Genomic DNA, 288,358 nt, shown 5'->3' on the forward strand with positions numbered 1-288,358 from the left:
GTTGGACAGTTTATAGAGAGGTAAATAAGTAAGTGCACTTTATTTATAGAATTACAAGGTGCTGTACAGTGCAAACAATGAAAGGTATGAAGAGGGCAAATACAGAAGTCAGACACATAAAACAATATAACTTACAGAGGGCAAACACCTGTTACAGGGCAAAGTGCGCATGAAACAGGTTTTTACAGAAACCTTTTTTTAATAGAATACGGTCTCAAAGAGTGGGAGTAGTCTCTTTTTGTTTTAAGCCTCGATTTCAGGACAGCCAGTGGGGCCATGGTCAGAAAACCAGTGTGATCCCAGTGTGGATAGGGGACACAAAAAATCAGAGATACAAAAAGGCACCAGTTCATGTAGTGTTTTAGGAGCAATTAAAAGAATTATGAAATCTACTGCATTCTGAGGGTTACCAATAATGATTGGCCAACTCTGGTGATATGTGTGACCCACTTTGTGCATAGTGGGAGGCTGCCACAAACAGAATTTATATATTTGAAGCTGGACCATTCATTAGGAGCGCTATTAAAAATATATATATACTGTTAATTTATTAATTTCATCACACTCTTGGAGTGCAGACCATACTGTGGGCACAGACGGAGCAGCAGAACGTCGGGCACCGTTGATTTTGCAGGAACTAAAGGTTTGCATTCACTGGCACAGCTGCTCCTCTCATTAATTGATCTTATGAGCTCTAAACTGATTGACAGATCAATTATCCACCCCATGAGTCACAAACTGCTGCTGAGGAAAAAAAAAGAGCTCATGGAAAGCTCCACCTGTGCTACGTTCACTGACTTGCAAAAGCCTTGCAAAAGTATTTAGGGAGGGGACACAGAATGATACTAAAATAGGATTCAGAAGACATTTATGGGGAGAAATTGGTGAGGGCTGACTCACCTTGTCAGTCAGGATGAAAGCGTTCACAATATCGATGACTTCTTCATGGGCACCAGGAAGGTACGCTCCAACTTTGCTGACCAGCCACTCCTCACCTGAAACAAAGCACTTGATTTAAAGAAGTACGCAAAAATCATTATGTGATTTAAACCTTCAGTATATTTTTGTAAAGAGCCTTTGAATATATAAAGTGTTATGAGAACTTATAAAACAAAGGAACAAAATCAGAAACATCTGTCAGCAAGAGAATGACTTCATATTTCTTAAAAAAGTGCATCCAGGATTTTTATGTCGGGACTGTTGAAGTGAAGACACCATGAACAATGAATTTTACAAGTTACCTGTGACCCTGCGGACGCCCCCTCTGTCCACTCCTTCCTTGCGAGCTCTCAGTCTGATGGCCTGGTTCTCTCTGATCACTGTGGCCTTGATGGTCTCCAGCACCACAACCTCCTTCTTTGGAATATACGTCCCTGCAAGAAGAACACAGTTCGCACGCCTCAATTACGAATTTTCGCATTTGCCACAAACACATTGCATCAAGTCAACCCACAGAGCTGATTTACAGGTCCAACAGTCTCATTTATTTATTCATCTTTAGAAATTTAAAGGGACACTTCTTGAGATTCCTCATCTCATTTTACATGGACATTGTAAACTATATGGAATCATGAAGAGTAAAATATATAAAATTAACAAAGAACTGGAAAAAAATGAAACATTGCAAACAGATGGCCCTAAATAGTAGAAGAAAAAAAAGATTAATTTAAAGCTAAAATATTTCTGTTTTTTTATTATTTTGACAGTTTTCTCCAACCTTTTCTTAAACTTTAATATTAATGTCTGATCACAGATATGTCGGATGTATTTAGTATTTATTAAAACATACCTGGTCCTTCAAACAGCCACTCGTCTCCGGCCACCCTCTTCTCTTCTCCTTCCTCCTCAAAGTCCAGCAGAGCCTGAAGACGCAGCGCCGTGTCGGGATACACGATCTGCAGTGGAGACACGTCCTGGAACACAAATACTGCATGTTAGATATGTTAAATATGTCTCCAATAACCAAGAACAACATACTCTTCTGTTATTAAACTGTAAAGATATTATTTCTTATATTAAAAAAACAATAAGTAAAGACCATGACATTAATTTGATCTTTTATATTTGTGATATTCTCCATTCAAGACAGTACATTAATAAAGCGGCATTTCCCTGTCCCTCTGCCTTTAATTTTTTTCCCTCATAAATAATCTTTTTTTTTTTTTTTTTTTTACTGAGAATTGTTTTTAACACAATGTGTATGGAAAATGGAATAAAATGTGGCAAGCATGCATCTCTAGGTATGAAAAAACAAAACATGATATAAATACAGAATACCTGTGTTACAATGGTATTTAAAAAAATCTGACTTAGTTTTCAGAGTCATATACATCTCAAATGAAAAAAACTTTAAAGATAAAGCTGTTATTTATCTTAAAAATACAACCAAGTGGAGACTGTGTGATTTGTTGTGTCTCTTCTCCTCCTTTAAATAATTTTAACATAAATAACGACAGTAACAATTTTATTCTTAACAACAGTTTTTAACTCAATATGGTTGAGGAAAATTGGGAGAAAAAGTATATAATGTATTGCTGAATATTTTCTGTTGCTTAGATTTTTCATAAAAATACTAAGAATCAGTATGTTCAGCAACAAAGAACAAAGTGCTCTTCTGTTATTAAACCTCAGTGATTTTATAGTAATGTCATGTTAAAAATACATTTAAAAAATTAAACATGTTGTTAATTGTATCTGTTAAAAGAATGGACATTTCTCCTTTAAATGCTTATAATTTTAAATATAAAAGTTACAGAAAAAAACAATAATAATAACTTTAAAATATATAAGTTGTTTTTCTTGAGCCACATCAAAGACAAATGTTCGTCTCCTCATGATGAACCTAACAGAACGGGTTTCTGACTGACCTGCTGGATCTCCTCTCCGGGGTACAGGGGGAACGGGTCCTGGGTCAGGCGGATCTCCAGGTCAGCATGCCGGAGTTTGGCCTGACCTGACTGGTCAAAGAGGACCTGATTGTCATCATCTCGGGCCACGGGGTTCATGACCACACAGTAGTGACGCGGTGGCACCATGATCATGCGGACCGGCATAAACAGCACTCTGAGGAAGAGAAGAGGAAGTCAATACTCTGAATACCTTTAAAAAATACATATAACACCATTATTACATTAACAATCAATACTTAAAAAGGCTCTTTATTCTGTAAGAACTGTTATGGTGAAATGCTGAGTGGATATGTCATTTTTTTAAAATACTTTTTTAACTGAAAACAGTTAATTTATTCTGTGCAACTGTGGAAAATACATTTTAAATAAATACTTTTTCAGTCCAGTGTGTAAGATTTAGTGCCATTTAGTGTTGAAGTAACAGACTGCCAATGTGAAACCTCAAATGGCCCAATATAGAACCAGTGCTTGGTTTGTCCATTCTGGGCCGCTGTAGAAACAACATGGCGGACTCTGTAGATGAGGACCCACTCCCCAAGTAGATATAAACAGCTCATACTAATGTAACAAAAACAAGACAGCTCTTATTTTTGGTTTATTATAAACTAATGAAAGCATAGTTAGGAATATTAAAACATTTCTGTCAGAAGATGCCCCTAAATCCTAAACACTGGACCTTTAAAAGGTAGAAGGTAAATTTATGCGTCATTTTTAAACAAAGTTTAACAAACAAAATTACATTAAAATAAATAAAATAATAAAATAAATGTATATATTATCATAAGTCTTGTTTTTTCCTGGTTTTGAAGTCTGTATTGCAGTAAACTGATGTAATTCTCTAAACTTAGCAGTTCTATTATTTGCGTTTAACACTTTGAGACTGAGGCAGCATGGCTTGATGTCTTTCAAAAACTTAGGTAAAGAGCAATGAGAAACTTCAGAGGAAATGACTCAAAAATTTGCAAAAAAAAAAAAAGTTAAAGAACATCCACATGAAAATTAGAAAAAAAGAAACTTCATACAACGTAAAAGGAAAAAAAAAGGAAAAAAAAAGGAAAAAATGCTTGAAAATAACAATAATACTTGTGAAGGTGTTTTAACACAGCACAGAAAAGTGATGTTGATCCAAGTTTTCAAAGGGTTAACCATTTAGTCACTACAACCACATTACTGATGATTAAAATCATATTGTGTGAGTAGTTTGTGAAAGCAACCCTAGAATATTCTCACAATCTCAATATTGAGGAATTTGGTAAAAAAAATGTGTTTTTCTCTCTATCACCCAGCCTTATTTGATTAATTTTTTTACTCATTGAAGAAACTTTTCCATTGTTACTATTTGCTGATCTGTTCACTTTAATGTGATTGGAAACTGAACATCTTTGGCTTTTTATTCATTCTACACTCGACATTTAAATTACACAAAGTCTCTTTCCATCTAGGAGAGAGAATCAGTGACTACAGTAAATGCATCCAGCCAAATCAATAATGTAATCAATTCTCAGTCACATGGTGTGCTTACAGTGATGTCTTTAAATGCCTCTCTGCAGTTCTCTTCCTATATGAGGGATCAAATCACTGTGAGCGCACAGAGTACATCAGTGTACGATAGTGCTGCTTTTTAAAGGCTTTGATATGTGAGTATCAATACAATCAACAAACAATGATATGTGAGTGTAGTCTGGGAGATCTTGGAGAACAAACTGATAACAGACTGTTCACATTGACAACACACTTACTTAATCACTGTCACACAAAAACAGAGAGACAAAAGTCCTTTAAGCAAACATAAGTGACGAACAGGTTTAATCCGCATTTTTTTTTTACTTTTTGCGAGTCACTGACTGTTATCACAAACACTGATATTCCCCATGAATTTCAATTACAGCAATACTCTGAATTTGACGTGGGTCACGTAAACATTATATTCCATTTAGATATTCCAAATTAGGAAAATTTTCCAAATGTAGCATTTTACAATTAAGACGTGGAATATGCCAGTATTATTCAGGTTTTAGGAGCATTAGTTGGACATGCATACAGTGTGTTCATAATAAACATCTCAATTACTATTATTTTTTTTAACTGCAGTTTGCGACACAGAGCCTTTTGTCTATTTATTGTCAGCTCTGTGTGCCGTCATGGATGCATTGTACACAAACCAACTTGGGAACAGTTTGCAAGGCCCCACTAGAGACGCATGCCTGAGGGAAAAGTCCACATTTTTCATCAGTGGCACAAGCAGCTACAGTAGTTCCGTTTTTCCATATTTTATATTTTTTATATTAGCTTAGTGGGAATAATGGGTCTCATTCAGCAATATCTTTCTTAGATTTTCTTAAATTTGTTCTTGAGAAAGGTCCTAAGAAAAGTCTATATCACACTCATGACACATTTTTACGCTGGGTTCACACTGGATGCGAAAGTGTCCCTTTGTGTCTTTGACACGCAGCTTCTCGTTAACAGCTGTCATGCCGTTCACATCAGGAGTGTATTTTCTCCACGATGGTCAGCAGCAATTCTGCTTCTCTGCTTCTTTCTATCCACACAGAGAGCTGTGTCCCTGCTTGCTTGTGTGTCTGCTCATCTCTCTCCCTCTGTTTAGACACAACTGACAAGCATTCTGGAAGCACTGGATACATATATTTCACATACCATTATCAGCTCATATATATCATATCTAATATATCCTTTCATCAAGGTATGGAGATAGACAGACAGTATATCAGCCAATACATCAATCAGGATTATTGATATATTAATCCTCAGGATTATATTTATCCCTAATATCGGCATCCAGTATCAGTCAGGCTCTAATCTTGTAAAAATATCATAATAATACTTGGCCTTGAAAACAGAAGAAGTCAAGAAAACAGTCTGACCACAAAGTCTTTTGATTTGGCAGCTGTCGTGGAGCTGGCGATCCAAAGCTCCAGAGCAGCTGCTAAATGGACCTGGACGTTAAAACTGTTTGGTCAGAGACATTTGTCACCATGGAAACATTTGGGTGAGGAGTAGCAGCAGAGATGTCGCAGAACATGTCCGCATCCCTTCACATCTTCCTTAATGTCACAATTGACATGTTTAACAGACTTGACGAGAGCACAGGAGTGTGGATGTTTCTGTCAAAAGGGGGATTCTCTCTAACCTCTCATTGTCCTGGCGGATGTAGGTGAGCGGTCCGATCTCCACCCGGGCGATGTTGGTGTTCTGGTCCAGCACATGGATGTAGTGATGAGGCGGGATGCGGATGATGGAGGCCTCCACCAGCGCCTCAAACTCCGGCCCGCGGTTTCCTGCCTTCTTAGACATGATCCAAAATAAACACTGCAGAGAAGAGAGAGAGAGAAGTTTAAAGTTAAAAAGTACAAGAAAATAGTCTACCAATAATGTGTTTTTAATGTGTGGTAAAGTAAAAAGTAGAGATTCAGCTGAAAAAAACGCTTTGACATGTGATCGCTTTAGTTAAAATCAAATCAACTCAACAATCAAAAATTGTGGCCCCTCTCAACCTGGACATGGACTTTTTGAGACCCTCCCCGCTGCAGTCCATCAGGGCCCAAACCTCAAGACTCAAGACCAGTTTCTTATTGCGCAAATAAACCTTTCTCAAAGCATTCTCATTTGTGAGTTATCATTTCTTGGAACAAACTATTTTTCCTTTTTTTCTTTTTTTATTAATAAAGATTATTTTTCAGGCTTTTTGCCCTGATTGACAGGACAGCTAAAGCAGGAAAGGGTGATTTTAAAAAAGTGCAGGGGACAATATTAGACACTACAACATTGTGGGCACATTTCCCATGTGTAGGATATTATTTGAGAATCTGTACTATTTTTGTTTTTTTGGTTTTTTTTGCATTAGCATTGAAAAACTACAAATAACACTCAGCTGTAATGTGAAGGAATACAATTCAAAGGTTGAATATGACTCAGAGAAAAAAGCTGGAGATAAAGGGCAGATGAACTAAAGAAAACTGATGAAACTTGTTTTTCTGACTTTAACTGGAGGAGCATGAACAATGAGCTCGCTGTGAGCTTGACATGAAGGCTGAGAGAAAAATAGCTTTTTAAAACTTTGAGAGCTTATTTTGTCGTAAAATGACAAGACATAGTAAAGCTCAGGCATGCAGCACGCAGACACACCTTCTATACAAAGAAATCACTGTACAAAGTCTGAACAACAATGTCATCACTTTCACACACTCTGCACACACACCGCATAAATGAACAGAAGCTTCTGTCAGCTGGTGGACCCTCCTTTAAAGAACATTTACATTCATCTTAAAGTCTGTTTATTCACTGTGTGACCAAAATTCATCCACAACTATTTTGAGAATTAAGTGATAAATCATTGAAGCCAAACATGTCAAGTTGGAGCTCCTAAAGACCTTTGGGGGCCCTGAGTAGGATTTGGTCTCCCCACCCCTCACAGTAAATACAGTATTTTTTCTGTTCCCCCCAATCCTATGAATGGTTAAACAAACCTAAAATGTAATTTATTTAACTTAAATCACAGGATGTCAAATAATAGCTTGTGAAAATACTTACACCAGTTTGCCTTGACTTTCATTCTCGTCTTGTTCATTCATTTTGTTTAACTTATCATTTTCCTAATACATTGCATAATGTGACATTTTTCCCCTCAGAATTCTGGGAATTGCTTGTTTAATGGAGGATAATACATTACTTATGTAGCCTATATAAAAAGGCCATGTGGTTGAACATTTGTTGATACTTACAGAGACTGTCACCCCAACTTTAAAAAGAACATGATGGGAACTAAAAGAAAAGTTGCTAATGAAAACATCACTAAAACACTGCATTGGTTACACTGTAACATTCTCAGAACCAAAAGTTGCTAGCTGGGTTACTGCTTTATCACTGAAAAAAAAAAAAATCTATTTGTTTTAATTTAAAAATGTAAGTTTCCAGGCTGCCTTGAAATTTTAAGTTGACTGAATTTGAGAAGACAAGTTGAGGCAATTTTGTAATGATTCAACTTGTCTTCTTAAAACTGGCAGCCTGGACAAAAACTTTACTAAATTTAAATAAATACTTTATTTTTACAGTGTGTTCTTTTATTTAAAACTTTCACCGGCTGCATGAATTCAGTCTTTTTTATTTACATAAATAAAACACTGCCACCATAAATCCATGCTGAAAATTCACCAGAATGCAGGAAATGCCGCCTCCCTGGGTCCATAGTTACTGACATGACTGACACTTCGTCGACTTAACAATTATTTATTTAAGATTCTTGGAAAGAGGGTAATAGAATATGCCTTTTAAGATAAATTTCATTCATTTATAATGATCAGTTGCAAACCTAATAATAGTAACCAACAAAATGCAATGTAGAGAAAGAAGTTGCACAGGATTAAAAGGACTGAGCTGAGGATAATGGTGGTTGAACTGATGTGCTAGGATCACAGTTTATTATTATTATGACAATATTTATAATAATAATAATTATTATTATTATTATTATTGTTAAGTAGGACATATCTGTATAATAGTGGCAACTTCAGAGATTTATAATGATTTTTAAAAGCAGATTACAGGGTTAAACTCCTTGTGTGTGGCTCTGTGACTCGCCCATGGCTGGCAGAGGCTTTGAGATATTAGGTGTAGGTTGTGTTATTGATTTAAGTTTTAAGTTATGGATCAGGTTACCCTAAGAAAACCCTGAGTCATATTTCAAACATGGTGTTATGCAAAAAGAAGACAGTCTCAGAAAAACACAGCACACAAAGATGGAAGGTGTTTTCAGGAAGAAGGGAGAGATGGGAGGTGCCTCTGTGTACACTGCTTTGTTCAGTAAAAAGTGCATCAGCTCTGCCCTCTCTGCCAACATCAGACTGCCTGGACTGGTTTTTAACTGCAGGCCTGTTAACAAGAAAAATCTGTTCAGCAGAATGAGCCTTCGCTTGTAAGAGTCATCTCCCTTTTAATGTTATTTACACGCAGTTTTATCTCTTAAAGCACATACAGCGGGCCGGTCAGTTGGTGCAACAGCTAGGCATCTCTAGGCAACTTTTTGTTGATAAACTTGCATGCCCTGGCAAATATCTTACAACCTGACACCAAAGTCCCAGTACGAATATGATACATTTAATGTAACCTTCCTTGTTTTTCAGTGTTCGCGCATGACAGAATACTAAAAAGGCATTCTAGGAATTATTAAGTAGCTGCATTCAATACGGCGTGTAAAATATAGCCCTTGTTTATGATTAAGATCGATTTTAATTAATAAAATCGCTTCACTGAGCGGTCTATTGGTAATGTAGCACTGGTAGAAGAAGGCTATAGGAATTATCGGACACCAGTCGTTAATGTTGAGATTTTTGTTGAATTAAGTTATACTGGATGTATCAGACGCAAGCCGAATTGAAATTAAGCTCCTACTCATTCAAAAAACACCCTCAGTTGTATTCTAACAAGCATGTTTTTTTGCTATTAAGTAAATAAGTTTAAATGTTATGATTTTTGAGCGAAGTTCTGCAGACGCCAGAGGGGTGAAGTACTTCGCGTGCACTTACCTCGAGAGGCTCAGCAGCAGCGTGCAGGCAGCTCAGACGGATCCTGATTCACAGACTCTGGTTCCACTCCTGGGAACTTGTAAAAGAACCAGAGAAGTGCCAGGAGAACCACGAACAACTGGACTTTAATTTGGTGGGCGTGTCTCCTCTGTTATGCTCCCGGAAAAAGAGATCAGGAAGTCACGTGATTTACCGACTATTACTCTCAGTGCTGCAGAGATGCGTCACAGTCAGATGGTATAATAGATCCTTATACATTTGACACATAGACACAGGCGTTTATAGAAATCTTGTTACTGTCATTAATGTCGTGAAAAGTGTCACATTACTGTGGGGAATCCTTCCATTGAAGCGCCGAGTCCCTCTGAAGGGTTAATGCAAAGGAAACGGCGACACCTAGTGGTCATTTATGGTGTCGTACTTGATTTGAATGCTGCAACAGTGAACCAATATGCCGCATATAACTCAATTAACTGCCCGGAGCCAAAGGTTCATTAATACATTTAATCACATAAAGAGGAGATACATGTCAGAGTCCTTACAGCTAACGTACACAAATGATAAGTTATAATGAGACTTGCCACTGTAATTTTTTTTTTATTGTGCAGCATTTAAATATCTCAAACACAATAAGAATGTATGAGGAATTACACTTTTCAATTTATTTTACAAAACTTATTATAATTATAAGCATTTTTTTCAGGTCACTTACTTGTTTTCCTTTTTTGTCACACTCAAAAAACAACAACTTTCAGGTAATTTTTTTTTTTTATTTTAATTTCTTTCCTATTTTTTTTGATCATTCTTGCATTGCTCATAGCCTTCTTCCCATGTTTTTTTCATAAAATCGAGCCAGTTTTCTCAAGTGTCAATGGGTTAATTTCATTTTTGTCAACAAAATGGTCATAATTACATATTTGAAATTATGTCACAAAATTTTTATTGTTTTTTAAGTGCTTTTTCTGGGTCATGTCCCTGTTTTTCTTTTTCTTTTTTTTTTCACTTTTTTAAAAAGAGAAACTTTCAGGTCATTTTCTTGTACTTTTCAATAATGTAGAATCATTTTTGGGTCATTTTGTCTTTCTTTGCTCATTGCCTTCTTCCCATGTTTTTGAATGAACAGCTCAGGTGTCAATGGGTCAATTCTTTGTCAGAAAATAGCCATAATTACATTTTTTAAATTATGTTACAAGATTTTTTAAAAAGTTTTAAGCACTTTTTCCAGGTCATTTCCCTGTTTTGATTTGCTACTTGTCTTTTTTTTACTTAAAAAACTAATATTCAGGTAATTTTGCTGTACTTTTTAATAATATTCTGCAAATTTTTGGGTTATTCCTTCTTTCGTTGCTCATTGCCTTCCTCCATTGCCTTTTTTTAATGAAATCAAGCCAATTTACTCAGGTATCAATGGGTTAATTCGTTGTTTAAAAGCAAAAATAATGGTCAGAATTAGATATTTGAAATTACTTTAAAATATACTTTTAAAATACTTTTAAAAGCACATTTTCCAGGTAATTTCCATGTTTTTATTTTCATTTATTTATTTTGTAATTTTTCCCCCTCACTTTTTAAAAAAACTCATTTTTGGTCATTTTCTTGTACTTTTCAGTGTTGTCTTGCTAATTTTCGGGTCATTTCCCCTTTCATTGCTCATTGACTTCTTCCCATTTTTTTGTTTTTTAACGAAAGCCAGTTTGCTCAGGTATCAATGGTTGATTCTAGGTCAATAAAGACATATCACAAAAACACACAAGCAAGGTAACATCATAGATATTTAATGGTTAAACAAATAATACAGCCATAGAGGACAGAAACAACCAAAAACAACAGGAAACGTCAAAATAACACACAAACACAAACACACACATCATCCACCTCCACTATGATGCAGACTGATATTTACTGTGATCAACACCATCCGACTGTTTCTGATTCTTTCACGTTTTGCTCTGAAAACACTGAAGTCATGCTGTAGGAATGTGAAGGCTGCAGTGACATCATCATCATCACAGACTTTATTTCATATTTGATTCTCATTGAACTGATTCGGCTTTTTAGGAGCCAGCGTGTTTAGGTCAGGAGGAATTTTCCTGAGACTCGAGAGATAAAAACACAAAGCATTTCATTCACACCATCGCAGGACACATAGGGTTAACAGTCTTTTTTCACCAGTTAAACATGTTCAGATAGAGCTATGGCATGCTAAATATGGACTCTGTATCCATACACCGCAGGCTGCACGAGAAAATAACATTTCATAAACATCTTACAACAGACAGGCTTTTTGTTTTTTTTGTTTCTTTAAAGGAAATGTTTGTGAAAATATTCGAGGAAAATCTGTACAAAGACTTTGGTTGAATATCTGCTCCTGTATATACCTCTAGTGTACAATATACATATTTAGATAACTCTAATTTAAATACTAAATTGGCTAAAATGAATATCAAAAAATAGTATGTATATTACTGACATGTAACATGCCGTCTGTACACACACAGTGAGCGGTGAGCTGAACATGCTTCCCTTTGTATCGACGACATGATCGAGCACTTTTACACGTTTCAGTGACGACAACACAAACATACTGGAAGACTAACTACACACGGTTAAGATCACTTTGTATAATTTTTTTTAAAATATATTACAAAAGGTTAAATTTGAAATGGTCAGACTTGTTGGGTAGAAAGTCGGAGTGAAAGCTGACGGTCCAGGTCCTGTTCCACGAGTCAGAAAACTGGATTTAAAATCACAGATAGATAAAACTCCAGCCCTTAGACAGAAATGTACTAAGCAGTTGCTCATTTAAAAAGGGATGGAAATTTTAAAAATGCCTCTGCAATGCACTCATGGATGTGTCACACACACAGAAGATCGACACAGTCAGCACAGTTTCACGTTAAGTCCGTCAGTTCAGCATCTGACCAATCGCTCCCCTTCTGTTCCTGAGTAACGGCCAGAAAAGTATCTTTGCATCACATTATGATGACACAGTGAAGTTGACCTTTGACATTTAAAATATCATCACTTCATCCATCCTTTTATTCTAGTACATGTTTGTGGGAAATTTGTCAGAATTAGTGCATGGATTCTTGAGTTTCAGACAGAAACATGTTTTGTGAGGTCACCGTGACCTTTGACCACCAAATTCTGATCAGTTCATTGTTGAGTCCAAGTGGATGTTTGTGCCAAATCTGAAGGTATCCCCCCAAGGTTTTTTTTGAAATACTGCAATCACAAGAACGAGACAAATGCAAGATCACAGGGACCACAAACTTTGACCTATGACCATCACAATTTAGTAAGTTAATTCTTGGGCCCAGGTAGGGGTTTGTGCCACATTTAAAGAAATTCCCCCAAGGTGTTCTTAGGATATTGCTTTCACGAAAATGACATGAATGCAAGGTCACAGTGACCTTCACCAATGACCATCAAATTCTAATCAGTTTTTCTTTGATTTAAAGTGAACATTAGTGCCAAATTTGAAGAAATTCCCTCAAGGTGGTTTTGAAATATTGCATTTACAAGAATGAGACAAATGCAAAGTCACAGGGACCATGATGTTTTACCTATGACCACCAAAATTTAATTTGTCCATTCTGGGGGTTCTGGTAGATGTTTGTGCCCAACCTGAAGATATTCCCTCAAGGTGTTATCAGAAAAATACTTCCACGAGAATAATATGGATGCCAAGTCATAGTGACCTTAACTGTTGACCATCAAATTCTGATCAGTTTATCTGCGATTCAAAGTGAACATTTGTGCCAAATTTGAAGAAATTACTTCAGGATGTTTTGGAAATAGTGCATCCACAAAAATTAGACAAATGCATGGTTACAGGGACAATGACCTTTGACTTATGGCCATCAAAATTTAATTAGGATTTTCTCCATTTTTGGATTCTTTGTTCAAGGCAGATGCACAAACACAGTGATTTCTTCACAAACTGGAAGTAACACGGGATGAGTAACTGATAAACAAATCTTCATTAGGAGGGTGAATAATTATTAAATGTATGTAATGTAAATGTAGCTGGTAAAGGTGGAGCTAACTACCATATATAGTTATATACCATATACCGCTGGATAGATTGATCTATAATAATAATTTATCATAAATTATTAGTTGATTTATTCTTTGTATTCATAATATTAATCTCCAAAGTAACTAAAGCTGTCAAATAAATGTAGCGGAGTACAAAGATGTGGTGGAGTAGAAGTATGGAGATGCTTAAAATGGACATAGTTGAGTAAAGTACAAGTGCCTCAAATCTGAACTTAAGTAGAGTACTTGAGTAAAAGTACTTTTTCAGAGCAAACTGAGTTACAGGAGCTGGTGGAGCAGACGCTGGACAGGAAGTGAAGTCAGGACCGGCTCTCTATCATGTCAATAAGATTAAACTTAATGTAACAATATATAGTTTAACAATAATCTGTATAATCTGTGGAGGAGTTTTTCTTCTTCACAGTGGGCTGATAAAATACCGCTGGCCCAACTTTAGTTTGGTTCATGTTTCCATAAAGCATGACGACACAGGCGTTAACAAAGTCTCAGCTGGACTTTGAATCCGTCCACACTGTCAGTCAGAGATGGGAGTCCGGGAGCTGGTCGAGGAAGCACGGTGGAGGTTAAGTGCTGGTGTTCGGGCTGAGTGTCTGACCTTCAGTCCTCTGACTGTGTCCATCATGTAGTTCAGAGCTGAGGGGTACAAGTATCCAACCTCCTTTCTCCCCTTTGTCTTTTTCTCTGTTTCACTTCCTGAGGTTAAGGGATTTTCTTTTGGGGTGTTTACGAAAAGTCTTCAGTCCAGCATGGCGTCCAGCTGGTCAGCCAGGTCGTCAAACATGTTGCCGATGTCATCCAGAATCGTCCCTGCAGACTTCACTGTGTTTGATCCGCTGGTGAGCAAGAAAAAAAAATAATAATATAGCAATACTGACACCCCACTACTGCCCCTGAGAGCAGTGACACTCACATCTGGACCCTGATAGGTGCCCTCCACAACCTAATTAAAAAAATAATAATAATAAAAAAAGTGATTCACAATGGGAATTGTTTTTGTATGTAAACTGCCTTAAAACCTTAGAAACATCCTAAAATCCTGGAAATATCCTAAAACCCCAGAAATTTCCTAAACTCCTCGAAATGTCCTTAAATCCTAGAAATGACTTAAAATTCTAGAAATGCCCTGAACTCTTATGAAAGCTTGTAAATTTTTAGGAAAGATCCTTAAATCCAGGAAATGTCCTTAAAATCCTTGAAATGTTCTAAAATCCTTGAAATGTTCTAAAATCCTAGATATCTCTCGAAATCCCACAAACGTCCTAAAAACCAAGAAATATCGTAAAATCCTAGAAAAATCCTAAAATTTGCAATTTCTTCAAACCCTGGAGATGTCCTTAATTTCTAGAAACACCCTGAACTCCTAGAAAACTCCAAAAAATTGAGGAATATCCTAAAATCCTAGAAACATGTATGGGGCTCTGCGACCGGCCCCTGGCCTCCTGACATTTTACAAAAGTGGCCCCCAAGCAAAGCGAGTTGAGTGTCCCTGTCCTTGAGGACGCTGAGTTCACAGCACCTAACATTTTGACATCATGAAATAACTTCATCTTCGTCCTACCTGTCTGAGTCGTCCTCCAGTTTTCTCTCGACGGCCTTCAGAGCTGCTGCCAGGGACGTGCTGGTCTGATCCAGTCTCTGCTGAACCACCTCAGTCCCGCAGGACGACTCAGGGATGAGACCAGGACCCACCACACACACCTGAGGCCTCGCTGATGTCAGAGAGGGACTCTGAGGGGCCAGAGCTGGAGCTGGGGGCCCGTGAGAGGGAGAGGACGGAGAGGTGAAGGCCACACTCTGAACCACACTGACCGTCACAGACGGAGACGGGAGTCCAGCTGCTGCAGAGACAAAGAGAGGGATAAATACAAACACATCCCTAATCAAACCCAAATCAGGACCTCAAGTCCCAAGTCAAATCCATCAAGTTCAATGTCAAATCCTGTAAGACCCTAAGACAAGAGCAACAAGTTGAAAGTCCTAAATCAAATCCAATAAATCCCAGTCCCATATCAAGACCAGGTCTAAAGTGACAAGTCCCAAGTAGAGCAACAACTTCCAAGTCAATCCAATGAGTCCCCACGTCAGCAGCAACGAGTTCCAAGTCAGGAGCAGCAAGTTCCCATTCAAGAACAAGTCCACATTCAAAGACAACAAGTCCCAACTAGAATCTAGCATATCATATGTCAAGTCCCAAGTCAAGAGCAACAAGCTCATTTCCAGAGCAGAGGGAGCCAATTCAAGACCAGCAAATTCCAATCCAAAAAATCCAAAGTCAAGTCCCACAGGTCACAAGTAAAGTCTCTAGTCAAGAGCAGCAAGTTCCAAGTCAAATCTAACAAGTCCAAAGTCAAGTCCCAAGGCAAGAACAACAAGTTGTGGGTCAGAACCAAAGTTGACACAATTAAATGGACATTTCTGAAATCAGACCGTCTTCAGATATGGGAAGGGATCCGACTGTTGGTTTGTGATAATATTAATGAACTGGTCATAGGCAAAAAGGTAAAAGATTTTTTAAGATTGCCTGTTTCATGCTGTAGTTTGTCTTTTGTTCAGGTGAGCTGGTGGTTCAGTCATTACCAGTCTAATCTACCTTTCTGAAGATAGATACTTTCCTTGCTGCTGCTGAGGAGACACTCTAGCATTTAATACTTTTCTCCCCCAGTTTCTGTAGGTAATTGCATTTTTTACTGTTTTTTTTTTCTTCTTAAATACACACAAAGACACTGAGACACTGTGAGTATCGTACCTTGTGATGCCAGCAGACTGTGGCGTAGAGGTTTTGGGGCGACCGCAGGTTTTGGGGAGAGTGGAGGTTTGATGGGGGATCCTGTTGCTGGACTGGCTGGCCTATCCAGACTGACCTCACTAATCCTCAGACTGACCTCATCCTGGCACTGCGATGGAGGCCTGCTACTGCTGGACTCCGAACCGGCTTCCACTGCTCCCTCTCTGCCGGGGGAGCCTCCTCTCTGCTCCTTGTCTTTGGGTTTGTGTCGGCGCTTCACCGTGTCCGACTCCTTCAGGTTAAACTCGGGCACATCCAGGCTCTTGGCTGCTTGTTTCTCTGGAGGCTCCAGCACCGCCTCAGCCCTTGGCGGCCCCGGAGCTTTGGGTCTCTGTTTGATAGTCAAGTTGCCCTCCTCGGCGAAGGGGATGCACTCACTGGAGCTGTTCTGAGGGGACGAGGAGCTGTCTAGTCCACGACCTCTTGATTCTTCTTCCTCAGAATCTGATTTCACCCCTCGATCCACCTCGGTGCAGCTGCTGGTCTGACTGGGAATACACTCGCTCTGCACCCTCCTCCTCACCCCACCAGCCTCTCTGGGCTCCTGCCCTGCAGAGCTGAGGGAGGAGGGAGGCGGCTCCTGCTGAGCAAGGTCTGGTTTAGGTCCTGGAGGGTTCTTCCCCTCTGTCCTTCCTTCCAGAGAGGCTGCAATGCTCCTTACGCTCACTGGACTGTCTGTCACCGCCCCGCCAGCAGATGATGTCGTGCTGCTGTCGCTCAGCTCCCCGCTGGTGGTGCTACTCACTGAGCTCAGTCTCTTTGGAGGTGGAGGAGGGGGACCTTTTTTCCGGGCGCGCACCGCGAAGGATTGACTGCGTCCCACGTTGCCGTTTTTATCTGGACTCGCCTGCAATCGAGCCAGCTGGCTGCGACCGGGTTTGCGTGTCAAGGTGGCATAGGACGACAGGTTTCCGGAGCGAAACGCCGGCTCATCGTCGTCCTCATCAGGCTCTCCATCTGACAGAGCGTGGCGGGTTTGGGTGCGCTTTTTGGGCGGCGTTAGAGTCATGCTGTGGTTCTCAGGCCTGGGTGATGAACTCAAGTCTGTGGAGCCACAATGAGAATGCAGATAGCTGAAACCCTTCAGTGCTGGGGAGCCATGAGGGGAGGGACCACGAGATCCAGACAGTTTGGGCTTTGCTGGGATTGCCGGGTACTTAAACACGGTTGCCGTGCCCAGGGGGACCTGTTTAGGCAGCGGCTGCTGCTGCAGAGGCCTCTGATCCCAGCCCTCGGGGAGGTTCCTCTCCTTAGCGGGGCTGCCTTCCAGGCTCTCCTGGGACCAGCTGTGGGGGTTGATGGAGGCCGTAGGAGGCTCTTGGGAGCGCCCAGAGCCTCTGGACCGGGTGTCAATGCTCTCCTGGCTCTGAGACATTCCCACTGCGTTCTTGATGGCCAAGCCTTCCTCACAGCCGCCATAGTGGCTGGACATGGCCGTCTGCAGCTCGGCGCTCAGCTCGCTGTCCTGGAAGGTCAGCATCTTTGGGGTATGAGGAGAAGAGCATTCACCTGACGAGTCAGGCGGCTCGATGGTGACCAGGTGGAGTGCTCCGGGGGCTTTGCGACGCAGCGTGCCTTGGCCTGACTCAGCCTGAAGGATTGCCCTCTGAATGTCACTCAGCTTCTTCACTGCCAGCATCAGCTTCTTCTGGTGGCCTGGAGGGAAAATTCAACCATATCAAATTAAAACTGGAATTATTGCCTTGAATTACTTGCCTGCCTATGCCTCCATCGACTAGTCAAGTTGCAGTTACAGTTTCCATCCATGTCTGTGAGAACTTATGTTCTTGAGTTATGACATTAAGTAATGTCCAGAAAAGTTCATCATTCTTCATTATTACACCCTGTCCATTTTGTCAACTAGAACTAGAGTATGAATTTTTGAGTTATGGCGGAAAACATGTTTTGTGTGGTCACAGTGACCTTGTCCTTTGACTACAAAGTTTTATCAGTTTATTCTTGAGTCCAAGTGAACATATAGCCAAATTTAAAGAAACTCCCTGAAGGTGTTCTTGTGATATCACTTTGTGAGAACTAGATAGGCATAAAGATACAGTGACCTTGATCTTGGACCACCAAAATCTAATGAGTTCATTGTTGAGTCCAAGTGGATGTATGTGCCAAATTTCAGGAGATTCCCTCAAGGCCTTCTTGAGATCTGCATTCATGAGAAAAATGCAAGGTCAGTGAGACCTTGACCTTTTAACATCTAATTCCAATGAGTTCACTGCTATGTCCAGTTGAACGTTTGCACCAAATTTTACAAAATTCCTCAAGAATGAGACAGACAAGGCCACAGTGACCCTGACTTTTGACCACTGAAGTCTAATCAGTTCATTGTTGAGTCCAAGTGGATGTTTGTGCCAAATTTGAAGAAATTCCCTCAAGGACTTCTTGAGATATGGGACATATGGACGTTTGGACAAATGGATGTATGGACGTACGGATGTATGGATGGATATCCAGCCATGGCTACTGACAGCTTGGGGGCATAAAACCACTGGTCCTAACAGTCATACTGAGCACATGCCAGAATAAAATGTATCCTCACCCAGCTTGGTGATGCCGATCTCCTGCAAATCTTCCCACGTGAGGTCTTTGACAATACTGATGGAGTCATAGCCGTTTTCAGAGAGTTTTTTGTGGTACTGTGGGAGGCCAATGGCACTGAGCCACTCACCCAGATCAGACTGTTAGGAGGAACACATATCTCAGATCATTCAGTATCACAGTGTTTAGAGGTTAGTACATCATAAACTGTTGGGAGCCTTACGGGGATGTACTCAGGCAGCCACTCGGGGATGTTCAAGTTGTTGATCTCGATGGAGATTTTCTTGCGGTGGCCTGGTTTGGTCACTCCGATGGCAGTGAGATCCTGCAAACACAATGGCAGACATCTGATTAATGCTGCACAAAGGTCCGACTGTATGTGAATACACCAGTTTGTGTCTTTATCCACCTCAGGAGTCATCCTGCTGATGGTTGGAACGTCATAGCCAGCGTTGATAAAGTTCCCAGTATACTGCTGAAGCTGGAACTCACTCAGCCACTGATAGATGGCTTCTGCATCCTACAACACACACAAAGTAAACTAAGGAAAGTTAACAAAGGAAACTATACATATGAAGTTTTGCAACCAAGTTGTGAAAGACGTATTCACTCTTAGGCCCCGCTTTAAAATTACATACACTCGTATGGCTCTGCACAAAAAATATGCTTTACTAGATGAAGCTTGAAAAAATATTATAAATTAATACCATTTTCTGCTTTGAAATGATTTTTTAACCATCATCAGTCCTAATTATATGTATCAAATACTCATTAATTTGCAGAATTGTGAACCTTTAAAAGCCAGGTTTTAAGAATTATTTTTAATATATTACATTTTAAGTAGATTATAAGTTGTTTTTTTTTTAATATCAGGTCCTGGGATATGTCAATGATTTGCAACAACATTAATTTTTCTACATTATTTTTTGTGTCAAATACTCACACTCATACCACACTGCACACAAAATGCCCCTTTTAAAATCAGGTTATAATAATAATTATACATTAATATGATTACATACTTTCATTCAGTTTACTTTTTAACCAACATCAGTCCTAATCATAAATATCAAATATTCATTCATTTTCAGAATTTTAACCCTTTAAATGCCAGGTGTTTGTCATGATGCCACTACGTTTTTACATGTAACCCCCCCTACAAAAAAATGAATTATTTTCAATATACTAAATACAAAGTAGATTTTTTTTGGGTATCACAGCCTGGGATATGTCAATGATTAGCAGCAACATTGACTGTCGATTTCAAAGTCAATGTCAATTTTTGTTCATATAGCACATTTAAAAAAAACATAGTTGACAGTGCACCTAGTGGAAATAGCATGTATTTGTAATGTATTTTCTTAAAAAATGAAGGATAAAAGGCACATAAAATGTGCCAAACAGTCCCTATGGGTAAATAAAAAAATCAATAACACAAAAGACTTTATAGTTTAATAAAGTTTCTGTACCTTTCCCTCCAGCAGCTGCTGAGGACGAACAAACTGCTGGGAGAAGCTCTGCTCTGCAGGTCTCTGCACCGTCACCGTCTGCCTCCGAGGAGTCCCACCTGCTGTGACATCATACCAGACTTCAGCACATGAACGTCAAAGCAATCAATATTTCCCATAAAGGTGGAGCACTTTTTCTTCACAAACACCCTCCATAAAATGAATTAAAATTCAAATTACAATAGATGAGACATAACTAAAATCATTAATATCTACAAAACAAAAATCTTGTACATTTTAAGTGATTCTACAAGCCATTTGACCATAATTTAAAACTGTTATGTTAAGAACATTCTCATGCATTAAGAAATGAGTCATGTTTAAATTAAGATGATATGGTAAACCTCAGAAGAGTTGAAAGGTACACAAAGGTATTTTTTATTGTGTGTGAACCACATTTTCCTGCTTCCCATCTGACAGTTTGTGTAATGGATATCATTAATACATTTTAAAAAAGCATTTTTTAAGATAAAAAAAATGTATTACAAAACATATTTTGACATCTATGTGCAGTATCAGCAATAATAAATCAACAAAATGACACTGTATCATTATTGAATTTAAGACTACAATAAACACTGGGGTATATACAGGACTTATCTTGGTGTTTGGAAGGCCACACGATGACACCCTGTAACAAAAGTACCTGATGTAAGGGATCATTAAAGAGGAAAGTACCTGCAGGAAGATCGGGCTGTTTGCTACAGTCTAAGTGTCCAGAATCAACAGCAGAGGGCGCCGGCTGCACACAAACACACAGAGGGCAAACCATGTCAACCAGCACAATTTAGCAGAAGAGCAGAGATATTAATATTCTTAACAAAAATGTTAAAGGTTTGCAAAGGAAAAATAAGAGGTGTGAGCATTTTTAACTATTTTATAGTGTCTTATCGTTGAGTGTTGTAAGTGTGTGTATCCTTGATATTTGTCTTTTTTTTTTTTTTTACTGTAACTGTATTTTGTAATTCTATGTAATCTTGATGTAAATATTTACTTATTTGTCTTCTTATTAACCACATTTGTTATTGTATGCACACTAGTGTATGTAACCTTGACATCTTTTTTTCCTTTTCCTAACAGGACAGGAAACTAGTAATAGCTATAAAATCTATACGTGAAACATCAGTTACTGCAGCTTGTTTGTAACAGGCTGAAGTTGTACTATGTTAAATGCATTTCCCCTATCAAATAACCTACATAAATAAAAAATAATAAAATAAAGTAAAAACTAAAAAGTAAAAAATTAAAAAATTAAAAACAAAAAATAAAAATTAATAAACAAATAAAGAAAGAAATCTGCAGCCCGGGAAAATAAGCTTTCTTATTCAAGCAGGTTTTTTTTTTTAATGTAACCTTTTTTTTTTTATCCAAGACATCTGAAAATGAATCAGAACGGAAAAATTACAACTTCAGTTGTCTAAAACTAAAATCCCTGAACATGAAAGTATAAGTCGCATGTATAAATAAAATGTATGAGGTCAAACTGGAGTTGGAGGACACAGTCTGGGCCAGATCTGAACGTTCAAACCAAAGACTCTGTCAGCCTGATGGATCAGCAAAGACATCAGTCTTACTGTACTTGTGTACCTTGTTGGCGTTGTCATGGTGACCACCATTGTGTTGGAGCCCGTTGGGTGCGTTGTTGCTCTCGGTGCTCTGTCCACTGCCAGCGCTTCGGGTGCTGCCAACACTGCCAGTACTCCCGACACTGTTCCTGTCTCCAGCTGTAGTGCAAAATAAAAAACAAAAATAAAGTCATGATGTCCAGGAGAGAGGAGAAAGGAGGAGGAGAAGGAGGAGGGGGGGTTCACATCAGCAGAGAGGGTCGGGGTCAGGCTGTGGAAAGCAGCAGATGCTCTTCGTCTGGGCCAAACAGCCTGCAGGGGGTCAAAGGAGCTAGGGAGGTGATGACAGGGGTGATGGGCAGGATGCAGGTTTCTGGTCTAAAAGCTGTGCTGTGGCAGAGCGGGGGAGCACAGCTGCAGGCATGAGTCCATTAACGACAGTCAGCAGCATCAGGCTTCAGGGACACGATCAGACTAAATACACAGATTCCATGTTGCACCATCACAGTCTCATATGAACGCAGGAATACAACTGAGGTTTACAGGTGCAAAAGCTTTCAGGTTTCGCATCTGAACTTTTGTTTTTCTTAGAACTCAGACATCCTGAAGGGTAAAAGTTAAAACGTACAAAATCCCCAAAACGACCTTTTAAAAATACTAAAAAATAACAAACAACTGAGCCACCACTAACTGAACTCATGATATTTTGCAGTTTAAATAATGACACTAGCAAGTGACATATGGAGCCAGTGCAAGGCTAAAAGGTTTGTTAATTTAAAAAAAAAAAAACCCAACAACTTTTGATTGAAAAAAGTTCAAGTTCTGATCCTGAATCAAGAACAAAAATCAAAAACATTTTCAAGATAATATGTTTTCATTTTTTTTTTTTTACTTTCAGGTCTTTTCACTTTCAATTCAGCTTTTCATGTTCATGTTTTATTGTTTCAATCAATTTTTTAATTTTTTTTTTCAAATTAACAAACCTTTTGGCCTTGATCTGGCCCCACTGCGGCGCCCCCCTGTGGCACCATTGATGACAACAACAGGGATTTCTGATTTCAGCCTGAAGCAGTGAATCATACAGGGTGTGTGGACCCGACACACCAAGAAGATGGCTAGTGTTTATGATGCAACTGGCACCACCGACCTCAGTGAGACAGAGACATGAGATAATGTAAAGCGTCATAAGTCTACGTGAGATAATGTGAACTGTCATTTGGCAAAATCTGCATGAGGGGACATGAGAAAATGTAAAGCATCATGATGAAGCAAAATAATTTAAGGTTAAGCATTACAAGGCAACATGAGAAAATGTGGCATGTCATAAGGGGACATAAATTCATTTTAAGTGTCATGAGGATACATGACATAATGTGAAGCGTCATGAGGAAACATAAGATAATTTGAACCATCATGAGGTGACATGAGATAATGTGAAGCACCATGAGGCGACACAGCCATCACATTTTGTGGACAGTAGTCCTGTTTAGCTGTCTCGGCGTGTCGGGTCCAGAGGCAGAGCATTGAGCGGTGGCAGCGCGGCAGCTTCAGAACAGCCGGGGAGGAGAAGCTGTCATTCGGGAGCTCTTACCATGACACGAGTCCCTGAGAACCCAGATGTCCTCGAAGGGACACCCAGACTGTGAAAGGCGGCTCGGAGACACACCTATCAGACACAAAGACTCTGATGGACTGCGTTCTTTCAGGGCGGGCTGACTAAAGGGGGTCAGATAAAAAAGGCTTCTGCTGGGTCTTTGATTGGGGACTCTTAAATAATAAATATTAAAAAGAAAGGTCATTGTTGGTCATGCAGGTTAGTGATGATCCCTCCTGTTAAAATCAGGGTTATGGTTAGAAACACACCTGTGCAGGTTATTGGTCAATAACCTGGATATGGTTTTCCATGTACTTGTGATCAGGGGTTGGCAGTACCACAAGGATTGGTAAAAACATTTAGTATCAAGTGCAACATCCACATGTAGATAAATGATCATCACAACAATAAATTCCACAGATGCTCACTGCTGCAAGTCTGACAGCTTCCTGCGGTGTGAACCTGTGTGTCCTGAGTGTGTGTACCTGTGTTGGTAGTGAGGCCATTGGCCAGCGGCAGCACCACGTGGGTGGGGGGAGCGTACAGGGTGTAGGAGTCGTCAGTCTGAGGGGCGGAGCTGAGGCTGGAGGAGAGGGGGGCTCTGGACAGCTGCTGCTGGCGCTGGGTGGGCAGAGAGGCGTGCCGGGACAGGGTGCCCCCTACAGGGCGAGACAGGTGGAGGAGGAGGAGGAGGGGGGGGAGGGGGGGGGGGGGTTATCAAGCTGATGGTTAGAGGTGGAGGTCAGTCATTATGTGGTATGATGGATGGAGAGATGGATGCAGGAGGGAGGAGAGAGGAGGCGGAGGCGTGGGATGGTTCTAGAAGCAGGCGTATTAGTTTCTAACTGAGATGGGGGCTTCTGAGTCTAAACTCATCCTATATGAGGTGATAAATGCTCAGTTCAGACTGACGTGAAGTGAGAATAAAACAAACCACTGACCATCCAATGGGTGAACATGTAGAGGTGATGCCCAGTGCTCAAAATTGAATCATAAATCTGAGAATATTCTGTAATTCTCCACATATTCAGACTGTGCCGTTCTGCTGCAACAAATGCACCGCTGAATAAAAACTAGAGTGACCAGCTGTTTAAGGTAATAACTGGTGAAACGACATATTTGTATTCAGAGATTTACGTCTTCAGTAGGACATGATGGGCTTGGAGCTGAGAGCCACAAACAAGAAATCATTAAGTATTGAGAGTCGGGCTAGGAGATAATAATATATATGCAGTATTTTAAGGCTATATTGTGATACATGATATATATCTTGATATTTTGAAATCTCTTCTAAACTACTGTAGACTACTAAAATACTGAATAAGTAAATAAACTATAATGCAGTAAAATTTAAAAAAAATATTTGATAATATTAAAGTACTGTTATAATAAAGTAAAATAAAGAACCATTAAAATATCAAAGGACTGTTATGATTAAGTTGAATTAAGTGTTGGTATAATACAGTTAAATAACGTTAAAGTACTCTCATATTATTAAAGTACTGTAATAATAAAGTAAAATGAAGTACTATTACAATATTAAAGTGCGGTTAGAATAATGTAAAATAATGTACAGTTATGATATCAAACTATTGTTATAATAAAGGTAAATTAAGTATTGTTATAATTAAGTAAATCAAAGCGAAACCACTGGTTTTATTCTGTCTCAGGCAGGAGGTGTTGATGCTTTTGCTGAGACGTGGACGCTTCGGTTCAACAGAAAATTGGATTGTTCCCACAGCGCCTTCACATGTGAAGATTCATTCACTATGAGCTTTATATTCAATATCACCTATCGCTAAACGAAAGACGGACTAACGCATTGTTGTTTTGGGATTTGTTGATGATGAGGAAAATATAGAATAGCGGCAGAATGAATAGTCTCCAGTGTTTTCTTGAACTGGATGTTTTCAATCAAATCTAAGACGTCCTTTTTGCGACTGACTGACCATTTCGCCTGCTGATGACCTCCACGATGGACGGAGGGAAGAAGCCGACTCGGTCCGTCCCTCTCTGGGTGTCGTGGATGTGGCCCTTCCAGCGTCCATCCATGTGCTGCTCCAACACCTGCAGGAGATGAGGTGAGTTTACTACTGGCACTGATGCCGAAATAGCTGTCGCCTAACACACCAGACTTGATTTAAATAGACAGTTATTTTATCATCGTCCACTAAAATCAAAAGAAAACAAAAGAAAAAAGAAAAAACATTTTACACTCACTTTCCAGTGCTTCAACAATCACCAACTCTGGTTTGGTTCAGATAAACCCTTAATTCATGCAGTTAGATGTGGAAATATGATGGCTCTATACAGGCTTGAATTAATGATTATTTAAATAGTGATTGCATATTTAGGGCTGATTCTGATTCAACAAAAAGGACCTCACTGTTTAACAATGTCTCTGTAGGGATCCTTTTAATAATGTTGCCAGACACTTGGAATAACAATCTGAGCCTGTCAGTGGCAAAAACAAACACTTTAAGTGGACGTGAAGAGACATTGTGAACATGCCAAGAGTGGTTACATTGCAGCCTAGCCCAGCACTCTCCCTAAGTACTGGACCTATTTAAAAACAGTTATTCCCAGTGACATAATAATAATAACAATAATAATAATAATTAAATAATAATAATAATGATAACAAAGATACTGCTACTACTTCTACTACTACTAATAATAATAATGATAATAATAATAATATTTAGTTTATGACATCTGCCTTTTTAAATCAACAACATTCACAAAACTGGAATTTCCCCCTCTTTATACAAGAACAGAACTGAACTTGTGATGTTTAATACTTAAATACAAGTCCCAACATGAAGCCTGCAGCATCACAGTATTCAGCTTCACTCATCACACAGACTCACTCACAGTAAGCCAGTAAACAGTGACTGATGGTTTACAGGTGAAGTTCAGACATGCTTTTACACTGAAATACAGTCATTTACAGGAAACAAAGACTGAGGGATATTACATAAGCAGATAAAGTCCAGCTAAGGCTGATGGGAATGTCACTAGTTCTGCACATACCTGGTCTTAAACCAAAGCATTGGACACATGTGACATGATGTGACATGACGCTAAATGAAAAATCAGAGGATTATAAAAGTTCATTACAATTCATCCTGAGAAAATGCCTGAAGGAAACACTTAACACTGATGAATCAGATGTTTCACACTTTACTGACACACTCTGACTAATATTTACACAAATACAGGACAAAGCTCAGAGGAAAGTGTGGTTTGTGTGTGTGTGTGTGTGTGTGTGTGAGAGAGACTTGTCTCCACCTGTCTCTGAAAGCGGACAGATCACTCATTTTCACATTAAAGGTTTTTCTCATGATGAACTTCAAAGAGCCGACAGAAAGCAGCTCAATGATGGATGACTTATGATCTTATTTTGAAAGTTGTCTCCATCGGTAACAGAGACACTTTACTCGCTGAGTTAATGACTGAAATCATCATGAAACAGACATGCTGACAGGTGCTACACAGATTCTACAAACTTCCCATGGCTAACAGACTGGAGAAAGAATATATTCTCTGTTAATTTAGATGTCCCAATGTCCATCATTTTTTATTCTGAAAACATATCATCATTATTCTTTTACTTCAGCCGAGCAGGCGTGTGACAGAAAAGATAAACAAAATACTACATAACATGATTTCTGCGCAGCTGTAGCACAACAGAACTCAGAAATATCCACATATTCTGTAATTAAATCCTAATCTTTTGTTGCAAAGTCATCTTTCCTGGCAAAGCAAACTTCTCAAATTCAAACTCATGCAACACGTGCGTTTGAAGGTGTCTGTTCCTGCTGTCAACTGAAGCTGTCAGACAAGTAAAAGTGCAAACATATTCTCCGAGATGTAGTGGTGTAGTATAAAGTATAAAGCAGCAAATAATGGAAAGTACCGCAAATTTGCACTCAAGTACTAACTAAATGTACTTGGTAAAATTCCACCACTGGTACCCAGACGTGTCATCATGTTTGAGTGATGTGTGAGTGTCTCACCATGATGACGTCTCCGGCTCGGATGTTGAGGGCTGTTGGATCATGGAGGTTCCAGTAATCCTTCAGAGCTCTGACCTGCAGGACACCCGTTGCATCTGTTGAGGAAACAATTACATTTAGATTTGAAGGTTCACGAACAAAACCAGCACCAGAATTTTACAAGTATATGAGTCCAAAATCTTCAACAAAACCCCAGCCCTTTACTTATCATGTTTAATTTTTACATTAAAGTCACTTATTTTACAGTATTTTATTGCTTTTTTGTCACTAACAGCCCAATTTCAACAATTAATTAATAATTAAATACACCCAAGAACAATAATTTGAATAGGAAAAAAAAAGACAGATTAATCTCCGATAAAAAAAATCCTAAATTGAAGTGGTAATACGTTTAAAGGACAGTACAAAAAACAAAAAATACAGGAAGGCAGTGCTAGTTTTTTAAAATAAAGATACAGATTTTTTTTTATTTATTAACTCTTATGGAAAATAGAAATTTCAATTCCCCAGTCAAATCCTGCTGTGTATCCTAACACGCCACATCAATAATGGATCCACAGTGTGTTGACTTGAGTGTTCAAGTCTCTGCAGCAGTAAACAAGACGGAAAACTCTCCTCCATGTTTAAATCACTTTTTCAACACAAACCGCTCATTATTCTCTCAGTGTGTTCCCACAGGGACTTCAAAAGACTGCAGGATTACAGAGCAGAGCACGCACACACACACACACACACACACACACACACACACACACACTGTATATATACAGCTCTGTTAAATTTGAGGCTGAATGTGAGCAGTCTGTTCTTTGAAGCTGTGAGAGCCGGCTGATAAGAGTTGAACGTTACATAACCCAAAATTTAAAGCCAGCTGCTGTTTGAATGAAGTCAGGTGAAGCTGCTGCAGAGAGAGGTGTGGATCCACAGAGAGGAGGTGGAAAAAAAGAGAAGACATAAAAACCAGTAAAGATGAAGTGAAGGAAGTGGAGTAAAAAAAAAAAAAAAAAGAGGAGGTGTGGCTATTTGGACCTCGAAGCAGCTGCTTGATATCCCTGCTGGCGTGCGACGTGGTGAACTGGTTGACAATGTCCAGTGCCGTCTGGTTGTAGGTGTTACGGATGTTCACGTCCACTCCAGCCTGCAAGGGACAGCATACAGGACAGAGACTTTTAGGGTTTTGTTGTGTCTTATCTCTTTGATATAAAAGAAAAGGTCAAAACTTGCTGTGCTCCCTTTGGGTTTTTTGTTAAAGCTTGATCTGATTTTACATCAGCATTAAACTGAAAGGGGAAATGTTGCTGCAGGAGGATGAGAAGATGTCACAGTGGACAAAAACAGTGTCTTTTGTTCGGACTCCTTTTTAGTCTGTTTGCACTGTCTCATATGCTTTCAGTCTCAACGCCATTTGATAGAAAAAAATTCTGGAACTAAAGTGAGCCTACGGCAGTGAATGCTATACACAATTTATATTGTTTTTTGGGTGAACTATGCCTTTAATATATAATACAATGATACTTGATTTTTAGAAAACTTTAGACATGAAGGATCAGATCTGTGAATCAAGCCCTGACATGACTGCTACCTGCACTGACATCACCACTGACATCACATCCCTGTGTATTCTCAGATCTCAGAACTCACGTCCAGCAGCAGTCGGACCACCTCCGTCTTCCCGTACAGAGATGCCTCATGCAGAGCCGTTCCAGACTTGGTGGTCTTGTTGATGTCGATGCCGGCCTTCAGCAGCAACCTGGAACACATCAGAGAGAGACATGTAATCCAGCTGAAGCTGAGTCCTTATGCTAAGACCTGAAGATGAGTTCTAAAGCTGAGTCCTAAAGCTCAGTCCTGAAGCTGAGTTATGAACCTGAGTCATGAAGCTGAGTCCTAAAGCAGATTCCTGGAGCTAATTCCTTAAGCTGAGTAACGAAGCTGGGTCCTGAAGTTGAGCCCTAACGCTGAGTCATGAACCTGAGTCATGAAACTTAGTTAAAGCCGAGTCTTGCACTTGAGTCCTGAAGCTGAGTCCAGCACCTAAGTCATGAAACTGAGTCCTGAAACTAAGTCATAACACTGAGTTCTGAATGACTCCTTAAACTGAGTCCTGAAGTCGAGACCTGACACAGAGTCCTGAAGCTCAATCCTAAAGCTTAGTCCTGAAGCAGATTCCTAAAACTGGGACCTGAAGCTGAGTCTTGAGGCTGAGTCCTAAAGCTGCTTATTGAGCTGTCCTGACCTCTAAAGTTGTCATAATTTGAATGGAGTGTGAGACGTGTGAGACGGTTGAGGATTGTGAGATGTTTCCATTTAAATAAAACAGTGGTTTTAGGTGTCGGGGGGTCATCGGGGGAGGTGTCGACCTGTTGCCAGGAAACAGCATAGTCGGCTGTCAATCACCTGTGTGCTGGTTTTAGGGGTCAAACACAGACAACAATCACACCTAAAAGTGTCTCATTAAGTTTTGTGTTAATAAATTGTTAATTACTGTAATTTCACATTTCAATTTCAACTGAGGAAGCCCAAACGATGTTAAAAGCCCCCAAAAAATCAAAAAGGAAACATTTAGTGATCAGCTTCAGGCCCCTTTGAAATGTGTAAATTTCAAAAATAGATGGTGATATTAGACTTTGGCTGTATTGCAGCATACCAGGGTATTAAGAAATCCTAAAGGTATGTTCTTCAATACCTTCATAAATGCAGGCGCTCCTCTTTCTATCAAACTCATCATATGTAGTGCACAGCACGCACCACCAGAGCTCATTCTGTGGAACAGGCAGCTGAACTGAAAGACACCTTGACACCTAGTGGTGGAGGAAGAAGCTACAGGATTGTAAACAGCTGGCAGCCAGCAGGTTTTTTTTATTTTGACCAAACCAGAGCCGATGATTGAAGGAACAGTGGACTTACAAACTAGATTTCTAGCAAGAGTAACAAAGACAGTTTGGATGAGTTTTATTTTGTTTCTGTTAAGTTTCAATGAGGAGTGTTTTATGATGAGTTAACAAGGCATTTAAGCCTTGTCAGTTTTCCGTGACAAAGAAAAAGCTGAATACAAAAAAATTACAATTGTATTTCTCTGTCTAATAAGGAAAATAGGTGTCAGTATACTTTTCTTAACATTGTGTGGGTCTCTTTTGTGTATGTATTAGTCTGAAAGGCTGAAAGTAAGAAGCGCACCTGCGATGCAGGGGGATTGGTAGTCATATACCTTATACCATGTTGACATTTCAGTAAGGTATGAAAAATTAAATACTGTCCAAGCCTTGGTGATATTACATATTATTTTATATTATTTAGCTGTACATATCACATATTAAAATATCTTATAAATGACACTGATGTCCTGTTACTGTGAGTCATGCAGTGAAGCAGCTCTGCCTCATTTGCATATCTCTCCTCTTTACAGAACGAGTCAAGCAAATTATTATACAGCAGGTTGGTATAAGTCTGAAGTGCTGACTGGTAGCTTCCACTGACACACACACACACACACACACACACACACACACACACACAACAGGGATAAGAGAAGTGTAAAACTGGGTCACAGGGAAGTTGTAGTGTATCTCAGAGCTCTGCTGGGAATGTGAGGCATGAAGAAGAGACAAGCAGCTCCAGAGTTCCCACATCCCACATTTAAACAGCTCAGCGGTGAACGACCACAAACCACAGCAGCAGCCGCAGCAGCCCTGCAGCCACACCCTCTACCATCTCCCCACATCTCCCACTGAATCAACCTGTTCATGTGTTACAGGAATACATCTACCGCTCCTGGATTGCTACTGTGTAGACTACTTTAATAGAGGCAACAAACTTTATTCCTGCTGTCACTCACACACACACACACACACACACACACACACACACACACACACACACACACACACACACACACACACACACACACACACACACACACACACACACACACACACACACACACACACACACACACACACACACCTGAACACAAAGCAATTTGAGACATATCCAGCTCCAGCACTACATGTTGGAAATACTATTTTACTGCTGCGTGCAGTTCTCCCCTTTCACAGAAAGACAAGGCTGCATTAATTGGTGTCGCCAGTACCCCCAACATGCGTGGAGGTGCGAGGGCCTGTTCATCCCTGCTTGCTCCATGATTGTCTTTAATTGTTTGAATGTAATTTTAATGTTTTCTTATTTTTATTTTTGTATTTCATGATTTTCTGTGCCCCTGCAAACCGCTTTAAACTGCCTTGTGTCTGAAGGGCAGATACTATCCATTTGAATTCATAAATGCAACTAAAAAAGCTGTCAGTCCTTTTTTAAAATAACTCAGAGTGGGAGCAGATCTGTAGCTCTCTGGGATTTGTTAAAGAATTGTGGAGAATAAAAACTGAGTGCTGCCTCTCCAGGTTTAGGACTTTGGGAAATGGAAGCACCTGATCCAGACCTCTCACGTGGTCAGAAGGCAACAGATTAGAAATAAACCATTTAGTGCTTTATAAACCAACAGTGGCATTTTAAAACAAAACAACTTCTTCAATTTCTTGTTTTATATAAATGTAAATACCAAGCAAGTTTCTCAGAAACTCCCCTCCTTCTTGAGGAAACATTAGAAATCTATTTAAGAAAGAAAATGGAAGATCTGAGGGTTCTTGTTAGAAAATGTATTTTCTGCAGAAAATGTGTTTGAATGCTGAGAGCTGAAAATTCATTGCACTGCTGAAAAACCCAGAAACTGAATTGTAAAATTTGCAGAGCTGGATGCTGGACTACACCCCCTAAAGAAGCTCAGAGCTGAAATATATTTCTGGGAAAGCTAAACTAAACTACACTGTAATACTGTCAAAGGTTGACGTTAAAATTTGTTAAATGAAAAGACTAAAAGAAGAAACGGTGTTTGTCAGTTATAAAGCATAAAGGGCAGAAAAATCCTGAATACAAGCAGAAATGTTCCAATAGAGAATAATGTATTCAAATCTGACGAGGTAGTCGATCGAAAAATGAACAGAAGTTTTTCTTTTTTTTAAATTAGTTCTTTTGACTTTTTTACTTTAAACATTTCATCTTTATTGTTTTTATTGTTTTTATTGCTTTATTGCTGTTTTAATTTTGCTCTGTGAAGCACTTTGGGCTGCATGATGGCATACATTTTTTCCCATTAAAGGGTGTTGTTTTTTTAGTCTTAGTCAATGTGAGGGTCTAAGGACAAAAGGATGTCGGATACTGTAAAGCCCTCCCAGGCAAATTGTCATTTGTGATAACGGGCTTTACAAATAAAATTGAAAACTGAAATTGAAAAGGTGTTGTATAAATAAAGTTTGATTTGATATCATTCCTTTGTAATAACTTCCCTGTTTATTCCTCGCCTACATACGTTGCTCTGACCACATCCATCTCTGAGCTCCATCTTTATTCTGATCTCAACAAAGCACCTGTACAGTTTTGTGACTGCATCTTAAACAATTGTGATGGCACTGACAAGATCAGACATATAAACACCTAGCAACATACTAAAAACTGCTTCTGTGTTACTATCTGCAACAACTGGTGTAATCAAAACAATATTTTGCCTAGTATTTTGCCTGCTTTTGTGTTTTGTTTTGGGTAAATCAGCGATTAAATATAGACTAATTAAAAAGTTGCAGCGTTTGTCTTACCTTATGATGTCTTTGTGTCCGTTGCGGGCCGCGAGATGTAGCGGCGTGGTGAAGGCCGAGTCTGTCGGCTCTTTCCTCTCTCCTTCCAACAACGCCACGACCATGTTACTGCTCAGCAACAGCTGGGCAACCTGAGAGGAGGGTGATGGAGTGAAATGAAGAAAGAGAAAAGACAAAATGAAGTCAGTGTTGAAAACAAACGCTCCCAAATATCTGAGGACACATTTGGAACCAGCAGACAGCATCAGAGATCCTGCAGGTGAGTGTGAGGGAAAAACTCAGAAACCCAGAACACCACAGATGAGCCCAGATGTTTGGCAGCAGACACAGTGATGTCCTTGATAGTAAAGACTTTAGTAATGTGTACATCTGTTGCTGGGAAACATCTTTAGTTTTCAAATCAAAAGCAATCAGCTGCATGACGATACTCCGTCACATTGAAAATATTCCACCTGTCTACTGCATCACACGAGACACATTTCCCCAAAAATTCACATTCGGGATGTTTGATCAAGGTTTCAAAGAAGATTTGAAGTGACTTGAACAGTTTCAGAGAGTATAAAAAGGAGGAGGTGAAACAGAGGAGAGCTGAATGGAAACACAACAGCTGCCCAACGACACACCCTGACATCACTGAGTGACAGCTGACGCCTGAACACACACACACACACACACACACACACACACACACACACACACACACACACACACACACACACACACACTCTAAAGATATCTTGTGGAGTCTGAATCAGCTGTCTGGGGATCAGTCTTCACTTTCATGTCTCATTTAACAAACTCACACGAGTCAGAACAAAGACGATTAGGACGACAGCTAACGTAGTACATCTACTCTGCACTGTACTGTACTTTAGTACTTATTCAAGATACTTATACTTTTAAATATTATGGCACCTTATATTTCAATACATCTCAGAGATGATTACTGTACTTCTTACTTTAAAATCTGACAAACTGAAGTAAATATAACTATAACTAAGTCTTAATTTACGTTTACATTATATTTATTTGTCAAGTTTACTTAAAAATTAAGTTATAATTACTTAATTTTGTAAAGCTGTTTTTGAAAAGTTGTTGCAGCTTAATATGATAAATTGAATGAAATCAATCTTTCTAAGTTTTAGCAACTTCAGTAAACCAAGTTTACTGTGATATATATCTGTATTCTGCTGGTTGCAAACTAGTCAATCACACTTATATATTCTTAAAAATGTAAACAAAACAGAACTTCATCAATGCCAAAATCCTCTTTGTTATGCAGTTAAGTCAGCCTTATTTGGTTTACTTAAGTTTCTAACACTTAAGAAGATTTTTTTCTGAGTTAACTTAACAATTAGATATAAAGTAAACCCATATTAAGATTAATAGTTATATTTAGTAATACTTTTTCAAAGCAATCAGTTTCCAGGATTATTTTAAGTACGGTAAACTGGTCAGATTTAAAGGTGTAATTACTTCTCAGATTTCCAGGATTAGTCAAAATTTTTAAGTATTTTCAACAACATGTATATGAGTGTTTACAGTAACATAAAGTACAATCTCAAAGATCTCTGTGTCGTTCTCTTTGGCGGCGCCTTTGGCGATAAGCAGTAATTGCAGTGTTTGTTGGCAAGCAAAGACTTAAAACCAGGCTGGTGAATTTATTTATATCAGCTTGTTTTATGAGTCCTGCAGCTGGTGAGATGAAACGTTACCACAGCATAGACAGTGTGGGAGAGAGAGGATTATTAATGACTGCACACTGCTTCTAATTTTTCCTGGGAATGTCTCACTCGACACCCCGTTTTCAATTCTGCAAATGTAAGGGCTTTCATCAGTGGGCCATGGGCTCAAACAACACGGTGTGACTGAACATACATTTTTTTTTAATGAAAATCCTTGATTATTACTTAAAGTTCAAATTACAGTTACTGCCTCATGATTGTATGCCTCCATGAACCACTCTAGTTGCATGAAAATATGGATGCTTCACACACATCTTAACCTTGATAGAACAGAAGATCGATACAACCAGCACAGTTATAAGATCAGTGTCACAAATTCAGAGTCTGACCAAATGTCTCCACTTTAGTTCCTGAGTTATAGCAAACAATAGCCAGAAGAGTGTTTCTTGCAGAACATTATAATGTCACAGTGACAATTTAGATATAAAATGTCATCACTTAACCTTTTAGACATTTGTGAGAAATTTGAGCATATGAATTCTTGAGTTACAGCCAAAAACATGCTTTGTGAGGTCACAGTGACCTTTGACCACCAAATTCTAATCAGTATCATTGTTAAGTCCAAGTGGACATTTGTGCCAAATTTGAAGAAATTCCCTCAAAGTGCTCTTGAGATATTTCATTCACAAGAATGGGACAGACGGTCCAACAAACCCAAAACATAATGCGTTAAGCCACAGCTGTCGCCAGCACGGAGGCATAACTATAAATTAATTAAACAAAAATGAATTTATCAAGAATGGCTCTGTGTCTTTTGGTAGACAGACAGGACAAGGCGGGAGTCTCCATGGACTATGATTTTTACAGATGACATTGTGATGTGTAGTGAGGGTAGCGAGCAGGCTGAGGAAAGCCCGGCGAGGTTCTCACTGGTGAGCTAAATACAGAACATGTGCATGACTGAGGAGGAGGACAGCAGAATGGTGAGGATGCAAGAAGTAGAGGCCAAAAAGGTGGAGGAGTTTAAATACTTAAATACTGGGGTTAGGGAAAGTTTAGGTTAAAGAGAGAGACAAAGCAAGAGAGGCGAGATTGAGATGGTTTGTAAAGGAGAAATGCTGGGTGTATCTGTAGAGGGATACTGGAGGTGGAGCTGCTAGGCAAGAGGAAAAGAGGAAGATAGGAGGTTTATAGATGTGGTTAGGGAGGACATGCAGGTAGTCGGTGTGACAGAGGAGAATGCAGAGGTCACAAACAGATAGACACAGATGTTCTGCTGTGGTGACCCCTGAAGGAGCAGCTGTTTTGGTTCATAAATTAAAAAGTCTGAATGTACACAAAAAACTCAGAAAAGGCCAAAACATCAGAAAACATATAGAGAAAGCTTGGCGAAAGACACTGACAGAAAAGTATTTTGAATAATTTAACGACACTGCAAAACATTATGGACTTTTTTTTTAAGCAAAGTTCTGAGCCGTTTTTAGATTGCATTTTGTAATTACAACTCAAGTTTATTGTAGCTGAAGTACGGGAATAAAACACAAATAAACACCAGATTGGAATCATATGGGTGGATATAAAACAGTCTCGATTCAGATAAACTTTGATCAGGACGTTACTACTTTTGACTGAGCTCTTGGAGTTAACAACAAGAAATATTTATAAATATGTATGATTACTGCACAGAAGACTCAAGACAGATGCTCATAATATATCCATATCTGTACCAGATTGATGAAGCATGGACACAAGTATGGTTTGTTTATGTAGCTGCTGCCACAAAATCTACAGTTCAGGTTTAAGGGATCGACATGCAAACAGAAAAAGAAGAGACAAACACAATACAAAGATAACACTGATGTTTACTGACCAAGATAGAAAAGTAGCCATGGCAACACAATCAAACATGTGCGCGTGTGTGTTTGTCCAGCTGTGGCTGTTTGTTTTTAAACCATCAGTTAACACTGTCAAACAAAGTTCACTTTGCAGGACATTGCTTTAAGTTCCACTCATTCCCAGGAGATTTACCCTCTACACCAACCCAGATTATAATCTTAACCTTAAACCACCCTTGCATGCCTAAATTTAATAATTTACGTTGTGGTGACCTGTCCCCACAAGGGAGGTAAGTCCCCACAATTTCTGTCACCACAAAAAACAAAATAAAAGAAAAACTGTACTCACCTGGACTCTTCCAAACTCACAGGCCAGATCCAGAGGAGTCTTCTTCGCCTTGTTTACCAGACAGGGGTTGGACTGATGCTGCAGCAACATCTCAGACTGAAAACAGTTACACAAAAGACAATATATTAGTCCACACGTGTCAAAGGAAGGAAACTGAGATTATAAGGGGAAATGTTGTATATGTTGATAGCAGGACTTTGTTTACATGTATTTGTACGCCATATTTGTTTGTAAATGTGAAGTGTAACCAAGGAAAAGTGTTGATATACAGAGAAACAACAAAAAATAAATTAAAAAAAATAAAAAATTAGAAAACAATGAATACAATACTTTAAAAACACTAATTGAAAAAAGAATAAGGTTAAAAATAAAAATAGTAATCAAAATAAATGGAAAACAAAATATATATATCATTGAAATGATGAAACAGGTATACATACCCAAATGCAATGATATAATATACATAATAATACTCTAACAAGGGTATACATTCCATGTCATACTTCAGTATTTTTGAAATTTATTTTAATTTAAGATGTCTTATCTCATTTCTGTGTATTCAGTAGAGCTGGAGTTGGGACGTGCTTAGCTTAACTTAGCTTAGTATAAAGACTGGAAGCAGGGGGAAACTGCTAGCCTGACCCTATGTGACTCCTCAGCAGACAGAAACACCTGCAGAGCAAGGCAGTGTCTAGGCCCTCAGAGGGTTTGTGTTATGTCAATGCTGTAATGTGGATAATGTTTCACCACATCTTAGCCAATCAGATGACGTAAAGTGTGACACACTCTGGACTGAATAAACAAGACGGATGTGTGTTATTATCACAGCTCTGCAGGGACTCTGCAGGATGGATTACAGTGACAACAGGAATCCAGGAGCTCTAAAAAGATGGATTTAAGGTGGACTCTTTACACTAGTTGGAGCTGTGTTTGAATTTATACTTTGGCTGTAAAATAGACAACAGAATATAATCTTCTAATCTATAATCTTGTCCAGAACAATCAAAACAGACAGATGCATGCTTTTAATCTTTTAAATTAGTAACATACATTTTGTTCAATCATGCAAAGCACCATGAAAAGTATCACAAACGAGAACAAGCTGTATACATTAGATTCGTCTTTGTGGTCAATTTAAAAAGAAAACCATGTCCTTAAAATAACATCACTATTCAGCTGGAACCTCAAAAAAAGTTTCACACCAGAATGCCAAAAATATGACATTTGCCAAAGTAAAAACAGAAATAAAAGAAATACCATGAGCAAAATGTACTTAGTAGTAGTAAGGCATAAAAGTTTGCTTTTGCAATGGTTTAAATGCCAAATTAAAACTTTCCTGAAATACTAATAATAAAAATTTGTATTTTTATTATTAGAAAATACATTTTAAACAGTAGACAATAAATAAAAATAAGTATGAAGTGGCATGAAATTGAACTGCTTAACTAAAGCACCTCAAAACTGTATTTTGGTTCATTACTTAAATGAATGGTGGTGTCCATATTGGGGTTGGTTTTACTTTAAAGTGTTGGTATAAAAGTGACAAACAAAAACAAACCAAAAATCTTTATTTTGACCAAAGACTTAATCAGATGTTTTGTATAAACACCAACATTTTAATCACTAAACTGTCTGACAGTCTTCCTCGGTGGGGGGGTGACAGATCACCTACATTAATACTAATCCTGGTCGGTAAAATACCAGAGTAGTTTGTGATAACACAGAGTCTGAACTCAGGATTATTAAAAAAAATACTCTGCAGTGTTCATTTCATCAGTCAAAACATCCCCTCACATCTGTTCTGCTGAGACAAAACAGGGTCACTGATTGCACCCCCACCCAAAATCTGATCACCCAAAATCTACCCTCTCTCTAAAGTCCTCCAAAATCCACCTCATTATCACCATCCGAATCCCCATAAATCCAATCACATCCAGTTCTGTCTCTCCTGCTGCACCCATCGTCTGATCCCTCAGCACAATCACCAACATTAACTCTCAATCCCTGCAGTGACTGCCCCCGACCGACACTCTCTACCTCTCCGGTGCATCTGTGTTTTAGGGGCTCTGCAGCCGACTCTTGCCTCTTATTAGTCTGAAGTTTGGTTGCATGTTTTTCTATCGTGATCAGCAGTTGATTTACAGGATATTTGTTGTTATATATGTTGTTGAATCTATGATATGTTTTCATTGAAAAGTCAGCAGACCGAAATCACAACATGTTCTTTAAGGGTTTGGCTGATATAAACATTTCTAAAGCGGTTTTATATTAAGCTGAACACCATACTGCACTGATATACCAAATTTTACCACTAGGTGTCTCACTTAAATCAGCAGCCCTTCTCGAGTGGAGCATAAAGATACCGTATGAACATAGGGATACCTTATCCAAACTGCAAATGAGCGTCTAACTATCATGTAGCATGGTAAATTTCCGTCAACACTGAATTCATTAAATATGAACTGTAACGTCATGTAAACAAACAACGTTGCTATCAGCTGTGTGCTCCAGATCAGACTGAAGCATTGACCACTTAAAACGTATGTGAGCTGTAGAGGTTGACAGTAGACTCAAAATAATGAACTGTAAACAACTGTGTGAGCAGGACTGAAGTAGAAGGATAAAATAACTGAAACATTATTTATAAGGCATCTGATACTTGAGTTGTTGGCAAACAATGATCTGGAAAATCTTAACTAGAGTCAAACAGACAAACATGGTGACAGGCATCAGATCAGGCGTTAAACTAGATAATAATAGAATACAGAATGGTGTTTGAACTGACCACTTCGTAGTGTCCGTACTGCGCTGCCAGGTGCAGAGGGATGTGCCCATCCAGAGAAACACCGTTCACTGAAGCTCCAGAGCGAAGCAGCGTCAGAACCGACTCAGCTTTTCCCTGCCAGGCTGCATAATGCAGCGGACGCATTCCTGCATACAACCAAACAGACACTTTAATGGTTATTCACTGAGTCTTTTTAGTGGTAAACTTCTATCAAGCAGTATTGAAAGAAGTACTTAAATATTTTACCTTAGTAAAAATATCAATACAACAAGGATGAAATACTTTGTTTCATGTTAACCCGCTGCATTTAAACGTATTTTCAAATAAAAGTACAGAAACGTTATTGATGCATTGAATATGTTATCACTTTAACCCTTTGGAACCTCAGCAAATTGGCTTGATTTCTTTCAATAAGTGGGAAGAAGGTAGTGAGCACAAACAGAAGCCATGGCCCAAAAACAGCAAGAAATTTGTGAAAAAAAAGAAAAAGAAAATAATAAACAAGAAAACAAGGAAATGACCCAAAAAGGTGCTTAAAAATCATCAACAATTCAGTAACATAATTTTAAATATGTAATTATGATCATTATAAATGTAGTTTTAGTACTAATTCAAACTAATTCAAACGACTTCAAAGGGCTGACCTTGCATGCTGCAGTCCAGCAAAAAAATTGCAAGAAATTAGTTTAAAGTACAAAAAAATACCTGAAAATTAGTAAAATAATAAATGAACAAAATAAAAAATAAAGTAAAAAAAACTGAACAAGAAAAGACCTGAAAAAGGTGCGTAAAAATGTGAACATTTTGTAACATCATTTAAAGATCTAATTTTGATAATTATAAATTTAATTTTTTTTTCAATTTCCCCTACACACTTTTCACTAGCTGTTTTAAAAAAAATTTACATCTACTAATTCCTTGCTATTTGTTAAACATTTGCTCATTGCCTTTTCCCCCATGTTTTTGACAGAAATCGCAACAATTTTTCGTCAAGGTTTGAATACTTGTGAAAGGTGTCTAAGAAGAGTACAAGAAAAGTGGCAGCGCTCTGGGTTTCAGAGGATTAATGTTGCAGCTGGTAAAGGTGGCGCTTATTTGAATGACTTTATATTGTACTGGGTAGTTTAATCTATAATATACATCATCATTTGCTAGCTGATTATATTAATAAGCTGAATATAAAAAAGTAACTCAAGTCATTAAATAAATGCAGTGATGCAAAAAGTAGTATTTCCCTCTGACATGTTGCAAAGTAACAGTATTAAGTATCATAAAATGAAAATACTCAAATAAAGTACAAGTACCTCAAAACTGTACCTTGGCAAATTATTTGAGTAAATGCACTAAGGTATGGTAGTAAATAAACTGGAGTATCTGAAGTGTTGAATAAGGACTAGTAAGTGCTATTACTTCAGCCTGCTTACTGTTGATGCTCACTTGAAATGGTAATTAAAAATTTAAAAGTGCCAGTAAACTCTGTGTGTGTGTGTGTGTGTGTGTGTGTGTGTGTGTCTGTGTGTGTGTTTTTGTGTGTGTGTACTGTACACACACAGTACAGTGCAAACACACACATACACCATCTGGATGACACAGATGTAAACGAGCAGCAAAGATCAGCTGTTAATCTGATGTTCTGAACCAACAGACACACACATGCACGCACGCATTCGCGCGCACACACACACACACACACACGCGCGCACACACCACGCGCACACACCACTTTATGCTTCTAATTCTACCCCATCTTTCTACATCTCAGACAAAAGTTTTGTACTTAAAGGGAACTGTTTGACCGCAGATGTTTTCATTATTCTACTTCTGACTGAGTGACTTCATAATGAGAGGGTAAACCAAAAAAACTTTCCACTTCCTGGGCATGGTTGCTTTTTTCTAATCTTGTGAAAGTCCCCTTTTATTCAATTTTGGACGTTTTTGCTGCTGCAGAATTCAAACTTTTAGATGCACTGTAGTTAACATTAACTTTCTCTTTCACTGCGCCTGATGTTCTGCTGCTTCGTCTGTGCCCAGAGTACACTCTGCACTCCTGAGTGTTAAAAATATATTCCAATAGTGCAGCTAATGAGCGGTCCAGCTCCAAAAAAAACAAAATCAATACATGGAAGCAGATGCATTAATTGTGGTGGGCCGCCACAAATAAATGAAGGTGCGAGAAACTTTGGTATTAGTACTTGTACTGAAGCAAAGTTGTTGAGTACTACCTGCACCACTGGGGTTGTTATGTCTATGTTCCCTCTAGACCATATACATATCACATCTTAGACGCTGAGTAGGTGTGAGTGTGTGTGTGTCTAACCATTGCTGTCCTTGACGTCCACAGTGGCCTGGGCCTCCAGTAGTGCAGACAGGAGCTCTGTGGTCCCTGTGAGGGCAGCATGGTGCAGGGCCGAAAACCTAAAAGAGACAACAGGTCAAAAGGTCAGAGATATCTATAATAAACAATCCGCAGTCAGCAGTGTTTATAAAAAGACTGATTTCTCACCACCCAGCTGGATAATGTGAGGCACTCAGAGACACCACATCAGTTGACACACACTGAGTCTCATTAAGATCACACTGGAGATACAATAAAACACGTCAGACTCTGATGTTTAACAAGACACTCTTACAGACTTTATGAAAAAACAGAGCAGAAAATTAAAACTGAATATGAACCGGACCTTTTTTTTTTTATCCTCTGAATCTTTGATCAGTTTAGTGGGAGCATGTTCAGGTTGCGGTTAATGGTTATTTTGGTTATCAATGTATCTTTATTTTATTCTTAAGAGGACCAAGAATAGCATTAGATCAATGAGTACCAGCAGGACTGTAGATATTTCTTCAAAAACGTTTGAAATAAGCTTTAAAGGAACTAGACATATGTCAAAATATAGATTGTGTGAACTTTTGTAATATTAGCATCTGAATTCTTGAGTTATGGTTAAAAAAAAAGGTTTTGTGAGGTCACAGCAAAATTTAATCAGTTCATTGTTGAGTTCATGTGTATGTTTGTGCCATATTGGAAGGTGTGTAGTCAACACAGTGATGTTGTGTGGTGTGTCTGGACTTGCTGTATGAATGCACAGAGTCAGATTATTGTGTTACTGTGTGAGTCAGACATGAACCTGCAGCTACAGGCAAACTACCAGGGAAACGCCTATCAGTCACACCGTCTTTAATATAACTCCTGTTTGTTGCAACCAAATTTACTACAGAGTGTGTGACTCAGTGTCTGTGGATTAGAGTGAGTCTTCACCCAGGGGAGGACCAGCTAAAACAGCCTTTTTAAAGAATCCAAAGTGTGTTTACTGTTAACTCTTTCAGGCCCAGGCTAAAGTGGCCCTTTTATCAGCCTCTTAGAGTGTTTTGCTAGTGTTGTGTGACATGTGTCCACTGGTAGAGATTTGGAAATACCATTTCATACATGGGACATTATTACTAGATATACTGTATGTGGAAAGGCAGAAATAAAACTTGTCACTTTATAAAGAAAGAAGGAGTTTGATGGACTATCTGTACCGAATGTTAAATTGTATTTCCAGGCTCCTACCTTGCATCCATTCATAAATTGGTCGAGTGGAAATACCTCGACTCCATGGCTTAATATTGAAAGGAATTCTGTGTGAGCAGATTACTTAAATGACATTTTATTTACAAGCCTCTCTGTTGTAAAATTGCAATTCATTATCTTAAAAGAAACTTTAGTTTTTAAGTAGCTCTACGTTAACAGCTTTGCATTTTTCTTTGCACTTATGCACTGCTGCAGCTCTTTAAAATGTTGTATTTTCCATCATTTCTATGCATTTACACACTATTAGAAAAGGGCAAAATAAAATATAATTAAGTCATCTATCCCATACATTCCACAAAATCTGGTCGTAGAGGTTTAACATATTTCAGCCACTTGGTCCAGAGCCCAATAAACATACTCTTCTGAAGGCATAAATCTAATTTAGAATATATAGAGATAATATATAACAGTATCACAGCCACAGGGACACTTTCCTACTTTTAATTTTGTTAGTTCATGATTAAACTTTTCTTGAAGTAACATTTTCAATGCAGGCCTTTTACTTTCAACAGAGTAATTTAAAGGTGTGTTATTAGTACTAAAGTAAAAGATCTGAATACTTTCTGCACCCTTGCTACTTGAAAAAAACCTCCCAACATGGACGGCAGCTGTCACATCTAAGCATCCTCCCCCACATGTGAAGCTGAGACAGGAGAGGAAATAAAGCTACAGGCTACATGTGCTGCTCTGTAAATAAAGCTGAGACATTAGAGGAGGAAAGAAATGAATAAAGACTGAGAGGGAGGGCTGTTCTTAGTGCTTCCTTTCTCTTGGTTGCGTAATGTGAGCACTGGTATTCATGTGGCACAGTAATAGACAGCGCCGGGGGCAGCTCCGACGATAATGGACGGATTGCTGAGAGAGGTTACAGAGAGCAGGGGAGAGTGACAGGAAGAGGAGAGGACTTCAGTCGTCTGAGTCAGGAGGGTTTAAAGTAAGCTGGGAGGAAGTCTCGTTCACCTTGTGGTAGAGTCGGAGGAGTCAGATAATTAGAAAGGAGAGCAGAGTCCCTGAAGGCTACTAATGAAGACGTTTCATTATTAGCAGAGGATCACAGACAAAGGCAGTGGAGGAACAAGTATTCAGATCCTTTACTGAAGTAAAAGTACTAAAACTGTGCTCAGCTGGCTCCTGTTTGAGGCTCAAGGCCACCATGCAGGTAGAAATAAACAATCCCTCCTCTGTCCTGCTCACCTGACAGTCCTTAGACCTGTTAACAGCTCCGGCCCTTCCCACTCTGACCTCACCTCTCATCACCAAAAACAACGGGCCCGACCCCCATCCCCCCTGCCCAGAGCTTTTTAGACCTTTAGAGTGTTGGTGGTGGTGGTTTTATATCAAGTCTATAGCTTATTTTTAAGGATTAATCTCATGTTTTATGTTGTGTTAAACTTGAGTAGTATCAACTAGGGCTGGGTGACATGGCCTAAAAAGAAATCATAGATTTTTCACACCAAACTCAATTTCTGTTTTTAATTGATTTTTTTCCCACTTAAAAACAAACTACAAATAACAAAGAAATTTATCAAATTGCATAAAATTTTAGCAAGTAATATTAACAAAGGCAACGTCAGTTTTGCATATTGCAGTTTTGCATATTGCAGTTTTGCATATTGTACAGTTTTGCATATTGAACAGTTTAGCAGTTGTAACAGTAGAGTATTGAAAATTATTAATTCTGAGATCAAATAACCGTCGTTCAACATTAGTTCCATGTTAACAAATAACATTATTTGGTGTGTTCAAATTTCTCGACCATAGATCTGTTGAAGTGGAGTCAAACAACATCCCCTCCAGCTCTCTAGCAATATTTTCACGTGTACAGTTGTACAGATGAGGTGGGGCAACTTCAGCAAAATACTTATGTCTTGGCAGCACATCCCTGGGGTGGATAGTTTTCAGCAGGTGGAAAAGGCCAGGCTTTTTTTTCTTTTTGCTGTGTGACTGCCTAAGCTTTGCAGTGGGACGCTTTCCTGTCATACGGGACACAATGGGATAATGATTCCACTAACGCAGGCTGCTTTTTACCAGGTGTTTGTGAACTGACGCTGTCTTGTGCATCTCAGAGTGAGACAAATTCCTCCCGCTCGGCTGCTGCCTCTGAGATGTTGAAATAAATCGGTCGTGCTGCTGCCTTTAGTTGCAACAGCCTCTGAACAAACTTTGCAGCCAACTGTGGTTTGTTTGAGATCTGACGCCGCAAAACCGAACCAGCTCCAAACGACTGATGAGACTGTGCCTTTTTTGGGAACGTTCTGATAATGTTCATTAACGCCTGCTGTCATGATATTGTGTATGTGTGTATCTCTAAAGGGAAGCACAGGGGGAGGGCGCGCCCCGCTGTGACCTACGCAAGCCCAAAGGGAGCAGCGAAGGAGAAAATCTGAATTTGCATTATAAAAATTCGTCCTAAACCAGAAATTTCAAAATGATCGATTTACCACCCAGTCCTAATAACAACTGAAATGTCCATCCTTATGCTGATGACACCATCAGTTCTACAGCAAACCGGGTTACAGTCTGTCAACCTCAGATTTCTTTTTATTACTTTTAAAGGGAAAATGTGCCTCCTTTATGTGGATGTCAAGTCAGTGTTGATGGCAAATGTAGTTACCAAAGCAACAAATACCTTAGTGCATGAGAAAGGCGAGAAAATCTTCTAAAATCTGTCATATTTCCTGCATCTAGCAAAATTATTTAAAGGGATAGTTCACCTAAAAATGAAAATCCAGTCATTATCTGCTCATCCTCTGATGGAAAGTCAGGTGAGGTTTTATCATCCACAAAACACTGGTAGAGATTCACAGGGAAAAGGCGTTGCACTCATCTCCCAAACAATCAAAAAAAATGGTGACCAGTATTCAAACATTAAAAAAATACATAAATCCTGTACAGGACATCTTGATCTCTACATGTCCTGAAAAAATAAAATTTAAGTGGCTCACTGACAAGGGCTCACTTTTACTCCTGTCACACTAAAAACACTTATGAATGAAACACTAACATTCCTTTTAAAAACTGCCTTTAAAAATGAAGATTATTGTACAGAAAATATAATAAATTTATGTCCCTTTGCCTCACACCACATTCATATCAGGGTTCTGACCAGACATTAATACTATAGATTTAATCTTGAGATATATCATTTTTAATAAACCGTGTTTAATAACAAACATCCAGTATATCAGTGTGAACCTATATGGAGGCCTCTTACTGACCCGTCACAGGCCGGATGTTAGAAATGTTCCTCCCAGTCTCACTTCAGTGCAAATGAGTTATGACTGTTCCCCTCAGATGTCTGAGCATGTGAGAGCCGAACAGAGTGAAGCTACAACGGCAGATTTACAGTGTGTTCACGTTCGCAGCTCAGAACTATGTTCATTTGTTAACCTCTTTTTATTGAAGATAGTGTTACTAACAACATTTACAAGCTGTTCTTTATGAGCGCAGGTTGGGCATGTTGGCACATGGGAAACATTTTACAGTAAAAGATCACACAGACCTCACAACACATGCTGCAGAAAGTACTTAGATCCTTTGCTTAAGTAAAAGTAACGATACCACTCTGTAGAAATGCTGTGTTACAAGTCAAAGTCTGAAAATGTTTAAAAGTGTGACTGAAAAGCACGCAAGTCAGCTGCTTTTAGTATTCGTATTTTGACTACAAATTTAACAGTAAAATTTCAGCAGGGAACACTTTCCTACATTGTCTTCGGCCATTTGAACTTTCACATTTTCATTGTAATATTACTTTTCTGAAATTATTTTATGCAACACCCCCCCCATATTGTTTTTGCACATACTGATTATCACACACACATAGGTTTTTTTTTTCTTTTATATTTTATTTCTTTATCTTCTGTTTCTATATTATCCTGTGCTCATACTTTATCTTTTGTCCATAATTAATGTTTGGTGTTTACTGTAGCTCCTGTTTTCATTTTACCTTTTATCTCTAGCTGATTTTTTTAAAAAAAAAAAAAAAAAAAAAAAATTTGGCTTCACTTTAGATCTACTTCATCTTTTGTTTTAATTGTATCTTTTGATTTCACATTATCTTTTGCTTTTCATCTTATATATATTTTTTTTACTTTATGTTTTGCTTTTCCTTAATCTTTACTTTTTACTTTAATTTTGTTTCTACTTTGTTTTCTGATTTTACTTTATCTTTCTTTTTTTTTATTTGTCTTTTGCCTCTACCTTGTCGTTAGTTTGAGCCAAATTAAGAAATTCCCTACAGGCATTCTAGATATATTGCGTTCATGAGAATGGGACAACCCAAAAACATAACGCCTCCAGCTACAGCTATTGCTGGCATAGAGAAATAACAACCCATTGGCACCAAAAGCTACAATATTTTAGAGAGCCACCTAAATTTCTCAAAACATGGCTTTCTATGGCGCTCATGTCTCTTTCAGGGGAACTCAGCTCCAAGTAGCTCTCTACAACCCTGAACGTGATGCTAATTGTGTCCGACAGGTTGATAATGTTTCCACTTGTGGTTCTTTGGAGTTTCAGTCTTACTTACTTCATTGTTCTATTTTAAGTTTTTAAGTTTCTAATTCCAGTACCAAGTGTGCATTTGTCCTATTTTGATATTTAGGACTAGTCTACATGAAACCCAGATGACTGTTGGTCTGCAGCATTCAGATGGGGAATCTGTTTGAAAACTGGATTCAGTTTCTGTCACAGCAGCCGTCCGGCTTCTCCCCTCCTCAGACCTGTGACGGCGGCTCGTAGCTCGGGGTCTCTCCTCCTGAACAAAAGACCAGAGCTCCAACTATCACAGCGATTCACAGGGAATCATTCCAGCTCCGCTCTCCATAGAAACACAAGCAAACACAGCGCCAACAGACTCAAATACTAATTTGTCTCACGGGGATGCAGAAAAGCAGCTCCTTTATACCCGGTTTGTTTCTCACACACACACACACACACACACACACACACACACACACACACACACACACACACACACACACACACAGAGAGTTTACTGGCACAGTGGCATGTCAATAAAGACAAATAATCTCAGTGATGAATGGGCATCCTGTACAAACACTAACACACCTTTAATAACCCTGATTTATGTGTAAAGGCCATGTGATGTCACCTCAGGTCTGTGTGCACACTTCCTGTCTCTTCACAGAATAAAACTTTCCCCCAGATCACAACAGGAGCGACAACAGGCCGCAGGTGTGCTGATACACCTGAAGAGGAGGGGCTGCACGCTGTTATTTACCCTCACTGCTGAAAACTTGGCGAAATGTAAAACTGTGTGAGCCAGGAGGAAAGTATGTCAGCTATTGTTCAGACGAGGCGAGCTGGATGCCTTTCTGTTTCATTAAACATAACCTCCGGCTCCGTTCTTCTTCTTCTTCTTCTGTGGTTCTGTTCTGAATGTTACCGTTTTATTTGTTCGTTTATTCAGAGTGTTGAGCTCTCTGTCAACAAGATGCTTAACAAGAGACGGCAAATCCTTCAGAGGGTTTGATCAGATGAATAAATTAACTGCCAGAAAAAGCTGCATAAATTTGGTATTTTAATGATTTTTTACATCTGCATATGGATCCGGATCTACACCACACATTGACAGACATAAATGTGCCACATTTCTTTCAGTCCAATATATACAGAAATTGTTCTTGCTATGTTAAAATATGCTTTAAAACATCTCTAAATCTGTTTAAGAAATAAATCCCTTTCTCTATGACTCATGTTTGATTTTCCCACCAATCATTTAAGAAAACATGTTGACTGGTTTTGATGTAAAGTGTTCTAATAATATATATTATTATATTAGAAACAAAACTAGTAACTAAAAAACTACTAACAAAAAAGTGTTCCTTTTGTCCCCTCATTTTGTTTTTTTCCCAATTGTGTGTGTCCTTTGAATCATTCTATGTCCCTTTCTTTTACTTCTGACATTTTTTTAGGGTTTGTGAACACAGCGCTAGCGTAGCTCTTCATGACATCTTTTTTTTCCTCAGCAGTTGTTTGTGGAGTTTTAGCTGCAGGTTGGCAGGTGATATATCGATCTGGTCACAGCTGATCAGATCGATAGATAAGAGGAGCAGCTGCTTCACAGGCGAGAGAATGCAAACTCTTAGACCCAGCACGATCGGTAGCTAAGTTTGGCTTTCACTGCGTCTTGCATTCTGGTGCTCTGTCTGTGCCCAGAGTACGCGCTGCACTCCAAGAGTGTGGTGCAATAAATAACTGAACAGCACATATATTCCAACAGTGCTCCGAATGAAAAGTTAAGCTCCAAAAATAGAAAATCAAAACTTAGCGGCAGATTTTTTAATTGTGGCAGTGTGCCACAAATAAAAAAATGTTTGGGAAACCCTGGCCACAGTTGTGTCCCTTTTTGGGAGAAAAAAAAAAACAAAGATCATGCAATTTGACATGTGTTTGGATTGTAACTATAACAAGTCTGTATGCATTTCTTGTTAAACAAATGTCTGGTTTATAGTCAAATAATAGTTTTGTGACCTTACCTGAACCTGAGCACCAATGATACCACAGCCTTTGTCATGATACACTGCTGTTCTGTTTGATATGTATCACATGATATTAGAGACTGATGTTGTTGAAAACAGTGATTTATCAATACATACAGATTCTGAACATTTGAAATGGTTTTAATATTCGTTCTCCGCAGTACTGATACTCTGGTGACAACTGTACTTTCAGGCTCTCTTATTGTAGATGTTTAGTCATTCTGTTGTTTTCTGCCACTAACCAAGATAAGAAAAGTCATTATAATCAAGTTGAAGCCTTTTTATATTTATGTTTTAAGAAAAAAAAATGTGTGCTCTCAATGTCAATTTTTCCCAGTTGCCTCAAAAATGGTATTGAATATCTTATATCTAATATATTTTTGGAGGTATTGTACCAAAGTTGGAGATTACTGTATCTTGACAACACTACTAATGATGTTTCCACGGTGACTCAGTGCAGCACTAGATAGTATTACATATTTTGTGTAACATTTGACATGTTTAGGGATATTAATATTTTAAACAACAGCCAAATAGATGGTGATCAAGTTTGGTTCAGACATTTGTGTTGCCTTCAGAATGAATTGCAATAACTTTGGTGATCCTCTGACTTTAGCTCCATTATCAGGTCTACATTTTAAGGCATCCAAATCTTTGGTTCATGACTAAATACCTGCAGAATAATTGACAATCCCATCAGCTTCAGCTGAACTTTGTGTTTACTGATAATTAGCAAACGTTATCATGCTAACATGCCAAGCTAATATGGTAAACATATCAAAGATTCTACTTGTAGAAGCTGAAATTTAAGAAACAAATATGTTTTGTCATTTTTATTTTACTTTCAAAACTTTGTTTTAATAATGTCGGAAGTTGTTAATATTATAATATCATTACCATTTAAGTAACCACTGAGTTCGTATCTGCCTGTGAACTTCTAACTTCTAAGTGGGATGTACTCAATGCTCAACTAGTGCTGAAAGTATTAGTCATTTATCAACAACTATTTTAATAGATTAATTCTTTAGTAATTTAAGGTCAAGTGAAAACAAGTCAGACATTCTCTGGCTGCAGCCCAACATCAACTTCTCTACCTCAGAGAGGGTTTGTCAGCTGTAAACTGATGGAATTGAACCTTTAATCCAAACAGAGGCTTTCAGCGGAGTCACAGAAACTCCCGATGGTCCGACAGCAGCGACACAACAGAGACACCCACACAAAAAATAAAACTGACCCGTGAGAACAGAGTCCCTGTCTGCTGACTGACTGTGTACAAACATGATTCGACGTGCTGGGTGAACATTGGAGGATTGTGGGAAGTTGGTGTGTTATGGATGTTGTTTTAAGATGCAGCGGCGTGATTACTGCAGCGAGGCGGAGCTCCGTCGCCCAGCGAGCCGCCAACAGCTCTGATGAATAATGAAAAACCCTTTTCCAACGTCCCTTTGGAGGCTATTAGCCCTAACACACACAGCCCCCTCTCTCTCTCTCACACACACACACACACACACACTAAAGGTTCAGACATGCTAATGTTGGTGCAACATTGCAACAACTTCCCCATTAAAACAGAAAATGTCTCGTCACTACAATCTACTGCGTCCAAATGTCCCCAGAGAATAAAGTGCAGGATCAAAGCTGTAAGCGGCTCTTCATTTTTACATGTTGTCAGCTGGAGTTTGATTGCCAAAGAACAAAATGAACTGCTGGCTGTTTGTAAATGTGTAATCAGCAACCTGATTTCTTCTGTTTATCTCAAGGTGTTCAGCAGATATTGCTTAGGGAGAATGACACACACAAGGTCACAGTGACCTTGACCTTTGACCAGTGACCACTAAAATCGACTCACTTCATCTGTGAGTCTGAGTGGACGTTTCCACCAAATTTGATAAAAATTTCCTGAAGGTGTTCTAAAGATATTGTACTCGCAAGAATGGGACTGACAGACGAAACGACAACCCGCCTTCAACCACGGCCATTACCAGCACGGGGCATAAATATGCAACTGGACACCGACTCTCACCTGCCAGTGTGCATTTCCTGACCTCCTCCAATGCCTGAAACCAATTTTTAATGGAAGTATGTAAAAATCTGACAATTATAATAATGCATTTGTTCAACCAAAAATCCTTCCGTTTCCATTTCTTTCATTCATTCATTGTAACAGAAAATAACAACAGACAATAACAAGCAATAATAAGTAGTAGTTTTAAGTAATAATTAGTTAATTTATTAAATAATCAATTTGTAAAACTTTTTTTTTTTAAGTTTAATTAATTAATAGTTAATAAATGATTTCATTAATAATTTTAGTAATAAGTAAATAATAATAATAATGTAAAACCATGTACATTGAAATTAAACCATATCACATCACTGAAACCCTCATCATAGTAATGTAGTTATTATCAAGAAATATGAACTTCAGTAAATCTAGTTGGTCTATTTTTATAGATACAAAACAGTGAACATCAGTGAAATATTAACAAATCTGTTGTTGACTTTTTGCAATTTTCCATTCACATGATTTTCTAATTGCTATTGTGTATCATTATTTCTTATGTCTAATGTTAACTCTCACGTCGGTATTTTGCAGCGCTTGAACTCCTGTTTTCACAGTATCGTTGATGCTCTCCCTGATGGAGCAGCAGCCTAATTGACTCCGTCTCATCACATCAGCTCTGTGAACTCTTTCCTGACTCATTTCTCAGATGCCTCGGCTGTCAGCGCGGTATTAAGTCATCCAGGTTCTTTGTAAACACTCACTCTCAGTTCGGCCCTTTGCTATCTGACCTTTGACCTCCCCGGGCTCCACTCTGACCCTCTGAGTGCGCAAACAAAGCAGACCAACACTTGACGACGTCTCAGGACTGATGTTCCTCTACCTCATGTGTTATATGGCCCTCTTGGATTCTCGGCTTGTCATCTCTCTTTGAGCTTTTGTTACGACGACAGTGTTGACTTTAAGCTGAAGAGGCTGCGACAGTTGTTTTAGCATTAAATCACAGACTTATGAGCGCTGGGCTGAACTCAGACAGGAGACACTTTCTGCTTTTAAATATACACTATGTATCAACCCAGTCGCCAGAAAACAATAGATTACATTTATTGTTATTATGTAGCTGATTTGTTGAAACCGAACGTGTGGTTAGATTTAAGCACAAAACCACTTGGTCAGGGAAAGAAAAGATCATGTTTTGGCTTAAAAATACCTGGTTTTGGGGCACAATCCCGCAGCAATGGCTTGGTAAAAGACCTCAGAGTCAGGAGATAGAGATTTTAGAAGAAGCAGCAGGAAGATTATAAAAACTTTAAACAAAAAGAAATATTGATGAGGAGGGACTAAACTTTCTTCATGTATTTTCTCCTTGCAGGCTAACGAGCTCCGAGGGGGGAATTTAAGCAGTCAGCGTTTCAGCAGACTGCAGCAGAGGCTCAAAGGTTCAAACACAGAGGGTGAGATGATGTTTTGACACCAGACACAACTGCACTGAATGTGTGTGCTGAGTCAGGTTGTAGTTTCCAGCTCCGCAGAGTGGAAACGGTTTTTATAGATGCAGAGGGAGCTGCGTAATGACTGGACACACACGGCAAAAATGCATCCAGAAAATATCGTTTTAATAGCATTGACTTCATCACTCACCCATCTGAGTCCTGGTAGTTCACATTCAGTCTCTTGGTGGAGCCCAGCAACTCTGGAAAACACAAAACAATACGGAATATCAATATCTGTGCATCATGATACTTAATTCACTCATCGCGTATGAAAATATCTGTGGATCTGGTGCTAAAAAAAGTCTTCCAAAACAAAAAGAAAGAATAAACACTGAACATAACATGCCACACGCAGTCGGCCGCCTATCCAGATCACTTTCTCCTGGGTGATATGACAAATGCATTCCATCCACCTTGGAGGTCTGCGCTGGGAATGACATCACACCCGAGCTGATTGCGTTCCAGTACAAGTTGGAAAACCAAGAAGTTGTTGGCAATAGCAAGGTTAGCCGCTGTTGGCAAAACCAGCTGATCACAAGGCATTACACTGTGTTTTACAAACACTGTAGCCACATGTCCACAAACAGAACTTGGACAGGACTCGGGGTAAGACTGTTTTAATGAGACACAAATAAGACTGAGGTGTAGTATATACAGAATGTATTACAGTGTATTACTCCACTACTGTTAATGCGTGGAGCAGCCATATTAGATTTTGAGGTCAGCGACGGTCTGACTTTCCAAGGTGCAAATCCAACTTCAGGTGGCGATCCAGTTGAAATTTCTGACTCGAAGTTTGGAAATTCCAACTTTCAAGTGCAAATGGAGCACACACTGTGTGAGCAGGTGAGGTGTGTGTTGTAAATGTAAATACAGGGCTCCAGACCATGACCACTCAGTAGAATTTTGCAACAATGAAGCCCATTTTGCGCAACTTGCAAATATAAATATATAAATTTGAGATCTTTCAGTTTGTTTCCCCCTCACAGTGAAGATAAATTCTCACATTTAAAAGCGTCACTGTGACAGTTTACCTTTCTGCTAAGTGATAACATGTAATTTTTATCCAGAAGCCTCAAGTTCACAAAAAAACACCAACACTTCCGGCTTAAGACGAGCCTGATGCTTCAGAATAAAAGCACTGAGGTTCTGCTTTTATTTATTTAACTATAAGAAAACTTTATTTAACTTTATTATAACAGTTCTTAATTTAATTTCATTATAACAGAACTTTATTTAGCTTTATCGTAACAGAAGTTGATCCATTTTATGTACCTACTTTATTTAACTTTGTTGTAAAGGTACTTTTTTTCTAACCTTATCATAACAGTACTTCATTTACCCTTATTGTAACAGTACTTTTAACTGTATTGTAACAGTATTTTATTCAACTTTATTATATCAGTACTTTATTTAGCTCTACTGTAACAGTACTTTATTCAACCTCAGTATATCAGTACTTTATTTAACTTAAGTGTAACAGTGGTTACGCTATAAAGTACTCAGTGGTTAAATCTGACCACTCCGTACTTTATTCAACTTTATTATAAAAGTACTTTTTTTACACGTAAATTTAGCAGCACTTTACTGAACTTTATTATAATGGTAAGTTATTTAACTTTTGTTTGGTAGTAGTTGGTTCAACGTATTATAACAGTTACCACTGAAGAACCCACAAACTAAATATTTAGAGCCCAGTTGTACTGTTGTGGTTCAGTAATGATCAAGGGTCACTTGCACTTTTCTAGATTCTCAAACAAATTCAAATTGAAAATCTGAGTTCCAACAGTATTCTCCCCTGTCATCAACACTGGGGGGACACTGACTACATGCAAGTTTGATTCTTTTAATTCTTTTGAGGCCAAAACTATTTTAAATGTAAATAATACATTGATGGTTTGAATTATACTGTTTACATCTCTGTTAACATAGTTCTTACTGAAGGAAGTAGGAAAAACATCAATATGACAGTTGATTGACAACACTGTAACATTTATGTGAGGGACTGTGAGGGCTTATGAATAAGTAACAAGTGTTTATGTGGGTCTTTAACTATCTCTTTCCACTGGTAACACTGGGGAAAGTCCAGTCAGCGTCAGGGAGGAGATATGTGGATGTTTCCTGCAGAGAATTTATCTTCCTGTGTCTCTCTGCTGGACCACCTGAGGACTCTTCATTAGCCTCTGACCCATGTTTGACTTCCTCGGCTGGGTCAGAGGACGGAGCGCTGCTGAGATCCTCAAGAATAAAACTCTTTGATGTGTTGCCACACAAAGACTCCCTGCTTCTTCCACCACAGACTCTCAGTCTGGACAAAGTTTCCCACTTCGTCGAGTGAGATGTCGAGCAGTTCTTCCTTCGAAGCTGCCTCTTACTGACTCCCACTCACTGGAATGTGATGGTATTCAGGCTCTTAAACTGGTCAGGCCCTCTGACAGTCCGTGCTCTGTTTGGTACAGTGGTGGCCCGGCCTGTGTCTAATCAGCATGTCATTATAATGCCACGGTCACTGACTCTGTGCTGGAAGTCAGAGAGCTGCATTCATAGTGAAGGCTGCTGCTTCTGAATCATCACACAATCACAGTTCTGCGCAAAGTCACAACTACAGTCATCATGTAAACCAGTTTCAAAATCACTAACCCAGTTACTGTCAGGCTTCTGGAGTAACCAGGAGTCTCTAATCAACATTCAAGAGTCAGAGACACGACGCATATAAACTGGTTTCTAACAAGGTCTTCACTTGTGAGCATGTGCGTGACTTCAGAAAAGCATCACATTGGCAGCAGTGCAGGAAGACAAAGGTAACATCATTAGCTGTACGGGTTCAAGTGTTCGTGCCGAACCATCACAGCCCGGGGGTCCCTGCCTGGTGCACGTAGCCTCATGAAGAATACACGGCATGTAGAGTGATGCACGTAATGCGGAACCAAAGTTCACAAGTTCAGCCTGGAAACTTTTAGCCGTGCAATATTAGCAAATGAAACAGCGGAGCTGGGAGACCCGCCTGCAGGTTCTTGGTTAGTTCCAGAGAGAGAGTTGGGTATAAGATGAGGACGATGTATTCGTCATGCTTTACCGTTGTAGGGAATGTGAATGGAAATTTAAAGTTTTACCCACATGTGCCAGTCACTAGGACACACCTATTAACAGACTGTGTAACTGAAACTGCAACAAAATAGCTTCTAGAAGTCTAAATGTGCCAGTTTCCACCAAAAATCAGATCAATATATCTGCATGACCAATATTATTGGTTGTGCAAACAATCTGTCTTATTTTCATTTAGAGTGAGAAAGTTTTGTCATTCTTCTTTAGATTACAAATAACCTTCTAACAAAGGCTTCACCGAATCTTTACTATTTGTTTTTATAGGCAAATCCGTACATCATCAGCAAACAATGAAAAGGAATGTCGTGTTCTTAAAAATGGACCCTAATGGCAGCATATACAATAAGAATAGGACAGGGCCCAAAATGGATCCTTGAGGAACCCCACAGGTAAGTGGTCTGTGTAACCATTTACATTAAGATAAAATATACATTTTAATGCATTGATTCAGCATCTTATTTGTATGTACATAGACGATCTAAGCCCAATACAATGTTACAGAAATGTCACTGACCAAAAATGTGTCATTATTTTAAGAGGAAACAGACGTCCCATTTACCCTTGCAGCTTTGTGCTGCATTCATATGTTATTGAAATAATCTTAAAAGTGAGAATCCAATCACTTTTCATGGCTCAGCTGATCTGTTTCCTTTGCTCTTGGTTATCAGTGTATTGTTAAAAGGGTCCGAGCAGTAAAATTCTTCTTTTTAGCTCACAAACACACCGTGGTCAGAAGAGCCTTGGTTGGTGGAGGCCTTAGCAGTACCCTATGATATGATGAGTGGGAAAAGTTGAGAAGTCATGAGCAACTGGAGATTTGCATCATGACCTGGTACATACTGGACAGTAAAAAGAGTTGTTCAAAAAGATTTGTTCACTCATTTTCACCCATAGCTACCCTTCAGCTCCCAAAAACAGAGCTTTTGAAGTATTTAAGATCTCGGGGAAACACAGCAGGCTTTCCCTCTGGGGGTCGGAGCGCTGCTTTGATAATGACCTGGATTTTATAATTAATGGGAATAAATCAGCACAAAAATTTAAAGTCAGACACAAACTGAACTTTCAGGCAGCCAGAGAGAGAGAGACATGAACACTGTGTCTTCTCACTACGAAAGTCTTCTTTTCATATAAAAGCAAAACTAGAAGACTGTGGGGACGACAAAAACAAAGACTCCCTGTCTCCTTACCTGTGAAACTCTAGCCATTGAAAACAAAACACTGGGGACAGTAAAAAGAAAGAGGGCAGGTAGGACGGACTCATACTTTCATTTTCAAAGTATACTGTCTTTGCCACCAGAACTCACCTTGGACTGGTTGGTGATTTGTTCGTGATACTTTTGGATCTTTATTTACACATCCATCATTCCAAATATGCATTAAAAATGTATTATAGAATTTATTTCTTTATAAAAATGTAGTATGATCTTCTACAGCTTTGTGCTGCATGGCTGATGTGTTTGATGTGTGATAACTGTATCTTTTAGCATTTTTTCTTCTTCTCTATGTCCTCTTTCTGCTCTGAATGTCGTTGCATGTGTCAAACTGTACTGCACCCTTCTATTAAAAGGGAGTCAGATAGGGACTTGACTTCTGATTTAAGTTTTACGGTTGTTTAAAAGATGACAAATAAATCCACCTTGTACATTTACTATTTTCTGTAAATTTGGGTAAAATTAGATCTACATTTCGACAGAAATTTGACTGTTATGTTCCTACTGGACTGTGGATGAAAACTTCTGTTTCTGTCTATAAATCAGAATATATATAAAATTCTCAGGCACAATGACCCCCAACAGGGCCAACTATAACTAAATATTATAGTCAATGGTCTTCAGGCTCCCATCATCCTCATCTGCTGCACATTTGTTCAAAGTTATTTTTAATGCTGTTTATGGAGCAAGGCGGAGAAGAGGCCCGCAGCTGAGCTCCGGAGTCTGTTTCAGCTCCAACGTTTGCAGGGACTCGCTCTCTTTTTATAATTTCAGCTGAAAGTTTAACGTCCTGTGGATCTGCTGCCACAAGAATGCAGCGAGAGGAGGAGGAGGTTTTGCAGGAGTCTGCAGATTTAAGAGGTCTCGTCAGGATCCGACACGTGGACCAGAGTCTCGGGACCGAAAGAGAATCTGTTGTAAAAACTGAGCAACTAAAATTAGACGTCCGCTGTCGAGTATCAGATATATGATTAAACGTCTGCAGGAAACGCCTCACACTTCTTTTTGTTTCGGAGCAATAAACAAAACAAGGACGATACGGCAGCTTCTCTCCTCTCATTGTGGTGAAGTTTTGAGACCGAGCAGCAGCAGCTTGGCACTAAATATAAGTTTTCTTTCATGAACACTGGACGTCCTCCAAACACACAACAGGCTGCAGTCAGAATGTGTTCCCTGAAATGCAGCAGACATCTGTACTCACACCAGATTACATCTCAGTATGAAAATATAACACAACGTCCACTTACAAAAACAGCAAAACTAATACAAATCTGAATCCACTGACAGGATCAACACAGGGCGGTCACATGATGCTGCAGATATTAAGTGATCAAAACTATGTGGACACCCCAAACATTTCTGTTCTGTTGAGGTTTGCAGCAGTCGCCAAAACAATCCGTCCTCCCGGTTCATTCACTGGTCTGAGCTCCTCCGGGTCTTCTCACATGTCTTTCATTTGTTATGATTTTGTCTAGGGTGGTTCAACTTAAAGCCTTCAGGAACCCAAATCACCAGAGACTTTCTTAATATGTAATTTAGGGTCTTAGATGCATCATAAAAAGCATCAAAAACTCAAACAGGAACAGCAGCCATAAATGTTCCCTAATTGGGAAAACTGCGAGATTCTAAAGTTCCTTACCCTCCGAGCAGACAACGAAATCATAACAGAGAAGGTAAATGACTGCTATGGTCATGTTATGCTGCGTTTATTGTTTTTAGCCATGTTTTGATAAAGAAATCAAACCAGTCAGCTCAAGTTTCAAAAGTTTAAATGCACGCGAAAGGCGTATGAATGCAGCACAAGACAACTGATGTCGTTTCGTGTTTCAAGGGGTTACGTAAAACATCTGAGTGCTGCTGCCTGAGACTGCAAAGCTCTGTATATATCAAACTTTGAAAACATTTGGCAATATGTATTGCCATTTTCTGGATACTGTAGATTAAACTGAGCGTATTACACAATTTTACGGGAAAAATGGGCAAAAATAAGTGAAGAAAAATCATTATAAAAAAAAGAAATCGTTATATTGATTAGAAATTATAATGGATTATCTTTAGCTGCAGCTTTAGTCTCAGTTTATAATCTGGTCTTCACAGGCCTTCAGGGTCAAACTGTAATAGCGTCACTTAGATAGTGGATTTTTTTGATGCAGCAGGTCTGTTTGAAGATTCAGAGATCTCGGAGGGAAACATGGGCACCAATCAGCCGCCCTCCTCCTCCTCCTCCTCCTCCTCCTCCTCCTCCTCCTGGCCTTCGGATTGCCTGGCAGAGGAACACAGGAAGAAGAGGAAGTGTTTGTCCAAGGCAGGAGTAGGACACGTCTGTCTCTTATCTGCTGACTAAATAAGGACGGTGACGGCAGAGTAGAGATGTGACGAGGAGCTTCTCTTGTGTCTTATCTGTTTCTTTGGGACTAAGACAACTATAGAGGTTTGTCCTCCGAGTCTGATTGTTTGGACACAGATGAACTGCTGCAACCTCCCCCCAGAGTCTGGACTCAGAGTCTAGACTGGGGGCCAAACTGGACCACAATCACACAGACTGGATACGGACTGGTTTTATCAGTTTACTCTGCAGTTTAAAGCAGAGTGGAGATATTAGATATCAGCAAGTGAAGACAAAGCTACGGACATGGTCTGCTGGCTAAACTGAACAAAGACACACTGTGCTGTAAAACTTCACCAATGACTGAATAAATTCAGATTTTGCAGGGTCAGGCTCAGCTGGACTCACAGAGGAGGGAAAATCTGTGAACAGGTACAGAAACTGGCTCCTGAGACTTTGGTCCTTCAGGCACCATCTCTCTAATCGGCTGCTCTAACAACAAGGCAATTTTTGGAAACATCAGAGGTGGGAGTGAAAGTCTGTGTTTCTACATCTGAGGACAGAGAAACCTTCAAAACAGAGTCTGATGTGATCTGTATTCAGGCTGGGTGATGTGGCTTTAAAATAATATTGCGATGCACTATATACATCGAAAAAAATACTGAACGAACTGCAATTACAATAAAGTTAAACAAAGTAGCTACCGTCAAATAATAAAGTTGAATACACTACTGTATTCAACATTTAATAAAATATGGTTATAAGGAAGTCAAAGTACTTTTATAATGAAATTTTAAAAAGTAAGCTTAACAGTCACTTTTTCCGTGAAAGTGCTCAGACAAAAACAACAGTCTGAAAAAATATATTGGCGTGCAAAATAAATGCACAAACAAAAAATGCCACTGATGTGTAAAGGCCTTTAGTTTATCAGCACTAGAACACTTTTTATTGGTGTTATGCAGATTTTTAACTTTTGTGAGTTGAACAGAAAGAATGGGTTTGTATAACCCAAATCTCCATATTGAATTTTGGGGTTTTGCTCCCTCCTTGTGTCTCCTCACAAGTCTTGAATTCTCTATGTTCAACTCTGCATTGTTGCCTAGATGTTAGATTGAGAAGGGTAAACATGTTGTTTACATTCCTGGGGAGCCCGTGGAGCGTCGGGTGGTGCAGTCCAGAGATGTGGAGGTTCAGGCTGAGGTAAGACGGTGATGGAGGAATGAGGCCAGTCTTATCAGCTCTGTTGTGTGAGTGTGACGTTGCTGTTATCGGCCCTCTGATAAATGTGGCTCTAACAAAGCGGCAGGGAGGAACAAGACTGATTCACCGTTGGGTTCATGACATGAAGACAAATAGCGAAAATATGTCAAACACATCTTCTGTCACAGATCCTCCTCTGTGAGGAGCTGGAAACTGAGATTTTTTCTCAATGTTTCTTTTGAAAAATCACTGAAATGGGTAATTGATTATCAGAATACTTCATTTCTTTATCTCGTGACGCACTAATTGATTGATCAATTAATCGTCTTAGCTCTAAAAAATATTCACATTGTCATAACCTTAAAAGACAAGAAAGCCACAGATTCTCACATTGGTATAAACATTGAGCTTTATGCTTGAAAAATGGAAAACAAGTACAAAAACATTTGCGATTAATTTTCTTTCAAACAACTAATTGATTAATCAACATATTGCAGCAGCTCTAGTTGGCTGAACATTTTACGGGTTTGCTGAGCTCTAATGTTTTTACCTTTTATCCCAAAAACTAAAAGTCTACTACAGCAGCCCCGGGAGGCTGCGGGACCCATTGCACCCCGCAATGATGACATTTTGATATCCTTGCTTATGACTAAGGGTCAGATTAATTCATAGGATGGAGGGGGCGGATTGTTGGTTTCTGAAAGTTACAGAAATCGTTGGACACAGCCCCCCTTAATCCTGCTTTAAAAAAAAAAAAAAAATCTTGTGTTTGTGTCCCTCTTTTCTCTCATTCTGTGCCCCCCTCTTTAATTAAGTGGACATTTTTACATTTCCGTGAACACAGCATAACTCCACTTGAGTTCTTTTTTTTCCCCTCATCGGCAGTCTGCAGAGTTTGTCTTGGATAAATGATCTATCGGTCAGGTCATATCAATGGGACAGCTGCAGAGAGGCGAGTGAAAAGAACTTTCAGACCCAGTGCTATGAACAGTTCAGTTTGACTTTCACTGTGCCTGGCGTTCTGCTGCTACCTCTGTGCCCAGTGTGTGCTAGTGCAATTAATAACCAAAGGCTAATGCTGATGTTTAGCAGGTGTAATGTTTACCATGCTCACTATCTTAGTTTAGAGCGTTAGCATGCTAACATGAGCTCATTAGCAGTACATGTACAGCTGAGGCTGATGGGAATGCCATAAGTTTTGCAGGTAATTGGTCGTAAACTAAAGTACCGGACACATTAAAATGTTGTCCTGATGATGCCACTAGATTAAAAGTCAGAGGATCACCAAAGTTGTTACAATTCATCCTGAGGGGAACATGAATGTCCGAGCTACATTTGATCAAAATCCATCCAATAGTTGTTTTTTCCAAAAAACTGTACAGAAGCTCAGAAGTTGAGAGGAGGTTAGACCAGAGCGGTTCTCTCTGTTCTCTCAGTCTATCAGTCTGTGAGTTTGTGGTTTCCCCTGGGGGGGAGGTGGGGGTGAGGAGGGGTTTCCGTGCTGACACATCCCGTCCCGACACAAACAGCCCCCCCCCCCCGTGGAACAATAGTGTTGGTAGAGGAAGTGTAGAAGGGGCCCTGCTCCGAGTCCTGGCTTTGTTCCTCCACGCCTCGAGAGCCTCCGTCAACACAACACACACCCCTCCTCCTCTTCCTCTGACAGCAAGTCACGGCAAGGTTACAGCCAAACACCCCCCGCCCCACACACACAAACAACACACCTTAAAAATGTTCTGCCCAGAAACACAACCACAGACACAAACCACTGGATGAACTGGAGGATCAGTGTCATGAACATGTTTAATGATGCCATGATTAAAACATCTGCCGCCACAAACAGATTTACAATTTTGGAGCTGGACTGTGCATTTTGAGTGCTGTAGAAATATATATGCCATTGAGTTGTTCATTGCACAGCATTCTCGGAGTGTATTCTGGGCACAGATGGAGCAGCAAACCATCAGGCACATTGAAAGTGAAACTTATTACTCGACAGGGTCTAAAGGTTTGCATTCACTTGCAGCAGCTGCTCCTCCTCCATGGATCTGATTTGATCATCTCTGTCTAGATCTACAGATCAACTATCCACCCCATGAGTCACAAACTGTTGCCTGTGCTGCACTCACAGACCTGCAAAAACCTTTGATTTCAAAGAAGGCACACAGAATAATACAAACGAAAACACACGTATTAAAAAAAAATATATCAAATCACAATAATTACAATAATTGCAGATAAGTTTTCTGCTGACTGATTCATTGTTGCAGCTTTAAATACAGTATTAAAAGACATCATTATTATGAAAAAATATGAAAATAAGAATAATTCTCAAAATATTTCTACTTAATTCTTCATACCTCACCTACTAGCTAATCATTCGAATAGCTACTATCAAAGCAAATTTGGTGGGATTTTGAAAAAATATTTTTTATATATAATTTCTTAAATTAAGGTTGATACATATACAAAGAGAGTTCTGCAGGCTGCTGTCTCCTTTAATTTCTGACATGGCTGAATGATTATCGACATTGCAGATCAACTTTTAGTCAATTAGCTAATCAAATAAACAATTTACTTTAACTTTTGTAATGTCACTTTACTAAGATACACAATAGAGACAAGCAGACGATCTGGGACACTGGGGGAACTGGAACCACAGAATCTTAAAGCCATTTTTTAAGAAACACTGCCCAAAGATGAATCAATCATCATACATTTTTTATTGTTTTTTATCTTTTACCTTTCTGTCAATCCACAACTAGACTGATTGCCTGTTTTTGCAATGAATTACTTGTATATAAAATTTGATATTGATTAGAAATTTAATATTTTTACACTTGAATAATCAGGAGTAGCTCAACCAAACAAACTAACAACTAGAGAGGAATGTGTCTCTGTTGATCTGCAGCTTCGTGATTCACTCTGATGGTCAGAAGTTCAGGCTGCTGTCTGCAGCTCAGAGTCAACACAGTCCAATGAGGAAGCTGAGATGTTTTTTGTGTGTGTTGATCCAGCTGGAAGCTGCTGAATGCTGCCTCATTCACACTTTGCTGAAAAAATACTGATCAGGACAGTCCAGACCTGTACTGGTCAGAATGGGAGACAGCAGAGGACCTAATGGGAGCTAATGGACTGGTTAACAGTGTGGTTGCAGCCGTCTGGGCGAAGCACGGCCAGCAAATACTCACATAGTGGCAGCAACTTGTTAATGAGAGACTTGCTGTCCCAGAGGACCCAGGGTTTAGACTCTGCGTGGAAAATGAAACCAACCTCTGAGTGTGAAAGCTGCTGATGAATGATTGGCTCAGACATGCTGGAGCACAAAACATTTCTTTAAACCAGCCATTAAAAAACAGCTTCAAATCCCCTGTGTAATTATGGTGTGTCAGATCAGACCAGACCTCTTTATAAATTTGCCCGTTTTTAAATATTTGGTATAAGAGAGGATGACAGATGTAATCACCTCTAATTCTTCTTGTTTTTACAAATCCTACATAGCACACGCTCCTTTACAAAATGATGCACAAAACTAGACTTTTTTCAGCTACAATTACTGCCTTTTGGTTGTATGCCTCCATGAACTCAAGTTTCAGTTATCTTCTAAAATCACATCTTTGAAAATATGGATCCTTCACACACATTAGAGGCCTTCTTGAGATATCAATTTAATAAGCATGAGATGTGCATACAGTCAAAGTGACTTTTGACCACCAAATTCTAATGACTTCATCCTTGACTTAAAGCAGAAGTTTGTGCAAAATTTAGAGAAATTCCCTCAAGGCCTTCTTGAGATAAAGCAGTCATCAGAATGCAACGGACAAGGTCACAGTGATCTTGACCTTTGATCTTTGACCACCAAACTAGAATCAGTTCATCCTTAGCTTATAGTGGATGTTTGTGCCAAATCTGACAAAATTCCCACAATGCATTCTTGAGATATCACTTTCACAAGAATGAGACAGATGCCATGTCATGGTGACCTAATCCAAGTGGATGTTTGTGCCTAATTTGAAAAAAATCTCTCATGATGTTCTTAAATATCACATTCATAATAATGAGACAGACGAGGTCTCAGTGAGCTCAGCCTATGACTACTACAGTCTAATATGTTCATCAATGATTCCAAGAGGACATTCCTGCCAAAGGTGAAAAAATTATCTCAAGATGTTCTTGAGACATCACAAGAATGAGATAGGCGGACGGACAACCACTTCTTTACTTCTTAAAGAGGGGAAAGACATCAAGTGCTCAATACGTAAAGGTTGTTGATTTAATATTCCTTTAGCAGCCATGCTTCTTTTTGTGATTTAGTACTACAAATCCCACATATATTGGATTATGCCATTTTCCCACTATTCCAGACATTCATTGCTCATTCAGACATACGTGAACAGAAACCTGCTAGCGTTGTGTGATCCACTGCAGTTAACATTTATCTGTAATTAAATGGCATTTAGAAGCCTTGATTTTCTTATCATCACACAGAAATGAATAGAAGCCAATGGACACCTGAAACTAAACTAAAATTACCACCTCGCTGTTGTATACCTCCGTGCACCAATCAAGTTGAACTTACAGTTTGCATCCATGTCTATGGAAACATCGACCTTATGTAGATAAAATGTCATCACTTCATCATTATATCCTACTGGACATCTGTGTGACCTTTGAGCATCAAATTCTAATCAGTTCATTTTTGAGTCGAAGTGGATGTTTGTGCCAACTTTGAAGAAACTCCCTCAAGAGATACTGCCTTCATGAGTGGTAGAAATACTCAAGGTCACAGTGAACTTGATTTTTGACCGCCAAATTCCAGTCACTTTATTTTTGAGTCCAAGCAGATATTTGTCTCAAATTTATAGAAAGGTCTCCTTGAAATATCATGTTCATGAGATTGGGATGGACTGGCATAGAACCCAAAAACATTTAGTGAAAAAATGTTAAGTTAAGTTTGTGGTTAAAGCACTAAAACTGGCACTTGTTCAAAACACATGTTCCGGTTGGCTTAAACTATGTGTTTCAAACTAACAAGAGTAATTACGTCTTTAAATGCTTAAATTAAAAATAACTTTCGTTCCTCAGACTAAACAGCATGTTGAACAAAAGGCCTTTAAAGTATTGTTTGCCTGTACAGAGTCTCAGGGTGGAGTGTGAAGTGCGAGTTCTGTCTCAGCTCTCCACACATATTGTTCAGGGGGAAGTGAGTTCAGCTCCACACCCGTTCCTCTGCTCATAATGGACTTTTCCTCACAGATAGACCTCCATCTTTCTGGACCCCCCTCCACCCCCAGCCTGCAGCATGTGACCGGGCATGCCTGCTTGACAATCAGTCATGGGTGCGGCGGACCAAGCCTCCACTTAGTAATATAGATAAGATGACACATTCACTGCAGCAGAGATGTCACTTTAAATATCTGGAGTGCATTTTTTCAACAAAAACAAGACTGAAAATTCATATATTAAAAAGTCACCTTTGATTAAAAAAATCTATTTTTAAGTTATAAGATTTGTAGAGAAATAAAAATTAAACTAATATGAAAAAAATGACATTAACTGTAATGCAGTCTGAATACATTTATCTTAAAATGAATGCTCTGAAAACATCCACTATAAGCCAAGAATGAACTGATTCTAGTTTGCTGGCCAAAGGTCAATATCACTGTGACCTTGTCCACTGCATTCTGATGACTGCATTCAGATGCCTTTTACATGCAATTAAACCTTAGAAACCTGAGCAGTTTATTTATTTATTTGACTAGTTTTCAAAATCTGGCTAAAAACAGAAATGAGCAACTTGCAAGAAAAATTGCAAGAAATTAGGAAAAGGTGACAAGACAATGCTTATAAGTTTTTAAAATCATCAAGTTAATAATAATAATAATGATAATAATAATAATAATTTTTAGTGCTTGTTGTGCAGCAGTCGCATAGCAAAGTGGGGAAGACTTGGGTGTGGGTGATATGGAGAGAAAATCATATATTACAATAACTTTGAACAAGTACCTTGATAACGATAAAATAGTAATAATTTAAAATTAATATTTTATCAATTTATCTATAGATTTTTATCTCTTTTTTAAACTTGTTTTTCTACCTTTTTCTTGTCTTTTTTTATTTCCATATTATTTTCAAAGGGTTAAACAAGTGTCAGCTACATAGCTTAAATATTTTGTGAAAGCACCAATAGTCAACCTTACAATATTGCTGTAATATCGATATCAAGGTACTTGTTCAAAGTTATTGTAATATATGATTTTCTCTCCATATCACCCACACCCAAGTCTTTCCCACTTTGCTATGCAACTGCTGCACAACAGTCACCCTCTGAATAAATAAAATAAACCTATCATTCATCTGGACTCGGTCAAAGTCTGTCATTTTTAAGGTGTTTGGCTCCACTTAAAACCATTCAACAGAAAACTTCTTCAAGAATATGGGAAGTGGGTGCTATATACAATTCAGCCTGTATTGTTTTGGGGTTAACTACTCCCCAAAACTGGGACAGCTGTCGCCTCAAGACACTTGAAAAACATAAGAATGCAAAACGAAAATTTTAGCAGTTAGATGACTAAAATGTGACAAAAGCTAATATATTTTAGTTTGCTGCCGTCACTGTTTGTGCCTGTAACTGAGCTTCTGTTTGAAGTCATCTGAAAGCCTCGCTGGGAAAAGAGCAGTGAGAGTGTGCTGGCAGCGCTCGCCTTTCTCTCATTGTCATCTGCTGAAAACTTCAGGAAACACTCAGGAGTCAGATTCCAGCCTCAGAAAGGGGAGATCGAAGGTGGTGCTGCAATGGGGTCCACATACCAACACCATGACATCACCACCTCCATTCTTCCCTCTGCATTCAAGCACTCTCTGCTGCTCGGACAATGGCTGGCACAAAAACAAACTGGGGATTTGGGGGAAAGAAAAATAACTGAAACTTTACGCTTGAAGTCCGCAGCTGCGAGTCTGACGTCACGCTGAGTTGCCGGCCTCAAACTGAACTGATCCTAAAGCCCTCTGTCAGTTTAAAGGTGTTGGAATAAGCAGACCCGCACTGTTGCATACTTAAATATGCACAAGCCCAGATTTCAGAGTGGAAATACACTCCATATTTAGCATCTCACCACAATTCTGACCTAAATTAGAGCTCTGTGAATTCCTCTCATGCTCAGCGGTGGGAAATGTTCTTCATACACAGACAAAGTCAAAACTCATAAGTCAGATATGTGACATACTCCTAAACTGCAGCAAATGAGAGTTCGTCCAGAAAGAGATGGACTTTTTAAACATGAGGTTCATTACAGCAAAGGATTCTGGATGATTAATGGGATCACATATTGAGTTCGTGAAATCATGTTCAGAAACAATTTCAAAGCAAGTGGTTGTTTATTAATACTTTAAATAGTGTAGAAAAGATATCAACAAAAGCATCTGAGCTACAAGACTGAAATTTTAATCTGCTTTTTTTAAATCAGGGTCAAGTTAGTGTATCAGCAAACTTTAGGCAGTACATGCTGTGCAGTTTTCTGTTTTGAATCTGTTCTCAGAGTCTTTGTCTCACCACACAGATAATCTGACACTATAATTTAAGGTTAAGGTTGTCTTGGATTTAGCTGAGGGAAACTGCCGCGTTAAAAACCAAACTTCACAATAAAAACATTAAACAAGAACACACGCGCAAACATCAACCTGACAACAAAAAAGACAAAGTTATTCACTCTGTTAAGAACTATGAAGGTTTTGCAAATTTTTTCTCAACAATATTTTAGACATTTGGGCTCAAATGTTATCGAGAAAATTTTTTTTTTACACATACATTTTTTGCAGGCTTATAAAGAGTGAATACATTTTTTTCTCTTTTAACCACATGTATATTATTCTGTGTCCCCTTTCTAAATTCAGAATTTTTTGCGGGTTCATCAATGCAGCACAGGCAGTGCTCACCATGAGTTCTTGTTTTCCTCAGCAGCAGTTTGTATTTTGCACGGTGGATAATTGATGCGTCAAGGGGCCTGACGTTTCGCTGCTCTGTCTGTGCCCAGAGTATGCTCTGCACTCTGTGGCAACAGATGCTTTAATCATGACAGGCCACCACAAATAAGTGAAATTATCATATGGCACTGTACAACATCAAGTGTTTGTACTGAAACGAATACATTTCTTTTAGGAATAAAAAGGCAAAATGCACATATTTAAACCTTTTTTGTTTTTTCATATGACAAATCATGTTAAACTTCTAAATACCTCAGAGTTAAAGAAGTTGCTTTACCTGATTAAAATATTATTTATCCATTATGTCATGCGCACATGCTTAACTGTCATATCAGCCTGACAAGGAAGCTATGGCGTGATCATGTATTACTTTAAAAAGGCATTAATTGTGTGTTAGCATGATATCATTTTCCATTATTTTGTTATGTTTCATAATGTTAGATACTTTTTTTTAAATATTTTTCTATTACAGTGGCCAAGATGGCAGCGCATAGCAGTGCTGCGGCTAGGAGCTCTCATTTTATTGTTCATACACTACTTAAGTTACAAGTTATTATACTCATTATCATTTATTTATTATCACTCTTGCTTTTTAACTTCACCCTTATTTATTTATTTTGACTGTTGTCTTCTAAATTGCATTTTACTACTTGCCACTTTACTTCTTTATGTTTTGCACCAGACAGAGTTGCTGTTGATAATTTTGTTGTATGGTTACATATAATGACAATAAAGTCTGATTCTGATTCTCTTTCTGTATTGATAGAAGGGTGATGGACGGGGAAACCACTCAGGAAAATGATGGAAAAGAGTCTAGGAATCTAAAAGCCAGAGCCTGTGGAATAAAAGCAGTGCAGAATAAATGTGTTGTGGAGATGCAGCGACCTCACAGTGGCGTCATCACAGGTGTTTACAGTCTAAGGACAGATGCATCCAATGTCCTTTCATATAAAAGTCACAGTTGTGTCATGTGTCATGTCTGAGCAGCACAGATAAAAAGACAAACCAGCCAACAGGAGAGCCGAGTGCAGTACCTCCATTACATAACGCACTGAATAAAGAAAACACCAGCAGCCATTACTCTGTTGCGCACGCTACACAATACACACAATACACACAGGATGTAGCCTCAAACTGGATTCATTATCGTCTAGCTTTCATTTCAAAGCTTCTATAAAAAGTCAGGAGAGGCCTGTTACGCAGTTTCCTGCTCCGCTGCTCTGAGCGGGCTCGCAGGCTCGTTATTCTGGAGGACAACCATCTCATTAGAATTAGAATAACGACTTTATGTGAAAAGTAAGAAGACAGATAATGATCAACATGAGAGCATCGGTTCAGCAGCAGGTCAGCAGACGGCCCGGAGATCAACATGTGGGAAATCAGTCCCGACTGGTGGAAAACTCTCAGAGGGAAGTATTTAGGAGTGAAAACTGAGTACAGTGCTTCCCACAGAATTAGAATCTATGTGTGGCAGTAACCGACCTGAAGACCGGGGATGGCAATGTTTTTTGAGACTTGTGTTAGTGTGTGTGTGTGTGTGTGTGTGTGTGTGTGTGTTTGCACCATCATGGCAAAATGTTGTCCTGGTGGCACCCGTTATAGCTGGAACTACAAAGCAGTTTTGAGTACTTTTCAAAATGTTTTTGTCTGTCTGTGGAAAGACTTTTTAAACACAATAGTAAAACAATTGTGAAATATGCAGTTTGTAAGTGAAGGTCGAGTTTGAAGGAGTTGTGTCTTCCAAGAAAGACCACTGGAAGTAGGGGTGTAGGAAGGAGGTAAGAGGCCAGCAGCCACTTCTCCACTTCCTATCTACTTTATGTCCCTGGCTAACATTCATCTTAAGCCACTGCATTGTGGCTGGAGTGATCCCATCATAAGATAGTCTCTAGTTTTAAATATTTGGTTATCTTAATAAAATTATATTAAAAAGAAAGGAATCTATACTGTGTGATTTAAAGGTCATTCTCAAAAATTCCTCAAGAATTCTTTCACCTTGGCTGTTTTTATTCATTGATCATTATTAGGAATCAACCATTGCTTCATTTAGTCAAGTATTTACATCCTTAACAGGCCACTATGTCTCTGAGAGTGTGATAATATAGCAACATCTCACTCTGTCCAGATGTGCGAGTTGAACTTTCTCTGATGTTGGACTCTAAAAAGTCCAGGTTTTAGGATTTAGTGTGATATATTATATCATAATATTAGATGATAACATCAGAGCAGGTCATGTCCACGTGTCCATGTTGTTCCAAACACTGGATCTATATAGGGTCATTCCAATTGTCATGTTGGCCAACAGAGTTGGTCTTCTTGCTTTGCACAAAGGAGAGGTTTTAGTTGGATGCAATCTGCAACCTCATGGCTAGATGCCACTAAAACCTACACAGTAGACCTTTTAATGGAAACAGACAACTTTTCAAATTTCTCCCTCCTAGTGTACCTTAGTGGTATTATTATTGGCCCTGCTGTTGCAAAGCAAACTGGATCGCTTTCCATTTTCCCAAGAGTCTAGCAGCTACCAACAACGCCAGATCTATTTTGTTTTCCAACATTACTTCAGTTGTTCCATAATCTGCCATTTATGCCACTGGGGATAGTAAGTGTAAGGTGCCATTCTTCTGTCTGTCACAATGTGCGATCAACATTTACCTCATAATGATATGCAAATGCGAAAAACTTGTCTATTTTCACTTTAAACTATTGATTGATTGCAAATAAATCAAAGTACGACCTCTTTTGTTTTCATCTCCTTCCTGTTAGACTCAGGACTGGATGGCTGGTCCCCAAACATCCAGGGGTCCAGATGGGGCCCCTCAGTCCCAACACACAGAGCTTTGTTTTCCTGTTTAGAGGTATGACCGGCCTGCTTTAAAGCCCGTAGGCATCCTGTGTGTTTAGTTTACCAATTAAACATTTAACACACCAACAGTAGAGTTGACAAGCAAACACTACCGGCTCAAACACACAGTCAGAATCTCACTGAAAGATTTTAACGCTTTCCCTCAAATCTGTGGAAACTTCCCTCCTCATTATCCACTCAGTTTATAGTTTTCAGATGAGCAGGTGGAAGTAGAGCAAGCAGCTAAACTCTGACAGTCACACTCAGAAGCCACTGATGAACAAACACTCCTGTATTTGCTCGACCTTTTCTCAGAGTTATGTAAAGGAAACGTCCTGTTTCTGGGTTTTTCTTCAGAGTGTCAGCGGAGCCGTGAGAGTGTGAATCTCTCAATGTGTTCCAGTTGCATATAAAGCAACGTCAGGTGACTCAGTTATTCCCCTTTTGTCAGCAGGAAAACTGAGACATATGACAGCCAGAGGAGAGAGATCTGCACAGAAACGCTGCAGTAAATCATTTTCTGCAGAAAGACAAGTTTGGAAATCTGGGTCTTTGAGCAGCAAATCACTCCTAACTGTCCAACAATTCTCAGGGTGATACATTAAATCCTCCATTAGAAAAGAAGCCACATTAAAACTACATTCATCTAGGGACTGGATCATTGTGAAAGATCTCCAACTACACTAACAATTTATTGATTGATAGAACTTCTATTCTGAAAAGAGGAAGGTTACACTTCATAATACATTGTATTGATAGTATGCGGTATGGGCTGGGTCCGGATTGACTTGCCGTTTGGTCCAGATGTGGACCTTGGTCTGGAATTTGAAAAGTCCGACTGTAGTCTACACTTTACTACCTTTGTGATGAGGGAAGCCCACAGAAGACCTTTAGCTTTGGCAAGTGTTTTGGAGTCGTTTTTGTGTTCTGATTTTAACAGAGATATTTTGTCAATTGCAGGTGGGCAGAACTTTTTAAAAAATATCTGTATATGTTCAGACATGGCCTTGACCTATTAATTTTGGCCTCTAATTTTTGCATATGTAACCCTGGTGAGGCTGAATTTCCACCAAAAACTTAAGTACCTTAAGAACTGTATATAGCCTGGACACCAGGGTTTGCCACACATTCTCTTATTTGTGGCTGCCCACCACAATCAAAACATCTGTTGCCATGTATTGATTTACTATTTTCGGAGCTGGGCCGTTCATTTAGAGCACTGTTGGAATATATGTACCATTCAGTTAAGCTATGTATTGGGTAGCTGGGAAAAAAAATAACTCATGAAGAGTTCAGTCTGCGCTGCGTTCACGGACTCGCAAAAACAACCAAATTTAGAAAGGGGACACAGATACGGTCCACAGCATTTATTTCCAAGACAGGAAATGAAATATATGCAGTTCACATAATCCTAAGTGAATACACATTTTAATAATAAAAATGAAAGGAATGATCAAAGTTGTCATATTCACATTTAAGGTGTGTTGACAGATTCAAGTCATCAACTTATGCATTAAGTTACGTGCGAGAAAACATTCCACCTTAAAAGTTGCCATTAGCCCGCATTAAAACATATTTTTCTCAGTCTATAGCTGCCAACTGTTAACTGTGAAAAGGCAGCAAAAATGTTTAACTTTGTTGTTAATAGTTTTTATAGCAAGAGTGTTCATTCTCTGTCGACCAATTCGCAGACTGCAGTGTTTATAGCTACACCTTTTAGCATCAGATCTATGCGCTTGGTATCTAAACAGAGTGGTGACCAAAAAACTGTAAGGCTTGGACTGGCTCTGTTAGTACTGTTCACAACTTTTCACAATTGAAACACAAAAAAAAACCCTTTCAACGTGTGCCAAACCGAACTGACCCTTACGGTATACTTTGCTGCCAAGACTGTGGTAAAACAGCAACATCTTATGTCTCTCTCTCTTAAGTCTGAGTTTAACTTTCAGATTAGTCCTAGTATGAATCTTAAGGGAAACAAAATATGAGCCCAGAAGTTTTAAAGGTGAAAGCTGTTAAGGTGAAGCTTTTAAGGCTAAACTGAGAGAGGCTGCAAAGTGAAATTGCCCATAAGAAAACAGGAGTTCCCTCAAGAAAGGCTGGATTTTGTGGGGGGCGATTGGCTGAGTTTGAACCCAAACTTATGAATAAAACATCAGACAGATTCGGTCTGAGCGAGTATGGAAAGACAGCAGTCCCCCCCCCTCCACCACCACCACCACTCACTGTTTTGTTTCGCTCCTCAACGGCTGTCCTGTCATTATATACAGGGGGACGACAGGGTTACGAGGCGCCAATAATGGGACCCTGATGAGCCTCATCACTCCACCGGGTCAATAATAATAACAATAAAACCTCCTGTGGCACACTTTTGTTAAAGAGGACAGATGGAGATGTTAAAGGCCAACAAGGAGACTTTTATTTGCTTTTGTTTGTCCTTTCAAATAGACTTTAAATTAGAAAATAACTTTCTAGATTAAAGCATGAAGAAGATAAACTTTCATGATACAGAGTCAGAAAAAGGAGAGAAAAGCTTGGATTAGTTCTTGTTCTTGTACAACAAAATTAGGTTGAATGTCCAGTTAACCATGGTCCAGTAATGATTACTTTTACCTTAAATATCTATGACTCTTATTTTGATAGGGCAATGACTTATTTTGATACAAATTTTAAGCAAAAAAAAATGCACTCAAAAAATATTCATCCATGAAGACACTTTTTTTTTCAATATATGTTGTATTTTAAGCTTCCCATTGGGAATATATTTTACATTTTTTTGCACTCAGTGGAAGACTTTTTAGATTATTAATGGAGCAAATGAACTAGAAATGTACTTACTGTCTGAAAACTTCCGAGGAAATTTCCTAGGACTCACAATATCAGAAAAAGCAAGTGTATCCTCTTTTAACTAAGAAACAACAAACACTTGTAAAGAGAGTTCATGATATTAGTAAATTCATAATGATTTCCTGCAAAGAACGATGTACTTTGGTACTGTTTTTATGGGAAATTTGGGGAATTTCTTGAAAGAAAAGCTCAATGTTCACTCAAATAAACATGCATACATGATGAATTAGTTAGTGAAACTTCTTATGGTGTATATTTGTATGAACCTTTATTATCATTCTGTGTTGCGTCTCTACATGAACGCAGAGCAGGTGGAGTTCTTTTATTCCTCTGCAGCAGTTTTAGGTGTTTGTGTCATGAGGTTGCTTATTGAGTCAGAGTGACAACAAACTCCAAATCTTGAACAATGAGCAGTTAAGTTTCACTTTCACCACACCTGGCATTCTGCTGCTCCTTATGTGCCCAGACTATGCTCTGTGATCCAAGAAGTGCAATGAATAGCCAAACCATATAGGCTATAAATTAGGCTCCTAATGAGTGACCCACGTCCAAAATTATAAAAACAGCATGTGGTGGCAAAAGTTTTATCCGTGGTGGGCCACCACAAATAAATTTATACGTAGTAAACCCTGACTTTGGTACTAATGTTAAGAAGAAAAGCACTGAAATAAATATTATTACATTAAACACTTTCTTTCTTTCTTTATATGTGTTGCTATGTGTTATAGCTTCCAAGTAGATTTTTTTTTTTTTTTACATTTTTTGCACTCACTAGAAGACTTACTAGATTTAGCTTGGAATAAATAAACTATGGGTGTACATGGAAGCTGCCTATAATTTCCTAAGAATCACAATGACTGAAAAGAAAGCATATCCTCTTTTAAGAGTACAAAGATCCAGAAACAACAAACACACCTTTCACTTTCTCAAAGACTGTCTCAGATTAGATCAGAACATTCTTTATGATTCCCTGGAAAGGAAGATGTACTTTGGTGCTAATTCTAGGGAAAAAAATTTTGTGATGTCCTTAAAGGAAAAGCCCCATTTACTTCATTATTTGAACTTAATATATGTTGTCTTATAAACGCTGCTGAGGACAAATTAGACATTTTTTGCACTCACTTAAAGAATAAATTGGGTAGGAAAGTACACACATATAAATATAAATAAGTATAACTGTACAATCAGAAACAACAAACACATCTTTCATTCCACTTTCCCTCTGAATGCCACTGAGTTTATGAGGTTTATAGGATTAGTCCATTAAATGTAACTTCATAGGTCAGTACAGTGACAGTGTGTTGACTGTAAACTGCAGTGCTGTTAGAATGAGATGCCACAGCAGCCTCTGACCCCTCCTAACCCCATCCCCGTCCCTCCCCAATGCTATAATTCCTGTTAATCCTGGCGGGGCACCATCTGGGAGCTCCTTGTGATTTGGGTGATAGCAGATAGTTAAGCAGCAGATGTCAGGAGGACACAGTTTGGGTCACACATGTCCTTTTAAAATCACAGGAAATGTCCCGAAATATGAAAAAGAGACTGTTTCAGTATTTAGTTTATAAGTGAATTCACAAAATAGACGACACAAGGAAAACCTGGATCCTCATAATTAAACCGACCGGTGTCGGCTGTATAAATGTTGGAGAAGGTCTCATATAACATGTGAGGTGATGGATGGGGCGTGTTGAGGTGGAGAACAATGGGTGGGGGTCATGTGACAGTCTGCAGGAAGTCCCTGAGGGAGCAGCACAGGCCTGTCAGCTGGCTGAGGACATTTACATATTAACATATATAGATAGAGACCTCCTGCAAAAAGGTGGACGATGCTGCATTCATGTCATGCGGAAGTTACCGTAATCATCAGCTTCCAACTGGTAATACTATTTGTGATTTCTAACAGGGTCGCTGTACTGAGCGATGAGCTTCTATACATAATTTTCAATGGATGGAAGTTTACCACATGTCTTTACACACACTAGCCACATTGTTATGATTCAAAGCTGTTTGAAAAGTGGCATGTATCCCTTTAAGGCTTGAGGCTCAAACATAAGACACTAGCTTTGTTGGAAATGACATTTGAAACAGCAGTGGTCTTACAGAGTCCCGGGACTTGACATTTATGTATTCACTACAGATGCTTCTAAAAGCAGTCTAACAGCAGCCAGTCACTGAGAGCTGCTCACAGTCAGTCAGCTGCTGCACATGATGCAACGTACTGGAATAATGATCGCAATAAACAACGGAAAAAGCATATTTTGATACGGGGAATTAACAAAGATCCAATCAATTACCAAGAGGTCCAAAACATTCTAGTAACAATGAAGATGGTGGTTTGTAAAACTCTGCACAACTGTAATAAACTTGAAATATCTTAAATTTACCTAAATGCTCATCATCATGATTCATTTTCTAAACCGTACCTACATGACTTCACTTTTCTAAACCCAACCTACGTAACTTAATGTTAAGTACAATATGTTAAGTACATAACTTAATGTTAAGTGTGTAATGTGGCGACAACCAAAACATGCTTCTTTTCCTAAGCCTAACTGAAATTAACTTAACTTTACCACACCTGACCTATGTATTTCTACATCAAGTTTATGTTAGGTACGTAACTTTACGTTAGGTAATTAACTTATTTTAAGTAAGGAATGTGATGACGTCCATACATATCTCTCTCCTAAGCCTAACTTAATTAACTTTACTCAGTGTATGTTACGTTAAATATGTAACTTTAGTTTTCTAAAACTTATGTATGTCTCTTTACTTTTCTAAACCTAATCTATGTAGGTCTAACCGATGTAACTTCATGTTATGCACTTAGGTTTACATTATTAGCATAACGTGACAATGCCGTTTGTTAGGAGCCAATTGGTTAGATATTATTCGAACCATTGTATGAGGACATGTTGGTTCATTTGTCAGCATAGTAAGTGTTCAACAACAAGAGCAACTTTATCAAATAAATAAAGCTGGTTTCATGGCTATCTAGGCAAAATTGGGGCTATATGCATACTTGCTTACATACTTTTGCAAGTATGAAAGTTGATAAAACATAAAGGGCTGACACAATGATTTATTTTGGTTATTTTGTTATATATATATAAATACATCTACCTATCCAATGAGTTCATATTCTTCACTTTCATTTAACAATATGCAACTTCAAGTCCAAAAAACAAATCTGCACATTTTAAGTTTTTGTCTGTGTGTGCTGGAGGTTTGAAATATTCTGACAGAAAACTGCCTCACTCACATCTGAACTCCGGTGTCTGCAGAGCATCACTGGCATCAACATCATCATCAGATTAGCTGCAGAGTTTTAGGAGGTGTGACGGCAGCAGGAGACAAAAGTCAGCACAAAGCTGCTTTAAGCAAATCAACACCTCCACAGAGCTGCTCCAGCTGCAGTCTGCAGGTTTATTACAACACCGAGGAGAGAAACTCTTCTGCTAACACACCACTGGTGTAAAAGGTTAGTGCTGATGTAGGTGAACTCACCAGAGGCTTCATTTTCAGCTTAAATAAAGTGTTTCCAAATGTGGCAATTTCAACACCAAGAAACTGCAAAACTTTCAGACAGTAAAGACTATAGTTAGTGTGTAATTAAGTTGCTAGGAAACATCTGTATTATCATCCAATGAGAAGCAATCACCTATGAAAGCAGGAAGTCCCTGCAGCATCCCAAGCTGGAACACAAGGTCCAAAAATAACAAGTAAAATATTAAACTGAACAGCAAACAAACATCCTCTGCATGTGTTTGAACATATAAACCACATGTTAACCACCTCAGGTGACCCCTGGACAGGTGCCCAGGAGACCCCTAACCAGCAGCAGACAGGAACCAGAATAAATTTTTCAGAATAAAAGCATGTGTTTCAAGTGTACTTACTGTTTCGGTTGGCTTTGAGTTTGGACAGCAGCTTCTGAGTGGACAGCAGGTCTCCGCTCTTCACCGCCTGCAGCAGGTCCTGCTCCTTCCCCATGCTCCCTCCTCCTCCTCCTCCTCCTCCTCTACGTGTTTGAACCAGCTTTGTTTAAAATCCCGCCGCCTCCTCAGAGCCTCATGCTGCGCGCCGGAGACATGGAGACCTGCCTCAGGTGAGACTCTCTCCACACTTCCCGTCTCAGCTCCAGACGCCAAGTTTAAAATAAATCCTCTGTGTGATATTATTTTTTTCTCAGAGTCTGCAGAGATGGAAAACTGTTCTTAATTTCCTGTGCAGACTTTGCTTCTTTTCAGACTTTATTTGGGGGGGGTGTTATTTCCAGGGTCAGCCAGGGGTTGGAGGCTGGAAGAGCTGCTGTAGATGCGTCTGAAGGAGTAAATGTGGTCACAACTGAAAAGAAACGAGAAAACCAGATCAGTTCCTCTATCAGACTCTAAGCTGAAAAACCACAGCGGTTCCTGAAAGCATCAGAGAGAAAAAAAACCCCGACCTTTTCAGACCACAAGGACTCTACGGAGTTCTTCAAATAACTTTAGACAGTGACAGGATGAACATGATGCCAAAAACATGCATACGGGTTCAGTAGCATCTTATCAGCCCTAAATCCAGTCCTGAATCCACTTATCAGACCCTAATCCTTTCAAAGTCCTTATTAAATCTAATTAGATTAAGCACTCAACATTCGTAGTAAACTTAAGATAAAAATAAATTCATCAGATCTGCAATCACTTTTCTCATGCAACTATTGGATGATTATTCCGTTTATTATTGATATCATTTTTTAAACAAAAGATCAAAAATTTGATAATGCCATGAATCAGGTTTCCAGCCAAATTTAGGGCAATTTTTTAAACACATTTCTAGGAAACAGTGAAAAGAAAATGTGAATGAATGGCTTCAATATGTAGCATCAACTGCCTCCTGTTGGAGCTCATCATGCCGAGTTGCAGAGGACAAGAAGCTTTATTTCCGGTTTACAGTAAGATTTTATTCAATCATATAAGAACTAAAGAAACAACACAGAAAAATCTTGACAATAATGGACAGAAATAGTATTTTTAAACTGGAACGGTATTAACTAATATGCTATATAAAAAACTGACCTTGCTACACCTGTACACATCATCATCAGCAACACTGGATTCACCAAACTGTTTACAACTCACATTTTCAGTTTGGTAAGGTTTTAATTAAAGAAACCATCACAAGTTTCTAATTCATACAATCCAAACTACTCATAATAATAAAAAAATTAAAAATGCTTTGCATTTATACAGAGTCAGAATGTGAACGGCGTCTATTACAATCCAACATAAACATGATGTACGTGGATAATCGGCGTTGTGGATTTGCATCACCTCTGACGTGACATTAACGCAGCCTCAAAGGCAAACATGACACACTAAAACATGGACAAAGGTTTACCCACACCTGACACAGGTGAGCTCAGGGCCGTGCGACCACAGTGACGGACTGTTGAACCTCCTGTGAGCCGAGAGGATGCTTTAATTACAGCTCACCAAACCTTCAAACACAAACAGCTCATGAGGGATCCACTTGTGGGTTTCCTCTGCTGTGTAAACACTGAAGCAGAGCCTCGTGAGCAGGATTTGACACCAAACTCCACTCAGTTATTTTCATTTTTAAACCAGCGGAGTTTGGTATAAAAACCCTGCACATGAGGATTTTACACCAAACATTACTACGTTATTTTACATTTTTAAACCCAAGTGGTTTGGATAGTTTGGATGGATGCTTCACAGCACAAAAGATCTATACAATCAGCATAGCCTCGAGGTGGACACATCATTGTATCCTATTAGACATTTGTTGGAAATTTTGTCATAATTAATGTATGAATTCATGTGTTTCCCTCAAGGCCTTCTTAAGATATTCCTTTCATAAGAATGAAACGGACACAAGGTCACAGTGACCTCCACCTTCTCATCAATTCATCACTGAGTCCAAGCGACATTTGTGTCAAATTTAAGACAACTTTCTCAAGGTGTTCTTGAAATATTTTGTCAACAAGAATGAGATAGACCACGTCACAGTGACCTTTGACAAATGACTACCCAAATCTAATCAGTTCAGTTGAGTCCAATGGACATTTGTGCCAAATTTGAAGAAATTCCTTCAAGGCGTTCTTGCGATATCGCGTTCATGTTTGATACCTGTCGTATCACAGACAGATGTGCATCAAGATAACAGCGTCTCTGGCCTCAGCTACTGCCGATTTTAAGGCCTAAAAGCCTGCACACAAGGATTTTACACTAAACGTAAGATAATTATTTAATTTTTTTCACTGTTATTCCACATTTTAAAACCAAAGGAGTTTGGTTAAAGAAAATACTTATTAAGGTTTTATAACAAACTTTATTCCATTTTTTTTTTCACATTTTTAAACCAGAGGGAAATATCTGTTGGGTGAAACCACCTGACGCTGAGTCTCGTCCTTGTGTGGCTTTCGTCCTGCTCTGCTGCTTCCCTCAGGGCTTTGTGATAGAATATATGCATCCACTTCATTTCAGCTGCAGAACAGCTACTTAAACTCTTCCAGCCCAGTGCCCAGGAACAACTCACAGATATAGTAGGAAGAAGTTGGCAGAGTTAGTCAGAGCTTTCGTCTATGCTCCAGTTTCTTGCAGATAACTGACATTGCTGTTGACAATCCTGATCTCTGCATGAGTACATGATCACTGCTGCAGCACCAGGCCTCAAAAAAAACTGTGTTGCTATATAAACAGAAAGAGGGTTTGCAGCCAGATCACAGAGTCCACATAGAGACGCTGGTCTGGCCCTGCACCCTGTGCTGAGTTCTGCACTGTTTTCCTGGTTACAACTCTATTCATTACATAACCAGCAGCCACAGAGGAGCACAGGGCGTAAGCAAAGCTGTCATTCCCATTTACCCCCATCATGTCCCTCTCTTTCCCTCCACCTCCCTCAGGCGTTTTGTATTCTCACTGCATTCATGACAAGAGGAACAATACTCATAAATTTCATTTTGACACTGCAGGGACTCCAAGTCTCTGTGAAGTGGTCCAAAGTGGAAATGAATAAATCAGTTTATGGCTCACAAACAAGAATCACTTGACAGTCATTACTTTAAAGTTGAGTTAGAAGTGGTGCATGATAAAGTGTTTAACCATAACTGTTATTTTACATTTTATTTATACTGTGTAATTAGCCTCGACCAACCAGAACGAAAGCTGTACAAAAACTTCTATCTTGATCAGCTTCGATTTGTGTCATTTTATGTGATATATTGATTGTCACTCCAGACTCCGTTGAAAAATGTACAAATTCTATTTTCCTGTACGCCTCAAACACATAAAAACATACATAGCATGTGATTCCAGGTTTTGCATGGATTTATACGAGCCAGTCTCAGATTCGGGAACACTAAAAGCACTAAAAAGTACTGTTAACCCTTTCACATTGTCAATCTTCTATCTCATTACGCACAATGTTGGCGTACGTTGGCAAGCTCCGTGTGCCAATTGTAACTTTACTTTTACTGAATTCAAGTGCTCCTTGGTGGTGTCAAAGTACGCCGAACTTAAGATTTCTATCTAACGATATAGAAAAGTCTTTACTGTTCAAAAATTCAGATAATATTCTGAATAGGTGCTTCGAATTGAAGAGATGCGAGGGGAGTTTGGAGGGCAGCACCCTCCGCACCGGACAAACTGGCATATCACGGCAGGAGTCTGGCATGTAAACACACCGAGGACAGTTTCGCCGTCACCGCAGCCACCGCCGACCTTTGCACCGAAGTTAGTTAACACACTTTTGAGGACCATTTCTTAAACTCACACATGCAAGGGGAAGAAATTTATGTTAAAATGAGGCTTACCTTTTTAGTAAAGTATGGCATAAACTTTTTAACCCCTTGAAATGTAGCGGACCACGGTGGCAGTTCGTAGGAAACGTCCGAGGAGCTGGCAGAGTATTCCTTGTTTTAATATTCCATAAAAGTCGAGTTTTATAATCCAGGAGTGTTATCTTCCCAATGTATTAGATTGTAATTTAATCCGCGCGGAGAATTAACATAAAATATGTGTATTTTTCAGGAGTTTAGTACTTTGTACGACACATCGCTGATGGAAGCTCCTCCAGGTTTTCCCTCCTCGCCGTGAATGCCACATTCTCTCCGCTGCATTCTCCGGTACACGGTGTCAAGTTACACACGACACCAGACAACACATCCGGCGGAGGCTTTCACAATAAATACTGACAAAGAGATTCAACTACTACATTGAGTTTATTTTCAATCAGTTGCAAACTTATTATATATTGTAGGATGTAGTGAATGTAAATATGTAATAACGACAGTGAAACAGAACAAAAACCCTAAAAAGGTTCATCAATAACTTGTTAGTCTAATTGGCAACTATTTCAATAAAATATTATATGTGTGTGTGTGTGTGTGTGTGTGTGTGTCATACCTCTGTAAGTTGCAATGTATCTTTATTTTCTGATGCTTTACAGAAAATAATATCAGTAGATCCATCAAAAATAAATACAATACAATAAAATAACTACGCCTAAAAATATGTTTAATTGAAATGATGAATACTTATACTTAAGCTAGCTTGCCTATCAAAAGTTTTACTTTTCAGCTCCTGAAATTTCATGCCTTTAGAGCAAAATAAAGGCTCTCTTTTATGTAAAAAAAAAAAAAAAAAAAAAAGTTCATTGATGTTGGTGCATTTAGAACATTGAGCATGATACTTCCTTGCAAGTAACTGCTGCTGCTGAGAGAATGCCTGCCTGAATGCCTCTAAAATTATATAAATAGTAAGGAAAAAAAAATTGGCAGTCATGCTTTTATTTTGAATAAGTAATCAGTTCGTTTCCTGTTTTTTTCCGGTTCTCATTGGGTAACTTAATAGAGTACTCCCGACCCTCCATTTAATACCTCTCCTTTCCCAGGAGAGGGTGCATTCCTATGATCACGATTTTTAATAATTAAAAAGGAATAAATTGATTATTTAGACTATTATCGAGGTTTTAATTCTTAATAATTCTGTAAAGTTTAAAATACAGCATGTTTATTTGTGTTCTGTTATTGGCATTTAATTTAAAGATGCATTAATTGATATTTTTGGCCACATGGGGGCAACAGAGAAAGAACCAAAAGATCACAACACTGTACATATAATCAGTACATACAATAGTTGTGGCATTTTAATGCTTTGTAGCCATGCTTTAACCATTTATTCCTTATTTGTAACTGACAAGTAATTTTTGGAATCTTTCTATAATGTTTATCTGACAGTTTTAATAATTTGTTCTCTCCTTTTTAGTATATTAACCATTAAACCATTGCTTTTAGCAACTGATTGAACTTTGTCTTGTTCAGGTGACTCAATAAAAAGAGGCTAAAAAGGGTGTAGAGCTGCAGAGTTTGCTGCAATTCTCACTGGGTTTATTATTAATAAAAAAATATTGATTAGTGCAGTTTAGATGTTTTTATTTATTCTGACACTTTATTACATTTAATATTTAAGAAAAATATTGAACAAAAGTGTGTGACAGTTGTAATAACTTTGCAGATTGAGGCTTTACTGAAGTCACAATTCCATGTTGACTTTTAACTGAGATTATCTTCATTGTCACATTATATGTACTTTTTAGCTCCTGAAGATTCAACAAAATGCTCCATGTTCGGAATATTTATATCAAACAGCAAAAGTGGGACATTTATTTATAAACAAATGGCATCAGCATGAAAAAAACACAAAAGAAAATCACATATTATAATCTAAAATCTTTAATTTAAAGAAATTAAAATGGGTTGTAGCTGAATTTCATACAAAATTTTCAAAAAATGTGACAAAATGACAGCTTTTTAAAAAAATATTTCAGTATATTGTACAAACTTCATTAATTCTATGTTGTCACTGTCCTAACAAACCATGTACTTCGTAAAATCACTAAATTTGGAGAATCATGATTTTCCGCTATTAAGGGAAGTCAGGGAAACCTATTGAATGTGTCTTTATTAACGGGCTATGTACCACAGTCCTTTAAAGTAGCTGTCCCTTTTAAAGAAGACCACTCTCAAGAGTGGATAGACCGATATCTAATCTCCCCTCTATTTCTAAAATCCTTAAGAATGTGGTTGCTCATCAACTCTGTTAGTTAATACTGTTAGTTAATAGTTTATTCGAGGACTTTCAGTCAGGTTTCAGAGTTCATCAAGTACAGAGACGGCACTAGTAAAAATTAATAACGACTTATTGATCACTACTGATAAAGGTCTGGTCTCTGACTTAATCCCATTAGATCTCAGTGCTGCATGACAATATTGATCATCAAATCTTGCTGCACAGACTGGAACACTTAATTGGCCTTAAAGAAACGGCACTAAGATGATTTAAATCTTAATTATCAGATCATTCCCAATTTTTTCACATCAATGATCAAATTCTCCGTGCATACTAAGGTCTGCTTCTGAGCGCCACAAGGTTCTGTGCTTGGACCAATCCTTTTTACTTTACTATGCTTACCCTAGGAAACATAATTAGAAAACACTATAAATTTCCATTGTTATGCTGACGATACGCAACTATATCTGTCTATGAAACCAGATGAAACTGATCAGTTATCCAGACTTCAAACATGTCTTAAGGACATAAAGGCCTGGATGAGCCAGAATTTCTTGATGTTGAATTTAGACAAAACTGAAGTTATTGTTCTTGGCCCTGAACACCTCAGAAACCTCTTTTCTAAGGATGTAATTTCTCTAGATGGCATTACCTTGGCTTCAAGGTCAACTGTAAGGAACCTTGGAGTTAGTTAGGCTGACATAGGTTTAATCTGCTGGAGGACTTTCTATGATACACTGAGCTTTTCCTTCTCTTACTTCCTCCATCTGAGAACACTCATGTCTGTTTACTGCATTAGGCTTACTGCTTAGCTTAGCCTCGTATCTGTGGCAGCTATGTAGTAGGTTAGCTTAGCCTTGTATCTATGATAGCCAGGTGGTACTGTCATGACCTGGAGCTTGCGAGAACGGAGCCTGGGTCTGTTGAACTGCACTATCCTAACCGTGGCCTCTCCGGAGCATTCCTGCTCCCTTGTTTCCTAGTTTACCCAGATCCAGGCTGCAACCTCGGCTGCGCTTGATTGTGGTGATAGCTGTGCTGGTGCTGTGACCCTGCCTGAGGTGGTGCTCATGCTGTGACTGCACTGATACTGTACCCACAGCTTGCCCTGATCATGGTCTTGGTCCTGGTTGCTCCGATGCCGTGATCGTGCTTGACGCAACCCTCTACTGCCTTTAATATGAGCCACGCCTCCACTATCAATATATGCATGAGACTCTTATCAACACCCACAATATTATCAGAGTGCATTTAGTAATTTTACACCTATTGTTATTGTAATATGACATGCATCTGTTTCCATTATTGCTGTGCATATCTCCCCCCTCCCTCTCTCTCTTTCTCTTTCCTTTTTGCCATGATTGTATTTTATTTGTTATTTACAACATCTTTTGCACGTTTGTCCATCCTGGAAGAGGGATCCCTCATCATCCTCTGCCACTCTTCATGAGGTTTCTTCCTCTTTTTTTCCCCCTGTTACAGAGGTTCATTTTTCCTCAGGTGATGTGAGGGTCTAAGGGCAGATGGATGTCGTACGCTGTAAAGCCCTCTGAGGCAAACTTTGGTCAGTGATAATGGGCTCTGTAAATAAATTTACTTGACTTGACTATTGAACCAGTCCTGTAATTCCCTCTTAAGAATTCCTTGAAATGGCTTCAAAACTAAAATAATAGCACGTCAATGCTCCTTAATTCTAATATTTAGCCAAATATTCAAAGGTTTAATTATTAACCCTGGGTGTTGCTTTTTACAGCTTCACATTACATAAAAAAAAGTATCATGTTGTTTTTCCATGCTAAAAATGTGTGAGGTTTGAGATCTCCATACAGACCAAGATGCCGTCCATCTTCTCCATCAGCTGTCCCTCTTCCTGTGGTACAACTTGATGACCCTCCTCTGGTGCAGTGTCTCCCACAGCAGGCTCTCCATCCGCATGTCGTGGTTTGAGTAGAAGACCAGAGGCTTCTTTATGGAGTCATAATAATGATCGGAAAATGCTTCATAGTTCTTGGTGATGAAACCGTAAGCAGAAACCTGCGGGACAGACAAAAAAACCTGTCTTTTTGTCCTTACACGTCCTGAAGATGATGTTATTGAGTTGTAAGTGGACTGTAAATCCCCAGATAATGTTTGAGAAGAATTAGTTAGTAGCTGTGAGCAACAACCTGATCCCATTTTCAAAAGTGTGTATTTGTTTACATTTATTATAATTATTTCCTTTTAAAGTCTGTTGAATTAGCTATTAGCAGCTCCTGTTTGCAGTGCAAACACGGCTGTTTAGACAACTATCACTGCATTACAGTGATACTGAAGAAAAGTTAAAAACTGGATGATTCTCAGGCAAGTTCTGCAGTTATGCAACGCAGAGCTCTGAGAGCTGGTGAAACAGAGTGCCCCAAGAATGATGTTTTCCTCTAGGCTAACCTGGAAGCTAATGTCGCCCTGGTTCCCTTGTCAAAAAGCCTATGGGATTTGTCCATTGGATTTTGGATCCTTGTTGAAAATCACCTCTGTGGTAAACAAATGTTTCTGATACTTACATGTTCTGTTCAACAAAATAATCTTAACAAATGAACACCGTTTTCAGGATATTTGAAGCCTAAATGCAATCTGCAGAAGTAAAAAGCACTCATTAGGCTATTACCTAACTGCACTACTGTTATGTCACAATCTTTATCAAGCTGTTACACTGGTTCTGCGTTGTTTGACGTCCTGTAGTCTCATTTAGCCGTTTGTTACCAACTGCCTTTTTAAGACACATAAAAGCTTCAAAGTTCACAAGTGGGATATTTTATGATGTATTTTATGTCGTAAAAAAAAAAAAATTGAAATTCTATTTAGCTTGTGTTCTAACCAAAAAACCTACTGACTTTAAATGAGGGAACCAGAGGAGCTGAAACGCTATGTGATTTCCAGGACGTTGTCAAAACTCTCTTAAAGTGTCTGAGTCAGCTCCATAGAAAGCTGTGTGTCACTGCAGCAGCTCTGACTGCTCACAATCTACAATAACTAACTTTCTGTTGTTGTAAAACACCTTCATGTACCTGTTGCTTACGTATGTGTGTGTGTGTGTGTGTGTGTGTGTGTGTGTGTGTGTGCATGCTCACCTGGTCACAGGTGTGTAAGGCAGTCAGGAGCATCAAAGCTCCGGTGCTCGGCATGTAAACATCACGAGTGCTCGGCATAGTCAGCAGAGGAGACGGCAGGAAACTGAAATATGATAAAAATACAGAGACATGATTCAGTGCTGTCATACAGATACTGAGAGCTAAACAATACATTCAGTCATCACAGTGACGCCTCACCTGTGTGTCACGTAGTAAATAAAACCTGGGTGGAGGAACCTGAAGTTTTCAGCTGGTTTGTGACCAAAGTACTGCCAGGGCCTGTTGGAGACACAACATCTGAATAACAACAACAACAACAGAAAACTAGAGGTAGTATGTAAACTAAGTGCATTTACTCAAATACTGTACTGTTCTTAAGTGCAAATTCAAAATACTTGTACTTTACTCGACTCTTTCTCCTCCACTCTCTGGAAGCTTTAGTGTTTTTCCAAATCAATATTTTTGCAAACAAAACATATGAAGACTTTAAAATATGATGTTGGATATATTAAATGAAATGGTGGTTGAATTCAAGACCTCACAAATTCAAATTTAAGTCTATTCAATGATTATTAAGGGACAATGTTTATACAATTGAATATAAGAAATTTTAAGATTTGTTTTAAGGACCTGAAAACTTTCCATGAGACAATTTGGAATAAAGCAAGTGGCAGTAATGTAATCTAAAAAAAAATAGAGCTGTGCTGCCATCTACAGGCCAAGCATGGTGTTACATGACACAGCAGAAGAAGAAAAAATGGGCAAATAAAATAAAAATTTGGGACAATTTATTCCTAACTGTATTAATCATAACTGCCATTGTACTAAATTTAAAAAAAGACACACAAAACAACAACAAAAATAAATAAAATAAAATAAAATAAAATAAAATAAAATAAAATAAAATAAAATAAAATAAAATAAAATAAAATAAAATAAAATAAAATAAAATAAAAATTACCTCTAGGGAAACAAAACAATCACAAGAAGACACAAATTGACTACAAAGAGACACAAAACGACTAAACTACCTTGAGGGACACAAGGAAACACACAATGACAAAAAAAGCAACAGAATGACATCCAAAGTAAGAAAAACAAAATAACAAAAATACATATATATATAATGACTACCAAGAAATGCACAATAACGAGGAAACAAGAAATGACTAAAAAAGACACAATTACCTCAAAGGGACGCAAAACAACCATGTGGAGACACAAAATGACTATAGAGAGATGCAAAAAAAACTACAATGAGGCATAAAATGACTAAAAATGACACAAAATGACCTCAAAGAGACATAACAACCACAAGGAGAATAAACTCACTAAGTAAGACACTTACAAATAATGATTATAGAGAGATGCAAAACTATTTAAAAAGACATCTAATTACCTCAAAGTGACACAAAACAACCAAAATGACTACAAAGACAAAAAAATTGCTACAAGGAGACACAAAATTACTATAAAATGCAAAGTCAAATGAAAAAGGTAAAAAAATAAACACACAGTCCATTGCATGCTTCTTCATTAATATAATACTGAGTAACTGGGACAAATGGACTCACCTGTCCCCTTTGTCTCTGCCTGAGGCGACATTCTGACCCTGAACAGCAGCCGACAGCATCAGATAATCTCTGAGGTTTGAAGGGATGAAGATGTATTTGATCTCCTGTAGAAGAAGAGGAAGACAGATGAAGAGATAAACTCATACGAGGACATTAAAACCTGTCAGAGGTATTTGTTGCTCTGAACGCTCCTCACTGGACTCTGAGGAACTTTGGTGAAACCGTCTCTTCGGTACATTTTGAGGGCATTCTTCATAGTGTTGGTGGTGAATCCGTAGAAGGAAATCTTCATCCCCACATCTTCTTCGAAACCTCTGATCATGGCTCCGTTCACCCTGAGGAGAGTGAAATCTGAAAAGTTGCCTCAAAGATATTGTTTTAGTAATCAGCAGAAACATGTAATAAAGTAAGTGTTATAAATCTTACAAAATACTACAAAATGTAATAAAGTGTAAAAATAAAACAAGTGTCCAGGTGTCTTCAGCTTCACCTGAAGACAAAGTCGTGGCTGTCGATGTTCTTCCCTTGTCGGGACCCTCGGAGGATTCCTCCGTTTCCGACCACAGCGCAGCGAACACACCTGTCAGGTAATCCTCGTTCAAAAAGACGAGAGCTGTTGAGAAGGGAGAGAGTCGACCTGACAACTGGAGGGACACAAGAAGAAGGAGTCAGATCATTTACTTCAGTAAAAGTACTTCAATGTGAAAATACTACAAGTAAAAGTCCTGCATTCAAAAGCTTACTTAAATGAAAGTTTTGGGGGGTTTGGGGATGGGGCAAACTTTTGTTTGTTTTTTCTTTCTTTTAAATGGGTGCCCCTTTATATTATTTTGTGTCCTCTAGATTCGAAGGTCTTTGCGGATCTGTGAAAGCAGTGCAGGCAGAGCTCCTTGTGAGTTCTTTTTTTCCTCAGCAGCAGTTTGTGACTCGCGTGCTGATCAGATCAGATTGGTGGGGAGAGGAGCAGCTGCTATGAGTGAAAGCAAACTTCAAGACCCTTAACATTAACATTAACATTCACTTTCACTGCACCTGATGTTGTGCTGCTCCATTTGTGCCCAGAGTGTGCTCTGCTCTCTGAGAGTGTGGTGCAATAAATAACCAAACAGTATGATGTTAACCACACAACACAATGTGATGGCCATCGAACAGATCAGCGTTTAGATCGGTTTCCTATCAGTATCAGCTGATCAGATTAGATTGATGGACGAGAGGAGCAGCTGCTACAGAAACAAACACATTTTTAGACCTAGTGCAGTGAACAAGTAAGTTTCACTTTTACTGCGTTAAACATTGTACTGCTGTGTCTGTGCACTCTGCGCTCCCACAGTGTGGTGCAATACATAACCATGATATATACATAATCAAATGGTGCTTCTAATGAATGGTCCAGCTCCAAAAATAGAAAATCTGTTTGTTGCGGCAGATGTTTCAATCAGGGTGGGCCTTTACAAATAAATAGATGTGTGGGAAACCCTGGTGGCTGATGCAGTAACAAAACGTTTATGGCATTATCTGAAGCCAGTGTTTCGTTTGTCTGTGCTGGGCTCCTGTAGAACAACATAGCAGACAGCGTGTAAGGATCTACTCTGTATGTAGATAAAAACAGCTCATCTTAAGTTACAAAAATGCAACATTTCTTAATTTCATGCGATTGTGTACTAATGAAAACATTCCTCTTTAAAGGACGGTACTTGAGTCCCTTTTGAGGAGGCAGAATAAACCAGATCATGAGCCTGACAAAAAGATGTTATTGTGGATCAGGAAATCTATAAGAGAAGAGTTTACCGTCAGCAGGAAGTCCCTTCCAGCCATACGGAGGTTTTCGTTTCTTCAGATGTTCCCAGGCAGGTTTGGACAAACTTTTCACCCACTGAAGAACCGACTCAGAGAACCTGAACTTCCCTCCGAGGAGAACATCGTTCCGCACTGCTTTCCTCAGAGAACAAGCTGCTTCTATCTGAACACACATTAGAAATACAGCAAATATCTGTTTTAATATAAGAGACAGTAAAAACATGTAGCAGGGCCAGAAAATACACATGTATGATGAGTCACTGCTGGGGGGGTCTCTGCCATCAGAGTGTCGTTGTGTGTGTGTGTGTGTGTGTGTGTGTGTGTGTGTGTGTGTATATATATATATATACACAAAACATAGATTGTAACACAGATCGTGCATTATTATTGTCATTTATCGTGATGTAGTGTCAGCATGAAGCAGCTGAGAAGATTAACGCCTCACCTCATCTTCTTCTTGTTCACCTGCTGAGGTGAGACTCCAGTCTGCCTGATCGCTGCCACCTTCTGTCTGCACACTGACATCACAACACACACACACACACACACACACACACACACACGCTGATTAATAATAAATAAGTACATGTAATAAACTGGTAATTTATCATCGTAACTGACTGTGTCTCGTTACGATGAAATATGTATTTAATACAATATATATTTAAACATGGTGATCAAGTGTACTATATTATAGTATAGTGTTGTTTTTATTTTTATTGTATAATTTTTCCATTTATTCTTGTCTTTTTTTCTGTAAAGCAATTTGTAAACACATTTATTATCATTATATTTTTATTTACAGGATCTGAATACTTCCTCCAACGTGGTAGGAAACAACGTCTTTCCCTCAAAATTAGAATCTATGTTTGACGTTTTCGTGGGTCCCTAAACTCAGTGCAGGCTGCCTGCATGTGGGCTTCTGACTGGCATTGACATTTGTTAAAGTGTAAATCTTTAAAGTTATTTATCTCATATTGCTCACATTATTGTGTTTAAGATATTATTTAGTGCTCAACCTTTACCTGCCGTTTTTTCCCCCTTTATGTTTGTTTACCCCTTTGCAACCTAAAGTGACATCATTTTTCTTGTGCTGCACTCAGACACCTTTTACAAGGATTAAAACCTTTGATTCTTTCAAAAACATGGGTAAAAAGGCAACAAGCAACTTGGCAAGAAAGGTCCCAGTAATTGCAATAAATATGCAGATTCATAAAATTATTTTGAAAGAAAGGCTAAGAAAAGAGAACTACATTTAAAATGTATGTTGGTTTTGTTTGTATGGGAACCATCCCCACTACAACAGGAAAACCCCGCTTTCACATCAATGCATGAGTCATATTTTATCTAAATATATAATACGTTAAACAATCACAGGAGACATTTTTATACGTTTAGTACTTAAATACATTTTCCTGGTAAAACCTACATACTTTTACTGAAGTTACATTTTTTATTTCAGAACTTTCACACAGAGTGCACAAGGTATTAACAATGGTGTAATTTTGGTGTAATTAAGTACATATGCTGTAAGACGGTACTTAAGTACAAATTCCCAGACCAAATTTTACTTAACTATTTTGTTATCACTTTATACTTTTACTCTATTGCATTTCAGAGGGAAATATTGTACTTTTAAATTTCGCTGGCAGCTTTAGTTACTTCACATATTAAGATTTTTCCATTAAAAATATGAGAAGAGTTGATAAAATATGACGTTTTGTAATAAATAAAATTAACTAAAAGTTTATAGAATTATAACTGAAATAATTAGTTGATTAATCAATTGGAAAATTACAGAAGATTTACTGCCAATTATTTTCGATGAACATTTAAGTCATTTTCTTACTTTTTCATTTTTAAATAAACGTTTTGGATTCTTCTCCTAGATTTTTATGCATTGGGTACTTTGAATACTTTAAGTACATTTTGCTGATTATTCCTTCTTAATTATACTTTAAAGGTAACATTTAAGGAGTAACACAGAAGGACTACATACTTCTTTCACCACTGGTATGGTATAAAGTACCACTGGTACTTTAACTGCAGTAAAGAATGTGAATACTTCCTCCACCTGTGAGAGTGACTCTGATACTGGATGTGATTGTTTACCTGCACTAAAACATGAGCAGCTGACAGAAGTAAACGCTTACCTGTTGAACTTGAGGTCGCTGATGTATTCAGAGAATAAAAAGGCACAAATGATGAGAGAAAAAGTCCCCAACAGCAAGAAAACACATTTCAGGGGCGTCCTCATTGTTCAAACCGCTGACACGGACTTCTCCTTCGTCATTGTTTTCCTGTCAGGTGAGCTCAGGTGAGGCGCTGCATCTAAAGTCCATCTCCGCGATGCGCAGGTGAAGGAAGAAAACATTTAATGTCAGCCCCGCCTGATCTCCTGTCAGAGTTCCGTGCAAATAAGAACAGAAATCAGTCGAACTGTTTATGAAGCCGAAAAACACATGTCGTGGCGACGGTGACGTCACTTTAAGGGCGGGGTCAGAGCCTTGGTTACTCAAGTGGGTGATTATATATATATATATATATATATATACATATATATGATATATATATATATATATATATGTATATATATATATATATATATATATGTATATATATATATATATATATATATATGTATATATATATGTATATATGTATGTATATATATATATATATATATATGTGTGTGTGTGTGTGTGTGTGTGTGTGTGTATATATACAGAGAGACAGACCGAGAGATAGATAGATAGATAGTAGATAGATAGATAGATAGATTGAGTCATATTAGTAAAGTGAGGAAGGAGAGACAGTTTTTTTTTTTTTTTTTTTTTTTATTGAACCAAACCAGTATTGCAATTGAGATAAGAGAGCAGGTACTGCTTATAACCCAAATCCCCTGACCCATCCAGTACCTCACATTGCCCTGTCCCTTAAAAACACCATCAACTTTATGAAATGATTCAGTGGCAACAACAAACAGTAAAACAGATTCAGATTGAATGAATAAGAATGAAACTGTAATGACATGAAACTCCATGTCTGTGGAAACACGGATGCTTCACACACATCTTCCCCCAGCAGCACAGATCTATATAGTGAGCACAATGTCAAGGTGGATACCCAAGATTAGTGTCACAATTCAGTATCAGTCCCAATGTGTCCCTTTTGAATATAAAATGTCATTTGACATGAGACATTTGTCAGGAGCTTTGTCATGATTAGTGTGTGAATTCTCAAGTTTTGACCAAAAACATATTTTGTGAGATTATTACAGTGACCTTGACCTTTGACCTTGGACCACCAAATTGTAATCAGTACATTCTTGAGTCAAAGTGGACGTTTGTGTCAGATTTGTAGAAATTTCCTCCAGGCATTCTGGAGAAATCACGTCTGCGAAGTGAAACAGACGCAAGGTCAGAGTGACCTTCGAAGAAATTCTCTCACGGTGTTCTTTAGATAGCACACTCACAAGAATAAGATGGATGTGAGGTCGCAGCGGCTGTAGCTACACCAGTTCAAAGAATTATGGCCACACTTCATACTGATGTTTTTGAAGATGTATTTCCTCTCCTTCTTTGTTTCCTCAGATACTTGACAGTCAAACACAGTCAAACACAGTTATACAACGTCATACATTGTCAACACTGTCAAACACCATCATACACCGTCAAACGCTGTTAAACACCATCATACACCGTCAAACGCTGTCAAACACCATCATACACCGTCAAACACTGTCAAACACTGTCAAACACCATCATACACCGTCAAACGCCATCAAACACCATCATACGCCATCAAATGCCGTCAAACACCATCATACACCGTAAAACACCGTCAAACACCATCATACACCGTCAAACGCCGTCAAACACCATCATACACCGTCAAACGCCGTCAAACACCGTCAAACACCATCATACGCCGTCAAACGCTGTCAAACACCATCATACACTGTCAGTCATACAATGTCATACAACGTCAAACACTGCCTTGCACAGTCAATCACCATCATACGTCAAACACCGTAAAACACAGTCATACACGTCAAACACCATCATACAATGTCAAACACCGTCTTACACCATCAAAGACAGTCATACACCATCGAACACAGTCATACAACGTCAAACACCGTCATACAACAGCAAACTCTGTAAAACACCATCATACATGTAAAACACCGTGAAACACCATAAAAGACACTCATACAACGTCAAACAGTCACACAACGTCAAACACTGTCAAACCCTGTCAAACACATCATACACTGTTAAACACATTCATACTCCGTGACAGCTACAACAAAAATAAAAGACGTAAAAGTTACATAACAAAACAAACATTTTCCACTCACTCTAAATCTAGTCTTGAAAACAAAATGACCAAATATGCAGCACAATGTCCATGTGAGGCACATTAGCAAAAAGGAGGGGTTATACACACATACCTTTCTTTCTTTTTGGTGAAGGTGCAGAGCAATTCAAGAACTGCAGGGAAAAAGGAGTAGAGTGTGCACCCCATATGTCTGAGGCTTCTGCAGCGGCCGGAGTTCGAGTCTGGCCTGTGGCCCTATGCTGCATGTCATCCCCCTTTCTCTCTCCAACCTTTCCTGTCAATCTCAGACTGTCCTACCAATAAAGGGAAAATGCCCCAAAAAATAATCTTAAAAAAAAAGACTAAACTTAAATCATCACAAATTTATAACTGAAATAACATATCAATTAAACTGTTTCTGAGACAGTTACAGCGACTCTGACTTCTGACCTTCGTCCAATAACATCTCATCAGTTCATCCTTAAATCCAAAGGAACATTTGGGCCAAATTTGCAAAAATTCTCTCAAGGCAGTCTTGATATCGCATTCACAAGAATTAGACAGATAGGGCCACAATGACCTTGACCTGTAATTCCCCATTAAGAGTTCCTTTAAATGGCTTCAAAACTAAAAGGAAAACACCTTATTGAAGCTCCTTGATGCTTGTATTTAGTCAAATATTAAAGGTAAAATGATTAAACATTGGATGCTGCTTTTTACAGCTTTACATTATATCAACATTTTATGAAAATAAGTATTGTGTTGTGTTTCCATGCCAGAAAAATGTGAGAAATTTGAAATGTTTGAGATCTCCATACAGAGTGTGGTCTTCTCCGTCAACTGTCTCCCTTCCTGTGGTACAAACTGATGACCCTTCGCCGGTGCAGCAACTCCCACAGCCCGTTCTCCATCTGCATGTCGTGAGTGTAGTAGAAGAGCGGAGGCCTCTTGATGGTGTCAAAGTAATGAGTGGGGAACTCTTCGTAGTTGTTGGTCATGAAGCCGTAAGCAGAAACCTACGTGACACACAAAATCATACTACATCATACCCATTGTGATTTGCTAATTGCATGCTTTGTTTTGTATACCACATGTGTTTGTATGGTATTGCGTGTGCGCTCACCTGGTCACAGGTGTGTAAGGCAGTCAGCAACAGCAAAGCTCCACTGCTCGGTATGTAAACATCCCGAGTGTTGGGGTAGTCCAGCAGAGGAGACGGCAGGAAACTGAAATATGATAAAAATACAGAGACATGATTCAGTGCTGTCATACAGATACTGAGAGCTAAACAATACATTCAGTCATCACAGTGACGCCTCACCTGTGTGTCACGTAGTAAATAAAACCTGGGTGGAGGAACTTGAAGTTTTCAGCTGGTTTGTGACCAAAGTACTGCCAGGGCCTGTTGGAGACACAACATCTGAATAAACAACAACAACAACAACAACAGCAAAATAGAGGTAGTATGTAACATGTGCTCAAGTACTGTGCTTATAAGTGCAAATTCAAAATACTTGTACTTTACTCAAGTCTTTCTTTTATGACTTTTTGAGGACTGGGAAACTTTCCATGAGTCATTTTAGAATAAATCACCCAAAGAGACAAAACACACACACACACACAAAAGGAGCCACAGACTGACCACAAATAGACACAAAACAACTTAAAAAAATGACCTCAAGGGACACAAAAGGAGACATGAAATGACCTTAAAGAGACACAACTAAAAAAAAGGACAAAATCACCCCAAAGTGACACAAAGAAACCACATGGACACATAAAAATGACTAAAAAAGACACATAATTGACTACAAGAGACACAAAACAACTATGAGGACACAACAAATAACTATCAAGGGACACACAGACACAAAAAAGACAAAACTACCTCAAAGAGACACTAAAAAGTCACAAGGAACGACTTAAACTGACACAAAATGATCTAAAAGACAACAAAACAACATGAAGAGACACAAAATAACAACAAAGAGAAAGAGAAAACTACAGTACATGAGACACATAACGACTACAAAAAAATGCAACACAAATTCAAGGAAAAGAGAAAAAAACAACTACAAGGAGACAGAAAATGACTGATTTGTTTTACAAAACAGCATGAGCATATATTAAATATAATGTTATCTGTGCAGCCCTGAGTCCAAGACAAATTTCCCTTACAGGGACAATACAGTATATGGTATCGTATAATATTGCAATACAGGTGACAGATAGATAATTGCAGTAAAAAAATTACAGAAAGTCAAATGAAAGGGAAGAAAATGAAACAAACAGTCCATCATATGTCTCTTGATGAATGAGACAAATGGACTCACCTGTCCCCTTTGTCTCTGCCTGAGGTGACAGTTCGACCTTGAAGAGCAGCCGACAGCATCAGGTAATCTCTGAGTTCTAATGGGATGAAGATGTATTTGACCTCCTGCAGAAGAAAAAACGGAGGAAATGAACTCTCATCAACACATTAAAACCTGTCAGAGGTGTTTGTGGCTCAGAACGCTCCCTTTACCGGATTCTGAGGGATTTCGGTGAACCCGTATTTTCGGTATAGTTTGAGGGCGCCCTTCATGGTGTCAGTAGTGAATCCATAGAAGGAAATCTTCGTCCCCACGTCTTCTTCGAAACCTTTGATCACGGCTCCGTTCAACCTGAGGAGAAAGGGAATACAATTGTACCGATATTTGATCATTTATGGTCGTTTCAGAAGAATATCAGAATAGCTGCGTCAAAGATCGTGTTTAAGGTAAAGCAGCAAATAAATATAATAAAATATGTTTCCCCAACTGTTACAAAATACTGCAAAGTGTAATGAAGTGTAAAGACAAGTGTCCAGGTGTCTTCAGCTTTACCTGAAGACAAAGTCGTGGTTGTCGATGTTCTTCCCTTGTCGGGACCCTCGGAGGATTCCTCCGTTTCCGACCACAGCGCAGCGAACACACCTGTCAGGTAATCCTCGTTCAAAAAGACGAGAGCTGTTGAGAAGGGAGAGAGTCGACCTGACAACTGGAGGGACACAAGGGAAAAAAGGATTCAAATCCTTTACCAGAAGTACTAATACTACACTGTGAAAATACTCGACTACAAGGAAAAGTCCTGCATTTAAAAAAGTATAATTTCCACAATATTTCCACAATATGAATAACTTAATAAATAAATAACTTAAAATACATATGTGTCCCCTTGTATTATTCTGTATCCCCTCTCTAGATTCAGAAGTCTTTGTGCGTCAGTGAACAGAGCGCAGGCAGAGATCTTTATCCTTTCTTTTTTCCTCCGCAGCAGTTTGTGACTTGCTGGCTGGGTAATTGTTTTGGCAATCAGTTCAGAGCTGATCAGATCAGACTGATGGAGAGAGGAACAGCTGCTGTGAGTGAACGCAAACTTTTAGATCCAGCAGAATGAATGATAAAATGTGCCTGTTCTGCTGCTCCATCTGTGCCCAGTGTGCTCTGCACGCCAGTGTGGTGCAATAAATAACCGAACAGTTTGAGTTTTTTGATTTAGTTTATTATTATAAAGCAAATGCTGATTGCATAATGTGATGGCTATAGAATGAGACCATCAGGGTTTAGACTGGTTTCCTATTAGCATTCTTTTTTTCCTCAGCAGCAGTTTGTGAGATTTGAGTTGCGGGGTGGATAACTGATCTGCTGATCCACTCAGAGCTGCTCAGATCAGATTGATGGTTGAGAGAAGCAGCTTCTACAGAAGCACTGAAATGCAAATTTTTAGACCCAGCGCAATTAACTATGAAGTTTCACTTTCACTGCGTCTAACATTCTATTGCTCTGTCTGTCCTCAGAGTATGCTCTGTGCACAGTGCGGTGCAATGCATTTCTGAACAGTATATATATTCCAATGGTGCTTCTAGTGAAGAGTCAAGCTCCAAAAATATAAAATCTATTTGTTGCGGCATCTGTTTTAATCGTGGCGGGCCTTCACAAACAAATGAATGTGTGGGAAACCCTGGTGGCTGATGCAGTAGCAACACTCGTATGGTTCTGTCTAGAGCCAGTGTTTGGTCTGTCCGTTCTGGGCTACTATAGAGACACCATCGCGGATGACCTGAAAGAGGAACCGCTCTGTATGTAGATAAAAACAGCTCATTTTAGGTTACAAAAACACAACAATTGATTGTGCACTAATGAAAACATTCTGATATATATATATATACATATATATATATCTCGAGTCCTGTTTGAAGAAACAGAATAAATGAGTCATGAGTGTGATGATAAAATGTTACTGTGCATCAGTCAAGAGAAGAGTTTACCGTGGACAGGAAGTCCCTTCCAGCCATACGGAGGTTTTCGTTTACTCAGATCTTCCCAGTCAGGTTTGGACAAACTTTTCCTCCACTGAAGAACCGACTCAGAGAACCTGAACTTGCCTCTGAGAAAAGTATCGTTCCCCACCACTTTCCTCAGAGAACAAGCTGCTTCTATCTGAACACACAAAAGAAATACAACAAATAAAAACAGGAGACATGCAGCGGAGACAGAGAATGTTTCTACACATGTATGATGACTCATTGACCAGTTAGAGTGTTTGGGTTGGTGGAGCGTGTCAAGTGGCGTCCACATGGCCATGTAAGGACCCAGATAGAAAGTTAAGTCTAGATTGGTTCAGTTCAGTTTAGTTTAGTTTAGTTTAGCTTGTTTTGGTCATTTTTACAACTCACAAAAATAAAATACACAAGTCAGTATGCAATAAATAAACAATACGTCATTGCTTTCATAACACTGAAAATAGAAAGTAAAAAAAAACATGCAAAAATAAAACAAAACAAAAACAGAACGCAAGATGACGAGCTCACCTCTTCATCTTGTTCACCTGCAGAAATGGGACTCCAGTCTACTTCATCGCTGCCACCTGCTGTCTGCTCACTGACATCACCACACACACACACACACACACACAGCCACACACACGCACACACACACGCACACACACACACACACACACACACGCACACACACGCACGCACACACACGCACAGTAGCACACAGCCACACACGCATGTATGCACAGCATGAAACTAATGAATCATAAATAAGTACATGCTATGTTAAGTACAGCAATTTATCATCTTAACTTATCTAAACATTTGCACTTATTTGAACCTTTGAAGCAAATTAGTGTGTTTTCTTTCAAAAACATGGGGAAAAAGGCAATGAGCAACTTCGGAAGAAATGCCTCACCACTTGCCAGAAATTAAAGTCTTTGTCTTTCTTTTCAAAAATAATTTTGAGTTTTGAGAGTATTTTTTAAAAGATTTTTCTGCTTTGGATACTTATACTTTAAGTACATTTTCCTGATTTTTCTTACTACATTTTACTTATGTAACATTTTCAATGCAAGGAGAGAGTATTTTCATGGTATGGCATTAGTACTTTCTACATCTACTTAGTAAATGAACTGCACCCCCCCCCCCGGTGTATCATCAGTAAAGAATGTGAATACTCCCTTCACCGGCGAGACTGACTGACTGTGATATTGGATGTGAGAGAAGGAAATTCTTACCTGTCGGACAGGTCGCTGATGTACTCAAAGAATAAAAAGGCACAAATGATGACAGAAAAAGTCCCCAACAGCAAGAAAAGACATTTCAGGGGCGTCCTCATTGTTCAAAACCACCGATACGGACTACTTTCTTCTTCTTCTTCTTCTTCTTACTTTTCTCCTTCCGTCATTATCATCCTGCTAGGTGAGTTTACCTGAGGCGGGGAGGTGAAAGATAATTTAGCATAGGTGCAGGAGGGGTTTGGTGTAACCAGTAGACTACGTTGCCGGTAAGACTGGTTCTGTCCATTAATAAGAGCGTGAGGGTATCGACGATCGCTAAACACCTGTGGTGACGTCACATCAAAGGCGGAGTCAGAGCTGCTCAGGTAGATCAAGCTGCATTCACACTATAGATGGGGGGAGGGGCGTAGGTGTGCCGTGCAGGAATGTTTATAGGATTTGAGGACACTGGGGGCTCATCACGGGCCTCTCCAGCAGGGGAATCCCAAGAGGATGATCTTTTTTTCTTTCTTTCACTTTTTTTCCTGAATAATTATAAATTTTGACGATATTAGTGGCTATCAGTAGGCTGCCGAGTAAAAAGTACTTTACAGCTGCTGTTATTAACCCTTTTTAACCTGGATCAGTATCAGTTTTCCTGTCCTGCGTTCAGCAAAATTTCACAAGCTAACTGCACCTTTGAAATGTGAGAAAACTGGGTTGATTTCTTTTGAAAAAAAGAAGCCCCAGAAATTGCATGAAATTAGTAAAAATGTCCACAAAACTATATTTAGAATGATATTTTTTTATATTTAAAATAATGCCATAGAAAAAAAAGTAAAATGAACACACACACACACACGCACACACACACACGTTTGTGTGTGTGTGTGAGACTCTTCATTGTACAACACACATTTTCCCAAGATTAGTGTGATTGATTGGTGTGATTAGTAGAATGGAGTTATAAAACAAAGCCTCTATAACTTTCTCTTCTTTCTACTATGAAGCTACACTTGAAAAAAAAAGATTATAACATCATTGCAATCAGCAGTCCAGGTTGTTTATATTTATACATTTATTATTATGAAAGAAAAAGTCATTACATAGTTTAATTAAAAATAAAACTCGAAGACACATTTTAAACATCAACTAGCAGAGAACGTGTGATCCAAATACAGTTAAAAACAAAAAACAAAACATCACTACATTAGATCAGCACTTCCTGCTGCAAAACAAGTCCATATCCTGAGGAGACATTCCTAAAATGATCTTCTCAAACAGAAAATCTAAAGCAGCACATTAGAGCCAATGTTATTGTGAGAATAATGTAGAAATATTTCCAGACAAAAAATTGCAATAATAAAAAATTAAAGTCATTAAAAAAAGTTTTATTTTTTTGTCCAAATTGTTGATATTTTGAGAATTGAGCCCTCATTTTTACAGAAAAGTTCATATTACGAGTAAATGACAGATAATTGCCTAGGACAGTACGCAACTTATAGATTCCCCATATGTAATAAATAACAAGATAAGTAAATAACAAGTATGTAATCTGTACTCTTAAGCATTATTAATAATCAATATTGATAAAAAAAAAAAAAATTGACATGAGATATTGACAGGCCTACAGTATATGTGTCTGTTTTCTCCACAAAGACAGAAAAGTTAAAAACATTTGTAACTAAAACAAGATTTCATCTCTCAAATATAAATCTACAGTACTTTACATTCAAGTTTTGAGTGAGTTGCTGTTGCCATGGTAACTGGGATGTCCTCTCAGAGGGAGTAAAGCTTCATCTGCTCCTCCATGTCTCCCTCCGTCACCTCCCCCAGCGCCTCCTGGTTCTCCCTCAGCAGCCGGAAGATGGCTGCCAGTTGCTCCTGTTGCACCCTGGGAAGTCAAATCACAATGCATGCATACATGCATTCAAACATGCACGCACATGCACGCACGCACACACACACACACACACACACACACACACACAAAATCTGAAGTTTGCCTTGGAGGTCACATGTAAGCATGTGTGTTAAGGTGAGTGTTTGTGTTCAAGCAACATTTCCAAGACGAAGAATCACGGTAATATTATAAAGAAATAAATGGGGGAAAAAAATCATTACATGCAACAAAGAGACAATAACAAAATGATAATGATAATAATAATAATAATTTTAGTTTATGTATTTATTTTTCTTTTTCTTTTTTTCTTTAATTCATCTATTTATAATTCTTTAATTTATTTATTATATAATTATGAAATATGTTAAATTTTGATCAAAAACTCTTATTTTTTTGTCATAAAAACACCACATTACCCACAATACATAAAATTATTCAACCACAACCACAGCATGTTAGAGTCAATGTTAATGTTAGAATAAAGTTGAAATATTTTGAGAAAGAAACTGTGGAAGTATTTACAAAATTTGTTTAATGTAATTTTTGAGAAGGGAAAAAAGTTGAAATATTTTAAATGAACTCCAAAATCTCTCAAGATTAATGTTGTAATATTTAAGTCAAAGAAATATGTTATATTTTGAGACAAAGTCTTAACAATTAGTTAGAAAAAACGATATTACCATTACAAGAGAAAAATGTTTTATTTTGAGAATAATGACATAATTTTTATATTGTCGTATTAATTTCTCTTTTCTTACATTATCACTTGTTGTTGTTGCCTTGTTTGAGAATGACTAATATTTATGTTATAATTTTCTGCAGAAACAAAAACAAAAGAAGTAGCTAGAAACTAAAAATGATCACACATAAGACTGCATTAAAATTTTCACTGCATGAGATGCTGAAATAAACTGCACTGTAGACTCTTCTCTTCATAAAAAAAACTTTCTCCTAAAACAAACAAAACAAAAACAACTGTTTCACACAATTACTTATTTATTGCATGTTTAAACACTGAAATCAAACAGAAGAACTCGAAACCTCAAACGTGCGACTGAGAACTGAACACGTTTCCCTTGTGTTTGATTTCTGTCGACTTTTAGACTAAAGTTGTTCTCCAAAGAACAGCAGGCGGAGAGTTTAGTGTTGCTCTTATTTGACTAAACTTCACTGAAATCACAGTTTAGTAGTTTTAAACATCACACTCCCTCTCTCTGTCCTGAAATCACAAAAACTTCACACTCCGTTTCTGTTAATGTCACCACCTCCTCCAAATTCACCCCCTTCACCTTGAAAATCCTCAACACAAAGAGCAGACCGGTGAAACACAGATTCCTGAAGGCACTTTGGTGTAAAGACGTTTGCTATTCACAAGCAGCTCGGGCCAGAAAAGCCCGGAAACCCAGAAATTAAATTAAAAAAACAAGCAGTTTGGCTTGATTCATTCCTTCAGCGCTCGTCTTCTTCACTGATCAGCTGTGAGGAAATCGAGAAAGAAGCTGAAGGTGTTGTCTTGTGTAGATCACTCGGGAACTCTGAAAACAAGAGAGAAGGATTCAGCTTCCAGGATTGCACAAAGAAACCTAAAATAAACATTTCTTTTACTGAATAACATGAATACAACCACAAAAGGATTTCCTTAAAATCAGCCATTATGTTTTTGACATTGAAATTATTCAGGCATCTGTTGGTTTCTATTCATTTTTATGGATAAAACAAGTTGTTTGAAACTCAAAATTCATTCATTTATAGTAAACTAAAACCTACACAAAATTTGTTTTTGCTCCCATTTTTCACATTTGCACTCAGCAGGCATATCTCTATAAACCGTCTCGCATGTTGTTTGTGTGAATTTGGCAGTACATCCAACCAGCTTCACGACCACAGAACCGATGCAAAAATTGGTTTGCACAACCTGTCAGGGAAGTTCATGCTCGTGGTCCTCACCAGGGTCTTCACCTGATAGCAATTTGTCGTTGTAACCGACTTTTGCGGTTGTGAGGCTGGTTGGATGCACTGCCAAATCTTGTTGTGTGATCAAACTGTCAAACATATTAGAGTGGCCTGTTATTGTGACCATACCAAGGTACACCTGTGTAATAAGAATGCTGTTTTTAGGTGAATATATTATCTTGGAAAAGGATAAATGCTCAATAACACAGATTTGAAAAAATTCAAACCAAAAATTGAGCGAAGTAAATCTTTTGAATGCATAAACAATGTTTAACCTTTTGAAACCAGCTTGATTGGTTTCAAAAACAATAATAATAATAATGCAGATCAGTATTTCATTTATTTACTACTATTATTTATTTATAGGATAAATAATAATAAATCATTTTCTGGACATTTCCCCTATTTTTTTATTATCTTTCTAATAAATTGGGAAAACATGGGAGCAAAGCCAAAAATGGTATTTTGGAATTTTTTGCATATAAAAATAAAATTAATAAATAAAGCAAATACTTCCAGTCCACTATTGATGATGATATATGATTGACTGATCTGCATTTGAAGCCCTTGTAAAATACCAAACACACAGCTGTGACTCAATTACAGTTTCAGTAATACTGCTAGAATAAGCTGCCAATGCACAATTAATGTAAGCCTCTGGGGGCCTTCGGCAGAAAGAAATACATTAAAAAAAAATCCATATCTGTTCAAAAATGCAGAGCTGAGTAAATAATTTGCAGAAAAACTTGCTGGTGTGGTCCTTTAAATGCAGGCTGGAGTTACTAATGTAATACTGGATTAATAATTCATGCTGAAGGTTTATAATGTTTGTCATTTTAAGCCAAGTCATCTGTGAAATGATGAAAAAACAGAAATAAATAAGAAAGACTGTCTTGTGAAGTTTTTGTGCATTGGTTAGACCTTGCTGCTGGATGCTAAAACTCTATCACATAGAAATTGTTTTTAGGTTTTAATAATAACTTGCTTCAGGGAAACAAACATAATCTTTAAGCAGACATAACCAGAAGTATAAAAATATTTAGCACACTTAAGTTGCTATTTACTGATATTGTGAGAAAACAAATGTCTTAAAATGCGTGTGAATGTTTTGCAGAGATGTTTGTTTTGTTGAATGGAAAATTTGTACATAAAAAGCAATTAAAAAACATCACTCTGCTGTCATTTTGTTACTCTTAAAACATACTTGCTGTTGGAAATTTAACATTTATAACTTAAACTGCTAGGTGACAGCTTTGTCTGCTCCTTTAATTAATTAATAATAATTAACTGTTTTTTTTAATTATAAAACAGGCTGTAGTTTTACAAAGAGCCAAATGTTTTTATGTATTTAATGGATTGAGGCTGACACATAAGAAGCAAGCATCTGATTTATCTAAACTCCACTGTGACTGACAGCCAGAGCAGCAAGGAAATAAATTTGTTATTCAGATACACGTTCCCTAAAATGCTGACAGGTAATGATCATGTGTGAATCTCATCACTTCACAGCTGAAGCTGAAAAACATAACTAGGTGTTGCTTTGCATGAGCTTGAGCAGCACTCACCGTCAGCTGTGGTGTTAGCAGGCAGCATGCAGGGTTAGCAGGTGAAGCTGTGACCGAGACCAGAGGAAATAAGTGAAGAAGAAGAAGCGAGCGTCCCCAGTGACAGGAAACCAGCACCAGAACCACAGAGATGGAGGCAGACACTGCAGCGTGCTGTTGTGCATTAAACACGCAGGTGATCGGTCTTATTTTGGCTGAATGTTGGGTGTGTGTGTGTTATGTCTTCTCACATAATTGTGAGCAAAGATGACGCTGAGCACAGGTGTGATCAGTCGGAGCAAACACCTGCATCTGTGCTGCAAACAGCTCTTTGCAATCAGATTAGAAGGTCAATACAAATAATAATGACCTTTAAATCATCTGACAAGGTGTTTTCAGGATGTTTGCCGACATGCTGTATTTACACAACTCAAATGTCAAATAGAACATATTTTGTAATTGTCATGTTGAGTCATGTCTTTTCTTAATAAAAATAACTAAATAATAATGTAAAAATAAATATCATAATAAAGAAATTAAATATAATAATGTGTTTAAATATATATACACATATATAAACAAATTTCTATTATAGTTATGATTTATGACTGACTTTGCAGTTTTTTCTTTTATTTTTCTCTTACTCTGCTTATTGTGACTGAAATACACCAAAATACTAAACAAATAGTCAAAAAAAACAACCTTTGTCTATTTTGTATATTTGTAATTCTATATCTTTAAGCACCTTACATACTCATCATATTATACATATTTTATGTTGGTTTTTTTTTTGTTTGTTTGATTTTAGATTTCTACATGCTGGTTTGAAGAACAATGCACATATTTTTATTTTATATTTTCACTAATGCACATACTTTATTTTATATTTTTATCCAATTCATGTCAACCGTATCAACTTACTTGTTTACATTTCTTTTATATTCTAACAAATTTTAAAAAATGACTAACTTCTGCATTTTTTAAAAAATGTTCTCTTACTCTTCTTATTGTGACTGTTATGCACCCAGTTATCAAATAAATAATAAAAAAAACTGTTGTATATTTGTAATATTTGTAATCCAAAATTGTACACACTGTACATACTCATATATTATATAGACATATATCATGTATTATTATTTTTTTTAAATCTCTACATGCTGGTGTGAAATTGAAGAATAAGCACATATTTGTCCTTTTTTTTTTTTTTTTTTACTAATGCACATTATAATATAATGCACACTATATTTTCATTTTATATATTTACTATATTTTATGTTTTTACTTTAATTTACTTCTATAATTCCCTATGCTTGTAACCGTATGGAATCACAATTTCGCCCACCTGGGATCAATAAATCAGGGTATTTCTGATTTTGATTTATTCCAAATGTTTGATTTCCACATGTATTGTCTATATTTGTCCTATAGGGGGTGCTCATGTGCAACAACACGACTCCCTGAGATACAAGGGAGCAGAGTCTGATCAACTATTACCAGCTGAACATAGTAAACATTTGAAAAAACTCTTAAACTTAAAACAGTTAAAACTGATTCATAAAGTCTTGTTTTCATCTCATGTTGTATCAGAGTAAAAACCTTTCTCTTTTGTGACTTTTACTTTGAAAAATGTAAATTTACAATAATATTTACAATAATATATTATATATGATAATATAATTTTTTTTGCAACCCTGAAGAAGATGAGGAAGAGTTTTCTGCAAAGTATAAAGCAGACTAAAGAACTAATGAATGTGACTTTGTGGTGAACACACAGAGTCTCTATTATGCATGAACAAACTTTTGGAATGAGGCTGGTATTAAGTTTAGCAACTGGTTCCTAAAATCTGAGCTGCACTGATATAAAAGTCCACACCCATCCTAATAAACTGGAAAATATGTGGCACCAGTATCACATTACACTCCTCAGACAGTGGTGGAGGAAGTATTCAGATCTTTCAGATAAGTTAAAGTACTTATACCACAATACTCTATAACAGGTAGAAGTCCTACACTGAGAATAACACTCACTAAGAATGTGCACATTTAATAAGAAAAAGGTACTTAAAGTATCACAAGTAAAAAAAATTCCCCTGCTATTTTACTGTACATACTTTATCATTTGATTATCATTACTCATGCATTTATGTAAAAGCAGGATTAAATAAAAGCCACTTTGTTTCCATGAAGTATTCTCACTGGTCCCAGTACTGCGATGGAGAGTGTGTCCTTTGTGTTTCCTCTAAGAGCCGGCTGAAGCTTCCTATAGGATCCTTTGTGTTTCCTGTATGGATGACTTAATCCCCTCTGAGAACACATGACCCACATTGGCCAACCTTCCCAGTGTCTTTATAGTGGTTTCTATGCTCTCTGGGAAGGACACACTGGGTATACTGGTGTCTGTCCTTTCTAAGGAAGACATAGTGTATAAACTGGTTTCTAATGGGAGATTTAAGCTTCAGGGTGAGGTGACAAGACTGAGGCCTCACCGGTTTGATGATACTGGTGTGTTCTCTGTTAACTGGGATCAAAGAGGAGGTGAACTGGACTGCAATATGCTGTAGTACTGCTGGTGTAAGACATGAACCATATGACCCAGTTAAAAGCAGCAGAGTCAGAAGGGGCTTCAGGAGGACTGGAGGAGGAGGAGGGGGAGGAGGTCAGCATCACAGGGAGGATGGATGGACTAATGAGTAGGATAGACTGATACTTGATTCGTTTTTCAGATTTATCAGTAACAGTAACCTAAATCAGTTAATACATGCTGCAACATGTGAATGTTCTGCTCTAATTATTTGTGTAGTGTTTCCAGGAATAGTTCTATATTTTGGTAAATTTGAGGAGATCAATATCAACCTCATGTTTGTGTTTTAATGTTGGCAGAATGGGAAGAACATGAAGATCTCCCAACACCAGTATTATATTGATTCTACAAATATGTAACTGTATGTAGTATATTTCTTGTACATATAACTTTTACTTTTTTATTTCTCGCTTTAGGGCTACTTCTTTCTAATTTGTGTCATTTTATTGTTTCTATTCTATTCTCATTTCAATATTTGAATATTTACTTAAACACACTCTGTTTGTAACCATTTTTAAAACTAAGCTTAAGATGATTCCACAGCTTTTAATAATATTTTTTGTGGTATTTTTATTTTTTCAATTAATTTTCAAACGTATCTGTACTATTATCAAACCTTATTTTATTCTTCATTTTTCTTCTTCTTTTATTCTAATTATAATTGTATAATTATATACTATCTTATTATTATTACTACTGAGGGAGTTTTGTTCAAGAGATCAAACTCATGTTTGTATGTTAATGACTGCAGAAGCCATTTTTAAAACCAAGCTTAAGACTATCCTCTTTTCTGCAGCTTTTTAGGTTTTTTTTCCTGGTAGCTTTACCATTTTTAATTAGTTTTTAAACTTGTCTGTAGTGTTATCAAACCAATCTGTCTTGTAATTTTTCTGATTTTATTCTTCATATTTTCTTTTACTATTATTATCACTATTGAATGAGAAGAAAATCAAATTGGCTCATTGTTGAGTCCAAGTAAATGTTTGTGCCAAATTTGAAAAAACTCCATTGAGCTGTTCTTGAAATATTGCGCTCACGAGAATGACCTTTATTATAATTTTATATCAGGAATTATATTAGGAATTCTGCACAGCATTAGTCTATCCGTACTCGTGAGGTGTTGTTGGGGTTGATATTGGGGGGAGGACTATTGGGAGGTTATTTGATAGAAATATGACCTTACCACATCCTTCCTAACACACTGTGTGTCTGCTGAGGTTGATTATAGAGAGGTAAAATCAGATGTAAGCTCTATCCTGAAAAGATAAAGGTGGAGGCAGTCAAAAGCTCTGCTGACTCACACAGAGGAAATACACAAAACAGTTATTGTAGCACAAAATGTAAATTATCCACAAAAACTGGGGTGTCATGCTCAGATATCAGGAGTGGGTGGGATGGCAAGACATGGATAAACTGAAGTTATCCATTGATCTACCACTGATAAGGTACCTGACTTCTGATATTAATCAATACTGTTTTTAACAGTAACAGTAATTAAATAATTAAACAATAATTAAAGATATATAATCACACTGTTCAACAAAACCATGTTTAAAGTTCATCTATGTATAAAGTGTATACTGTGATCCATATATTTTGTATCCAATTCAGTGTTCAACCTAATACCTCCCCTTTTGTTCCTAAATTATAGCATTGAGTGATGGCCCCGAAGAGACGTTTTTGTAGAATGTTATGATGTCACAGTTAAGTTGACCTTTTGGATACAAAATGTCAGCACTTCATCATCATATCCTATTACACATTTGTGTGAAATTCTGTCAGGATTGGCGCATAAATTCCTGAGTTATGGCCAAGAACATGTTTTATGAAGTCAACCTTGACAGTTGATCTTTCACCACCAGATTCTAATCTGTTCATTCATGAGTCTAAATGGATGTTTGTGCCAAATTTAAAGAATCTCCCTCACGGCCGTCTTGAGATATCAATACGAGAATAAGATGGACACAAGGTTATAGTTACTTGACGTTTAACCAACAAATCCGAATTAGTTGATCCCTGCCTCAAAATGGATGTTTGTGCCAAATATGAAGAAATTCAATGTGTTTTTGTGATAGTGCATTCACAAGAATGCAATGGGTGTGGTTAGTGACCTTGACCTTTGACCACCACAATTTAATTTTTTCATCCTTAAATCCAAGTTGACATTTGTGCCAAATTTGACAAAATAAAAAAAAAATCTTTATCCTTGAGATATCATGTTCACAAGACTGAAACAAATGCAAGGTGACAGGATTTGACCTTTGAACATCATAAATCTAATCGGTCATCCTTGTGTCCAAGTGGACATATGTGCTTGTGCTTGTCTTTGCCTCAAACAAATCCCACATTAAAGAAGCCATTGTGATTAACCCAAAAAAGTCCAAAGCAAAGCTGCAACCAGATGCATCTGGCAGAGCAATAAAACATGAACTAGCAGATTTGTTGGGTTACTAGGCAAAAAGATTTCACCGTGTCTCAGTCGTGTAAAAAGACCTTACACCAATGACATGGCACCTGAGCGACTCCATGTGCTAAGGAAGGCTGCAAGATGTGGTTTAGAATTTCCAAAAAAACAAATATGTGCATGCTGATGGTGCCCTTAAGAACTGGACCGAGCGCCGGATACCTGACAGTTTTCACTGCTCAGTGACGCGAACACATTTTGATCAGTGTTGTGATCAGTACTGAGCTCTGAGCCTTGGTGTTGGAGCTTCAACAGCTAACCTCATACTGAGTGCTGAGAATATCGTTCATATGAGGACAGAGTTTACAGAGACTGAGTGAGGGAGGCTGGAATGAGGAAGTTGGACGGCATTCAGAATTAAAATATTTATTCATCTGTGAAGTCATTTGGCCCTGAGACTCGACTCAGACTCAACAGAAGAACAAAGACACGTTCTCTCCTCTGCTTCTCTGTAAAACTCACAGAAACACAATAAAGCCAGGGAGAACATTTTTAAGGGCTTCTGGGGTTTTTAATAAAAACGAGCCTCCAATCAGATGAGCTGAGTGCGTTCACTCCCTAAATCTGTAAATACTCTTTCCTTTAACTTGGCTGAGACACCTTCAGGCTTCAGTCTCAACTAACAGACAGAGAACATACGTAACAGAGGATTATATAACACCTCTATTCACTCATGGTCCCTGGTGGCCTCAGGATGTGTTGACTAGAGACATGAACCTGCTCTCTGTCAAAATCTACAAGAAAAAACTGAATATTGACGAGGACATGTGTCCTAGTGAGAATACTCTGGAGATATGATGAGAAAACAAAGATTTAAACTACAAAACTTCTACTGTGACAAGACTACAAGTATGGAGTCACATTCACAACTCCACAATTATGGGCTGATTATTATTTTGATAAATCAAAGCATATTCGTGAGAGCTAATGCTAGGTATGCTAACTACGTTGTGGGGTTAAAAACTTGAAGTAAAAGTGACAAAAATTCATACAGTTGCTCAGCTGGAAATGACAGAGCAGAACACCCTTCACCTCCCATCACTCTGCAGGACTGAAGCTTTAGCTGCTCCCTCTTACACCTGCTGGCCTTTTTCTATTTATGCAGGCAACAAACAAAGGATGAAACAAAATAAAACAGACAGCAGGGGTTTGTGTTTCTGCATGCATTCAACATGTCACATGTCATGCTGTGACACCATCAGCATCATGAGGACAGGAAAGGTGAAGATTAAACTGACCTCTGCTCCTCCTCGATCTCTTCCTTCGTCATCATCGTCTCAAACTTGCTCTGTTTCTTTCCAGGAGTGAACTTCACTTGATCTTCAGCTGCAGCCTCCTCTGACACACACAGAGACACAGAGTCAGTGATGGAGTAACTGAGTACATTCATTTAGTATTTCAACCAACCTCTACTGGCGGTTATAATTATGATAGGAGACGAGGAGAAAGTCAGGCGATGTAGTATCAAGAATGACAAAGTCAACAGAGGGAGGAGACCGCGGAGGATAGATCGGTCAAACAAACACAGGTCTTTGACTGAAGATACTGCTGTTTGTGTCCCAAAAGTCAATGTTGAGTTATTTATGTCACATTCATAACATATGTCACGTTATTTAGGTCACATATGGAACTTATTAAGGTCATGTACGTAACAAACATCACATACATAACAAATGTGCTTATTTTAATTAGGACTGTCGAACAATTATTTTAAAAAAAATGTGACTAATTGCTGAATTTTCATAGTTAATTGCCATTAATCGCATTTTTAGATCACTTGTTATATTCCATTATTTAAGTTATATATAAGTTCATATTGACAATGTAAAGCAATTCTTACCAAGTTGTCTTGATTAGGAATCAAACGACAGCAAAATATTGCATGGGATTAGCATAAAGTGGGCATGTCTGTAAAGGGGAGACTCACAGGTAACCATGGAAACCATTTTCATTCATTCATTGGAGTTGCTGACCTGGTGCATATGCCAAAAAGTTTTCTAGCCTCTGGGTTGACTTCAGCAGAATGTGGATTTTTGCATTTTAAGGTGTCCTGTCGACAGTTTTACAGAAGAGTCTTTTCCAGTGGTGACCTATGTAAAAGAAAAATGCTTTTTGGGATACACAAGATTTTTTTTTCTGCAATACTGTGAGTGGCCACTGGGAAAATTGGAAGCAAGGCTGAGCTGCTTTCCTGGGGTTCCGGTAGGAACAAACAACTTCTGCAGTTACATGATTTAGAGGACTTGTTGGAATGAATGGCTGGTAATACCGTGTGCACGCACAACACACACACGCACCTGTCGCTCCACCTGTTGTGTCACAGGTTGGCGGGACAGACAGCAGATTGTCAATGGGGACAGCGGCTGTTGTTCAGAGCAGCCAAGTGCTTTAGCTGACTGTTCAAGATTAAGTATCATCCTCCTAAAGCAGATGGCTGCTGCACCTCTATGCACGCCAACTGATCCACTGATACAGAACACACACACACACACACATACACAAGCACTGGGGAGAGACAGGAAGTAAACAACTGGTTGTTGTGTGGCTGCAGGGAGTGAATTTCCTGTTTAATAGCGGTTTATAATTTTACTGTAAATCCAGTGATTTTTAATTTCTTTTTTTAGGCCTAAACACATGCTATCACCTGTGTTAATAAAGCACTCAAAGAAATGATTTAGTCTTTTTTGTCAGGTAAATCGATTACATATGAAATTTCCATCAAATAGACTCCAGTGATTCTAACATAAAAATACATTATTATGTAATTAAATGAAATAAAACTGAGATAAATAAAATATGAAACTATTGCTTATGTAATTCAACTAATTTAGTTTAACTGAATTTATGTAATTGATCCTGATACATTCTATTTTTCAAATATGTTATTAAAGACAACATATTTGAAATAAATGTATTAATAGTAATTACATAAACCTTATTGAAATGTATTGGGTAAATTATTTGAGAGACATGGTATATTTACCTCAGTCTAATTTGATTTAATTACTTAAATTGCAATATTTTGGTTTATGTTAGAATAACTTGATTCAGTTGGATTGAAATATTATAAGTAGGCCTAATTGAAATAAGTAAACCTGACAAAATAAATGAAATAATTTGTTTTAAGTGAGTAATTCAAGGAAACCTGCGTGTGTTCTGAATACGTCGCCTGACAGCTCAGCGGTGTTGGCTTTTCCTGGAAATAACTTATCAGTCGAGCACAGCTGCTGAGGTCTGCCTGCTACAGGCTTCTCCAACAGTTCTGCTACAAAAATGTAAAGAAAAAGTAAAATGTAGAATAGAAAACATAAAATATAAAAAGTGCAGAAGTTAAAATATAAAAACAAATTTGAAAGATTTTATATGATAAAAACAGAAAAATAGAATATAATATCTATAACATGTAATAAAAATAAGTAAATACAGTAATATTATGTAAAATAGAAAAATAGAATAAAAGTGAAATATAATTAGGAATAAAATTAAATAAAAAATTGGTATGTTTTCATAAAAAACAATAAAATGTACTACATATGTATACTAGGGTGTGTGCACGTATAAATAGGTAGTAAAAGTAGTATGACGGTTATGTTTGCCACTGTATTGTTAGTGAAATAAAGTTGTGTGTACAGGGCTCTTTCTAAACTGTGTCCCTACACTGACAGAGTTGTGTTTAGCTAATGGAAGTACTTGTAGTACTTGGGAAAGGACACTGTCTGTGACTCAGCTCTGTGCCCATTGTTTGACCCACTGATGACCTAAATATTTAAATATATAAATAGTCTGAAATCATTCACTCATTCAGTGCTCCCTACTCACTATCTAGAAATAGAAATAGAATAGAAAGATAAAAAAGAAGAAAGAAGAAGAAAAAAAAACACTTTTTGGGCTGCTAATTGTGTCACTGCTGTTGCACAATTAAAATGAGCCACATTTATGTCTGCAGGTGGACTATTGAGGCTGGGTATTGGAACTAGGTACCTTTAACCTCTTAAAACCTGAGCACATTGATGTGATTTCTTTCAAAAATGTGAGAAGATAAGCTTAAAAAAAGGCAGTGGCAGTTAACATCCAACAAAAAGCTGTTAAATGATCCCAACAAACTCACACCATGTAATGTTAACTCTGTGATGCTAACAATTAGCCCTGTCATTGTCAATGATGTTCAGCTGGGGCAGTCTCACAACTGTCCCCAACCCTGAGCTCACTCTCCCAAAGCATACAGTTCGTGATGTGGTGAAGATGAGCGGATGCGGGATGGTATATAGTACTTGGTTAGTAACCATTGTTTAACTACTTTTCAAATGGCTCAATCACTATAGAGGACTAGATAGGCAAAAAGCAGGAGAAAGTCACACCTGGGTGACACCTGATCCAGTTAATGAGTCCATTACTGTGACTCTGTGGCAAAGTAGGAGTACTCTGTAGATACTTGGAGTATGACATATACGGCACATCCTTAGAAAAAGTTAATATACTCAAATGTTTCCATTGTTTGCACAAATGCATTGATCAGAGGGCAACAGATAAATAAACTAACAGCAGACCTACCATTGCTCAGGACAATTTCTGGTTCTGGTTTAGGCTCAAATGACTCCTCTACAATAGGTTCAGGAGTTGGCTGGCGCTCCTCTGTAGATCCAGGGACAAGCTCCGGTAAGGACCCCTCCACAGGTTTAGGCTGCTCGACTTCTTCAGATACCAGATTGGACTCAATCACCGGCTCTGGGTCAGGCACTGCAACTGTTTCCGGGACAGGTTCGGGTTCCAATACAGGTTCTGGGACTGCAGCTGGTTCTGGTACAGGTTCTGGCTCTGAGTTTGGTTCTGGTACTGCAGCTACTTCTTTTGCTGCAACCGGTTCTGGAACAACTTCTGGTTCTGGCACAGTCTCTGGTACAGTGACTGGTTCTGGTACTTCAACTGGTTCTGGTACGGGCTCTGGTACTTTAACTGGCTCTGGAGCAACTTCTGGCTCCGGTACAGGCTCTGGTACTTTGACTGGTTCTGGAGCAACTTCTGGCTCTGGTACAGGCTCTGGTACTTTGACTGGTTCTGGAGCAACTTCTGGCTCTGGTACTTTGACTGGTTCTGGTACAGGCTCTGGTTCTTTTACTGGCTCTGGGACAGGCTGGAAAGAAAAAGAGGTTTTGAACCAGTTATTTTCTGTCAGAGATAAAGATGAAAGTTGATCTGAGCAGCTGATTTTGCTGCAACAGCACCCACCAGAGGGTTTTTGGCTGATAGGTGGGTAAACTGTCAACAACCATAAAGAGAAGTGGGCACACCCCGTGTGTATACCTTCCACTACACCAGTGATGTGAGAACTCTGACTACTCATCTCTGACCTCTGACAGACTAATGCTGCGTGGGAGTCACTGCTGTCAGTTGCAGCTCTTCGCTGAGGATCAGCCACCGCCTGCAGCTGACAGCAGGACAAATAAAACCCTCTTCAGCGTCCACCGACCTGTCCTCTCCACGACACCTGACAGCTCACATTTTCGGTATATATATCTGCCCATTTTTTTTTTCAATGGCCGACCTCCCTGATGGCTCGTACAGACGCACCTGCTGTGTCTTTTGTGAAGTGCTGAGTGGGCACAGATTGACATTTGAGCAGAGGATCTGATTTCGCCATCAGCCTCTGTGGTGTTACATCTTCTGACTGAGGTTTTTGTTAAATATTTTTAAAAATAAAAATAGGAAAGAAAAGGAATACATCTTTTATCATTACTTAAAAATCACAGCAAAAATGTACATAGTTTGGCTCATAATTGTGGCATAAATCATAATTGTGGCATAAAATTAAATTTTATGCCACAATTTTTATTGAGGTAATAAATCAAGTGTCGCCCCCCTGCTAACCATTACAAAGATTGCAGGCACTTCTCCATTGGCTTCATGTACTAGACCTGGAGGTAACCACTTGGTACTAGGTCCCCTTAGTTCTTTGTTTTAGCTTCGAGGTCCCTTAAACTGGTTACTAGGTCCCTTTATCTTAGAGTTAGCTAGTCTCTTTAGCTTAGAGTTAACCTCTTGGTCCCTTTAGCTTGGAGTCAGCTTCTAAATTCCTTTAGTTTTGGGCCCTCTAGATTAGTTAGCTTCATCGCCTTTAGCTTTGGTCCCTTCTCACTAAAAGTCAGCTTCTAAGTCCCTTTAGCAATAGTTAATTTGGTTCCCTTTAACTTTGGTCCCTTTCGAGCTTAGAGTCAGCTTCTACATCCTTACCTTGTGTCCCTGTAGCTCAGAGTTAGCTTTTAGGTCCCTGTAGCTGACAGTCAGCTTTTAGGTCCCTTTATCTTAAAGTGAGCTTCTCGGTCCCCTGCCTTAGGTCCCTTTGACTTAGAGTTAGTTTGCATGTGCCTTTAGCTTCTCAGTCCTTTCAGCTTTGGTCCTTTCTATTCTGCCTCCGGGTCCCTTTAGCTTTGAGACGGCTTCAAAGTCCTTTTGTCTTATAGTAAGCTTAGTTTGCTTTAGCTTTGGTCCCTTTTGACTTTGCGATAGCTTCTACATCGCTGTGCCTTAGGTCTCTTTGGTTTAGAGTTAGCTTCTAGGCCCCTTCTAGGTCCCATTTTTTGTCCCTTCTATCTTGGATCATAATTTCCCCTTGCTTCCAGTCTTTGTGCTAAGCTAAGCTAAACACATCTTATCTCTGTAATGTTACTAGAATCACAGGGATGAAACTGACACAAACACAATGCGTTTTCCAAAATGTCAAACCAAAATGAACTTGAGTCTTTGTGTATTTGACATCAAATATTAATAAAAAAGGCAGGAACAGAAGGAGATTTTTTTTTCTCAGAAAAGAGACTGCATTGTCTGGTCCAATCAGTCAAACTCAGCCTGGACCCGGACAGACGCCACAGTTCTGCTACTGATGACTCACTACAGTGACAACTGGTGCACCAGGGGAGGCCAGACAGTGAAATGCATCAGGTCTGACTGTATTAAACCATCTGTCCTCTGCCTGGTCTGTTAATCCGACAGCCGCCCTCCCTCACACCCTCTAACTGGATTGGCATCCATTTAGTCCTTTCCTCAGCCTCTGAATTCCTGAGCTATGAAACACGAAAATAATCTCAACACCAAAGAGCCGACTCGCTTAAACAAAGTTTTCTGTGTCACGATGCTAAATGCAGGGTCATTAAATCATTTTATGAGTCAGCAGGATGATAAACTGTATTTCTAGCCAAAACCAAGGCCAAACTCGAACTGCTGGCCTTAACTGCTCTAATATCCTGTGTTAACTGGGTGAGTAAGTCCTTCATGAGATCATCATGTGAAATGTTATCCTTTTAGCCAGTGACCTTTTGATAATGAATCAAACAAGTCTCATTAGAGCAAATTATGGAAGGCCATGCCTGCCAGGAAAATGAAAAACTGTTTAAATCAAAGAAAATTAAAGTAAAACTACTAATGGCAAATTCAAATTTAAATTGTAGTAAAGAAAAAAAATCTAATACTGGTATAACATAGTAAATCGAGATTATGCGATACTTAAACAAGATTATAAAAATAAAAAATAGGATCATATAAACTAAATCAAGATCATGAGAGTAAATCAGGATTATAAAATACTAAATCAAGATTAACAGAGAGTAACTCAGGATCATAGAACATGAAATCAAGATCACAAGAGAGTAAAGCAAGACTATAAAGTACTACATTTAAGATTATGAGAGTTAATCAGGATTCTAAAATCCTAAATCAAGATTAAAAGTGAGTAAATTATTTTACTCACTTTTTTATTTTACTCACCCCACTTCTCTTTCTTCTCTTTAAATTATTAAGAGTAATCAGGATTATAAAATACTATATCAAGATTTCCAAAGAGTAAATCTGGATTACAAAATACTGAGTCAAGATTATGACACAATGGTTTGTAATACAAAGATACCAACACAAGATTATGAGATTGCACATCAGGGCAATTACACTAAATTTAAGATTATGTAATACAAAATCAAGACATTAAAACAATAAATCAAGATCTGATGAATAAAATCAATATAAAGTAGAAAAATCACAGTATCTACCCAAATGTCAAACTGAAAGGATTGAAAAAACTATTCAAAAGTCAGATGCAATTTGAAAGGTCTGAGAGCTGTGTTGTAATTAGTCTGAGTCATGCTGGCCTTCACGACCTCTGAGAGCGTTTCCAGGTAAATATATCCCAATTGGTAACATTACACTGAGTGCTTCCCTCCTAAAAGCCATTTTAGCTCTAACAGGGTGTAGAGGACGGGCATCAGATCTCCTGGCATGGGGAGAATTTAGGGAACAACCTGAACAAACACTAAAGATGAAGCAGCTCCAGTTGGTGAAGAGCCTGAGGCCAGCCATGTGAAATCAGCAAGCTGTTCGCACAGAGCTGACAGCATTTCACTTCTATTATTGTTACTATAGTGAACAGAGGTGTGCTGCTTTACAGAAGCTTCATGGGTAACGTTGTCAGAGACTGTCCTCCAAATTACGACCACATAGGTTGGTCCCACAGCAACAACTGAAGACAATTTTACATAGTGGGCAAACATGCAACATCAGGTTCCATCACGTGATGTCACTGGGCCGAATAACACTTCTTCCCATCACAGCCCCTGAAAAATGACTCGTTTCACACGATTGGGTTCGATCCATTCAATCTGATAACATTTTAAAGTATAGAAAAGCTGCACGATTTAATTCTCTTTAGTTCTCTCACCATACAGTTTATTGGAGCGCTAAATGTGTAGTAATCTTCATGGCTGGTGGAAGCAAGCCATGTGGCGGCTAAAAGAGCTTTTTTGGCTTCATGCGCAACTATGCAACTCACTATGAAATGTCCAATGCCGTATCCAGTTCTCTTTATACATCCTTGGGTTTTACAAGCAGAAACATAGAACCCCAGGAATGAGTCCTAAAACCCAGAAATCAGTTAGCATTTCAAAGCCTGGTGTGGGGGACTATGGAGCACGTGCAGAACGCCTGGGCCGGTTCAGATCCGATTGATACATGAAAGAGTAAATATACCCCGAACCACATTATCTGGGTGTGTTAGTTTGACTTTGAGAGACTGAACTTGGCATAATTTTAGTTGGACTATCATGTTTACATATGAAAGTTTAGTTTTAGTTGGACTGACACAATAATTGGACTTTTTCTAAAAACATGTAAACATACTGAGTGAATCTGAAAACAAAGTATCACCCACTGGCCAGAGCAAACACTCTCATTTTACAGCTAAACAGTACAATAAAATATGTTTCTGAGAACATTTGAGTCAATAACTAAGCAATGCAGTAACAGAATCTTGATTCATATTTGGTCAGTGCTGCATAGTTTCACAGTTTGACTGCACGAGCAGTGATTGACAGCTGCGGTAGAGACTCCTTGGCACTGATTGGTTGTTTTTTGTGAGTGGCGGTAGATTCTAGCAAATGCCGTTATAAGCATGATTGGAAGGAGAGATTTGATTTTTTTTTTCACACACTATCTGTCTCATGTAATACTGTGTGGATTTAGTGTCAGTTTCAACAAACGTAACATAAATGAAACATAAACATATTTTTATAAAAGTTACCGAAAATCTAGGGTATGAATTTAACACTTGAGGTATTTTGCTAAGGAATAAATACCAGAAGCACGCAGCAGTACAGAGGGTGATGTGATGTGACGTTGCTGTGTCAGAGAGCGTCCTTCTCTGCTCTGTTTCTCTATCTGAACACAGCCTCATTGTTCCCTCAGCTCTCTGCTTTATCTCCACTTCAGCTCTCTGACGCCGCCTCAATTTATTGAAGAGACAACAGGATCGACTCTGTTCTCTGCAGGGAAACGTCTGCAGGACTGTCTGCAGGGAAACAGGAACAGAGAAAACGGGACGCTTCGCAGATGTTGACAGGTGTTTTATTGCGTTTTTTGATGATGATGATGATGATGATAATGATGTAGGCGTTTTCAGTCAAGTCATGTGTGCTAAATTAAGGTTCTTATGCCTATTTTGCAAGTTTTGGCGGTGCCTTTTGTGGTTGGTTCGGACGACGTTGGCATGTGGCTGTAAGTCAACCATCAGGATGAGGATATCAACTCATCTGTCTGTAAACTCTGTCTACTTCTAGCTAGCTGCTGGTTAACCAGGTCATGGTTTTCAAATGTAAAAATCAGTCGACATAATGGAAAAGATGGAGAAGAATGGACACCAGCCAAACTAGCATCCCGCTAGCCGTTGTAGAGGCGTTGGAAAATAAACTGGTCGACCTTTGTACTAACAGTTTCCAACAGGATATCAGGAACTGCAATATCCTTTGATTCACCAAAACTTGGCTAAATCCTGGACAGTGCCATTCAACCAGGTGACTCTTTTCTATATGCTGATCTGCAGGCATATAGGAGCTATTGAATTACATTTCACTGGAGTTGTACCTTATATAATTCCATATGATAAATAAATTATTGACTTGATGGTTGACTTTCATTCTCTCCTTTGGATATTATTTGATAAGTCTGTCTTCCTTTTTGTTTTTAGGTTGCTTAGCAGTGTAGGCAGTTGTTACCAATACTGGAATAGCAACTTTCTCTGAGGGATTCTCTATCATTGAATAAGTTTTTTAACATCTGGAGGAATGTTCACATCCATCTGCAATTGTAAAACATTCAGTAGGAACACCCCCTCCATGAAATGATCTGTGATTGGCCAAAGTCTTCTGTCACAGGCTACATTATCTAAAGCCTAAAAACAGAGCCAAAAAAGATGCAGAAGTGGATTTTTCTCTCTAACACTTGAACTGCATTATGCTCAGAGTTTACTATGCCACTAAAAGAAAACTGCCTACCCCAGCTCGAACATTTTCTTGTTATAGCAAAGTTGGTCTTTATTCCAGGTTTCAGCTCTATGAAGTTATTGTAGGGGGCAAAGAAAGAAGTTTTAAAGTCTTTAGATTAAGACTTAAATAAACAATTAAAACGTGTTTTGTACAGACATATTTCTGTGTTGGATTAGTTTCACCTGGGTGTGTTGAAGTTAAGATGAAATCACCTAATTTTGGGGGTAGTTTAATTAATAAAAGAGCTCAGCCTGGTTGGTTTCCGTCACATAAACAAAAGAAGAGCAATTTGTGCTCTGTGCTGTTTTTCAGGCTGTTATTACTTAAAAGAGCTGCTATTGGCTAAAGCCTTTAATTAGTTCTGAATCTTCTCTTTCTGTCACTATAAACTCTTCTCCTCTGTTTCCTAAATAAGTCCTTTATCGTGGCCCAAAAGAAGACCACAGAAATGCCAGGATGTGCCCTGATGGGTGGGTCAGAGGCAGAGTTAGGACAGGGTGTGGTGGTGGTGGTGGTGGTCAGAGTGAAATCACCACAGAGGAGGAATTAGTTGGGATGTTGTGATATGAAGCCATTGTTTTCTCCTGGATTTGATGCCTGGCCAAACAGCTCTGAGCTCTGAGGAGCAGAGGAGTTGTGAGCCAGGCTGGACTCAGCTGGGCTGGACCGTACCGGGCTGGGCCGGGCTTCAGAGGGAGGAGGAGAGGCAGGAACTGGGCCAGGCCGGGGGGGAAATACCAGGAGAGGTATGTCAGACAACAGCTCAATGAGTTTGTGACACACTCCTGATCACAGTCGGGTAAAAACCCAAAGAGACAAGAGGTCTGTGAACCCCACACAGGCAACACCCACTGCATACTAACATACTGCATACTAATCATACTGCTTACTACTGCTTAATTTTTTACACTTAGAGAAAATAATGTGGACGCTTGGTGGCTCTACAGATATATATTGCAGGACATGGCAACCATTTCTAACATACTATATAAAAGCACAAACTATGTATGCTTCCATAACTGATTCTTATTCAAAGCAAACTGCGACTAATGTATACATCTATTTGTTTATATGAATGTTTGTGTGAGTATTTATGCTTATATTTTGATTTATTTTACGGTTTGCTTGCTGTATAGTTTGATTTGAATTTTATATATAGTTTGTCTTTCAGTTTCGGGGGTTGGTAAGAAAAAAAACATGCAAGCTTTTATATTTTGGTATTTCATTTTAAAAAACACTGGAGAACTATGACACATGACAAATTGGGGGGGGCTGCATAAAATTCACTGAGTAAAAAATATGGTGACCATATAACACATTTTGAGAGACAAAGACATTCAAGGGGCATTATTAAAAGAGTGAGCATATGAAAAATACCAGGAAATTATAAACAACTTGTGTTACAGAGTCCAATTTTGGGATCATTGCAAATACACTTTGGAGACAATATAAAATATTTCAGATCTATAACAATGTGACTACAACATATTAGAGATATGACAAATGTATTTTCCACTGTTAAAAGTAGATTTAAACAGATATATTGTAGTTATATTTGGGCGCTCTGCAATTCTGATATCTAATTTTGGGGGGTTTATTTGATAAAAATGGCAAAAAAAAAACTGATTTTTTTGTATGTATATTTACACTTTGACAGACTTTATGATATATAACATGACATAGAAACATGCATTTAAATAGAACTACCTCCACTTCTGTGCTGGTAAGAGGAGCAGCTGCTCAAACACCATCTTTCCTCCTTCAAACCTGCATTCATGTGTTCACACTCACATCTCCATTTATGGAGAGCTGCATCGCAACGAGCAACACTGTGGTCATTTACAAAGAATGAGGAGGGAGAGGAAACGATAAACAGTCTTGTATGACTGACTAATTCTACCATTTTATGTGTGGATGTTATGCCACTTTACTAAATAATTACAACATTAGCACATTTATTATTTGTTAAGGTGACGAACAGCCCACATCATGTAACTCTGTTAAAAATAAAAACAAAAACAAAGGTTAACGGCACTAACATACAGCTTTGTGTCCTTCTGCCTTTTTAGGTTGCAGGGTGGGCAGAGGTAGTTGGAAGTAGAACAGCTGTAACTTTAGGAGTAGGAACAGTACAACATGCTAAGCACATAAATGTCAAGGAGCCAGATTGGGCTCCGGCTCTGATCGCAGTGATACGTTAAGCATGCAGGGCAGTAAATCTGTAAACAGGAAGCTGCCACAGCCAGGCACTGAAAACAGCCTAAACTCAGAACCACGAAAACACTGCAGGGTGGAAAAGTTTAAAGTGGACCTAATATGCTTTCCTTGTTTTCTTGTGCCTTATATATAGTGTTACTGTGAAGGATATTCATACTAAACATGTTTTTTGTTTCAAATAAAGAGTTAAATGTGTGTAAAGTAAAAACAGACAAACAAAAAAACATAGGTTTTCTACCGCTGTGAACACTGGCTGTGTGTCAGATTTATTGATATGGTCATCTGCTCCAGGCACACTACTGCAAGTGTTTATATTACGAAACCTACACTGTTACATGTAGCTACATGCTAACTTTAGAGAAACATGTAATCTTGGTTGCCAATGTAATAAAATTTGAAACATATTCCTGCTGCAACAAGTCCATTACTGTTGAGAAGCTTTTACTGGTATTTTTAATGGTACAAAGTTTCATTCCCTTTGTGCACGTAAAATACTAGCATATGAGCATATGTTTAGCTACAAGAAAATGTCAGGATAACATGTAAACCTGGTTGCCAATGTTGTGAATTTCTTTCTAATTTGGGATCATATTCCTTCTGGATTATGTCCAGTTGTGTTTGGAAGCTTTTCCTTGTAAAAAATTCATGGTGAAAAGTGCTGCTGTTCGTCAGTCATTCCCCAACTGCAAGAACAATGCTAACATACATGTAGCTACATGCTAACATCAGCTAAACATGTTAACTTGGTTAGTGATGCTGTGAATTTCTCAGATTTTGGATGATACTACACTATACGATATACAATTATTACAATTATTGTCTGGCTGCAACAACAGTGCAGAGAAGCTGAGGTACAGTCAGTGTTGCCAAGTCTTTTCCAATGAAAGTAGCTAACACTAGCTCGCAAAATGATGTCATACGCTCATTTGCATATTGGTGACATCATTGCACATTTATGGAAGCATTAATACTTTGCTGAATAACATTCAACAGAAAAATCTTTAGCAAAAATTTGAAATGTTATGAGAGCTATGGTGCTTATACTACAGTGCAACACTTCCTTGTACTTCCACTGCAGAGAGCGAGAGCCTCACCTTAACCAAAGTTGCCACAATTGAACTCCCCCAGCGACTCTCGAAACAGCTGTGGACTGCGATTTCTCTGAGAATCATGTGTGGTAATGAATCATAATATATTTCTCTCTTTATTCCTGATGGTCTGAATAAGTCAGTGAATTTGCCGCTACCTGCTTTTTAGAAATGAAACCGCCAAGAGGGTCTGAAAAGTTGCTAAATATAGCAACAAGTCACCAAACACTGGCAACACTGGATACAGAGGATCCAGAAATGCTGACCAATCAGGGCAGACTGGGCCATTTCAGGAGGGGCTCTGAAAGAGACAGGCACTAAACGAAGCGTTACAGACAGAATTTGAATACAGGTGCTCCAGCACAGACAGCATGAGGAAAATAAAGTGTATTTTGGCCATTAAAGCATGTAAACATGTCCTAGTAAAATCTTTAAACACAAGTATGAACCTGAAAATGAACATTGTCTGTCATCTTTAATGTTTGGAGAACCTTGAGTGTATTACTAGATACTTGCAGTCCAGCAGATGAAACTGATTTTAAGCTACTGTGCAGAATCTAACTTATTCTTTCATGCTAATAATGGAGGCAGATTTCCCATTAAATCCATAGTCATTATTTAAATGAGTCCTTGATCTCGGACATACATGGACAAAACAGATTTTCATTTCTTATTTCTGGCCAAATATGCTGAAATTCAAAGTGTCACTAGCAGAGTTGTATAGATATACCATACAGACTTCAGTGTTGATCTGTGTGTGACTTTCAATTGAACTTTTAAATTTAAAAAAAGTCTAATAAAACATGCAGAAATAATTGACTTTGTGTGTGACACTGTGTTGCTGCTGCTGTGCGGCTACAGGCCAACTGCTCTGACTCCCACACAGCTTCAGTCATAACAGACGAACAAGACTCTTTGTGTTTCTGCTCCACGGGGTCACAAAGACAGAGACCTCCTTTATGTGGACATTTACACAAAGAAAAATATACCATGCTGCTGCTGCTGTATGTGACAGACAGTAAGGGCAACCTCTCGGTGTTTAGGATAACGTTATCAGAGAAAGAGTAGGGCGTAACTCAAGTTTTTAGCCACAAGATTTATGTTCATGATACCTTTACAGTGCTGAGAAAAGGGCTGCTTTATACAGTATTTGGCTTAGACCAACATGACAGTTCCTTTTTACAACCCACAGTACGTTATGTGGTCCAATTGCCAGTTCTCAAGGATTTACTGCCATCACTTCTGTTTTTCATGATAATATTTTACCATAGAGTCAATAAAAAGAATCAAGCGCTAGGAAAAAAAGGATAAGCAGCAAAATAGCCAAGTAAAACAATCCATATCAGTTTAAGTGTGCGCTAAATTTAGAATACTTTCAACACTTTACCTTGCCATCCGATCGCCCATTCTAATAGGAAACTGAAGCGGTTATATTGCTCTCTTCAAAGCCCCCAGACACCTTGACAAAAATATTTATTTTACCTCACAGAACACAGGAGTTGCTGGTCTACCACTGCCTAAATCGGTCAGTTTTAGGGCTGTCAGCGTTAACGTGTTAACTGCAATGCCAACAAGGTCCATAATTAACGCGTCAATTTTTTAAAATCGCGTTAAGCGCTGGCTGCCATTACTTTCTTTAAGAGACTTTACTGGGCTGAGTTTTAAGGCTTGAGTGATGATGATATTGTATCATTTGAATCTAGAAGGTTTAAGGAATCCGATGATATCAATCATGTCATGTCAGCTGTTTGGTCACGTACATGAACTTGTCCCCTCTCAAATAAATTTAAAAATTAAATTAAATTAATAATTCTTGTAAATATTGCTGAAGAACTACTTGCTTGGCGGTGGAACAATTATTTGTTATTAATAAACAATTGCATTTTTTGTTGAGTTTATTTTCATGTTTTCGCCCTTTCCAAACTGATGATCAGAACATTAACTTATAGCAGGGGTTGGCAACCTTGGGGAGGCACACATGCCTCCGTTTGCATGCTATAGCTTACTAATGTCACACAAGCAATAAGTATGCAAGAATTGTTTGGAATGCTCAGGTGCAAGGTTTCCCATACATTATTTATTTGTGGCTGCCCGCCATGATAACAAAATCTGCCATCACCTATAGTTTTCTATTTTTGGAGCTGCCCCTTTCATTAGGAGCTATTATTAGATTCCACAGAGCCTGGCATGGGCAGTATCATGGTATTAAGGGTATACCAAGGTATTAAGAAATCCTGGCGGTATGTTCTTCAATACTGTCATAAATACAGGCGTTCTTCTTTCTATTAAACTCATTGTATGAAGTGCACAGCACGCACCACCAGAGCTCAGTCTCTGATCTCTACTGGTGGAACAGGCAACTGAGCTGAACATCATAACATCTAGTGGTGGGGGGAGAAGCTACATACTGTAATTGGCCGGTGGCCGGCAGGCAGAGAGAGACTGTGGGGAAAAACAGCATATTTTATGTGGGAACAGTGGACTTACTAACTAGATTACTAGTAAGAGTAACCAAGATGGTTTGGGTGTGTTTTATCTTGTTTCTGTCGAGTTTGAATTAAGTATGTTTTATGATGAGTTAACCAGATAATTTAGTCTCGCCAGTGTTCTGTGACCGAGAGAAAGTTGAATTCAAAAGGTGTACAGTTGAAATTCCCAGTTTGAAATATAAAAATAGATAACACTTGTGGGGTTTCTCTTGTGTATTTCTTAGTCAGAAAAAGCTTAAAGTAGCATACCTGCTGTTGGGGGGGGGTTAAGCACGGCACACTTTTACCGTCATACCGCACACCCCAGTGAAATTTAAGGAAGGTATGAAAGTATGAATTATTAAATACCACCCAAGCCTATAGCCTGCCCTTCTTCTTTTCATTGTACATGTACTCTGGGCACAAACAGAGCAGCAGAACGTCAGGCGCAGTGAAAGCGAAACTTAACGTTCATTGTGCTGGGTCTAAAAGTTTGCTTTCTTTCCCCCTGGAGCAACTACACCTCAGTCCTGATTAGAGTAACAGATCAATTATCCATCCTGTGACTCAAACTCAACAAACTGCGGCTGAGAAAAAAAATAACTCATGGAGAGACCCCAGAAAAACCTCAGAATTAAGTGAGGGGAATAAGAATGACACAAAAGGACGGAAATACACACAAAACAGAAAGTCTTCAAACTTTAGCATAGTACTTGATGAAAGTGTGGATGTGAATGACAAACCATGTTGATGCTTAAAGTCAGTGCCTTAAACAACAAAAGGTGAGAACATAGCAAAAGTTTTTATGGAGCATTTTTAGGAACAAGCGTTTGACAATGTATTGATATGGTAAACTGATTACCAGGAAAATTAAAAAATGGTACTTCATATACAAAAATGTTGCCAACCCCTGACCTTTAGTCTAGTTAAATCATCCAGCAGACTTTAATGTTTCTATGTTGTAGAAACCAATAAAAACGTGTTGAAAATTGAAAGAAATACTCTTAGGAGAAGCTCCCTGTTCACAGTATTGAATCATAAGCACGTTCAGCCTGAATCAGCAGGATGAAATGACAGTTCAAACATCACATGAAGCCATGGAGGCGTCACACCCATCTCCACCTCTCCATGCAGAGTCCATTTCAGACATGTGACACCATGAACATACACAGGTGTAAATATAGGAGTCATGTTGGCCACCAAATATAGACGCTCAGTGCGTCGCATGTTACAGCAGCGGTGGGCACATTCTTCAGGCTTTTTAAAGGCTCTGGAAAAAGGTCAGACAAATGAGGGTCAACATGCCAACCGACCTCTGAAGACTAACTGTCCTACTGCTGCCAACAAAACCTGATTTTGCATGTTCGCTTATAATCACAGTAACATCAGCAAACATGCAAATGCACCAGAAGAGTGGACACTGAGCTCCCAAAACATCAAGACTATCACTGTGTGCACAAGCAAAACCAGTAATCAGCTGTTGCATAAGGAAAAGGCAGTGACTATATTTGGGCATCAGGCATCCAAACATCAACCATAAAGATGCCAAAATGTGATCAAAGAGATGAACTTCAAACTGAGGATGCAAATTATCAAGTTATTTTCTTAAAAGTCCACTGTGTAGAATTTAGGGGTATCTATCTGCAGAAATAGTATATAATATTTGTAAGTGTGTTTTCCTTACAGTGTACTAAGAATCCTTGTGTTATTGTTACCTTAGAATGAGCTTTTCTAGATATGGAAAAGTCCGCCATGTTCCTGCACCAAACACTGGCTGTAATTCTACGTTCCAGACAACTCAGAAGTCATGATATTCTGACCTTCTACAAAATGAAACACAAATCAAAGTCAGAGTTCCTATTTGTGAACTCGAGGCAAATCCATGTACTCTGACATCAGCGGTCTGACGTCACACAACAATGGCAGCATCCATGGAGGCCACGGAGGCGCACGTCGCATCGTACAACAAAACCTTCTTCAAGCTTTCTTTGCCATTTTCCAGCATTTTCCAGTGATTACATCAAGAAAAAAAACCCTGCAGATTATTAAAAAAAATAAAACGCAGCGCTTTTTAAAGTTTTAAAATACCAAACAAAAACCAACAATTATGTTTTTATTTATCTTTTGGTTGTTAGCGTTAGGCCCTATTAGCAGTCTGACAGGCTAACAGTGACAATGCTAACATGCTAATGAGTCAGTATAATTTTTACCGTAGCATGCTAACAGTGGCTAATACGCTGTAAACACAAAGCACAGCAGAGGCTGATGGGAAGGCCATTAGTTCTGCAAGTATTTGGTGATAATCAAAAGCATTGGAAACTTAAAAATGTTGACCTCATGATGGTGCTTGATGAAAAGTCAAATGGATCACAAGGGTTATTACATTTTATCTGGAAGAACATGAATGCTGAACGATATTTCATAACAATCTATCCAATAGTTGATTCTTTGATTAAAAACACTGATGGTCTACGGTACTTAAATGAAAGTATTTTAGCAGTATTATTAGGCCCTATGTCTGCATGTGCAGTATATTTATGTGAGAATGTGGCTCAGGAAATGGAGCTCTTCCTTTTAACATTTAAACCACAGAATACAGTATAATTACCTTGATATATGTGTTATTAATAACATACTTATAACATACTTATTGTTGTTATTCTATGATGATAAGATGCATTGATGTATGTAATACAATGCATTCTGCATTACATCAATGGTTGAATTCAGTGATTAATTGTTTAATCGTTAAATCCTAATCAGTGGCCTGTCATCAAGGTCTGTCATCTAGGAACTGACAAAAAAGACAAAAAATTCCATTGAAAAGTGAAAAATAATCCTAAAATCCAATGCTAACACTCCCTACCACCTCTGGTTCTGGCAGTGCAGTTTACATTTATATTTTCAGTGAGAGTAACAAAACATGTAGAGCACTGGAAACATGGGTGTAGCTGAGTGGAGTGTATGACAAGCGTATTTGAGTAAAAGAAAATGACAAGCCAAAGGTCATCTGATTGCACTGCAATAAATTCAATTTAAATAAAAAAAGTCAAAATTTGCAAATTAGCATATACCATATTCATTCATTGTTTGCTATTTATTATCATTGTTTGTTAGCTAAGTTGTTTCTTTGTGTTGATTCCTCAATAACTCCTGTTCTTGTGTGTAAAAATACAGAAAAATATAAAAGATAATACTTGTTTTGTTTTGGGTGGTTGGGAACCATAGGAACCTTGCCTTGGGTGCCAAATGGTCCACCACTGGCCCTAATCAAATCTCTCCTATAAAATATCAAGAGCTGCAACATGGAACCACTTGGCTGAGTCATGTCAACACTTTAGTCCAAAGACTGAATAAACAATTAACTTTTACAGAAAAATCTGAAATATTTGAAATACACTCATTAAAAATACATAAGTCTTAAATGTCACCACAAATTCAATATTTTTCTTTTAATCTTAGGAATTCAGAGTAATTTTCTCACTTTTTTGTACATGTGAGTACATGATTTTTTTTTTTTTTTTTTTAATCTTTATCTAGCCTATTTTATTTATTTTGCATTTTTAAATAGCCTATTTTATAGCCTCTATATAGTAGGCTTCCTTGGGCCCCCTTGGTGCACACAGAAATAGTTTTTTTCTTTCTTATTTCAGCTTTTGTTGGTAAAAAAAAAAAAAAAAAAAAAAAAAAAAAAGTAAACTAATGATAAAAAAAGTGTTGATTTGTCTGGAAAAAAAATACCGATACAATAATTGCGGTAACTTTAAATCGGTATCCATGTTACTATTGGATATTTTATACACCGATAAACTAATCATAAAAGATGGATCTTACCGTAACTTGGATCTTCTCAGCCGGAGCTGGAGGTTGTGGCCGCGGGGCGGCTTCAGGCTCGGTTCGGAGCTGCTGTCCCAGAGCTCTGGACGGAGGGATGTCGTCCCCGTAGCCGACTTTGGGCTTCTTGTTCGCGGCTGTGGAGGAGGAAGCGGTGGGCTTCTTGTTCAGGTATGTTGAAGCGAAATAAATCGCAACGACGGTGAAAATGATCGCCGGGATGACGACTGCCGGGTCCAGATCCATGATGGAGTGTGTGTGAGAGAAAAGTAGAATTAAAGTGTGTTTTCAGGAGTGTGTGTGTTGAGGAGGACAGCGTGTGTTACTCAGCCTGCAGTCACACACACACTGAGCTGCATCCTGCCTCTCAGCACAATCTAACTTCAACAGCTGACCACACACAACAGCTGACATCATGCAGAGAGACACTTCCGGATTGTTTTTCAAAATAAAGGTCTTTACAGGATATTAATGTGTTGACTTTGAGGTATCTGTAGCTGAGTGTTTTCTTATCACTTGACACTTTACACATCTACTACACTACAACTGAGGCAAATAATGTAATTTTACTGCAGAACATTTATTTATCACTACTGTGGCATTGAAGCATAGTTCTGCCACATCAGAATTTTTATGTTTTTTTTCCACATTCTGACAAGATATTTTAACGTTATTACGTCATACAAACTTATCGCGTTGACAAAAAACTCAATAAACTATAAACTATCATGTTTTAACCCTTAACATTTCATGTAACGACAAGCAAAGTTTAATACGCATTATGTTAGTTTAGCATAAAAGAAAATATCTTGTTAAATTGTGAAAAGACATCTTGTCATAACAAGAAACTTTTCACATTATCACTGATACTTATCTTTTTCCTTTTTTTTTAAAATTCATCAGGAATAAATATTGTACAAATATCATACAAAGTACAATTATGTGCCAGAGTTTTTTGGCAGCACTATGCCTCTATACTTACTATGCAGAATAGATTTTTACACATAAAACATATGAAGAGCTTTAAAAATGTGATTTTTTGTTTTACATCAAACCACCGAACAGTATAAGTGCGGCTGAAACAAATCGACAATTATTCACTAAATCCATTCATCACCTGTCAGAAAATTACCAGCTACTTCCATACTGTGTCGGACTCCTGATATTTAGATAACCCAACATGTCTGCTGTAATATGGATGTAGATCTCAGAGCTGGTTTCAGATATTTACGTTATATAGGCATGAAAATAAAGGATTTCAAATTTTGACATCTCTGTTAGGATGTGTACTTTCAACCTTGACATAAAAGTCCTGTACATCACTAGATTAAAATGTAGAATACTGCAGAAATGCTCCAAAAATAGTCAATTAATTGATAAGTCTACAAAAGAAAAGCAATCGCAACATTTGTTATTATTGGTTCATAATTGGCAATTTTTTGAGCAGAAATTGATTCGCAGATTTCAGTTGTTCTCAAATGTGAGGATTTTTTTTTCTCTGTCATTGTGGACTTTTGATTGGACAGAATATAACATAACATTTGATTTAACAACATCTGACATTTTATGGACAAAAAGACACTAGTTGAAAATGAAAACACTAAATTAGACAATGCCGTGAGTCATAGAAAAGATTTTATTGACCAAAAAAATGAAATTTATCACATCAGGGACTGTCTAAGTGTGGAGAAGCTCCTCAGATTCACTTCATCGACATTTGACCTTGGGGGACGGGGGCACCATGTGACCGACCTCAGAGACCAACACAGTGCCTTTAAATTAGTTTAAGAACAGATAAAAACACAGAAAACTCCCCGACAGTCAGTCACACTAACAATTTATAGGCACTTTTAGTCTAAAGCAACGGATTTATATCGACACACACAGCGAGTCCTGTCATCTGGAGAACACTACAGCGCATTTCAAAGGATTCAGGTTTTTAGAAAAGCTGAACAAAGCTTCGGAGAGAGTTGTGGATCGACAGAAGATCATCAATTTTATATTTTTAAGTCCTTTCTTAGGGCAAAAGAGTGAGAATTTTCTGTTTCCTATCACAGCAAACTGAATATTTGGGGTTTTTGATTGTTGGTTGAACAAAACAAGACATTTGGAGACACATTCTTTGCTGACTTCTGATGTTATATTAAAAGATTATTCAAGAAAATAACATAATGAGGGCTGCAACTAATGATTGTCCTAACATTTCACAACCTTTTCTGTCATGTGAGCTCAGATATTTCTTCATCCACACCACTCGTCACATTTCTCTGTTTATTAGTTTTTAAACTGGGTGTTATTTAACGCCCAGTTAGGGTTATGCTTAAGTCTTCTTTTCCCTTTCTTTCTCAGTAGCTCTATTTCAGTTGATATTCATATTAACATCACTTGGAGTCGGGACATTTAGCAACTTATTCCAGCTTCTCTTCTCACTTAATAATTCATTTTCATGTCTAAATCCCAGCAGCTGGTGTCAGGTGTTTCCTGTGGCTATCAGAACTCACGGTTTTATTTGCAATCCTGTTTGTGTGTTTATTTTACTACTGAAAATAAAAACGTGGATTTTTTAAAAATCAAATCATAACTGCTTGTTTTTAAAGATGAGTTTTCTATGTTCCTCCTGGTAACTGCATTAAAGTACCCTCTACGATAAAAGTACAAGAAGTTCTGGTCATTTAGTTGGAAACCACTGGTCTTACACTGGCAGCAGTAAGAGGTCAGGATGACAATTTCAAATTATGGGTTGAACGATTATCGGCCTGTCCGATTATCGGGGCAGATATTTGGCATTTTGCATCTGTATAAGTGTTTTAAAGATCGCTGATAAAATTAATTAATTAAAAAGTGTAAAGAAGCTGTCAGCATGGGAGGGCCTCTACTTTGTGAAACCTCAGGGAGCTAGTTTTATTTATTATATTTTTAATCTAAATTTTCACTTGATTTTATAAAAAAAGTTGCTGGGAAATTTACTGTGTATGATGTTGAACATTTCACTTTTGATTAAACATTTGCTAAAGGCATTTAAACAAAGTTTTGTGTTGAAGTTTGTTATATTCTAAATTCTAAATAATGACATTAAATGCTTATTGGTTCCAAATGTCGGTTATCGGTCTCATTAACAAAAAACCCAGAAATAAACAACCAATAACAATCAACTCCTATTCTAATGTCTCATTTTGTTCCATCAGCGTTCCAACCTCCCCAAAATATTCAATTTATTATCATAGAAGAGGAAGAAAACCAAAAAAATGAGTCACACTTGTAACACAGGCTGACCTTTTTAACCCACATTTACCTTAAAAGTGACTCAGCAACTTTATCAGCATTGAGCTTATAGTTTGTCAGCCAATTAATGTTTCAGCTCTATTCAGCAGATTAATCAGTGATAAAAATAGTCATTAGTTGACATTAGACTGTTAAACGAGCAGGTTCTACCTCATGTACATTAAATCAGCCATTAGTTACTGATCCTCAAATCAGCTAGAAATAAGTCGAATCACTGACTCTTCTTCTACTCTGACACCTACTGAAATTACAGCTGTTATTCAACAAGATGCACACACTGATGAATAAATGCTAATGAACTCTGTTCACTCTGAAACACACCAGCTCTTCATCAGACTCTAAAACCACCTCTTACATTAACTGGAGCTGAAACAGCAGCAGTGCGTCTGGTGACTGTAGTGCCCTCTACTGTCTTTTTTTAGGACTGCACAAACTCAACATTGACTCAGCGTTTAATGAGCCTGCTGCGCCTGCGGGCAGTTTCTCTCATTTGCTGCATTTTGGCACAGAGCAGGCAGAACATCAAACTGGAGGCCGAGCTGCTATTGCTTCAACACAACCTGCAGTGTCATCATGCAGTTCATACAGCATAAATCTGAACCCATGCTTTTACATGCATGTTTCCTATAACTGTTTCATTTCTTTAAGGCTGGCTCACTGAGGTGACACTTTCTATTCCAGCATGACGTTAAATCACAAAGGCAGCTAGAAGAACGGACACGACCTCCAAGCCGTTTAAGGATAAATCACCAGTTTTGTGGGGAAATGACATTTAGTGGAGTCTTCACGTTGAGTGGACACCAATCTGAGGACTCCTAAAGAAGACTCAGGCCTCTAGTTTCATGGTGGTAGCCTGAAGGGTGTTGCAGATAAAAAGTTAAATGAGATCATCAGCCTGCAGATAAACTATTAACCTCAAGGTGCATATCCTAAAATATAAAACTAGAACACTGTTTTGTGGCTGTATGCAGTTGCAGTTTACATCCATGTCTGTAAAAATGTGGATGCTTCACACACATCTCATCCCCCGCAGCACAGCAGTCCGACACAAACCGTACAGGTGAATTCTTGAGCCAAAAACATTTTTTGTAACGTCACAGTGACCTTTAACTACTAAATTCGAATCATTTCATCATTAAGTCCAATTGAACATTTGTGCCCAATAAAAAACAATTCCCTCACAATGTTCTTGAGATACCGCATTTACGAGGAGCCGCATGACGTCACGGTGACCTATGACCACCAAAATCTTATCAGTTCATCATTGAGTTAATGTGGACATTTGTGCCAAATATGAAAAAACTCCCTCTACGCATTCTTGAGATACCTCATCCACAAAAAATACAGCTCCCACTGATCTTGACCAATGACCACTAAAATCTATTCATTTTTGAGTGTGAGTGGACGCTTGTGCCAAATTTGAATACATTCCCTTGAATAGATTCCCTCTTGAGATATCGTAATCATGAGAATGGGACAGACATACGGATGGCAACCCGGAAACATAATGCCAAGGCTATCGCTGGCACAGAGGCATCAGAGTGTGTCCACTTTGGTTTCTTAGTGTTTTAAGTTGCTTATGTAAACAAATTCAAAGTCTGTGTGCATTATCAAAGAACCGTGAGTTGATATTTTTCTCAATGTGTCTCAGTAATTGATATGTGTGGTTAAAAAAAAGTGGAAATTTGAATATGGCCAGTTTGCACCTGTGAAAATAGAGGCCCAAGTTCAACTGTACGAGTACAGAAACATGTCCGTTTGTGCTGCTGCAGGGATACGGGGTGTGAAACTACAGAAACTGTTGGTTTTCAGCTCTTCTGGTGGCTGAATTTCATGTTTACAGTTAAAGACGACCCTCAGAAATATTCCCATCCCTTCATTTCTTACAAACTCCCGACAGATAGCAGCTCAGAGACTCTGAAAGCTCACAACTAGTTCCCAGTGTCACCCTACTCCCCAGTACCCTTCTCAGTCTGTTGACTGGCTATAATCTCATATTATCATATTTCCCACCATGTCCGCACACTACAGACACCACAGACACACACAGATATTGATTGAAAGCACAGTGGTGACAGGTCCTCAGCGGATCCTCCTCCTTGATCTACAAGTCGTTTCATTGAGGGCTTCAGACATTTACCTAAACTAGACAGGAAGCAGCTGATTCTGTGTTCATGATTGAAGGAGTCACCGGCTGGAGGCAGGACGGAGATGGCCGGAGGTCACCGCGATGAGCTCCTCTCCTTGCTGACGCAGTCGTCCTGGCTGCTGGTGTCTCCGTTCGCTGTCATCCCGCAGGTCCGTCTCTTCTTCCTGCGGTGGGACATGGCGTCCCCCTCTGAGCCTGATGCAGCCTGCAGGAGGACAACGTGTTCAGACTCGCACCGATACAACATGCTGCATGCGTATTATGTTACGTCACATGTAAGAACCTGTTGGCAGCTTCAGACTGACACAGGCGATCCTGACAATGAGGATTTACATAAGCAGGGATTTTAACAGTGCGGGTTGCAAGAAGTTGGCAGAATTCTGGAAAATCTTTTGCAAAATTTTAAAATAAAAATCTTACATTTTAATACAAACTTATTTGGGGGGGGGAACAAAAGAAAGCAACAATATAGTTTATGCCCTTTCAACTGAACTGTAACCATGCACTAAATTTTCAGTAAGATTACAACCCTTTACATGACAGTGCATTCTTCCATCACATGTGCAGCCCACACTGCACTGAGGGTAGGGTGTGTCATGGAGTAGGTTTTTGTCGCTGTTGTTGCTTACTGAAAATGCAATACAATATTAAATGAGCCAGTTCATTTAAATTCATCTGAAATCAACACCTGCCAAATGTGAGTGAATTTTACCTTTGGTGTGATCTCTGAGGGCTATCTGCCACACTGGTGGGTAAATATTTGTACCAAAACTGTTATATGATAAACTATGCCGGGAGTCTCTGCCACATTTTGTTGTCATTTCGGGGGGCATTGCTCTGCTGCTCCTAAATTGCTCGTGTGCTGTCTTTGTCTCACACACACACACATGCCACGAAACTTAAACTTCGTAAGCGCTACTAGTTTTGCAGCATTGTTTACCCTACAGGACATCAGCTAATCCGCTAAACAACTACTCGCCGCCGGTCTGCTGCTAACAAGAGCTGCATGCAGTGTTGTGAAGGTTATGAAATACTTTTACACAAAGGCCCCGTAGTTTGAAGGAAGACGGCGAACTCTTTGTTGCCTCTTAAATTGTCAGCAGCAGTGCATTAGCTCTACATCTTCCATTCTAACCTTTCACAACAAAAGCCCTAGACATATATATACACTGCATCACAGCTTACCAGAGGGAACTTTCTTCAGTTTGCAGTCCACATAACACATCATTCATCATCATATATAAAACAAAAAAAGACAATTTTTATATTTTTGGCCAGTATAAAATATGCTTGGCTGTTGGATTTTTTGTCATCTAGCAGTGACCTTGGCTGGTGAGTTAAAAAGTTCATTTTAGACACTGAAGTCGGCTCAACTAGAATGTTGATACTTTTTAAAATTTCTACTGGAAAGATTTGCAATTATGTCAGCTTATGACAGAAATAAATATCATCTGCATCCATCATATTCTCAAAACCAGGCCCACCAGAGGTAAAAAAAAAAACTATAAATTTCACAATATACAACCAAGGGCTGAGATGCTAACAAAATGCCTGGGCCTGGCTAATATCAGATTAGATATAGAAGATCTTTTAGCACCTTTTGTCTACCAGAGACGGAAAAGTTATACTGACAAAATCTCAGTGTCTCAGTTTTCCTTGCTTATCTTGGAGAAATGATCCCCTTGAATGGTGAGCAGTGAAATAGTTTGATATTTACAACTATGTGATCAAACCACCAGGTAAGATCGTTTAAGCTAACAAAGATCAACACCAGGCATCATGTAGCTTCAAATCTCTTATTGAACTTATTGAAGTATAATAAAGGCACACAGCCTCAGCTTTTTATAAAAGTCTTTTTTAAAGTCTCCGTTTTTCAGTTTGGCAGCTTTAGAAACTTAATTCTGGGAATTTTTCTGTTGTTTGTTAGCAGACAAAAGGGACAAGAAAGCACTTTCACGCAATGCAAAGTCAGTGGAGAGAGATACATTTGGTCCCTGTCCCTGTGGTTGGGACCTAATTGCGCTGTGTCTCTATGGTAAATACAGCCTGTTATTTACATTTCATTCCTGTTATTTTCCATCTAGTCTCATAAATTCCTGTTATTTCCAATGGAAAGTATCCACCATGCACATTCCCAGAACTTTACCACCCTCGGTCAAAAGTCAGCAGAGCTTTATATGTCACTGTTATGACCCTGGGGTCACACACAGAAGGAAGTCACTACGTCTTATTTCAACTTTTAACTCTTTGATTCAGCTTTTAACCCTTCGATTTGCTGCTGCTCAACAATGATTGTCAGCTATAATTAAATGAGGAACACGTTCCGTCTTCCAGGTCCACATGGCGGACACGAGGATCCATGCTCCTATGCAGAACTGGTTTATTACAGAGAGCGGGAGGTGGTCAAGCAGCGGTGGCGTTGAATTCCTTCCTTAGATTTAGCTAGTAAAAGGCGCTTCAGTAATGTACGTCTTTACACAAGCAAAAAAATCTCAAAACGTATCACCTCACAAATGACACAGATACCTCAGTGCAGTGTGTGTTTCTATTTGTGTGATTTAGCACATACATCAGAGTCGGAGTCAGACGAGCTGGAGGACGATGATGATGAAGAGTCACTGGAGCTGTCTGATGCGATGCCCGTCGACTCCTGGAGGTCCACTTTGTCTGCCAGCGCCGCCAAGTCCGGCCTCTCCTGCTTCAAGATACTGAAACAACCAGGAAGAAAAGAGACTTTATATAATCAAAACTAAAAAAAAGGTTTACTGAGCGCATGGACACCTTTGAAAGATTCCAAAGTTATACCTTGCAAAGATACCAGATCTCACATGTTAATCAGAGGTGGACATGAGGTCTCACTAATGACTTGGCTAAAGAGAAACCATACAAAACAAAAGATGCAAATGAATGACTTCTATCTCACTAACAATGTTGGACTATTTTAAATTCCAGAAAGCATGACTAAAAAACAAAATCACTATTCATAAGAACACATGCAATGAAACTGGAAATTTAAGAAAAAGGTTTAAGAAGCTTTAGAGAAGCAGTGTACTGTCATTACATAATAGAAATGCAGATCTTTAATCACTGAGATTAAGGCCTTTTACTGCCTTAAAACTGATCTTATATCAGTTGGGATTACTTCTGCATTTGAGTGACTCGCAGATGTCCTGGGATGAGTCTAATCGCTGGTGTTTATTGTTTAGTCTTCAGTTATCTTCTCAGTGTGATTCTGATGTGAGGGCGGTGTTGAATCCTTACCGGTACCACTTCCTGGAGAGTTTGGGTCGTCCTCGGACAGTTTTGTGCCACACGATGGGGAAGTTGGTCGTGCTGGCGAAGTTCTGAGTGACGGCGATTGTCGTGTCCAGGTTGAGGACCACGTGCCACCACCCGCCTGCGGACACACGGCTAGTTACCATTAACATCACAAACAAAACACGCTGTTGCTTTGCTTCCATTGTCCTCTACAACCACAACTAAATGATCACTTTCGAACATGTTGACATTTTGTTGTGTGGCTGCTTGTTATTATGGTTTATTGACAACTTGCTAATATAACTATGAAACAAAACTTATTTAAAACTTTTTTAAGAATACAACAATAGAGTCCCCAACTACGACGGAGGATTAGGGCCACATTAAGGAAAAAAAAAAAAATTATTTACGAGATTAAAGTCATTAGTTACGAGAAAAAAGTCATTATTAACGAGAAAAAAGTCATTATTAATGAGAAAAAAGTCATTATTAATGAGAAAAAAGTCATTATTTACGAGATTAAACTCATTATTAACGAGAAAAAGTTATTATTAATGAGAAAAAACTCATTATTAACGAGAAAAAAAGTCATTATTTATGAGAATAAAGTCATAATATTCAAACCGGCTGCTTTTGGAGACACATGTTAACATGAGGGCTACGGAGGATTTGGTTGAGTTGTATTTTAGGATAGGTTTCACAAACAAGGAGATACTTAATCTTTTGGCACATCAGCATCACATTATCATAAGTATCAGGACTTTAAAAAGAATATGCAAGAAATTGCATCTTTTCCGGCGAAAGAACCAGTCGGACTTGGAGGATGTTGCTGCTTTTCTGGAGGGGGAAATGGCTGAACTGGTCAACTGCAGGGTTATCGTTGGATGCATCTACGGGCTATTCAGAGGGGTTTCGTTGTGTCTCAAGAAACAAATCCTCCGTAGCCCTCATTTTGACAATGGTCTCCAAAAACAGCAGGTTTGAATATTATGACTTTATTCTCATAAATAATTACTTTATTCTCGTTAATAATGAGTTTAATCTCGTTAATAATGACTTTTTTCTCGTTAATAATGACTTTTTTCTCATTAATAATGACTTTTTTCTCGTTAATAATGACTTTTTTCTCGTTAATAATGAGTTTAATCTCGTAAATAATGACTTTTTTCTCGTTAATAATGAGTTTAATCTCGTTAATAATGACTTTTTTCTCGTTAATAATGACTTTTTTCTCGTTAATAATGAGTTTAATCTCGTAAATAATGACTTTTTTCTCGTTAATAATGACTTTTTTTCTCGTTAATAATGACTTTTTTTCTCGTTAATAATGACTTTTTTCTCGTTAGTAATGAGTTTAATCTCGTAAATAATGACTTTTTTCTCGTTAATAATGACTTTTTTTTTCTCGTTTAATAATGAGTTTTTTCTCGTTAATAATGAGTTTTTTCTCGTTAATAATGAGTTTTTTCTCGTTAATAATGACTTTTTTCTCGTTAATAATGAGTTTAATCTTGTAAATAATGACTTTTTTCTCGTTAATAATGAGTTTAATCTCGTAAATAATGACTTTTTTCTCATTAATAATGACTTTTTTTCTCGTTAATGAGTTTTTTCTCATAACTAATGACTTTAATCTCGTAAATAATTATTTTTTTTTCCCTTAATGTGGCCCTAATCCTCCGTCATACCCAACCCTGTGAAATTAAGATATATTGGAAAATAAGAAGGAGCCAGTAAAATTGCAAGAGGGTATTTGTTTTTTTTGTCTTTTAAGAACTCGTAATTATTTTAAATTTTACAACACAACATCAGAAAAAAACAATGAAAAGATTCATTTAAGACATTTTAATACCAATTAAATTAAATAACCTTATTTTTAGACTAATTTAGCACCTTTTAGACTTTTTAAAAATTGTCAGGGACCCTGTTTAGCCACTTGTTAGCGACCGCCTTTTATTAGACACATAAATGCTTCAAATTTTACAGGTGGGGTATTTACTGATGTATTTTATATTGTAGAACAAAACTTGAAAGTCTCTTCAGATAGTGTTAACCACAGACCTTATTTCAGGTATCTCACCAAAACTGATTCAAAACTACGCACTGACTTCCAGATGAGGGAACCAGTAGTGCTAAAATGCTAACTTATTTCCTAGTTTTAGGTCTCATTCCTGGTCCAGTCTGCTCCTTAGCCTTCTGCAAAGTTAGCTTTTAAATCAGGCATGTCAAACCGGTCCACAGGGGGGCCGGTGTGGCTGCAGGTTTTGTTTCCAACCAAGTAGCAGCACACCAGACTTGACTCATTTAATCAACTGATCTCCGTCTTCAGACAGTTGATTGGTCAAACTGTGTGCTCTTGGTTGGTTGGCACAAAAACCTGCAGCCACACCGGCCCCCCTGTGGACCAGTTTGACATGCCTGTTTTAAATGATGATATGCTGGTCTGGCAGAATTCCACTGCAACAAGCGCTAACATTAGCTAATACATACTAATGTTAGGCTCTATGTAAAAAAAACAACATCAGCACAGATAAACAGGCTTACCTGCGGTGTGCGAGTACCAGGTGAACTAGTGCAAGCCATTGCTGCATTTGTACGGTACCGTGCAATTATGGCAATCAAGCCAGCTGACGTTTGGATTTCTTTCAGGGCCTAGAGCCAAAAGGACGAAGTCAAATCTCTTCAAAAAAGTTCTAATTTGAAAAAACTTCTTTGATTTTGTTTTGCTGAGAGATAAGATAGGTTTCTACTCAAAATGTCCCTATGCCAATTGGGACAATTTACTCATATTTCATCTTATGAAAGGTTATGACTCTACATATCTTCAGTGGATTTTAAACAATGTCAGGAATCATATATTTGCTTTGTGGTCATGCTGAAGGCTCAGGAGCGGACTGTGGCTCCAGGAGAGTGACATTCTCTAGTATGCAAATGATATATCATGCTCTCCAGGCCCTCAAACCCCTTTTCTCCACCCCAAACTGGTCAAACTGGAAGAAAAAGAGTGGAAAAAAGCTTGTCATTAAAAAAAAAAAAAAAGAACCCCAAAAAAGTTCCAAACTTGTCAGACAAAAGCTGTATAAAACTATGTGGGTCAAATTATTTTAACAAAGCAAGAAGGTAATAGACAACACAATTAAAGGACGTCACACACAGATTATTGTTGTCTGTGAGTTAATCTGCAGACAGGTAAAGTCTAAATCCCGGGTTTAATCCAGCTCTAGCACTGGGTGAATTTAGGTCACACTGGTTTCACTCTGTTGATACACAATGATATCTAAACTATCAACCTACTAGAGATGTACCAGTTCTGAAACAGAATGTTCTGAGACAGAGGCCAAAACTGCAACACAAACACACAAACACGGTCCTCGTGTCGCGGCACACTTCCTCCCAGTTAATCATTTGATATTAGATCAAAATGAAAATACATTTTTTTTGGGGGGGGGGCATCCCTGCTTCTTAGTACGATCAACTCATTGTTGGTTTGTGTGTTTTCAACTCTCTCCCACAAGAAAATCATAATATTGACACTCTGTCCACCTTCAAATGTTTGAAAACACACCTTTTCAAGCTAGCATATTCGGTCTGATTTTACGGTGACACACACATCTTGACTGCACTGATGATAATTTCATTAAATTGATTTATACCTGGTTTCTTATGAAATGATTTTGTCTTGTTATTATATTAATGTATTTTTGCTTATTAATGATGATTTGACTTTAAGATCTATGGATGCATTGCTGCTTGTCTTTTTAACTGTGTCTTATCAGGCATCCTTGAGCACTTTGAAAGGCGCCTATAAACAAAATGTATTATCATTATTGTTGTTGTTGTTATTATATCTCAAGACCAAATCAGCAATAAGAACTTTGGTAAACAATATCTTGTGCAAAAATCTGATCTTAGATGATCCACAGATGTTTGTAAATTTGATGGAGGGTAAATAAAATGTAGAAAATGAAGTGTCTTCACTGACCAGGCACAAAAACGGTCTCCCCGGGTCTTTGGAGGATCTCCAGCGGTGCAAACTCTGGAGGCCAGTTTGGCTGCTGCGTTCGGGGATAAACCACATTGAACCAGGTGATAGCCTCGTCCTGCTGGTTGCCGCCGTCCTCTCGGGTCACCTTGATCAGCTCTCGGGGTGTGTTGGTGGGGAACAGACACCACCTCTTGTGTCCTTGAACCAAGGCGTTCCAGGCGCTGGTGCCCAGCGGGTCGATATGGATGCCGGTGCCAGAGCGGGCCGGGCCCATCACAAACCACCTGTGAGCAGAGCAGAGGATAAAACAGGTGAGCTGTAACATCACGTGTCACTGACACATCCTTTCTTTTCTGTTAACAGCTGCAAAGTCTGTTTTTTTTCTTTTGTCCCTCTCAGTCTGATTATATGATCAATAATATTTCCGTCTGATAAAAAAAGCTAAATGTATTCACTGAAACTTTTTCATTTCTTTTTCACTTATCAGGGAAAGCAAAACACAGGGAACAATGACAAAAACAAAATACACGCCTAATTTCAGCACCACATTATGTTTATATTGTTATATATATTATATTGTTCACAGTACAATAACTATTAGCTACTAGCTACAATGAACAATTTAAGAATGAAAACAAACAGGTGTTTTTTTTTTTTGGGTTAAACATTTTATTACTATAAATCAATCTTGAAACTATTTTAAAAAATATAATTACATGTAAGATGTCTCCCTTTTGAAAATAAAATAAAGTTGCAGTTCTCCGTCCGTTGCATTTACTCAGTACCACACACAGCATCTGTGTATGGTACTACAGTAACTTTTCATAACACTGTATACCGCTGCATCACTGTGATGCATTTAAGTGTTTCAATACGTTGATATATTTGTGGTGGCCTGTGGCAATCAACATTGACCGTCACATATTAATTTTCCATTAGGGATGCACAAAACCAGATTTTTTGCCGATATCCAATATGCACACAACAACTCGTTTGGCCAATAAGCAATACTGATATTGATTTATCCACCTTTTTCCTCCCCTAATTTTAGTGATCATAAAATCTCTGCTGTAGTTGAATTAACATCAAATGATACATGCTTTTATTGTGATGGCCCACCAGCAGATGGAGACATAAAATACAACGCTTCCCAGTGTTTGTAATATTGTGCAAAATTAGAAAATTACTTAAACCTATGGTTGATATTTTATACAACATCATCATTTATACACATTGCCAATAAATTTAAAAAAATATTGGTTTGTCATATTGGTAGAAATCAGCATGCAGGCGGATTAGGATATTTCATTTTAAAACCAATATCAGCTGACAATGATCATGTACCAATATTATCATGTATCAGTAATTCCTCCGCCCTTAGACGGCTACAATTTTTGCCCTTATAAGGCTGAAGTTTAGCATGGAGGTCAAATGTGTGTGGTTGGTGTTTTTGCATTTATGCCAAAAGGCTAAAAGGGGGCATGGCATATGACTATGTGGTGGCAGGGATTGCAAATACTTGTTTTTATTTCATTATACCTTTTTAAGTATTTAAAATCCAAATGCTGATTAAAAAAAATTACATGGTAAAACGTGCTATTTATGCTCAGATGATTTTGTACACCAGATGTACTTATTCTTTGTATTTATTCTATCTTTTTAACTTATGTTTTATCTATTTTTTTCTTTTATTCGTGGTTTTATTGCTTTTATTGTTTCTCTTGCTGTTGTTTTTGGTCTACTTATTTGTATTATTTTATATTGACATTATGTGTCCTGCATCTTGCATTATTTGTCCTCTGGTTTGTATTTGATCCTAACGCTACCCTAATTTCTTTTCACTTGTGTGAAACAGCCCTACATTTGTGTGTAGGGCTGTTTGGTTTTCTGTTGTTGTATTGTCATCTATGTATCACATTTCTGCTTTGCTTTGTTTATAAAAGCATTTTGTAAACTCTTTTTCTTTTATAGGTGCTATATAAAATAAGTTCTTCTTCTTCTTATTATTATTATTATCATCATATCTATATAATGTGGACCTGCTGATACACAGTCAACCTGCACTGGACCGTTTTAGTTTAATAAACAAAGATCAAACCTGTACGGTGGTCTGCGCTTCTCTCCTGCAAACTGGAACAGGTCGTCCCTGAAGAAGATGGGCACCTGGTAGTCCTCCAGCAGCTTCCGGCGTTTGGCGTGTTCACCGTAGCTGCTGTCGAATATGTAGAGTGGGCTGTCGTCCCTGGTGCTCTCCAGGTACTCCACGTAGTACTTCATCTTCATCTTCACTGAGTATCCATCGTTGTCCTCCCCACATTTAAATTTCTGGTTGCGGTACTTGCGTTTGAGACGCTCCAGAGTCCATTTTTCCTGTGCGGGCCAGCTCTCCTGGGCGTTCAGCAGGACGACGGGCTTGTAGGGCCGCTCGAAGCGTTGGATGAACTCCTCAGGGCTGAGGTGGAGGGTGTCCACTCGCTCAACGTTGTCCTGTACACAGCATATATCAATTTAGCCTTATGTATGCCAAACTTTTGAGCAAAGATATGTCCAGCCTCTATCTTTATTTGGATTAGGAGCTGTACTGTCAGATCAGCTGTAAGTGTTGTTAAAACACCTCCCTGGTTTTTCAAATATTAATTTCTTTCTGAAAAGAATAAATATTAACTGGGGCTGATATCAGGACACAAAGCAGAAGGTGTGTGTATTTAAAGACAGCATTCTTGTTCGAGAAATACAGGTCCATGCTGTGATGAACTTCGTTTTCAACACCTCTTTCGTAAACTGGGGGCACGCCCACACAGAGTGCAGCAGGACAACATGATACTGTATCAGCTGTGACTACAACTCAACACACTATACTGAGAATGAGAGTTTCTTAGAATGTTGCATCCTCTAAATAACTGCAGCTCTTCATTTAGTTTTTTTTTGTGAATGTTTAGTAGACTCCTGCTAATATTACCTACAAGTATTGACTTCATGCAGATCAAATCTGCTCTTATGGGAAAGCTTTACAATCCTAGTATTTAAAGGTTTTACTTGCTGTAAAAGATCAGTAGTGGAATGTAACCAATTACATTTATTCTGTAGTTATGTACAAATCTGCAATACAGTGTGCAATTATTCAAATCAGCAATATTCTCAAATAACCTAAATTACACCACTCTTGAATGCATCCAACAATAATGCACATATTGTATTTAATTTGTGGGAGTTTTCTTTCCAATATGAACATGGCTTTTTTCTCTATATTTTAGAAAGCAATCAAACCATTCCACTCAGGTTTTAAAGGGTTCAATAACTTGTGAACAGCATCTGAACTCAGCGAATAATAATAATTTTAAAAAAGTGGATCCAGGATTCAAAGGGTTAACACTTACTATTTCTAACTCTACTATTATCTATGCTATTCTAACAATTTCCACTGGGATCATTAAATGTTTCTGATTCGGAATCCATGAAAAGATGCTTGGAGTAATTACTAACAATTACCTTCCGAAATACATATATTTCTCACAATTACTTGATAATCATATTAAAGGGATAATTGCATTTCATGACTAGATAGATAGGTAGATAGATAGATAGATGGAATTATTTATTTCCTAATATCAGTATTGGCACTAAAAATCCAGTATCCGTTGGACTCTACATTTCTCACATTTTTACTGTTTTAACAGACTAAAAACTAAAAATAATTACTTGTCAATTGTTCAAAATGAACTATTCCAATAAACCAACCACCTACTAATGTAAAATCCTACTTTTAATGCACGTATATCAATATTCTAATTAAAAAATATATAGAAGTGACGAGGAACATTGTTTATACCTTTAATAGTTTACCCAAAAGCTCCTAAATATACTTGAATGCTTCTTTCGTTGTGTAATTTGATATTAAATCAAAACCTATATTCATAAATGTAAACATGAAGAGGAAATCAGCCATTTAAAACATAAACTGTGTGAACAAAGTAGAAAAAAAAAGTTGACAGAGGCTGAAATTACATTAATCACGTCACAGTACTCAGTGTATCACCGCCTCGGTGTCTACGTGACAAGCTGCACTCCTGCTGCGAGTTGCGGCTAGCTCATGTTAGCTTAGCTTCAAATGCTACATTGACTGTTACCTTCACGGTGCGGTGTGACAAGTCGAAAGTCTCATGATAGTCGTGTTTTATCCAGTCTAATGAATCCTTCAGCTCAGGTCTGGCGCTCCGTTTCGCCTCTTTAATCCTCTTCTTACTTTTATGGTTCATTCCTCCTCCGTGTGTTACCGTTGTTTAGCTAGCTACCGAGCTAACACGGGGGCTACTACAGAAACGCATTCACTAGCCTCCTCTGATACCCGGCTAGCTGCGCTGTTCTGACACTCTCACCTTATTTATTTGACAAGACAACAAAACTACAAGTCGGTCAATGTGTTAAACACGTCCTCAAATATATAAAAACATGTGTGAAAACACTTTTAAGCCTGTCCGGTCGACACTGTTTGGTAACAAGCTAACAAGGAAGGCTTGCCATGCACCGTGCTTAGGCAACTGATTGACAAATGTAGCGCCCGCCCCTCTTGAAGGAATAGAACGCTAATTGGCTACAGTGCCCGCAGGAGCAAAGCTTTGATTGGATGAAATGAAGCAAAAGCCTTCCCGCCAGGTATTTACGTTGATTTTATTGGCTGTTGAAGCGTTTTTCTTGTGTTGTGATGGACGCGGAAATAGAAATACAGTAAGCATGGCTGCCGATGGCTACGCGTGATTTAATATCAATATAAATCTCAATTAAATTGCTCAAAACTTTTTTTTTCATTACATAATTATTACAATGCAGTCATGTAACTTAAGGGGCTATTAACCAGCACGATGGATCCCACAGCAGCCGAAACACCTACCATAGCTTACAAAGTTTTCACGTTTGAAGACAAGGAAAACACACAGGAGTCCCTTTCTGTTTCCATACCTGAGGTGTGTTTGAGTTTTGAAATATATTATTATACTTAAGATAAAGCAGCTTTCAATAGACTGCTGTGTGAGAGTATCTTTACATTACAATATAAATCAGCCACCATCCTGCTGCTGTGTTGTGCTTTCATAGAATCACGCTGCTAATGCCTGAAAAATATGTTAATTTAAAAGAACAGTGTGTAAATTAATGGTATTAGCCAATTAGAAGAACAAACATAATTCCTACACGATACTTTGGAAACATTCCCTCAATTCGGCGTACATACAGTCGTAATATGTGTAAAATTTAAGCTTAGATAACTGACATGCCTCTTACCATTGACACGTGACTAATTTAAATGAACTATGGGTGTATAATTGCTTTGTACATGCTACAACAACGAGCACATTTCGATATGTTAGACTCATGTCTTTAATTCAGCATACATCCACCACCAAAAACTGTATTTATCTAACTAAGATTTGGACTCGACCTGAAAAGGGTGGAGTGCCCCCTCCAGATCAGGGATGAGATCCTGCCCCAAGTGGAGGAGTTTAAGTACCTCGGGGTCTTGTTCACGAGTGAGATCGACAGGCGGATCGGTGCAGTGTCTGCAGTAATGTGGACTCTGCACCGATCTGTCGTGGTGAAGAGGGAACTGAGCTGAAAGGCAAAGCTCTCGATTTACTGGTCGATCTTCGTTCCTACTCTCACCTATGGTCATGAGCTTTGGGTAGAGACCGAAGGAACAAGATCGCGGGTACAAGCGGCCGAAATGAGCTTCCTCCGTAGGGTGGCTGGGCTCTCCCTTAGAGATAGGGCGAGAAGCTCGGTCATCCGGGAGGAGCTCGGAGTAAAGCTCCAGGACGGCTCCCAGGTGAGGTGTTCAGGGTACGTCCCACTGGTAGGAGGCCCCGGGGAAGACCCAGGACACGCTGGAGAGATTATGTCTCTCAGCTGGCCTGGGAACACCTCGGGATCTCCCGGGAAGAGCTGGACAAAGTGGCCGGGGAGAGGGAAGTCCGGGCTTCCCTACTTAGGCTGCTGTACCCGCGACCCAACCCTGGATAAGCGGAAGAAAATGGATGGATGGATGGATAAGATTTGGACTAATATAATTAGATTATCTCTACACTATACACTAGTTATGTATTGTTATCACCCACAAATTGGACTGTTCTTTATTTGTCAAAGGAGAGGTGTGGCTGTGGTGTGACTGTTGTTTTTCTTCATTTTTTTGCTTAATTTCCTCAATGCAACAAATATTTGTTCTTGAGCCTCCCCAAATTACTTCTGGAAAATGCATGATTCTCCCTGTGCTATAAATTAATTATTAGATTTTTAAAAACGTACCTTTTGATGTTTGAAAGTTAAAAATGAAATCCTTGGGTTGAAAAAAATGACTTGGTTTTTCCACTCTTGTCTTACATGCTAGTTAGTTAGTGCAAACGTCTTTTTTTGTTTGTTTGTTTTGGCGAAATTTGAATTGAGATGCAGAAAAGATATCACTATCACTAGTTTTGGTTGAGATTTTTTTTCTGATGGAAGCATCCATTGCACATGACGTGCCCAAGGATCATAGGGAATTTGAAAATCCAAATATAATTTCTGTCTCCACAGTCTCTGGATATGACAAATGGTGTAATTTTGGTGACTTTTTAAAGAAAATATTCCCTCTAATTCCACCAGGCATTTTTTTAAAATCAGAGCTAAAATAAATACAAAATACAGCCATTTAAAGTTGTATCCCCCTCTGCTAAGGCAAAAATAATAAAACATAGTTCCCTCCCTGGTGCTTAAAAAAATTTGACCCACCCTCTCTTTGTACCACCCCTTCCCCTTTTATAATAACGAACAGTCCCTTACTGTGATCCTCACTCTTAGGTTCTGGATCCACAATATGGGATGTATGTGTGGCCCTGTGCTGTGGTGCTGGCTCAGTATCTGTGGACACAAAGAGCAGAGCTGAGAAACAAGACAGTGCTGGAGGTGAGAAGAAAAAAATCGTTTTACAATTTGGATCTTAACTGCTATAAACTTTCTGATGTCTGTCTCTGCACAGCTTGGTGCAGGTGTGAGTCTTCCAGGTGTGGTGGCTGCCAGGTGTGGCGCAAAGGTGATCCTGTCGGACAGTGCAAAGACTCCTCTGTGTCTGGAGAACTGCAGGCGCAGCTGTGAAGCCAACAGCCTCCCTACTGTGGCGGTGCTGGGTCTCACCTGGGGGGAAGTCTCACCTGATCTGGTTCTGCTTCCGGCACTGGACATCATTTTGGGATCAGACGTCTTCTACGAGCCACAGGGTTGGTTCCTGTGTCCACATAAATATGGCCTCATAGTATATGTTTGAAACCTGAGTGACTGAGCATTTTTAAACCTGTTTCAGATTTTGAAGATGTCCTCCTGACCGTTGTTTTTCTTCTAAGAAAGAACCCCACAGCTCAGTTCTGGACCACATACCAGGAGAGAAGGTGCCAAAAAAGAATATCACACTTTTTCAGATACTTTTTAAATAAGTCCTATACTTAAGTACAAATTTCAGGTACTTATATGTTACTTGACTCTTCTTGTGCCACTTTTCATGTCACTTCTTTGATCCGACACCTTTAGTTACTTTACAAATTCCGATTTCTGCACACAAAACATATGAAGAGTTTATAAAATATGACTTGTGTTTAGTAACCCTTTAAAACCATGGACTGACATCAGCTGAGCAAACATATTGCAAAGCAAATTGGTTTGCTTTTATTCAATTAGCTTTTTATAAATTTTACGAAAAAAATATTTTTTGTTAAAATAATATATTCAAAAGTATGGTACAGAATAAAAATGTATAAATGTATTTTTATCACTTTTTTCCTGGGTCATTTTCTCATTTGTTTTTGTTTTTTACTTTTGTGTTTTTGCTTATTTTCAGGTAATTTCAACTAATCTTTTAAAAAAGAATTTCTTAGTTGTTTTTCTTAAGTTTCACTTTGCCTTTGCCTTGTATTGTTTTCATAGAAATCAAATCAATTTTCTCTGTTTTCAAAGGGTTTAAATACAGCTAAAATTATTAGTCCTTTAATCGATTTTTTTAAAGTTTTTTTTTTACCCTGAAATGTGTGGTTTGTATCACTGCCTCAGTTTTAACCTTACTCCTCCTCCTCCTCCTCCTCTCCCAGTGCTGATTGGTCGATCGAGGCGCTGCTCCACAGATGGAAGCTGAACTGTGTCGACGTTCAGCTGGAAACATTTGATGCAGATAAAGCAGCGTTGGCTGGATCGACACTTCCAGGAAACAAAAGCATTCTCATGATGATCATCACACTGAAGACAGAAGATGTTAGTCTGTAAATGTTTTCAAGATGTTGGTCACATCATCCAGTCGAGTCTATTTCACATTGAACTCAGGATAAACTAGCTGTGTCAACAGTGTTAAACTCTTGGGACTGAATACAGGAATAAAAGAAAATGCCGTGCCAGAAAGTTGAGAGCAACATTAGGACAATAAACATGTAGGCATGTAGTTCTGAAGAAAAGTCACATATTACACATGTAATAAAAGGCTTTTGAAAAAAAATCTATTGAAGTGTTTTTTTCATTGAAGTTGAAAATGTTAAGAAATAAAAACCTGCAGCTCCAAATATTATTTTAAAAACTAATAGTTCAGGTTTTGCTCACATTTGTATCTGTAACATTAACTCTTTGAAACCCGAGCCTTACATTGGCTTGATTCCTTAATAAAAACATGGAAAGAAGGACATGATTAACTCAAGAAAAAAAAACATTTCAAAATTTAGCACTAAAAAGACACAAACAACAAAGTCAAACAACAAAAACAAACAAGTAAATAACCTGAAAATAGATTTATGTAACACTGTTTTAAATATGTAATTAAATCTATTTCTGGGCATTTCCCCAAGCTTTTCGAAAATTGTAACATTATTATAAATACTATAATAACTTTTTCAGCACCTTTTTCAGGCCATTTACTTGTTTGTTTTTGACTCTCTTTTTAATGCATTTTTTGAGGTAATTTTGTTGTACTTTTAAAACGTATTTCCTGCAAATATCGGTATATTTCTTCTTAAGTTGCTCATTGCCGTCTTCCCATGTTTTTGATAGAAATAAAGTCAAATTGTGCCAGCCTCAAAGGGTTAAGATAATCTCGAAATGGTAATAAATAGTGTATTTTCTCCTGTGACCACCAGAGGGCAGCATGTCATTACACAACTGCTCACATATCAACTCTCATTACTATAGCTGTGTACCAATTCAGGATGTGCATCCTGCAGAGGCCACTTGTAGACCGCATCAGCAGTTGTGAAACGGGACGGTCTAGCCATCGGAGGATTTCCTGGTTGCGTCACCAGATGTTCCCACCCTTACCCCCACGCCACAGTTGATTTCCACTGTCAAGCCTCCTGCTTACATAGTTGTCTTCTCAAGAAAAGTTACAAACCAGAAAGATGTTATTGAAGCTTGATGTGTAAGGTCACTGTTGAACGTCACCATGTGACAAATTTGGAGTGAGAATGTAGTGCAAAAAAATGTCACTCTCAGGTTAATCTTTTTTTTTTTTGATGAATAAATAAACACGTTCTGTTAGTCATTAGATTAAAAACACCAGTAACTGGAAACAGAGCACATAGAACAGTGGTGGCTATCCAGTGGTTCCCAACATAAGACTCTGGCTCTTTCAAGGGGTCACCAGATAAATCTGAGGGGTGTAAAGATGATTTTATGGGAGAGAGTGGAAGAAGAACAATCTAAGATGATTTACAAATCTGTTCTCAGTTATTGCACTTTCCCTTATCTTTGTTTTAAGTGAATTATTGGATCATTTTAACAGTCACACACCCTGTGTGATTTAATGACCTCTGTCAACAGTGGTGTAGATTTATGCACTTTCAGCTGGTCAGTCTGTTTTTGGAAGGATATCTCAAATCATTCTGAGTCAGGGCCAGGTCAGCGCCTGACATTCTGCTGATTCCTGTTATCTATCTCTAACCATTACTGATTACTGACAACAACAATGTGTTTACAAGAGTCCGTTTATTTGATAATGTCGGTCAGCTGGCAGCAGATGACGAGCTGAGTGGTTAGATTAAGTAACATTTGTGCAAAGAGCATCAGGGAAGGTATGTCGAAAACTGCCCTTGTTTTCCATTTTCACAAATGACCCACCATTTATTTTGCATTGTAACAGCACTGCAGTGTATGCAGATGACTCCCTCATATACATCTTGAGTGAGGTTCAAAGCAGTGACACTGGAAAGAAATCTGGATTGGTATTGCTGAAAGAAACTCACTCCATACAATGTTAAATGCCAAACAAATTGAATGATTTTTGCAATAATTTCAAATGAGCACTTATTAAGAATACTTCAGCTCCATTTCATAGCATTTGACAAGATTGTCCTGAGGTTACAGATAAGTTGAAGTTAATTTCAGTGTTGCCATATTTGATTAAAAGTACAGATATCTCACCAGAAAATGACTTTGGTAGACATTAAAGTCACTTATTAGAATAGCACTTAAGTAGAAATCTTAAAATATCTGATATTTACAGTACTTAAGTATCAAAAAGTGATTTTATTGAAAATAAAAGTACAAGTGAATGCTGGTAATGAAAAAGAAAATCAAGCTATTGTTCCATTGTAACACTGTTATTTTGATATAGCACTGGCTGTCAAACATGGTTCTTGACGTGTTTGTGGGCACAACTCCCCATTAATAGATAAAACTGGGACTTTCCCACTGTAATTATGCAACAGTTCAATTCCTGCCACTATCTACCCCACCGACTCCCCATGGACACATCATACCAACTCAACATCATTTAAATCCTGAGCTAATAGTTCAAGTAGTTCTTACTGTTTTTATGCTGTACTGAATGATGAGGCCAACTGGGGTGGTTACTGTTCTTTATTGTTGGTAAAAAATGTAATTCTGTAGCCAGACACAATGAAACACAACTAGTGTTTGACAAGATACAACACAACATTTGATCTGGAGCCATGCATCAATGCGTCAAACAGTGATCATTTTGGGGATGATACAGCTGAACATCAAATCTGTTAACAAACTTTTTACAAACATCAAACTTTTCACCCAAACTGAAACATGACTTACCGAACATACTGAACTCGTACAACTTTAATATATACATATCTACAAACAAGTCCTGTTTGTTTTGCGGTAAAATTGGCTGTGTTTAATTCCAAAATATTTAATCGATGTGAATCAGGTGTATCCAAAAACTGTGTTGTTTTTTTTTCAGTTGTGTAGGCTTTCGGTCTTTTGGAGGAAAAAATGTCTCTTTTACGAATGTGTCTATGTCTTATCATTTTTGGAAACTACAACTACAGCTCTTCATTTGCTCAGGCTAGTCTGCTCTGAGTCCGGTTTGATTGCCTGCAGCCTGAATAAATCAAGTGCCCACACCTGTAATGGCACAGTAACCTCTGCCTTAAGGCTCATTTCTTCTTGACATTACATACCTATAAGGACACAGATGAAGCCCTCTGTCCCAGGGCACAAAAATATGCCACCCAGGAAGTGTCGATGCGTCATTATAATGACACGGAGGGCATCCTTAAGCTTCTGTATGAGACGCACCAGACCTTTAATCAACTCCATTTATCCATTAACATATTTCTGTATTTCTGTTGCCACAATTAGCCAGAAAACTAGGCTGTTATGCTATGTTCACAATACGAGCAACAACGCAACATCGCGATCAGCTAAATTAAAACCAAGCAACAGTTAAAGTGGGGTTAAAACGGTCATTAACATACTCGTTGTGTCTAGCACGCCACAAAGCACCTTAACTTAACACAATTTAAAGTGTGTATTTTGTTTAAAAAAATATTTTTGATATATTTTTGATAATATTTATTTTTGAAATATCTGAGCCCCATTTCTACATCATATTTTACTGCCCGATTGCACACTCCCGTGTGCATCGTAAAGCAATTAAAACTCGAAAATAGGAACAAAAACATTTGATTGGTTGTGGATTCAGTGCGTCTTTGGAGCTCTGAAAAAGTTGAGGCCAGCTGAAATTTGACTGTTAACTGTCTGCAGCTGCAAGTGTCAATTTGTATCTACATGTCACCAGCTTTCATTGTAAATGAGCTGTAGCCTTTAGCCGTGTCGTTCGTGGTGTGAACGCAACATTAGAGATAAAAATGACCAGACACAATCCAATACTATTATACAATATATCATCCAAAGTCTCCACCAGAATACTATCAGATAATCTGAGTAGATAAAGTCCAAAAACGGCTGATAAATCTCTAAGTAATTAACTTTATCAACATTTAATCATCTTTCAATATTTGTAAGATAATGAGACAGTCGTCCTAATAGATTTTTATTTGATTTATGTAAATTGTACAGTGGGAAGTTTCTGCAATAAATGGGAGACTTTTCTTCCATTAGGGTGTATTTTATATTTCCTATTTCACTTGGAGCAATTTGAGGGTTAATGGAAATCTGCCTAAACTCCTGGTGTCTGTAAAGAAATACTTTTAAGTGTGATTTAACTCCTTGAAATCTGGATCGACATTGATTTTCTTGCGCCGTGTTGACATGGCTCTCACAAGTCATTTAACCCTTGAAACCTAATCAAATTAGTTTGATTTCTCTTTGAAACATGAGGAAAAGGCAATGAGCAACCTGGGAAGGAATGTCCCATAAACTGCAAGAAATTAGTAAGAAACTGACAAGAAAGTGACCTGAAAGTAAATTTGAAAAATGAAAAATTCTAGGGAAAAATGTCCAGAAAACTACGTTTGTTTGTTTGTTTGTTTATCTTCTTTTTTTCTTGTTAGTTTATTTTACTGATTTCCTGCAAATTTTGGGGCCACGTCATATTTTTTCAAAGAAGGCAATCCAACTTGCTCATGTTTTAAAGGATTGATGATACTGCAATTTTTTTTTGAAGGTTACTATTAATTTGGAAAGCCTGATAACCTGCTCCATAGGGTTATTTGATAAAATCATGTACACATACAGACACACACACACACACACACACACACACACACACACACACACACACACACACACTATTTACTGCCTCTGACATTGACCCACACCCCCTCAGAAGAATCCCGAAAATTCACTGCATCACACATCTCTTATGCTTAATGCGTTCCATGGCAACTATCCCAGCAGCTCCCATTGCACCTCCCACCACAGCTCCTCCTGTTGTTCCTGCTGTGGCTCCTAATGCACCCCCAGCAAAGTAAGATAGCCCTCCTCCAAGAGCTGCTCCAGCCAGACTAGACGCAGCCACAGAGAGGGAGATTTTCTTCCTAACTTCAGCCTCTTTGTACATTTCAGTAGTGTAGTATTTTCCTTCGTTTTCCTTGACCATGCTGTTGATCTTCTCCAGAAGGTTTGTGACCTGTGATGGACTCTCGTCTGTGTTTTCAATCACGTGGCATCCCCCTTTGCATTCTTTTACAAAGGATTCAAGATAACTGTTACCCTTAATAAATTGTTCTATGGTTTGTTCTTGTCTGTTGAGTTCATCTCCATGGGTGAACAAAGCCATACTGTGACATAAAACACCTTTACCGAAAGTCTTCTTAATATTCTCCACCATGCCCTGTGCATATTCTGTATATCGTTCCATACCCAGCACAAACAGGAACACATGAGGACCAGGCTCAGTGTGTGAGAGACATTTCTTGATCTCCTTCATCACATCTTCGTCGTCTATTTCGGCGTGACACAGACCAGGAGTGTCGACAACAACCACGGTTTGTTGTCCAATCTTTACTTCTTCTCGCTGACACTCCTTTGTTTGTGTGTGTGTGTGTTTTCTGTCTGCATGTGTCTCCCTGTCCTCTGAGCACCTCAGGATGGTGTTCATGACTGAAGTCTTCCCGACTTGAACCATCCCAACGAGGACAATCCTCAGCTGCTCTGCTGGAAAATATTACACAGACACGTAAGTGGAGGAAGACGTAATCTGATCTTTCAAAGCAGTATAAGTACAAAATGTTTGCCTACACTTAAAATACTAACAGTAAAAGTACTCATTATGCAGAATGGCCGATTTCAGAAAAATATATATTATGAAATTGGATTATAATTGATGCATTAACCCTTTGAAACCTGAGCAAATTGGCTTCATTTCTTTCAAGGCAATGTGTAACAAAACAAGAAATGTCCCAAAAAAATTAGCAACAAATTAGTAAAAAGTAAAAGAAAATTACCTAGAAATGTGTAAGTCAAATTAATGAATGAATAAATATTTAAAAAAGAACACGGAAGTAAAAAAAAAAAAAAAAAGACAGGCAAACAAGACTTGGAATGAAAGTGCTTAAAAGTCTAATACTTATATATACACTTTGTTGAACAGTGAATAATTTTATTTATTTATTATTTTAAAAAAATCCAACCAATTTGCTCGGTACTCAAAAGTTTAAATGCCTGTCATGGTTTGGTAAAATACAGAAGTAATTTCTAGAGATGGACAAGATTTCAGATCTAGTCTAGTGCTGCTTTTGACATACGTGATCATACAATACTACTGGACAAAGGGGAAAACTGGGTTTGGTCTCAGGCACAGTAGTTGTTTAAATCTTGTCCTCAGGACAGGAACTATTTTGTCTCAGTTAGTAATTATGCATCTGAATGGACCAGCATGATGTGTGGGCTCTCCCAAGAGTCAATCCTAAGTCCTCTTATTAAACATAACATACTACCTTATACAGAATAACATAATACATTTGCAGATGACACCCAAATTTATCTTGCTATGTCACCAAGCAACCACAGTCCCATAGATTCTCTCTGCAAGGAAATAAAACACTGAGTGTGCTGAACTTTCTGCAGCTATATGTAGACAAAAGGGAGGTAATATCTTTGGTGCAAAATAAGAAAGCTTAGCACTCAACCCTGTGTGTAAAAACTAAAATGCAAGTCAGAAATCTTGGACTCAGAGTCAAAATTTTACAGCCATTTCAAAATAATCACAAAGCTAGGATTCAAGGATTCATGTCCAGGCAGGACCAAATCATCTATGCTTCAATTTCTAGCTGGTTAGATGTCTGTAATGGACCTTTCTCAGTATCCCCCCAAAAAAGCTCTCAGACAACTTCAGCTCATTTATCTCAGCAGTTCTCTGTGACACAGAGTGATGTTTATAAAATAGTAATAGTAATCTTGTTTAAATTAAATTTGAACCAAATTATTCTGGGAATTTGTTGGTATGTTAATGAATGATCACATATCCTCTATAGATGATTTCTTTTTAAACATTTAAAGATAAAGCCAATTGTTGAAACCTCAACCAATAAGCTGTTACTACATATATATACTACATATACTATTAACTATCTGTAGGCAGACCAACCAAATAAAGTGTTACACAAGGCTTTTGCTATATCTTCTTTTTCAGTCTTTGCTGTTTTTTTTTTAGAATTTCACAATTTGACACAAAGCTAAAACACAGGTCAAGTTTAAGTCAAAATATTCATTATTTGTTATGTCAAGTCATCAAGACAAGCAAAAATATACAGAAACTAAATGCATGCTGTGAAAGAGGTTATCACAACAAAGTGTAAAAACATCCATTGTTATTTTTATTATGATTAATATTGGTGTGGTTTTTGTATAACACTGTAAATGGGGTCTGTGCAGACTGTGAAATGACAGATGACATAATCTCATATTTGTATATAACTTACTGGATGTTCCACTAAAATCATAGAAATTAAATGTTAAACACAGTAAGACAACTGAAGGCTGACACACAACTTGCATAATGCATCTTACTTTTTGACTGCTTAATGTTGAAGAAAATAAATATTGTGCCCAAACCCAGACACTACCAAGAGTATTGATACTGTTAAAGAATATACTTACCAGGCAGCAGAGGCACTTCACTGGTCACCTCTTTCTTGGAAAGGTAGCTCATTTTTAATGTCTTGTCACTGTGGAAAGTCTTGTTCTGACTATTTTAATATCCATCTCATCATTATATTGTAGCCTGCTTCTAGTTCCCTCCCCTGAAACACACATCACCTGTTCCCAACCTACATCTGACCATTCACAGATCAGAAATACAAATGGAGCTGCAAGCAACCAATCAGGGGGCTGAGCAGAAGTGCATTAGGTGGACTACATTTCCACAGAGGACTTTTTACCTAGAGAAATTTGTCACTCAGCATTCACACATCAACCTGCAGTTTGGAGTATTATTGTTCTGGTCAACAGTAATTATTTATGAATCCAATAGATGTGATAAGTACTTCAAAATACCCCCCCAAAAATACAGTCGAATACCAAAACCCTGCAGTAAATCCTTTGTGAAGATTATCATACCCAACGTTTTGTTTTCCTTTAAATATTATTTTATTTAAATAGATAAGATCACAAATCACAATTACATAAAATGACACCTACCTAAAGTTTGACAAAGAAACCAATGATTTGTTGGGATCATTTAATGGCTCTGTGTTGGATGTTACCTGCTGCTATCGTGTTAGCTCATGCTAACCCAGTGTACGTTGAACTGACCATCACCAAGAGGAGAGAAGCTCTGGAGATGGCTGCAACAGAAAATCTGTCGATCCTGCAGGAGAGTCAAGCTAGTTTGGATCAAACCCCTGGTGCAAAACAATGTGCTCTCACTCTGAAGTCATTACATGGTGACATTCGGTCAATGACCTTCCATGTCACCCGATGACGTTTAAGTTATCCCTGCTGCTATGATGATGTGAACAAATGCACGTGGTGAGATGATGTCATGGTGGGATCTCACAACCTGTTACTGTGATGTCGACAAATGCATGTGTGGTGGGATGAAGTGGCACGGTCCCTATGTTAACACAACAGCACAGACTGTCACAATGGTTGGGATTAGACAAAAGAGGCACATAGTAAGGAGTAGAAAATCGGTCACACACACACATCCACAGGTGACGCAAACTCTGGACTCCCATACGAAAGTCAGTTGTTTGTGGGACCTATCCACCCGCCCACCCACCTGCCTGCTCTTTAGCGCTCCTTATAGTACATGGTTACCCAACCCGTTCTTTGTATGAACTCAGAACATCATAGCTTGATGTGGCAAAGATACCTGAAATGTGATGGGTTGACATGAACGTTCACTGACTGTCCGTCACATGACTTCGGAGTGAGCTGGGGTTGCACAAAAAGGATTGACTGCAGGTATTGTTTGACTGGAGAAATCTAAGCTAAAATCTGTGTAATTACCAATGATTGCCTTATATAATGTCTGTTATACTGATTTTAAACCCATTTATGTCCTTATGCTATACTAGGTATGTTTAGTAAAAGCTCTTTAGATATTTTAGAAACATGAAGATAGAAACATGAAACTGTCTGTGTTAAGTGTCAGTGTACTTTTTTGTTTACTTCGATAGAACAGCACATGCATATTATCTGCTAGCTAACTCTGGTGCAATAACTTTTAATTGTGCACTGTCTAAATAAGTAAGATGTTTCGATAATACTTCGTCAAATTGTTTCCATTAAAAGTATGCTGGATTAGCTAATAAAACCCCCGCCCTCTTAGAGGTTTTGAATGAAATGGATAATTCTCTCTTTTTTATTGTTAAAAATTAATGTAAAAGTCACATTTTCATATATTTGATGACAAAAAGGGACATATGCAGTTTTAACTCTAGGCTAACACCAGTGTGTTGAGTGTTATAAACAGAGTGCAATGAGCAGCAGGAAAGATATCAGTCCTCCGCGGTGACTGCCAATGCTTAATCTGAAATATGATCTATATTCCCACTTCCTGACAGTACACTGTATAAATATATAAGGTGGCACAGCTTGAAAAAATTAACAAATAATGAGCAGTTTGCTTTTTTGACATTATTCAATTTTCAGAACAATTACTGCCCAAGACTAATATTTCACATTTCCATTATCTGACACAGTGTGCTCATAATTTAAAATGTAAGTTTGCAGAACTTTTTTTAAAAATTCTAACCAAACATTTAAGCAGGCTCAAATAATTTACTTATCTCTGGTCAAGTTGGCCCAACTTTTCTACAAGTAGAAAGATTAAGACATCTGAACTGATTACTGTTTTTGTGTCAAGTAATTAGTTGTCTCTCGAGTTGTTGGTCCAACTTTTGAGTTAAATTAACTCTTAATCATTGTTTTCTCTGCAAGCCATTTGGCCTAACACAATACTACACACGCCCCAGCATTCTGGATCAACTGTTGAGTCTCTTTGGAGCAGCCCGATGAATGGGGCAGTGTCACTAATGTGTGACGTTTCAGATCAAAACCAACATTCTAATTGGCTTCAAGCAAAGTCGTTCAATAATACAGAACAATATAGTACAATAATGATCATCATAGAGACAGATTAGGAAGATTTCAATTTATTCATGATGCAAAATAGAGTATACAGACAATCCCAGTGATTAAAAGGAAAGCTCATCAAAAATAAATTCACTGATACATCACAAATCACCCATGTGGCATAAAAGGAAAAAGTCAACAATAATGCAGGATAATTTTTTGAAAAAAAAACCAATAATGTCAACATTATCATTTAATTGCAACCCAAGGTTATAAGATATGTATGTACAAAAAGCATTTAAAGAGTTGTCAATTGTCAAACCAATTACAGATGACAAAAGTCGTTAATAACATTAATATTCAACTGTATATTGACTACAGTCATGCAAAACTGTTGAAAACTCCCCTACAAAAACCTTTTATGGGGATGGAGGGTAGTTGTAGTAGTCCAGGGGGAAAAGTTCAGCCCACTCCCAAATAAAAAAAACAATAATCCGACACTATGAAAATGTGTGTCAAAATGCAGTTGATACATGGAGTGTTCACACTGTTGCTAACAACAGCTACATCAAACATGTCTTTGGTAAGTTTCAGGTTATTTTCTTTTTCAGGTTCATTCTTGTTCAATTCTTGTTCTCACTAAAGGATCCACAGCAGCAATACTCTGGACAGTATACGAGTTCTGAAACTATCCCCATTAAGGGACTGTAGAGTGCACAAGGACTGAGTCCTAAAACCTGGAAATGAGTTAGCATTTCAGCACTCCCAGGTCAATGGGTTTCTTGAATGGGTTTTTGAGTAGACACCTGAAATAAGGTCTGTGGTTAACACAGGCTGAAGAGATTACAGAGGTTATCTTCTGCAGTAATCCAAAATCCAATGGAAAAATCCCTTTAGCTTTTTGATGAGGAAACCAGGGGAAAGCCAACTTCCACTTTGGTGGAAAAAACCTTCCTTCGTGCACTCTATTTTACACTTGCACTTTGGTTCATTTAGTCCAGATCAAAAACTGATCTATTATTGTTTTTTAGTTCAGGGTGAGTTCATGTTCACACTGACTTTTTACCAATTAACCAAAAAGAGTAAACATAGAGTCATATAGACAAATGGAAGGTCACTGACAGATGATTTGACAGTTGGTGGTGATGTCATTTTGCATCATCAGTGCATCATAGCAATCCCTGTGAGGTCAGTCTGTACTTTAGGTCAATCTGAACTCAAACTCTGCTTGAGTTATTGTATTAGACGGCATTAATTTTAGCAAGTAAAGTGTACCTAATAAACTGGCAGGTGAGTTTTTGATAATGGATGTTTTACAAAAAGCTGAAATGCTCTATAAACCTCTTGACTTCTGTACTGGTAAGGCACTAAATGTACCTGAAGTCATTTTTAGTTTCTGATACTTTCTTGAGAAGACAAGATGTTCAATTTTACTATCTTTTCAGGAGAATCTCAATTAGGGCTTAAACAGTGAGAAATTACACCCTTGAATGTGGCTGTTGAATAATGCTCCATGTATCAACTGTCCACAAATCATTAATACAGCATTGTCTACATATTGAATTCATTTTGATTAGAGTGCATTGTTTAATATGCTGTCATTAAAAAATAAGAAAAATTAACAAAATGACTGTAAATTTGTACCCTTTCACCATTATGATTTTCCTATGTGATTTTATTATTATTTTTTTTTGGTTCAATAAGCTCTGACAGACTGTTCTCATCCCAAAGTTGTCAAATACCGTCACTTTTGCAGTAATTTTGCAGTAAGATTGTGTCTGCATGATATACATCTGGACAGTGGTGAGGATGCGGCCCGGCAGGAATGTTTGCAATTTTGTGATACGCTGGTAGATGGTGTCAGGTTGAAACACTGCTGGTAAGGACACAATAAAAGAAGCACAAACAAAAATAATACCTAGAGCATTATGTGTAGACATGGAAGTCCCCTGCAAAGCAGCATTGTGTGACGACATGGGATGAGAACAAGTTGGCTCGGATTACTGTTTTTTTAAAGTTTCAGGTGGCATCAATTTTAATGCCACATCTGTCACTTTTTCATAGAAAGTTTTCACAAATTTAAGTGCAGGAGAATCTTTTCCCAACACTATTTCTAGACCCTTGGAGAAAGCATCCTCCAAACACATTCTTCCTGCCTCTTTGGGATCACTTGCCAATTTTACCTCAGCACGTTGCATGATTTCATCTAAGGCTTTCATAGCCCCTTCAAACAATTCATTTTTGTAGTGTCCTCCATTTTTCAGGATCATGTTGTCGATCTTTTCCAGTAGGCCAGTAACTTGAGACTCATCCTCAGCCTCTCGGTTGTTGAAGACATGGTATGCCACACAGGACTCATTGATGAACTTTTTGAGGGCATCATGTTGCTCGATTTTTCCTTTTTCTTTTTCGTCTTTTCCATCCTCTCCTCTTGGCTCTCCATGAGTGAACAACACAATGGTATGACGTTTTGCATCTGGGAAGACTTTCTGGAAGTGGTCCAGCATGTCTTTATCATCTTTCCTGAAGGTACCCAGCTTGAGCACCAACAGTAACACATGAGGACCAGGTGCAATCAATGTGGTGCATTTAAGGATCGCCTTCATCAGCTCTTGATGATTTTTACAGGTGTGGAAGAGACCTGGAGTATCAACAACAGCCAGAGTTTTCCCATTAAACTCTTTTGTCATCATCTCACATTTTTCTGTTAGAGATGAACCAGATAGTTCAGTTTTAAAACATGGGCGCCGAAGGATAGTGTTTCCAGATTCGCTCTTCCCAACTCCGGTCCTTCCCCAGAGCAGAATCCTCACCACAGATTCCTCTGACTCTGAAGGAAAATTTTGAACAGATATGATTAATATTATGAAAAAAATGTACAAGCAATGGCCACACACACTTAACTAGTTGGAAAGTGAAGTGCACAATCACTTGTCGGAAAAAAAGTTTTCTCTCAGGTTTGTCATATTTAAGCCAGAATTTGCACATTTAAACATCAGTCCCAGACAAGTAAAAACTGCATTAACTGAAAACTATAATGACTATAAAGGGCCAACAACATCACAAATGTGTGTTTTGGTTGATGCACATACAATTCTGGGCAGGAATATTTTTGCTGTTCCACTGGGTTATCTATAATCTAAATTAAATGTGAATAAAGCCACAAAGTATGAATACACTCCTGATACAATATCATAGAGATGTTAAAATAGTGCTGGGAAAATCCTGTGTCATGTCTCTTCAGTATACCATGATCTGGCCGCCTAGATGATAAAGATGATAAAACTATTTAAATCAACATGAAAATAAATGTATACAAAGTTGTTAACACCAACAGGTACTGTTGTCCAACTATCGGAGAAAGTGCAGCAGCAAGTCTTGATGCACTCCACAGGCTAACAGGCTATCAAGTACTGAGTCTACTGTCTAACTCTGGGACATGACCAAATCTGGCAAGCCCCGAAGCTCCCCAATGGTCTCTTTGGTATTCTTTGACATTCAGGCTGCAATTTGGGATGTACAGGAAGTGTTTGGTATACACAAGAACTGGTATTAGCTGCAGCTGAGTTGAGTAGGCTATATGGATTTGTGATAAAAGGCTTCAGCACAAACCACATACAACAGTACAGTATTGGGTGGGTTTGTTGCACTGATAATGGTTGTAATGCTTCCACTGGTAGTTTGTTACATAAAAGCCAAGTACATAGAAGGTTTGTGTCAGACTCTGCAAGCTCATTGCTATTTCCTGAAGGCAGTACATGTTACTACAGTGCTGACTTGATAAGTATCAAAGCGAAAAGAACCAGTACAAAGTTTTGTTTGCTAAGCCCTTGTAAGAAAGTATTCATGCAGATGAGAAGGATCTAGGAACTGAAGTTTTGTGGGTTATAAGCATTATATCCTCAATGTGGACATTAATTCTTGTGATTGTACATTATCTTAAAGCTGCTTGTTCATGTCATATACTTCTGTATGCTGATGATACTGCTTTCTTTATGTCATAAATTTGCACCCATAGTTTCAAATGTTCTCTTTTAATCCTTAGCGCAAGTGGATTTTTTTGACCACTGATAGCAGGATATATCCTCTCCTCTGTAGAGATAAATTCATTATATTTAGGACTAAATCAATCTTTTGTTGTGGTTGGAGAATGTTTCATTACTGCAAAATAAATTACCAATTATCTGTTGTGTACACTATACAGGTATCTCTATGTAATGTGAGAATAGGATAATTCACATCATTAAATTCCTGGCATGACAAGATACTTCTTCATGATTAAACCTTGTTTCCCAGTGTGAAAGCAATGCAATTGTAATCAAACAGCCACATCATGATTTACTTATTTGCAAAAACTAAAATTAAAAAAAGGACCAAAAACTAGATGAGGGTAATTCAAACACTGGAAAGCTACACACAATTTAGCTCTTTTTAAAAAAAATGTAATTTTCCTTTTCAAGAATTAACCATACATGTACTTCATAAAATAGCTGTTTAATAGATTTTGTGCTTTTTTCTTTCTTTCTTTTTTTTGATTTATTGATTTTCAGGAAACTGTAGCAGCTTGAACATGCCAAGTAGTATATATATATATGATTATATTTACATGAATGAAATGTTTGTTGTGCAAAATTGTGTCTAAATCATTAAATAAATTCATTTAATTAAGTTATGAGTATAAACACAGTAGTTACTAGTTACTTGCAGTACTACAGGTCCTAGTATCGGCAACAGACTGCTGCACAGGCTGCAGTGGCACAGACTTAGGTGAAGATCATTCTCATCTACAGCTTGCAGTGATTGTTTTTAAGAAATCTTGTCAGCCGTTGTTTCACTAGTGGTGGAGAATATTGTATATTGTGCAAATACTCTGTTACAAGTAAGTGTCCTGGATTCAAAATCGAGTAAAAGTACATAAATATAAAGTACCAAAAGTTGAATTACTAAGATTCAGAATGATGCATTTCAGAAAAATATATATTATTTTATTGTATTGCAAGTATCGATGTTCTCGTTAATGTTGTATTTGGTAAAGGAGGAGCTCATTTTAATTAATTTATATAATACTGGGTAAGTTCTCTATATTAATACACCATAATTTATAATATAAATTTTGTGTCAATAATCTGAATCTGCCAAGGAACTTAAGTAAAAAAAATATATAGAGGAGTAAAGGTATGATATTTTCCTCTTATTAAGTGAAGTAGAAGTATAAAGTAGTGGAAAAGGATCTAAAGTAAAGTATCTTAAAATTGTACTGAACTGGAGTAAATGAGCTGAGTGAATATGCTTCATTTAAGTCATCAAGTTGAAAAACTTTGAAAATTTATTCACAGGCAACTGTAATTTAACACAATGTAATTATGGCAAATACAACCTATTGTTTGTATATTATATGACAATAGGACATATGATGGTTCAAAATCTGAATTTTGTAAGGAAACCATGTAATGTGTAATATCCGACAACAAACAAGCTCTCTGAAAGCTGTAAAATTACAAAAAAAAAAAGACTAAGAGAGTGGTCAGTCAATGAAAGTGGATGCTTAAATGTGATAATTGAACAGGTTTCTTTTAAATATCATTGTTAATGATACATAAAACCAGTAATCAGTAAGTAGTTATAAGAAGAAAAATGTTCTTGGTCTGCTGGTTTATCAAACACTACCCTGAGAGTTCTGTATGTAAAATATACTTACCAGGTGGAAGAAGTTTGCTGGCCATCTTAGGCTTGTAAAGGCAGTTGATCTGGGATGTCTTGTTGCTGTTGGCGTCTTAGTGTTGAATAGTTTGTCATTTCATCTTTATATATTATAAAGTCTGTGTAGTTCCCTCCCCTTGAACACATGTCATCTGTTACCTAGCTAGTTTGAGGAAAGAGAGCCAACCAGTCACAAGCCAGAAAAATGGAGCTGCAATCAGCAAATCAGGGTCCAAACAAAAGTACATCAAACAAAGTACATTTTGTGTTGTGTTTTTATTGGGTTTATATTTATTGTTCTGTTTAAGTTGTTTTTAAAGTATCATTTTTTAAATTTTTAAAAAATTTTATGCATTATTCTTTCTTGCATGTAACGATTCACATGTGGTATGTTTGCAACAGCATTCAGTTACCCTTATGTGGAATCCAGCCAGATTAACCAAGATCCTGTGTAAATGGGCTACCTTAAAAAATAAATAAATGAATAAATGTCTGTTGCTGCTGAAATTTGGGTAATCATGTACAGCTCTGATGTAAAGGGAATGCAGAGACACCTTTGCTGTGTGCAGAGGCAGCAACTGAGACAAAAAGCTTGACGGAAAGAAAAGATGGCCGATCTTGACCTGTCAGCCCCTGGTTGAGCCTGGTTCAGTCTTGATTTCAAAGAACTGTGAGTTGCAACGGGCCCTTTCTTGGACATATGGTACCAAACAACAACAACAACAACAAAACAAACAAACAAACAAACAAAAACTAAACAGGGACACAAAGCAGACCAGGTTAGGATGGCGTCAAGTTGAAATGCTGAGAGTAACAACATAACATAAGGAGCATGTGGGCGCTTGTACGGAGTGTGGCGGGGTTGGTGGATGGATCCAGCTTTGATGCAGGAGTCTAGTGTGCGCTCCCTGTCTAAATATGATGTTTTCTACATCTTACCATGTGCCTCCTTTCCCTAATCTGAACCATCTGGTGCAGCATGTGCTTTTGTTTACATCCCGGCTAGAGCCTGACCGATATGGGATTTTTGAAACCGATATCGATTTTATGGTGGAAAAATTCACCGATTACTGATATGGCCACCGATATAGGAATTTTTGAGCTGGAACAATTGTGCACTGATTTTGCATGGATATAACTCTACAAAAGTACTCTGAAGGCTGCTTTCTTAAACAACTTATATTCAACAATTTACTTATTGAACATTACACACAAATAAAAATAAAGAAGAAATAAAAAATAAACATCTGTATTTTATGTGTTCAGCATCAGTCCTCGCTGACCATTCAAATGAAGAACATAAAAATAAAATACACATCAGTACTGTGTGATCTTTGCTGACCATTTAGATAAAGAATAAATACAATAAAACAAATAGCTAAATAAACAACAGTAATGTTCAGTATCAGTCAATTGCTGACTATTTTAATAATGCCAGTCTATTTGGAGCAGGCTAAAAAACAAGCAGCTTCTGTGCATTTACACCTGCCAGGGAGGTCTTCTTGTCCTAACAAATATTCCCTATCTATCCTGTTGTCCGCCTGTCTCTGTCACAAACACGCACACACACGAGCACGCTTGGCACCACAGGGAAGAGGGGGAAGAGAGCCTGTCGACCGCTTACAGCGGTGTTCCGTGGCTACTAAGAACAGAGAGCATGGTAATAAATGACAGTATATTTCCTCCTTGTTCTCCGATGATCTAAATAAGTCGCTAAAGGTGCCTCTTGTTGCTTGTAAATATAACGCCACCCAGAGGGTCCAAAAAGCTGCTAAATAGCAATATAGTAGGCACATTAGTGGCCCTCCCCTTCTGTCACCCTGGGACCCCAGAACGTTAAAATGATGCGGCCATTGTTTATTAACTGAAAATTCTGTATTTCAATGTTACTGTGAACACACTCTCTAATTGACTGCTCCTCTGTCTGCTTTGCTGTGACGCTAGCTCTATGTGTCAAAGTGCCAAGAATAGTCTAAACAATGGAGTCTGAGCGCACTCTGCTGGACTAACTACATGATGAAACCATGTCTAAACCACTAAAGCATAATTTTCTGCATTATATGGTCCGTAAACAAAAGTTTTCTTATTGGTGCATATCGGTGAAAATATGTGTCAATACTGATATGCTACCAATATGTCTGTGAAACGCAAGTACCGGCCGATAATATCGGTAAACTGATATATATACTGATATATTGGTTGGGCTCTAATCCCAGCAGTGGTTGCAATTTGCTTGTGTTATCTAACCATAACCACACACACCGTAATCCCACCATGTACATTTGTTTACATTATAATAGCAGCATCTCGGAACATGAATAGCAGACTGTGAAAGATACCTAGAGCATAATATATAGACGTGGAAGTCCACTGTAAAGCAGCAACATGGGACAACTTGAGATGAGAACATGTTGGCTATTCTTACCAGCGTAACATTTCTCCATTGAGGCCCTCTCTTGAAAGAGACAGCCTTCAGCTTGGTGGGTCAGGCCTTAACACATTTTTCATTTAAGTAAAGCAAGTAAAAAATAGTCCATATCTTGAGTATGTTTAGTAACCAAGTTGGAGAAAGGTTATTAATCCTTATACAGTTCGGGTCAAGCTTGAAAATTTGCAAAATTCCTGAGATTTCACTGCATTATTATCATAACTTTAATTTCCATAATGTTACCTTGCAGTTAGAATGAAAGAGAATTGGACAATACCAGGAGTTCTGAAGAAAACTTGCTTTATCAGCAACAACTCAACTGCAGTCAGTAAGGCTCGTCATCCTCACCTCTCATTACCAAAACAAATCAAACCAACAATCCCAAATCCCATGCTGTGTGACCATAAAAATGTCAAAACAGAAAGTGACAAGGTTTTTCAGAAATGTGATCTTATAATTGAGATGAAATAGGACTAGACTTTGAAATGCATACATATTCAATTAATTAATTAACTTAATCATCATGACAGCACAGTTGTTTTATGTTCATTACTTTGAATAAAAACAGTAATGCAAAGGAATTTAAAGACAACAAACGCCTCTTTTACCATAGATTCCAATTACAGCAACTTTGAACTGGATGCAGGTAAGGTGGCTGGTATAATGGGTGCATTCTGGAATAGCAAGTCATTTTAACACATCACATCTGGTGTTTTATATCTATGGCCTCATCTAGTAAAAGCAAACAAAAGGGCTTCTCTAGCAATGTTCCAGCTGATGAGTAAGCATGGCAAGGCCTGAGGTATCAATGTCAATGTCTTTCCATAAACCTTTTGCTTAGTGGGAAATCTGGGACCAGGTCATATTCCGACATAGGAATAACATACACACAGCACAGAGAGGGGTTCAGCAGGGCCTTCTAACTGGTTCAGCCAACAGATTCCAATACCAAATGTAGAGCTATCATGAACTAGCAGGAAGATTAAAGAAAATAGGATGGGGCCTACGATGAAACCTTGTGTCACTACAGAAAGACAAGTAGAAACACAACTGCAAAACATTAAATAGAATTCTTAGCTAAAATATTGTGATCCTGTGTCAAATGTGGCGCAACTTTCATCACTGACCTCTACTGAGGCTATTTCAGAAGCTTTTTTGGATAAATACATTAACACTTAGGGATTACTCATTTATGTGCTTCATTTTTTGATAATTTTGTCTGTGTTCATGCATATGGTATACACTGTGTATTTTTGTTTAATCTTGGAATTTCCAGCTCAGCTCCAAGTATGAAATACTCTGTGTAAACAAAATTGCTACATTCATACTGTTAAGTGAGTTAAAAAAGTTTTTTTTTTTTTTTAAAAAGTGCCATTGAAATCCCTTAAAACTTAGATTTTTTATCCCAGAGCCATCTAAGCATAAAAAAAATGCATTCTGTTATTTCTGGGTGTCATTCCTGGCTTTTGCCTAGGATTTTTTAAATTTTACTATTTACCACCTGATGATGTCATTTTTTTTTACCATATGGAAAAAAATACATGCTATTTGCACTGTGCATGTGTGTGTGTGTGTGTGTGTGTGTATGTGTGTTATGTTGCTCAAAGTCTATAGAAAAGTTTAACTAGCTCCCCACAGAAGTGATGAAACAGTTTGAAAGATCACTTTCACTGGGCTTTTTTCCACCGTTGACCACAGTGAAGACTGAGGGCTCGCGTTGGTCTCTCTGTCTTCAGTGTCAGTGACTTTCTGTCATTTTGTTTCACCATGAAGTCATGATGTAAGGACCGAAAGGGGAACAGTGTATTTTTTGTTTTTGTTTTTTTTTTTTTTTTAAATATTTTTCTTTATATATAGTATATAGTATAGTATATATAGTTATATGCATTTTTGTAACCTGTTTATTTACAAACCAAAAAGGTTCATATTTTGCTATTTGGAATGGGAAAACTTTGAAGCTCAATATCTAAAAACCACCAAGAATGTAGACAGAACCTTACAACTCCAAGGTGGTAAGTTTATTTTCACCTTTTGGTAGTTTGGAGAAAAACAATTCTTTTCTACACCTCCCAGATGGGAGAGTTGGAATCCAGGACTGGGTGGAAACAAAGACTGTCTGAGATGTAATGTCTCCTCCCAGGACTAATGTGCAACAGGGCTCACATTATCTGAGCTAAAGTCATGCAATGCCTCTTAGGAGTCATACGTTTTTCTGTTCCCCGGCCTGTCTCTGTGGTACTCTGGGATTCTGCTCTTTTTCTTTACTATGTTTGTAAAGGAAACCAACAGTTTGTGGAAATATTGGATGTTAATGCTGATTTTGCCATGGGCAAACATTGTGTCATTTTAGGCAGACAGTAGACATTGATGAGATCTTGAAAAGACCTTTGAAGATGCAAGCTGCCGCTTGATATCAAGTCAACAAGACTAAAAGTCTACAGTCTGCTACCAGATCTGTGAGACTGTACTGAGACACATGGTGCTTTGACCTAAGTTAACTACAAATATCAAGTTTTCATGATGCAGTTACCCCATAAAATGTTAATTGTTCAATGAATATCAAAGATAACGAATTAAGCTGCCTAAAGCACTATACATCCGTTTCAGACAAAGATAAGCTATAACTGTAATACATCCAAGAGAGAACAAAGACAAATTAACTTATCATTACAGCTAATTTTGAATCAGGACTCTTGTAAAGAAGACTCCTCAGACTGTGGTGGTAAACTAACATGTATTTGTTCCTAATGTTTTATTACTGCAACACAATCACTGTGCATCATATCTGCGCCTCACCATTGTGTTTGTGTTTGTGTTTTATTTGTCAGCCAATATTGGCTTACTGCTAATAAAATTTGTCAAGAGATGTTTAAGGTCATTTAGAAACTGTGTGTCTATTGTACGACTGATTCCCTAGAATTTGGTGGTGAACTGAACTCAGCCAAAACTGATACGATTCCCTGGAACGGATATATTTTTTTAAAATAGTTTCCAACTGATTACAGAGAAGACTGAAGGTTGAAGAGTTCCTTCTCAGATGTTTGTCAGCGGGCTTTCAGAACCTCCGCCCACATGAGAGGAGTCATGTGGAGTCAGGGAATGGCCAAACGACTGCAAAATTATTGCAGCTGTATTTGTGTGTTATCGCAGGCTTTGCAGGCTCTTGTGAGTTCTTATAAAAGTTAATCACGGTATGTTAATTGAAGCCCTGGAACAGGCTCAGACAGAGTGTGGATGTTTTGATCCCCTGTCACTGACACACACAACATGCACTGTGCAACAATGTTTTTGTTCCAATTACAGTCGATTCCTTAGTGCAGAATTCCCTTCAAAAGTTCCTCAGAACAGAGATATAAGCACTTAATTTTACCTTTGTGTGTGAGTGTGTGTGTGTGTGTGTGTGTGTGTGTGTGTCCTAATGTTTTATTTCTGCAACACAATGACTATGCATCATATCTGCGCCTCGCCACTGTGTTTGTGTTTTATTTGTCAGCCAATATTGGCTTACTGCTAATATAATTTGTCAAGAGATGTTTAAGGTCATTGAGAAACTGTGTGTCTGTTGTACAACTGATTCCCCAGAATTTGGTGGTGAACTGAACTCAGCCAAAACTGATAAGATTCCCTGGAACTGGCAGGACTAATGATTACGGGAATTATGTGTTCTCCCCCTTTCTTTGTTGCTTATTTACAGGTAAGTTTCTTGTACTTTTTACTGTTTTTGCACAATTTTCTTGGTTATTCCTTCCTAAATTGCTCATTGCCTTCTTCCCATGTTTTAACAGAAATTAGTCCAAGTTGCCCAGCCTCCAAAGGGTTTTAAAATATCAGTGAAGATGAAATATTTCACTTTGGCAAATCAGTGACAACATTTAGCTTACATTCCTACAACATTAAAAACAATCAAGTAACAGCGAACACTGTTATCGTCTGTGGATGAATTGGCTTTTTCATGGAGGACATTATGATAAGTCACTTATAAGAACATTAATGAAGGCTGAATTCCATTTCTGTAGTTAACATGACTGAAGTTTGGAACAAGGCCACGCTTCTCTCCCACTGATTCAAATCACCTGCACCTTGTTAAGTTACCCACCCGTGCCTCATCAATTCAACCTCCTGCCGTGACATATAAAGGTGGTTTAACCCCTTCTCCCCTGTTCATCTCAGTTCTCACAACCCCTCCACCCTGATCGCTGTTCTTCTCTCTTTCACACGTGCTCCAGCCTACATGGACTCCGTTCGAAGCATTCATTGTCACAAACCTGACCCCCTTCGTTTCCCTCTCCTCGACCCCACCCCCGATCATCCCATCATACATGACCTTGATAACCTCAGGATCTAATTCAGTCCCTGGCCAAACATTTCTTTTTTATTTTACAGTACTTAAAATAAAAGTATTCATTGTGCATAAAATGTTCCCTGTCATTGTTTTCCTGATGTAGTATTTATTTTTATTAATACTACTGCTACATTACAGTTTATCTCAACGGCTTAGACGCTCTTACTGAGCCTGTTACAGAAAAATCCCAAACAATAACATCATCCACCAAAAGAGAGATCCATTTCCCAAAACTATAGACACTGTTCCCTGCCTTTCTGCGAAATTCTCCCAATTTCTTGAACTGTTAAAGTTAAAAATTCATCTCACAAATGGTCTCATTTATCATTAGCTGCACCATGTGCTCATTAAGAAAGCCAGTAACAATGACTCAAATAATCACAGCTGAACCCAATCAGCACACAATTAATTAAGCTGGAGGTGCTGAGAGTCAGAACTATTCACTCACCAACCAGAGCTAGGCAGATAAAAGGGCCATAGATCAGTTTATCTGTTTTGAAACAATGGATCCACAAAAACCTTAAGGTAGAGGAAGCGTAGAGACAAATGAGACGACAAAACAAATTTCATATAAGATTTTCCTAACTCTTGTTGATCATGTCCATGGAGTGTCCTTCCATAATGAGTGAAGCGTGGCATAGGGTGCCATCTGCTGTTAGAAAACATTCACTGTATGCGGTCTAAAATGCTTCATGCTCCAGTACTGCTCCATAGCACATAGTTATTGTAATTTGGAGTTACCGTATGCCCCCGTTTTGTTAGATGGATAGCTTACAGTAATACTATGATTACTTATATTTTTGCATAAATGAGAGACAACCATCTGATGGAAGCAGAAGACGGCTATTTACAGAGGAGCAAGAGAAAACATTTATGAGCATGTCATGGCAAACAGCGTCATCTGCTGGTGTCAAAATACAAAGGAGAGTTATTGAATATTATAGAATATTCCAGGCACTGATGCAACATCAGCATCTCAGCAACTGACCACATTCTTTGAGGGGACAGAATGAAGATGAAACAGGTCTATCATTCACTTTCTCAGTCTATCACAATTTTTTGCAGTGCTTTAGGCATAAGATCTCAATGCCAAAAGCCACCATCTGTTTCCACACAATGCAGCCGCATGGCACCTGCAGCAGCAGCATGATATGCAGATGGTTTGTGTCAGTTGACAATGCAGCCGGACAGAACCTGCCACGTAAGTATGATACACTGCTGGACAGCATCAGGTTGAAACGCTGTCTGTAACGATCTATTATAAGCAGCACAAAGGTCCCTGTAGGTCCCACTTATAATCTTCAGGTATGTAAAAATAAGCGGTTGCCGACAAATGATTCAAGTTCAGTCTTACAGTCTTGTTGTGGTGGTGACAATAAGTCATGCAAGTGTAGCGTAGTTCACTTATAGCCTATAATTAACTTTTCACTTGTGTTAATTTCATTAAGACTTCAAAGATCATATTAGTGGGGTTCATTTTTGAAGAATATCTGCTGAACAAAACATGTAAGTATCATAAGCAATTGTTTGCTGCAGAGATTATTTTCAGCAATAATCCAAAACTCAATGGAAAAAATCCCATTGGCTTTTTTGATGATGGTAACCAGGGCCAAGCTCACTTATTGGCCTCCAGAAAAATGTCATCCTTTGGCACTCAGTGGTATCCTTTTAACCAAAAATGGTACATTTCCTATCATTGGCCTTTAGTTAGGCCATTTCAGTAGCATTGCTAGAGTGAAAGAATGAAAAATTGATCTCTGCTTGCAGTCATTGCATGAATAAATAGATGAATTCAGATGATTAAATAAAAAAATATGTATACGGGGTTTCTTCACTTCCTTATATAATAAATGTTACAGTATTGTTCTTCATGTTATATCTTGATTCAAACACATACAGCCCAAGAGGTTTGAGCTGCAAAAACACAAGCACAGCTGTTCCTCCTAAACCAGTAACTGCACTTTACCTTCTGAACTCCATAAGCATCAGCTGCCAACCTCCGCCCACAAGAGAGGAGTCATGTGGAGTCTGGGGGAATGGCCAAACGACTGCAAAATCATTGCAGCTGTATTTGTGTGTTATCGCAGGCTTTGTGCAGATGATAAGGTGGTTGTGAGTTCTTGCAAAAGATAATCACAGTATGTTAAGAGAAGCTCTGGAACAGGCTCAGACAGTAAACTGGGATTTATTTGGGTGCAACTGAGATAAGAGTGTGGATGTTTTGACCCCCTGTCATTGACACACACAACATGCACTGTGCAACAATGTTTTTGTTCCAATTACAGTCGATTCCTTAGTGCAGAGCCCCTTCAAAAGTTCCTCAGAACAGAGATGTAAGCGCTTAATTTTACCTTTGTGTGTGTGTGTGTGTGTGTGTGTCCTAATGTTTTATTTCTGCAACACAATGACTATGCATCATATCTGCGCCTCGCCATTGTGTTTGTGTTTTATTTGTCAGCCAATATTGGCTTACTGCTATTATAATTTGTCAAGAGATGTTTAAGGTCATTGAGAAACTGTGTGTCTGTTGTACAACTGATTCCCCAGAATTTGGTGGTGAACTGAACTCAGCCAAAACTGATAAGATTCCCTGGAACTGGCAGGACTGATGATTACAGGGCTAGTAGTAGTATGTGGGCTAGTATTAAGATGAATTACCCTAAGACTTGGTAAAACAGGTCTGAAAAATATGTTTAGATAGTTTCCACCTCATTACAGAGAAGACAGAAGGCTGATGAGTTCCTCCTCAGATGTTTGTCAGCGGGCTTTCAGAACTGTCAGGCACCATGAAGTTTTAATGTTTGCGTAAGCTTTGCTGGAACATGCTGATGATAGTCAGTCAAAAATGAAAAAAAAAAATGGAAGGAAAAACCTCTTTGAGCTTGTTAGCTTGGTGGCTAAGGGGACACAGCAGGTTCTCATTCCAAGTCTACATGTAATATGAAGAGTTCTTCTCATATCTACATATTACGTGCTAGGCACTGAACACATTTTGGGATGTCGCAACTAATGCCAGGATGTCCACTAAAGCACATTGTTAGGTTCATGAAAGAAACATCATGTAAAGAAAACATAATTTTTGTATTGCATTCAATTTTTTCGGTAATAATAGCCCCTAAATCTACACAGGGGGACCTTTGAGCTTATTATGGTATATTTGGTAAATATAAATATTTTAGTTTTTGTCAAATACTTCAGAGCTTATAGCTGAGTCTTAATGAACCATCTGCAGTAGCATGAAGTTTCATGATGAAACTGTGTGTTTCTAAAAGATAAAACATTAATCTCCATACTGCTATCTCCCTCACATTTCATTCTTATTTATATGGACATGGACAAAGTCTTTATTATCAAAAAACTTCACGTCCAAATTAGGAAGCAGACAGCAGTATGCAGGTATCTTTTGACCTTATCTGCAGATTATTGTTATATAACAGCTACCAAGCATTTATTGACATGCATGTTGATTACCCATTTCTTTCTCTGTTACTGTTAAACCATGTCTAATGGTGATCAAAGTGTAAAACTGAGCTGTTAACAGTCAATGTAGTATCGTAATGTAATAAATTCTCATTGTTTTCACTTCATTTATTTTGCATCCATGTGTATAGTGATGCAGAACTCCAAAATGTTGCGGCTGTTTTAATAAACCAGCTGAATACCATGTTTAATGGTGTAAACTAACCCTGTCAATGTTTATTGTACGAGCTGATTGCTGCCAAAACCTTCACCTCTTGCCAAATCAGTGTGAGATCGAAGAAAACCAGGGTCGATCAATTTTCCAGATTTTCCAGTGTAGATTATTAGCAGACAGCAACCAGCTTTTTTCTTTTTGAATCAGCAACTATGTTAACCTATGTTAATGAGATTCTTTTAGAAGAGGGAAATAATGGCTCTCTCCTGTGTTGCATTGACTACAGGGGCACTGCCTTCTTCCAAAGAAGCCTGTCAACCTCCCCTCAACCCTCATGCCCAGAGGCAGAGGTGTAGCTGTCAAACTGTTTTTGAAATGCATATTAGTGTTTGCATTAATCTGTATGTCACATTTTACTGCTGCAGCTGTTAAGGTTGTGCTCATTTTTCCTCCTTTTTCAGCAATGAATCAGATTCTATATAATATGCTAGTATGCATAAATGTTGATATTGAAATAATCCACAATTTTGCTTTAAAAATTAAAATTTTCCCCAACAAATTTATCTCATAATAATATAACTGTCTGCTGCGTAACACGACCAAAACCAAAGAGGAAGATTGTGGCTGAAAACTTTCTGTGTAACGTTTGATGAGTTGCTGCTCTCTAGTGATCAATGTAAAACAAAAGGTACATCTTTAACCCTTTGAAAATGTGAATTCGCTTTTTTTGCTGCCCTGCTTTCCAAGTATTAAAATCTTTGAATCCTGAGCAAAGTGGTGCATTTGTTGAAAAACATGGCGAAAAAAAGGAATTAACATCTTGGTGAGATGGTAAATTGCAAGGAATTAATAGATTTAGAAAGGACTATTTTTAAGAAAAGTCATGGTTCTGCCGTCCTCCCCCGCACTGGCCACTCACCTTCCTCTGACCTGCTCTACTGCATCTTTGTGGGAAGAAGGATGGCTCTCTCGGCCCTGCATTGATTACGGGGCCTGAATGACATTACGGTTAAAGAACCGTTATCCTCTCCCTCTCATCGCCTCTGCCTTTGAACTTTTGCAAGGTGCCACCATTTTTACCAAGCTGGACCTTCGAAATGCATATCACCTGGTCCGGATCCGAGAGGGAGACGAGTGGAAGACGGCGTTCAACACACCCAATGGGCATTACGAATACCTGGTAATGCCATTTGGACTCACCAACGCCCTGCGTCTTCCAGGCGCTCATCAACGATGTCCTGAGAGACTTTCTGAACAAGTTTGTTTTTGTTTACCTGGATGACATTTGATTTTTCTCCCAGTCCCGACAAGACCATGTTCATCATGTCCAGACAGTCCTGCAACGCCTGCTACAGAATTCATTGTTCGTCAAGGCGGAGAAATGTGAATTCCACGCTGCCTCCGTCTCCTTCCTGGGCTACATCATTGGGCACAACCGGATGGAGATGGACCCCGCCAAAGTCTCTGCCGTCTCCGCCTGGCCTGTTCCTGACTCACGAAAACAACTCCAGCGCTTCCTGGGCTTTGCGAACTTCTACCGAAGATTCATCCGGGGCTACAGCACTGTGGCAGCTCCTCTCTCTGCACTCACCTCACCCAAGATCCCGTTTCGCTGGTCCCCGGCCGCAGACGAAGCTTTCCTGCACCTGAAAAAAACGCTCAGCTCGGCACCTATCCTCCTCATCCCTGACCCCGAGAAGCAGTTCGTGGTGGAAGTCGACGCCTCAGATGTTGGTGTGGGGGCCGTCCTTTCCAACGCTCGGCCGAAGACGGGAAGTTGCATCCCTGTGCCTTCTTCTCCAGACGTCTATCCCCGGCCGAGCGGAATTATGACATCGGGAATCGGGAGTTGCTGGCGGTGAAGCTGGCGTTGGAGGAGTGGCGCCACTGGCTGGAGGGTACCCAGGTTCCGTTCTTGGTTTGGACTGACCACAAGAACCTTGAATACATCAAGTCAGCCAAAAGACTGAATTCCCGCCAGGCCCGGTGGGCCCTGTTCTTTGCCCGGTTCCTCTTCACGCTCTCCTACAGACCTGGTTCCCGGAACATCAAACCGGATGCGCTGTCCCGGCAGTTCCTGGTGGGGGAGGATGAGGAGGTTTCCCGTTCCGACAGCATTCTCCCTGCTTCCCGTCTCCTGGCCGCTCTCACCTGGGAGTTGGGGGAGCGGATCAAGACAGCGCTGGAGGAACAGCCGGGTCCCAGTTCCTGTCCACAGAACCGGCTGTTTGTGCCACAAGAATTCAGGTCTGAGGTTCTGCAGTGGGCCCACACATCCCGTCTGACCTGTCACCCAGGGGTCGCTCGGACTAGGGAGGTCCTGCAGCGACGCTTTTGGTGGGCAACTCTGGACCAAGACACCAAGACTTTGTAAATGCCTGCCCGGTCTGCAACCAGAGCAAAACGCCTCGCCAAGCTCCTGCAGGCCTCCTGAAACCTCTCCCGGTCCCTCATCGCCCCTGGTCCCATCTCTCCTTGGACTTTGTCACCGGTCTGCCACTGTCAGACGGCAACACTGCCATCCTGACGGTGGTGGACCGGTTTAGCAAGATGGCCCACTTCATTGCTCTGCCCAAGCTCCCCTCCGCTAAAGAGACTGCAGAACTGATGCTGCTCCACGTCTTCCGTCTGCACGGCCTGCCTACTGACGTGGTGTCGGATCGAGGGCCTCAGTTTACGTCTGCATTCTGGAAGGAGTTCTGCCGCCTACTGGGGGCATCCACCAGCCTGTCATCGGGATACCACCCCCAGTCCAACGGCCAGACAGAGCGGATGAACCAGCATATGGAGACCACTCTTCGCTGCATGGCATCCAGCCAACCCACCTCCTGGTCCTCCCAGCTCCTTTGGGTGGAATACGCCCACAACTCGTTGGTCAGTTCTGCCACCGGACTCACACCTTTCCAGTGTGCTTATGGCTTCCAGCCTCCCCTGTTCCCGGCCCAAGAAATAGAGACTGCTTACCCGTCAGTGGAGAACTTCATCCGCCGCTGCCGCCGAACCTGGTCTCAAGCCCGGTCTGCACTCCTGAAAACCGCCGCCCGTTACACCTCCTCAGCCAACCGTCGCCGCTCCCAGGCCCCTCCATACCAGGTGGGACAGAAAGTGTGGCTCTCCACCAAGGATCTTCCCCTGAGGGTGGAGTCCCGGAAGCTGGCTCCCAAGTTTGTTGGTCCCTTCCCGGTCGAGAAGGTGGTGAATGAGGTCGCGGTCCGTCTCAAGCTGCCCCGCTCCATGCGCATTCACCCGACCTTCCACGTCTCCAAGCTCAAGCCTGTCAGGGAGAGCCCTCTGCAGCCCGCCGCCCGGCCTCCTCCTCCTCCTCGCCTCATCGATGGCGCCCCAGCATACACCGTTCGGCGCCTTCTTCGCTCTCGTCGCCGGGGACGTGGTCTGCAATACCTGGTGGACTGGGAGGGATACGGCCCGGAGGAGCGGTCCTGGGTCCCGGCTCGGCAGATCCTGGACGACCAGCTGATTGAGGACTTCCACCGTCGCCATCCTGATCAGCCCTCCCGTGCCGCTCCTGGAGGTGGGTCTTCTGTCTCTCTCTCCTCCTCCTTCTCCAGTTCCCGGTCCATCTGGTTTGGGGTCCTGCACGAGGGGTCCCGACTCGCCGATGGGGTTGTTCCGTCTTCGGACGACGACGACGACGACGACGACGACGACGACGACGTTGTTTCGATGGGGTCCGAGGAGTTCTAGCCCTCCTCCTGGCCCCCTCCGCCCGCCCGGTTTCGGTGTCCTTGGTTTGGGACGTCATGGGCCGTCCCTTGAGGGGGGGGTTCTGTCATGGTTCCTGCATTCTCCTCCTCCCCCTCACTGCCAGTAAATTTCCACTCACCTTCCTCTGACCTGCTCTACCTGCAAGCCCCGCCCACTGCTGCAGCCTGCTCTCCCCACAGCTGCAGCTCATCACCAATCAACCCGGTATTTAAGACACTCCAGCCCACACACTCATTGCCAGATCGTCCTCTGCAGCATGCATGTCTTTCCAGCACTCTCCAAACAGATCATCCGTTGCCGACTCTGCCTGTCCCCGACCTGCTCTCCTCGCCTGACTCCTCGTGAACCTACCTGCCTTCTGTCCCCGACCACGTGCTCAGTTTCGGCATTCCGGAAATCTGACGGATTCCCTGGTAAAGACCTCTCTGCTCTGCTTCGACGATTCTCCTGCCTGATCCCTGCTGGTACTGTTGTTTCCGTGGACGGACTTCCCGGTAACCGAACCCCTGCCTGCCCTCGACCACCTCTCCGCTCGATCCCCGACAACGCTCACACACGTGTTGTCGGCTCACGGAGCTACGGGGTTTCCTCGTCACCAGCCACAGTGGGTACAAGCTTCGTGTCTTCGCTTCGTGTGATTCCCAGAGACATTGCTAGGGCTCACAGCTCGAAGAACGAACTCTCAGTCTGTATCCTGTTTTCCATTCGTGTTGGTTTTAATAAAAGTTATTACCAACTGCCAGTGAAGTGTACTGTACTGCATCTGGGTCCTCTCCCACTGATTCAAATCACCTGCACCTTGTTAAGTTACCCACCCGTGCCTCATCAATTCAACCTCCTGCCGTGACATATAAAGGTGTGTTTAACCCCTTCTCCCCTGTTCATCTCAGTTCTCACAACCCCTCCACCCTGATCGCTGTTCTTCTCTCTTTCACACGTGCTCCAGCCTACACGACTCCGTTCGAAGCATTCATTGTCACAAACCTGACCCCCTTCGTTCCCTCTCCTCGACCCCACCCCCGATCATCCCATCATACATGACCTTGATAACCTCAGGATCTAATTCAGTCCCTGGCCAAACATTCTTTTTTATTTTACAGTACTTAAAATAAAAGTATTCATTGTGCATAAAATGTTCCCTATCATTGTTTTCCTGATGTATGTATTTATTTTTATTAATACTACTGCTGCATTACAGTTTTTCTGAATGGCTTAGACGCTCTTACTGAGCCTTGTACAGAAAAATCCCAAACAATAACATCATCCACCAAAAGAAAGATCCACTTCCCAAAACTAGACACTGTTCCCTGCCTTTCTGCGAAATTCTCCCAATTTCTTGAACTGTTAGTGAAAAATTCATCTCACAAATGGTCTCATTTATCATTAGCTGCACCATGTGCTCATTAAGAAAGCCAGTAACAATGACTCAAATAATCACAGCTGGAACCCAATCAGCACACAATTAATTAAGCTGGAGGTGCTGAGAGTCAGAACTATTCACTCACCAACCAGAGCCTAGGCAGATAAAAGGGCCATAGATCAGTTTATCTGTTTTGACTCTTGTTGATCATGTCCATGGAGTGTCCTTCCATAATGAGGGAAGCGCGGCATAGGGTGCCATCTGCTGTTAGAAAACATTCACTGTATGCGGTCTAAAATGCTTCACGCTCCAGTACTGCTCCATAGCACATAGTTATTGTAATTTGGAGTTACCGTATGCTCCCCGTTTTGTTAGATGGATAGTTTACAGTAATACTATGATTACTTATATTTTTGCATAAATGAGAGACAACCATCTGATGGAAGCAGAAGACGGCTATTTACAGAGGAGCAAGAGAAAACATTTATGAGCATGGTCATGGCAAACAGCGTCATCTGCTGGTGTCAAATACAAAGGAGAGTTATTGAATATTAGAGAATATTCCAGGCACTGATGCAATCAGCATCTCAGCAACTGACCACATTCTTTGAGGGGACAGAATGAAGATGAAACAGGTCTATCATTCACTTTCTCAGTCTATCACAATTTTTTGCAGTGCTTTAGGCATAAGATCTCAATGCCAAAAGCCACCATCTGTTTCCACACAATGCAGCCGCATGGCACCTGCAGCAGCAGCATGATATGCAGATGGTTTGTGTCAGTTGACAATGCAGCCGGACAGAACCTGCCACGTAAGTATGATACACTGCTGGACAGCATCAGGTTGAAACGCTGTCTGTAACGATCTATTATAAGCAGCACAAAGGTCCCTGTAGGTCCCACTTATAATTTTCCAGGTATGTAAAAATAAGCGGTTGCCGACAAATGATTCAAGTTCAGTCTTACAGTCTTGTTGTGGTGGTGACAATAAGTCATGCAAGTGTAGCGTAGTTCACTTATAGCCTATAATTAACTTTTCACTTGTGTTAATTTCATTAAGACTTCAAAGATCATATTAGTGGGGTTCATTTTTGAAGAATATCTTGCTGAACAAAACATGTAAGTATCATAAGCAATTGTTTGCTACAGAGATTATTTTCAGCAATAATCCAAAAACCAATGGAAAAAATCCCATTGGCTTTTTTGATGATGGTAACCAGGGCCAAGCTCACTTGTTGGCCTCCAGAAAAATGTCATCCTTTGGGCACTCAGTGGTATCCTTTTAATCAAAAATGGTACAATTCCCATCATTGGCCTTTAGTTAGGCCATTTCAGTAGCATTGCTAGAGTGAAAGAATGAAAAAAAATGATCTCTGCTTGCAGTCATTGCATGAATAAATAGATGAATTCAGATGAGTAATTAAAAAAATATATATAGTAATATTCTTCACATCCTTATATAATGAATGTTACAGGTATTGTTCTTCATGACATATCTTGATTCAAACACATACAGCCCAAGAGGTTTGAGCTGCAAAAACACAAGCACAGCTTCCTCCTAAACCAATAACTGCACTTTACCTTCTGAACTCCATAAGCATCAGCTGCCAACCTCCGCCCACAAGAGAGGAGTCATGTGGAGTCAGGGAATGGCCAAACGACTGCAAAATCATTGCAGCTGTATTTGTGTGTTATCGCAGGTTTTGTGCAGATGATAAGGCGATTGTGAGTTCTTATAAAAGTTAATCACGGTATGTTAAGTGAAGCCCTGGAACAGGCTCAGACAGTAAACTGGGATTTATTTGGGTGCAACTGAGATAAGAGTGTGGATGTTTTGATCCCCTGTCACTGACACACACAACATGCACTGTGCAACAATGTTTTTGTTCCAATTACAGTCGATTCCTTAGTGCAGAGTTCCCTTCAAAAGTTCCTCAGAACAGAGATGTAAGCGCTTAATTTTACCTTTGTGTGTGTGTGTGTGTGTGTGTGTGTGTGTGTCATAATGTTTTATTTCTGCAACACAATGACTATGCATCATATCTGCGCCTCGCCATTGTGTTTGTGTTTTATTTGTCAGCCAATATTGGCTTACTGCTAATATAATTTGTCAAGAGATGTTTAAGGTCATTGAGAAACTGTGTGTCTGTTGTACAACTGATTCCCCAGAATTTGGTGGTGATCTGAACTCAGCCAAAACTGATAAGATTCCCTGGAACTGGCAGGATTGATTGAGTCTGGGAGCTATGTGGGCTAGTATTAAGATGAATTACCCTAAGACTTGGTAAAACAGGTCAAAATATGTTTGGAATTCTTACCAACTCATTACAGAGAAGACTGAAGGCTGATGAGTTCCTCCTCAGATGTTTGTCAGCGGGCTTTCAGAACTATCAGGCACCATGAAGTTTTAATGTTTGCGTAAGCTTTGCTGGAACATGCTGATGATAGTCAGTCAAAAATGAAAAAAAATGAAGAATAAACCTCTTTGAGCTTGTTAGCTTGGTGGCTAAGGGGACACAGCAGGTTCTCATTCCAAGTCTACATGTAATATGAAGAGTTCTCATATCTACATATTACGTGCTAGGCACTGTTGACATTTTGGGATGCCGCAACTAATGCAGGATGTCCACTAAAGCACATAATTAGGTTCAGGCAAGAAACATCATGGTAAAGAAAACATAGTTTTTGTATTGTATTCAATTTTTGCTAACATATAGCCCCTAAATCTACACACTGGACTTTTAAGTTCATTAGGGTATATTTTATGAAGATAAATATATTAGTTTTTGTCAAATTCTTTAGAGCTTATAGCTGAGTCTTAATGAACCATCTGCAGTAGCATGAAGCTTTCATGATGAAACTGTGTTTCTAAAAGATAAAAAACTAATCTCCATACTGCTATCTCCCTCACATTTCATTCTTATTTTATAGGTTCTCATTTCAAGTCGTCACATATTGCAGCTCTGTCAGTGAGCTTTCATGTCTACATATTACATGCTAGGTATACTCCTGCATCTGCTGTTAATTAATTAATCAACTAATGCCAGGACATTCACTAAAGCACATAGGTTCAGGCAACAATAGTGGGTGGTTAGGTTCAGAAAAGGCATAACGGTTTGGCTCAACATTCATACAGGAAGCGAACAGCAGGCTTCTGGGTGAAAGTCCAGGGTTTATTGGAACCATCAACCATCCCTACAACCCACCATACTGGGACTTTCCAGGTCCTTTTATTAAGACGATAACAGCAGGGTTTCAACCTGACGCTGTCTTGCACCGTATTATATGGCCCCGATATAGGTGTCATCATCATAGCATACCTTCCTAGGTAACCTACCTATATACCTAGCAGTACAACCATCACATCAACTACCACTTCATCACTGGATACCAACTATGAGTCTGAATAGTTTGAGGTTGTTTGGTATGAAAGCAAGTTTCAAATATGTAAAGGGTCATAATTAAAGTGGGACAGGGTGTTAAAGGTTACGTGTGGAAGATTTAGGGGTGTTTAGTGGCATTGAATGGAAAGGACTGCAGAATGCAACCAACTAAAACTTCTCCTAGTTATAATTCCAGAGAGGATTAAGTAACCAGTCATTATAGCTTTTTTTTAAAAAAAATCAGCACCTGTGTTAATCAGATTCTTTAGCAGAGGGAAAATCTAAGAATCTAAATGTAAGACACAGGTGAAGCACATGAGGTCATCAACAAAGGCAGGAAACCTCAGGAAGCAACAGTGACACTAAACACAATCAGAACACATTTCAACATAGAACTGGAAGTTTCCCACCTTTTCCAAATGTTTTTTTTAAAATCATCTTTATTCATCTTCTCTATAGATCAGTCCAGAATAAAGTGACATTTAATAGACATTATCAATTCATCAATATTCAAATAATCCAAAGTAGCAGCATAAAAAAAAATTAGATTTTCTGAGCAAAATTATCAGATTAATATTATAACTGACTGTGTAACATGACCCAAAACCACGGAGGAAGATTGTGGCTGAGAGCAGCTCCCTGTCAACAGTTGTTTAATGAGTTGCTGCCCTCTGGTGGTCACAGAGAACAACACAAAGTTCATCTTTAATGCGTCAGTGAAGATAAAATATTTCACTTTGGCAAATGCAACATTTAGCTCACATTCCCACAATATTAACACTCGACTAACAGTGAACACTGTTATCGTCTGTGGCTTAACTGACCTTTTTTATGAAAGACATTTTGATAACTAACCACAGTATGAGCAGTGGCTGAACTCCTTTTGTTTATGTTGGTTACAGGGTCCTTGTATTCTGCATGCTGGCAGACTGTCACAGTGGCAGTGGTCTATTTAGATCTTTCACTGAAGTAAAAGTACACATACCACACTGAAAATGCTCTGTATCATCAAAAATTTAAAGTTAAATTTAATTTAACTATTTAAAGTAAAAGTTTTTATTGGGCAGTAAAATGTTCCCTGTCAGTGTTTTCCTAATATGTCGGATGTTTCTGGATTAATATCACTGCTGCATTAATGTGTATGTGGCATTTTACTGCTGTAGATGTTTGCGGTTGTTCTTATTTTAACTCTTTGATATACTGCTGGCTAGATTAATGTACAACAGTGCATCATGTTCTATAAGATCATCATCAGGCTGCCCTGTGAAAATCTAGCAGCTGAAAGAGGCCAAACTCTTGGGTGTAACAACTGATAAAAAACTTTCATGGACAATTCAAATGAATAATAAAGTTGCAAAAATGAGCTGAGGCATTTCTATCATCAGAACAAGTGCTTTTCTAACAGGTAATACAGTAAAACAAGTCGTACAGACTTTTGGCTTATCCATGTCGATTACTGTCCAGCTGTTTGGTCTAATTCTTTGACCTTGATAAGATCCAGCTCACCCAGAACAGAGCAGCTCAACTGGCTCTGCACTGCTCAGTGAGGTGCAGTGTTGAAGGGATGCATGCAAGGCTGTGATGGTTAAAGGTAGAGGAGAGACTCTGACACTGATTTCAAACTTTTTGAACCCCATGAAACCTGAGAAAACTGGTTTGATTTCTTTCCAAAACATGGCTCAAAAATGATCAGGAAATTCATTTATTTTCAACTTTGCATCAGTCCACTAGATGGCGCTAGATGGAGATTCAGCAACAAGCTACATAAACAAACCAACATTTCTGAAATGTTTCAAGATGCAGCAAAAGAGATCTGCAGTGAATTGTTATTTAAGGGACCATACCAGCAACGAGGCATTCTTTTTATTTTCCCATTTAATCAAATTTGATGCCAAAGAATGTATGAATACAGTTCTTGTTTTAAAGGTGCATTTATTAGATAGGTCTGGACATAACCTTAGTGTAAAACATTCAAAAAATGAACTAGTGTGAAGTAGTGACGCAAAAAATTATTAAACTAGCTGATTGTAAAATGTACCATTCCATGTGACAAATACATGATTGATTGATTGATCGGGCACTGCTGTTTGGTTAAACCTATAATAGTTTCATATACTTAATTATTTTATCATTTAAAATCTATTTTTAATTTTTTGAGGAAACTGATTGTTTTGTTTGCAAATTTTGAATCTGCAAGTAAGCAGTAACTACTGAAAAAAGCAGAATGGTTTCATTTGGATTGTACTGGAGTAGAAGTGGCACAAAATGACAATACTTAAGAAAAGTATAAGTACCTCAACTGTTTTACTGCAAATTCATCTACACACGATTTTAAGATGTATGTAAAAAAATTCTGTTTTGAATAATACTGATACTTATACTGATACTTATTCTAATACTTTTACTAATGCTTTCGCAAAACAAAAGATAAGCTGAACAGAACTTGGCCTCTTCAGCATATTAAGGTGAAAACAAAATTTACAAACCTCTTTCTGCACAGTGAAGTTCAAACATCACAGGGAGAAACAAGAAGCAAAACACATTTTGGACTGGAGGGGGACTTTAAGTCCAGTACTTGAGTATGTTGTTGCTTTCCACCACCTGTCTACTTGCTGGTGTGAAGTGAATGCCAACTCAATCCCAGTCTGTTTGGTTTATTGACCTTGGTCAAGGATGTTGTGTTTTAATGAGGCGAGTTGGTGCCAGGCCACCGTCTGTCTGGTCATCAAAATAAACAGCACGACTGCCTAAATGTATGAATCAACATCAGGAAAAAAATCACAGACAAAACTTGAAATTATTTACAAAAAGAAAAAAAGATAGAGACTTAAATATCTATCAATCAGGTATTTGACAATTAATTTTCTGTCAACTGACTGATTAATCAAGTAATCATTGCAGCTGTACTTGTATAACCTGTAATTTTATTATAACAAAACATGATATTGAAGGAACTTTTTTTTCATGCAAAAATCTTAATCCTTAAAGTAATTAAAGTGTTCAGATAAATGTTGTTAAATAAAAAGTACAATATTCTCTCTGACATGAGAAGATAATACTCCAGTGAAGTACAAGTACCCCAAAGTTATACTTAGGTACAGTACTTGAGTAAAAGCACTTACATTCAACCACTGTGCGTCACACAGAGTGTTGTGTATCTGATGCATGTTTTTGTAAGCTTGAAATGGGTCGTCTTGTCACTTTTTGAATAAGCTTGCAAAACAGTAATTTAAAAGCTGTTCACGAACCTAATGGATGCCCTAAATGTAAGCTTAAACCTACAGGAGACCTCATGCCTAACTGTAACTTAAAACTGAAACGATTTTTTATTATTTGTCATTGATTTAGAAAGACCTATTTAGATTTCTGCTCCGACTTTCACTTGACAGCTGATTAATCCTCAAATTGTCATAATGTTATACTAGAGGATACATGCAACTAGATAGTGCTACATTTAAATGGGCTAACTTATGTTCCACTAAGTATTAGCTCGCAGCTGTATACCTCCACAAACCAGTGAAGTTTGTCACAACCCAGCTCTTAGGCTGGACCAGAAAGAGGGAGACTCATGGGCAATTGAATAAAGTGATTTATTAAGGAAAAGTAATCCAAACAAGTCAAACAGATTACGCAGACTGGTAAGAGAAATCTGCATGGCAAGTAGTGCAGGGAATGGATCAGTGAAAATGTGCTTTAGAGGTGTTGTTCTGCAAAAACAAAGAGAGCACAGTTGTGATGAAGAGGTCTGCCAGCCAAGGACTGACTGCTGCTGCTCCTTCTTCTGTGCAGTGGACACACGGGGCCCAGGTGTGTCCCATGATGCTCATTACACTCATTAAGTCTGCTGACTTAGGACGAGAAAACAAACTGCTCAAGCAGAGGAATCCAGCAAAGGAGCCGGCACCAGTTGCATTATAGTTTATATTCAGATTTACATGTACTCATACATACAGTTGACAATGCTTTGTATATAAACAATACTGCAAAGAAGCTACAAATTCTAAAACGTGGATGTTTCACACACAGCAGACAGTACAGAAGATCTGTACGATCAGCACAGTTTAAAGATCTACACCCACGATTAGTGTTATCAGTTCAGCATCTGACTAAGCCCTAGTCTGCACAGGTGTTTTTTTAGAAAAGCGCATATTTTCCTCCTCCGGATACAAAAAAAGTTCCCATCCACACCAACAGTATTTAACAAAAAAAAAAAAACCTCTATCTACACCAAAATGCAAAATCAGGCTGCCAAACGCTGTCAAGCACACAGCAAAGTAACAGGTGGCGATATGACCTCTACCGTAAGGCCATGTTGGCTAATCAGAAGCCTGCAGTCATTACGCACAACAAAAACAACAACAATTGCACATTGCAAAGGAGACTGAAATAAAGTTATGGGAGCAGCGCTGCTCAGGTGCGTCTCAGCTGCTTGTCAGCCACGCATCGAGAGAAATGGCGGCATGGTTGTTGGCAAAAATGGACAGTGAAAATGATATTTTGAAAATTATATTGACTCAATACCACTTTTTTATTACAGTTTTAATGTCTTTATCTGTCACAGAGATAAGGAAATACAGTGTGTTGCAGGTGGAGATAATGATGCACTCTAAGGTCAATAACAAAGGAGGCAGGCCAAAAAAAAGAAAAAAGAAATCCTTTTTTTTTGTCTACAAATAAACACTGAAAACAGAGTTTCGGAATATTTCCACCTGGGAAGGAGTTTTCCAAAATGTCCGTTTTCAGTGACCAAATACTCCATTTGCATGTGTACGAAAGGCAAAAACACATAGAAAAAGCTATGTTTCTTAAAAATACCCATTTATGTGTGGACGAGGCCTGAATGTCTCCCCTTCTGTTCCTGAGTTATGACATTGAGTAATGGCCAGAAAATTGTTTTTGTAGAACATTTTGATGTCAAAGTAAGTTGGCCTTTGGGATAAAGATATTCATCACTTCATCCCCTTTATCCCATTAAACACTTGTGTAAAATTTTGTCGTAATTAGTGTATTAATTCTTGAGTTGTAGCCGGAAATGTTCAGTGAAGTCACAGTGACTTTGGCCTTTGACTTCTGAAATCTAATCAGTCCATCCTTGTGTCCACGTGGATGTTCCTGCCAAATTTAATGTAAATCCCTCCTTGCAACCAGGGTTGATATCACTTTTCTTGTTCTGTGTTAACATGCCTTTAACAAGTAAATAAACCCTGAAACCCTGAGCAAACTGGTTTGGCTTCTTTCAAAAACATGGGGAAAAGGGCAATGAGCAACTTGACCAGAAATGTCCCACAAATTGCAAGAAATAGTAGCAGATTTAGAAAATTATTCCTTAAAAGGTAGGTACATTTTTACAGAGACCTATATTAAAGATTTCAATAACTAAAGATTTAAAGATAAAAATATAAAATCATTATAATTTCAAAGCAGACTTTGATTTCTTGCTACTAATACTACTACTACTAATTTCTTGCTTATTTCTCATGGTATTCTTCCCATGTTCCCATGAATGAAATCAAGACACTTTGCCCAGTTTTCAAAGGGTTAACTAATAAATCTAAATTTTTTTTACATGATTAAAAACAAATAAAACTGAAATGAGCAAACCCACTCTTTAAACTCAATGTCTTAGTGACAAGGTCAAGCCCAAACACTGTACATATTCACCAGTATTCTGAATTACCTATTAGAGAGTCAGTTTACCCTGATTAAAAACAATTAAATACATGTCCTCACTCTTCCCCTGTAGTTTCTAGTCATTCGAAAAGCTTCATTGATCAGAAAAAAAAAAAAATCTGCCATCCCCCTCAAATATACAAAAAAGGTAGTTTTAGTGTATGGATCAAAACATCAGAAGTCAGCATGAATGTATATATTTTAGAAAATACTTACGTCAGCCCACAACCATCAGCAACAAACTTGGCTGACTCATCCACTATGTGAATGGCCCTGAATCAACAAAAAAGAATAAAATCAACATTAAAATAACAATAACAGAAAATAACAAAATATACAAACTTCACCACCATGATTTTGCTTTTACAGAGAGGCGCATTTCTCAATGCGGTCTTTGGCAAATATCACTAAACCTGCCGCTACAGTTGCCACTATTCCGCCTGCTGTACCTCCCAGTGCAGCTGCTACCGAGGACGTCACCTGACCGCCACCAACAAAATACCCCATCAAACATCCGACAGCGATCCCAGAAAAAGCACAAGTTCGAAGATTGGTTAAATTGGCTTTGGTTCTCTCTCCTTTTGGATCTTGCTTTTGTTTATATAAGGCAATTTCAGCTTTTTTGAGCATCTCAGCGGTGTAGTAGTTTCCTCTTGGCGTCTTAATCCCTTTGTTGATCTCCTGCAGTAGGTGAGTGACCTGATCAGGATTCTCTTTGTTGTTTTCAAAAACTGCGTATTTCCAATTGCACTGAATGATCAGATCGTGGAGCCTTTTGTTCGATCGGATAAATTCGTCAATGGAGGTGTCTCTCAGTCTGCTTCCATAGGTGAACAAGACCATCGTGTAATCCATTATGTTTTTGCCAAAAGTTCTGTGAATGATTTCCACCATTTCCTTTTCTTCCTCTGTGTACGTATCTTCAATCCTCAGCACGATCAGGAACACATGAGGACCAGGTTCAGCAAATGAGACGGATTTCTTGATCTCTTTCACCAAATCCTCTGTAGTTCTCTTAATGTGAAAAAAACCTGGAGTATCAACAACGACCACATCTTGTCCATCGACATTCCCCTTTTCTTTGTGGCTCTTCTCTGTGACCGCTGATAGGCCGCCCTTGGAGGGGAATACATTTTGTCTGCCCAGAATGGTGTTTCCTGAAGCACTCTTCCCAACTCCAACCTTCCCAAGCAGTACCATCCTCAGCTCAGGCTCTTTGGGCCTGTCTGTTGGAAAATTTTACAGACATGGGTGAATTAGTGTGATATTTTTCTCAGTCATGATGAACTCTTAAGTTACCCCCACATGATCAGCTGGAAAACTGCTGTTTGCTGGCTGTGCCATTGTTTTCCCATGGGAGGGAACATAGGCACCCAAGTCAGCGGACGTGCTAGTTTGGTAAATGCGTGTTATGCTGCCTGACCAACAGCCCTTTGTCTGAACAAACAAAGTGACACAGGTGTCTGTTTCTCTGTTAGCAATGAATAGAACTGGATAAAACTCTAAATAACTCTTTCAAAAAGAGAAAAATCATTTGTGATAGTTTGGTACATCTGTTGCTATTGGTCAGCACACCAGCAATAAGTCCCCAAACCTGGAAACCAGTTAGCATTTTCAGCTTTTCAGGTTAAGGTTTGTGGTTAGGACAAGCTTAAGAAACTTTCAGGTTTTGATTTGCAACATAACAGGCGTCAGTCATTTGCTTTTATGTGTCCGGAAAATGGTAGTTTAACAAGTTATTAGTTATTAACTAATTAAGTTGGTAAATGAGACTATTGCACGTCATCAAGCCAAACTGCGCTGAACCCTGCTTACAGCCTCGTAGTGGTAGCAGTGCAGCTGTAGTGTAGTTTGTGTATAGCATAACATTAGCTTTTCACTCATGGAAATTGCATTTCAAAAATCTTCAAAAATCTTGAAAGTGGTGTTTATTTGTAAGATTTTCTGGCTGATTAAAGTATCATAAACATTTGTTTATCACAGAGTTTATTTCCTGCATTGATCCAAAATTTTGACGAGGGGACCAGGATGAAACTAACTTTCGCATTGGTCTACCAAAAAAATCCATCACCCTGGGTCATGCACTGGCGCATATTGTCAGCCCTTTAGTAAACCCCTCCCAAATTATTATCATTATTATAAAAACAATAATATTATGGATAACAAAGTATACATTTGCACTTATTTAGTAAAGTAAAGACACGCAATGAAAAGACCATCAGTTAACATTGCTCCTGCACTCCCTGTTGGGGATCCAAAAAGTACTCTATGTATTATCACTGACAGTGATTGCATGCAACTAGTTACAGTAATTAAATTACAAAATAAATTTAATTGCAATCAGTTACAGTTACTGAGAAAAAATATGTAATTAAATTACATCTACTAATCACAATGTTGGTGATTACAAAAAAGTTATTATTATATTTTGAATAAAACATTCATTCTGTTATTTTACACCTTTTTGCTCTGCAGGAACACCTTCTTTTGGAATACCTTTGGATAACGCGGGTCAGCAAAGAGAAATTTGTGTGCAAATTTCTGCACTTACATTTTTAGGTTTTATGTCTTTGAAACATTATTGCAGCTTGTAGGTAACATTAGCCGATGTCGTGGGAACGCTCCCTGCTAGCTGAGTTAACTGCAAATTTTATGCAACAAGTACGTGTGAATAGTAATTAATTCCTTGAACTGAGCCATAGCGCCTGAATATGTCTGTTCACAACCCGGATGTGTCTTCCTTGGACACCATCTGGCACATGCCAACCGGAACACCCTATTTGCCAAAGGAGTATTATTTTGCCAAGCGAAGGGGAAGTTCCACGTACTGCTGATTTTATCTAAACAAATTTGTGTGTTGTAGAAAGGTAAACATCATCATTTAAATTTACTTACAAGATGCAGTCTTTTAATTTTTTACACAATATTAAACAGCTATCATTAATCTGGATATTAGACAGCTTAAAAGCTCCTGCATACTGATGTAAGCTTCTTTGTTTAAATCTAATAGAAAAGTATGCAATAATACATCTGAAATTAGATTTGTAAATCATGAGTTTAGAAATAGTTGCTTTGAGGATGGTATACCCTATGCAATCCAGCACAAGCAATAAATTAATTTTCGCAACAGAAATAAACCTTAACACTTCTTCTAACATGTAACTTATACAATGATACTTACTGAAAACATAGCACAAATGTCCCCCAAAACCAAAGATTATATTTACATGAAGTCATGAATTTTTAGTTGTAATAACACTCTCAGAATTTAAAAACTAAAACAAAAAACACATATAAATTAGAATATCCAGAAACAAAGCAGATCATGTATCATCACCTCTCCTTACATATTAATGTCCATGTAAAACCAAGATGGTACCAACGGTCATCTGCTTTGGCTAGATATTTGTCTTTAAACCTCAGTAATTATTTACAACCATAACTGGATAGCATTTAATTATTAATCACTTTAATTAATTACTGTTCAATGTTGCATTAAATACTAATGTTGAAAAAGATCCACAAAACTTCTTTTTGCAACAAAATGTATCAGCAAACTTAAACCAAACATTATGCAGAATCAAGTCTCTGAAACTCAAGCTGATGTGTTTGTGTGCACTTGTTCTTTCACAAACATGTTCCTAAAAATGTGTAACCCAAATCTAACTCATGATGTATGCGATAAAGTTCTAAAATCTGAAACTTCGTAGTTGCAGATTTTGAGTTTGACAGTTAATCGGATAATAATAAGTATATAATAAGAATTTTAAAAAAGGGATAAAGTATCTGTAAGCATTAATAAGAAAACTGATTAAGGAACCGATCATTCACCACAACTGAAAACTTAAAATTTCTCTTTCAAATGCTGCTTAATTCAGTTGTGAAGATAGTCAAAGTCTACACTGCAGATAACTACACTAACATCTTTGGACTCTACCAAAAATCATTTTTTAAATATGAAATTATTCTATAAATAATTTCCATCAAAATAATTGTTAAAATTTACCCAAAAGATCATGGATCCACAAAGAAAGGTTAAGAGGAGTTGATGAGTATAGTTCAGTTAAGAAAATAAAACTGCTCCTTGCATCAAACCAAGATACTACCCTAAGCTAAACTGTAGAAGAAAAATACTTACTAATCTCCAAAGTTTCTTCACTGGGCACCTTTCTTTTGGAAAAGCAGCTCATCTTTGATATCTTGTCTGTGTCAATGCCTTCTTCTAACTATTTTAATGTTCATCTTTTCATTATATATTATAGTGTGCCTCTAGTTCCTCCCCTGAAATACACATCACCTGTTTCTAGCTGAGGGCTGGCCAGTCACAAGTCAAATTGAGGCTTAAATCGACAAATCAGGTTGCTGGTATATGAGAGTACACCTCCACAACTCTGCCCTCTCAGTGTCAATCAACTTCTCTCATTTAAATTTCTAGGAAAAAAAAGAAAGAAATTCCCACAATAAATAATGATTCATCAAAGTGTTGAGTTTAACATACAGAATTTCAGATTAAAAAAATGGTACGGATCATTGCAGGTGCAAATTAAAAAAATAGTTTGACATCATTAGAAGAATTAAAGTGTTCTCATTATTAACTGGTAGAATACTGACGATTTGAAAGTCCTTTCAGCGTAAGATCCTGATGTCTAAAGCTACCTTTTGCATGTGCATGAAGCGCTGCTGGATGGCATCAGGTGAGAACGCTGCCTGACTGAACCATTTGTGGTGTTTTCATATGCTGGTTGACAGCCGGATGACACTTGTCACGTCTGCATGAAATGTGGCACGACAGCGGCAGATTGAAACACTGTTTGTGACTGATGACATAATATAAGAAGTCTAACAAACCCCAGACTTTCAAGTGTGAGTCTGGTGTTGGCTTCCCTTTTGAATGTGATGGAGTTTTTTTCTCCATGTTGCCTCCTTCCCCCAAACCTAACAATCTGTGCCATCATATGCGTCTGTTGACATGTCGACGTGGCTGTATGCTCCTGTTGTCTAAAAGTGAGCCACTACATCAACTAGCTTGCAAGCTAACCCTATATTTTTCAAGGTTTAATTTTGGTTTTAGAATGGAAAAGAAACGTATATCTCTTTCTAGCTTCTCCGGCCAATGAGTTTGCCAATTCTGCACTATGACTGGCCAGTCTGCATATGAGGAGCTTGACTTCGCAAAGGTTCAATTAGCATGAACATAGCTATGTCAAACACGATAAGCCAACTTTGCTCAGCAGTACTGAGCAAAGTTAGCTATTAATACTGACCGATCCAGTAATACTGAGCAATACAGTCATACTGGGTAATACAGTAATACCAGCAGTTCTGGTGTAGCGAGTATGGCCTTGAGGTCTAGAGACATAAGGTCTCTAATCCCGTTTCTGGTGAGCAGTGTCTTATCGTTTTCCCATGGATTCTACATCATTGTCAGACATGATGCTAAATATGACACGCTAAATATTCTGATACTATGTTGTATTGATTTCTTTTCATCTCTCCTAGTGGTAGGGGCAGGGAGGTGCGGTGGATTGAGAGTCGGCACAATTGGTTGACTGAGCATGTATTAGCCCGCTCCCAGCCCTGCTGATTTTTAAGACTTTTTTCACAATACAGGGAGGCACTCGAGTTAAAAGTGGGGGGTTTAGCTACTCTTTTAAGTTAGCAGAGCCCTAAACAAATCCTAAATCAACTGCTCGACTGGCTGAAGTTAGCTGTTCAGTTGCACTTGGCCATGCTTGGCACCGTAAGTCTCTAGTGCGCTTGTTCTATGGGCTCCACAGTGCAGAAGATTAGGATATATTCATACCATGGAAAAAGATTTTTTTAGCTTCATGTGCCGCAAAGCAACTTTCGTGGAAATGAACGGGGCCCCGCCTCCACGGTTGTATCCAGGTCTTTTAACATATCCATACCGCACACACAGTACATTGCAGCATTTCTCTCTGTGGTTAATGACTGTCTTTACATAACGCTTTGCCTGTAGCCTGTTGCCATCTGTGGATTGTACAGCAACTGAGGCATGCAGTGCTAGACCAAAAATAATTGTGGAGGTACAAAACCCCATTTTTGCACAGGGTATCAGTTCTGCTCCTCTTGAATTCTACTAGGAAGAAAACTTTATTGACACATGCCCATTGACAGATGCACATATCTCTTTGTTACTGAAACAAACACAAAACCTCCATTAGTTAGACGCCCCTGCACACAGGCAAACTTAATGAGTTCATTAAGGACTGTCTACTCAGAGCCCCAGTGGAGATGGGGGGCCCTTAATGAAGTTGAAATAAAATGAATTTTTTATTTTCATTTTTTTTTCTCTCTAAGTTATAACTGCAATAAGTAACTAAAATTTTCTTAATAAATAAAAAAACATTAAGAATTTTTTTCTTGAAAAAATGTGGAGTCTCTCTCAGAGGTCCCTCTCACCACTACTAAATGCTAAAAATGGTTTAAAAATGGTCTGCGTCAGTTGACTGGATTGATCTATCAGCAGTCAGTCAAGCGTGAGAGTGAGTGAGTAAGTTGCAAGTTGCAGCACCATGTCTCTCCCCCAAAAATACAAGTCAGGATATCAAGGAAAGACAGTAAAGAGAAACAAAGGAAGCAAGATGAGGGAAAACAACCTTTAATGACTTATCATATGATATACGTAACTGACTTCGTGCTAGCTTTAAAAGCTAGCCTGCTAATGCCCTACAAACATGGTGTATTATTTCCATTAGTGTTAAAGAAGTAAACTAAGAACTGAGGGGAATAATTCCAGTTTTGGGGTTATGGCATCAAGTGGGTGAATCTGATTGAAAGTAAACTGGAGTTTTTGGAGTTTTTTCACTTTGAGGGGTTAGAGTATGCCAAATAAGCCCTTGTTATTCAACAAGTCACTTGGCTTCAAATAATCTTGTTTAAAGAGGTGGGCAGTCTGAAGGGTAATATTGTGCATAATAGGCAAGTAAGAAGCATATGCTCACTGCCTATGTAAAGGCAGTGAAATTTCGGGAAAATTATTAATTTTTTTTTGGTATATTGAGTTCAGGTAAACATAAAGGCCTTTAGTGGTTTCCAACTGTCTACTCCAAACTGACAGCAGGGATGTGATGTTAATGTTAAAATGTGTCTCTGTGTTTGTGAGGTGTATTATGGTCCATTTATTATGGTTCTTATTTTGGTCAGGCAAGGAGACCTTGAGGTCAGAGGTCTAGGGATGGTTAGGCCTGGGAGCCAAGAGTACAGAATACTGGCGCCAGGTTAAAAATAACATGGGATGAGGCTCCTTTCAAAAAAGGACATATTTGTGGGGTCTTGTGATTGATTACAGCAGGTCAAGAGCTGCTTTACTGAAGAATGTTTTGATGCCTGTACCTATACAAGAGACTTGCATGAGCTGGAAGATAGAGAGATTCATATTGGTCCTGAATTCTCTCCCAGGCAGACCATGGTGCCTGGTGGATGCTGAACTTCATTGTAATAAACTGATTCTTATGCAACCAAGTCGGTGTCAGCGGAGGTTTCTTCATCATCTACACATCATTGCTACTTAAGAAACAACGTTTGTAAAAATAAATATCAGATCTTGCTGAAGAAATATTAGATTAACTCTTGTGATTATTTATGCACAATTTTCAGGGGTGTAAAACAAAGTTATAGTTATTTATTGCTTTTAATGGGTCATGGGTAATGCAGGTGTGGTTATAACAATTGTGCAAGGTTGGCTTGGGCTGTGGTGATGGGGGCCAATTAGATATGTTTTCATGGGGCCCATAATTCCTAGTGATGCCCCTGCCTGTGTGACAGTACAAAATTAAACCACAAACAACAGACTTTTGTGCAGGAGTGGAGAATTTGCTTCCTATGAGGATGTGTGTTTTTTTTCCCACACCTTACCGTGCACCTCTTTTGCCTAAACCTAACCATCCGTGACTTTGAAGCCTAATCCAACCCATCGTGACAGTCATGTTCGTTGCCATGTGCTGTTGTGTAAACATAAGAACTGTGCTATATCATCCCACCATGTGCATTTGTTGACATCACATTAACAGCATCCCGGAGAGTAAACAGCTGACACAGTAATATACCTAAAACATAAGCAGACACAGAAGATCACTAACTAAGCAATACCATGATACAAGTTGGGATGAGAACGGGTTGGTAAAGTCACTGTGGTTCAGTTTAGAAAAGAAACATGAGGAAGTCATACCTCAAAATGAGTCAAATTCTTTCTCACTACCCTCATACTAATGACCTGTCACCAAAAGACAGAGATAAATGTTAATGCAAGATTATGTTTTACCTTTGCCTTGGTAGGTGCTGTGTCACATCTACATATGATGCCTTAGGTACCCCATGCATCTTGTGTTAAGATTCTGGGATGCTGTATCACTTCCCATTTGTTACATGCATTTGGTCTTTTTAGAAAACACTTCATTTGCACAGGAAATGTACAGTTTATGTTCAATAGATGCATACAGTCTTGTCTATAATAAACTTACAACATTGGTAAAACACCTCATATTTATTTTGATTTCATTGTGCAAGGCAAGCATATAGTTAGGTTTAGGCAACAAAGGCACATGGTTAGGTTTAAAAAAAAAAAAAACAATAGCTGTGTTTTAAACCGTTCCTCATCATGCACTGTATAGTGTGTTCACCATTTCGTTTCATCCACTACATAAAATACCCACAATTCACAGCAAAATGAGTGTACATGCAATGTGGCCTATATTTTACTCCTGTATACCACATATGGTCATGTATTTCCATACAAAGAAAATTCCAGCGACGTGTCTGGAATCTCCATCTAGTTCTTTATTTAATACACACTACATAGAGAATAGTGAATGAGTGAGAGAGTGAGTGATTGAATGTGTGAATGAACAGCTAATGATTTGACTCAACATTCACACAGGAAGTGAACAGTGGAGTTCTGGGTGAAAGTTTGGGGTTTGTTGGACCCATCCACATTCCCACTGGGAATTTCCAGCTCCATATATTATGTCGTTACCAGTGGCGTAACAAACTTCAGTTGGTGCCGTCTGCATCTGCCACAGTGTGTATTATACCACTGTGAAAGGTGCCTTTATGCCTCATATTTAATGCCCAAATAACTGACAAACCGGTGGTATTTGATGAGTTCAGAATGAGGACAGGCTGTTTGAACTGATGACCAGATAAAACAAGGATTCTTCAGATGTCTCCCGGGACTTGCTTAAACTGCTGGGGGAATTTTTCACTTTTAAAAACTTTAGAGACGAAAAGATCATCACATACAGACATAATATCTAGGACACAGATTACAGGCAAACAGGGGTAGAGCTGAAGTGGACAAGGTCTTTTACATGCTGCTCGTTTTTTCCAATGAGTCATTTCTCAGGAATTGAGGACAGGGCAGGGCTGCTTTTTTCATCCATTTGTTTTTTAAGGCTGCACATCTGTTTTCATTTTGTGCATGTCATGGGACTAAGTCACACATTTGTAAAAGAGGTTAGGCCTGATCAAATTATAATAGAACTGGTTTGCGTTGCAACTGTGGCTGCGCAGAATAACGCTGATATTTGGACTCTCCAAAAGCAATAACATAATCAGATTTTGTCAGTTCACTATGTCGGTTTATCTCATCTCAATGGCAACATGTGCTCTAGTTGACAGAGGAAGGCTGACAGACATAATGATCTCGCTGGTTTGTCAGCATTCCTGAGAACAGTTTCCGTGCTGTTGGGCTGCAATTGCTTATTTGTCTCCACAACTTGGAATCTAAAGTGAGTCTAAAATGAGAGACAACTCTATCTCAACTAATGCAGTTGAGTTGGACTCACTGGGCATTACCATACTTCTTTGTTTACTCACTGACACTGAGTATACTTCTATAGTTATTTACCTTATTCGTGAGGGCGCTACTGTAGAAATGATAATGGGTACAACTTCTGGTGGCGGTGAGACAATTCATTGCATTGGTTTTCAGTGGTTAGTTGCAGTTGCTAACTTTGCTAACTTTGGTGGTATTGATGGCAATTTGGGAACGCTCTTTCCAGAATAAACAGATCTTAGTGTCAGGTGCAGCTGCTTTTGGGATTATTTGGGAAATACCACAAAAAACACATTCTCATTCCCAAGTCATCATTGTCAGTGGATTTTCACATCTACATATTATGCTCTAGGTATCCTTCTGTGTCAGCTGGGGATATTTTGGGATGTCAACAAAAGCACATGCTTAGGATTAGGCAACAAGTGCACGGATGGTTAGCTGGAGAAAAAAAACATCACATTCAAATGGAAAGCAAACACCTTCTGGGTAACAGTCAGTGTCTGGATTTATCAGACTCGGCTACTACTCCTGCTGCCCGCTCTATAGGAAACTTCCTTATATTACAACATCACCAGTAGTATTTACACTTGATGCCATCCAGCTGGTTCTGTCTGTGTGTCGTGCTTCCACAGCTGATGCCGCCCAGCGGTATATCATGCAGCCATCAGGATCTTATGCAGAAATCACTGCAAAAGCGGCAGTGTTTGTCAACTTCGAAATGAGAATGGGCTGGAAAAGACTAGAAACTTAACCAAAGCCTTAAATACACAAGGAAGTATGTGTACCATTCGTAGTCATTACAGGCATTGTCTATGCAAAAGTAAGTTGATAGTGGATCAGCATTCTTGGTGGCACTCAGTAAAGGGAAAGTACAAATATTTGTCTTTCTGTAAGTTTTATTCAAATCAATTGCAGATGGACTCAAAACATACACCGCTCAGATGTCTCCACAGATTAGACCAAAATCTCTCTCTCTGTATCTGCACTTTATACATGTAAGTGTGGGTGTAAAGGAGGGGCGTTCACAAATCTGTTTTATTCATTGCTAAAGTATTTTAGTGTCAGCAGTCTGACTATGACTGCAGGTTTCCTGTTTTCTTGAGGCCATGACCCCAGTTCCTGTTTTCCAAAGATTACACAGGGTGAGATTGGGTGCAGAGAAACTGTCTCTGCTTGTACTTTCACTTTACGGTACTTCTGACATTTAGAAAGTATAAAGGAGGGACAAAATTCAGTTTAAAATACACTACATTTCTGGTGCTCTCACCCCATCAGTATCAATTTTTCTTGAACAAAAGACAGCACACTTGTGAGCAGCAAAAGGTTAAGATATAACACAGTTTTACTTGAAAAGCCTAACACTACAAACGTTGCAACTCTTAACCCAGCCACTCTGCTCCGAACAGCACACGTGGACAACCACATGATTGTGTTGCTGAAATAACTGTAATTTATTCTCCCAGATCTGGTTTATGGGAAACACAGGCAAGTCCAGAAATGCAGCTATTTGTGGAAAGGAAAGTATCAGGCAGGATTTTCTGTGGTGGTAACAACTTTGGAAACAAGCAGGAACACTGGAGAAAGCGAATGGAACACACGAAATTTGCTGTACTGGTGTCATCAAAGAACACTAATTTTTGTGATTTTTTAAGCATAAATGCAAACTGCCAGAGGCCCTCCACACAACAGTATTGAATACAAGAGAAATCAGTGTAAAAAAAGACATATGTTGCATACTTTTGCATCATCCTTTATTTGCTGTGCTGCATAAAAAACATATTCCTAAAAGAAAATTATTCCACACATCAGTATTTGTCTCAAGAAAGAGTTCAGGAATGACCTGAGGCACTTCTATCTAAACATTTCTTATTAACATTTGATTAATGCTACATTATTTCATACATTCATTTATTGCATTTTACCTTTATTGCATCATGTACTGACGAGACAAGACAGGAATGAGCTGGGTACCAAATGGGTATGGCCATAGACATCTTGGATAACCTGGATAATCTTTGCATGTTAGCAATTGTCATGGGGCCATTATTCAACCCATAAACAGTCCCATGTGTGTCCCATTTTTCAGGCACATACTACCCACATGGGCCCCACATACAAATGTAACCACTGTCTGAGGAAAACTAATTGAACCTAGAGTCAACGTAACTTTTCTCATGCTGCATTCAGATGCCTTTCACAAGTATCTAACCCTGTGAACACTTAGCAAATTGGTTTTAGTTCTTTCAAAAACATGGGGAAAAAGACAAGGAGCAACATATAGGAGGTGCAAACTATAGGAGCAAACTATATTTAGAGTAATTTCATAATCATAACTATATGTTCACAAATATTTTTATAGAATTATTATAATTGTAAGCCTTCTTCCCATGTTTTTGAAAGAGCGTGTTTGCTCAGGTTTGTCAGTGAGCATTTCAATATGCATTTAAAAGTGTGTCCTTTGTGGCTGACATTGTTTTTTGTTCAAAATGTATTTGTTGTTACACGTTGTTACTATGTCAAGCTGATGTGCGGAAATGCAGAGTTGGATGTCAACAGTTGGGTTTTCCCGCTAACCATAATAATAATGCACAGCTGAAAGAAAAACACAACCTCTAGCTGCTAATGTCAAGGCATTATTTCGGAACATACCATATATTTCAAATTTCATCAATTTACATAATTATAAATTGAATTTTACTCCTTCTGATTACTAAAATAACTCCTGGGACCTCCTGAGTGCAAGAGCTTTAGGAGCTGTTCCTTTCATGTCTGCTGCATCTTTGCTAAATTATAAGCATTCAAATCACACAATCAGTAGTTATAAATTATGCTCCATGTATTACCACATACAATGGGCATAGAGAAATGTATAAATGTACAGTGTTTTGAAAGGCAATTTTCCATAAGAATTCCAAAAATGTCCCGTTTCAAAATGTTTTGAATTTTGGTGCATCTTCACCTTACTGTGGGTAATTCACTATGTAATATGCTCAGCAACTTTCTTTACCCAAAAGTCAACAAAATCCAGCACTAAACGTGCCATTTCTGGGCCCGCCGTCCCAGTTAAAATACCCATAGCTGTGTCACGTACAATATCATGCACTGTCATGCTATCAGGTTCTACTTTACCCATTACCTGCTCTTTGATTTCCTGGGCCTTTTTGAACATGTCATTGGTGTAATGCCCCCCCTTGTTATTTTCAACCAAGTTGTTGATCTTCTTCAGCAGCTCAGCCACTTGGTTGGTCGACTTCTTGCCAGTGTTGTCAAAAGAATAGTGTCCAACAATGTATTCACTGACGAAGCTTTCCTGTATGTCTTCATCAGTAATTTCATTTTCATCTCTACGGGTGAACAAGGCCAAAGTGTATTTTTTGGACTCTTTACCAAAAATCTTCTGGATGGTTTCCAACACACTTTTATCGTATTTTGTCAGACATTCTGGCTTCAGCACAACCAGGAACACATGAGGACCAGGAGCAGCAGATGCGATGCATTTCACGATGTCTTCCTTTACCTGGTCTCTTGTTCTCACAGTGTTCAGCACACCTGGAGTGTCAATAACAACCAGTTTCTGTCCATTAAACTCTCCTATCCCCATTGTGCACTCCGTTGTCTGCGAGGACGCAGATGACTTAGTTAAGCCAGGTCTCCCCAGGAGGGTATTCATGACTGCAGTCTTCCCAACTCCAGTCTTTCCAACGAGCACAATCCTCAGCTTTGGCTCCTTAGACTCTGTTGGAGAATATTGCACAGTCATTATTAATGTTAAAAGTCTTCTTTTCATTGTTTCAAATCATTGTTTTGTCATAATCTAACAGACTTGAGGGGGGTTGCATTTAGGGATGTTAACAGTCAGGCTGTTCTCACAGACTATTTGTACATTTTCCTATAAGGTAATGTACCCAAATTTGTGCATATCCCACATATTTTGAGAGGCTGCAATCAAGTGACCAATGCACTAATGGTAGTAAACATTAAGCAGTCCCAAGTGGTGGTGTAAAGAGGTAGGTTGTGGCAATGATTGGGTCACAAAAATCTAGACTTTCTCCCAGGCGTGCTTGGTCAGAACTGTTTGAACTTTCAGTGAACTTTCAGTCATTTTAAGGTATCTCCTGACCATGTTTCTTTATCCTAACCTTAACAACAGTGACTTTACTTTCCTAAACCTTAAAAACACCAAATCATGTTTCTTTTCCTAAACCCTTAGTAACTTTAACAGCCTAAATGATGTATGTAACATCATTCATGGGGCGCTAATGCATATGATATCCCATAAAATGTAATGTGTGCATTTTTGAAGGATATCAGGATATCTTTAAGGCAGCTGCAGCTACAAATCTGTTGCAGTAAATGTAGTGGAAAAATAGTTTACTGACTCAAAAATATACTGAAGAGTAGAAATAGGTTTTGTAAAATGGAAGGTGCTTGTTTCTACTTTTCATTTAAAACTCGTGTGTTGCTTTTAATGCATTACTACCCACCCCTGGCGCCTGTATTTTTTATTATTACTGCTATTGCACATCCTTTTACCCTCAGTAGCCAACACCAATCATTGCATTAATGTATGTCTGTGTATCTCCATTTGCCTCTTTGCACATTCCTCATTCAGATTCTTTATTTCATTGACTGTACAGCTATAACTATAACATACATATTGCACATATTTCATTGTACATTTCTTTTTCAGTTTTCACAGAACTTTTTGCTTTACCAGTATGTTTCTTCTACCCAAATCAAAATGTTTCCGTATCCTAAGTAAAACTTAATTGATCCCAAACTGTAACCTTGTGTGTGTTTTTTTTCCCTACCTAAACCTAATTAAAACTTAACCATAGTGTTGTCACATCGTGAAAGAGATGTTTATTTAAAAAAAACAACCCAAAAACCCCCCAAAACCCTAATATTTGTTCTACTAGGGCATGGATCAAACATATTTTTTGATGTCGAATCTGGAGGACTTATAGGTCCCACTAGATTGTTGTCAGTTGTGCAATGACCATCACTGTATTAGTTAATGATCACTTGGCTACAGACTTGTATTCTTGTTTTGATGGAGCTTTATAGATCTTAAAGCAGTTTTTTCTATAATATTTCTCTTTATGCTGATGATACTGCTCTCTCTATGTACTTTAAAGGTAAAACTTTCTTTCTTAACAACACAAAATTATTAAATAGACAGTTTAATGGTAACAAGATTTCTCTTCACCTGTGCAGACCTAAACCTACCTTCCACACACTTTCTTTCACTTTCTTTAAAAATAGGAAAGATATCAGCAGTGCTGTGTTACTTTTTTCATTAACTAGCAATACTGGGACAGATGTATTCGATGTGAACTGCAAAAGCATTTATTGAAATATTTCTTTAAAAATCCCCCCACCAAGATGAATAAATTGAAAAAAATGCTTGGTCTGGAAAGTTTCTTTTTCAAATTGCATGAGTCAGTTTTATGAGTATTAATTGAAAAATATTTTGATTATACCACCAGTTACTTTATGTTCTGCCGGCATAACTCAGTAAATATAAATAACCAAAAACAATAACTAAATAAAGAAAAGAAAAGAAAATTTAAAGAAATTAACTACAATGCTTTACACAAACACATAATTTGGAAAATGTAATGAGGTTACAGCAAAAAAAAGTACTCATAAAAGTGTGTTTATCAAAAAAACATCTAATGAATTAGTATTTAGAATTAAAATACATGCAGTTACTTTGTAAAATAGCAATGAGTTTCAAAAGGCAAAAAATGCAAATAGAAAATGCAGCAGTGCAGTGGAATAATCTCACTACTAACTAAAAGATGCAAAGTAATCCATTTTTAATTCTGTATCCTAGGTTAATCTTACTGAAGCCTAATCACTGGTTTGTTTTGTAAAACGGTGTCTAAATCAAGTAAATTCAGTCACTTTAACAATAATGAATGAGGACTGATCATGTGAATTCTGATTTTACAATCATTACTCTTTTTTCTGCACTATGCACTAGATTTGTCTAAAAGCTGAATCACACAAAAAAAATACATATTTACATAGATTTTTTAATTAATAAATGGTACAAAGGAACTTTTCAGCCTGGGTGTAAAAGGTTGAGTTGTTAAATATGACAGGCACGTACCACCAGCAGCAACATGCCCAAGCAACCAAATGGATTCTTCATAGTAGCTGCTGACTTTAATCGACTCATCTTTCAACTCCAAAGATTTAGCAGGATCAAGGACATATTCAATATTGTTTTTTAAGCTTTGTTTTAAAAATTACCAATACCTTCTACCTTCTTCTACATACAAAATGTAAAGGATTAACAAAAAGGGCAGGAGAGTGAGTAGATGATCAGTTAAATAAATAAAATCAGAGGCTTAAATGTGATGTTTGAGAGAAAGTTTCTTTTAAACATCACCAAAGTAATAATAAATTAAAACAGCAATAAGCAGTGGTAAGAAAAGAATAACATGTTGCACTGCTGGATTATCAAACACTGCCCTGAGTAATAGTACTGTATATAAAATAAACTTACCAGACGGAGTAAGATTGCTGCTCATCTTCGTCTTGTAAAAGCAGTCGATCTGTGATGTCTTCTTGCCGTTGGTGTCTTAGTGTTGAATAGTTTGTCATTTCATCTTTATATATTATAAAGTCTGTGTAGTTCCCTCCCCTTAAACACATGTCATCTGTTACCTAGCTAGTTTGAGTACAGCCAACCAGTCACAAGCCAGAAACCAAAATGTAGCTGCAAATATCAAATCAGGGTCCAATCAGAAGTGTATCAAACAAAATACATTTTAATTTGGGTTTGACCACTACTTTACCACATAATTTAATTGTCTTTATTGTTATGTTTAGATTGTTTTTATTGTTGTTGCTATAACAAAGTTATTTTTTAAATATATTTTTTTAAATATGTAATTTTACCTATACTTTTAAGTATGTTCTGTTACAAGTATCTAACTTTGCTACTTTTGCTAAGTTGCATCCTTTACTGAGTAAAAACAAAAGGCACATGACTCAGATTATTAACTGTTTGATAATGGAACAAGAGAAAAGAGATCAATCAGCAGCTGCAACAGAGAAGAAGCTGCAGGTGTGTCTGTGGCTGCAGAGGAGCAGAGTGACAGAGAGGTGATAGTCTGAACTTAATGTTTACTCTCCACACTAAATGGGCAAAAGTATTGAGCCACAGCTCCTATTCATTTAATTCAGGTGTTTCATTCAGTCCCATTGTCACATGTGTATAAAATCTGGATGAATGGGCAAAAACTCCCACAGACTAACACCAAAATCTTGTAGAAAGCCTTCCCAGAAGAGTGCGAGCTGCTATAGCTGTAAAGGGGGGACCAACTGCATATAAATGCTTATGCATTTAGAATGGGATGTCATAAAAGCTCCTGTAGGTGTAATGTGTAGGTGGCCCAATACATTTGTCCATATAGTGTAAGTTTTAGGGGGGAGGAAGGATGCTGAATGATGATTGCAACCAGGCTGGGGCTACCACTGATTATGGTTGGCATAGAAAACTTAAGGAATCAGTCCTAAAAACTGGAAGCCTGTTAACATTTCAGCACCTTTGTTTCCCTTGTCTCAAAATCAATGTTTTTTTTTTTGACAGTTTTTGGTTAGTGGCCTTAAAAAAGGTGGTAAACAGGAGCTTAAGCGACTTTCACGTTTTGTGCAATGACATAAAATATGCCAATACCTCACTTGTGTACTTTGAAGCTTTTGTGTGTTGTAGAAGGACAGCTGGAAAAAAGTAGGTAAATGAGAATATTGACAATTATCAAGTGTGCTGAACGCGACTTTACGGGGTCAGTGGCGACACAACTGTAGCGTAGTTCATTTTTAGCCTAAGTTTTGCTTTTTACCTCTGGTGATTGCATTTAGGCTTAAAAAATCCTGAAAGTGGTGTTCATTTGTGAGGATTGACTTACATTAACAAAACATGTAAGTACCATAAAGTTTTGTTTACTACAGAGCTTATTTTCAGCAGTTATCTGCTCTATATAATGGACAACATCTCTCACGAGTCCTATCAGAGCAACTTCAGCCGTAGACTGAGACCACTGAGGAGCACCACAGAACGCCACAGGAGGTCTTTTCTACCCGTGGCCATCAAACTGTACAACTCCTCCCTTTTCTGCAGGAAGGAAAATTTTACATACCACGCACAATAGTACTTTACTTATGTTTACATACAATTTTAAATTCCATGTGCAACATTACTTTTTAATTTTTACTTTTAAACATTATTATTAGGTGATTTGTATTTTATTTCTGTGTATTTAATGCTATGTTGTTGTATTCATTTTTTGAATTCAATTTTAAACTCCACATGCAATATTACTTTTTACTTTTAAACATTATTATTAGACACTTTATTTTACTTTCACTTAATTGATGCTCTGTTTTTGTATTCTTTTTGCTGCTGTAATTTTGGAACATTCTGGAACAATTTCCTTTTAGAATTAATTAAGTTCTATCTTATCTTATTTTATCTTATCTTTTCTTATCCACAGGGTGATGTTAGCATCCGGGATGTCCTACAAAAAAAACGTCATTCTTGCGGCACTATAACTGTTCCCTGGCAGGGTTAAAAAATAATAATGATAAAGAGTTTATATTTACCTCAATGGATCATACATTTCCCGCTCTACCAGGCCAGAATGCTATGTAACCAAATTAGAACACACCTATCCTTTAACATGTTGGCCTGACTCAGGCTAACATGCTTGAGTCATAGGATAGTAAAACAGGTCTCTTTTATAGCACTTTTTAGTAGCCACTTAGTGCTATTTTGCTTGTTACCCCAGACTATATGACTTTACAAACCACATTTACAATGACTTTAACAGAAGGCAGCCTGGAGGCAAATTAGTGCTCTACTTGTTGTCATTATTTTGCACAAGAGCTGCATAGAGTTTATGGTTTTTGTTAAGCCCATGTTAGTTCACTTTTAATGTCACCAAGACATATCTGATAGAACTGTAGCCTCAACTACTTTCTAGTATTAAGGTTTACTGTTACCAACTTACTAGCAAACATTTTTACCCTGAGTTGCTGTTTTCGACTCAGATGATCTTAGCTAGTGTTGGCAAAATCATATCGCTTCAGAAATCCAGCGGTAGTAATCACTAGTTTGTTTTCATGGCCTCCAAAGAAAGCCTCCCTCTTGTTTCATCCAAATAGGCAGTGCAAATAAAACACAAATGATGTTGGGTGCTTTTCCTGCTCTCAGTCTAAACTTTTGTGATCGCTCCAGCAAAAACATGATGTCCATAGAGCATACAAACATAAGGTGCTCAGCAACGCTTCACTCTCAGTAAAAACATTTCCTGTCAGCTGCCCCAGGCTGCCCAAATACATTGTTTCATCTGGGCTTTGGTCGGCAGAGGCATGCCTTCTAAAAAATTGGAACATTGGATCACGGAAAATTCAACCCTCTTAATGTCAAACTGCATTTGAAAAGTTTATGACTGCCCTGGTCAATGAAGATTTTGAAAACCATTTTTATACAGATGCAAGCTTTGATGTGCTTGCTGTGTTCCTGCATTACCATGTCAGCACTCCTGGTTCTCTTGACTTGAAGTCAGCGGTTTTTTTTTTGGATGGATTTTTCGTTAGATGCATTAAGTAAGATCTGTGGTTATCACAAGAGATTTTCACATGTTGTTCTGCAACATAAAACACATCAGTAAATAGGTATCTAAAAATAAGTGGTTGGCAACAAATGATTCAAGTTCAGTCTTACAGTCTTGTTGTGGTGGTGACAATAAGTCATGCAAGTGTAGCGTAGTTCACTTATAGCCTATAATTAACTTTTCACTCGTGTTAATTTCATTAAGACTTCAAAGATCATATTAGTGGGGTTCATTTTTGAAGAATATCTTGCTGAACAAAACATGTAAGTATCATAAGCAATTGTTTGCAGTTTATTTTCAGCAGTAATCAAAAATCCAATGGAAAAAATCCCATAGGCTTTTTTGATAATGGTAACCAGGGCCAAGCTCACTTGTTGGCCTCCAGAAAAATGTCATCCTTTGGGCACTCAGTGGTATCCTTTTAATCAAAAATGGTACATTTCCCATCATTGGCCTTTAGTTAGGCCATTTCAGTAGCATTGCTAGAGTGAAAGAATGAAAAAATTGATCTCTGTTTGCAGTCATTGCATGAATAAATAGATGAATTCAGACAAGTAAATAAAAAAATATGTATAGTAATATTCTTCACTTCCTTATATAATGAATGTTAAAGGTATTGTTCTTCATGTCATATCTTGATTCAAACACATACAGCCCAAGAGGTTTGAGCTGCAAAAACACAAGCACAGCTTCCTCCTAAACCAGTAACTGCACTTTACCTTCTGAACTCCATAAGCATCAGCTGCCAACCTCCGCCCACAAGAGAGGAGTCATGTGGAGTCAGGGAATGGCCAAACGACTGCAAAATCATTGCAGCTGTATTTGTGTGTTATCGCAGGCTTTGTGCAGATGATAAGGCGATTGTGAGTTCTTATAAAAGTTAATCACGGTATGTTAAGTGAAGCCCTGGAACAGGCTCAGACAATAAACTGGGAGTTATTTGGGTGCAACTGAGATAAGAGTGTGGATGTTTTGACCCCCTGTCATTGACACACACAACATGCACTGTGCAACAATGTTTTTGTTCCAATTACAGTCGATTCCTTAGTGCAGAGTTCCCTTCAAAAGTTCCTCAGAACAGAGATGTAAGCGCTAAGGAATACCCCAGTCTATTAATTTTACCTTTGTGTGTGTGTGTGTGTGTGTGTGTGTGTGTGTGTGTGATATTGCTAAAAATAGTCAAAGTCCTTTCATGAAAAATCACTTTGGGCTTTTCCCACCTTTTACCACAATGGACACTGAAGACTCACTTCTGTCTCTGTCTTCAGTGCCAGTGACTCTCTGTCTTTCACCAAGAAGTGACAGAAAAAAAGGGCAGTAACCCAGCTTTAAGAGCATCAATAAAAATATTGACCATTGGTCTGCCAGGATGCTGCATGCAGCTTTAAAGAACGTGAGAGTGTGAGAGGCTGGTCAAGCTGCGTTTTCCAGTCGAGGCTGATAGTGAGGATTTATGTCACTAAAAAATGATTCAAATGACAACGAATCTGTGCTTGATTCTGACTGTTAAAGGGCAAGTAATGGTCTGAAAAGCAGCAATTCATGTCAGATGGGTTAGAAGTGTAGTTTCCCTTTTGGTTGTTTGGAGGAAAAACATTCTAATTGAGGCTCAGATGGGAGAGTTGGAATCCAGGACTGGGTGGAAACAAAGACTGTCTGAGATTTAATGTCTCCTCCAAGGACTAATGTGCAACAGGGCTCACATAATCAGAGCCAAAGTTATGCAACGCCTCATAGGAGTCATGAGTTTTTCCATCCCCCACCCTGTCTCTGTGGTACTCTGGGATACTGCTCTTTTTCTTTGCTGTGGTGGTGAAGCAAGCCAACCGTCTGTTGAAATACTGGATATGAATTCTGATTTTGCCATGGGCAAACATTTCTAGGCAGGCAGTAGACATGTATGAGATCATGAAAAGACCTTTTAAGACATAACTTGCTGCTTGATATCAAGTCTTCAGGACTAAAAAGCTACAGTCTGCTCGCAGATCTGGGAGGCTATAATAAGAAGTGGTACGTTGACCTAAATTACCTTTTTATGATGCAGTTACCCCATAAAATATGTTTCATGAATATCAAAGATAACAAAATAAGCTGCCCAAAGTACATCCAATCAAAGATTAACTGTAACTCTAATACATCCAAGAGAGAACATTACATCATTACAGCTCATTTTAAATTAGCATTCTTGTTGATAAGACTCCTCAGACTGTGGTGGTAAACTAACTTGTATTTGTTCCCAATGTTTTATTACTGCAACACAATCACTGTGCATCATATCTGCGCCTCACCATTGTGTTTGTGTTTGTGTTTTATTTGTCAGCCAATATTGGCTTACTGCTAATAAAATTTGTCAAGAGATGTTTAAGGTCATTTAGAAACTGTGTGTCTGTTGTACAACTGATTCCCCAGAATTTGGTGGTGAACTGAACTCAGCCAAAACTGATAAGATTCCCTGGAACTGGCAGGACTGATTGAGTCTGGGAGGTATGTGGGCTAGTATTAACTTTAATTACCTGTTTCCACCTCATTATAGAGAAGACTGAAGGCTGATGAGTTCCTCCTCAGATGTTTGTCAGCGGGCTTTCAGAACTGTCAGTCACCATGAAGTTTTAATGTTTGCGTAAGCTTAGCTGGAACATGCTGACAATAGTCAGTCAAAAATGAAAAAATGAAGAGGAATAAACCTCTTTGAGCTTGTTAGCTTGGTGGCTAAGGGGACACAGCAGGTTCTCATTCCAAGTCTACATGTAATATGAAGAGCTCTCATATCTACATATTACATGCTAGGCACTGTTGACATTTTGGGATGCCGCAACTAATGCCAGGATGTCCACTAAAGCACATTGTTAGGTTCAGGCAGGAAACATCATGGTAAAGAAAACATAGTTTTTGTATTGTATTCAATTTTTGCTAATATAGAGCCCCTAAATCTACACATTGGACCTTTGAGCTTATTATGGTATATTTGGTAAATATAAATATTTTAGTTTTTGTCAAATGCTTCAGAGCTTATAGCTGAGTCTTAATGAACCATCTGCAGTAGCATGAAGCTTTCATGATGAAACTGTGTGTTTCTAAAAGATAAAACATTAATCTCCATACTGCTATCTCCCTCACATTTCATTCTTATTTTATATGGACATGGACAAAGTCTTTATTATCAAAAACTTCACGTCCAAATTAGGAAGCAGACAGCAGTATGCAGGTATCTTTTGACTTTATCTGCAGATTATTGTTATATAACAGTTACCAAGCATTTATTGACATGCATGTTGATTACCAACATTTCTCTGTTACTGTTAAACCATGTCTAATGGTGATCAAAGTGTAAAACTGAGCTGTTAAAGTTAATGTAGTGTCGTAATGTAATAAATTCTCATTGTTTTCACTTCATTTATTTTGCATCCATGTGTATAGTGATGCAGAACTCCAAAATGTTGCGGCTGAACTTTAATAAACCAGCTGATACCATGTTTAATGGTGAAACTAACCCTGTCAATGTTTATTGTACGAGCTGAGCTGCCAAAACCTTCACCTCTTGCCAAATCAGTGTGAGATCAAAGAAAACCAGTCGATCAAAATTTTCCAGTGTAGATTATTAACCAGACAGCAACCAGCTTTTTTCTTTTTAAATCAGCACCTATGTTAACCTATATTAATGAGATTCTTTAGAAGAGGGAAATAATCTGTCCTGTGTTGAACTACTCACGCCACTGCCTTCTTCCAAAGAAGCCTGTCAACCTGCCAAACCTCATGCCCAGAGGCAGAGGTATAGCTGTCAAACTGTTTTTGGATTAATATTAGTGTTGCATTAATCTGTATGTCACATTTTACTGCTGCAGCTGTTAAGGTTGTGCTCATTTTAACTCCTTTTTCAGCAATGAATCAGATTCTATATAATATGCTAGTATGCATAAATGTTGATATTGAAATAATCCACAACATTTGCTTTAAAAAATAACATTTTCCCCAACAAATTTATCTCATAATAATATAACTGTCTGCTGCGTGACACGACCCAAAACCAAAGAGGAAGATTGTGGTTGAAAACAACTTTCTGTTTACAGTTGTTTAATGAGTTGCTGCCCTCTAGTGATCAATGATAAAACAAAAGGTACATCTTTAACCCTTTAAAATCTGGATGGAAATCACTTTTCTTTTGCTGCCCTCAGACTCCTTCCACAAGTATTAAAATCTTTGAATCCTGAGCAAAGTGGTGCATTTTTGTTCAAAAACATGGTGAAAAAAAGGAACTAGCATCTTGGTGAGAGATGTCCTGTAAATTGCAAGGAATTAATAGATTTAGAAAAGACTGTTTTTAAGAAAGCTAGGGGACAATTTCAAGAGAACCGTATTTCATATCATAACTATGAAACTATGTTACAGAATTTGTGTAATTTTAAGCTTTTTTCAGGTAATTTCCCTGTTGTTTTGCTTTTTAAATTACCCAGTTCTCCCCCTTTCTTTGTTGCTTATTTACAGGTAAGTTTCTTGTGCTTTTTACTGTTTTTGCACAATTTTCTTGGTTATTCCTTCCTAAATTGCTCATTGCCTTCTTCCCATGTTATTAACAGAAATTAGTCCAAGTTGCCCAGCCTCCAAAGGGTTAAAATATCAGTGAAGATGAAATATTTCACTTTGGCAAATCAGTGACAACATTTAGCTTACATTCCTACAACATTAACACTCAAGTAACAGCGAACACTGTTATCGTCTGTGGATGAATTGGCTTTTTTCATGGAGGACATTATGATAAGTCACTTATAAGAACATTAATGATGGCTGAATTCCATTTCTGTAGTTAATATGACTGAAGTTTGGAACAAGGCCACGCTTCTCTTCCACTGATTCAAATCACCTGCACCTTGTTAAGTTACCCACCTGTGCCTCATCAATTCAACCTCCTGCCGTGACATATAAAGGTGTGTTTAACCCCTTCTCCCCTGTTCATCTCAGTTCTCACAATCCCTCCACCCTGATCGCTGTTCTTCTCTCTTTCACACGTGCTCCAGCCTACACGACTCCGTTCGAAGCATTCATTGTCACAAACCTGACCCCCTTCGTTCCCTCTCCTCGACCCCACCCCCGATCATCCCATCATACATGACCTTGATAACCTCAGGATCTAATTCAGTCCCTGGCCAAACATTCTTTTTTATTTTACAGTACTTAAAATAAAAGTATTCATTGTGCATAAAATGTTCTCTGTCATTGTTTTCCTGATGTATGTATTTATTTTTATTAATACTACTGCTGCATTACAGTTTTTCTCAACGGCTTAGACACTCTTACTGAGCCTGTTACAGAAAAATCCCAAACAATAACATCATCCACCAAAAGAGAGATCCATTTCCCAAAACTATAGACACTGTTCCCTGCTCTCACACATCATTTCTTGAACAATAATCACAGCTGGAACCCAATCAGCACACAATTAACTAAGCTGGAGGTGCTGAGAGTCAGAACTATTCACTCACCAACCAGAGCCTAGGCAGATAAAAGGGCCATGGATCAGTTTATCTGTTTTGAAACAATGGATCCACAAAAATTTTCCTAACTCTTGTTGATCATGTCCATGGAGTGTCCTTCCATAATGAGTGAAGCGTGGCATAGGGTGCCATCTGCTGTTAGAAAACATTCACTGTATGCGGTCTAAAATGCTTCATGCTCCAGTACTGCTCCATATCACATAGTTATTGTAATTTGGAGTTACCGTATGCTCCTGTTTTGTTAGATGGATAGCTTACAGTAATACTATGATTACTTATATTTTTGCATAAACGAGAGACAACCATCTGATGGAAGCAGAAGACGGCTATTTACAGAGGAGCAAGAGAAAACATTTATGAGCATGGTCATGGCAAACAGCGTCATCTGCTGGTGTCAAATACAAAGGAGAGTTATTGAATATTATAGAATATTCCAGGCACTGATGCAATCAGCATCTCAGCAACTGACCACATTCTTTGAGGGGACAGAATGAAGATGAAACAGGTCTATCATTCACTTTCTCAGTCTATCACAATTTTTTGCAGTGCTTTAAGCATAAGATCTCAATGCCAAAAGCCACCATCTGTCTCCACACAATGCAGCCGCATGGCACCTGCAGCAGCAGCATGATATGCAGATGGTTTGTGTCAGTTGCCACGTAAGCATGATACACTGCTGGACAGCATCAGGTTGAAACTGCCGAAAACAATCTATTATAAGCAGCACAAAGGTCCCTGTAGGGCAGGCATGAGGGCTGGTGGATGGATCCAACAGACCACAGATTTTCATGCAGGAGTTTAGTGTTCACTTCCTCTCTGAATGTGATTTCTTTTTAATATACCTAACCATGTGCCTCCTTCCCCTAATCTGAACCATCTGTGCCATCATGTGCTTTTTGTTGACCTCCCAGCGGTGGTTGTCTGAGGTGGAAGTCTAGAACAAAGTATGTGACATATGTGACAACTTTGGATGAGGACGTGTTGGTCTATCAAACTTATTACACGAATAAATTAAATAAAAATTTAAATAAAAAGTATTCATGGTTTTTGTAACTGTCATATGTTGTTACTTCATCCATCCGTCCATCTTCATCCCTTTATCCGGAGCAGGCTGAGCAAAGCACTCCAAATGTCCCTCTCCCCGGCAATGCATAATCCCAGTGTGTTGTGGGTCTTCCCCAGGGCCTCCTACCAGTTGGACATGCACAGAAATCCTCATACAGGGCATGCCGAGGAGAAATTGCAATTAGCTGCCCAAACCATCTCAGCTGTCCCCTTTGACGTGACTCCTCACCCTATCTCTACGGCTGAGCCCAGCCACTCAATGAAGCCAATTTTAGCTCCTTTCACCCGTCCTCTAATTATTAAGTCACCATCCAAAGCTCATGATCATATAGGTGAGGATTGGGAGTTAGATGTACAGGTAAACCAAGAACTTACTCTATTGTTAAAATGTCATTTCATCTGCGGAAGAGCACATTATGACTTGTTTAGGGCTCAGAACTCAAAGTTTCAGACTTTGACTCAGGACAGTTTGGATTTGGGAGCTGACTCTTGATTTAAGTGCAAAGACTTGAGATCTATTTGGAACCTGCAAAACAATGGCTTGGTCCCACCTCTGCTGATAAGTACCTGGTTTGTTAACATGATGTAACAGAGGTGCATGTTGAGTGAATTTTTTGTGGACAAAGAGTGTGCAAAGTGCACAGTGTGACGCAATAACTTGATGCCTACTTGCTGTTAAATAATGTTAATGGCTTATTACTATTTTGCTTTCCCTACTTCCCAGCATGCACAGTATTTGGGTCAGAATTCCCAAGAAATCATGTCAACTAATTTGAAGACAATTACACAGAGGGTTCCCGCAGTCATTGAAAACCTGGAAAAGTCATGAAATCTCAGAATGACATTTTCCAGGCTTGAAAAAGTCATGGAATTAGTAAAAAGCATTGAAAAATCATGGAATTTTATTGTGTGTAATGAAACGTAGAGTAGCTTGAATATGTTTGACATTTTGATTACTTTTACCTGTGGTTCTCCATTTTCTCCCCTCTTTCAGTCTCTCTGTCCAGCTAGCTGACGTTAAGCTTAAAAAGTCATTGAGAGGTTTTGTCCATGAAAATGTGTGGGGACCCTGCATACATGGTGCCCTCCTATATGCCTATTTTTATATGTGTCTCAGATGAATCGCATGGTTCTAAATTGAACAAATTCAAATAATATAACTTAATTTTGCTGTTCCCATGTAAGAAATATGGCTAAGTTGGTTGCTTTTTGAAGTGTCCTTGAGCATGAAATTCTTCCTTATTCTGAAGCTGTAAGCAGCAGCTGATGACAATTCTTAAAACATATACATTTATGCTTCAAAATTATAATTTGTACCATGCATTGTATTTTTCGTGCTTTTTTTTCAGATATTGAGTCAGGTGTATAGAGCAGCCTTCAGGGGACACAGTGTTTTGCTTTGTGTGTGTGTGTGTTGGGGGGGGTGTGTGGGTGGGGGGGGGGGGGGGGGGGGGGAGTGCCAAACAAGATAGTGAGGAAATAACTTGTGAGACTCCATTCCGATCACACAAGGACACAGTGACAAGCTGCAGGAAGCCTTGTGAGTACGTTGAGGTACTGAATTAGTTAGGATTTATTGCTGCTTCTTATTATTTCAGTACTTAATCATTGTGTAAATAAGTGATTTAGATGTAGTGGGGGATCAAGTCTTGAGATTTTAAGTCTTGGAGGCTGTTGTGATAGAAATAGATAAAGTTAAATACTGTTTACTCTTGGTTTTCAATGATATCTAAACCAATTATCTAAGAAACTAGAATTTGTCATGTTACATTGCTAAAAAGTTGGAGACATCCTTTTTTTCATTTATTTTAAATCAAATCAACAATATATGTATTATAAATATTATAACTGTATAAGTATACAGTGTATAAGTATACAGTGTCATTTTATCATAATTTCTTTATTCTTTGTGTATGTAGCATGAAGACGCTAGGAGTTACATTTCATTGTGCAACCCTGGGTTGTAAAACGAGAAATACAATGACCCTTGAACTAGTTTCTCAGCAGCCTGAGCCAAAGATAACAAATGGAATGAGTTAACCCCTTCAAACCTGAAATTTGTGTGATTTCTTTCAAAAACATGTAAAGCAGGCAATGAGCAACTTAATAAAATTACAAGAAAATTAAATTAACCAAACAAAAATAAAAAAAAAAGATTTTGCAGGATCTTTAATTACATGCATCAAACCATATAGCCTAAAATATATTTTAAATTGAAAGCATGTTAAGGCAAATATTATAATCTGGGTTATTATTATTAATCTGGGTAAAGGAAGAATAAATATCTGTACGGAGTCTGTCACATGTGGTTAAAAAATGTGTTTTTAACCACCAAGCCAAATATAAATTATTAAAAATCACTAGGTATATAAAATAGTTTCAAAATTGTTGAAAATAAACAGCATTCTCTGCTCTGAGACGTTGGGATCTTCTCCGTTGAAGGAGCTGAAAACTACATCACGGTTGCTGCTAACATAACATTACATTACATTCACATTATGAATTTATCAAGCAATTTGGAGCAAGTGGATCCAAATACAGGAGACAGCAGGCAATAGGAACTCCAAACAGATCACTCTTTATTCCAAAGAAACAGTTACTGAACATCACCAAATAACATCAAGGATCCAGCGAAAAATAAAGAGAAAACCAGGGCTTAAATAGAGACTGATGAGAGGACGAGGTGCAGGTGGAGAAAAAGAGCAGGGGGCTCAGGTAAGGGGAATAAGGTGATGAGGCAGAAGAACAGGCAGCAAGCTGATTGGCTGAGAGAAACTGAGGAGCAGGAAGGACTAATGAGGCTGACGTAAGACAGGTGAGTAGATGGGTAAAAGATGCACTTAAAAATAAAGTGAAAACAAAGACACTAATACAGGCAGCTTAAATCTTATACAGACACTCAGTCCAGTCTGGAGGTATCAGGTCTCAGTAGACTGTGACAATATTAGGTTTGTGTTGTTGTTAGCAGCAAGTGTGTGAGGTTCTACAAGCTGTTTTATCTGTTTTGCTAGTATATACATGAATATTGGCAATCTGTTCAATGTCACAGTTATAAACAAAAGCAGAATATCTGTCACCTATGTACCTTTCAGCTGTTTTTTGCCCAAATGCTACTCAGTCAGTGGCAGTTACTGCTCAATGCTTTGGGTGTGTGATTTGTGCTAACGTCAGCTGCTATTAGCGGCTGAAAGTAAGTTTGTCACTGCACAGTGGCTCTCATTTTTCAGCTTGGGGTGTGCGTTAATGTTACTGTTATGTTAATAGCCACCCGCTGAGTACGGGAGGGCTTTGTTAACAATGGCTAGTGTTTCATCGCACATGTTTTTAGGCAGTTTAATGCTGCGTTCCATTAAAAGTCAGAGGTTGTAATTTCCCAGTTGAAATTTCTAAATTCTGTGATATATTTTGACATCAGTTCATATGCAGCACAGGTTTAATTATTTGATAGTAGATTTATTACTTTGATTAAATACATGCAAATATACTTTAGGTTGCCCTTTAGTTGATTTCTTCCCATTTACCCTTGGCTACTATGGATGCTGCCATTGCTGTGTGACATCGGACCACTGAAATCGGGGAACATGGATTTGTCCCAAGATGACAACTTGGACTTTGAGTTGCGTTCCAATGTACTTTTTCTCCTGGGAGGTTTCCAAGTTGTCTGGAACACAGCATAACTCCTCAATTTTAACATGCTCTTATCCTAAATGGTCCCATACTGCCACTTTGCAGCGGACTTTCCCATCTATATATTTCACTCTAGGTATCTTTCTGCATCTAGTGTTCATGTTCTGGGTTGCCGATAATGTGATGTCAACACAAGCACATGATGGGATTATGCTGCATGTGGTGCCATGTGGTGCATGCAGCACATGGCAACCAACTCTAGGATGTCAACAAAGCACATGCACAAAGGCACAGATGATTAGGATTGGGCACCAGGGACATATGGTGTAAAAAAGCATTCAGATGAGCAGCGAACAGCGGACACCCACGTAAAAGTCCAGGGTTTGTTGAATCCATTCACCACCCCTCCAACCTGTCCTATAGGGACCTTCATCTTCCTTATATTATGTCATTACCAGCAGCATTTCAATCTAATGCTGTCAAGCAGCAAATCATATGGCTGTGACAGGTGCAGCCCGTCCACATATGCTGTCGTGGCAGGTGCCATTTGGCCATCCACCGGTGGATGATAATGCAAATGATACTGTGTAGCTGCATTCTCAGCTGACACCGTCCTGCAGCATACCATGTGGAATGTGACTGCATTCTTACCTAATGCTATCTAGTCACATATCGTGCTCCCGCAACAGGTGCTGTCCGCATGTCATAACAATGCAAATGGTTCTGTCTGGCTGCATTCTCAGCTGATAACGTCCAGAATCAAAGGTGGCTTTTGGCATCAGGATCTTATGCCAAAAACACTGCAGAAACATTGGTATTTGATGATTTTGGAATGAGAACGGGTTGACAGTTTCCAGTCACCTCTTCTTGCACATTTTAAACATTTATTATGTGTTTAGAAATAAGTCACTGATTTTGCTTTATCTAGACTTTAATACTGAACAGCGGGATATTTTCTACTATAACAAATTAACAGATATGAAATTAAATGGGCTCAAGTGTCAAACTTTGAGGAAACTCACATGTAATTATTATTATTCTAAAAAAGAAATGTTTGTATTAATGTTTCAAGTATACAATGATGAGCATCTGGGTCTATTACTGCCAGCAGAGGATCAAATCATTAATGTGCTTTCTGAAAGCTTTCCTTTTCTTACAGAAAACTGCATTCACCTACATGTGAAGCTGGTCCTCACAATGGATCTCTGTGAGGACAATGAAGTTGAAGACCGCCAGAAACAAAGGCCAGTGTATTATTCCTGTTTGTCTTTGGAGGGTGACAGGTCTATGGATTCTTGTTCAGTGTTTGATTAAAAGCCACAACAAAATCATGTTGGCTCCTTGAAAACAGACTGGTTGTGTTCCATCATCTTTGACTGTATTTATAGGATGCCCAAAAAATCTGGTAGCTGGGCACATGACTAACTTCAGTTTGTCTTCTGGCCAAATCAAAAAGCTCTTGCTCACTTAAAACTATGTAGACTGTAAATAAGAAGACCAATCGAACAGAGCACTCCACTTACAGGTTGAACTCAGTGGAGATTGACCTATTTTATTTATTTGTAACACAATCAATGTTGCACAAGCTCCTTGAAAAATGAAATCAATTCAGTTCAACCTGATTTAATTCAAAGGCCCAGTATCATCAAAGGTGCTTTTAAACAACCCAGGAGCCTTAAAACTCACACTTCCTGTCTTCTGTACGTAACACTTAAAGAAATTACAATGAGACCAATCTGTGCTGAGCTAATACAACCCGTTGGAGCAGTCTATTCACTGAACACAAAGAGACAAATCCTGGTGAGCATACACTCAACTCTTCACAAAAAAAAAGATCACGTTTACACGTCACTAATTATTGGAATGATAAATAGGGAAAACTTTAAGTCCAGCTAAAACAACATTTGGTCGTCTCTGTTTGTAAGCAAAAATTATGTTATGCTGTAGGGATCCAATTGGTGCTGGTGTTACATCATAGGGAACAACAAGGTGACGTCATTCAACGAAAGTATCGGTGTAACACCACAGGAATCCGGACAGTGTTTAACAGTTGAGACCAAAAGACTGCCAGGGTTACACAAATGAAGGAGTGTTAGTGTAACACTGTAAGGAAGAGTTCAGTAGGGAGTGCTGTTTTTAAACCATAAAGAACAACAGAGTGCCTGTATTATAATGTAGAGAATAAGTGCTGGCGTTACACCAGAGGAATCTAGTGTGCACCAATGATAAACTATGGAGAAAAACCGTTTAACCACCTGCTGAGCCATGCTGAGCACATTTTGACTCACTATATAAATTGATTAAAAATGTGTTGAATTAAACTCAACCCGATTGAGCCATCTCTACCATTCGGTAGACTTTATTACCTGAGTCAAAGTACAGATACTCCTAGTTAAATATTACTCCAGTACAAGAGAAAGTCACTGAGTGAAGTTATTACTTGAATTTAAGTACTTGCTTTTAAAAATACTAAGTATTTAAAGTACTTTTATTTCTTTTTAAATCTCAATGTATTGTTGTGTATTTTCACAATACACTTACAGAGCCTGAAAATGCTAACATTTACTCTTGGAATCAGGTTGTTCATAATTAATTTGTCACGGTGTGGAAATGTCCCTGTGTTAGGATGCGTCCTACATCCATTCTGTTATGAGATCTTTTGTATGCGTCTGAAAATAAGGAGAAAAGAGTCATTGATTATTGCTGATCTGTCACCAATTCTACAAGTGATAATTATGAAGTCGAACAGAACGACACATGAAAGCAGCCTGTGAAATGATCTAAACAATCTGCACATGTTCATGATGTTATACACGTTTTTAAAGCCAGGCACACTGACCATGGCAGAGCAAGGACACACAATGACTGAGATTAGATTTCACATATATCTTACCACTCACTGCAATTTTAGAAAGTCTAATGTTTTTTTTTTTTTTTTTTTTAAAGTACCTCTTTACATCAAAACTCTGTCAGTCGTGCTAGTATACTGTCCTAGTTTTGGTATAATTATATATTAATTAATACAGGCATTCACTCTTTATGGACATATAGCTCGGTGTATTAATCATAATATTATAAGCAAGATCTACCATTGATTTAAAACTGATCAAATTTGATTTTTAGATTCTTACAAGTGAAGATAAAAAAATACAGTCACTAAAATATTTTCTGATTTACTCCAGAGACCAGCTCTGTCTGAGAGAGAGACCAGGCTCTCCAACACCGAGCTATATGTCCATAAAGAGTGACCAGTCCAAGGGAATCCCTCTGGCCTTCAACAATGAGACAATTCCAGCTGTAAAACATTCACTCAATCAACCCTTTGAAAGAGACTCTGAAAATGGTAAGAATTTAATGCATAAAGCTTAAAGATTTAAATTCTGCTGCATATTTATAATTTGTGGCTTAAAACTGTGATATTGTAATGTTGCTAACATCCCGCAGCCAGCTGTGTGTCTGCGAGGACTGACAGGTCCAGAGACGAGCCTCCGAATCTCAGCAACAAGCCACCACCAGCGGACGCAGCTGAGCCCGAGTAAGCTGACAAAGGATTACGATTATGATACCAGAAAATCGCTTAAACTCATTGGTTTTAAGATGACATTTTTCTGTTTTTCTATTATGCCACATAACACCCATCCTACATAGGTTAACTAAACACTCAAACACAAGGAACTGAGATAGACTCATATAGAACACACACACACACACACAATAAGTGGCCTGTGGTAAAGGTGTCTTTTTTGATCTCTTCCATTTATAAGAAAGACAAGAGTTGTAAACTCACCATAAAATCTTAGATCACAACCCTTTTCCAAGTACCCGAAAAAGACTAGCTTAGTTATAACAATTACCAAGTTCTTCATGCCAAAATACTCTGTTTTCCTAGCCATAACCAATTGGTTTTTGTGGCTACAACTAACCACACATTAACCACAGTGCTGCTTAAGCATAAGATATGTAAAGTTTCAATGTATCCCCCTCATAAAATTGTACAAATATAACATAGCAATGAACAAAATTCCCTGTGCACAGCCATTGTGATCATCAGATGGTGGTTGGCAGCAGGAACATCTAAAGTGAAACACAAAGTTGACCACCGCACAATGAAGAACTTTATTCAAAGGTTCAGGTTCGCTCAGTAAAATTACTTGAGTATCCACAGCTGTGATAAATACACGTGTGTCACATGACCAATTAATCATCAGTATCACCTTTCTTTCCTTCATTTTTTTATAGTGTGTCAATAGCATTAATTTTCTAAAGTGAACCATTCCGAAAAACATGACAATATTTACAAAACATATTAAAAAACATGTCAAAGTAGCAAGGATTTTTAAAATTTATAGTCAAACGCCTATAACAATTTTTACAAAATATCAAAAACATCAAGAAGCTTTAAATAGTAAATAGAAATACACCTTACACCATATTATCACTATAAGGAAACTACTACATTTAATAACAAGGATAAACTACCTGTCTTACAGCTGTCCCTCTGTCTCACTAAGTGGCAAGGGTGAGTGGAGGGGCTCATCTGTCCCTAAGTGTCCACTTTATCTTCGAAGAGAAACAAACAGATTATTAAAATGTCACAAAAAGCAACTCATTTATTCCTTCATTTCCGTAACCGCTTGTCCTCGTGAGGACCAAACCGAACCCTGTTCCAACCGGGTTTCAAACCAGGGACACTCTTGCTGTGAGGCACAAAATGCAACTCAGTCTTGTAATTCATTTAATCCAAAAGTTTCAATAGTATTCAATTCATGAATCCACAGCACCTCTCTTCTTAAGAGCTGAATAATCAAATTGCCACCTTTTGGATTGGGCTGCATTCTGTGCCAATAAATTTGAAAGAAATAGCCAACCCATTATCTTTTTCTTTGTGGTGTCTAGCTATGGCATAATTTATATATATTCTATTTCTGATGGCTGCCTTATGTTCAGCAACTAAAATATCAGTGATTTTCAAAAACATATAATGCCAACATTTATTCTGACGACTGGGTTATTCGTAATTATTTTGTCATCATGTGGAAAACTCCCTATGGGAGGAAGTCTCCTTCATCCGTTCTGTTATGAAATCTTCTTTTTGTGTTTGAAAATATGGAGTAAGGAGTCAGTGAGTATCGCCAATCTGACACCAGATCTACACGTGATAGTTACACAGTGATACAGAACAACGCATGAAAGCAGCCTGTGGACTGACATACATATTAAACATATATCAAGATTAGATTTTAAGTATATTAAGTATATTTTTATCATTCACTGCAGCTTTAAAAATGCTATTTTTTGATAAAGTATCTTTTGACTATAAAAGTCAGCACTGGCTCAGCATACAGTCATGGAAAAAATTATTAGACCACCCTTGTTTTCTTCAATTTCTTGTTAATTTTAATGCCTGGCTCAACTAAAGGTGCATTTGTTTGGACAATTATAATGATAACAACAAAAATAGCTCATGAGAGTTTAATTTAAGAACTAAGAACTATTCATTTTCCATGGTTTTCTTGATAATAACCAAAATTACTTAATTCTTACATCAATAGCTATGGCATTGCACTGCCAAAAAACACTACTTTCAAGCATTCCATGTTTTCTTTTCTGTTTGCTTTAAACACATGATACACACAAGAGTTAATACTTGATTGCATAACCATTTTTTTTGATGACTGCAGACATGCATCTTAGCATGCTCTCCACCAGCTTCTGACATTGTTCTGCTGTCACAGCAGCCCATTCCTGTTGGACAAATTCAAACAAATTTTCTTTGTTTTTGGGCTTGTGGTTCTCCATTTTGAGTTTGATGATTTTCCACAGGTTTTCAATTGGATTAAGATCTGGTGATTGAGCAGGCCAAGGCATGGTGCGAATGTTGTGGTTCTCCATCCAGGCTTTAACTGACCTTGCCGTGTGGCAAGGGGCATTGTCTTGTTGGAAAATCCAGTCATTCGAGGCAGGAAAGAGTTTTCCAGCTGATGGAAGAAGACTGTTTTCAAGGGTAGTCCTGTACATGACCTGGTTCATTCGGCCTTCACACAATTGCATTTGCCCTGTTCCACTCAGACTGAAACAACCCCAGATCATGACTGATCCACCCCCATGTTTTACTGTAGGGGCAAGACAGTCTGGGTTGTAAGCTTCTCCAGGCTTCCTCCTAACCAGTAAGTTGGCTGGAGTGGGCATCAATTCAAAATTGGATTCATCACTGAAGAGAACCTTAGCCCAATCATCAACAGTCCAATCCTTGTGGTCTCGAGCAAAGAGTAACCGGGCCTTCCTCTGCCTTTCATTGATGAAGGGCTTCTTGCGTGCTCTGTGTGACTTCAAACCAGCTTCAACAAGTCGGTTTCGAACTGTCCTTGCGGAACAAGTCACATTTCTCGACAGTGCCCACTCATTTTTAAGGTCCCTGGAGGTCTGACGACGATTCCTGACACAGGAACGGATGAGTGCACGGTCATCTCGTGGGGTAGAAAGACGTTTCCTGCCACGGCCAGGTAGCAATTTGGTAGTGCCATGTTCAGCTTGTTTTTTTTTGTTGTAATGAACGGCTGTCTTGGAGATCTTCAGTTTTTTCGCTACCTGTCTCTCCAATTTGCCAATTTCCAGCAGTGCCAAGATGGCTGCCTTTGTGGCTTCACATAATTCTTTTGTTTTAGGCATTATGTGAGAGCTGACAACTTCTGAGTTGTGCTACGGCTTGAATGTAAGCAGGAAACCACTCTAGGCCTTTGCATGTGCAGTGCTGCTTGTGACATGAAATGGCCTCTTATATACCCTGGGAATCAATTAAGCTTAAGAATGTCAAATAGGACATAAAGTATTATGTGACCAGCTGCATTTTTTGTTGTGTTCATTGTATTATACGTTTAGTGGTACCAGATATTAGAATGAACAAGAAATTGAAGAAAAACAAGGGTGGTCTAATACGTTACACTACACTACACTATGCGATAGTATACTATACTAATTTTGGTACTAGAAACATGACCAGTTCTCCTAAAAATTTCAATTTACAGGCACAACAATCAGAGCCAGAGGTCACTGTCTCCAACACCGAGCTGTCTATCAATAAAAAGTGACCAGTCCAAGGGAATCCCTCTCGCTTTCAACAAGGAGCATGTTAGATCTGTTACAAAGTAAGTTTGATTTTTGTTATAAAAGTGATCAAGTTTGATTTTGATAATCTTTCAAGTAAACATCTAGAAATACATGCACTAAAGTATTCGTGGATTTACTCCAGGGACGAGCTGTGTCAGGGACTGACACCAAATTCTCCAACACTGAGCTGTCTGTCTCTGAGTGACCAATCCATCGAGATCCCTCTGGCTTTCAACATTGAGACAATTCCAGCTGTCCTTGTAAAACAACCACTCACTGAAAAAGACTCTGAAAATGGTAAGAACAGAATGCTTAAGCTTAAAGATTTAAACTATCCTCCATGTTTATCATTTATAGCTAAAATCTATGTCATTTTAACATCACTTGATATTAGTGTAGTAGTAGAAGATGGTTTGAACACTGATTTCCTCTAAACATGTATTTGGATATTTCTGAGATTTAGACTTAACTAAAGAAGAGCATTTGTTGTGAGCTTATTGTTTCCTTTGGCTGTAGTAATTTAAAACACACAAGGTTGCTGATATTGTATCATTATATTCATTTGACACCTACTGAATCACCTTTTTTATGTAACACCTTTCTGAACCAAGTAGTGATGGCGAAGCAAGAAGTGACAAACAACTTTGTGTTAACGCTTGCCGATGGTCCACCATTGTTGTTGTAGCAACAAGGGGCATGTGGGAATTTAGATGATACCATTATCATTTCCCAAAAACTTTAAAAGAGAAACTAGTGTGCGCACTTGCAGTCAAAACACACAAGAGAGCAGGACAAAAAAAGAAAAAAAGGTCAGACCACTGTTGAGATCCCAAGGGGCAATTTTTTTATTGTTTACACCGGGCAACATCAAAAGATCTTCCTCGTGTCAATGTGGCACAAGACAGACACTCTTTTCTAGTGTAGGTGGTGATCAGCAAAAATGTATGCCTGGGTTAAGTTCATATTTTGTTAAATTGTAAAATACAAGAAAATGTGTACTTTTTAAATAGAGCAGTGAGCAGTAATGACTCCTAAAATGCACTTCCCTTGTCTCAAAGTCTCTGGGTTTTTTGAATGGGTTTTCGGTAAAACGCCTTAAATAAGGTCTGTGGTTTACATAGGCTAAAAATAGTTAGAAGTTTTGTTCTGCCACATAAAATAACCCAAATTTTTGAACTTTCAAGGTTTTACATGCCTTAAAAAAGGTGGTTGGTAACAAGTGGCTAAATCAGACTAAAGTGATTATCAGGGACGTTAGACGTCATCACAGCGGACACAGACACTCATTCAATCCACTCGCTGCTTTGCAGATTTATCTGGTTATTATATATTCTGATTGTGTTTTTTTAGTGTGTTTTTACAGTGTTTTTAGTCATGACATTTAAGTAGAAATGGCAAATTATAAACTTCGTTTCAATACTTTTAAACCTGTTGCTCTACGTTTGCATCTTCTGGTAGAAGCTTCCATTGCACCCATTTATCATGGTTTTTGTTGTAAGTTCCCTTTTGCCCAGCCCAAAAGCCTACCTGAATAGGTGTCATGCAGATCAAATCAAACTGCTATTGATTTAGTTCTTGTAGGATATGGTGACTATTTCATATCATTATTAGTTATGTGACCTAATGACATTGGTCCTATGCTATGCTCCAGTTAGTTTGTAGAGCATTTCAATGGTTTTGCATGTATAAATGGCCTGGACAAAAAGAAATGTTGCAAATATTGCACTTATACACATCAATAACAAGGTGGAATAAAGAATAATGTTCAGAAACATTTTGTTCAAAAATTTCTATTTAGAAATAATATTTTTCCATGTTTTCTAGGCTTCAGTCAGCTTCTTTGCTTCTCTACCACCTGAAATGAAAAGGATAAGGCTATTCAAATAAAAAAAATAAATATGGTTAAACTCACTGATACATTGGAATTCATTACTTGGCCAGCTTTGGAAAATATCCTCTCACATGGCGCAGATGTTGCTGGAATTGCAAGGTACTCTTGCGCAAGCTTGTATAACTAGGGGAAGATTTTACATTTGTTGCTCCAGTTCTCAACTGGGTCCTCCGCTCTGTCCAGGTAGCTGTCTGCAAGGTAGCAGTCCACTTCCATGATGGCTTCTGCAGTTGCACTGGAGCACTTCTTTGTGGACTGTGCCATTTGGTCAAAGGACTGCCAGACTGTGCTAGGCTTCATCTATAAATATAGACATATCCATTTGTATGACATGTTTCACCGGAGAATTTAAATAAGAACAATTATCAGTCACCAAAAACAAGAAACCGTTGAATGGTCAGATTGACTGCTGGTGCCAGGTCAAGGATCCAAGGGTGGTATGGCTGCTGCTGCTGCGGCTGCTGCTGTTGCTACTGGATATAATGTATTTTTTGGCCTCCTTGGCCTTATCCTGATCAGCAAAGACTTGCATTTTAAATCTGGTGTCCAGGATGGTTGCCTATAGAGAAGTCAGGGTATATTTTATGCAGTATATTTCACGGCCAGGGCAACACCATTTGCAACAGTAAATCACAATCCAAGTGCGCATTTTATGCATATAAACAGTTTTGTAAAATTAAAAATACAATACATAATAAAAGTTAAAGAATGAAAGATAAAAAACTCTTACAGTATCCCAAAAAAACATATATACATACCTGCAGGCAGTGGATGTTTTCAGGATGTAGTCTGGCCCTCAGGTTTTGCAACAGACTCAGCCCTAGTGTTGCTGCAGTGTTGTGTCCACTACTGTCAAGGAAACATCATGAAAAAGGTTACAAACCACAGGAATCACCTTTCAAGTTATTTAAGGGAAAGATATATACTTTACTACATAGTTCACAGTCATACTTTGCACTGCAATATATTTTGTAGAAAATATGTCAGAAAAAACTATAAAATTAACCTTCGAACTGGATACAGAGGTCTCTGCTGACAGTTCTTGTGTCACCTCAAAAAAGGGGGAAAGGACGAGTAGACAGATGCTGATTTTCTCCAGCTCATCACTGGACAGAAGTGCAACCTCTGTCCTTAGAGTAGCTAGGGCTGCTCGTACTGGCTCCCTCTCTTTGTAGAGGCGCTGGAGCTTAAGGAAGGTGCTGTTCCATCTCGTTTCCACTTTATGGAGCAGCTTCACCTGAGGCCACCCTCACTGCTGCTGGACGACAGCTAGCCTCTCCTTTGCTGTAGTGCTCGACTTGAAAAGGCCCACTACTTTTTGAGCCTTAGAGCGGATAACAGCCATGTCAGCAGTGTCCTATGTATGTATCTATCTATCTATCTTTCTATCTATTAATCTACCAACAACTCAGCTCAATTTGCACAAATCTCTCTTAACTTCGCCACAACACAACACGTGGGTTTGTAAAACTCTCCGTCCATGTTTGGTACCGATCATGAGACGTTTCAAAACCCGTCTCGAGCTGTGTGCCGAAGCCTGAAGTGACGAAATGTTGCAAAACAGTTCAATCTTCAGTGTCGAAATTGTCATCTTTCATCTTCAAGTTTAAGTCCTGCGACCATGATGCAGTTCGTGAATAGCCTGACAATAGCTTTTTGCTTCTGACGATTTTATTACATGGTCAAAAATCTCATAAGGTTTTTGCTGGGGGATACATCATCCCTTCACCACTCTGTTGTGAACCTCTAATGTTTTTTTCTGTTTCCTCATGTACTTTTACTATGGCTGAGCAGTTGCCCTCATGAGGTATTTGTATTATTGTTGTTCAACAGGTGATAATGGTGGTTGGTTGCCACCCACACTAGAAATGGGGAAAATGGGAGCTCAACAGTGTGTGGACCTTTTTTATTTTTTATGCATTTCCCAAAAACTACAAATTTATATCCACACAAATACAAAGAAAATGGAGCTTTCAAGAATCTGCTGCCAGATGTGTGATGTGTGAGTCTGATGTTAGTATCTCAAAACTAGTGCGAATGAGGGACCAAAATGTTGAGGAAAAAAGTAGCTGCTCATAGCTATGATTCTACCATTTCTTTTTGATGCATTCTTTCAGTGACTGACGATGTGCAAGACGTTTTAAAGAGCCATCGGATCAGTCTTAAAGAGAGGTTTCAGTACGTCATGGAGGGAACTGCCGAAGAAGGAGGTGGAATACATCTGAGTACCATTTACACAGAGCTCTACATCACAGAAGGGGAGTGTGAGGGGATCAATACTCAACATGAGGTGTGGCAGCTGGAGACAGTTTTCGCCCTCAAAACATTCCATGGAAGGCCAATTGACTGCAATGACATCTTTGAACCTTCAGTTGGCCAAGACAGATGTCTAAAAGTCTTGACTAAAGGCATCGCTGGCAGCGGAAAAACGGTCTGTGCACAAAAAGTCATCCTCGACTGGGCAGAAGGGAAAGCAAACAGCGCTGTGAAGATCTTGTTTGTGCTTCCATTCCGTGAGTTGAACTTGGTTGCGGGTAAACAGTACAGCCTGCTGGACCTGCTGAGCCTTTTCCATCCATCTGTGGAAAAACTCACAGAGGAGATGCTCACAGCATGGAAAATTGCGTTCATCCTGGATGGCCTTGATGAGAGCAGACTTCCACTGGATTTCAAATGCAGTGAGGTTGTGTCCAAGGTCACACAAAAATCCACAGTAGATAAACTACTGACAAATCTGATCAAAGGGAACCTGTTGCCATCTGCTCTTCTCTGGATAACCTGCAGACCTGCAGCAGCCAGCCTGATCCCTCCTCAGTACATCAACAGGGTGACTGAAGTACGCGGCTTTACGGACCCTCAGAAGGAGGAATACTTCAAGAAAAGATTTCGTGACAATGTTCAAGCTGGAAAAATCATCTCACACATCAAAACATTAAGGAGCCTTCAGATCATGTGCCACATCCCAGTTTTCTGCTGGATGATTGCCACAGTATTTGAGTACCAGCAGAGTACAGGTAATACAGGAGGGCTACCTAAGACCCTGACTGAGATGTACTCACACTTCCTGATGGTTCAGACGAAAAAGAAGAACAATAAGTATGGGCAAGCTGCCATGGGTCAACAGGGGCTGATGGAGACTAACAAGGAAGTTCTTCTGAAGCTGGGGAGGCTGGCCTTTGAGCATCTGGAGAAAGGAAACCTCATGTTCTACCGAGAAGACCTTGAGGAGTGTGGTCTTGAGGTGAATGAAGCTGCACTGTACGCAGGTGTGTGCACAGCTATCTTTAAAGAAGAGCGTGTACTCTTCAAGAAAACGGTGTACTGCTTCGTTCATTTAAGCATTCAGGAGTTTCTTGCAGCTATCTATGCTCACCACTGTTACTCAACACAGAACGTAAACGCCATGAGGAGTTTCCTCAGAAGGGATACCACCGCTCTTGCACCACCAGAACTTCTTGAAAATAAGTTATTCAGGAGAGCCATGCCTGAAATATCACATACTGAAAGCAAAAGCAGTATGTCGTTAAATGAGCTTTTGGAGGGTGCTTTGGAAAGGGCCTTGGACAGCAGGAATGGCCATCTGGACTTGTTTGTCCGCTTCCTTCACGGACTGACAATCGAGTCTAATCAGTGTATTTTAGAAGGCCTGATTGTCCAAAACTCAAGGCCAGATGCCATTAAAAAACAAATCCGCACACTCAAAATGGTACAGAGGAAGACAGCCTCAACAGAGAGATGTATCAACCTTTCTCACTGTCTGACAGAAATGAATGACCACTCAGTTGACCAGGAAATTCAAGAGTTCCTGGAGTCTGAGAACAGATCAAAGAAGAAACTTTCAGCAGTTCAGTGCTCTACTCTGGCCTACAAACTGCTGATGTCAGAGAAGGTACTGGAAGAGTTTGATCTCAGGACTTTCAACACATTAGATGAGGGGCGTAGGAGACTGGTGCCAGTGGTGAGAAACTGCAGAAGAGCTCAGTGAGTATCTTATTTTTTTAAGACTTCATATTTACTTAAATCAAAGTTTGGCATGTAAAAGTACACAGAGGTCATGGTTTGGTGTGTTTTTTAAATTTTTTTTAACTCTCAGGGCCCGCTTTATATTAAACACATTTGTATTGCTCTGTGCACAAAATGTGCTTTTCAAAATCAAGCATATACAACATATAATACATTAATATTATGTTCTACTTTTACTGAGTTAATTTTTTTATCAAATATTCATTAATTTTTTAGAACTTTAACCCTTTAAATGCTGGGTTTTGTCATGATGACACTATGTTTTTATATGGAAAAAAATATTTCAATATACTACATGCTCACTTCATGCTTCACTATTTGTTACACTTTTCGTGATTCCCTTTGCCTATTATAATGCAATGTGTTCTCATGTCGTCTCATTGCTGCTTTGTCAGCAGACTTCCACGTCTTCAATTTGCATTCTAGGTATCCCTCTGTGCCTGCTGTCAATGTGCCAAAATACCATTACCGACATCAGGATGTCAACAAAAGCAAATATTTAGGATAAGGCAAGAAAAGCACGGATTTTTTGGTGTAGAGAAGAAAAAGCATCACATTCAGAAGGGAAGTGAACACCAGACTCCACCAGATGAAAGTCCATTTTTGGGTCCATTTACTGCCCCTCCTGCCCACCGTCTAAGGACCTTTGTGTTTTTCAAATTACATTGTAACCAGAAGCGTTTCAACCTGATGCCGTCCAGCGGCGTATCATACGACCTGGACAGGTTCCCTCTGACCACAAATCAGACAGTTGCAGCAGGTTCTGTCCACCGATGTATCATAACATCATAAATGGCAATGTCCAGTCTACATACATACAGCCACAGAAGGTGGCTTTTATAGTTAGTATCTTCCATTATCCTTATCTGGATAAATCACATTAAATTTTGTATCAACAGGCTTTCTGGCTGTGGACTCAAAACTGAAGATGTTTGTGATGTGGTTGCTTCAGCACTGAGCTCCAACCCTTCCCATCTGAGAGAGCTGGACCTGAGCAACAATGAACTTCAGGATTCAGGAGTAAAGCTGTTGTCTGCTGGACTAAAGAGTGTGAACTGTACATTGAGACAGTTAAGGTTAGACATTCTTTAATGTGATATTAATTTGTGTCTAACAGTGTATAAACATGACAAATGAGAGATCTCCTTTTATATAAAGGTTAAAGCAGTGCATGTTGTCTAAGGAGAGCTGTAAAGAGCTGGCGCCAACACTCAGCTCCAGTTCTTCTACTGTTAAAGAGCTGGACATGAGCAACAACGAGCTGAGGGATTCAGGAGTGGAGTTGTTGTCTGCTTTACTGGAGAGTTCAAATTTACTGGAGACTCTGAGGTAAATTTATCTCTATTTTTTTGTCTTCTTAAATGTAAAGACAACAAACTAAACTACGCACAAAAAGTAAGGAAATTTGTGTTTGGTAGATTATTTCTTTGTTGTGACAATGCTTCTTGGCAACAAATCTTATACCGTTGGAAAGCCTGTTTATTTCCCTTTTAAATGGTGCCACATTTGTAAGGAACATGCATTTGTGGGATGAGCAGCAGACCTGAGTATGTGGGTTGTGCCCATGAAGAATTTGTCAAATCTTCTTGCTGTTGCTACAATCAGGTGCCTGATTGGCACCTGATTGTCAGCACCTGTGAGCATGGGCCCTGCTACAGTGGTCAGTTGGTGTCTGCTCCAAGAATCATGCCAGTGACCAACACAACCACGTTGGCTGACTTGCGACAAATGCTGGTTGAAGAATGGAATGCCATCCCACAGCAGTGTGTGACCTGGCTGGTGACCAGGAGGAGGTGCCAGGCTGTTTTGGCTGTGTATGGTTCTTTCACACACTACTGAGGCTCCTGTTGGTTAAATGAATAAATTGTCAAATTGCCAATAATTCTTGTTTCTTCAGACTTCAATCATCCAATCCACCAAACAACACCAAACAAGAGTCAATAGTAGAAAAAGCTGTTTGGCATTGGCAGAGAAGATTTGGCAAATTTTCAATGGGCGCAGCCCACATACTCCGCTCTGCTGCTCATCCCACAAATGCATGTTACTTACAAATGTGGTGCCATTTAAAAGGGAAATAAACAGGCTTTCCAACGGTATTAGATTTATTGCCAAGAAGCAGTGATACAACAAAGAAATAACCTACCAAATAGAAATCTCCATACTTATTGTGTTATATTTACTTGGGTTTTTTGTTATTGTTCGTTTCAGACTCAATCAGTGTGGAGTAACAGAGAAGTCTTGTGAATCAATAGCATCTGCTTTAAGCTCTGACATGTCTCTCAAAGAGCTAGACCTGAGCAACAACGACCTGGGGAGCTCTGGAGCGACACTCCTTGCTGCTGGACTGCGGAGTCCAAAGTGTAAACTGGAGACTCTGAGGTAAATAAGTTTGGCTTCGTGTTGTCCAACTTTATATACAGTCTATGGAGCATACAGACACATTTTTGGTTCGGAAAATTTAGGAGCATATGACATAAGTTATTAGTCATGTATTTAATGAATATTCTAAAAAAAAATCTTGTTTTAGCTTCAGAGTCAGTATTAAGAGCATGCTAATTATCAGCTCAGCATGTAGCTCAAAACACCACCTCGATGGTGATTTAACTAGATATATAGAGCATAATCCAATATGTAGACTAGAACCACATCTTGCCAAAACCTCAGGCAGTAAACATCAAATTGCCATTTTTACCTACGTTTTTAGTTTATTTTGAAAAGACATGATATGCATGCAATGAGTGGAAACAATACATTTCAAGTGAAAATGGAAGTTTTTTAAAAAGACAAAATACATGTAACAAGAGTAGATTGAGTCACCATCTCTGAGTATCCAAAATTGACATTGGAGTTGTAACCTACCTTGAGAATCATAGTTTGACATGTACAGCCCACTGACCAAGCAACAATATTTGACAAGTTGGTCACAAGAATGTGTTGGTTTACGCTGCATAGCCTACTGCTACATTTAGCTACATGCTAATGAAATCACATAGCCTAATCTTGGCTGCCAATGTTGTTAATTTCTCCATAGATATAGAAATGTAGATACCTCATTGGTCGCTGCTTCAAGCTCGCTGCACTGCGTCTGTGCAGGCACCATATTGGAAAGGGCAAGATCTGCTAGTAAATAAATACATGTGTATTGAGAGATGCAGATGTAACTGCAAAATCAATCCTAAATCACTTAATTTTAAACCGATTTTCATGAAATTTGTTTTGTTATAAATATTGGAAAGTGAACATGATGTTTACTTGTTTGAATTAATTTCACTACTTGCACTTTACCTGAGTGTTTTCATTTTCTGCTACTTTAAATTTCATGTAACTGCCTTTAATTCAGCTTCATACTTTCACTACACTTCAGAGACATGACACACATGTAGTATTCTACACACATGATGTATGATGTACATCAAAGGTCTTATGTGCAGCATAAATAGCAGATGTCTGTATCACTGGTGGTCTTTTTCAGTTAGACCAGCTTTGTGTGTGCTGAGTAATGTTTCAGTTGTCTCCAGTAACTATGTCATTTTTGTAGTGAAATCTGCATCTCTCAATACACATGTATTACTAGCGGATCATGACCTCCGAAATATGGTGCCCACACAGACACACGTCAAACAGGGACCATGATACGTTTCTATATCTATGACTTTCTCCCCTGTTTCAGATCATACTGCAGCTGGAACGTAGAGGATTAGAGGATTTTATTAGTGATTTTTGCAAAATACACCAATCAGAGAGGCTCAAAGAGACAGGTGCTAAGGTGGCGTGTTTCAAACAGAGGGTGAATACTAAGGCAGACGATATTAGCAAAAACAATTTAAAAGATTTTCAATGAAGGTTGGAAATGTGTTCTAGTAGAAACCCAAAATATAATGTATAAACCTGAAAATAAGTATAAAAATTCCCCTTTACTCCATTCAGGCTGTCAGGCTGTCTGATCACAGAGGTCGGCTGTGTCTCCCTGGCCACGGCGCTGAGCTCTAATCCTTCACATCTGAGAGAGCTGGACCTGACCTACAATCATCTAGGAGACTCGGGAGTGGAGCTGCTTTCTGCTGGACTGAAGGATCCAGACTGGAGACTGAAGACTCTCAGGTTAGTTGTACTTACAAGAGTGAAAGAGTGTGCCATTCTGGTACCAGAGGGACTACTAAAGATCACTGGTAATGTTGTTGCACCGTGCACAAGTAGGAGGACAACAATAACAACAAAGGCAAACAACAGAGCTGTGTTTGTGCTGTTGACTTACTGAGGTTATAAACACTCCTTCAGTAAAGCGTAGATTTGTTGCACCACTACTGTGATCAGCTGTTCTTTCTTGTGTGTGCATTTGCCATTGTCTTCTTGTTTGTGTATGAAGACGGTTCGGTAGAGGAATGCCTTTATACACAAGCACGTGGTGTTCTTCTGAGGTGTGTCATTACAAAGTTACACCACCAACTACTGGTCTAGCATGCATACTACAGCGTTTTTGGTTGCTTTTGTGGATCCATGTACACGAGGATGGTTTTCAAAATGTTATCATATGACCACAGTTTTCTTTTCTATGTGCAATGGAAAGACTTTTCTGTTTTTAGTAGGGCTGCTCTTGTCTAAACATGGCCTGAGTTGCCTGTCTTAGGTACACACACATTGGTTAAGGTTCGGGAAAGATCAGGATTTCGATTACATTATAATGAAAAGAAGAAAAGAAAAGTAATAGCAAGGCTTGTGTTTTAGGTTAAGGCAACAAGTATCTTTTTGAGGTGATTTTGTTGGAGTTTTTTGTTATTTTATGTGTCTTTGTGGTTATTTTCTTTCTCTTTGTATCTCTTTAAAGTGTGGTGGGCCGTTAACGGCGTTAACGTGCTGCGTTAACGCGGGATTCTTATCGCGCGATAAGGAAATTATTGCGCGATAAACTATTCACTAAGTTGGGTCTATACAGTGAGCAAGGCATCAATTTCACTGTAGCGCGGATGTATACCTGGTCGAATTACGCGGAGGGGGCGTGAACAAGGCGGAAGCTGGTCTGCCTGAGTGACTGGAGTGATTGGCTCAAGCCGTGTCACAAAGCTGCTGACTGTTAATGGTCTTCTTCATGACCTCTAATGTAGGCCCACAGTTCAGTTAGGGTCATGTTATCAGAGGCTGCGCCCTCTGCTGTTCATTCCAGTTAGCAGGAAAAAGCTTTTTCCACATGGAGACAGAACCTGTGTTCCTAAATGTCTGTGTTTAACAAAATAAAAAAAAGTTAAACACCAAAGTAAATCTTATGGAACATTATTTTTCTTTACCAAATATTATAGTAGAACAGCTTTCTCAAGCAGTTTGTGATGCATTTTCATCATTTAGATAGATAGATATTATTTTGAATGTCTTTGGCAAAATTCAAATCTATAATTTTAATCTAGATTAATCTAGATTAACTACAGGATTGCAGTGAGATTAATCTAGATTAAAAAAAATTAATCTATGCCCAGCACTACTTTAAAGTTGTTATGCATCTTTTGTGTGTCTTTGTGGTTATTTTGTGTCTCACTGTGTTTGATTTGTGTCTTTCTGTATTCTTTTGTGTTTTTCTGAGGTCATTTTGTGTCTGTTGTTTGTTTCTATTTTATTTGATGTCTTTTTTTGTTGATTTGTATGTAAAGCTTGTTGGGTTGTTGTTGGTTGGGTTTTTTTTGTTATTTTATGTTATATTATTTTGTGTCTCTTTTTAGGCATTCTTTCTTTTTTGTGACTGATTTGCCCACTTCTGAATTTATTTGTTACTCTTTGCCGTTCCTTTGCATATCTTTGTGGTCATTTTGAGTCTCTCCCTGGTCAGTACATATAAATATGAGTGACATTTTGCAGGTAAAGGCCGGGGTGTTTTGTCCCTGGGCTTGGGCTGTGCCCAGTAGGCTTATCTAGTAATCCATCCATCGCTAGAATAAATGATAAAAGCATGTCCAATAAAAGTGTCCTCTCACAACCTTGTGTTCACTTGACCTGCAGACCTTGTATTTCTTGTTTCACTCCTACAGAGTGGATCATGGAGGAAAACACAGGCTGATCTCTGGGCCAACGAAATGTAAGTAATGATGTGTCTTGTCAGTATCAGCAGTAAAATTACCAAAGTTTTATCAGCTTCATGTACTTAAAGTGTCAGTGCTAAAAGTAGCTGTTTTGATCAGTTTCATGTTGTAAATGTACATTCTGTGACTGATATGTGATTTTATAAATTACTGTAAAACTTCAAATATAAGCCCAGTCCCAGTTAGATGCCCACTCCCTTCTGGTGAGGCTACATATTTTGACAAATAAACTCACGACTCAATTAGAGGCCCTGTTAACATGCTGTTCATTTTTATAGAAGTTCTTTGGATGTATAAAACCAGATGGGTTGGCTACCTGCTGGAGATAATGTTATTTGTAATTTGGATACGCTGCACACATGGTTAGCTTGGTAAGACTCTCTACAATTCAATCATTCAGTGCATTTTACTAAAACTATGAGCACCAAAGAAGAAGTAATACTGGCACAATAAACAAGAGAGATGCAAAAAAAAGAGCTTTAACTTAACTTTTCCATCTTTGCTGAGCAACGGTTTTATGTAACAGGAATTAAAAGCCCGTCCCAAATAAATGCCTGTCCCAAATATAAGTCTGCTGAATTCACTGGTTTAAGCAAATAATTACCTGGGCTATTGATTAAAGTTTTTACAGTAATAATAGTGATGTATTAGTGTGTGAGCAGGGCCAACAATAAATCCATCCCCTTCACTGAACATTTTATCAGACAGAGACCATTCAAAAAACATTGTTTTTGATTTATTGTACAGTGGACCTGCATGCTTGACTGTTTTTTACTGTTCTTTTTACACTGTGAGTCACTTTCAGGAGAGGAAAAGTTTTGAGAATGAAAAATGATGGTCGAATTTTCCAAAGTAAATCACATAATGATAATAATAATAATAATAATAATAATAATAATAGAAGTTATAAACATTTCATACAATATTATGACCTTTGTGTCTCTCCCTGCAGATTTATTCCGGCCCACACTGGACCCAAACACAGCACATAATAGCCTATCTCTGTCTGAAGAGAGCGGACAGGTCTCAGGCTCAGAAAAATGGCATCATTATCCAGATCACCCAGAGCGGTTTTACTTACAAGATCAGGTTTTGTGTCAAGAGGGTTTGACTGAGTGCCACTACTGGGAGGTAGATCACGTTGGTGGAGTTTTCATCGGTGTGGCATACAAAGAAATCAGCAGAACTGGTTCCTATGAAAGCTGGCTCGGATACAATGACAAGTCATGGTGTGTCAGCTGTTTTGGCCATAAATACATTGCAATGCATGACTGGAGGAAGACAAACATACCGGTTGCCATTACATCACCCAGAGTAGGAGTGTATCTGGACTGGCCAAGAGGCACTCTGTCCTTCTACCAAGTTTCTTCTGGCAGCTTAGTCCACCTGCACACTTTCCACTACAGATTCACAGAGCCGCTCTACCCTGGTTTTTATGTAGTATACGAGTCATCATTGTCTCTGTGTTAGTCTTCTAAAACTAGTCAAGTTGCAGTTACACAAATGCTTTACTCACATCTTCAACCCGGCGGCAAGATGGACACCTAAGCTTACCCTGGGATTCCATAAGCAGCATGTCTAGAGCATTACGGCTGCGGCACTGTTTTGCTTCGTCCTCCATGTCCTCCTCTATATCCCACCAAGAGCGTCTGTGAAGCATTTCAGAAGTAGAGCATCCTGCCAGCTGATACTGTAGACCTAATGAGATTGTGCTGATTTCTTCATTTTCCCTTATTTTTAATTTTTCCTTGATTTTAGTGATTCTACCATGACACTTTGTTGGGCTGCAACCTGCAGTCCAGCCACTGCGAAGTAGATCAAAGAATTTTATGTACAGTGACTGTTATCAGGAGCATTAATTCTCCTGCTGGACAAAATACAGAGGTGGATACAGCTGGATGGAGAAGCAGCAGATGTGGGTGATGTAATGTTTTGGTCAAGTTAAACATGATCCCGAGTGTGCAAGGTGTTGATGCAATGCTGCTTGACTTCCTGCCTGGTACGATCTGCTCTGTGCGTAATGTGCCAGTGACAGACTCTATGGAATTTAGGGGTTAATGTCAACTATTAAGTATCTGACTAAATGTCTCCCCTTCTGTTCCTGAATTATGGCATTGTCTAATGGCCAGAGAAGTGTTTTTACAGAACGTTATGATGTCAGATATACCCAAAAGGATATCAAAATGTTGATGAAACTGCGAGATGACTGCGTTTCCACTGAGTGATTTTATGCGACTTCTCCGCTGTCAAAAACACTCCAAGAAGCATGGCGATGGATGTTCAAAACATTATTTTATTGCTGCCACCACACTAGTCGCCATTATTTCCAATCCAAGGCGATGTAGGCGTGTTATGCAAGCAATAATGTAAAGACAAGCCCCTTATATGTGGGTGATGCCAAGTACGAGGGATTTCTGGGAGGTGATAGTCCACGATTTCACAGAGGAATTGTGGATTCAGGACTTTCGGATGAACAGCTCTTGTAACGCCTGCTGCATCATGAGGGAGCCAGTTCCTACTGATAAGCACATAGCCATAACTTCATGGGACCTTTTACATGAAAAAAAGTGTTTCCATTGCAGTTTTGTGAAATACAGCTTTTTTTAAATCCCCTGAAATACCACCTCATGCGAATGTAAAAACTTTTTTGCCATGAACGGGAGTTTATTTAAAATGACATTTTTCTATAGGTGTGTTTTAGAATAGTAGTTTCATTTGGTGTAATTTTAGGGATATTAAAAACCAGCCTAGTGATGTTGATGTTTGACTTCTTATATAAAATATTGTCACCTCACTATTTCATGAAATCTTGAGTTATGGCCAAAAACATGTTTTGTGAGGACAAAATGACCTTGTCCTTTGGCAACCGCATTCTCATCATTTTATCCTTGAGTCCAAATGGACGAGCCAAATTTGAGAAAATTCCCTCAAAGCACTACTGAGATATTGAGTTCACAAGAGTGAGATGGACACAAGGTCCCAGGGACCTTGACCTTTGCCCACAAAATTCTAGTTAGTGAATCTTTGAGTTCAAGTGAACATTTGTGCCAAATTTGAGGGAAAATCCCTAAATGTGTTCTTGAGATTGCTTTAACAGGAATGACACAGACACAAGGTCACAGTGACCTTGACTTTTGACCACCAAAATTGAATTACTTTATTGCTGAGTCCAAGTGGATTTTTGTGTCAAGTTTGAAGAAATCCCCTCAAACCTAAAGCTGAATGAAGCTCCCTCCATCTAGGTATGGGGTGTAAATACAGCAGCAAGCTTTGTGACAAACTATCCAGAAAAAGGAATTGTCCTAACCATGGAGAAAAATAGAGCTTTATCACATTTTACCTTATTTTCATGTAATTGTTACACTTCTATTTGATCTGTATATGCTGCTATTGTTTACTTGTATGTTAATCATATAAATAAATACTAATTTGCAAACGTCTTGTTTTTAACTCTAACCAGCTGCATATAAAATACAATATACACACTATATATACTGTGTGTGTGTGTGTGTGTGTGTGTGTGTGTGTGTTTCTTGTACATGTTTGTATTACTTATGTGACTTAAGTTTAGTTAATAAATATGAACATATGTGAATGTTATCCTGAATAATAACATATTAATACTTGCATGGATGTATTATATATCCCTGGTCAAGGTTCCCTGTCTGCATGCAGACATGTCACAAAGCTCTGGATTTTTGAAGATTAAGATGACATTGTAGATGCATTTTACACGTTATGTTTCTCTGTATAAAGCTGAATTATTGCTCTGTTACCTTGAGTTTTTGGTATGTCTCCGCCCATGTTCACGTGCTGTAATAAAAGCTCCTGAGATCTGATATACAGTATGTTTTAAATTAAACTTATATATTAAATCAAGATCAACTAAGGCTCATCAAGTTTAATTTATTATTCATCAAAATAAGGCTTAAGATTCTATGTTCGTCTTTTTTTAAGATGATTTGTAAAAAAGTCAGATTTCCATTTCTTTTTTGATATAAAGCAGGTAAAGTGGCTATATGAAAACTGGTAAGTATCATCACACTTAATCCACAGAGAAGTGCGTACAGTCTGAATTTTACAAACAAAACAAAACATGCCTAAACACGGGTGGTCAGAATTTCTATGAATTTGTGATGTCACAAATATACGATTTAAACAGTTTTGAACATGACACAAACATTCAAAATGGTCCCTTTTAGAGTTTCGATGTTCACTACGAGCCTGAGGGTTCCCAAAAAGCGACTGGGTTTGTGATGTTTCTGCTTTGGTTTTGGTGTGGTTGTATGTTTTTGCATGTGTTCTCTATCTGCATTTCCCTGAAAATGAGCATGATAAATTTTTTTATTTTATTTAGCTTTTTAACTTAAAAAAATGAGTTAAAAGTCTAAATGTATTTGTGTCAGGGTCTGCAGTCTGTCTAGTGCTTTATTTTCTCCCTCATGTTTCATGTCTTGTCTTCCTGTTTTATTTTGGTATCACTCACCTTTGTCTCTGTTCCAGGTTCCTGTCTGCCCTGACCCCTCCTTGTCGGTGTGCACCTGATCCCTGATTGTGTTTCCCGCACCTGTTTCTCATCACGCCTTATTAGTCCCGCATATATTCCCCCTTTGTGTCTTGTCTCGTTGACAGTTAGTTGATCCTCCTCGTCCACATTACAGCTTTGGTCCGCAGCCTTGTCAGTAGCTTTTTGTGTTTGAGCCTCGGTTGTTTTTTGACCTTGCTTTTTGCTTCTTGCTCTGGACTCCTCTGCTGGGAATAAACCTTGTTTTGCTGCTCTTACCTGGTCTGAGTTTTTGCATTTGGGTCCTACCTTCCTGCGCCACAGTTCATGACAATTTGTGTGTTTGTTTGTTTGGGGGGCATTCCATCCCAATTCATCCAATAGTTGTTGGGATGAATTGGGATGGATAGATAGACCAGCAGACCGAAAATATTTTTAAAGAAATTGGATTAAACTTATAAAAAAGTGTGGTATGCGAAGAACAAGCCTAAAAAACAGAAAGGATGTTCTGAATATGTAGCAGCAAGGTGCCATGTTGGTGTCATTAGGATGGGACAGTAACCACAGAGGACATCAGGACCATCAGACAGAAGAGGTGGCTCCTCTTTAATTCAATCCATCGATTAGATAATTCAGTCAGAGCAGCATAATGAAATCCCTCAAGTTGGCTGTAATTCTCTCCAACTGTCTCCTCTCGTATATTTCTCTCTTTATCTTCAGTTATCTGTCCACCGGCCTCCTCCATCTCTTTCAGACGCCCGCTGAGGTCTGACCTCGCTGTTTGCAATAGTAAACCAGATTATGAAAACCCTCCATCAATAGAAAGAGAAAAATGCAGTTACTCTAGCGGACTATTATAATCAGAATATATGACAAAAAATCTTCCTGTTTTACTATTTTTTATTCAATCTGTAGTTATGTCTTTATTCTTCCAGGTGGCGGCAGGCGATCGGTTCATTCTGCGCAGTAGAGGAGTTTTATCAAATATTCCTTTCTATTGGGACACCCACAGAGCCTGAAAAAAGACAGTCTGGGTAAATAAAGACAGTAGGCAGGTTTTCATCAACCCTCAAATTGCACAAATTAAAATTGTGAATATGTAATACATCTAATGGAAATGTTAGTTTAGAAAAAAATTGCTTGCAGGTATTTCAGGCAATTCCAAAAAGCCATATTTCACATATGTTATGACTATGGGCTAGTCAGTAGGAAGTGGCTCCCTCATGATGCAACAGGTGCTACAAGAGGTGTTATTGCATCTCATAACTCTTCAAAAGTTGAGCAGATCATCTGGAGGTTTTGAATCCACAATTCCTCTGTGAAATCATGGACTATCACCTCCCAGAAATCCCTCAGACATGGCCGCTGCCATGAATAAGGGGCTGGTCTTTCCAAAATTTCCCACATAACGCGCCTACATGGCTTTGGATTGGTAATAATAATGACGGCTAGTGCGGAGGCTACAATAGAAATAAAGCTGCTAATGTTTTGAACATCCATCGCCATGCTTCTTGAACAGTTTTGCAGTTTTACATGCCACTGTGTAAATCCTTAAATTATTCAGTGTTTTTCTGTAGATTCCACTTCCTTTTGCTGGTATTACCACATCCTGTCACATCCTATCTCTTTATGTTATCCAGCTAAATAAAACAAATGAATCAGAGTCTCTCACAAAGATCATTTTTTTCCCTTTACCCTGTCTACAAATGTCAAGCCTGCAGATAGAAGTCAGGGTTAAATATTCCACATTGACCTTTAATGTGAAAAACACATTTTTATCGACTTAATAATCTTTCTTTCTCTCTTTCTGTCTCTCGACCCCCATCCTGCTTCTTTCACTCTTCCTCCTTCTGCTCATTCTCCCCCCTTCTTTTCAAAAGAAAAATCTTGTTTTGTTGTGTTTTATCTTGTTGTTGGCGTTTCACAGGGGGAGATCACACTCATTACTGGTCACAGCGAGCAGCACGCGCATGCACGCACGCATACACTGACACACACACACACACACACTTATTTGAGTCATTTACCACCAAAACATGATCTGAAAAGGGAATATTTTTCTGCTTTTTACCATCTCATCAAATATTATTGTACTTGAATGTCTTATTATTAAATTTTTTTAAAGTAGCCTATTTTTACTTAAACTTTACTGGAATTCCATATTGATACTGAATTATCATACTCTTGAAAATGAAATGAAATATATTGAAATTTAATTCAATGGAAGAATGATCACATTTTTGTTCTTTTTTTATCATTATTGACCAAACAGCGATCAATGTATTTATTGATAATTTCCATGACCTGAACTATGTTGTTTAACTTAACCATTGTTAATTTGCCACATCCACAGTCTTTCCCTGACCTTTACCACTCTGTACTTGCCGCATATATAACATATTATTAGGGCTGTTGAATTTTTAATCTTTTAAATTGCGACTAATCACTGAATTTCAATGGTTGATCACGATAAATCACATTTAAAATTCCAATATTTTGCATTTCAAAACAGTTTTGAAGTTCATACAAAAAGTAAAGTAATTCTTACCAGTGTCTTGATTGGGAATCAAATAAATGCAAAGAACTGTATTTTTTAATAATCCTGACTTGCAGTTTTATTGCTTTCAAATCAGTACTGCACTGCTGCAACAGTGTGATCTTATGTGCATTTACTACAAAATATTTTTCATAACTCATTGACATTCAATGATCCTCAGTTTATGCAACAGCATTTGCACTTTTTAGGAGTTTACACAGCAACAGAGGGAGTGACATTTACAAAAGATTACACTCTAGAACCTGGTTTCAAAAGTTTGCGTTTTCAGGCTGCAAAACACCATTGTCGTGGGAACAAAAAAGAAAAGAAAACACAACAAAAGCTTAACGTTTCATGGAAGAACTGTTGCTATGTAAACGGCCCCTGAGAAAATGGTAAAAAAAAAATGTCATATTGATGTTTGTTTGAGCTCAGTTATGTCTTAGAGAAATAGGCTGGGTGAAGAACGATGAATGGACCTGCCCATGTATAGCACGTGTGAGTCATTGGACCACTCAAAGCACTTTCACACTACAAATCACATTCACCCATTCACACACACATTGTTGTTGTTGTTTTTTTCCTTTACCATTTCTCAACTTATTTGTATTTAATTTTCTTATAACCTTTCTTATTCATTTCTTGTTGATATTTTTTCTTATTTTCAGGTCATTTTCTTGTAGATTTATATGTATTTCTTGCTCGTTTTTGGGCCATCTCTTGTTAGGGTGCTTCTCGCCCTCTATCAATGTTTTTGAAAGAAATTAAGCCAATTAGCTCAGGTTTCAAAGGGTTAACTTGTTTGTATGTCCCAATACTTTTACGTCTTTTTTTTTTTTTTTTGGTGGATCAACCCAGTAAGCATCTTTCATAGGAATGAATGGCACGCCATCTTTGAATGTGGTGTCCAGTTCTCCTTTATACATCCATGATGTGTTTTTAATAGTGTTGGAGCTCTATAGCACAGAAGATATATCAGGCTTTAATACATGTAACATTCACTAATGGTTTGAGTCTCAACAAAAGACAATTTAGCTTCTCTCTTTCCTCTGTTATTATAGTCTTCACCTCCTCCTCCTCCTCCTCCTCCTCCACTCTCAGCTGCATTATGACACACTGCCCCCCCACCTCCATCTCCTCTCTTGTCTTCTCTCTCTCTGTCTGATTTCTTCTCCTGCAGCCACCCAGAGACACCTCCACCTCCATCCATCTCAGTCTGCACCCACACACGTTATAATGTAAACACTTTGTCATTCTGCTTCTTCTCTTTCAGTCCTCTCATCCTGCAGCTTCTTCTTCTTCATCTTCTCCCCCTCCCTCTCCTCCCCCTCCTCCTTCTCTCTTGTCTCTGATCTCCTCTTGTAGCCTCAGCAGTGAGGTCTCTTAATAATTGATAAGAATCTAAAATTCAAATGAAGCATGCGCGCACACACACACACACACACACACACACACACACACACACACAAACACTCACACACACAAACAGAAAGACAGAAAGAAAGAGATCTTTTATTAACAGAATCAGACCTCGCTGCCCCATCCCAGCATCCCTCGACTGCCTCTCCCGCTCCCTTGCCGACTGTTGCCGTGACAACCTCTCGTCCTAGAAACAGGGTGTAACAGAAACGAAACCCACACCTTCGTTATGTCTCTCCGCTCCGTCTTTTTCTCTCTCTTTTAATTTCTTCCTGTCACATTAAAAAGAAGCAGAACCTTGCAAAATAAGAGCATGTGCATGAGGGTATTTAAGAAAATAAAAGTATTTACTATTGGCTGGAAGATTTTCTATCGAGCTGCTATGAATATGACACTAATCAGAGTGTATTTATCTTGATATCACAATTAACATTGTGTTGCTTGTGACTGGTGCAGTATCATTTGCATTTTGTGGCATGCTTCTGTGCATTTTATTTTGGAGACCATCAGACCAGTTGGCCCTTTTTTCTAGCACTCTCCAGAAACTTAAAGCAGCAGTTCATGTTCTGTGTAAATAATTTAGTCATAGTCTTTAGTCATAGTCTTTATTGACACTAAAATAATCCTTAAACTTTTGTTTTAAAAAGCTTCAATTGGATTCCAGTTACATCTTTGGCAGATTGCCATGTTTCCTTTAATCCAAAGTATATGATGTATTTTTGGCCTCAGAGAAAACTTACTGCTGGTTGGCTGAAGGTTGTACATTATTTAAAGATACAGAGTGTTCATAGTTTCCTCATCAGCATTCAGAATTAATTGGCAAAAGCCTATAGATACACAAAAAGGGTACACAAAAAGTGTGATAAATCAAGAGCTTATAGCCCCCAAATCTAAACAGGCTGTCTTTATATATTGATAGCTGGCAAATGACCAAAGTCTAATCCATGATTCAAGTATCTCGCATTCCTTTAGGGCCGTGTCCATCAAAGTGCTTTTCCTGAGAATTTACAATTACAATTGTAAATTACAATTATTTACAATGGAAAGGACACATATTTACAACAGCAGCAGCACAACAAGGTGCCGAGTAGGCAGGTTTCCATTACAGATATCTGCAAAACTTAACCGATATTTTTAAAATGTCATTAAAACACAATTGCGAGATGACTGCGTTTCCATTGAGTGATGTTCTGCAACTTCTCTGGCAATAACATGCATGCATGGTGACAGAACATTAGCAGCTTTATCTATAGTGATGCCTCTGCACTAGCTGTCATATTTCCAATCAAAGGTGATGTAGGCGGGGTATGCGAGCAATAATGAAAAGGCGAGTCCCTCATATATTGGAGTGACAACGTATGAGAGATTTCTGGGAGGTGATAGTTCATGATTTTACAGCGGAATTGTGGATTCAAAACTTCTGGATGATCCGCTCAAGTTTTGAAGAGTAATGTGATGCAATAACCTCTTGTAGCTCCTGCTGCATCATGAGGGAGCCAGTTCATACTGACAAAAACATAGCCGTAGTATCATGTGACCTATAAAAGCTAAAAAAGTGTTTCCATTGCAGTTTTGCATAGTATGTTTTTTTTCAAACCACCTGAAATACCACTTCATGTGAGCGTAAAACTTTTTGCGATAAAAAAGTTTTTATTATTGTTATTTTCAAAATTGACATGTTTCTATTAGGTGTTTTTTATATTCACAGTTTCAGTTTGTGCAATTTGAGGATTCATGGAAAACTGCCTAGCGTCTATTCTGCACTGACTGCTACACGTTTCTCATTTATTTTCGGAGCGCTGAGAGTCTAGAAATGTTAAACTTTGTGTAAATGCTGCACCCACTCTTTACTCAGTACATTAAACAGTTTAGTGGAGCTCCAGTTATAGCTCCATTAGGTCATTTACTTGGGCTACTGTCCTTGTCCCGGTATTCAAGGACCAGGTGAGATATGCCCCCTTTCAGCTAGTTGCCAATGGACCTTCTTCCACTTGACATTTATGTCACATACGAAACAATTTAGCTAGCAGCAAACATGTTGAATGTCAAGTGGCGACAACAGGCCCAGTTGAGGCAAATACATAAAAGATATGAGAAAAATAAAGTGTTTTTTCACATTTAAGCATGTAAACATGTTGTGGCAGAAATCCAAAATAAAAGCATGAACCTGAAAATTAGCAAGATATGGGACCTTTAAAGAACAATCTGCTGCAGTATTTATTTGTGTGTATGCTTGTTTGTTTGTGGGGGGGTTAATCCCAATTCATCCAATAGTTGTTCAGATATTTTAGTCTGAAATAAAGTGATGGACCTGCAGACCAAAAATATTTTTAAAGAAATTGGATTAAATATATAAAAAAAGTGTGGTATGCAAAGAACAAGCCTAAAAAACACATTGGATGCTCTTTTTAAATGATTCAATGTGAAATTAAATGGATTGTTTTTATGTCATGTATTGTATGCATTAATGCACTTCTACTGGCCGCACAAGAATTTGTCTCCTTGGGGGACAATAAAGATTTCTTGACTTTCTTGACCTAAGTGAATTGACCCCCGACTGTCATATTTAGGTGTGTTTGTCTGACTTTGAGAAACTCAACTTAGTATGATTTCAGTAGGACTAACATCTCTAAAAGTGTAGTTGTTGTTGGACTAACACAAGAGAATTTTTTCTCTGGATTCTGAATTATTGTAGAAAATAAGCTCTGTGGTGAACATAAGTTTATGATACTTTTAAGTTTTGTTCACAAATGATTACCACTTTAAGGACTTTTGAAGCTTAAATGCAGTAGCTAGAAGTAAAAAGATAATATCAGGCTATAAATGAACTTCACAGCAGTTGCGTGACTTCAGCTTAACATTCCTACCACAAGGCTGTAAAGTGTTCGGCATAATGACATTGACCTTCTGTTAACTATACCATTAACTTTGAGACAAGGAAACCATGCTAAAATGCTAACTTGTTTTCGAGTTTTTGGACTCATAAAGACAGCCTATTAGGCATATTAAAATGTCAGCCTGATGATGGCAGTAGATGAAAAGACAGAGGATCACCAAAGTTATTACAGTCCATCAGAATGTCTAAACCACATCTTATCACAGTCCATCCAATTGTTGTTGAGATTTTTTACTAAAAGCCAAAGATGTAAACCTCCTGGTGGCACTAGAGGAAAATTCAGGGTATCACTAAAGTCAGTAGAATTCATCCTCTGGGGAACATGATCATCTGAAACAAATTTAACAGCAGTCCATCTAATTACTGTTGACATATTTCAGTCTGGACCAAAGAGGTGGACCAATTGAAATGCATCTAGCATGGCTATACCTATGTCTTGATTTTCCTTGAGGTTTGCCTTGGGGATGCTTGTAAGTAAATGGAAGACCAACTGGCAGCTAGCTACTTTTTAATTGTTATTGTCCATGAAAAGTTGATTTTTTAGAGATACATGGTTTTCACAGGACAGTACAATAGTAAAACACTGACAGAGAACCTTTCATTGCGTAATGAATACTTTAAGTAATATAAGTACTGTAAATATTGCATATAATACAATACAATCTTTTACTCTGGTAAGGTTTTTAAACACAATTTTACTCATAATGAGGTATTTTTGCTGTGTGGTGTTAGTACTTCTGCTTATTTCAACATCCTTCCCATAATACATTTTACAGCACTGTGAGTGAAAGTAATGATTGGTTTCCTTGAGGTTTCTATCCAGAGTTGTGATTTATAGTCGGCTGTTGGATCAGCTAAAGCGATGCCTGTTATTGCACCAACACACAAATGTAATCTCCCCTGGAGCACTTCCAATGTCATACATGTCACATAAGTATGGACCTATTTACCTTCAGATTGATTCATGAGTCCACACACTGGGAGGAGGTCATATTTAACTGGGATTTATTCCCTTCAAACATGATCAAATACTCAACATCAGTAGTCAAGATCAACAATGTCGTTGATAAATGTATTTGTGTACACCCATACTCATTCTGTATGCTTCATAGAGCAGTCAATTTAAGGCATGCACAGGCACAAAAAGAGTCGGGTGTCAGGAGATAGCAATCAATATGAAGAGAAGGACATAATGAATTTGGCCGACGGTCTACTCATGCTTACAGTGTCCAGTCCCCACCCACCCCACCCCCCTCCCCACCTTTAAAAAAAGCAAGCAGGAAGCAGGTTATACTGAGCGTTACAAACAGTCGATTATCATGTAAATAGAAAAGGAGAGATCCAGAGAATGGGAATAGAATTATAAAAATACAAAGATTAGTTAATCAGGTGTCAAAACAGCATTTACAAAACAAATGAAAATGATAAACAGGAGTGAAGAAATCGGATAAGACGACAGGAAACAGAAGTGTTACGAACATTTATAAAACATCAGGATGCAGTGTAAACTGTGTTTTTGAAATGAGAAGTTCTGCAGAAGATTTTCAGCATTTCCACAAGCTTCTCTATTATGTTATATCTGCAGGTATACTATATACTTTAAGGCTCATTCTGGACTTTTCTTGAGTCTTTTTGGACTGTTATATGTCTATTAAATGCATCTAATTTTTCACAATTGTCATGTTTTAATTTTGCCTCTTAATTTATGGAGGCTCAAAGGTGCCTTGCTGATTTAAAAATAAATCAATTTAGTGCACACGATTTGTTAAACTCTTGCAAGAATGAAGCAAATTATGAGCTTTTAACAAAATGTATCAGCAAAAATTTTTACATGTTTAAGGGGGGGTCAAGATAATTTACCCTATAACAAATTGCTGTAAAACGCAACCAAATTCAACAGTACTGCAGTAACAAATTACACTGTAAATCTCACATTCTACTGTAGAATACTCTAATAAATTTAGTAAATGACAGTAATAACAATGTAAAGTAATAGTAGGATACTGGCAGCTAAAGTTGCTAATTAATAATTTGTAAATAATAATATATAATATAATAATATTAAAACTTGTAGCAGTGTTTAACGAGCAAAATTCAAAAGTATACTGACAAATTTCTGTCCCAAGTCAGGTTAAAATTGCATAAAATCTATGTGGCATTTCATGTATTCATGCCCACAAATGTGTTTTTATTCTCTCCATGACATGTTTTATTCAGGTTGTTCTCATGCACTGTATGTACATTTTCCTATGAAAAATAATGCACCAAAATTTGTACATCCCATGAACTAACCCAAGTATAACTAAAGCGTTTTTAGAAGGGTGCAATCTTGTAAGCAACATGCTTACAGGAATAAAGCGAGCGTTCTGGTTTGGAGGCAGGTTGGGGCAGTGGATGGGTCACAAAACACAGGGGGACTTTTCCAAAGAGACCGGTGTTCTTTTCCTAAACCTAGCCTCCGTAACGTAAAATTAACTAACTTCATGTTACAGACGCAACATCATTCATGGGCCGCTAATTCATTTTTGTGGAATATCATATGATAATTGTGTGAGTATTTTTTTAAGTTTTTTATTTTGTGATTGTTGTGTTCTTTAAGTGTGGGCTTGTAGGGAACTATTACTGAACAGATCTCTACAGATTTAATATTTATTGTTTTTCCAATTCCAAATGGTAGTTTGGGTGCCACATGAACAGCAAGAGCCCAATTTTGTACTTAAATTTAATAATAATGTTTTTAATGTTAAATTATTGAAGATAAAACTTTACTAAATACCAAAAATCTTCCTCAGAACCAATCATTTCTTTGTATGTATAGTTTTGTCTATTTACAGAAGTTCTGCCAGTAAAATTAGAGATATCTCTATAGATTTGTGGACAATTCAAGCCCTGCACATTAATATCATAATTGTAATTTCAGTGAGTGCAAATCTTCGATAGAGAAAACTACAAACAATAGCACGAGAGATTGAACAGTCAGTTAAAATCATCAAAGTGGAACAATGTGAGGCGCAGTTGATAAAACACTGTAGGCAACTCTGAGAGGTAGCGCAAGCAAAGTCCATACAAAACTGTGTATGAGTATCACAACCACAGCAGAACTGAGGGAAGCTAGCATTCATACTGACATCGAGCCGGGACCATTGTTTTGCATAATGTGATAAGTAAACAGGCATGCTACATACAGTAAAGGAGTGGGCTGAGGCGGAGTGGTGCCAAGAGCGGTACTTCCATCTCCACCTCTAAGCCTGACCTCGCCTGACCTCACCTCCACACACTGTTTCATTGGTGTAAATGTGTCACTGCTTTGACCCTTCAAGCAGATTTTAGTCTTCACAGCACTGACGTCCTCTACAAAAACACTCTTGTGCATTTTTTGGCAGCGAGTTATTTGTTGTATCAGTTATGACGAAGAGATAAAAAGGGGGGCTGTCTTTTCTGGGCGAACATTTTACAATTCCTCATATGATTTATTTACAAAGTGCTACTCAGTTAGCTCTCCTGCTAAATGAGGCTACCATCTTATGGAAAAGCAATCTGTAATAAATACTGTAAACATGCACAGGTTATAAGACATGATTTTAGTTCTATAACAACAGCTTATTTCCTCAAAAGTACTCCCGAAACAATCTGTCCACAAAGCGTCTGTTCGCACACATAATGAAACAAAAAGAGAAAGCTGTTCCTATGCAGGTTGGCTCACACCCTGGTGTTTGGCACGGCTCTGAAAGTTGAGAAACGCTGACTAGACAAGGACGAGACAAGCTTTATGACAGCTTTTCAGTGTAAAAAAAATCAAGCTGTTAATCAGCCAGATGCCCTACCACTCAAATGTAGTGTCTTCCAGTGTGTTTGTATAACTAAATAATGTCCCAGAAGGTGTTTACGGCCCACAAGGTTACTTTAACAAGAACAAAAGTACAGATTTTTAGGCTTGTTAACCCTCTGATATCTGGAGCGACGTCACTTTTCTTGTGCTGCCTTCAGACGCCTTTTACATGTTTTTAAACCTTGAGCAAATTTAAGGGATTTCTTTTAGAAACATGAAAAAAATGCAATGAGCAATTTGGTAAGAAATGAAAGAAAGTCAAGGGGAAAAATGTCTTGAGAAAAAGAAAAAAAATAACTAGGGAACAACTATATTTATAATTCTCATAATTACATATTTAAATTATGTTACAAAAAAAGTACTTTTTCCATATCATTTCCTTGTTTGCTTGTTTTGTTTACTTTTTTTTTTAACCATTTTTCAGGTTATTTCCTTATATGTTTTACATACATTTGTTAGTAATTTTGGGTCATTTCTAACTTCTTTGCTCATTGTCTTTTTCCCATGTTTTTGAGAGAAATCAAGGCAATTTACCCCAGTTTCAAAGGTTTAATTGACCAAATTCCAAAATAAAGCACAAAAACTGTGTTGCCTCATCACAGAACAGGGCTTCATATAAGTGTTTTTTTTTGTTTGTTTTTTCAGATTGATAGTAAGTATTTATAATAATAATGATGGATATTAAACCTACTACCGCTGGTGTTGTAGTGTGTTCATACTGTAAAAGTGCCATAAGTAAACTTCATATAAGTATATTATGAAAATACGCTGGATTTTCTGCAGCTTATGATGGAAGACCTCAGATACTAACTACCCGTCACTTTACATCCATTAAATGGGAAATGCTGCGCCTACTGTGGTCACAGAGAATAATTAAATATATTTAAACCAGAAAGACGCATTTACAAGGCCATGAGCCGGACTTTGACATCCCAACAACCACAGCTGAGCTTCATTTCTATAGTCTTCATCTAATGTAATGATAGTTGAGAGAGGAGTGATGACAATCCAGCCTGACAGACTGAAGAGCTATATGTAGAGAGCTGTGGAGAAACCCCATTCAAAATCCCATTAACATTTGTAACAATTCTAAGATTAAGAATCTTGGAACTGAGTCTTTCTCACGCTAATGTCATTAATTCAATATCAGTGTTATTTGAGCAGCCTTTTATGACCATTTTCTATAAACCCAAGATGTTTGCGGGCTAGAGATGGTTACAGCTCACAAACTGTCCGAGAGTATGAAAAGTAAGCTTCAGGCTTCATTTGTCAGAGAGAAATGCAAAATAAGTTACAGAAGCTGGTGGAACAGACAGGATGTGACATCAGGACTTGAGCTATGATCGCCATGCAGCAGCAGCATGTCCATCTTCGTGTTTGTTCACCAAAGACACCCACAAAGAGCAGCTGGTTGATGAAACATAAGTCACTTTCATAGTACAAAGACAGTTTGCCCACATGTTCATGTTGATATCAGCAGCAACATTTCCCACTTTCAGTTCAGCTAAACACCAAGTCTCGAATTATTTGGCATCAAAAAGTGCAAAGTTTGCACCATCACTGAACCAGTCGCATAGAGACTCATTTCAAGGTCGCAATAATCCCATTTCCATCAAGACAGATGTGCATTTCCATGACAACCCTTGTTCATCGATGGGAGAATGTGGTCTGACGAGGAGATAAGCTGTTACCACAGAATGAAATGAACACTGTGTGATCCATTCTTTTCTCCTAATAATCAAAATCCAAAATTGGACGTCGTGTCGGGGAGTGTTGGTTGTGTCCGAGGTAGAGCGTCAGGCGGACCATGCTCGTCGTGCAGCAAGAAACAACAGCAAAGAACAGGAACAGATTTTTGTTTTTCATCCGGTGCAGGCGCTTGAGAACAATAGTGCTTCAGGAAGTCGGAGAAAGAACGGTGTCGTGTTGGTTGTGAAGTCGGTGTCGCTGTTCCAGATTATTTTAATCAGGGTTTTAATATCACTGTAGAGAGAAAGAAGACATAAATATGTTAAGTGCTTTTACGTCTTGGATGACATATTCTAAAGAGCTATGCAATGGTGGAATGTAACTAAATGTGTTTTGAGCTGCTTTATGTGACAAAGAGAACATCTGAGATACATTCTGCTGGTTCTCTAGATTCAAATAGCATTTTCAAATGTGGGTCAGAGCAACATAATCCCACATTTTCGGCCTTTTCGGCCATTAGATGTCCTTTCTTGACCTTGGCAACAGAACGTGGGACAAAGTAAGTAAAAAAAAGTAGACCCACATTCCAGAATTTTGTCGTTCCACAGCGACAATAGCCAGGGCTAGAGGCATTTTTTGGGACTGTCTTATTCTCATGAAAACGGAATTTCTTCAAATTTGGCACAAACGTCCATTTGGACACAAATTGAACTGGTTAGATTTTTAGTGGTCAGTGGTCAAGGTCAGTGTGACCTTGAACCCATCTTATTTGCATGAACATGATGCCTCAAAAACACCTTCAGCGAATTTCTTCAAATTTGGGAGAAACGTCCACTTTAGGTCAACAAAAACTAATTTGATTTTGGTGGTCAGATGTCAGAGTCACTTTTACCTATCCATTGCATTCTCATCAACACAATATCTCAAGAACACCTTCAGGGAATTTCTTCAGATTTGGCACAAACTCCGCTTGGACTCAACACACTGATTTGAATTAGGTGGTAGAGGATCAAAGGTCAAGGTAACTGTGACCTCACAAAACATGTTTTTGGTCATAACTCAAAAAGTCATTCATTTTAGACATTTCATATGCATAAGGTCAAAAGTTAATTTCACTGTAAAATCATAATGTTCTGAAAAACTGCTTTTCTGGCCATAACTTAACATCCTAACTCAGGAACAGAAGTGAAGACATTTGGTGAGATACTGAATTGGTGACACTGTCACAAATGGCCCTCTGTGACTCCATGTGTATCTGTATGAGTGTGATTTTTGTTTATTTGTCCCAGTTACTTGGTTTGTTTGGGTTTGTCTGTTGTGTTTCAATTTTGTCTCTCCTTTTTTCTCCTCCCACTCCTTGTCTGCACTCCTTTACTCTACACACCTGGTGGCAATCATCAATCAACACACCTGCCTGCAATCAGCCAGCAACCTGCAAGAGAGGTTTGTTGCAAGCAAAGTCCAGCTTTTTTATGATCTTTTCCATTTTTTGCCTGCCTTTTTGTTTGTTTGCCTGCCAGCCATCTAGTCCACACCTCCAGCTCAAGATACCACAAGAACACAGATCTTGACTCTTTAACCTTGACTGTATAGATGCTCTAAAGATGCATGTAAAGCATCCATGTTTTCACAGACATGGATGTAAACTGAATGTTCACCTTAACTGGTAGGCAGAGGCACATTATTTATACATCCTTAATTATTGTAATTTTTCTAGACATATAATTTGCAGAAATCTCAGTTAGGACTTCTATTAAGGATGAATCTGAAGCATATATTATCCTGTCTCCTTTGACAAATCGTGAGTTCAGATGTATTCTAACTAAAACAGGAAATCCCCTCTTTGCAAAGCCTAAATCTATTAAAGTATGTGTTCATATTCAGTAAAAAGTCATTGTGTTCTTTCAGACACCATTGATGGAATAAGTAAGAGACGGCTCATTGTGACAGATTCACTTTTAAAAGGAGTCTAAAGTCACTGGAGCCATTTTAGTGCACTGGCAGCCAAAATCAATACTAAGTTCAGCTCAATCTATCAAGCTGAATTTTGGGGAAGAAATGTCAAAAATTAATCAAACGAAATCAATATTTGTCATGGGTTTAAATCTTTTACTGTTTCAACATCATGTAGCTCAAAGAGCTGAGACATGCTGATATAAAATATGAATCTTGGGGTCTTCAAAGATCTTAGGGAAAATCCAGTCCGAAGGAGTTAAAAGTCCAGATGATACTTACATCCCCAGTTAAGGGCGATGGCTGCAGCGATGATGGCTATTCCTCCTAAGATGGAGACGATGGACAGAACCATGGCATTACGGCCCAAACGGCGAGCTCCATCCAGGTTGCCCTGCTGCAGACTGTTTCGGGACTGAACAGCAAAAACAATAAATAAAATGTGATCAAAATTAAAACTCAACTAACCTGTAAAACAATGTTTGTATATGTAGAATAGCTTACCTCAGGAACATTAGGTTTTGTTGAAAAAAATAAGTGAGTTGTGACAGAATGTCATTCGCACGCGGGACTATTTCTTGGCCGCAAACAGTAACTTCCTCCGCTGGTTGCCTGGCAACTACCTAGAGCTATATTACATAAAGTGGCCCGGGATGACATTTTTCTTTACACTGACACTGAAGTTACTCTAGTTCCCACATCAAAACACCACTGGGATTTTTCCATTGGATTTTGGATTACTGCAGAAAAGAAGCTTTGTGGTAAACAAATGTTTATGATACTACAGGGAACAAGGGAACCAAGAGAGCTGAAATTCCAACTCATCTCCATGTTTTAGGGACTCATTCCTGGGACACTCTTTAGTCTATCTCCCCACACAACCAGTGTTGCCATCTCTTTTCCAATGGAAGTAGCTAGCACCAGCTCCAAAAGTCACTAAATGTCACCAGATGATGTGTTACATTCATTTGCATATCAATTACATCATAGCAAATTTATTTGCATAAAGCTTAGTTGTTGAGTCTGTTGCAGCAAGGAAAATACTGCTTGCCTGAAAATGGCAGAAGAGACCGGACTGTTGGCAGACGAGCCGTGGACGATGATTACTTTGAGCAGCAGGCATAGGAATGAATGACAATATGATTTATTTTATTTTATTTTTTACTTCTTTTTCATTAGTAGTCTGAATAAGTTGCTAAATGTGTGGCTGTTTACACAACTATTCTTGCTACTCCTTCTGTCGCTGTGTAAACTGGCAATACACAGATCCTGTGAGAACACTGACATCATGGCTGCACTTTGCCCTTGAGCATTTTGTTTTAGACGAACAGCCATGCGTGAGTAGGAGGACAACAATAAAAACAATGGTGGACTCCAGAGCCGTGTTTGTGCTGCAGATTCAACTGAGTTTTTTAACGCTCTTCCAGCAAAGTGTAGATTTGTTGCACCACTACTGTGCGTTTATTGTCTTCTTCTTAGTTTATATTCAGCGCTCTGTAGAAAAACACCTTTGTATGCAAAGGCCTGGGTGTTCTGCTATGGTGTGTTATTACAAAGTTATTGGCCTGGCATGCATACTATAACATTTTTGGTTGTTTTTGCCAAAAAAGATACTGTTTTTAGTAGGGCTGTTCTCATTTAAACATGGCCTAAATCAACCAAGAAAGTTGCCAAGTTGGCAACACTGAATACAACCTGATAATATCACTGAATATAACCTGATAGAGTAGCAGTGTGTCTAGCAACTCGTTTTGGAATTTTTCTGCCCTCTAATGCCCAAAATTGATTGGAGCAGTTTTAATTTAAACAGAAACATTTTAGATTCCTTATATGTTTGTGTCTGTACTTTTATTCACAGCAGTAGTGGCAGTAGTAGCAGTAACTCTTTTTGTTTTATCAACACCTTATTAAAAATGATGATATGCTACAGATTAATTCATTCATTAGTATTTGGGTTTCATTTCTAAACAAAAAAGAATGTCTGAAGTCGTACCATCACAGAGAAAGTAAGGGCTACAATGTTGATTGGCCACAGCGGACAGAAGCAGGACAGGATGGCCAGGATCAGGTAGTCCCTCGGCTTGGATCCATCCACAGTGGCCTCTGTGATGGCACTGGGCTGGCGGGTGAGCGAGGGCCTGGGAGAGCCCGCCGCCAACGAGCCGGACCGGCTGCCCAAACCAGGCCGGCCATTAGCATGGCCACCAGGCTTAGCATGAAGTTTGGGCGACACAGAGGACACTGTGGGAGATGTGTCCACCATGACAGGAGCAATGCCATTACCTTTAAGAGAAGACATTAGCAGAGAGGAATGAGTAAGAAGAAAACTGAACTACATATTTGTGTTTCTAGAGATTTACATGTCACAGTAGGAACCAATGGGTTTGGAGCTGAAAGCCACAGACAGAAGCAGTACTGAAAGGTGGACAAAGAAAATGCTGGCTCTGGTCTTTTCATAAGATTTTTAAAAATAGACTGAAAAAGCTTACCATTTAATAAATAATAGATTCCAAAGATTTAATTTTAACTACGTTAAAATCCCTTCATTCGACTCAAAGATGCAGCAAGTACTAGTGATCCCACTGTGAATCAACAGTCACACATCAAAACATACACAAGATTAGCAGTAAAATGCTACTTTGATAATATACAGTACATAAATAGTGTATCTTGTTATTTTGCACCACTGTTTAGTTCTTTGGCCTAATGTTTTGAGGAAGAAGAAGAAAAACTAGATGTGTCTGAGTAAAAAAACTAAAATCCTTGCATGGTATCCATGCAGAAGTGCAGGACACGTGTACTTACTGGCCTCCGTGTTCTCAGTTATTACTGTCAAATGCTCCATGTCCTCCGTTTGTTTGACCTCAGGGGCATGTGACGTCAGGGGCGGGGCTTGATGCTCTGCACTGGTCGGTTGAGAGGTCACGGCCTCTCCGTCCTGCTGCATGCTGACTGGCTGATCGGGCTGCTGGGACTCCTCCATGACACTGGTTGGCTGGGCGGCGCTGGGACTGGTGGCCATGAGTTGGTTAAAACGCAGATAAGAGTTTAAGAACAGCTGAGGGCAGGGTGCGGTCTGAAATAGATCAAGAAGTCAGCAACAAGAAGGGAGTGGTGGTTAAGTTAAGACAACAAAACAAGTTGGTTCTGTTTGGGAAAAGATTGCAGATGTCACCAAAAAAACACCCATCTTTCAGTGTCACAAACACAGATGGAAAGGCAATGGCGCATCACTAAAAAACACAGAGCCAAAAATTAACTGATGCAGCTTTAACTGAAATAGAGACATTTTGACTGGACTACTAGGTTTCTGAGTCAGTATTTCTATTATTATATTTATTTACTATTTTGCAGTTGAGGTTTGTCATTATTAATCTCAATATTTGTTGGTTTTTTGATATCTAACAAAATAAAGTCTAAACTTGGGCCACCATGAAGAAGGTGAGGTGAGCGTGTTGGTGATGGACCACAGAAGGAGAACGAGATGGCCAGCTCATGAAATATGACCCATTCAATCATTTTTGAAAGAAACTTACACATGCAGTTTTTATTATATGGTGAAATGCTTAAAGATTGCCAAAGCTTTGTAAAAGATGGACACAAAATAGGCAGTCACTAAGCACAAGCAGAGCAAGGAGTTCATAATCATCTTGTATGGTCAAGCATTTTGTGGATTCAAGAATATAATGTTTCTGATAACAAGGAAAAATAGTAAATAGAATCAAATTGGAAAGAACCCATCCATCCATCCATTTTCTTCCGCTTATCCGGGGTTGGGTCACGGGTACAGCAGCCTAAGCAGGGAAGCCTCTACTTCCCTCTCCCCAGCCACTTCGTCCAGCTCTACCCGGGGGATCCCGAGGTGTTCCCAGGCCAGCTGTGAGACATAGTCTCTCCAGCGTGTCCTGGGTCTTCCCCGAGGCCTCCTATGGGTGGGACGTGCCCTGAACACCTCACCAGGGAGGCGTCCTGGAGGCATCCTAATTAGATGCCCGAGCCACCTCATCTGGCTCTTCTCAACGCGGAGGAGCAGCAGCTCTACTCCGAGCTCCTCCCGGATGACCGAGCTTCTCACCCTATCTCTAAGGGAGAGCCCAGCCACCCTACGGAGGAAGCTCATTTCAGGCGCTTGTACCCGCAATCTTGTTCTTTCGGTCTCTACCCAAAGCTTGTGACCATAGGTGAGGATAGGAGCGAAGATCGACCAGTAAATCGAGAACTTTGCCTTTCGGTTCAGCTCCCTCTTCACCACGACAGATTGGTGCAGAGTCCACATTACTGCAGACACTGCACCGATCCGCCGGTCAATCTCCCGCTCCATCCTTCCCTCACTCGTGAACAAGACCCCGAGGTACTTAAACTCCTCCACTTGGGGCAGGATCTCATCCCCGACCTGAAGAGGGCACTCCACCCTTTTCCGGTTAAGAACCATGTCCTCAGATTTGGAAGCACTGGTTTTCATCCTGGCCGCTTCACACACGACTGCAAACCAATCCAGTGAGAGCTGGAGGCCACGGCCTGATGAAATCAACAGGACCACATCATCTGCAAAAAGCAGGTACCCAATCCTGAGGTCACCAAATCGGACCCCCTCAACACCCTGGCTGCGCCTAGAAATTGTGACCATAAAAATTATGAACAGAATCGGTGACAAAGGGCTGCCCTGGTGGAGTCCAACCCTTACTGGAAACGAGACCGACTTACTGCCGGCAATGCGGAAAGAACAAGTATCTAAATATTGTCTATGAGAAAATGTATTCAGCGACTTAACATCTCTGAAACTGAAGCATGACTTTTAATGAAAAACAGCAGCATAAAGCAAGTTCAGAAAATGTCAATTATCGCCACTAATTACACGCAGTGTTTCCTTGCAAAAATACACCTACACTTTCATAGGAAATGCTTATTACATTCATACAGTCTTTCAAAATAAACCAAAATTCATTTTAGCGTTACCTCTATATGTTTAGGCTGCAAAAGCATGTGTTTACTGTAGGTTTGGAAAAACTTGGTTTGGCTTAAAGTAAGTGCAGTTGTTACTAAAGTTATGTCATCATATCATGTGATATATGCTATGCTACACAGACTAGCCAACTATGTTGTTATCTAAATAAATTGATTGCTCCCGGGTGAAAGTCCGTAGTTTGTTTGACCTATCCACCTCTCCTTTTAACCCCCATCTCAAATTTGGACTTTTTTGCATTTCGTACTATGGGGGTTGCTGACAGTGTCACACACTGCTGCCACCCAGTGTGTATCATGCTGCTGTGAAGGGTGCCTTTGCGAATTGGTGTCTGACAGCAAGTTCCATGGACAAAGCACCGGTATTTGACAAGTTGGGAGACAGAACAGGCTGGACAAAAACCACTTTTTTTTGTAAACCTTAACAAAAGTTTATGGGCCTTTTGATACAGGAAAGTCCAAACTAAGGTTTGTGTTTGTTACTCTGTCTAAATTCAACCTGGTCAATTTTGATTTCACATTGCAGTAATGCATGTAGCATCTCACAGCAAAGAAAACTGGTTATTTTTCCATCATTTAGCTTATTTTGTATTCTTGGAAATGTTTTTAGTCATTCAAATTTGGCTGTGGTGTGACAAACTCAGTACATTTTCATTCGTACTTTACATTGACTCTGAGAACACAACGTGCCATAGGTCCTGTCCTGTCCTGTCCTGTCCAGTCCTGTCCTTCCGTCATCAACTGTGGACATCTAATTCCAATAAACTCCATCTGTTGAGGAGGATCATGTGAAAAGTCTGAAAGCTCCAGAGCAGATACTAAATGGGCTTTGTTGTGAGACTGTTTAATCAGGAATGAAGTTGTTATTTGATAAATATCAGAAGTTACAGACCAAAGAAAGAAGAAAAAGAAAGTTGTTGTTCCCCTGAGCATAAAATCTAAATATAATACAGATCCATCCTTATTATATTTATATAATATATATATTACAGACTTATCTGTGTGGGCTGATAAGGTTGTTGATTTATTTCAGTGACTCAACAGATTCTGAGGTTTCTGGCTCCTGCTCTCTTGTGTAGGTGGAAGTGAGCTCAGTCTGTGTTTGCTTTAAGTCCCACTGGACAGTCACTGATGGACAAATATATCCCTCAACGCCTCTTTGAACCAGAAACACCATTAAACTAATTAACAATTAATCCACTGCAGATATTAACAGTCCTGTAACAGCGAAACTGTTGTATGAACAAACACAATAATTATAGTCAAGTATATTTACTTGAGTACAAATTTGATGTATATGAGCTTACTTTTCATGCCAATTTCTACTTCTACAGGGGATATATTGTAATTTTTACACACAACAGTATCTGACAGCTTTTTTTACTTTACTTTTTGCACACAAAACATTATTAAATATAATTTTTTGTTATAAGTTAAAGTTCTTAACATTTCATACCAGTATAGCTGAAACAATTAGACAATTTATCAGTTAGTGCCTTGACAGAAAATTAATAGAGACTGTTTTACTGTTTAATATCAAAATATTTAAAGTTTCCAGCTTCACAATGTGAAGATTTTCTGCTTTTCCTATTAATAATTTAATAAATCATTTAAAAATATTTTTAATTTATTTTGAATCATTGGATATTTGGACTGTTGTCTTGACAGAAAACCTTAACAAACATTGTTATGGTGTTGTTTGTAGTCATAAAACCACTGCTTTGCAATCTCTTTTTTGAAGAAAACAATCAATGTGTTCAGTCAATGTCAATCTCCAACTGTTTTAATTATGAATGAGAAATCCCTTCAATAGTTTCCTCATATGTGCACCAATTCACAACATTGTCTATATACATAGTTCTTTCCAGAAAATACCGGAAACATCGCTGTAAAAAAATCCCTTAATGTGTTAATGTACAAGAGAAATGTTCAGTAATCTTTGGAACATGTAAAGTAAACTGTAAACTGAACTTTAAAAAAATGTATTAAATCCTTGACAGATTCCATTAAAGACAGAGTGATGAAATAGAATTATTTATTGGCACATACATACACGTATTTCTCATAGATAATCATTTAAATGCAGACTTAGCCTAATTAAAAACTTGTGTTTTTTTTTTCTATATGTAACAATATAGCTATTTTTTATATTTCGAATGCATCTCTGGATCCGTTATGATGCACCGCTGAAAAGACTTTTAGTTTTCCTGCAGCAGCCTCCACACACTACTTTTTACATCCCATCCCATAAATCTTGTTCCTTTTGACGTCATTAAATATAATTGTGATACGCTGTTTGATAAGATGTTTCTCTGTCAGCAGTTTGTTCTAAACAGATCAGTAAGTCATTGATCATTTAAATGTAAGCGACAGCCTGCAGGACAAACAGTTTCTTAAAGAGCCGATTTGGGAGAAATCTGTGCTGCTGCAGCGACACACCAAATACTGTAAAGACTTGCCAGGACTCAATCGATGACTCCCCCCCCCCGCCCCCCCCCCCCAGGACCAAACACTGCGGTGCTGCTGCTACGCTCCATAACAGCTGACAAATGCAGTCTTTTGTTTCAAAAGTACACTTTATATTCATCCGTGTGTCTTCTGTTACAGCAGCCTGAGGGGCTCTAAGCTGCAGAGTCTTGTCAAATAAGATGCTGCTCTGCAAAGGACCTCTGCAGAAACCTGGGAAACACCTCCATGTTTAACAGTGACTTCAAGCATCTAATAATGATGTGGATGGGGTTACACTACAGTTTAAGGCCTGGTGCATCTTATCTAGACACTGCATTGTGTGTCAGTATACTTCCTGTTCTTAATCCAAAGTCATCAAATACCACCACTTTTGCTGTGATTTTGGTTTAGGATTCCAATGGCAAAAGCCAACTTTTGCGACACTATGATACACCACCAGGTGGCGCCAGCTGAGAATCTCAACACATTCTAACTCCAAACTCCTCATATGGTGACGTTCGGTCAGGTGACCTTCCATGTCAACCCATGACGTTTTAGGTATCCTTCCCACGTCAAACTATGACATGCCGGGATGGTGCTACAGCAATGCACGTGGTGAGATGATGCAACCTGTTACTGTGATTTCAACAAATGCACGAGGGGTTGGACGAAGCTGCACGGTCCCTAAATTTACACAACAGTCTGGACTGTCATGATGGCTGGGATTAGGCTTCAAAGACATGCATGGTAAGGTTTAGGCAAAAAGGGCACATGGTAAGGTGTGGAAAATACATGCACATGCACACACACACACACAAATTCCAGACTCCCGCACAAAAAAATTGGTTGTTAAAACTCAGAACGTCAAAGCTTGACGTGACAGGGATACCTAACCTAAGGTTATAGGTTGACGTGGATGGTCGCCGCCCGACCGTCACTATGTCACAACTTCGGAATGAGACTGGGTTGAGAATGAAGCCACACTGAACAATTTGTGGTATTATGATACGCCACTGGAAGGGAAAACGGCACCTGGCTCTGCACCATGATAGGCAGATTGGCAGCATTAGTTAAGAAATCAGCCAAACAGCATGATACACCACCAGACAGCATCAGGTTGAAATGCTGCTGGTAACAACATAATATAAAGAGCAAAAATGTCCCTATCGGGCAGGTTGGCTAGGTAGTGGATGGATCTAATGAACCCAGGACTTTCATGCGGGAGTTCAGTGTTTGTTTCTCTTCTGCATGTGTGACACCTTACCATGTGCCTCCTTCCCCTAATCCTAACCACCCATGCCAGCATGTGCTTTTATTGACATCACATTGGGGGCATCCTAGAATGTTAACAGCAGACGCAGAAAAATACCTAAAACATAATATGTAGACACATGAGTCCACTACAAATTGGCCACATGTGACGACTACCACTACCCGAGAACATTTTGGACACCATGACTGTGTATATTTATTTATGTGAATGCAGGACTTTGAAATTTAGTATTTTCATAGTGTGGTATTAGTACTTCAGTAAAGGATTTGAATTATTCCTCCACTTGGAGTTATTCAAAGTTTCAGCTGACAAAGTTAAAGTTTGGGGCAGTTTCTCATTTTTTTTATTCTTTTTTTCCTCTGTATTGACCTTCAGCTGTGAAGAAAAGGTGAAAAGTATTTAATAAGGGGTCCTTACATGGGGTCACGGTCTAAACAACCAAACCTCACATCAATTAACCTGCTGTTGCTTTCAGTTCTTTTCTCAGTAAGTGGCAGGATTAGCGTCAGCTGCATCTCTCAGGAATCAGGGGGGAAAATTAGCAGGAAGAGACACCCATTAAAACCATCAGAGTGTGTTGTTTTTAGCTATGCAGCAGCAGCGTAATGACTCCACACTCTGATAATGTTTGTTTCATGCTGATGGTTTAGACCATCAGTAAGCTGATGTATTGACATGATACAGATCTGTTATTAAATACTGGATAATGGCCGGTCAATGTCGTCCAGTCAGGTCAGTCATTCTGAAAATCTCAATAGAAACCTGCAGACATTTAGTTTGCATTTAAAGAGTTTTAGTGTCCCTTAGCAAAAAAAAGAAATAAATGGCAAGCTATTCTGGGGGTAAAGTGTGTACATTTATAATCTTATTTAGTCTTTTTTTTCTCCTTGGAATAAATAGCATTTGGCAAAGTGCATACTGTTTCAGTCATAAATTTCTTCATAATTCTTTCAAGAAACTCTTTCCTTTCCTGGTATACATACTGACTAACCTTTTTTCTACCAAAAAAGAGTTATAGTCCTTTCCAGGAAGCTTCTAAGGAAATTGTTATTATTAATTAAAGGGATACCTTTAGCAGGAAACATGACTATAAACGATTCTATAAATGTCTTATTTACAATAGGTGCGGGTATGGCACCTGTAAAACGACAATTAAGCGTGAAAACCACACCCTAAAAAATAATTTTGCTGTTTTATTTAAATACAAAATAATGAAATAGAAACTGCACATATTTCTGTCCTTTTACCAGTGTTTTCTTATTTAATCATTTAAAAGTGGATTTCATTTAACTGTGTGGTTTATCTTTCTATTTGTAACAGTAATGTATCAGTTAATCTATTATGATAATCTGCTGGTTTCTTGCTGCAGATCATCTAGCCCAGTCTCCTAGAAATATTTAAAATGCCATGTTTCCCACTGAATTTGAATTTATGTGTGGCGGTAGCTTACATGGGGGTGGAAAAGAACTCTGAATTTTTTTCACTTTTTTTTCTTGTGTGTGTATCCTAGTGTATCTGTCTGTTTTTCTATATTTGGATGGGTTTTTTTGCTGGTCTGTAAATGCAGCACAGGTAGAACCCGTCTATATTTTCCTTAGCGGCAGTTTTCATGGTGGCAGGCACAATGAAATGTGTTAGAATTACATGCTAGCAACACAAAAAGTCAATTAGGATTTGTTGTAGTGGACACACAAACTAAGTATAAAAAGCAAGAAAGCCCACATTTGAGGGATGGTGGACAGATCTAACAAACATGGACTTACAAATATGGACTTTTAACCATGAAAATGATATTTGTGCATCATGTGAAACTAAAAGGCAATGCAACTATGCAAAGTACATAAGAAAATGTCACTTTTGTTTGGTAAATAATAATTTTATATTAAAGTATGATTATCTCTGTAAGATTGTGTTGTCTCTTTTCAAATATTGCATGTTTTATTTTATCATACAATATTACCTGTTCGCTTTCTTATTGAAATAACTACAATGATGAATTTATGTTATTAAATCATTTTTTGTCCATAATTAAAAGTGAATTACACTTTTAAAATTTCAACCCGTTGTAATATACTTGTTTTAAGACTATAACACCAGAGTATTGTATTTATTTTTTTCCTTATTCCTTTCAATTGTCAGTTTTAATAATGTTCATATATGTTTTGGATTCCCTTTTTGACTTGCATATTTTCTTTTTTATACATTTTTGTTCGATAATTGCATCACTGTAGCAGCTGTGCATTAGAGATCTGAGCCTTTATTTTTTTTTTTTAAAAAAAAAGAGTTTTATTCTGTTTATTGAGACTCAAAGAAAGAAAAAAGGTACATTTCTTGAAATGAGCTCATTTTAACCTGGAGACTGAATAAAGCAGGCAACTGACTGCAGAGCTGCAGAGCACTTTGGTACCTCTACAGTTCCCTGCAATAAAATAAAGCTCACACACGCAAAATTATACAAACATATTGCAGAGGCTGATTTTCAGCCTGCTCAGACCACCTGTTCGGCACAGATCAATTTTCAAAGTGCAGGAGTGCATAACATCCCATCATTCATGTTTAGTTTGACCTGTTTAACTTTGATATGTATTTCATTACAGGTTTCAGCATACAGCAGCAGAAATGTGCACCGCATCTCTTGTCTCCAATTCAGCATGCTGGTGCAGCATTCTGATTACTTCATTCACACCCAGAACTAACAGAAACTTTTTCTGTGGGTGTCTTCACACTCTTAATTCATCCGCATATGACAGCACAGCACATTGTACAAACACTCGTGCAAAAAAAAAGAAATCCTTCTAATATCAGAGTAAAAAAGTATTCCTTTTTAAGCACGATTATGCATGCATGTGTGCAAACTGCAGTAAGGTATGCAAAATGAATTCCATTGTAAGTCATAAGAGAAGTTGTACTGCAAGTCCAATTAGTGAGTGCAGTAAGATCTCAGATGCCTCCCACACCACTGATGTCGATGCTGCGACAGATGGAGAGGATTTACTTAAAATCTTAAGTTCCATCCAAACAACATAATGAGCATTTTGTATTCTCTTTTTTATTTGCATCACTTTCAGCACGTGCTGGATAATAAACTGGGCTTTTTTTGTATCGCATCAATTTCCAGCGAGACATTAGAATTTTAATATTCTTTGATTCACTAAAATTTGGCTAAACTGTGGGTGGTGACACTCAATAAATAGTCTCCTTTTCTATATGCGGATTTGACAGAGCAGAGGGACAGAGAGGGAGAGGAGGCATGTTTTTTATGATGGATAGGAACTGCTGTGACGTTGGGAATGTGAGGTGCTGTCCTGTTCCTGCTGTGGATCACAGCTACAACTTTACTGCATGCTGAGGTGGTTGCAATGCTGCCCTGCCTACGTTCGGGAGAAGTGAGCATGCAGCCGTTGAGGTCAGGATGTGTGGACAGTTAAATCATTCCACAACCAGAACTGATTACCAGAACCATCTGGAAACATGAACAATTTTAAAAAAGGAACCAACAAACTAAGAAGACGCGAAAAAAGGACTAAATTACAGAGCACATGTTAAAGGAGCTGATGCATTTCACTGGAATGACAAATAAATATATAACTAATTGTTTTTTTTAGATCATCTCCACCAAAACATCAAGGCTGCAGGCTTAATCTGTGTCAACTAGTTTATGGGTCCGGCTTCATTTTCTAATCTATAGGTCTCTTTGGAGAGAGAAGAAGAAATTACTTAACGTGGTGGTAAAGAAAATATTAAGATCCTTTACTGCAGCGATAGTACTAGTACCACAATGTAAAAGAACTCTCTATATATTTTATATCATCACATTAGAATGATTTATGCATGAATGTAAAAGCAGGATTTCATTGTTGTGGCTAGTTCAGGTGGAGCTCATTTTGAATTATTGACTAATGATCATTTTCATTATTGATTAATCTGCTCATCATTTTCTTCATTGATTGATTGATTGTTTGGTTTGTAAAAATAATGAAAAATGCTGTCACAATGACCAGGGCCCCAAAGTGACACCTTCACAATGTTTGCTTTGTCCAACCAACAGTTAAACTCTCAACATTATTACTAATACATTACAATTATTGCAGTTATTGAAATGAAAAGCAGATCATCTCTAATATTACTGAAGCTGGAACCATGAAATGTTTTTAAATGAAAAATGACTTCAACAGTTAGTTTCCAATTAATTTTCTGTCAATCAACTCATTGATTACCGTAAACCTTCAAATATAAGTTAGTCCCAATTAGATACCCAGTCCCTATTTTGGCAAATAAAGACCTGTCTCAATTAGAAGTCCAGTTACCACGCAGTTCATTTTTATAGACGTTCTTTGGATGTATAAAATCAGGTCATGGGCTACCTGCTGGAGATGCGTAGATACTGTTTAGATAACGCATACAAATATAAATGTTTAAACTTTAGCCAATATAGACATGCTACACACAATGTTAGCTTTGTAAGATTCTCTACAATTCGATTGTTCAGTTCATATAAGAGCCCGTCCCAAATATAAGTCTGTTGAGTTCAGTGGTTTAAGCAAATAAAAGCTTGGGCTATTAATTAAAGTTTTATGGAAATTAACTGCTCCTTTCAGCTGTACTTGTATAACCGCCTAACAAAGAAATCATATTCAAGAAACTTTTCATATCATTTGTGGGTCAAAATCTTCATTTGTAAAGTAACTTAAGCTACAAAATACATCTAGTGAAAAAGTATGAAAAGAAAATACTCAAGTACAAGTGCCTCAAAACTGTACTTAAGTATAGTACTTGAGTAAATGTACTTGGTTGCATTCCATCAGTGTTTAATGGATCATATTGTTCTGATCAAAAGTTTTAAATTTTAAATGAATCTCGCGTCTGTGTTTTGTGCCCAAAGTGCAGCTCTTCATCCTGCCGACTCACAGACTGACACACTGAGTTTTTGTCACCTCCTCTTCATCGTCCTCATCACACACACAGAGATTGTGAAGGCAGCCATGTTACTGTAAGCTGTGACTTAACTACAGTCACTTATTTTATCGCCTCACTGATAGTCAAATAATCTTCAGAGGCATTTAATAACCAGTCAAACAAGCATCATATTTTCACCATTTTAAAGCCTGATTTCTGTCGTTGAGCAGGTGGTGAGGATGTAGTGTTGAGACAATCAATAAAGATTAATCCTTCGCAATATTGTTTGTCATTTCTCGAAGAAAAATAAGGTTTATCTGCTGGTTAAAGCTGCTTTTTTTCCATTTAATATTTCTGTAAAATTAATTTGATTGTTTCAGACAAAGCAAGGTATTTGGCAATGAAAATAAATCATTAGTTTCTGATTATTATGTCATATACTCCATTATTTTCTTATGTAGGGAGGACATGACATGAATGTTAACAGAAGAGATGCTATATCTTCTCACAGTGTTTTTCTAGAAAATGAAGCCAGAAGTTTAAACTACAAATATATTCATTATTTCTGCGCACGCAGAAAAATCTAATAAGAATAATTCCCATTTTGTGAAGCAGCAAAGCTTGAAAACTGGGATGTAATGACTTGAAAGCAACATGACTCCAACCATATTTAATACATAATTAAAGATGCATGTCTGACATCATATACAAATGCAGCACCATCAGTGGCAAGAAAAAAAGGGGAAAGATCCAATGGAAATGTGCTGCAGCTAGAGCCAGCCGACACACCCCTGAGTTACTGTAGCAGCAGCACATGTTTTACACACCAGACATGTGAAATGATAAAAAAAAAGGTTACCTCAGTGAGCTCCTACCTGGTCCTAGTCCATGGGAAGCTGCAGGCAGATGGTCATTGTGTCTCTGCTGCAGGAGGTACAGATCCAGTGGTGTGAGATGAAGCACTGAAAAAATCAAGCTTCACCCTGTTAGATCTTTCTAAAAAAAAAAAAAGAACTGGTGGAATAGCTCTTTAGTCTGTTCCTGCAGTTATTGATTACTGTTATGATGACTGTTGGTGATGCAGAATGGTTGGATGGCGCTGCAGCAGCTTTCTGCCTGTTCCACTGCAAGAGGTAAAAGGAAAGGGAGGGGTGCTTTAAGATGTGTGTGTGTGTGTGTGTGTGTGTGTGTGTGTGTGTGTGTGTGCGTGCGTGCGTGTGTGTGTGTGTGCAGGACGCAGCACTTGCACTATAGTGGATTTCTTCATCTCCATCTCCCAGCAGTGTGAAGCTCACTGAAGCTAAGCAGTTACTGTCCAACCCAACAAAATAAAAGCCTAGTGAAGGGTGTGTGTGTGTGTGTGTGTGTGTGTGTGTGTGTGTGTGTGTGTGTGTGTGTGTAGTTAAAACACTCAGATCTGCACATTTACTTTGCCTGTTTTATAGGGTTATTTAAGATGTGATAAAGATTTATTAATGTCACACTTATCACAGGCAGAGATTACAAAGTACTAACAAGGCTGATATAAAATGAAAAGAAAAAAAACAGGAAAAAAAATTTAAAAAAGATGAAAAAATACAGGTTACGTGTGAACATCACATATTAAATAAATAGATAAATAGATTTTTTTTTTGTTAAATAAAGCCTGTTTTTCTTGTTTTCTTTTTCTTTGTTCTTGTTATTGTGGAAATATTCCACTAAAATTATATACCAGTTTGGTGGGTTTCTATACAGAATTAATTTTTTTGATTATTTTCAACCACATTTTTTATTTAATTTAACGTCATCTTTGGATTTCCATTCATCTGTGAATTTTCTCTCTGCTGTGTCTTTCTGTTTGTCACATTTTCATTGAAATCTTTCCGCTTTTTGTGAGGTTTACGGACCACTCATTATTTGTGAGAGGAGAGAGGGTGATGCAAAACAGGGGAGGCATGTCAAATAATTTTTTAAACACTGGGGCGGGGACTTGTGTTACTTAACTTGGCATAGGGGAGGAACACAATATAACTTTAGAAGGTTGTATTGAAAAAAAAGTTTATCAATATAAAAGTACCCTTTGAACCTCAAAACCAGCTAGCAGGCTTTAAAGTTGAGTTGTTGTTTTTTAATACTTAAATTGCAGGATTTATCAAGAAACTTCAAAAGCAGAAGTAATAGCTTGATTTTCTCACAGTCCTTGAACAAATTATGTGCAACAAATGCTTCCATTAGGAAACATACTCAAACAACAACAACAACAATTTATCTGGTATTTACTGACATTCTTCTGTCTTTCTTTAAATTCGCATTTAAATTAAACTCTTATTTTGTTGGAACATGAACCCATTTCCTGTCCTCCCTTGGTGAACTGTGGTCGACTTGCTGCAGCTTTTCTGTCTCCATCTGCTGCGATTCTGCTGACGGAGCACAACTCTAACAATGCACCAGTCACAATCACACATTCTTCGCTTGGAATATTATAAAACATCATTAATATTCAGAGGTTTGAATAATGACACGCATGTATTAATCTTTAGTGTCTGTATCAACAAGAAATGAAATGCATTTCATGAAATATCTTCCAATGAACAGCAAATGAATACTATTATTGTTAACATTTTTGCATTTTATCTCTTTTCTTTGTTTTATTTTGAAATGCTTACTTTAAATACAATAAAATAACAGAAATAAAATTATTTCTATGAAATATACATTAGGGCTATCCACTGCCCTCCAGTGGTCACCGTGGGGAAACTGCAACACTACATTCAAAATCTGTCACACAATATACACTGTATCAGTTTTTTATTGATATCAAAATATATAGGCTGACATATTATTAATGTGATTATAACAAATACCTAAAACAGTGACATCAGTTCTGATAATAGTTGAATCAGTAAAAAGTTGTGTTGAAGCCCCTTTTAAAAAAAAGTTTTTATTTCATTTTATTTTATTTTGGAGACCAGTTTTAATTTGAAAAATATGTAAACCAGCTAAAGCAATCAGAAATTAATGTTGATACCTCTCCATGGGCAAAATGTTGATTGTTTATTTCTTAAAGGGAAAAAAAGATAATGTTATCATGTTAGAGCTTTTTTTTAACTTTTATAACAGAAGTATGAACAGCCTACTACATTATATGAATATTCCATTAGACTACAATTAAAAGCAGAGATAGTTTAGAATACATTTAGAATTCATGCTATAGAGCATCTTTGGTAAGAATCATTTATTTAAAAAAAATCAGTTATATCAAAACGTATTTTAAATATCAAACGTAAAAGTACTTGTCCTGTGATTTTGAGACTTTTGGATTACATTATTAATAGGCTACTGATCTGGTCATTGGAGCTGGTTAATACTAATTTAATATGTAAAGTTTAGAAGTTGAGTCCAGTGGTTCCCAACATAGGCGTCAGGCCCCCCAAAGGGTCATCAGATAAATGCGAGGCTTTGTGAAATGAGTTATTGAAAAGGAAAAAAGAGGAAACTTATTCAGATAGACACATTTTATTAATATAAAATGTGTCAGTCAGCTATGATGTTTTGTGAAATATTGAGTAGTTTGATTCTATTTTGAATTCTAACAGTAGCCCTTTTTACACAGAGATTGCACTATAAGCCGCACAGGTCCCTTCTTTGTGCCACCTTTTCATTTTCATGAAGAACCAAACAAATACTGCATCATGCTGCTGTGGTGTGTGATTTTAGACAGCATGCCGGCATCGAGGAAGCAAAAAAGGTGTGACATTTAACACAACAGCATCTGCCCCTAGTGTGACATATAACATACACTTCGGCAGCCCTTTCTTAACAATAACAATAACATAACATGACAGTGACAATTATTTCAATTATGTTATATGGCAGCTGATCATGTCCTCTGCTAGTACGTTTTATACAAAACAGGCTGGTGACAAAACAGTGCGGATCCAGCATTGAGAGCAGGCAATGTAAACAGGGCTAGTTGTTCAAAGTTGTAGTTGGAAACTGTGAAAAGTGATCTGTGAAAAAAATCAAATTCCAGTATTGCTTTTAATGTCTTACTGCACATGAAAAAAAAACAAACCAATCAGAGCCTAGGAGTCTCAAACACAGCTGTCATTCACTTCAGTCATTACTCTTAGATTGTGGTCAAACTGTCAAACTAGGCAGCACTGATCGAATGCGAATCCAAATGATGTTATTGCATATCCTATTTCTCACCTCAAATGTTTTCAGAAACATATTTTAGTGTACTGTTTAGCTGTAAAATGAGAAAGCTGGTCCGGCTGCTGGGCGGTGCTCGGTCCATACTTTACAACATTGCCTATTCTGATATCCTAGAGCATAAAGTAACTTCTTTAAATTTCTTTTTTTTCATCTTACATTTAGAAACCCCAAAATATTCAGTTTACTCAAATGTAAGACCAAATAGCAGCAAATCATCACATTTGATTACCTGAGTATAGCTGATCACATTTTTGCATTTCTATTTTGAGAATTGTTAAGTTAATTATTAGAAGTTGCTGAATAATTTTATATTGATTGAATAATCGATTAATTAAATATATTACCAAATTTAGACTTTTCTTCTGAAGGGACGCAGAGTATTGAGCCACGCACCGTTTCCTGTTTCGTTTGTTGTTTTCTCGCTCAGTTTCCGGTGTCGGTGCAGCTGTTTATGATTCCAAAATGACCAAACTCCAGCTACTGAACGCCTACCTTACGGAGCGGCTGACGGTGGTGGTGAAGGAGATCCTGGACGTGGTGGAGGACACAGTGACCGAGTACCGGGAGGAGACCGCCAGGACCAAGCGCGAGAACGAGAACCTGCGGAGGCAGCTGCGGGACATCCTGCTGCTGGAGACCGAGACGGAGTGGCTGAGTAAGGGCCGAGCTAGTCTGCTAGCTCCGAGGCGAGCTGTGACAGAAGAGCGTGCCGAACCGCTCTGAAAAATGAGCGCAATTTAACATTTCAAAGCAAATAAAACTTAAACACCAGATAAAATACGGGGTTCAATAGTTTTACGTGTAGTTATAAAGACGGTTTTCAATTCGGCACCCGTGATATAAACCCACTCGGTCAAAATATTAAGACAAATGTGACTTTTCATAGCAGTTTGTCTATAACTTCCTCTTTTCCCTCCGAGCGTCTGTTGAGGTTCCCAGACTAGATTTAACCAATTGGAATGATAAACGCGTCTTTTTTGACTATCGAAAAATATGCCGAATTAACCACTGACATTTCTTTGATCAAAATTTGGGATGACGCTATGCATATTTGCTATATGTTAAACATAAAAGACACTTCATCAAATAACAAGATTATTGCATGGAGTTTGGAGTGACACGCAGGTGATGTTCAGTTTTTGGGCTACTTGCTGATTTGCTTTATTTAAACTTTGATACAGTGAATCAGCTGACTGTCAGTTATTCGTGTTAGCTTTACAGGAGGATTCCGGACACATTTACATCATTATTCACAGCAGGTTAGCACCAACTTCTGTATGAATGGACACAAAATTATGTTGTTTATTAATGAAATATTTTTCTAGTTATTTACATGTTGAAAAATAGCTGTTTGTAAAAACAGGATTAGGAATTCAAATATGTAAAGCTTCTTCTCTGACCTCACCAAATTATTATTATTATTATTTTTTTTCAGGGTCGACCAGATCCACTCTTGGTTTTGCGTCTCCAGAGCAGCAGTCCCATGAACCAGAACTGAGGCCCCGCTCAGAGGAACCAGACTCCACCCTGAACCAGCTAAGACAGCCAGCAGCTAACACAGCCAAGCCAACTCATGAGCAGGTTGTTTCTGTGCAGCTACTGTCGGTCCGCGGTGAGACATCCCCGGGGCCTGTGCTTCCGCCAGGGGACAAGAAGCCTGCTGATCCCTGGGAGCCAGTACTAAAAGTGGACCCTCAGAAAGAGGTGTTTGGGAAAGCTTCACCTCTTCCTTCTCACTCCTCCTTGAATCCTCCCTCCGCATCGGGCCCTAAGGTCCACATTGAAATTCCTGCACTCAGAGAGGAACCCCGGGCCCCAGCTCCTGCTCTGATCAAAAGTGAACCCGAGGAATACAAAGTAAGTGAACCTGAAGCTCACACAAATTCTCCGACAGCGACTCAGGTCACACAGGAACAGTCAGCTGTCAGAAATAGGACGGTGGTGGTACGTGCCCACCGACATGAAGCTCATCAAAACAAAAAGTCCTGTCAGGAGGAGGTCGCAGCTGATGATGTCACAGCCGCTGGTTACGTCCCCGAGCTCGTCCATCGCTGCCCCCGCTGTGGAGAGGCATTCGGCCAGGCCAGCAGCCTCCGCCTCCACCTGGAGCAGAAAAGAAAAACCTACGCCTGCGACTGGTGCTGCAAATCCTTCGCGCAGTCTGCAGACTTGCGCCGTCACCTGCGCACACACACGGGCGAGAGGCCGCACCGGTGCACGTTCTGCTCCAAAAGTTTCAGCCAGAGAGGAAACCTGCGACGACACCTGCGCATCCACACGGGGGAGCGGCCGTACAGCTGCCCGTACTGCTGCCGCACCTTCAGCGACGGAGACACCATGAAGAAACACAAGCGCACACATTCAGGAGAGAAACCATACCGCTGTGTCCAATGCTCCAAGACCTTTACCAGCGCCAGCGGACTACAGATACACTTAAAGAAGGACATGTGCTTTGTGGCCAATGCCTGAATGGTCAGAGAGAGTAAGAGGCTGCGAAAGGTTCACATAAAGACACACCACACAGCGTAAATTCTTCTCCTAATGACAGGATGTGAGCATTACAAGCCAGTGGGCTTCCAAATATACACCACAGAATTAGAATCTGTGTGTGGCGGTAGCTGACGTCATGTTATCTTGTTCATGTGTCCCTATCTTATCATTCTGCCTCTTTTAATTTGGACACTTTTTCAGGTCTGAACGCAGTGTAGGCGTAACACGTCATGAGTTTTGTTTTTTTTTTCTTAACAGTATTTTAAGGATTTTATTGCCACTTTTACACAGAGATGCCTCTATAGGGCTGCAATGAAGTCCCCCTTTTATACCGCCCCTGCACTTTTACACAGAATGAACCGTCAGCAGCATCAGTCCACTCCTATGTATGATGATATGCATCGCAGCATCTCACAATCAAAGGAGGCATGAGGGGTGTGACATTTAACACACAAGTGGCTGCCTGTAGCATGACATAAAACAAAGGCATGGCACTTTAATCACAATCATTACCCTCTCTGTGTCTCCCGCAGTGGGTTGCACACATTAACATGCTGTCAAAACTCGGGCCGCACATGGTCATGTCTTTCTGTCTTTACATTTTACACAGGCCTCATTACGGCACTGTTACTTCCTTTGTTCCTGGTTCAGAGGTGAAATCACTCTGTTCCCCCTTTACAGGATCAGACATTATATACAGAACAGCGAGGCGGGATAATGGCGCAATATTCCTGCCTTGAACAGGCAGTGTAAATGGGGCTTAAGTGGAGGTGGATAGTTGACATGTCGATCCTGCAACAGTGGAGTTGCAGGGTTGATACTTGATCCATCAGTCTAGCCAGATCGACAGGTGAGAGGAGCAGCTGCTGCAGAGGCCAGTGAAAGAAAATTTTTAGACCAAGCGCAGTAAACATTTAAGTTTCACTTTCACTGCATCTAACGTTTGTGCCCAGAGTACGCTCTGCACTCTGAGATTATGGTGCAATGAATATGCAAACTGTATATATATATATATATATTCCAATATGTATACTCTTAATGAGCAGTCTAGGTCCAGAAATATAAAATCAATATATGGCGGCAGATCTTTTAATCGTTGCAGGCCACCACAAATACATGAATGGTGTGGGGAGCCCTGCAGCTTTTATTTGAATACACAGTTTCTTTCCCAATTAAGAGTATTGCAGCATTATAAACACATTTGACAAAAGAATGTTAAAAAAACATAATGACAGAGAAAATGATTCTATTCTATGAGTTTAGTAGATCAGTAGAGAATTATATTATTACACTTGTCAGTGCATAATGTTAAAATATAAAAGTTAATCTGCTTAAGACAGACTGCAACCACAGCAACCTGCCACAGCTACATATAATAGGCTTAAGTACTTCAACATGGTCGTAAACCAATGTGAACCAGTGGATATTACTGTAAAATTAAATTCATTAATACACTTTTAACACATTTAGATTATAGATTATCTATAAAGATGGACAAGGTGTCTCCACCTCCTCCCACTCTACAAAAATGAAGCCAGCCGACCAATTATGAGCCCACCAGTTGGCACACATACTGTAGCTGTCAATCATGATGTCAACCCCCTTTTTTGACATTAAATAACTCATTAAAATTGAACTAATAAGAAAAACGATCACTTCAACAAACATGAGTGATAAGAACTATATTAAATGACATAAACCAACTTTGGGAAAAATGTATTTGACATGTACTTAGATTTTTTTTTTTTTTTTTGGGCCCATGGCACATCCTCTTACATGGAGGGGCGGGGTTTATGAGGTATACTGCAGCCAGCCACCAGAGGGTGATCAAACTGTTTTGGCATCACTTCTGGTGAGCTGTCATGTTGTCCATTTTTATATACAGTTAATAGTTGAGATGCAATAATTTTGTGTATTTAGATCTTGATATAACACACAAGCAACAACATGTGTGTCGCCCGCTGGCTTGTGATGCTACAGCACCAATCACCTCTCGAACCATAACACGCAGCCACTTAGGAAAACTAATTGACATTCCCGCTGATTTTTCGTCTCTGTTGTCTCTTGCTGAGAGCCTCTAATGCACTTTTGACAGGATGCAGTTTTTAGGCAGCTACGAGGTCGCACTGACATCATACATGCCTTCATATTTATTTATTTATTATTTCTTTCATTGTACTCTCGAGCAAATATGTGATAGACAGCTGAACTCGTCTGCCCTTCACACGCACGACGACAGTCTGCAGAGCATCCATCACAGCGTGTTCTGTCTTCACTCTGCTGTGTTTGTGAGAGTGAAAACATGCAGTCGGCTGTGTGACAGATTATGTAACCGAAGGACTGAAGAAGACTTTGTGTTATAAATGAGACTTTCCTGCTTCAGAGCAGACTGGTTTCTGCAATACTAAAAATAGAATAATATATTATTTATTTTTTCTTTATTTTTAATCAGTGTTAGAAGGCTTGGACTTGATCTCCCGCCTTAGAAGATTCATGTTTCCTCTGTTAGCAGACTGAAACAGTTACAGTGTGAATGTGAGTAGATCTTTTCTGTGTGATAATCAGTATTTTGTATTGATGTGAAACATCTTGTTTTTTAGACAAAATAAATGTTCAGTGAAACTGTTGTGCCTCTAAAATGGTGACTGGTTTCTGGTGTTTAACTTACAAAAGCACATATTTAAACTTGTGCACTAGGGGTCGACCAATATTGGTTTTTCAGTGCAAATACCAATTGCTATTTGTTAATGAGACCGATAACCAATATTTGGAATTGATACGCATTTACAATAAAAATAAAAATATTTCTGTCAAACTTTAGAATTTGGAATATAACAAACTCCAAAAGAAAAGCAGCAAAACTATGGAATATAAAACCAGGAAAGCTGACAAATCAGACTTTAATAATTAAGTTATACATTTTGATTAAACTTCAAAAAGTTGTAGTTCTTAATGTAAATGTTTATTCTGCTTCAGTCCAACCACATAAACTGAACAAAAATTTAAACATTTAAGTTTTTGTGCCCATTTTTCAGAGGATTAAGTTAAGGATCTGAGACTTTTTTAATGCGCTTAAAAGATTTTCTCAAATTTTGTTCACAAATTTGTTGAAATCCGTGTTAGTGAGCACATCTCTTTTGCATCTCTAAAATGTGATGCTTTAAAGTTTTGAGGGGGCGCGGCTTTGGCATGTTGACTTCAGGAATGTCCACCAGAACTGTGCTGCCACGGTTATGGAAACAGCTGTTAACAGTCCCACAGATATTTTCTGTCATTTCCTCTTTTTCAGTTTATTTTAGCTGAATGTCACAATTTCCTGGAGTTGATTGGAGGGTGATTCAGATCACCTGTTGTTCAGGGTGTCCGGGACTGACTTCTAATTAGGAACTGAGAGCCGCTTGGTGCCAATCAGGATGTGACGAGGCCCTTTCTGAAGGCTCAAGAGAGGTGAGGAATTCACACATAGGACATTCTGATCCTTTCTCAGATCTATGCAGACCTCTTCAGAGCAGATATAGTCAGCCAGAAACTCTTGTCTTTAGGCCATTTTGAGACTTAAGTGCTGTCTTTGATGTCCTTTTTGAGGATGGCTTGGTGCTTTCTAAAACATTAGTGCTGGCTGTATTAAAGAGCCCCTTAACACTAGGTCACCTGCATCTAGGCTGTAGTGTTTTTATCAAAGAGTTTGCTGGCCTCACAAAATAAATGCAAAAGAACTTCACAGGTATGTTTTGGGGACCTCTCTGACCTATACACATTGTCATAAAGTGGCATAGTAGGGCCATTTTAAAGTCTGCAGGCTTTATATAGTGATTTTGTTTATTGGAGCAGTCACTTGCACCAGATTTAGCCCCCTACCCCATACATAAACCCCATATATATTTTGAAATGTGAAATACCACCTCATGCAAGCACAAAAACTTTTTTTTGCGATAAATGGGAGTTTTTTCTAAATTAATGTCTTTCAAGTTGCGCACTTTTAGGCTTAATGAAAACCACTAATTGAAGACACATTTCTTTTATCAGAATATTTTTATTATGTGGTTGGAAACTGGTACTCACACTTCTTACCAGCCAGCTGTGCCAGCACACGGCATTGGAGATGTCAAAACCTCCTGAACAATGAACACTGAAGGAATCCTAACCAGGAGTTCATGCTTGGCGCATGAAAGAAGTTTCAGCTGGTTGCGTTCAGTCCTCTCCACTAGATGCCACTAAATACTCCACACTGCTCCTTTAACTCCAGCCAACCTTTCTAAATTCACTCTGTGTTCCTCTGTATGTGATGGGAATATTTTTGGTTTAGCCAGAGTCAGCTCTCCAGCGTCTCAGTTTACAGTGGGATGTGACAGTATGGATTGCTTACATGTGCTCTGTATTGATTAGTTCACTTCCTGTTTCAGGAGGCGTTCAGTGACCTTAAAGGTGCGTGAACTTTTCATATTTACAGTCAATGCTGGATGTTGACTAAAGAATCAATACATCACAACAATCATTACAATAATCAATACATCAACATTCACAGCTTATTGTGACACTTACATTATATAATAATTATTTGTTAATCTTTCATCAAATTACATGAATTTATACACATCTATATTATTGTGATTAGGCTCATATTTTGTACTTAATAAACTTAATTATGATATATTCCAGTGGTGGAATGTAACTACATTTACTAGAGTTCAATGCTTAAGTACAATTTTGAGGTACTAATGGTTGTACGCCATTAGACTCAGAAGAAAATGTACTTTTGTACAACATTTGTCTGCCACTCACAGTGACTTTTTATTTCCTTTTTTATTTTACAAAAATCACAAGATATGTCTATACATACAGAGCACATAGAGTATCCAAAATTTCCTCTGCATTGATGACCTACAGCATTAAAATACCTTACATGAATCAATAGGTGATATAAGGCAATAAAATATTACTCTACAATAATATTTTCAAGATCCTGAATCCTGCTACATATTTTTGGGCATCATAGGAGGAGTTGAGGAGTCTCACAGCCTGGGGAAAGAAGCTGCTCCATAGTCTCGTGGTTTTGTGGCGGATACTTGTGTATCTTTTTCCAGATGGCAGCTGGGTGAACAGACTGTCATGTTTTATAGAGAGATCAACTGGGCCGCCTGGTGGCTCAGTGGTTGAGCGGGTGTCCCATGCTTAAAGGCTGGGTCCTCGCCGCACCGTCCGCGGGCTCGATTCCAGCCTCAGCCCTTTTCTGCATGTTACCCCCTCTCTCTGTCCCCCTTTCACACTTGTGCTGTCCTATCAATTAAAGGCAAAAACACCCTAAAAAATATCTTAAAAGAATAAAGAGAGATCAACCCAATTTGCTTGGTTTTCAAAGGGTCAAATAGCTCGTGAAAGGCATCTGAACACAGCTCAAGAAAACTGATGTCAATCCAGGTTTCAGCCACCGCAAAAGACTAAGTGCTTGGTTCTGATCCCAGAGACCCCCCCCCCGGTGGATCAGCAAACTTGTTGTTTCCATTACACAGGTTAGACCAACTGCTGCTGGCCAGAGACCTGCTGTGGGTTTGCACTGGTAGAGTTCAAGCCACTACAGCTGCCAACAAAAGGTCCATATACAGAGCTGCAATGCATCCTCTCTCATCCTCTGTAGCACAGTGGACATTCTTTACTTAAGGTAAGGAGATAGAGCCCTCCATTAATCAATTGCTGCAGCAGCAGCAACATTCAAAGTTACGCACCGTCCTGCCCTTCACAACTATTTTTTCACATTACATATTCACTTGCCTGTCGTTCTGCCACGCTCAACCCCAGCCATCTCCCCCGTCTTACCTCGCTTCTCCAGCTATCAGCTTCCTTCTTCATCCTCTGCCTCCCCCTCATCCATCTTCATTCCCTGGAACCAGTAATAAATCTGCTTCCATTCCATCACTCTGAGTGTGTGTCCTGCATTTTGGTCCATCTGCTCCACTCTTCTTAACACATTGCCTTGCATTAGCTAATGGGGATCCTCTAAAAAGACAAACTTGGAAGACTATTTAGGATTTGAAATCAGTCATTCAGAGACAAGAATGTTTTTAGGTAAACTTTTAGTTGAACGTTTTGTGTTTTTGTTGTTTTAGTATCAGAGAAAAGGGTTTATTACCAGCTCAGTAACTGCGTCTTGTGCTTCGCATCATTGGCTTTCTCCAGCTTCCTTAGTCCTGCACATTAGGTTAATTGGTGCCTCTAAACTGGCTGTAGGTGTGAATGTTAGTATGAACGGTTACCAAATTAGCTATGATTCAGACACGTTCATTTCTGTTTAGGATTCCTGAAACCTTGGTTCTATCTGGTGAACCTGTCTACGTTTCCACCAGTTTTGAGTTGACCCACTTTAATCAAGGATGTGTCAGCAGTAGAGGGCTTAGCAAATTGCAGCACACAAACAGTAGTAGCAAGATCGTGTATTACAATGATTACCTACAAACATTTTTTCTTTTATTACAGATAAAAAAAACAAGCACAGACTAATTTAAATGAGGCCACTGCACACTCTTTATTTCACTTGATTTCACCATTATTGCCTTTTCCATCCTCTTTCCAACCTGAAGAATAGGACACGCCCACTGATGTCCTCAAATAAGGAAAACCTTATTTTTTGGTTCCAGCTTAGAACTTGTTAATCTGGTTCTGAACCACTTTATTGTGGGTGGAAATTTTATGAACAGTTCAAAATTAGGTGCAGAAACCAGAACAGAACTGGTTCCATGTTGGTGAAAAAGGGGTGTAAGTGTCAGCTCTGTTATGGTCTGGCTGCCTGTCCAGGGTGTAACCCACCTCTAAAGTATATTAATTTCAGTTAATTAAAATAATGTGGTAAATTAGTCATACCAAGCACTAATCAATAATTGTTATACAGTAGATGAATAAATGCCTATATACAATCAAGAGTTAATATTACTCACTTTTAATGAGGAATATAATGAAAAATGTCAAGTATTCTTAACCGTTTAACTTTCAGTTTGTCATAGCTGTTAAATTTAAGCACTCTTGACATGAATTAAAATTCAAACAACCTAAGTGCAAATTTTTTTGTTTTAACAGTGCAGCCATACCGCCTACTTTTCAGCTTAAGCTTTGACATGATTATATGATCAGTTTCTAAAACATGATGCATTATTAGAGCTTAAACTGTTTAAAAGTATAATATATCATTAAATGAACTCCACATTGATCACATTAAAGTTCCACAAACTCATGAATTAATCAATAATGATCTAATAATACCAAAATGACAG

General features: G+C 38.5%; 13 protein-coding genes across 29 annotated transcripts in view; 3 read left to right on the forward strand and 10 right to left on the reverse strand.

The window, feature by feature from the left end:
- LOC121956344 (major vault protein) overlaps positions 1-9,595 on the reverse strand; it is a 20,420-nt gene extending 10,825 nt beyond the window's left edge. The window contains exons 1-6 of the mRNA XM_042504507.1: positions 9,449-9,595; positions 6,058-6,236; positions 2,868-3,063; positions 1,790-1,913; positions 1,242-1,373; positions 901-995 (exon numbers count right to left, since the gene is read on the reverse strand). Of these exons, the coding sequence (XP_042360441.1) occupies positions 901-995; positions 1,242-1,373; positions 1,790-1,913; positions 2,868-3,063; positions 6,058-6,221 (711 nt within the window). The 5' untranslated portion in view covers positions 6,222-6,236; positions 9,449-9,595. The remainder of the gene's footprint in view (positions 1-900; positions 996-1,241; positions 1,374-1,789; positions 1,914-2,867; positions 3,064-6,057; positions 6,237-9,448) is intronic.
- A 3,318-nt stretch (positions 9,596-12,913) lies between these two features.
- Positions 12,914-82,997, reverse strand: LOC121956336 (caskin-2-like). Of its 6 annotated transcripts, none has more exons than XM_042504487.1 (22): positions 82,733-82,997; positions 78,816-79,263; positions 53,548-53,599; positions 42,148-42,245; positions 39,831-39,976; positions 37,046-37,141; positions 33,177-33,307; positions 29,173-29,281; positions 28,561-28,669; positions 27,532-27,626; positions 25,462-25,579; positions 23,998-24,171; positions 23,510-23,584; positions 21,941-22,077; positions 21,032-21,095; positions 20,315-20,412; positions 19,255-19,365; positions 19,069-19,170; positions 18,847-18,985; positions 16,257-17,951; positions 15,069-15,345; positions 12,914-14,343 (listed from the first exon to the last, which is right to left on the reverse strand). In XM_042504487.1, exons 2-22 carry the CDS (start codon positions 78,907-78,909, stop codon positions 14,247-14,249), a joined length of 4,017 nt encoding a protein of 1,338 aa, XP_042360421.1. In that variant the 5' UTR covers positions 78,910-79,263; positions 82,733-82,997; the 3' UTR covers positions 12,914-14,246. The 6 variants fall into 6 exon arrangements, with proteins under 6 accessions (XP_042360421.1, XP_042360419.1, XP_042360420.1 ...); XM_042504485.1 differs by having other exon boundaries at positions 15,069-15,348; XM_042504486.1 differs by having other exon boundaries at positions 20,315-20,415.
- Positions 82,998-86,734: 3,737 nt separating this feature from the next.
- st6galnac2 (ST6 (alpha-N-acetyl-neuraminyl-2,3-beta-galactosyl-1,3)-N-acetylgalactosaminide alpha-2,6-sialyltransferase 2) lies at positions 86,735-93,730 on the reverse strand. Its single transcript, XM_042504555.1, has 9 exons — positions 93,621-93,730; positions 91,913-91,985; positions 91,459-91,630; positions 90,161-90,314; positions 89,867-90,005; positions 89,671-89,774; positions 88,295-88,375; positions 88,097-88,199; positions 86,735-87,023 (listed from the first exon to the last, which is right to left on the reverse strand). The coding sequence occupies exons 1-9, from the start codon at positions 93,722-93,724 to the stop codon at positions 86,844-86,846; spliced, it is 1,110 nt and encodes a 369-aa protein (XP_042360489.1). The 5' UTR covers positions 93,725-93,730; the 3' UTR covers positions 86,735-86,843.
- On the reverse strand, positions 93,725-101,646 carry LOC121956376 (alpha-N-acetylgalactosaminide alpha-2,6-sialyltransferase 2-like). 2 transcript variants are annotated; one of them, XR_006106698.1, is made up of 10 exons: positions 101,329-101,646; positions 100,622-100,691; positions 100,079-100,250; positions 98,655-98,808; positions 98,315-98,453; positions 98,124-98,227; positions 97,112-97,192; positions 96,914-97,016; positions 95,924-96,806; positions 93,725-93,865 (listed from the first exon to the last, which is right to left on the reverse strand). XR_006106698.1 is itself a non-coding variant. In XM_042504554.1 (9 exons), the coding sequence occupies exons 1-9, from the start codon at positions 101,427-101,429 to the stop codon at positions 96,627-96,629; spliced, it is 1,104 nt and encodes a 367-aa protein (XP_042360488.1). In that variant the 5' UTR covers positions 101,430-101,646; the 3' UTR covers positions 94,284-96,626. The 2 variants fall into 2 exon arrangements, 1 of the variants encoding a protein (XP_042360488.1); XM_042504554.1 differs by lacking the exon at positions 93,725-93,865 and having other exon boundaries at positions 94,284-96,806.
- Positions 101,647-104,191: 2,545 nt separating this feature from the next.
- Positions 104,192-132,529, reverse strand: LOC121956378 (protein TsetseEP-like). Of its 3 annotated transcripts, XM_042504557.1 has the most exons (5): positions 132,165-132,528; positions 116,310-116,889; positions 112,997-113,096; positions 110,478-110,550; positions 104,192-104,748 (listed from the first exon to the last, which is right to left on the reverse strand). In XM_042504557.1, exons 1-4 carry the CDS (start codon positions 132,408-132,410, stop codon positions 110,517-110,519), a joined length of 960 nt encoding a protein of 319 aa, XP_042360491.1. In that variant the 5' UTR covers positions 132,411-132,528; the 3' UTR covers positions 104,192-104,748; positions 110,478-110,516. The 3 variants fall into 3 exon arrangements, with proteins under 3 accessions (XP_042360491.1, XP_042360493.1, XP_042360492.1); XM_042504559.1 differs by lacking the exon at positions 110,478-110,550; XM_042504558.1 differs by lacking the exons at positions 104,192-104,748; positions 110,478-110,550 and adding an exon at positions 112,669-112,851 and having other exon boundaries at positions 132,165-132,529.
- A 2,635-nt stretch (positions 132,530-135,164) lies between these two features.
- On the reverse strand, positions 135,165-149,400 carry jmjd6 (jumonji domain containing 6, arginine demethylase and lysine hydroxylase). The gene is made up of 6 exons (XM_042504549.1): positions 148,966-149,400; positions 146,937-147,325; positions 144,836-145,122; positions 140,857-140,992; positions 140,165-140,303; positions 135,165-137,800 (listed from the first exon to the last, which is right to left on the reverse strand). Exons 1-6 carry the CDS (start codon positions 149,092-149,094, stop codon positions 137,669-137,671), a joined length of 1,212 nt encoding a protein of 403 aa, XP_042360483.1. The 5' UTR covers positions 149,095-149,400; the 3' UTR covers positions 135,165-137,668.
- A 153-nt stretch (positions 149,401-149,553) lies between these two features.
- Positions 149,554-153,334, forward strand: mettl23 (methyltransferase like 23). Of its 2 annotated transcripts, none has more exons than XM_042504576.1 (5): positions 149,554-149,799; positions 151,664-151,768; positions 151,842-152,079; positions 152,163-152,247; positions 152,941-153,334. In XM_042504576.1, exons 1-5 carry the CDS (start codon positions 149,698-149,700, stop codon positions 153,110-153,112), a joined length of 702 nt encoding a protein of 233 aa, XP_042360510.1. In that variant the 5' UTR covers positions 149,554-149,697; the 3' UTR covers positions 153,113-153,334. The 2 variants fall into 2 exon arrangements, with proteins under 2 accessions (XP_042360510.1, XP_042360511.1); XM_042504577.1 differs by lacking the exon at positions 149,554-149,799 and adding an exon at positions 150,584-150,656 and having other exon boundaries at positions 152,941-153,333.
- A 4,552-nt stretch (positions 153,335-157,886) lies between these two features.
- On the reverse strand, positions 157,887-168,831 carry LOC121956201 (GTPase IMAP family member 4-like). The gene is made up of 4 exons (XM_042504336.1): positions 168,765-168,831; positions 165,250-165,896; positions 160,646-160,730; positions 157,887-158,701 (listed from the first exon to the last, which is right to left on the reverse strand). The coding sequence occupies exons 1-4, from the start codon at positions 168,787-168,789 to the stop codon at positions 157,887-157,889; spliced, it is 1,572 nt and encodes a 523-aa protein (XP_042360270.1). The 5' UTR covers positions 168,790-168,831.
- Positions 168,832-192,892: 24,061 nt separating this feature from the next.
- LOC121956384 (GTPase IMAP family member 9-like) lies at positions 192,893-197,522 on the reverse strand. The gene is made up of 2 exons (XM_042504564.1): positions 197,448-197,522; positions 192,893-194,535 (listed from the first exon to the last, which is right to left on the reverse strand). Exons 1-2 carry the CDS (start codon positions 197,497-197,499, stop codon positions 193,673-193,675), a joined length of 915 nt encoding a protein of 304 aa, XP_042360498.1. The 5' UTR covers positions 197,500-197,522; the 3' UTR covers positions 192,893-193,672.
- Positions 197,523-204,839: 7,317 nt separating this feature from the next.
- Positions 204,840-209,687, reverse strand: LOC121956391 (GTPase IMAP family member 7-like). The gene is made up of 2 exons (XM_042504573.1): positions 209,623-209,687; positions 204,840-206,840 (listed from the first exon to the last, which is right to left on the reverse strand). The coding sequence occupies exons 1-2, from the start codon at positions 209,645-209,647 to the stop codon at positions 206,083-206,085; spliced, it is 783 nt and encodes a 260-aa protein (XP_042360507.1). The 5' UTR covers positions 209,648-209,687; the 3' UTR covers positions 204,840-206,082.
- An 11,096-nt stretch (positions 209,688-220,783) lies between these two features.
- LOC121956337 (NACHT, LRR and PYD domains-containing protein 12-like) lies at positions 220,784-244,323 on the forward strand. Of its 6 annotated transcripts, none has more exons than XM_042504491.1 (13): positions 220,784-220,831; positions 224,078-224,201; positions 226,101-226,261; positions 226,363-226,453; positions 229,944-230,063; positions 230,168-230,322; positions 234,034-235,897; positions 236,839-237,015; positions 237,098-237,268; positions 238,148-238,318; positions 239,867-240,040; positions 241,954-242,000; positions 242,957-244,323. In XM_042504491.1, exons 2-13 carry the CDS (start codon positions 224,116-224,118, stop codon positions 243,472-243,474), a joined length of 3,735 nt encoding a protein of 1,244 aa, XP_042360425.1. In that variant the 5' UTR covers positions 220,784-220,831; positions 224,078-224,115; the 3' UTR covers positions 243,475-244,323. The 6 variants fall into 6 exon arrangements, with proteins under 6 accessions (XP_042360425.1, XP_042360424.1, XP_042360428.1 ...); XM_042504490.1 differs by having other exon boundaries at positions 220,789-220,845; XM_042504494.1 differs by having other exon boundaries at positions 220,789-220,845; positions 230,168-230,308; positions 234,032-235,897.
- A 13,405-nt stretch (positions 244,324-257,728) lies between these two features.
- On the reverse strand, positions 257,729-275,510 carry LOC121956398 (proline-rich transmembrane protein 2). Of its 3 annotated transcripts, none has more exons than XM_042504584.1 (5): positions 275,285-275,510; positions 263,636-263,841; positions 262,824-263,113; positions 261,113-261,245; positions 257,729-259,171 (listed from the first exon to the last, which is right to left on the reverse strand). In XM_042504584.1, the coding sequence occupies exons 2-5, from the start codon at positions 263,811-263,813 to the stop codon at positions 259,155-259,157; spliced, it is 618 nt and encodes a 205-aa protein (XP_042360518.1). In that variant the 5' UTR covers positions 263,814-263,841; positions 275,285-275,510; the 3' UTR covers positions 257,729-259,154. The 3 variants fall into 3 exon arrangements, with proteins under 3 accessions (XP_042360518.1, XP_042360516.1, XP_042360517.1); XM_042504582.1 differs by having other exon boundaries at positions 263,636-263,906; XM_042504583.1 differs by having other exon boundaries at positions 263,636-263,906; positions 275,269-275,510.
- A 3,558-nt stretch (positions 275,511-279,068) lies between these two features.
- On the forward strand, positions 279,069-283,722 carry LOC121956370 (zinc finger protein 358-like). The gene is made up of 2 exons (XM_042504547.1): positions 279,069-279,261; positions 280,042-283,722. Exons 1-2 carry the CDS (start codon positions 279,069-279,071, stop codon positions 281,073-281,075), a joined length of 1,227 nt encoding a protein of 408 aa, XP_042360481.1. The 3' UTR covers positions 281,076-283,722.
- Positions 283,723-288,358: the final 4,636 nt, after the last annotated feature.

The sequence above is a fragment of the Plectropomus leopardus genome, chromosome 17, assembly GCF_008729295.1.
Source record: "Plectropomus leopardus isolate mb chromosome 17, YSFRI_Pleo_2.0, whole genome shotgun sequence".
NCBI classification, from domain to species: domain Eukaryota; kingdom Metazoa; phylum Chordata; class Actinopteri; order Perciformes; family Serranidae; genus Plectropomus; species Plectropomus leopardus.

Bases quoted from the DNA above. Each gene is read 5' to 3' on its own strand.
- LOC121956336 (XM_042504483.1), bottom strand. From the start codon at position 78,909: ATGGGGAAGGAGCAGGACCTGCTGCAGGCGGTGAAGAGCGGAGACCTG. The intron at 42,246-53,547 runs GTGAGTGATGAA...TGTCTCTTTTAG, and splicing joins AACTACCAGGACTCAGATGG to GTTTTCGGCCCTGCACCATG. The intron at 21,096-21,940 runs GTACACAAGTAC...GTTTGTGTGCAG, and splicing joins ACCATGACAACGCCAACAAG to CCGGCGCCCTCTGCTGTTGA.
- st6galnac2 (XM_042504555.1), bottom strand. From the start codon at position 93,724: ATGAGGACGCCCCTGAAATGTGTTTTCTTGCTGTTGGGGACTTTTTCT. The intron at 88,200-88,294 runs GTGAGGCGTCAC...ATCATATTTCAG, and splicing joins ATTTACTACGTGACACACAG to TTTCCTGCCGTCTCCTCTGC. The intron at 87,024-88,096 runs GTGAGCATGCAC...TCTGTCCCGCAG, and splicing joins CCTTACACACCTGTGACCAG to GTTTCTGCTTACGGTTTCAT.
- LOC121956376 (XM_042504554.1), bottom strand. From the start codon at position 101,429: ATGAGGACGCCCCTGAAATGTCTTTTCTTGCTGTTGGGGACTTTTTCT. The intron at 100,251-100,621 runs GTGAGCTCGTCA...TTGTGTGTTCAG, and splicing joins CAGGTGAACAAGATGAAGAG to ATAGAAGCAGCTTGTTCTCT. The intron at 97,017-97,111 runs GTGAGGCGTCAC...ATCATATTTCAG, and splicing joins ATTTACTACGTGACACACAG to TTTCCTGCCGTCTCCTCTGC.
- LOC121956378 (XM_042504557.1), bottom strand. From the start codon at position 132,410: ATGGATCTGGACCCGGCAGTCGTCATCCCGGCGATCATTTTCACCGTC. The intron at 116,890-132,164 runs GTAAGATCCATC...TTTTCTTTCCAG, and splicing joins CTGAGAAGATCCAAGTTACG to CCTGTCCCAGAGCCAGTAAA. The intron at 113,097-116,309 runs GTAGGTCTGCTG...TGTGTGTGTCAG, and splicing joins AGAAATTGTCCTGAGCAATG to AGGAGGCTGCAGCTGAAGAT.
- jmjd6 (XM_042504549.1), bottom strand. From the start codon at position 149,094: ATGAACCATAAAAGTAAGAAGAGGATTAAAGAGGCGAAACGGAGCGCC. The intron at 140,304-140,856 runs GTAAGGATTCAA...TGGTTGTTTCAG, and splicing joins CTCTCCAGGAAGTGGTACCG to TATCTTGAAGCAGGAGAGGC. The intron at 137,801-140,164 runs GTATGTGCTAAA...GTCCTCCTGCAG, and splicing joins CGTCTGACTCCGACTCTGAT to GCTGCATCAGGCTCAGAGGG.
- mettl23 (XM_042504576.1), top strand. From the start codon at position 149,698: ATGGATCCCACAGCAGCCGAAACACCTACCATAGCTTACAAAGTTTTC. The intron at 151,769-151,841 runs GTGAGAAGAAAA...GTCTCTGCACAG, and splicing joins GAAACAAGACAGTGCTGGAG to CTTGGTGCAGGTGTGAGTCT. The intron at 152,248-152,940 runs GTGCCAAAAAAG...CTCCTCTCCCAG, and splicing joins ACCACATACCAGGAGAGAAG to TGCTGATTGGTCGATCGAGG.
- LOC121956201 (XM_042504336.1), bottom strand. From the start codon at position 168,789: ATGGCCAGCAAACTTCTTCCACCTG. The intron at 160,731-165,249 runs GTAAAATTGGCA...TAAAATAGTCAG, and splicing joins AAATCATGCAACGTGCTGAG to AACAAGACTTTCCACAGTGA. The intron at 158,702-160,645 runs GTAAGTATATTC...AATATTTTCCAG, and splicing joins TGAAGTGCCTCTGCTGCCTG to CAGAGCAGCTGAGGATTGTC.
- LOC121956384 (XM_042504564.1), bottom strand. From the start codon at position 197,499: ATGAGCTGCTTTTCCAAAAGAAAGGTGCCCAGTGAAGAAACTTTGGAG. The intron at 194,536-197,447 runs GTAAGTATTTTT...ATTTTCCAACAG, and splicing joins TGAAGAAACTTTGGAGATTA to ACAGGCCCAAAGAGCCTGAG.
- LOC121956391 (XM_042504573.1), bottom strand. From the start codon at position 209,647: ATGAGCAGCAATCTTACTCCGTCTG. The intron at 206,841-209,622 runs GTAAGTTTATTT...ATTCTCCAACAG, and splicing joins CAGCAATCTTACTCCGTCTG to AGTCTAAGGAGCCAAAGCTG.
- LOC121956337 (XM_042504491.1), top strand. From the start codon at position 224,116: ATGGATCTCTGTGAGGACAATGAAGTTGAAGACCGCCAGAAACAAAGG. The intron at 226,262-226,362 runs GTAAGAATTTAA...AACATCCCGCAG, and splicing joins TGAAAGAGACTCTGAAAATG to CCAGCTGTGTGTCTGCGAGG. The intron at 242,001-242,956 runs GTAAGTAATGAT...CTCTCCCTGCAG, and splicing joins GATCTCTGGGCCAACGAAAT to ATTTATTCCGGCCCACACTG.
- LOC121956398 (XM_042504582.1), bottom strand. From the start codon at position 263,852: ATGGCCACCAGTCCCAGCGCCGCCCAGCCAACCAGTGTCATGGAGGAG. The intron at 263,114-263,635 runs GTAAGTACACGT...CTTCTCTTAAAG, and splicing joins AACTGAGAACACGGAGGCCA to GTAATGGCATTGCTCCTGTC. The intron at 261,246-262,823 runs GTACGACTTCAG...TTTGCTGTTCAG, and splicing joins CCCTTACTTTCTCTGTGATG to TCCCGAAACAGTCTGCAGCA.
- LOC121956370 (XM_042504547.1), top strand. From the start codon at position 279,069: ATGACCAAACTCCAGCTACTGAACGCCTACCTTACGGAGCGGCTGACG. The intron at 279,262-280,041 runs GTAAGGGCCGAG...ATTTTTTTTCAG, and splicing joins GACCGAGACGGAGTGGCTGA to GGTCGACCAGATCCACTCTT.